A 288358-nucleotide genomic window follows, 5' to 3' on the forward strand; every position below is an offset into this window, starting at 1 on the left:
ATAATGCTGCCAATAAGTGTTGTTGTTTAGAGAGAGAGAGAGATTGTACGGCCCACTGCTTAAAAAGATTAGGCTGTGTGGATACTCATATCTGGGGCTTTTTCTGAGTCATCCCCTCATTTTAGAACCACCATCTTAGAAAAGCCAGAAGAGTCCCTTTTTTGAGCAGTTTTATTAGTACATTCTTAAGCACTTTGTAGAGCAACAGAGACAAATGATAATTTCCTTGGGTTAATTCAGTTCCTTGAAGGTGCCTTCTGTTTTACTACAGTGCAAGTTTCTCTTCCACATCTTACCTGATTGTTTATATGTGCCACATCTGGAAGCAATTAATAGGACAGTCCTGTTTCTGATGAGGCCCTGTGGAGCTGCTACTAGGAAGTGTGCTCTACACAGCACATTTGATCTGCAAAGAGTTATCAAAGTGCTTTGCATTCAATCTGCTTTTCATCTCTATTGCCTTTCGAATCACTGATGCTTTTACACTGATTTCATCCATATGACAGGGAGTCTGCAGCTCACACAGAGTGCCTCCATCCAGGAGAAGAGGAGAAGTGGGGAGAAAGGGGAGGAGAGTGGTGAAGGAAAGAGAAGAGGAGAGGAAGAAGAGGGAAGTAGGGAAGAGAAGAAAGGGAGAAAGAAGGTAGAGAAGAAGGAGTGTGGATACAGTGAAAGGGGAAATGGGCGAGCAACACCAAAAGTCATGTGTATGTATTTATTTCATTTTATTAAAAGTACCTTATATATGAATGTAAAGAGAATGTATGTTAACATCTGATAAATATCATGGTATATGTATGGGGGAGAGTTTGGAAAAATAAAAAATAAAAAAATATTTTAAAAAAAGAGTGCCTCCATCCAAGTGGTATTCATAGGATCACACTGATTTTGTCAGAATGATGAAAACAGCTTTGTGCCATTACACTGCAAGCTCTGCCTTTTGGGGGGATGCATATGAGGTAGCAACACAGATAAAGAGACAAGATTTGCATTGCAATACCACAACACTCCCCTCTTTCCAGTCTGTGGACACTGCTACATCCAATGACTGCTCAGCTGGATAAGCCAATAGCTAAACACAGACAACATCAGCCCATCAGTGCTGATTCTTCGTCTCCAACTTCACATTCACTGCAATTATTGCTCCCCCCGTTTCCTATTTCAAACTGACTATAGAAAGTAGCACCCAGTGATTGAAGAGGTGTCATCAGGAGTTGTATACACCCAACCCTGAGCATATTGTATTCTGACACGAACTTGATCTCTTTTAAATCCTGTCAGATAGTTAACTCAAAAGAAACGATCTTATAATAAACAAATATATTTTAATGAGAAAGATTACTTGCGTTCACGTTGAGATTGGTGCTGCTGCAAATACATGTTTGTTCATCTTTCAGATCCTTTCCTTAGGTAAGAATATGTTGCTCTTTACACCATCTTTATGTTTATAGGGAGACCTTCTATGGTCCATGCTTCTTACAGACAAAGAGATTCCCCCGTGGCTTGTGTCCAGGAAGTCTCCCCAAGACCTTTGGAACTCCTCCCACTGACCCATCTACATACCTAGCATTTAACCCAATAACTGCCAGACCTTCCAACATAGAGCTGGGCCATAGCTATATGGGCCAGAACACTCCCCGCTTGGAAATTTATATTTCCACTATTAAAATAGTAAAAACGTAGCATCAAGGCATGCAATACTCATTGTGGTTAACTTGTGACTAACTAGGTAAAAACTTGGTATCAAACATGCATAACTTTAAGGTAAACATAAAATATGCACAATTATGAAAAAGGCAAATGTTACATCAAATAATGCATAAGACAATACATAATTTGAGGTTTAATCTTCTGGTTCAGTCTTCATCGGCGATGGAACAGTGTCTTTGAGTCACGACCTGACTCACGTGGCTTCACGAACTAGATCTCGGCTGGGTAAACTAGTTCATCAAGTGGGTGGGCCCAGTGCGCAAGTCCCCTGGGCCAATAGTTCTGGTGTGCAGTCTTGTCTCCCAGTGAGACAAGGTCTTCTTCTTCCTGTGAAGGAAGCTGGACCAAATCTGGAAGAGAAAAAACTGGAACCCAAGCTTCTCAGGAACGAGGGGAACTGGATTCACAGGATACTCAGGAACTGAAAAACCTGGAGAGACATAAACAGCTGGATCTGGAAACATAGGAACAGCTGGGGCTGAAGAATCAAGATCAGGAACATCAGGAAACTCAGGAACAGCGGCTTGAGCAGAAGAGGTTCAATTGTCTAAGCTGGTCTTCCTTAGCAACAGGACTCGGTCAGTGATTAGTCTTGTGTAGAGCTAGTTGCTTGTCGTGATTCCTTAGACAGTGTCTTAGGTTCTAGGTGTAAGGCTGCTGGGTGCCTGTCGCTGTTGCACAGGTGGCATTTCACCTTAGCCGTGCAGTCCTTGGCCGTGTGATCCATGGAGTCACAGCATTTGAAACATATCCTATTCTCTTTGAGTAGGGTCTTTCGGTCATCTAGGGATTTCTTCCTAAATTCTCTGCAATCATTTAGAGAGTGAGAGAACTTGTGTATCGGGCAAGTTAGGCCTTTGGTAGTTGGAGGAGGGTTCGAAAGATCGCTTCTCGGAATTTGTTCGTCTGGAGACTTCTTTGGGGAAGGCGTGATGTCTGTTTTATACACCAAAGGTGTGGTTCTGTCCGTAGCTTGGGAAGAATTTTGGTTGGGGCTGAAGTTGTCATTTGTTGGCTCGAAGTTTCTGGCATTGCGACGTAGTTTTGCTTGGTCGGTCACAAATTCAACGAGTACAGCAAAGGCGGGTGGTGCGTCAGGGTCTTGGTTCCTGTGGGTTTCTGATATTTTGGCCCATTCGTCCCTTGACTGCTTTGGTAGTTTTCTAACTATGATCCTTTGCTTCTCGAACTGATCGAGGCAGGTAAGTTTCGGCATGTTGGGTTGCTCGCGAACTGAATGTAGCATCGAGAGCGTGTCTGCAAATTCCAACATCTGGGTGTGATCATTGATATTGATGTTAGGGAAGGTGTAAATGCAATCCAAGAGTGACTTTTCTGTCAGTTCATGTCCGCCATACCGCTCGTCGAGCCTTTCCCAAGCTTTGAGAAGGGCGGTGGCTGGGTTGCCTAGGTGGGCTAGTTGAGTGTTCTCTACTAATCGTGTGGAAGTTGGTCCCAGCCATGTTTTCATGTGTCCGAGCGCTTCGCTCGATGTTATAGCTTCATCTTGGATGGCGGTTTGGAACGTGAGCTTCCACAATACGTAGTCCTTCCCCGGTTTATCGGGAAATTTGTGTACGCCCTTGGATGCCAGATCTATGTTGCTTCTGTAAAGTCTCATAGGGGTGTAACTGGGTGGCGATGGTACATCGTTTCCAGGAGTAGGGGTGTGTGCCATGTTTGGTTGGTAACTTCCTTCGGCGCATTGGTGGCTGGGTGTATTTTGCCATGTCACGTGCAAGGGACCTTGTTGGCGTGGTCTGAACTCTGCTGCTCTGGCATTGAGCTGAGGGAGCCCAGGCTCTTGCTTGCTTATGTGTTGGAAGGTCTGTGTTTCTGGTAGAGTGTAGCTAGCTTCCTGGTAGGCTGTCAGAGCTGATGCTCGAGGCTGTCCCCTGTAATCAGGATTGGTGGCAGTTCCTTAGGGCGCTGCCTCCTGTTGGTGCAGCAGGGACTCTAGTGACTCTAGTGTGGCTCTAACTCTTTCAATCTCTTCCCTGAGCAACGGCTGGTGCTGCTGTAGGGCTGTTGGCGCTATAGGTGGATCCATCCGATTGTCATTAGTGGTATGGTTTGCTGGGTTCTGTGGGGTAATAACAGTGGGAAGATCTAGTGGCACTCCCCGCTGTGCAGTTGTTGCCATTGCTGGGTTAATAATGGTGGAAACATCTTGTGGCACTCCCCGCTGTGCAGTCATTGCCATTGCTGGTAATCCCATTAGGTTCGATGTGGCAACAACGGCGGGAGGATCTCGTGACCTAGGTGTCGTGACATCAACTCTGCAGTTGACCAGCGAATCAGGTTGTTGAGATTCCTCTGTTCGTCTACTCTGTCTTGGGGGGCTTGTGGCTGGCTGTGGTGCTCTCATCTGTGCATTCTGGAGTGCGCTTTGGTTGTCCACATAGGCTAGTACACGGCTGTGAGAACTTTCCCTTCCTAGACTTTCCAAATTGGGCGTTGACATGGCATCTTCTAACTCTCTCTGCAGGATCGCTTCTATTGCGGCTGCCTCTTTTGCTCTCTGTTGTCGCTGGAAAATCTTGAAGTTGGCCTGAGCTTTGGCCAAGTCTTCTCTATGTAGCTTGTCATCTACTGCTGCTTCTGCAGCAATGTTGGCCATTGCGGTATTGATCCGTGCTTCCCTGAGACGGGCGGCAATACTCTCTGCTCTTGAGGCTCGAGATGCGTGGCTCTGGCGAGATGCCTTTGAATGGCGGGAGGATCCTGTGATATGCGAGTGTTGGGACACGCTGGAGTGTGCCTTGGACATGTGGCGAAAGGATGAGGCCTTTCCAGACACATGGGATGGTGCATGTGAATAGCGGGAAACTTCGGACTCGGCTCTGTTGACCGGTTTGCCTTTCTGGTGAGGGTCAGGCTGTGGGGAACCATGTGAGCTCACTAGAAGCTTCTTACGTTCCTCGTTTATTAGCCTGAGGCTTTGCATCTCGCTGTCGACTCTTAGGTCTCTTAACTGTTCTTGAATGTCCTTGAGTTGCTGTTCAGAGTCCATCCATTGCACGTAGGCGTCTTCCTTATCTCCTTCCACTGCGTGTGCCCGTTCTGATGAGAGTTCCTCCTTCTGTTCGTGGTAGAGTTTGTATAATCTCTCCCAGCCTCTTTCATGGCGCCTGTGGATGGTGTGCCATTTCTCCATCAGATGTGAGTGCATGGCTTCTGTGAGCTTTCTGTGTTGTCTAAGATCGTATTGACCCTGAGACATTATTGGCTTTGTTGAGGCTTGAGTTTCAGCCTCTGCGTACTGGTCAAGGTTGGCTGTTTGCAGCATCTCTCCTTGACTGGCTGGTTGGGGTGTCTCATCTAGGCTGGTTAATTGAACCCCTTTGTCCGAATCAATAAGACACTCCTCCATGGTTAGGGTAGGTTCCGTGTCCTTCTCAGCTATTTTGAAGAGAATTTGAATAACTTCTCTCTTTGACCACTAGGGGTCGCTACTTGTAGATCAGCTTCTGCGGTGCTGTCTGTGGGTGGAGATGCCACTGGGTGCGTTGTCCTGTGTTTGTGAGTACTTCAGTGCAGTTCACCCTTTCACCACTAGGGGTCACTTGCTGTGGGTCAGCTACCAGGGTGCTCTGGCTTTGAGGTTCACCCATTGTCCACTAGAGGGGCTTCTCTGGGTGCGGTTAAAGGCTTGCGTGTAGAGCTTCCTTTAACCACTAGGGGGCGTCTGGAGAAAGGCTAGCCAAATTCTTCCTATTGCCACGTTACTGATAGTGAGCCACTGAGAGAATGTAGAGGTACAAACTCCCACCTGGTCATTTGCAGGCTGGGACTCCGGGTCATCAGCTGTGATAATAAGCGAAGGCAATTGGCTCTTGCTACCTGTCTCTCAAGCTGGAACAGCTTAGCCTTCAGCTTGAGTGAGTGAGTGAGTACTTTTGGTAAGTTCACTCTGTGCCCTCTAGGGGGTGTTGAAAAGGCTGGCCAAATTCTTCCTATTACCACGTTACTGCTAGTGAGCCACTGAGAGAATGTAGAGGTACAAACTCCCACGTGGTCAGTTGCAGGCTGGCACTCCGGGTCATCAGCTGTGATAATGAGCGAAGAGACTTGGCTTTGATTTCTCAAGCTGGAACAGCTTAGTGCTCAGCTTGGGTAAGTGAGTGAAAGCTTCTGATAAGATCACTCTGTGCCCTCTGGGGGGTGTTGGTAGCTTGGGATAACTTTAAGTAGCTTGCACTTTAACTAACAGATTTGCTCTGTTGTGTGCTGAATTAATTGTGGCTGTTGTGACTCAGCTAGAAAAAAAAATTGCATGACCACCAGGGGGTGCTTCTGCGATGATTCCTCCTTATAACATTGGCTGAAATTCCGAGCATACTATGGCAACAGATGAGTTTATTGAAAGGCAATAAACCTTGCTTTTGTTTGAACTTTAGAGGCAGTCATTAAACAGTTCTTTGTTTCAGGCTGCGTGATTCACTGGCAAAGAGGGGAAGGGGAAAAGCCCAAGCTCCTTTTGGTGTTAAAATTCAAACTTTTCATGCAAGAAACAAAGTAATTTTGAATCAGATACAAGGCACTTTTCATTTTGAAAGTTAGCTAGCAAGTGAATTAGCATAACAAAACTTCTGAATCACTCATTGAGAGCTGTCTTTTACACAGACACGGCTTTGCTTTGCAGGCTCTTACAAGCATCAAGAGAATCTTTACTTGCTTGAAGGTTTATGCAGAGAAAAGGCTGACCAATTTGATTCTCTTTCTTCAAATTGTTGCAGCTTTGAGAGGAGAATTAATCTTTGCCAATTTACTATTTGCTTTCAAAAGATGGCACAAATTATGAGTACATATTCTTACTATTCTGACACGAACTTGATCTCTTTTAAATCCTGTCAGATAGTTAACTCAAAAGAAACGATCTTATAATAAACAAATATATTTTAATGAGAAAGATTACTTGCGTTCACGTTGAGATTGGTGCTGCTGCAAATACATGTTTGTTCATCTTTCAGATCCTTTCCTTAGGTAAGAATATGTTGCTCTTTACACCATCTTTATGTTTATAGGGAGACCTTCTATGGTCCATGCTTCTTACAGACAAAGAGATTCCCCCGTGGCTTGTGTCCAGGAAGTCTCCCCAAGACCTTTGGAACTCCTCCCACTGACCCATCTACATACCTAGCATTTAACCCAATAACTGCCAGACCTTCCAACATAGAGCTGGGCCATAGCTATATGGGCCAGAACATATTGTAAGGACATTGCCAATTATGTATATTAGATCATGCCCAAAACAAACATTGTGTTGGGAGAAGAGAGAACAGCTAAAATCAATTTTAAGTGGCTCCCATTGAGCATCATGAGGACATGTCATTTAAAAAATGGTTATTAGAACATGTTTCTACTGTGGCTATTGAGACCTGGGAATGCATCCTATGGGTGCTTCCATGACCAATTCCTTGAAACTTTACCTTGTACCATAAGCTGTAGACTATCCTTGCTCTTCTCTTGTATTCTTTGAACTTTCTGGCTACCTTGGGTGATTCTCCAACTCTTCATAACCTTTGCCCTTCATTTGCTCTTTATTACTTAGCCAAAAGAATATTAAGTTAGTCCCATATGCCCACCATGAATGGTGACTACGTCTTCTTAAAGTGAGGGAGCTACTCTACTGTTTCATGTGAACAACCATAGTTTTGGTATACTCTGAATGATCTTTGTACAGCCCCATACAACCGAGGCACAGAGCTATAAAAACTAGCACAGTAAAAACAGGTACAGGCTGAGGAACCGTCTCACCCCAATGGGATTGGTCTACCCCACCATGCTGCCATAAATGGCATGCTGCAGACCCTGTCAGTCAAGGAATTTTGGCAAGCGGGGTCCAGGAGAAGGGCCTTTTCTATTATGACTCCTGCCTTTTAGAACATCGTACCCCCCTCCTCTGAGGTGAGACCCTCACCCACCTTCTTGAGCTTCTTTAAGGGCCTAATGGCCTGTTCTGTCACTTGGCTTGGGGTCCCAATGCAGGTGTATCACTCTGAAAATGGCTATTGTATTAGGAGAGGGCCTCCACCTTTCCTTGTGTACTTTGTGCTCCCTTACCTCCCCATCTTTTAAGTTAATGTTGTTGTTATTTATTGTTTTATCGTTTTCATGATCACTGGTTATGTTTGTAAGCTACCCAGAGTCACCTCTAGACAAGATGGGCAGCACATAAACCTAATATAGCAAACAAACAAACAAATAAAATATGTGTCTGCAGTGCAGAGCCAGTCCAACCCTTAGGCAAGTCAAACTTCTGCATGAGGCTTTTGGTTTTATGTTTCCAGGACAAATTCTTCATTCTTAAACAATTACAATTACATGAATTGTGGTCGTGCAGTGGTTAGAATGCAGTATTGCAGGCAAGCTCTGCCCACTGCCATGAGTTTGATCCTGACTGGCTCAAAGTTAACTCAGTCTTCCATCCTTCTGAGGTCAGTAAAATGAGGACCCAGATGGTTTGGGGGAAATATGCTGACATTTGTAAACCTCTCAGAGAGCGCTGTAAAGCACTTTGGAGCAGTATATAAGTCTAAGTGCTATTGCTACATTTTTATACTGTCAGACATTACAAAGAGACACTTGTAGGAATCTTGTGCCACATGGATTTTTATGCTCCTTGACTTGTGGTACAGTTAAAACATTGTGCATGCTTACTGCAACAATAAGTTTGGGGTAAATTCTGGATAACATGGAGAAGTCCTTGATGCTTTTAGTGTCTTGGACTAAGGTTTTTTTTATACCATCTAAGTATCTTTTAAAGCATTTAATACATCAAGCTTGAGAGATTCACTATTGTGCCTGTTATCAGCGCTAGTAAATACAGTCATCGGCTAAATCCCTTGGTTTGGTTTTTTTTCCCCAAAAATGGGGAAAAAATATTGCTAATACACTAGGATACCATCAAAACAACTTTCTTTTTTTTCTTTCTTTCTTTCTTTCTTTCTTTCTTTCTTTCTTTCTTTCTTTCTTTCTTTCTTTTTTTCTTTTTTTCTTTTTTTTTTGCCTTGAAAGGAAGAGATGTCTTGGTTGCTGTCAGGACAAAGGAAATATTTCAAAGTCTTTTGGAGTAAGAAATATTAGGCTTTCAACAGAATATCCCAGAATACATTCATTTAGCTGCATGTCAAGGGAATTGCTGCAATTGGTTGATCAAGCAATGGTATGTAAAGGTCCAAGTGAATTATGACTAGGAATGGGGATGTGAGAGAAATTTATTTAGATTTGCATCCAGATACAAACAATATAATTTTGTATTTTTGAACCTATATCCAAACTAATAATCCTCTCCATCTTTGGAGAGCTGTGCACCATAATCCAGGCAAATTTCACTCAAAGCAAAAAATCAAACTTGATGTATTTTCAACATAGACAGAAATTGAAATTGACGGTTCACCTATCCTTACTTACAACATCAGCCATAATGTCTGCTACAGTACAAGACTGCTATAACGGAGGGAGGGAGGGAGGGAGAGAGAGAGAGAGAGAGAGAGAGAGAGAGAGAGAGAGAGAGAGAGAGAGAGAGAGAGAGAGAGAGAATAAAATCCCATATCAAAAGAAGAGTGAGCCCCTTCTCCAATTCACCTGGAGATTACTTTCATCTATCTTCTTCCAAACACATTTCTCCTCAGTTCACATAAATATAGTTTGCCAGTATAGTGCAGGGAAATTAGTCATCGGAAGGGATGGGGGTGGATTCCTTTTTATTCCAAAACTCAGACAATCTTTCCACCTTTTCAAACTGTTGGTTAATAGACGAATGTTTGCTGCTTGTAGGAGATGATCAGGCTGAGCCAGAGGGAGAGTTCAAATGCATCATCAGTCACGAGTCCCTTTGCACCCACAAGAGATCTAGGTGGAATTCAAGGTCCAGCCCACCTTGAATTCCACTGACTCTTATCTACAGTTTCTTTTGGCTGTTAGTTATCTATCAATTTCCTTTGAGTGTTAGTAGTTCAGATTCTTGTAGAGAGTATAAGCTTGCAATAAATCTTTTGTTCTGTACCATCCTAAGTGAGTCCTTGTTGTGCTCACAAGGAGAAACCCCTCTTCCAAGAAACAGTCAGGAACTGCAAGAAAGAAACAACCCCTTTTATTCTCACAGACCTGAGTCAATGTCCAAGGCAAACAAACACAGTCCACAGAAACTCCATCCTCAACACGAACGGTTGCCTTTGGCAACCAGCACCTCCCACACCTTCCCTTTTATAATTCAGCCAAGGGGTGGCTTCCTAATGCCTTCTCCTTTGCCTTTGGAGTCACCCCATTGCATTCCTCAGTCCTACTCACTTCTCTTGCCTGCACTTTCATGCATCCTGGATTTGTCCCAACTGTTCTTCATCACTGTCCAGCTCAGGCTCCCAGCACAGCTGTGTCTCAGCCTGAGCATGAGTAGAGAGGCCAGGCTCCTCATCTGATTGTAAGTCTTGGAGCTCCTCGGAGCCTTCCTCTGACTCTACTGTCACTCCAGGCCCCTCCTCCTCATCTGATTCCTCAGATTCAGCTGCCGGATCCACTGGCTGGCGAGGAATCACAATATCTTTATACCCATTTAAACTGCCTGAACCTTCTGATTTCCCTGGTGCCTTATAATGCCCAGGGGTAATTCCAGGATTGAGGGACTCCTGGGAAAAAGAGGATCACCTCTTATAATCATTAGACTCTTCCTATGGACTTACAGATGACATAGCCTATTTCATTGCCAGTGGAGAACTGGGTTCAGAAGGAATGATAGAACTGCCTCTTTGAATCTATTTTCATGGAACCAAATGCTTTAGAAGATCCTGCATATAATCTCATTATGGTTCTTACCTTCTTTTCCTAGCAGAGAATGGTATGGGGGGAATCAAATATTCCCCACTTGGTTGTAGCATTTAAGTGAACAATTAAGAGTTTATTCAGACTCAGATCCAGATAGCTTGCAATTTAAAATGAAGGAAAATGTGGCACCCTCTCCTCAGTCAAGGTACACAAGCTGATTAGACTGATACTAAAATCTCACTTCAACACTTATGGCAGATAGTGACATTCAAATCCAATATGGCAGACTGTAACAGGTCCAGAATAGCAGAAACTGGAGGGTGCATTTTCTGCCTGAGGCCTTGACATAATTCTGCGTACTAATAGAGCTGGCCTTGACTGTAATTATCAGTATATCTTTCAAAGATCCTGGAGCACCGGAGAGCTACCAGAGGACTGGAAAAGAACTGATGTGGTTCCCATCTTCAAAAAAAGAAGAAAAAAAAAACAGATTCAGGAAACTGCAGACCAATTCAGTCTGACATCAATATCTGGCAAGATCCTGGAAAAAATATTCAAGCTACAGATCCGTGAACATCTAGAAGCAAGCAAAGTTATAAGCAGAACCCAACATGGATTTCTCAAAAACAGATCACACCAAACAAATCTTATTTCATTTTTTGACAAGGTGACTAAAATTAGTGGACCAGCAAAATGCAGTGGACAAAATATACTTGGATTTCAGTAAGGCATTTGACAAAATAAACTTACTTCTTGATAAGCTAAAAAAAATGTGGAATAGTCAGCATCACCACCAGATGGATTTGTAACTGGCTGACAAACCACACTCAACAGGTAATCCTTAATGGAACTACATCAAAAACAGAGGGAAGCATGCAGTGGGATGTCATGAGGTTCTATCTTGGCCCAGTACTCTTCAACATCTTTATAAATTATTTAGATGAGGGAATAGAAAGGCAACTCATCAAATTTGCAGATGACACTAAATTGGCAAGAATAGCCAACCACCCCAGAAGATAAGCTCAAAATCCAGGTGGATCTAAACAGACTTGAACACTGGCCTCTATCTAACAAAATTAAATTCAATGTAGAAAAAAGTAAGGTTTTACACTTAGGAAAGAAAACCAAACGTACCGGTACAGATTAGGTGAAACCTAGTTCAATAATAGTAACTAGTAGAGGGATCTTGGAATCCTAGTGCAGGGGTCCACAACCCCTGGGCTGTGATCTACTAGTGGGCTGTGAGGTGTTTGCAACCGGGCTCTGGAAATGGTGAACGAGTGCACATGCATCCCCATGCTTGAGCAGCGGGCAAGTGCATGCACGTCTGCTCCATTTGCAGTTAGTGGCAGGCCTTGCTGGCTGCCATCCCCTCTCCCCTCTTCCCCCTACCAGTCCACAAGGCCAGAAAGGTTGGGGAACTCTGTCATAGTAGACAATCACTTAAATATAAACCAACTGTGTGCAATAGCAGCCAAAAAAGCCAATGCAATACTAGGTTGCATTAACAGAGGAATAGAATCAAGATCGTGTGAAGTACTCGTACCACTTTATAAAGCCTTAGTAAGACCACACTTAAAATACTGCATCCAGTTTTGTCATCATATTATAAAAAAGATGTTGAGATTTTGGAAAGAGTACAGAAAAGAGCAACAAAGATGATTAGGAGGCTGAAGGCTAAATTATATGAAAACATAGGCTGCAGGTATTGGGTATGTCTAGTCTAATGAAAAGCACTGTGATAGCAGCATTCCAAAATTTGAGGGGCTGCCACAAAGAGGGGGTGGGGTCAACCTATTTTCCAAAGCACCAGAAGGCAAGAAAAGAAACAAGGGATGGAAACTAATCAAGGAGCAAAGCAACTTAGAACTGAGGAGAAATTTCCTAACAATGAGAACAATTAACCAGTGGAACACCTTTGCCTACAGAAGTTGTGGGTGCTTCCTTTCTTCAACATCAGCTTTAGGTGTTTGCAGATTTCTTGGTAATTGCCTCCCAAGATCAGAGGTTTCAGCATGAATCTTTATTCAGAGGCTGTCTATGTACCTTAGAGACTGCAACATGTTGACTTGTATCCCGAGTTGCCTTAAGTTTTAAACCTTGGCTTTAATGAAGGTGGTTGTTTTTGCAAAGTTTTAATTAATCTCAGATTAATTAAATGCTGCTTCTCTGTGCATTCCCTAATGAACAAATAAAAGCAACCCTTGCTTCCAAGATGAAAATATTGCCCTTTTAAGTCTATATATTGCACAAATTCCTTTCCTTCTTTGTGGGAGATTGCGAACAAGCAATCACCCAGAAGATCCCAGGGAGGCTCACACATGTGTGGGAGATTGTACAGTTATTCAAAAAATAATTGCAACCATTTTCACACTTCCAGAGAAAGTCCACACTTATGCAGGAAAACAAAAGACAGCTATTGTGGAGGCTATGAATGTATATCTCATGTCCTCAGCCCTTCCAATTATGTTGGATTTGAACTCCTATAATTTTGGCTGCAGATGATGATGGTGATAGGAGATGAAGCCCAACTGGTAAACATGATGTATTCAACTGGGGCAGATAATAACTTACTACTCAGATGGCTCCCTAAAAGAGGTAGGAGAGTAGACCAGCCCCTCATTTACCAAAGCACCTGAAAGCTCCAACAATGGTTGGAAACTAACCAAGGAGAGAACCAACCTAGAACTAAGGAGAAAATTAGTAACAGTGAGAACAATTAACCTGTGGAAGAAGAGACTGGACAGCCATCTATCAGAAATAGTATAGGTCTTCTGCCAGAGCAGGGGACTGGACTAGATGACCTCCAAGATCCCTTCCAACTCTGTTACTGTTACTGTTTTTTTGTTTCTCTATTTGGGAAAGGAAATATCTCTGAAACGATGATCCAACAGGGCACGGCTGTCTAGAATTTTATAAACCTGAACAGATTAGTTCTAGAAGCTTTGTATGGTGGGAAAAGAAACACATTGTTCATTAGTGTCTCCTTTTCCCCCTCTTCTTCTCCTTAGCAGAGAAAACAGACAATGTAGTCTGCCAAATGCATCAGAGAGTAGCAGATATAACTGGAAGGAAAACAATTAGCAGAAATATGACTTACACCAGAATTCAGTCCATTGTTGCTACCATTGTGTGAATTTTCCACCAGACTACAACTACATTGTTCATATCATTCTACAGAACATCAGAACTAAGAGAGTGATGCTTCATTCTTGTGCTGAAAGACTTCTATTCCAAACTGTAGTAACTGTGGAAGTAACTGAGGAGCAATGGTGAGAGATGGGGCTAAAATATGTTGATTCATCCCATCTTGCTGCTGTTGGCTGGGCCTTGAAAGATTAATCGGCAACAAAATGCCTAAGGTCATTTTTCCTCTAGACACTTAGTGCATCTCCCAAATATTGTTGTGCCAAAATTACACATTTTTAATCATTTCAGTAATGACTGAGCAAAATTATGAAAATGCTGTATGTAAGAATATAGAATACAACTTCAAGCACATGTGTCTCTGAGGTAGTCACATTGCCATAAGGGCAAATGGCCATTGATCCCTGATGGTAGCCTGCATCACTTGTCATGGTAGTGAATTCCAGAATTTGATTACCCTGTAATGAATGCTGTAATTCACTAATGGAGAAAAAGGCCGAACTATGAACAGCAGACTTTCCTAGGTCAACTCTTGCCTCTGTCATGATGTAGCTCTGTTAGCTAGTTATAATCCACAGAAATTGGCTTTTCTGTTGCAAAGATTTGTGTTTGGCATAGAATCCCTGAGGCTTGTGCTGACCACAGGAGCATTAATTTACATATCTAGTGGAGATCCCAAGGGCAGAAGCATCCCTTATGCCTGGGAAATGGTGTTACAGCCCTTCACTTAAGACCGGTTGCTTAGCCATTGTTTGACGTTTCAATGAACCTACCTGGTTCATTGAAACTAGGTTCCCCTACCTGGGAAGTACTTACAATCTGGATTCAAAGTTCTGGTAGTCACCTTCCCCACCCCCACAATTATGTGAATGCACTTTTAGCACATTTACAGCAGCTTGCAGAGTCCCATGACTGCATTTTAGAACTGTTTTGCTGAAACAAGCATCTACCTCTGGTTTTTGACAAAGCCTCTCCCAAGGCAAATCATTGGTTCACTTAACAACTATGGTGTTCACTGCCGCAAAAAGGTTGCAAAATTGGGTTAGTCATGTAATCAATCCATTTTCTACAGTCACGAGTTACAACCTTGATGGGCAGGCTCCATCACAGTTGTCACTTCCTCTAGGAAGAAGTTCAGGCTGACTCCTCCCCAATTCACTGGGGCCATAAGAGGGAGAGGAGGAAAAACACAGTTAAACTCACATTCAAGACAGTTAAGAACACATACCAGAACAGAGGATAGGAAAAACTCATTTTTTTGGCCAGAAAACACCGATTAGCTGGCTATTCTTTGCAGATATGCAAACATGTAAACTTGTGTGTGTTCATTAGATCCTGCTGTCTGAACATAATCAAAATAACTCAGCTCAGTATCAGGAGTTTTTGAAAATTATTTGGAAAGAGTTGAGAGATAGGAAGGCTATGCTCTGGAAGTATTCTCTCAGGCATACCCAGGTTTTCATATAGGTAGATAAATAGGTAGATGAATCCTGGCAGAGAAATAATTCTATTTTTTATCTTTTTTCTACAAAGACTTTATAGGACCCAATGTATGATAACTTGAAAAAACTGCCCAGTATAAATAAACTGCTTCCTCATTGTTAGGCCTTTGAGAGCAAGCCAGACACCAAGAACTACCAGATTTCCTTGTCCCATATTAGGAAAATTGACCTATTGCCACAGTTGCTGTATTCAGCTGAACTGTGCTATATTCAACATATGAATCTTATTAGGGGATTAAGGTTACCAAATACCTGGTCTCCTTTTCTTGATGTGATTCAGCCAAGCACATACTTTATGTTATTATTTTTTCACTGCTGACTGAGTTCCATATCTAGACCAGCTTTCTCTCAATTGATGTCCTCCAGAAATGATGGACTATAAATACCATCATTGCCAACCAGTTGGAGAAGAGAAAGCTACAGGTAATACTCTGCTTGGTGTGTTCAATTCCAGTGTAAGCCTCATTCTAGTAAAACATGGAGAGAAATATTCAGAAGCCGTTACAAAACCAAACAGGGCAAAAATATTCATTGAGAAAATAGATAGTATTAGGAAGTTCAGACTGGCTTCTCCATGGTTCTCTGGGGGTTATAAGAGGAAGGCAATAAAAAACTAGATTATGTTAACATACAGGTAGATTATGTAAACATACAGATTGTCAGATTATGACCGTAATGGAGCCTGCCCATTATGATTGTAAGTCACGGTGGTTGTAAAGCAGGCTATCATGTGATTTTATGACTTTTTATGTAAATGCATCATCATGGTCATTGAGTCCATTGTTCATTATGGGGAGTTTTTGCAGAAAATCAATGTTTTCACCCAAAACGTTGTAAACTGTGATCATGTGACCACAGGGGAACTGGGTGGCTAAGTATCCTTGGGGGGTTATTGTAACTTCAAATGGTCACTAAATGGTTGGTCGTAAATTAAGGATTACCCACAGCTTATCTCAAAAAAGCTTACTTCTAGTCTTCTTTTTAAGTCTGTTTCCTAATCAAGACAACCTCAAAGGGCTGACAGAAAACTCAGTTTCTTGTTTGAATGTCTGATGATTATTTCTTCCCTCCATGCATACATGCACACATCTAACAGATGATCACATAATAAGATTAACAAAATAGCAGCAAGAATGAATATCAGCTTTGATCAAAGTAGAACAGTATCTCTAAGCCTGAAAAGGTCCTGCTTCCTTTAAAGATCTGCACATGCTAATGAAAATCAATGTCCTTTGGTTCTACTCACTTATCCCAAAGTTACTTATCGTTAGAGGTCTCCAGTCCATCCTTTGTCTGCTGAGATGAAAAGGTGTCCTGATCATCTTGAAAAATAGCTGAATGGCAAAATATTGCAAAAGGCCTGCAGCCTTTGTCATTTACTTTTTCAGGATGATTGCATCAAAAACTGGCTGCATTGCTATATCCAATCCACCCAAGTCCTTGTAAAACTTGACTTCAGCTGCTTGGATAAGTACTATTACATTTGAGTGAAGATTCAGACCATCTAGTTCCCAAAGGAAGGTACAGTTGATGAATATGTCATATGTTATTTTACTGAAACCAATAAAAGCCAACTCCTTTCCTGAAAATTGATCATTGAGAAAATTTGATTTGTTTTATTTGAGGATGACCTCAACTGGTGGTCCATATTTACAAGGTGAGTAAATCAGGTTCAGTCAGGTTCCTGGCCAGCAAACACCTAATAGTACTAATAAGACTTACTAATTATGAATTATTACAATAAATGAAATCTTTTCACAATGCTTGATCTATAGCAAAAAGGAATCAACTGGGAACAAATACTAGAGAAAAATCTAAGGTGCTGGTGCTGGTCTATACAGCCCATCATGCCATAGGACTGGGTTATTTATTGGACTTCCTCCCCTTCTTTCTACCTGTCGTATTATATCGGGCAGAGGCATGTCGCATGGCTTGTCAATTAAGAAATGTCATCTGGCAGGACCATGAAGAGAGCCTGTTTGTCATTGTGCCTATCCTGTACACGTTCATCTCCGCAGAGTTCAGATTGGCCTAAATCTATTGACCTTTCACAAGGACATGGCTATAGTTGGACTGTCAATTAGAGCGTGTAAGATGGCTATATTCATCGTAGTTTTTCTTTTATCTTGGCTGTCAGTTATGGATTTTATTTTTATTGTTGGTTGTGTTTTTAACTATTGTTAGCTGCCCAGAGCTACCATGCTAAGATGGGTGAGCATATTAATTGAATTAAATGAACAAATGAGCAAGGAAGCATTGGATATTCATTCCTCAGCAGGAGTTTGATGCTCTGGATGCCATACCGATTTACTTCAAAATAAGAGGGGAAGACAGATCTGAAAATAAGCAGTTTACTGGATTACACACAAATTTAGCTAGTGCAGTTTTTATTCCCAGTAGTAGACTAGATGCAGATGGGAAACTCATAGCAGGGCATCAAGTATGGATGACATATTATCTGCAGGCTACAGATGTCTAATGTGTTCATTTCCTGTCTTTCGTCTTGATCTCTTTGCCTAGCAATTGTGCAGACTGACTTTATTTCCTTTTGCATAATCAGATTCCCCCCCACACACACACACATCTTCATCTCTGATGCCATACTCAAAACTTTGTGGTTTATACTGCCTGTCCCAAGGATCATAGGGAAAGCTGCTGTGTCACCTTTTGGGTATTACATGCTTACTCTGTTTGCATTTCTGTTTTTGCAGATCTCATCTGGCTACAGAGCTTTGCTGCCACCTGCTGCATTACCATCATATTCCATCTTTTCATTAGCAGGCGGATCAAGGAAAATCAGGTAGGGGATTTTATTAATATGAATTTCTTGGCCTCTATCCTATACTTAATGTGCCTCCCAATAGCATTTCAGGATGGAGACTGAGAATAAGCATTCTATTCTGCCCTATAAATCATGGTTCTTGAGCTGCAATGAATGGGTTCGCATAACTAATCATCTAGGTCATGACTTGAAGCAGAACCTATGCAGGCATAGCTAAGCTTTCAAGCCACTCCAGGTGTTGAAAAAAAAGAATATTAGGATATTATGTTATGTTAATAGACAATTTTAACTCTCCTCAAATAGATTTAGTTAAAAAATGTTCTACTCACAGTGAAGGAGTTACATTTCTAGGCGAACTAACAGCCCAAATCTCAGAACAGTTTACCATGAATTCTTTCAGACAGGAAGCTAGCTTGGTTTAAATCTAAGTGGTGTATACCTATGGTCTACAGCCCAGGACAGGGCTGTGGGCTCTTGGCCAGCGGGCCACAGAAACGGTTCGCTGGTGCATGCACGCATGGGCGTATTTCCCCCCCACTAATGCTAGCGCCCGCGGCCGTTTGCTCATGCATGCAGGTGCGAATGGGAATACTAGCGCGGGGGTGTGTGTCCGCAGCCCAATTGTGCATGCGCCACTAGCCCAGGCGGGTTGTGTGGCCGTTCGCATATGCACATGACACCAGCACATACTGCATGCACAGAACTGCTAGTGTGGCGCCAGAGTGTGCGGCCCCGTGCGTGCGTACACACACCAGTTTTGAAGCTGCTCTCCTTCCCTCCAGTCCTTGAGCCCAGAAAGATTGGAGACCCCTTGTGTATAGAATCTAGTCTGTGAAGCAACTCTTGAACCAATTAGAAACTAATCATAATACATAAAGTACAGTATGTGTCTATACATCTATATACAGTAGGTGTATGTGGTTTTATACACACTTACATGGCAATTCACTAACAGTTTCATAAACAGAATTTTTTTAAAAAAATAAACAGGAAAGTTTGAAATAAAATGGGCCAAATCAACACAAAAAATCTGCATTGTATAATACTATATATATCAAGACACAAATTGAAACAGAAATTACACTGCAAATGAGGAACTGTATGATTACTGACATTGTTAATAGGGCGTGCATCACTTTGGAAATAATACAGGAAATATGCAGTGCGTAGTTTTCTTCTGCAGCTACAGTATAATCTTGGGGGGAAATGCACCTGCTTTCAAGAGTTGCATAGTAAACATAATTGGGGGTGGGGGAGTTTGTGGAAAGGTACCAAGAAATTTTCTAAATGAAGAAAGAGTTGAATCTTGATTTCCCACATTTTCTCATGTGGTTTCAACTAGAAAGTAGAATTAAAAAAAGTTTCAAATAGACAACCAACATGCATGGTATGCCTTTCAATTATTGACATGTGCACTGAAATAATTGGTTTTTTTTAATTCTATGAAAAAACTAGAATAATCAACTATTTGAGAGCTTCATAATTAGTTTAGTATTCATATTATTCCTCAGGAGATGCTTTAAACCTTTTCACTAATAATTGTGCCAAAAGAAAAGGTAACCCATTTCAAAGTTGCTACTATCTGTGTTTCCCTGAAAATAAGACCCCGCCTTATATATTTTTGGCTCCAAAAGAGACACTAGGTCTTATTTTCAGGGGGGATGTCTTACCATGGACCACCACAGCCAGGCCTCCCAGGCCCCGACACCTGTTGCACCGCTGCTTGACTTCTTCAGTGGCCACTTGCCGTTACTTGCAGCTGGACGTCATGTGGTGCATTGCGCCATTGCCTCTGCTCGTGGCACGAGGCCACATGATGCTTTACGCCATTGCTGCCTCTCACAACGGCCCAAAGCTCTGTGCCGCGAGAGGCAGCAATGGCATGACCCTTAAAGAATGATCAAGCTGCAAATAAATAAAATTCCAGACATGGAGATAACTTTATTACTTGGAAATGTTTCCTTAAGGGGACAAAAAACACTTACCAATTATAATGAACATATTTAGCTTAACAGCTGAATACTGAACATGCTTTTACATCCTTGGAAAATTAACAAGGGCTGCTAGTCTCTCTTTAAACTGGCTTATTCAAAGACTAAACAGATGAATAATTCCTTCATCACAGCATAGTCCTCAGGCATGACCTCCCTCATCTCACCCTTTTTCTCCTGCATATCTGAATTTGTTTTAAAGGTTATTTAACTGCCAGCCCACAAATGTTGAACAAGCTGTAAGAAAGGACTTTTTGACTTTAGACTGCTTATGTATTGCCTGCTCTGTAAAAAGACAACTTTTTGCAAAAGGAGAGCATAACAAGGAACAGGTAGGTGTAGAACTTTATCCCCCCCCCCAGTGTGTGACAACTTACTCTGCACTGAAGGTTGCTTTCAGAGGAGGAAGTGCTGACCAGAGAGACTGTTGAGCTAGAAGCACAACAGTGAAATCCAGATGTCTGCTACAGGGAGAAGTATCTCTAGTTCAAGAAAACCTCAACTAGCTTCTGATTCAGTGGAGCTCTTAGGGGCAACTGCAGCAGATGAGTTGCTAGCAGGAATGCCCTGGAGGTTAGCAGCCATTTCTCATAAACTGGACTGAACAACCCACTTCCCCCAAGAATGACGCCAGACTGCTTTCAAGTACACCTACTGATTCTCCATATAGATCACGTTAAAGCAAAGATGCATTAACTTCAATGCTTCAGTATGAAAGTCCCATTTGCCAGTTTGTGGCCATTGTGAAACAAGAACTGGCACCTGAGAAGCTTGTTTCAATCAATTAACACAGACTCGGTTAAATGTAAGACAAATAGACCAACAGCACAACCTCTTTGCATATCTTTGTCTCAGGTGCTGAATACAAACAAGACACTTTTCAAAACTGCAAAAAAATATTAACTGAGTCAATTCTTTGTGGCAGAGGCAAACACACCTATACAGGAGCCAAAGAACCTGATTCCCAATGGCTGGAAGACCTTTTAAGGAAACAAGCAAGCTGGGGAGGAGATGGCTGTTTACTGGCCAGCACCTGATTTTTAACATCTTTGGAAGAAAACATGAATTTTTTTTTTTTGCCCATACAGAAAATGCAAACGGAAAAACAAGCAATGCTATAATCTGTGAGTTCCCTGTTAGTACATCGAAACTCGGGCAGGGTTCAGAAAACAATGACAAGTAATTCCTAGTTTTCAGGAGAATATAAAGAAAGTTTTAAGAAGGGAAAAAAGATTATTTTATACAAAACTAAACTGCTCTAAGCCTGCTTTTTAAGCCAATTGCACTGTATTCTACTTATAAGCTAAGGCCTTTGCAAGGAAATATCCTGGCTTTTTTAAAAAAAAGCTTTTCAAACTTAAAAAAAATCTTATTTTACTAAAGCTTTTCAAGCTAATCAAAAAAACATGTAATTTGTCAACATATGGTTAAGGCAGACTAGCCAACTATGTCAAGTGACCATTGAGTCTTCCTCCTTGGGGATTAATTTTGATTAAGCAAAAATATTGTCAAAGTGGCTTTTTGTGATACAAAAAGAAGGTAATGTCAGAAAATTTTCTGAGAATGTTGTATCTTAGGAAACAGAACTAAAAGGAAACAAATGAAAAATGATAGCTACCAGAATTTCTTGGCTTTGTGGTATGCTGATGGAAGTTGCTGCAAGAATCCATATGTCCTGAAATACTGATAACAATGAAAATTTATTCAAAGATCTAAGCAGAAAATTTCATCGGGGAAACTGACAACTATGCTAACAATGGCATCCCTCCCTACAGGATTATCTAGTAAACTTCTCTTAGTCTTTAAGCTATTAGGAATAGCTTAACTAAACTAAACTAACTTTACATGATTACTTCTTTTTCCTGCCAATTAACTGCGTAAGAAGCTTGATGTGCCTAATCAAGCAACATTGGGAAACAGGATGGAGTTCAAGCCAGGCAAAAGGGATACTTTGGGCTCTTTTGCTTTTGAACAATTGCCTCTCACATAATAACCTCATAAACAAAAACAAAAAAAACTCTTTGCCATGGGATCCAGGGGTTTTTTTGGTGGGGGGGGGGGGGGAGTGAATCAGCTGCTGTTCAAAAATCTGGGCCTCAAATCTTCCTGGATTTTTAAAATTAGCTAGAAGGGGTTTTTATTATTATTATTAGTCAGAATGAAAAGAGCCTTTTGTATTTTTGCACTTGGAAAAGCAAACCTCTTGAGCTGGGATCCAAACGAGGAATGAAAGAAAACTTTTTCCTTCTGGGTTATTTCTATTTGGAGAGAAAGGTTTCGTCAGAAGGGATCATCTGCTTTTTGGGCCCAATGTTTGTCCCAGCACTGCAGACTAGAAACTGGGAACTCATCCAAATTCTGGAGTTCACTGTGCCATCGGCAAATTAACCCTTTGCACCTCCCAGACCTGTCTCAGGGAGACATGTAAAGCATTTCCATCACCACACTTTAAACTTGTCCCACTGAAAGATTCAGAAACAGTTTTTCACCATCTCAAAACGATGCTGAGTCTTGATTCTCTTGAGAGGTAGAAGAGGAGGACTTCCCCTTCCTCTCCTGCCCACCTGCATATTTGAACATCAGGTATCCACCCAGGAACTCCAGAAAATGGGCAGGAGCTATGACTGTTCTGCTTCAGAAGCTGGTTTTGCGCCGCGTTGTCTCACTGGGTTTGGTGGAAGAACAGGGTACCCTGGATCTCCACGGTCCATTCCACCATCAAGATTGACTCCATCAAGTTCTTCACTTTTTTTTTTCAAATGCTGAGCAGATTCTGGTAGCTTTCCTAAGAAGAGAAGAAAATTCAGCATTGCCATTCATCTCTTTAGATCAGAGGTCCCCAACCTTTTGGGCACCAGGGACCAGTTCCGTGGAGAGACGTTTTTCCGCAGATCGGAGGATGCGTGGTTTTGTGTGCTGCCTGCATCCCGCGGATGGGGTTTTGCTTGTTTGTGCGGACCAGTTTCTGGCATGCCGCGGCCCGATACCAGTGCACAGACCAGGGGTTGGGGACCCCTGCTTTAGGTGGTGAAGAAGCAGGGCGAACAATTTGCACATATGGTATGAAAGAGACTACCCCTACCCACTCAAATATCTTTAATGGTATCTCTGGAGTTCCCAGAAATCATGCTGCCCACTTTTAACAAAAAGATTGGATTGTAATTACCATTAAACTCAACTTGCACAACTTATGCTAGAACTGTGGAAGGTAACAATCCAATGGAGTTTAGAAACACTCATTTTAAAAACAAAATTTGTGTGGGATTTTAGTTTCATTAATGCAAGTGTTACATTCCGGTTCTGCAGACGTCATGCAGCAAAAAGCAACTTGCAGAATACCTTAATGGTTCTTAAAACAGAGTACAAACGTTAATTTGGTTTTAAATTCATGCCAGTGGAAATCCACTCATAGAACACTTTCACTGATAAAAATGTGATTAAAGACTGTCAATTTTCACTGATTTTCCTCTGCAATTTTATATAATCACTCTAGAACCAGGGAGTTTGATGATCCCTGGAATAGAGGTCCTGAGTTTATAAAGGACAATAAAATGGCTTTGTTTCCCCTCTGTGAATGAGAGGGAAAAATACATGATCCTGGCCCTAGAGAGACAGTTGCTGTAATAGTTAAGTTGCTAGAGCATAATCAGGCTTCAAATCCATCCTGAACTATGGATTGGGTGACTTTGGGCCAATCTCTTTTGCATAACTTCATTCCTGGAATTTGCTGCGTAGATAAAATTAAGATTCCCAAGTACTGAATTCATGGAGGAAAAGTAAGATATGAGTCTAAGAAATAAATAAATTACTTCCCCTCACTTCTGTCTGTGAGCAAAGTAGCAACTCAAGATTTAAACCATTGCATGGATAAGATTCCGATATGAATTTTATAAGGCTAGGTAGCATATGCCAATCCTAAATATAAGGGGTGGGGAAAAAACTGTTTGCTAAAGCCCACTCATGATTTCCTGGAGCAGTGAAGTTTACTCTAAGACTGACACTTGCTAAAATTTTGATCTTCAGCTGGGTCCTACTCAAGAGAATGTCATTATTTCTTCTCTTACTTTGTATTCTTCTTTGTGAGGAGTATGACTTTTAGGCCACAGAGCATCACTGTTTTAAGTTGCATAACCTTGTTAGGACCAGAAAGTTAATAGCTGATTTTTATCAAACCTGGGGGAAGCTATTCCCTCATCTTCAGTAACCACTAACGCATCTTCAGACAAAATCGGAAACCTTGTGCAGCTCTTGCTGAATCCTTGCACTGTTATTTAAGATACCCAGCCAGACATAATAGCACTTCTATCTCCTTTTAAGCAAACACGAGAGTTTGCTTAAACTTGCCTCCCTCTATTCTTGCTGGTTTAGGAATAAGAACTAAGAGATACACTTGGTCACTGAGTAGTGCTGTTGAAAATGGGCAGGGCTAAGAGAAAAAAAGTTAAGTGCCATTATTTAATTAATAGGCAGTTTAATTACTTAGATGATTTATGATTTTGGAAAAACTTGGGTAACATACTAAGGCAGGAAAATAAAATGAAAAACAAAGCCAAACAAAGGTGATAACTTCAAGACTGGCTCGATGCTTAAAGCTCCCTTTTCTTGTCTCACTCCAAGAAGAGATGCACTTGGCATGCAATATACTTACTCTGATGAAGGTGCTGGTGTGGCCTTTGCTTTTTAGAGGGACAAACACAATCGGCCAGAAACACCATGATCTGAAAAGAAAACCAACATTCTTCAGTATTGCATTCAAGCTTTAACTTCTCCTTTTAATTCTGAGTGCAAAGAGAAATGTTTACTTACAAGGCCTAGCAGCAGCCCCAAAAACAAAGTTATAAATGCAAAAATTGCATAGGATCCCCAGTGTGGTATACCAAGGTTTTCTGTGAAATAAGTGTGACATTGCTGAAAGGGAGAAAAACAAATTTGAAAATTAGCTGGACAGCAACTCTGTAAGCCATCTGGAATCACCACGAGTGAGTTAGGCAGCCATATATATATATTTAATAAATAAACTCAAACCTAATATCTCTTCTGACTTAAAGAATGATGTGGTACGTACCCTAATCCACATGGAAAGCTGAAATAAGGCAGACATGCTGCTCATCCTGCAAAGAAATAAGGGGTAATTCTATAACCAAAGAGGCAAAAATAAAATTTACAATTAAAGAACTTTCAGTGGATTTCAGTGATCTAAGCAGCCCACTTGGGATTCAGCATTTAACTTCTATTACAGTTGTTCATGCAATTTCCATCTGTCTGCAACGTAATCAATTCCCACGTTTAACTATAAATGGAACCTAATTGTAAATGATTCCTATTGGAAGAAAAATTGGAAGACACCTAAAGAAATCAATGTAGAAACAAACAGTTTTCGGCAATATTGAAAAGAAGAAAAAAAGGGGGGGCTGAATAGGAAAGCCCTATAATCAAAGGAGAAAGTATGGTATCACACAATGAGCTTGAGACTTGCAAAAAGTTCCCAAAACAACCACAAAAGGTGATTGGGAGATGTATCTGAAATGATAGATTCTAAATCTCTTATGAAGAGAAAGGGATGAATTAGTAACAGGTAAAAAAGAGAAGGCAAACTATCTTAATTAAGATTTTATATCTGTTTTCACTCTGAAGGGAAACAAAACCTTCGCTGGCTATCATTTTGCTACTAGTGAGATAAAGGAACTGCAACTCAGATATACAAGGAGAAACATTTAAATGAACTCAAATCTTTGAAGCCAAATGAATTGTGTTCTTGGCATTGAAAAAACTGGCAAAGGTCCCATCGCAAAGACTGCAGGAGAACAAATGCCCCTATCTTCAAACAAGGGGAGGAAGACAACACAGGGAACTAAAGATCTCCCAGTTTGATGTTTTACTGGGTGGGATCCTCAGACTATTAAACAACATATCTCTGAGCCATGGATAGGAATATAGCAATAAGAGACAACATGAGTTAGACACAAACCAAATTAAAGTTATGTCTTTTTGACAGAATTACTTACTTAATGCATTGGGGATACGGCTTGGACATAGTGTACAAGGTTGACTCAACCTTTCATCCTTCTGAGGTCAGTAAAATGAGGACCCAGATTGTTGGGGGCAATAAACCGCTGTAAACCGCTTAGAGAGGGTTGTAAAGCACTGTGAAGCGGCATATAAGTCTAAGTGCTATTGCTATTGCTACTATAACCTCAGCTAAGAATTCAAATGTCATCTTTTCTTTTCAAACCTAAACAGACCCAACTTCTCTTCAAAAGATTTCTAGTCCCCTGACCATATTCATTGACTTTCTTTCTCTGAACTTATTCTATTTTTTTAAAGTGAGGTGCTCACAACTGGGCCCAGTACGAGGTGGTAATGGACCCATGCAGAATAAAATGCAATGACTGCCTATGACCTATTTTGTTATCCTAAGCATCTTAAAGAAAAAGAATGAAAATATAAAATAATTAGACTCAATCAAGATCGTAACTATTTTCAGAAATCATTAGTTTAGATCTTAACTTGGTGTCAGCTTCATAAATTATTAAACTTGGTAGGACATATACATACACATACATACATGGGGGGGGAACAGTTAGGGTTAAAATTTCCCAGTAACTTGCCTAAATCAGTGCTGAGGACTACAGTCATCATCTGTAAATTAACTAGATTCATCTAAAGCCAGAATTCAAGTTTTTTTGTATTTGTTTCCCAAGCCTATCAGGGAGTAGAAAGATTCCTGCTGATACTTACAGAAATGAAGATGGTCCAAGCCATGAAGAAATAGGCTCAACAGACTTCCATTCTTGCTCACTGATGAAATTGATAAAGTCACTTTTAGTTCGGGAACCTTGGTACCGTCTAAATTCTCCATCTTTACAACTGTCCAAAATAAGAGCCATGTCAAGCACTTAAAATTCTCTTAATTTCTCACCTAGCAACACTATAGACAAGGTTACCTGATTATTTATTTAATATCCTGCCTTTATTACTTTTATAAACAACTCAAGATGGCAAACATCTAACATTTCTTCTTCTTTCTATTTTTCCCACAACAACCCTGTGAGGCGGGTTAGACTGAGAGAGAGCAACTGGCCAAAAGTCACCCAGCAGGCTTTTATGCTGGACATGGGACTAGAACTCCTGCTCACAAGAGTTATAGCAACTCAGTTGGTTTTAAAGTACTTACTGGTAAATGGTGGGAAGTGCTGTTATGACAAACCTTCCACTTAGTCCTATATAAAGATCCAGAGAGAAAATGAGAGTTAAGAGTTCGTTATAGTAGATGTATTTCAAGGTAATCAGTCACAAATACATTAACTTTGCTCAAATTAAGTTTCCTCATTTTAATTATGCATACAATTGCAGGTGACTTTTTTAAAGAGACAAAGGTTAAAGTAACATTATTGAAGACCATACCACCCCATCCCATCCCCATCATCCTATAAACAATCTATTACCAACAGCCATACCCAGAACCTGATCAGTAAAAACCATCTGTTTCTTATATATTATTTTTATGAAAAATTCAACAGGCAGACAAAAATGGAACTGGTCAGAACTTTCCAGAGGATAAAATTGTTTCACTTTTCAAACATGTTATCAGCCATTACCCTATTCAGTTCATAATAAAGCTATTGAAGAACTATATTCTGTTACCAAGCTATTACATTATTCCATTTTCCCAGGACATATCATGTTTTTTTTTTTAAAGTTGGAACAATAGCAGCACACATAATGTTTCAGCAAATCAACAGTTGTTATTGTTTCTATATCACAAATAAAATTGGGAATTCCTAATTCCATGTAATTTGCACCAGGCTACATAGTTCACAACAGAGGAATAATTCTGAATGCAAAACTTTCCACATATAACTCTCACTACTAAAATTATATATCTTATTAAAGACTTTTGTTCCAAAAAACTTTCCTCATCAGTTTGTCAACTAATTAGGTGGTTCAGAGAGATAAAGTAGAGAATTCATAATCCTATTTTATTTACCCTCAGTGCAGGCATGCTAGTAGTCCAAACTGACTCCTGAAAGAGTTTCCAAAATTAATTTACTTCTCACTAGGAAATTCCCAAAAAGTTTCTGAAGAATTATCAGCATCCTCAGAACACAGTGTGAAGCTATCTGATGGAAAAAGCCTGAGGCTACATACAATTGCATTATGAATACACTTAATGTAAGTTGCCTACAATTGGCACCAGAAAAGATGGGCAGCATATAAAGGTAAAGATTTTGCCAATCCAGTCAAGTCCAACTCTAGGGGGGTGCTGTTTATCTCTGTTTCTTAGCCCAGGGAGCCAACACTGTCCAAAGACACTTTCATGATAATGCCAAAGTACGCTGCATGCTGTTACCTATATCTACTTATCTACTTGCATTTGCATGCTTTTGACCTGCTAGGTTGGCAGGAGTTGGGGCAAGTAATTGGAGCTCACAACACTGCATAGCATTTGGGTCTTAAACCCAGGTAAGCTAAACATCTTTAACCGCTGAGTCATTGCGTCTCTATGGACATATAGGTTGAATAAATAAATAATAAATAAAAGTAATGAAGGCAAATTTCAGGTTGGAGAAAAACCTTGCAACTATTATTATTATTGATCATCGCACAGTCAGCCAGATGTTCAGACTGGATTTCGCATTTTGTCTACCTATCGAGTCCTTACCCAGGACCTGAGATAGGCAGATGTGGATGTTTGATGGTATTACAGATATCGTCGCAGGATGGAAGTAGTTTATTTATTTATTTATGAGACTTATATACCGCTTTAAGTGCAAGCACTCTCTAAGCGGTGTATACCAGTAAGCAATGTATATATATATATTTACATCGCCCCCAACAATCTGGGTCCTCATTTTACCTACCTCGGAAGGATGGAAGGCTGAGTCAACCTTAAGCCGGTGAGATTTGAACCGCTGACCTGCTGAACACAGTCAGCTAAAGTGGCCTGCAGTACTGCACTCTAACTGCTGCGCCACCTCGGCTCATACATTTCCTAGTAAGGCCGCCTTTTGCAATTGACTAATAGCGAATTTGTCAATGCCAATGGTGCTCAAGTGGTGCTCCAGTTGTTTTGGGATTGCACCCAAGGCGCCTATGACTATTGGTACTACCCTTGCTTGCTTTTGCCAGTCTTTCTATTTCTATTTGTAAGTCTTTGTATTTTGTTATCTTCTCCAGTTCTTTCTCTTCTATTCTGCTATCTCCAGGCACTGCCACGTCCACTATCCAGACTTTTTTGTCTTTCTTATCGACAATTGTTAAGTCTGGGGTGTTATGTTGCAGGTGCTTGTCTGTTTGAATTTTGAAGTCCCAGAGCAGTTTAATTTTATCATTTTCTATGACTTTCTCTATTTTATGATCCCACCAGTTTTTGCTTACAGGCAAATGATATTTTTTGCAGATCTTCCAATGCACCATTGTTGCTACTTTGTCATGCCGCTGCTTGTAGTCAGTCTGTGCAATCTTCTTGCAACAGCTTACCAAGTGGTCCACTGTTTCTTCAGCTTCTTTGCATAGGCGGCACTTACTGTCTGTTGCTGTCTTCTCAGTTTTGACTTTATATGCATTTGTCCTTAAGGCTTGGTCTTGTGCAGCCAGAATTAGTCCCTCGGTCTCTTTCTTCAATTTTCCTGCTCTTAGCCATTGCCAGGTCTTGTTATTATCTGCTTTCCCAGATGATGATGTTGATGATGATGATTATTATTATCATATGGCATTGTTACATTAACCAGGAAACTATGGTGCTCATGCATAGTAGTGGTTTGACTGCCTATTTACCAGCTCTTATCAAGTAAATGCTTGCACACTTCCCATGGTGCACCACATGAGGGCTAGCTGGCTTCACACCAGAAAGATGAGTGGCTTTTCCTGCAGCAACATCTGAGTCCCCCTCCCTCCTCTGGAATTGCTTCACAAATGGGAAGGAAAGTTCAGAGACAGCAGAAATCTGACTGACTGCACTGACTGCCTCAATTCATTTCCCACCAAAGTGGTACCTATTTATCTACTCCTATAGAATATCCCTTTGAACTGCAAGATGGGCAAAAGCTGAGGCAACTAATGGGAGTTTACTCCTCCACACACTGCTAGGGCTTGAACCAACGCAGCAGAGACCATCTCCAGCATCATTAAGCCACTGAGCCACCGCACCTCAAACTTGCAACTGTGCATAACTTACTCTAAAATAATAAAACATACTTTACATTATTCAATTCACATTGAAAGAACTTACCTGGCTGTTCTGTTACATCTACTTTGGCAATATTCACTTCAAGATCCTCGCTCCATTCGGCAAAACTTTCCCATTCTGGCTGTAAATTCTGACAGGCAGGACACCAAGGAGCATAGCTGAAAAATAAATGCTATGTAACCAACTGTTATACAAAGAAAAAAAAAACCTTTTCTTTCTTATCTGAGAATAAAAACTGCAGGTATTTTGGGGTATATACTTGCTATATATTACTAATATGATTTATGGAAACTGTAGTTCCTACCATCTGACTATTATAATAGAGCGTAAGAAATATTCAAAATTAAAAGGGATAATTTTAAGGGAAGAAGTTATGCCCTGCACACAAAATCTTCCTACTTTGTTCTTTGGTACATCTAATTCAATGAATATAAAGTTGTGATAGCTAAAAAAGCCTCTTTGCTCAAGAATTTCAACATAGGTAATATTCTAAAGTAAACAAACCATTGAGGTTCTCACTCAGAAATACAAAGCAGCTTGCAGCCATAAAACCTTGATCAACTTCACTGGATTCTATGACATGCCTTACAGGGCTGTTTATTACATTATCTTCCTTCATATGACAATTCATTAACCTTATTAAAATAATAGGAGGCATAATGCTCTTGAATACTGATGGAGTATTTCAACAACCATGTGCTAGAGATGTATTCAACATTCTGTACATTAACTGTTTCAAGCACAAAACAGTTTTAGGTGATTTGTGCCAAATCAAAAAACTCATATTTTGGTCCATGCATGGAACAAATGAGCTGTTTTGCCTGCAGTCACAAACCATTGGGAGTTGGGGAGGGGGAAGCATATACGATGGTGCTGATGGGAAGCAGGGACTCCTGTTCTTAATTGCCTAGACTGGATGCACAAGTCAGTACATTGGCAGTGGCTGAATTGAGGGAGAAAAATGTGATATATTGCACTAAACAAAGCATGGGGAAAACAGGGCATTTAGGGTTTAACACACTGAAAGACACCAGTCTTGGCCTACTCATTTTTTATTTCATTCAAAAATTGGAACTATGTGCTTCTGCTTTCACTTCCGCAGAATAATGGCTGGCTTGAAACAGCAGAGTTCCTCTCACTCAGACATAGTACGCAGAAACTCCCCTCTCCAAAAGAATTACCAAATCAAGGGTACAAAATTCCCCTTGACCCACATCTGTCAACTTTGGTTACTTTAAGATGCATGGACGTCTATTCCCAGTATTCCCCAAGCAACATGCACACATAAGCATGTAAGCCGGCTGGGGATTCTGAGAGTTGAGAGTCCACCCATCTTAAAGTAACCAAGATTGACAAACACTTCTCATGATCATTAGATAGATAACCCCAAGGAGGAGATAGGAGGATCAAAACATCCTGTTCTCCTGGTGGACGAGTGAAACAGAGCGAAGGAGACTAGCGAACGGTGGAGCGGAGTAGCCCTGAGCAGTTCTCCTTTCTTGAGGGCTGGATTAGATGAACCCTTGCGGTCCCTCCCAATCTACGATTCTGGGAAAAGAGCTGCTTCTCCGCCCTCGAGGACTCACAATTCCACCATCCACTCGCCCTGCAGCAGTTCTTGCCACGCTCCGTCAGTCAGTACTTTGACTTGATTCCTCCCGGCCAAGGCGACACCCGGCGCTATAAGCAGCAGCATCGAGGCGAGCGCTATCCGGGCAGACCTCGCTGAGAAGGCACGGAGAGGAATCACGACCGCCATCATCTTGGACTATTTCCGTCTTAGCAGAGTGCCAGGAAACCCAATCAGAAAGGATGCCAGGAAAAGGGGCGACTCATCCCTGGGAAGCGACCAGGCGCGCGTGCGATTCCTCACTTCCGCCGCCCGTGGTTGTGATGGTCCTGCCTCCCGCCCCTGATTGATATGTAGAACAGCGAACCAATCACAGCTTGCCTCGGTTCTTTCGCCCCGCTCTCCGCTTCTCCCTTCTGCTTCCCCTGATTGGGAGCGGCTTTTACAGTTTGGCAGAGTCAATGTTACTCTTTTGCCTACTTTTCAAGGCGACCGAGCTGCAGAACCAAATTAAAATGAATAAAGAACTGCTATAACGAGTCACTTTTTTCTTTTAAAAGGAATATATTATAAAACACAACATGTTTTTAGAAATAATATTTCCCGTATTTTCCCTTTATTTAAATGGGTAGACATGACATTTCTTCATCGGTGGATAGGGTATTTTTGCTTGGTTATGGCTAATGAAATGGAATGACTTAAGAATCTTCCCGAATTCCTTTTCCAAATTCCTTCTCCCAAGTGTAAGTGGGGCCTTGACTGAAGGATCCTAATGTTCCACAGAATACAGTATTTCAAAAACCTCTGCTTCGAATTAACAGGAATCTCCTGATTATACTGGCTTGAGATAGATGATATTCAACCCGATGTATTTGGAATGTTAAAAGTTCAGGGAGGCAGCTTTCTGCTTCGTATCATATCACCACTCTTTCAGTCTAATGAGAGGATAAATGGAACATAGCAAGATATGAGTAAGTTGGATGAAGAACTATACACCTTTACAGTAATTTGGAACCAATCCTTGCATTTACGACCTTCATAAGTATATAAAGCAAAGGAAAGCTAAAATAAGATCATAAATATAGTCATGGTTTGACTTAGTGACCACTTCTCTTAACTTAGTTGCTAATTCCGGATGTGGTTGTGACATGAAGACTACATGTAAGGGAGCAGAACTACTTAACTTGTTTTTTGCATCCGTCTTTACACAAAGGGAAAAAACAGTCCAACCTATCAAAACAGTACTGTAAAAACAGATTAGAAACACAAGTTAAAATAAGCAAGACAATGGTAAGTTAACACCAATCCACCCCAGACAAGTTCAAATCACCAGGACCTGATGGATTATACCCCAAGGTTCTGAAGGAATTGGCAGACATAATCAAGCAACGAAAAAGTGAACACTTAGAAGCAAACAAAGTTATAACCAAAAGGCAACATGTGTTTGTCAAAAACACGTCATGCCAGACAAATCTTATTGCATTCTTTGACCAGGTGACAACATTAGTGGACCAGAGAAATGGTGTGGATATAATTTACTTGGACTTCAGTAAGACATTTGATAAAGTAGACCACAACCTACTACTTGACAAGATAGAAAAATGTGGGTTAGACAGCATTACCACCTGATGGATTTGTAGCTGGCTGACTGGCCACACTAAGTGTGTGGTCCTCAATGGAACTGCATCTACATGGAGGGAAGTGTGTAGGGCTCTCTTCTGGGCCCAGTGCTTTTCAACATCTTCAACATCTTCATCGAAATAAGGGGATAGATGGGGAAATCATCAAATTTGCAGATGACACTAAGCTGGTAGAAATAGCCAACACGTTCGCTAGTCTCCTTCACTCTGTTTCACTCGTCCACCAGGGGAACAAGCAACACTTCAGAAGATAGGCTTAAGATACAGAAGGATCTTGAAAGACTTGAATATTGGATGCTAACAAAATGAAATTCAGGGGTGAAAAAAGTAAGGTTCTACATTTAGGCAAGAAAAACCAAATGCACAGGTACAGTATAGGTGTAGTAGTAACTGTGAGAGGGATCTCGGAGTTCTAGTGGACTGTCACTTAAATATGAGCCAGCAGTGTGCTGCAGCTGCCAAAAAAGCCAACACAGTGCTAGGCTATATTAACAGGGATAAAATCAAGATCATGTGAGGTTTTAATAACACTTTACAATGACTTGGTAAGGCAACACTTGAAATACTGCATTGTTGTAGAAATCAAAGACTTGAATCAGCTCTTTCAGGAAAGGGAAGTTTATTGCATGCAGGTTCAGAGAGCCATCCTGGCTTAAACAGTCTGAACTCAGATTGTACTTTGATGACCACTTTTATAACCCTTTCTGGCGGGGGTTATTTTCGGGTCACATTACATTCTATAGGTCCTTATTCTAACATAGAAAAACTACTAGACAGATCTATAATCGATAGCTCCTCGTTTACATTGGAATGTTTTTAGCAATCAGCAATATATCAAGTGTTAAGCAATTGAGATATACCATGTGACAGGCAGTTAGTAATATATCATGTGCAGAGCTGGGAACAGGATGTCTGGCCATCCTAAATTTAAGAGTTGTCTTGTAAGCAAAACAAACCCACATTTTTGTTGGGCCATCTGCTTTTTATACACATCCTTTGTCGGACCAGTATTTTTCCAGGTACCACTTTATTCCCCCCTGATGAGACTTATCTCATCTATGCAGATAAGTTTCATTCCATAACACTTGGGTCTGATGTATGTATGTTGTTATACTCTTGTCTCTGGAATTCCCACATGTGAAGAACCACCCTTTAGGTAACCATATGTTTGCATACCCAAAAGACACTGTTTGGAAAGATGTGCAATTTAGCTTTTCTTGGCTCACTTTCAGGCAATGAGGTGAAGGTATATTCTGCTCACACCCTGTGACATGTGCACATTGTAAGTCTTCTGGAATGGCAACGTTAGGAGTATGTGACTGAATTCCTTAGCTGCTGTGACTGGAACACACACTGGTATTAAACATGTGGACAGCAAATTTTCCATGTCATATGCTTCAGAAAGGCAAAAATCAGTTGTGTTGGCTAGTTTAGCCAATTGGACCCACAAATTATATTGCATCCTTGACTCCAATGGATGGGGCATATCCTTATTCTGATGGGACCTTCTACTTTGTTTTCTCTCTGGGCACTTCCTCGGGGGTCTTTGGATAGTTACTCCAAATTCCACCGGGATAACATGTACGATGCAAGTCCCCTTCCATCCCGTCTTCAACTGCGAGACTAGGGTGACCCGCTCCCATCCCCAGAATAAGGGAGGCCCACACTCCAGAGTAACAGGAGGAGGAGGCTTCTTATATGGGGCCTTTACACATATGCCTTTCCTAAGAATATATCCAACATACTGACAGGCTTCGGGATTGACAGGTGGTCTTGTAATACAGGCTTCTTTAACTATTCTGTCAAATGCTTGGGGAAATTGACAAGGATGAGGCCAGCTACCATTCCAGCATTCTGGGGAAAATCCAATAGGGGTTGACCTTTACAAGTGCCCGTGCCTATAGCATAAGATTGGATAAGGCGTGGAGCTTCTTCTGGCTTGCTCCATTGGCCTAAATTAGAAAGACAAACATTATTACATGCAACAACAGTACTATATAAAAGCAGAAGGAAGCCTTTCATCCTTTCTTCTCCCGTGCGTAGAAAGCCAGCTTCCGGGTGTGGCTTAGCAGGGGGTTGAATTTCAGCCAGGCAGCCATAGATATATGTGCAGGATACACTTGTGCTAATACAATATCTGGTTTACAAACAATAAAATATTCATTAAACATACTAAACACGTTTAAGAGTGAGTTTGGTGGGAACCTTGGGGTCCCTGTTCACTGTCCACAGAGGTTCTGCAGCTGCTTTAACTCTGGTCCAGTGAATCCAAGATTTAGATTCTGCAATCTTTATTGCTAAAGGAGAGGCCATTATTACTTCATAAGGTCCTTTTCATCTCCCCTCCAGTTGTTCATGTTTCCAATGTTTCACCCACACCCTATCCCCTGGTTTAAAGGGATGACATCTTGTTATTAGTTTAGAAGGTGTTTGTTCAACAACCTAGTCCCTAAGTTTTTCCACTTGCTTATTCAGTTCCCCCCATACTCCCCCCTGATGGCCCCTTTACAATGCATAACTGAAACCTTTGCTGGCTTTTGTACTGCATCGAGAAGATGCTTTATCAAGTGTCCATGTAACCCATGTTTGCCAGCCGAATCCCTGAATCCCCTCTCCTTATACACAGCACCATGAGCATGCAGAGTTAGAAAAGCATATTTACTATCTGTCCAGACATTTAAAGTTTCCCCTTCAGCTCTTTCCAATGCTCTAATTAATGCCCACAATTCTGCCACTTGAGCACTGCAGTTTGCTCCTAGCGGACTACTTTCCACCACTTCCTCATCATTCACAATCGCATATCCAGAAACCCTCCTCCCCTCCTTCATGTAACTCGAACTGTCTGTATACCAATTCAGGGCAGCAAGCAGTTGTGTTCTGAATCCACTTCTGTGGGCAATAGGGTGGCAGGGTTTAGCCGGTTAGACACCACTAATTTCACTTGAGGATTTTCAATCATCATCGCCTGATACTTAAAAAGCCTTTGACTGCTGATCCACAAATACCCTTTATTATCCAAGATAGAATGAACTGCATGAGGGGTGTGGACACTTATGGGACATGAGAAGGTCAATTTATTACAGTCCTATAAAAGGACTGCTATAGCAGCAAGAACCTTCAGGCAGTGTGGCCAGCCTTGGGCAACCCCATCTAATTGCTTAGATAAGTAAGCCACCGGGCGTTGCCACTGTCCTAATTGTTGAGTTAACACCCCCAAGGCAACATTCTTTCCCTAAAGGCATTCTTTTGTTCTCCCTCCCATTCAAAAGCAAACAACGGCTGGCTAGCCTTGTGAATAGGAATCGTGAAAAAAAGCATCTTTCAAATCCACAACTGAAAACCACTTTGCTATGAACAAGTGTATACCAAGGCTTCCTGATTAAAATTGTCCACCCTTGATAAGAAATGCTAACCACCAAGATGTCCCCAAATGTCAATTTTAGATAAAAATGCCACTGGCTGCCTTTCCCCCCCCCCACGCACACACTTCTGGGCCAAAACCTCCTCCAACCTTTGTCCTTGTTTATAAATAAATTACCTAGCAAGGAACCAACAAAGGAGAGCTCACCAAACCCTGTTTGCATTTATTAACACAAGCTCTTTTTCTAACAGTTTTGCATACAAATCTTTACTCAAAACAGCATAGCATAGCTATTTATAATCCCAAAATTTTTCTCAACTTCATTCTAACTTCACACAAAAAAATAAACAAGTTTAATAAGATATTCTGAGTTACTGAAAGTTTTTTTTTTTTCTAAACTCTAGTATTGCTTTTAATATAAAGTTAGTCAAATTCCAATTTAATCAAATTCCATTCAGATGGAAACAGATTTCCATTAAATTTCCATTAAATAGGGAGAACATTTTACAAATCTAAGCAAACTCTCTTGGTTGATATTAAACAATTTAAACTCAAAAATTTCCCCAAAAAAGTTGTCCAACAATTACTGACTCCTCTTTTGAATAGAAAAAAATTGCAAAAGTGGGCATTAAATTTTCACAACCACCCAACCTTTCTCAAACCTGAATTCTAAGCAGGGAAAAAGTTAAAAAGATCAACCCCCCCCCCTTTTCTCCTCTCTCTCTATCTCTCTCTATCTCTCTCAAAACAACACAGCCAGAAAAAAAAAAGCAGGGGGGGAAAGGGGGTTGTGTCTGCAGATAGAGTTTGAAAAGGCATTAACACACTAACATTTGCCAAAGGGAGAGAGCAGAATAGGCAAGAAAATGGTATAGGATTTCCTGCCTGAGCAGGTAACTTTGGGCTGTTCTTAAGAGGGAGAAAAAAAAATAAATAAATAAACAAACACATCTTTCTTCACTTTGTTTGTTGGCCAGACAAACAGAGTGAGGTTATATATTTTTTTGTATCTTCTTTTCTCTTGAGGTTAGTAACAGTCATATTTACTTCACACACAAAGACTCTGCTTTCAAATCCACAACTGATCTTCCTGCTCCAGTATCCACCAAAAACGTTGTCTGTTTGCCCCCTATATCTAAAGTAACCAATGGCTCAGGGGGGGCTTTCTCCAAGCCAGGTCCCCGTCAATCCGACCAGTTAGTTCCTGCCAATCCAATTCCTTCAATCTCCCTATTTCTATTTTCATCTGTCACATTCCTCAAACCATCTCCTACATTCCTCAGACCATCTCTTACCATCCCTGGACCCCCTCTCTGCCCTCTACCCATGAAGGGGGAGTGCATGGGGGGCCCACTGCCAACACCTCCACATCCTCTGCCTTCTCTTCCTCTCCAACCTCTACCTCGCATCTGCCTTCTTGGACATTCTCTTGGACATTCTCTTGGACATTCTCTTTGCCAATGACCTCCCTCCTTGCAATTCCACAGCCAACAACTCAGTTTTCTTATGCATTCTAGCATCTCTTTCCTGTTTTTCCACCTTATCCCTATTAACAAACACTTTCCTAGCCACCTCCAACAATTCTGTAGTGTTCTTTCCTAATGCTCCTTCTAACCTCTCCACTTCTTTCTTATATCTTCATAACTCTGTGCTATGAACCTCTCATTCAACATTCGCACATTGTCTGCACTCCTTGGATCAACCTGTGTATAAAGCTCATAAGCCTCAATCAGCCTTTGCAAAAAAAAACTTTCCGGACTTTCATCTGCCTCCTGCATCACAAAAGACGGCTTTAACACATTCACTGAAGGCTTTCCAGCCTTGCAAAGAGCCTCTACTACTAAATTCTGATATTCCTTTAACAAAGTCATGTGTGCTGGATTTTGTGTATTCCATTCAGGGTCCTTTTCTGGTGCCCTGGCTTCCATCTCTGGCTGTATATCCCGCACAGCCGGCAACCTATCCTTCAAACACTGCCTAACAGCAGCCTTCCACTTCTCCCTTTCCTCGGGAGTCAACAAAATATTCAACAATTGCTCCTCTTTACTTACTTCTCCCCTCACATTTACAGAGAGACCTTCCAAATCCCCTTCCTCCTTGGGGGCTGACAGCCTCCCCCTTTCTGTTTTCGTCTCACAGCTGGCTGCCTTTCTTCTGACACAGCAGGGGCAATCAGCCCTTCCTCCGTCAGAGCGGCTGCTGGCTCTGCCACAGCCGGCACTGGGGGGGAGGGGGATAAGGTGGAACATAGGGAGGAGGTCTGAGAATCAACTCCTCTACTTCCATCCTTATCTCCTTCTTAGCATCTGACACCTTAGTTTCTGAAATCTTCACATCTTTCACTCTTTTAGTTTGTACTTGAAGCTTTTTCTCCTTTGGGTCTAGCCACACACAAATGAACCATTTCAGCTTGACATTGCAATAACTCATCAGCTCGTCCTGCTACTGCATCCCCCCACTGATCTATATACTGAAATTGGTTAGGATAGTTTTCTTAAAAGTCCCCTCTGGGGGCCACCCCACATCCATACTATGCCCCCCCCCATCCTAACACACTGCCAATGACCTACAGCGCCGGCGGTCACTAGTAGGGAATGCACTGGCTTAACCACCCACACAACCTAACACGGACTTCATTAGGATCGCCGTCCCGAGTCCAGGGGAGTGATCAGGCCCCCTCTTCTATCTTCAAGTGAGATAGGTACCATTACTTTAAACACATACTCGCCTGCCTTGTAGTTACACCCATCCTGGCCAGGAGTTGGTTCAGACTTCCTTTCCTTTCCCAAAGGGTTCTTGGACTGGCCTTCAGTACTGTCGGCTCTGCTGAGAAGCCACAGCTGTCTCCTGGAGGAAACACACCCCCATGGCGCCTGGAGAATTGTTCAGAGATGGCTTACCAGCAGGTCCGAAGGGTCCAGCCGTCCTCAGCGAAATATCGCCTCACTCAAGCTTTTCCCGGCCAATGCACCAGAAAATGTTGTAGAAATCAAAGACTTGAATCAGCTCTTTCAGGAAAGGGAAGTTTATTGCATGCAGGTTCAGAGAGCCATCCTGGCTTAAACAGTCTGAACTCAGATTGTACTTTGATGACCACTTTTATAACCCTTTCTGGCGGGGGTTATTTTCGGGTCACATTACATTCTATAGGTCCTTATTCTAACATAGAAAAACTACTAGACAGATCTATAATCGATAGCTCCTCGTTTACATTGGAATGTTTTTAGCAATCAGCAATATATCAAGTGTTAAGCAATTGAGATATACCATGTGACAGGCAGTTAGTAATATATCATGTGCAGAGCTGGGAACAGGATGTCTGGCCATCCTAAATTTAAGAGTTGTCTTGTAAGCAAAACAAACCCACATTTTTGTTGGGCCATCTGCTTTTTATACACATCCTTTGTCGGACCAGTATTTTTCCAGGTACCACTTTAGCATCCAGTTTTGGTCACCACAATGTAAAAAAAAAAAAATGTTGAGACCCTAGAAAGAGTACAGAGAAGAGCAACAAAGATGATTAGGGGACTGGAGGCTAAAACGTAAAGAATGGTTGCTGGAATTGGGTATGTCTAGTTTAATGAAGAGAAGGACGAGAGGGGACATGATAGCAGTGTTCCAATATTTCAGGGGCTGCCACAAAGAAGAAGGAGTCAAGCTATTTTCCAAAGTGCCTGAAGGCAGGACAAGAAGCAATGGGTGGAAATTAATCAAGGAGAGAAGCAACCTAGAACTAAGGAGAAACTTCCTGACAGTTAGAACAATTAACCAGTGGAACAACCTGCCTCCAGAAGCGGTGAATGTTCCAACACTGGAAGTTTTTAAAAGAGACTGGACAGCCATTTGTCCAAAATGGTATAGGGTTTCCTGCCTGAGCAGGGGGTTGGACTAGATGACCTCCAAGATCCCTTCCAACTCTATTATATTATTATTATTATTATTATTATTATTATTATTATTATTATCGATCATCGCACAGTCAGCCAGATGTTCAGACTGGATTTGGCATTTTGTCTACCTATCGAGTCCTTACCCAGGACCTGGGATAGGCAGATGTGGATGTTTGATGGTATTACAGATATCGTCGCAGGATGGAAGCAGTTCCTAATAAGGCCGCCTTTTGCAATTGACTAATAGCGAATTTGTCAATGCCAATGGTGTTCAAGTGGTGCTCCAGTTGTTTTGGGATTGCACCCAAGGCGCCTATGACTATTGGTACTACCCTTGCTTGCTTTTGCCACAGTCTTTCTATTTCTATTTGTAGGTCTTTGTATTTTGTTATCTTCTCCAGTTCTTTTTCGTCTATTCTGCTGTCTCCAGGCACTACCACGTCCACTATCCAGACTTTTTTGTCTTTCTTATCGACAATTGTTAAGTCTGGGGTGTTATGTACAGGTGTTTGTCTGTTTGAATTCTGAAGTCCCAGAGCAGTTTAATTTTATCATTTTCTATGACTTTCTCTATTTTATGATCCCACCAGTTTTTGCTTACAGGCAAATGATATTTTTTGCAGATCTTCCAATGCACCATTGTTGCTACTTTGTCATGCCGCTGCTTGTAATCAGTCTGTGCAATCTTCTTGCAACAGCTTACCAAGTGGTCCACTGTTTCTTCAGCTTCTTTGCATAGGCGGCACTTACTGTCTGTTGCTGTCTTCTCAATTTTGACTTTGTATGCATTTGTCCTTAAGGCTTGGTCTTGTGCAGCCAGAATTAGTCCCTCGGTCTCTTTCTTCAATTTTCCTGCTCTTAGCCATTGCCAGGTCTTGTTATTATCTGCTTTCCCAGCTATTTTTTTAACGTATTGGCCATGTAGTGCTTTGTCTTCCCATGCCTCTATTCTGTTCTTCATTTGGTCTTTCTTGTAGGCCAGTTTGGTCTCTCCAGTAGTCAGTAAGCCTTCCTGATATACTAATTTCAGTGCATCTTCATCATTGTTCTTCAGATATTCTTCCAAAGCCATTTTTTCTTCTTCAACCATCTGATGTACTTGTAGCATTCCATGCCCACCTATTTGCCTTGGTAGATAAAGTCTGTCAATGTCACTGCGTGGAAGAAGGGCATGATTCATTGTCATTATTTTTCTGGTCTTCCTATCCATTGCTTTAGTTCTGCTTGAGTCCAGTCCACTATTCCAGCTGTGTACCTAATGACTGGAATTGCCCAGGTGTTGATTGCCTTTATGGTATTTCCTCCATTGAGTTTGAACTTTAAGATCTTCTTCACTCTCTTGATGTATTCACCTCTAATCTTTTTCTTGACTTCAGTGTGCTTGATGTTGTCAGTTGAAGGATACCCAAGTATTTGTAGTACTCTTTCTCATCCAGACTCTTAATGTTATTTTCGTGGGGCATCTTGATTCCTTCAGTTTTCGCTATTTTTCCTTGTTTGATAGTAAGTGTGGCACATTTGTCCAAGCCAAACACCATTACAATATCTTGGCTACATATATGGACAGTGTTGAGCAGCGATTCTATTTCAGATGATGTTTTTCCATACAGCTTCAGATCATCCATGTAAAGGAGATGGGATAGTCTGGCAGATGTTTTTGATGTTTGATAGCCATGTCCTGAGTTATTCAGTATTGGTGACAGAGGAAACAGTGCAATAACAAATAGTAATGGTGATAATGAATCTCCTTGAAATATTCTTCTCTTGATATTAACCTCTCCCAGTCTCTCACCATTGATCTGCAACTGTGTCTTCCATTGTGCCATCGATCTTTGCACAGATTTTCTGATGTTTCTACTGACTTCTGTTATTTCTAGGCACTTCATTATCCAGTCATATGGCAGAGAGTCAAATGCCTTTTTGTAGTCAATCCATACCACATTCAGGTTGGTCTTCCTTTTCTTGCAGTTTTCCAAGATCATTTTGTCTATTAGGAGTTGATCTTTTGTTCCTCTGCTATTGGGGTGGTTTCCTTTCTGCTCAGGTGGAAAAAGATTCTTTTCAACTAGATGCTGTTGTACTATCAGCTACCACACCAGTTAGTAATTTGAAAGTTATTGGTAAGCAGGTAATTGGCCTGTAGTTGCCTGGTGTTGCCCTTTTTGCTGGACTTTTCATTATTAAGTAGGTTTTCCCAGTTGTTAGCCACTTTTCAATTTCTCCTCCTTGTAGTATATTGTTGAACTGCTTGGCAATGAGTGGGTGTATAACAGTTAGATGTTTCAACCAAAACCCATGCAGTTCATCTTCACCTGGTGCTGACCAATTTTTGATGATGATGATGATTATATTAAATGCAACTGTGATTATGAAAGTGATGCTTATGTCCATTACAGGCTGCATTATAGCTATGAGCTTGATTGAAATCCCTCAAACCCCCCTCCCAATCATTAGACTCATGAGTTAACTGCAAAAAATTCAATTCCTGTAGTCTCCTCATGAGAAGCAACTGTCCTGAGTGCAAATGGGCAATCTTGTGATCTCTTTCCAAAAAGACTTTCTTTCAAGGATGTCTAGTCCACCACAGAACCCCACCTGAAAACTAGCTTTAACCAAACAATCCTTCAAGTTGACTCCTGGTGATTTCAGGAACACCTTCCTAAAACACATCTCTAAAGCTCTGTTGTTATAACAAAAACTGTATTTGTTTTTGTAAAAAAATTTTTATTTTCAATTTTACATTACATCATAAAAAATACTTCAGATAAAAATAAATTTATACACATAACTTTTGGTATTGCTCACCCATTTCCCCCCAAACCGCATCCACCCTCTAACCTCTTCTCTCACTTCCCTCTTCTTCTTCACTCTCCCCCTCTCCTTCTTCTCCTCAACCTTCCTACTTACTTCTCCCCTTCCTCCTATCTTCTCATTCCGGATGCAGTCCAGGAGAAATGCCCGAGCAATTCCTCTCTCCAAAATAAAACATAATATTATAAACAATGAAACTATTTCTACTTATCTGAGCTATTTAACCTTCAACCCATCCCCCTCCCCCCTCCTCCCTCCCCACTTCCCAGAGCCAAGTACAGGGTTATACAAACATATTAAACATAATCTATTTAAGTTTACTAATTATACAATAATCAAAATCATACTAACCCTTAACTCTCTTCAAACTTTAACATAATTTTATAAACAAATCTATTACTCATAAAATAAATGAAACTTTGTAGTTCCATATTTCTTCTGAACATATTCTATCCATCTTCTCCATACAATAACATATCTCTCTTGTGAATGGTCCTTTAAATAAGCAGCAATTTTAGCCATTTCTGCTAAATTAGAAACCTTAAATACCCATTCTTCTAAAGAAGGCAGAGAATCCTTCTTCCAATATTGATCCACCAATAATATCGCTGCTGTTATTAAATTCAACATTAAAATAGTTTCTTTAGCATCAAAATCCACAAAAATACCCAAAAGAAATAACTGGGGAGTAAACTTAATCTTCCTTTTAAAAACCTTTTGAATGTTCCACCAAATCATAATCCAAAAAGCTTTAATATTTTTACAAGTCCACCAAATATGAAAATAAGTTGCATCCAAGCAACCACATCTCCAACATTTAGATTGCAGGTTCGGGTACATACAAGACAACTTTTTAGGATCCAGATGCCATCTATAAAACATTTTATAAAAATTTTCCCTCAAGTTTTGAGCCTGCGTAAATTTAACATTTCTAATCCAAATTACTTCCCATAAATCCAATGAAATTGGTTCCTGAATATTCTGAGCCCGTTTAATCATACAATCTTTTACTAATTCTGTTTCCGAATCCAATTTTATTAATTCATTGTAAATTCTTTTAATATGAGCACCTTTCTGATCTTTAATCTGAATTACCAAATTTTCATCTGCTAAAGTAATTCCCACTTTCTTATCTAAGGTTCACCTCTCCACTATTTGCAAATATTGAAACCATGATTGTAAAATATTTTCTTGCCTTAACACATCTGAAGACTTTAGTTGCCAATCAGTACCCGACCAAATAAGTAACTCTTTGTAAGAAATATTATCAAAATTCACCCCCTTAGAAACCCCCTGGATTGCTTGTCCAGGAATCCCCCAAATAGGTATTAAAAAACTGTATTCTTAACATTCAACAATTCCTAGCTTCACAGAAGACAGTGAGGCATCTTAGCTGCATGTGCATAAACCATAATAAACTAGCCCACAATATTTGAGTCTAGCATTTTCTGTGAACTCAAAATATTTGAATACTTTTAGCTTTGAGAAAACCTTTAAGGGACATGTTGTTTTTTATTTGTCAATTAGGCTAATCAATTTTGTATAATTCATCTTAATGCTGTGGTTCATACTTTTCCATAGCTTCTTCTACTTTTTCCTTCTGTTTAATCTTTTTCTTCTGCTCCCAGTTATTATTATTATTATTAATAATAATAATAATCTATATCTTATATAAATAAAAATGTAAATGTTTGTTTGTTCAAAATCTTAAATCTCCGAAAGTTCTTCACCGATTGCTTTGAAACTTTGACACAACATTGCATTCGAATACGTGCGTGTTTTTATATAACTATATTATATAGATGTCACACCTGTGACAGGTAAAAACATGCTTTTTTGAAAAACAGCACCATCTGTTGGATATAAAAGCAACACACGCTACGATTTCAGACAATCTCTATATCTGCACAATGGGACAACAAAAAATATTGTATACCCACAAGCATTGTGAAATTAAACATATTACAAACATGCGCTTTCTCTTTTCTTTATTTTCCATTTAACCAGACTGAGCCACAGCAACACATGGCTGGGTACAGCTAGTAATAATAATAATAATAATGTTGGAAGGGACCTTGGAGGTCATCTAGTCAAACCCCTTGCTCAGGCAGGAAACCCTATACCATTTCAGACAAATGGCTGTCCAGTCTCTTCTTAAAAACTTCCAGTGTTGGAACATTCACCGCTTCTGGAGGCAGGTTATTCCACTAGTTAATTGTTCTAACTGTCAGGAAGTTTCTCCTTAGTTCTAGGTTGCTTCTCTCCTTGATTAGATTCCATCCGTAGCTTCTTGTCCTGCCTTCAATTATTGCATTCAGTTATTGTAAGTTATTGATATAACTTACATTATATTTCACATTCACTAATGCACTCCTTTAAGTAATTTTAGTTACTGCTGGATGTGTACATCTTTACAATTTCCCTGTTGTGATTTAAGTATTTTAAACATATTCTGTGTTTTTACTGCTAATCATAGAAGGAAGTTCAATCAAGTCAATCCATCCATCCATCACCTTGCAGCATAGAAAATTTGTCTCCAAAGAAGGCTGAGCATTTGCCTTGATCTATACCATTACTGGGTAATAAGTATTAGATCAGTGGTTCTCAACCTGTGGGTCGGGACCCCATTTGGGGTCGAACGACCATTTCACGGGGGTCGCCAAACAACGCAGTCCGCCATTTTTCCCCCACTTTTCCTTAGCTGTGCTATTCCCTTTTATTCTACTGGCTTTTGAAAGCCAATAGAATAGACTCTCTTGAATAGAGTCTAATTCTATTGGCTTTCAAAAGCCAATAGGAATTGTCCAAGCTGTCTCTGCCCTGCTGAGCCCGCCAAAAGTCCCATTCTGTAAACGGTGCTGCACCAGTTGAGTAGTCCTTGACTTAGGACCAGTTGAGTAGTCCTCAACTTACGACCGGTTGGGGGTCGCGGCATTAAAAAGGTTGAGAACCACTGCATTAGATAAAAGCCAACTGCAAATCAGGTTCCTTTGTCCCAGTCCATCATTTTAACTGTATATCAATGTATCATGGAGTAGTGATTAAAGAAACTTATTTTTAAACAATACCCTCCCCCCAAAAAACCCTATCATTTAGGCAGCCAATATAAAAGCACCACATACTGAGCAAAAACAAGGCCAATTGCAGCTGACTATCATGTCATGCAGCGCTCTAGGGATAGGCAAATAAGTTATCCATGATTACTATCTAATTTGCCTTAGCAAATTGAAATAAAAATGTGTTTGCTAAAGAATATTTCTGGTTTATCTGTGGTATTTAAAGATGAAGATAATCAAGTTAGATATTTTTAAAAAATACAACCAAGCCTTTTTGCCTTCATAAATTTATTTATTAACAGTGCACATTCAAATGAAATACTGTAGCAATAACAACAGAACATGACCACATTTAGCAAACAAAGGAGAAAATTATCTAGTGGCTTCCCACTCAACTATCATCTTTGTAAAGAAGGATGGCAGAGAGAGAAAGAACATGAAACTCTGCTGGTAGGAGAATGCAAACATAAAACAACACTACCTGTCTTCTAGCATCCACAATAAATCCCTCTGTGCAGGTCAGAATCATACTAAAAACTACTGTGCATGAAGGTTTAGAATTGGGTCAGAGAAGTGAAAACAGAGAATAGCATGTAAGGCAAAGAAAGGAATTATTTCTCAGTTCTTTTATGAGTGAAAGAAGATTTAAGGCAAGTAGGAGAGTGAGCTCATATTCTGTCATAGAATGGAAGGAGTTAACAAATGAACCTTGGTAGATGGCATAGAAGAAAAAATAGAGAAGAAAAAAAATAGAAAAAGACTGCCTAGGTTTGCCACATAACAAAAATATTTAGCCACCGCAATGCTCCAATCTTACACTCTAGCTCAGGGGTCCCCAACCATGACAACTTTAAGACCTGTGGACTTCATAGGCAGTCCTTAACCACATTTGTTTAGTAACCAAAGTGATGACTATGCTGAAAAAAGTGACTTATGACCGTTTTTCATACTTATGACTGTTGCAGTATCTCCATGGTCACATGCTCAAAATTTGGGTGCTTGGCAACCCATATTTATTTACAATGGCTGCAGCATCCCAAGGTTACATGATCACCATCTGAGACTTCCCAGCTAGCTTCTGACAAATTCAATGGGGCAAGCCAGCTTCAAAGAATGACTGCAGTGATTTGCTTAATGGCCACAGCAAAAAAGATCATAAAATTGGGCATGACTCAGTTAACAACCACCTCACACAGAGATGGAATTTCCATCCCAATTGTGGTCATAAGGTTGAGGATTACTTGTATTACATATGTATATAATGCTACCCTATAGTACATATATACAAAGCTGTGGGTTATTTTTCTTCCAAATCAAAGAAAAGCCTAAAAATAAACAGCCAGGAAATGTTAAAGTGCTTTTGCTTAATATTAAGTAAGTCACTTGAATGGTTTTGTGGAACTGGATGTTAAGCTAGGTACGTACTCTTTTAGGAAAGGCTTTCTCTGTAATGCTGAGCTATAAGCAGCTTATTGCAGCCAACAAATGTTAAAATTGGTTGTCCAATTTATCTACACTTGAGCAGTTCAGTGAATGGTGAAAGATACGCGACTATGATGAGTTCATTTAAATGTATTATTCCCTGTATTTTCTACAGAGATTCACTACTGTACTAGTGAATTCACTACTGTACTAGTGAATTTTCTACAGAGATTCACTACTGTACTAGTGAATTAATCTAATTGTGACTAAAAATAGCTATTTGTGCCTTAAGTTGTTTTTAATACAGATAGTCTACATAATTAAAGCAATCAACCAAATCTCCTTATGTACAAATATTAAGGTAGACTCAAATAAATCAACAATGTCCTTAGTTGAACTGCACAATAAGGGCCACCCTCAAACTGCCTGGAAATTACAAATAATTCAAAAAGTGCTATATTTAGAGTAATTAACTTCTTACTGGGTACATGCCATCACCCAAAGGGGGTGCTGAAGAATATCAAATGTTGTCACTGTCTGCACTCCTTTTTTAAAACAAAAGCAAAAAATATTCTTAACCCTGATGTTCAGATTGGCCAGTCAAAGCAGTTTGAGTGGATTCTTTGCAAACTATGCATGAACAAGGCAGATAACCAGAGGTGAACACTTCTTAAATCCTTCAGCTACAATGGCTTTTTTTTTTAGCGTTTTCCACTCCATGACCATTTTTCTCTCTCTCCTTGTTCAGAGTTATTTTGTCTGATTCTCAGATTCTCGCTATATGAGTACCTTCTCAAACAATTATCAAGTATTAAACATATTTTTCTAAATTCAAAGGCAGCTTGAAGAAAGACCTAAGACTGAAAAATGATTTAATTTTGCATTTTTATGAATGCAAACTGAATAACCATTGATACAAAACAAGCAATTGCTTCTACTGTTACACATGATTGCCTTCTTCAGAATCCAGGTCTCTCAAATGAGTTTCACTGAAATGAATGAGGATGTCCTAATTCCATGCATTAAAAAAAAAAATCAAGGTACATGTTGCATTATGCTATTATTGCTGCATAACAGGTATCAACTAGCATATTACAAATTGCTTGTTTCATAGTTGCTTCAAAACTCTGCTTAACTGAACAAATATCTAAACAAGAGTTTTAGGATTTGATAACATCTTCAAGTGTTGGTAGAAAAATGATGTTAAGTAGTTTAAGAAGTGTGCTCTTCTGGTTTTAATTAGAACATTGATTAGCTCATGGAAGAAGAAGAGCTTTTGCAGCTTGGTTAGCTGCCATTCTTATTACAGAGCACAAGTTTCTAGTTCACAATCTCCCCTTTCATGTAGATAGAAGTAAAAGGCTCAAAATATAGGTCAGCCACACATCTTATTATTGCATGTTTGTGAACACTACCAAAAATCGTGCTAAAGGGAGAGAAGGAGAAATGTACTTCCAAAGGAAGAAAAGGTAGACAAGAATAAACTGATGTACAACTCTTTTGACAAAACAGAAATATACATTGAAAAATACCTGAAAGAGAAAACTGTAGAAACAGTTTCAGTTATCTATGTGAAATAATATTAAAATATAAGGTCATGCTTTGTTCTCTTAGAACCTTAACAGTGGGTTTCAGGATGATCTATCGATGACCAGATTTCAACTTATTAGAGGAATTGTCCAATTACAGAACAATCCAACCACAACTGAAAAGTTCTGCTGAGTTCTAGGACATCTCAAAGCAATGTTTGGGGGAACTGTTAAGAATGCAGAGATAACTATCCAGTATTGTTACCTAATTCACTTTTTAACGAAGAGAACTATCTCTAAGGAAATCAATACTCCCTCCATTCTCTAATCTGTTCAGACTTCTGTTCTCCAAACATGCTCATCTAAGAAATATTAGCAAAAGAAAAACTTGATAATTTCACAGGAACAGAGAAGAAAAATAGTTATATTTCAATCTGGTAGCTATCATTACAAATCCTGCAATTCACCAATAACAAAAAAAATGTATTACTTTAATCAAAATTTTGCCTTAGTCCAATGCTGTACATATTCAATCAATCCCTCTTAATATTTCTAGCAATCTCAGCAATCTAATTGTTTAGCACCATGTCAGTCAATACACACTGAAGATTTGGTTGTACATTCTTTGTAGTCACTCGTGGGCTACATACCATAAATTTATGCACAGAGGTGGAAGATATTTCTTTTTGAAACAGTTACATGTGCGCTGGTATATCATTGCACATTATTTAATAAAACCCAAGACACACGGGCTTTCTCTACCAGCTTATAAGCTGTAGGTCTTCAGATAAAGGGTGATGTACAGACAGGTCCAAATAGTATAAGAATAAAAATAAAATTTTAAATGCATTGAGCTGAAAATAGCTATCCATTCTTATTCTCCAGTAAGTTACCCCTCCACCCCAAAAGGAGGAGGCGTATTAAGTGCAGATAAACAAATTATAGTATCAGATATTTACAAAACCTGCGTAATGGGTAGTGGGAAAAGGCAGCCCTTTAACTGTTCATAAAAAATGTGAAGCAATCATGGTCTCTATGTAAATATGGACATCTATTAAGATTGTGCAACATAGTCAAATGATCCCACCCCTTTAGCAATATTATCTATGCCAGTCACAGGAAGAGAAAGATCAAAGCTCTGAGTTTGGGAGTTTATTTGCCTATTGCAGACAACACAGTGCTTCTTGTATAAAGATAAATTATTTCAGGTCAATAACAGTATGCAGTTTGGATCCCCATTAGAAAGACAGTTCCATATTCCCTCCTTCTATTTCTTTCCTATCAACAATATCCAATTCTTGTTTGGGGTTCACCTGTTTGCATTACAATTAAGTCATCTCTCCTTTCTCCCATCTTGAAGAAATACAGCTTCTGCTTTGTACAGGTCAGGCATCTTCAGTGCTACTTGCATCCTCAAATGTATTCTTCAAAGTGCAGCCAAGCCAAAATTACAACGGCAGTACATCATACCAGCAATGTCCAGCCAGTTATCAGCTATAGGGTCATATTTTTGTACAGTATTAAGATAGGACGAACCTGAGTGTCCACCAACTACATAAAGATATGTATCAATTACAGCTGCACCAACTCCTATTGGGAAAGAAAAAAGAATATATATATATATATATTTAACATTAGAAAATCAAGTCCTTTTCATGGGAAAAACATGCAAACTAAAAAACCTCCCATAATTTAAATAAGTGTTAAAGAACTTGGGGTTGTTATGAGGAAAATGGGATGCAGGAGTATTACATATGTTCACCAACTTTAGTTAACCTAATCATCATCATAATGAATGTTGTAATGTGGAAGGTGGAAAATATCCAAAGGTCAGATGTTTTCTTGAGAGTGGAGAGGAACACCATAAAATTCTCCCTTCAACTCATCTCTTCACTACTCTTCTCTATTATGGAGCCTAGCAAAAGACGATAGTACAGGAAACTCAGAATAGAAATGGTCAAATATTACTTTAGTATCATGAAAATGGGTTAGGCAGAAAATGCTTTCTGGAACAATTCTAGGCCTCCAGGTTATGTTTTACTGCCATAAAGAGTTTTGGTTGAGGAAGAAAGCACCAGTTTATCCTTGAAAATATGAGTTGAAACGGCCATATTCTCTAACATCTAATAAATAATCAGTTGTGATAACAGCTCTGAGGACACTGTCCACTGCCTCAGGTCCAACATGGTCAAACTGCTCCCAGATAACCAGGTGAGTCTCTAATGGATCTGCTCCATGCTTGATTTCCAAAATTCCAATTGAGAATGGATTCAAGCAATTTTGTCTGTCAGACCCTTGACAAATTCCTCCATGATTTCCCAGTTGCAACTGAGGAATTGAAGACTGCATGTGTATGCTGATGGGATTTGGGAGAGTACATGTTCTGGCTATTCTGGGATTCTATCTTTTGTTCTTTTCTGTTTGGAATGCATTTTCAAAACAATGGGAAAAGGATGTTTACATTGTTGAACTGAATGAAATTGATGTCATGGGAGAGCCTGTGTGTGTTATGTTTGTTTGGTGTGGTGCTCGGTAAGTGTGTGAATTGATCAATTATAAGCTTTCACTCAGCTTAGAAGCTCTTTCTGCTAAACTGGATGCCAGGCTAAACAGAGAGCGAAGTCCTGTCTCTGCCAAAGAGTATGCCTTGTGAGTAAGTGGCGGCTGGCTGCTGTCTCTCCAGAAATGCTTCAGCTGTGAACATTTAGAATTAGGGGAGAGACCTCACAAGGACAGCCATCTATTCCTGACATCATCCTTCTCCAGTCATTTCTCTTGTGTGCCTATTCTCTTCATAAACTTAGCTTCTCCTTGGACTCTGCAAAATTTGCCTGCACTATACCTGTTAGCTGCCAGGACAAGAGGGAGAGGAGGATATGCTATTTCCAGAGGAAGATTTACTTTTATAGACTGTGCTTCATAGTTTGTTGTGATTTGTTGCGACCCTAACACCTGAGCCAAATAATAAAGTAGCAGGATGGAAATAAGGGTGATTCTGCAGCACAAGCATAAAGTTATGTTTGCAAATTCAAAAATATGGAGCAGTTCCCAAACACATAATTGCCTTACAAGGAGAGAAGTTACTAGGAGTAAGAAAAAAAATCAGCTTAGTTAGATTCATTAACAGCTAAAAGATCTAGAATGGTATTAAATGAATACCTAAGCAATGTTATTATTCATTCACCAAAATGTCTAACTCTAAAATAGGCATGCTGTATTTTCCATGCTGAAATCCATATTCCCACAAAACTAAGCTTCATTTATTTTATGCAAGGAAACCCTCCAAAACCCTAAACGGTTCAAAGTTTTGATGCCCACCCTCTTTATTAATTTAATCATCCTGTTCTTTTGCTTTCAGAGGAAAAAAATAAATGCAATCTTTGGCTGTAAATAGTTTGCCTATCTGTGTCTTAAAGTACTGATGATATAAATGCTATTCAAGTAAATCTCTCTCTTTCTTTTTCCAGGGGTTTTTGGTTTATCATAGCAAAGATAAGGTGTTTTTTTTTTTTTTTTAGGAAAAGACAACTGAATAGCACTTTGGGGCATTCTTACATGATATCCCATTTGCATAGAAATAGCACATTCAGTTTATTACCAGTTCGGGGTTCCTTCATTGGATGACAAACAGTCCATTGGTTTTGGTGTAGATCATACCGCTCAATGCTGGACAAGTGAGAAACACCATTGTGCCCTCCAACTACAAAAATGAAGCCTAGCATAACCCCAACACCAAAGTTTATTCTCTTGTCTGCCATTGGTGCAACTGCTTCCCAGGAGTCCTTGTTGGGATCATAACGTTCCACACTGCAGATGGAAACAAACAACAGAATTTAATGACAAGAGTTTCTACTGATTACTGCAAGATAGTACTGTAGCTGCGTTCATGAGGGATAATCAGCAAGTTGCAATTCCCACATGAATGCAGCTTCAATGGCCTCTTGAGATAGTCTATAATACAAGTTATAGTCAACGTATTTTGATAGCACATAAAACTCTACATTCAAGATGAAAATCAGGGACCAAAAGAAGAGAAAGGATTGAATATGGCTTAAGTATTAGGTGAAATTTCCCTAGTTCTAGGTTGCTTCGCATTCTCTTGATCTCATAAAAAGCTCAACAAGCTAATGTTATCCCAATTTTTTTTAAAAAAATGTAGCCAATAATGCTGGCAACCCCACCCTCCAAAAAAAAAAACCCCAAAAACAAAAACACACACAAAAAAACCCTGGCATTTGGGAAACACAAACCTTGCTTCCTTCAAACAGGCCATAAATCATGGCAATATACTGGCTTCCAGAGGCTCCTTCATTTCATTCCAGAACTTTCAAGCACTCTTAGTATTAATCACATACAAATCACATACTAAGTTATGTTCTGCTAGATACTGTGACGTTGTTTTTCCACAACAGGAAAGGGACTTGAACATTATACTGCAGCAGTGTTATTCCATGTTTGTAATGGTCTTTACATAACCAAGTTTTGATTCAGTTTTAGAACAATTTTAACTTCAGATTTAACTTTTTTTTAATGATTGCCTATTAAAATCTGCAAAATGGATTGGCTTAGAATTAAATGACATAAAATCTACTGTTGCTGCCAAGTTGGACTATAATTTTGTAAGTGTTTAATCTGGGGCATTTTTGCTCTAATTTAAAGCAGCAGACACATAAGAAAAATTACCATACTGTGTTCATATTATGCTCTTACCCATAATTAATTATTTCCCTAATATTTTAGAAAATTGGATTAACAGAACACACTCAACAATAAACTAGCCCCAAGTGCATTTACACAGCACACTTGCAAAAAATGTGTCTAGCATTTCAGTGTGTTATTATCTCAAGAACACAACCCCAGGCTACAGTACTGAAATTATGTTGCACTATACAAGGCTGAATTATCATATAATTAAATTTACATCATCAACCAGTTGCTCTAATAAAGGGCATTTAGTTAGAACGAATGCTTGGTTTCTGACATGTGTATGCACATGACCAATAAATACCACAATATGATTTAGAACCTAACCAAACATATAATTTCTTCTCCCCAGGTTTTGAAGAAAAACACAAGAATAATTTTAACAAACAATCCCAAGGAATTCCTTAGACAAATTACCTAAAGCAGGAATTAAACAAGACATTGTTACCCTGGGAATAATAAGGTAGAGGATCCTGCAAATTTCTGTTCTGCTGTATACCACCCAGTCGCTTTCCATTGAGAGGGGGCCATATAAATGTGATCAAATTAAATCAATTAATGTCATATATAATAATAATATATAATTGCCAAGCTTAAACATGCACTTGCCTGTTCATATGAGCTGGACCATAGCCCCCAATGGCATAAATCATTCCATCTAAAACAGCTGCAGCAAAGCAACTCCTAGTTTTGTTCATTGGTGCAACAGGCTGCCACGCCTTCACCTTTGGAATATACTTCTCCACTGATTGCAGGTAGGACTGCCCATCATAACCTCCCAAGGCATAGATTTCTCGTGATAAAACTGTTACACCCAGAGTACTTCGACTCTCATTCATATTCTCAATTGATGTCCAAGTGTTTGTATCAGGGTCCCAGCATTCCACAGAGCTTTCATGTTTCCGATAATTGATGCCTTGACACATGTGGGTTGCAATTCCTCCTATTACATAGATTTTCTGATCAAGGGCACAGATTCCAAATTCATAGCGAGGAACACTCAGAGGTGCTAAGCCTATCCAAGAGTCATTCTTAGGAAAATACATTTCAACACTGAAGAAGACAAAAAACAATCATGAGGCAAAACGAAATTTCAATATATCAAGAGCTGCTACCCTAATGGAATTTAAATATTTTTACTCTATGTCTCTTATTTCAAACGATTTTTTTTTTTTAAAAAAAATGCTGGTTTGAGTTGCTTGATATTGAACCATCTTCTAAACCGGCCCCTACACACAAAAACATTGTAATTGAATTAATGTTTTGTGTTAAGCATATATGGTTTGGTTTGGGCTTAAATTTTAAGGTAAATCATTGTGGCTTGAAAAATAATAGCTGATGGTTTAACAGTTATGTATGATCTCTGTAGTATATTCATTTAATTATAAACAAACCATTGCTCAGTGTGAGGTATATAACCAGTCTCTAAATCATAAGAATTGGAAAGAAATTCAGGATAACAAATCTTAAAAATAATTTTACTTTAATATTTATTTATATGAAACTAAACTAAGAATGCAATCATTTATGATTTGCTCCAAGAACACATAGGGAACACCTTCACACTTCCTTGGAGCACAACACATTATATCACTCAAACTTTACCAAAGCAGAGCTTTATTGTTCTGAAAAACAGCTCACCTCTTTAATGAAAAGATTGCTCACTGGAACTGAAAAGTCCTAAAAATATGGTCCATCAATGGAGATGAAGACAGTCAAGTGGCTGATTTGATTTTGTTGTTGCCATGGGAGTTGAATTTTTCATGGGTTAAATGTTTTTAAATGTTATAAGTCACCAGTGTCACCCATGTGTGAGTTCGGCGGCTATATAAATTTGTTTAATAAATACATAAACTTAAATTCTGTTAAATGGGCAAAATTTGGAGAGTGAGCCCATCCTAGGTAGTTTCTCATCTATCCTTCATAGTCTTTACTGCTGGTGCAAAAGAAAGTTAAATGTATAAGTAGTTCACATAAAATCTACTCTGCAAGATCTCCTAAACCTTTAGCTGAGCAAAAGGATTACCAGGAAGGGAATTTAAACTAATAGCTGCATCCATTCCATGGTGATTAATTAATAAAACTGACTACTACTCAATATCTGGACATAATGTAGTCAAGTAAAATATAGCCTTCAAAAGGTGAGGTAGGGATATAAGTGGGTTGTTGACTTTCCAGATGTGAACTCAATCATACATTTTACAGCTAACAATTTTAGGCAATGAAACTGATTACAGGATAATGAACCTCAAGATAGTTCTTTGTTGTGGTAACAACCCTAATAGTTGAGAAACAAAAATAATAAGACCATTCATACTTCTAATGGAATAGAAATTAGATTTGCAGTTCAATTTTGATCTTATTTCTACCACCACTTAATTGTGGGGGGGCGGAAGCCCTGAAATCTCTTTCCTTTTTAGTAAATGGGATAAATTATTAGACTAATATGATTAAGATATAAATATACTCCTGGACTAAAAGAATGCTAATAATTCTTACAAGGCTGTGACAGTGAGAACAGCAAAATGAAGAACATTCCAAATTATAACTCCTTGGTCAATTAGCTGCTATTCTAAGACAGCGGTTCTCAACCTGTGGGTCGCGACCCTTTTGGGGGGTCACATGAGCCTTTCACAGGGGTCACCTAAGACCATCGGAAAACACATATTTCCGATGGTCTTAGGCAGGGCTTGTCAACCGCCTTCTCTCCCTCCCCCTCTCCGCTCCACCTCACTTGTTTGTGGAAAATATGCTGCTTGGTGGCAGTCTGCACGAATTCTACCAAATGTGCCCTGCAGGGGGTGCATGAAGAGCGCAGGCGCAGAGCAAGGCCCCTCCCTCCCCAGAGACTCATTGTGCAGCAATCGGATTGACTTCTTCTCGTGCACGCAGGTCAGCGAAGGGGAGGCCACCGCAGCACCCAATTCCTGCGCCTGTCAGCTGGCGACCCCCGAACTTGCACTTATCAGCCGGGAGATCTGGCGATGGCCGCCGGTCTCCTTTGCCACCCGCCCGTCCTCGACTCCTCCTCCGCCCGTTCATGTCAAGCCCTCCGGGGCTTGACAGGGAGAGAGGGAGGGAAGGAGGAAGGGACTCCTCCTCTCCTAAGCTTCAAAGCACGATCGGCTTCCCAAGGGCGCCACAATTCTCACGAAAGCGGGGGTGGGGAGCAAAGGGGGCGAGAAAGCTCACGGCGGGCTCAAAGGAGCACCTGTCAGCGTTGGTGACTAGAAATTCCCCACAAACCCAGGGAAGGGGTGGAGAAAAGGAGCTCCCTTTGGGAGGAAACTGCCACCTTCTTCTCCTTGGCTTTGCGCTCTTCTGTTCCTCGGCAGCCGGGCTGCCAAGCCTCTGCTGGCTGGAACTTCCTTTCCTTCCCTCCCTCTTGGTCTCTTCCTCCTTCCCTCCCTCTCCCATTATCCCTTCCTTCCTTCCTTCCTTCCTTCCTTCCTTCCTTCCTTTTCTTCACCTCTCTCTTTGTCCCTCCTTCCCTCCCCTTGTCCCTTCCTTCGCCTCCCTCTTTGTCCCTCCTTCCTTCCCTCTTTCCCCTTGTCCCTTCCATCCTTCCTTCCTTCCCTCTTGTCCAGCATCGGGGCGAACCTCTACAGCTGATCCGCGCTTTTGCAGAGCAGCCAAGAAGCAGGTCAGCTGCAGCAGCTCTCCTTGGCTCCTGCCCAGCAAACTTGCTCAAGCTTTGCTAGAAAACATGCTGCTTGCTAATTTAGCAGAAGCGCGAATCAGTTGTAGCCCGGCGCTGATCCTGGGGCTTCTGCTAACTTAGCAAGCAGCATGTTTTCTGGCGAAGCTGAGCAAGTGAGCTGGGCAGAGCTCTCTTCTGCCTCTGGCAGCCTGTCCCCCTCCCCTTGTCCCTTCCTGGGCACGGAGGGGGAGAGGAAGGAAGGGACAAAGAGGGAGGGAAGGAAGGAAGGGATAAAGAGGGAAGGAAGGAGGGAAGGAAGGGACTAAGAGGGAGGGGAAGGAAAGGAAGGAAAGAAGGGACAATGAGAAAGAGGGAGGAAGGAGGAAGAGACTAAGGGAGGTGAAGGAAAGGAAGGAAAGAAGGAAGGAAGGGACAATGGGAGAGAGGGAGGGAAGGAGGAAGAGACTAAGGGAGGTGAAGGAAAGGAAGAAAAGAAGGAAGGGACAATGGGAGAGGGAGGGAAGGAGGAAGAGACTAAGAGGGAGGTGAAGGAAAGGAAGAAAAGAAGGAAGGAAGGGACAAGGGGAGAGAAGGGAGGGAAGGAAGGCAGGCACCCACCCCAGTCCCATCCCAGAGACCCACAGATTCCCCCCCCACAGGCACTCTGCAACCTGAGTGATCAGCTGGCCATGCCCCCTGGCCATTGATCACGTGACCCTGGGACACTGTGAACGTCATAAGTATGAATCAGTTGTCAAGCATCCGAAAGTAAATCACATGACCCTGGGGATGCTGCAACAATCATAAGTGTGAAAAATGATCATAATTTACTTTTTCAGTGCTGTTGTAATTTCAAACAGTCACTAAGCTAATTGTTGTAAGTCGAGGACTACCTATACTTTCCCATTTTTTCCTCTTTTTTTTGTCTTGATACCCCCCGGCCAGCTGGATCGGGGGTTGGGGGTCACCACAACATGAGGAACTATATTAAAGGGTCACGGCATTAAGAAGGTTGAGAACCACTGTTCTAAGGCTTCTGCATTCCAGACAAGCAACTGAAGGTTGCAAAACCTGTATAGTTTTCATCAGAAATAGGTTCTGCTAGCTACCTTGACTTGTGAACAGAAGAGATTAGCAAGACAAGCCTGCTTAAACCCAGATTTTTCTTGTTGTGGCTGTTATTTCTCACCTTTCCAAACAAGCAAAGAGTCCAGCTTTGCCCCCCACTGCACAGAGCACTTTAGGAGGGCAGCGAGGACGTGTAGTTAGTACAGTCTGATACGAAAGCCTGTGTTCAGGCATGAAATGGTACTTCAGAGCTTCATTCAACAGGTGTTTACAGGTATGATCATCACGAATCAGATGATTGGCTTCATAAAGTCTTGTGAGAAATTTAACACTCAATAGAGGCAACCGTACACAATGAAGTAGCTGCGCCAGAAATTTCTGACGCTCCTGCACATCATATTTGATCCAAGATTCCAGTGCATAAAAAACCATTTCCTCTGTAACCACATTCAAACAGTCATTGGAAACAATTTCATCCAGCTCAGAATGGGTAAGTTCAAAAAACTCTTCTGTTTGACAAACATCTTCAAAGTTCTGACAAATATATTTATTGGCAGCTGAGTACAGATCATGACAGCCATACGTCTCTGCAAAACGGGAGATACCAATACAATTGCCAGGATCCAGCTGGCTTTCTAAAAAGGTACAACACTCTTTCAGCACAAGCTTGATTTGCAAGAGATTGGCAGCAGGCAGAAGTGATTCCACGGTGTCTTGTGATATGAACACAGTCCCAGTATAGGCATATTCCACTATGGCCTGCAGAGCTGCTTCCGCAATGCACTGGAATTCTACTTCTGAGTTTTCTTTTTCAGAGAGATTGCCACTGAACATGGCTTTGAAATATGGACTGATACTAGCAAGCACAACTTTATGGGCATGGATCTTGACATCTCCAACTCGAAGGATGACATCACAAAGTTCATGGTGTTGGCGGAGTAAATTCAGGCCTTGCAGGAGTTGCTCTGAATGCAGGGGTATTAAATTAGCAATCATATAGGTTGGAGATGACTGGTCCATCTGTTAAAATAAATTTAATTTAAACACACTTTCATAATTTTTTAACTAATATACTTTCGACACATTCAAAGCAATATAAGGACTTGTGCCCTTGTCACAATGCAATGCAACTGCATCCGGTGCAAAACGTAGTAGTCTGTTTATTGAAAGGCATTACCACGTTATTCTAATTTTGTAGACTCTGCATTGGTTATCAATGGACTTCTAGGTGAATTTTAAAGTTCTACTTTGACTTATATGGCTTGGGACCTATGTACTCCAACCAGATTTGCCCATTCAAGGAATCTCTTGCAAAAGTTGTTCTATGAAGTGAATGGAACCAGAATGTACTGGTTTTGCAATATGGTATTAACATTATGGAATACCTCCCTCGAGATTATGAATGTCAACAGATTATTCTTTTTGCATTTTATTTCAAATCATTTCTATTTTTAAAAATCACTGAGCTTCTTTATCTTTCTCAATACATATCAGTATCTTGGCCTTCTTTTTGAATAAAAATACTGAAACTATTGTAAAGAGATTTTCATATTCTCCTTATATGTCTACACATCCAAATTATATTCCTTACACACACACACACAGACTACTTTTTTATTTGCAGTGATTTACCAATGAAGAGTCTGAATAACAGTAAGAAAATAAGAACTGGCCTGAAATAGAAAATTTGAGTTTGAAACATTACAAGTATAAAGCAAAAAATAACAAGCCTGCCTAAAGATAGCAATAAGACAATAATCATAGTATGGCTATATATTCTCTCTCTTATACTGCACGGTGTATGTGATCTAAGCTGGACGGCACTTTAAATTCTAAAAAGTTGTTTTAAGAGTGTACAGAAAAGCAACACATAGTGAGTCATTAAATTATTACCAGTATGTCTGTTATAGAGCTGCATTTATGTTCCCATTGCTCTAAAGCAACTTTTCAGTGTCAAATCATAAAACTGTACACAAACTTTTAAGTGCTTTATCTTTGAGCTCCATGAATTTTTATGACTATGGAATGCTCACTCATTTCTCACGATTACTTTAAAAAGCCTTATCACATTAATTAGTAAAACCTGAATGTTTTAGAACCACAAGTCTCTACATTATACCCCCCCCCAAAGTTAAAATCTACCCCTCCCTTTGAAAACCAGCAACTTCCAGCGTGTATATCTGATTATGATAACCTCAGCCCAAGGCAAATCAACTTTAACACCACTATTCTAGTCTCAAGATAAACATACTAGACATTACAGAAATTGCTACAAATTCATTTGAAAAACAAGGACTTCCCTCAGCCAGTCATCCCTTCCAACCTCCGTCTCATATTATGCTATTTTTTTCCCCTCGATATCGTTATCGAGCCACGCTCTTTCTGGCCCATGTTCCTTCATTTCGGCCATTCCCTCCCTCACAATTAATATCGCGGGGGAGGGTCACTCACCGGACTCAGGGGACTGCAGCCCGGGCGGGCGGGTGCCTCAGTGGGCTCCTTTCAGGCACAAAAACACAGCCAGACGCAGCGGAAGAGAAGAGGCGACGGCTGGCTGCGTCATTTCCGCTAACGAACCAGACTCCTCCCCCAAAATTTCGACTCCCGGCAGCCTTTTCACTATTCACGAGGAGAGCTATTACCCCAATTTCAAGTTTACATTTAAAACAAAACAAAGCAAAAATAAACTTCCCCTGGGTGTAGATAATTATAGCACCATCAGCTCTGCTATTTCTCTTGTTTCGTGAGGGGTTGGACTACATACCCCGGCGCGCACTGCGCGCCGAGGCTTCCTACGAACGTTCTACCCGCGAGACCCGCCTGAGCGTTCTTTCCACCCTTCGCGGCTTATCTTCGTTTTCTATCAAACGATTGACAGGCGCCGCAGTTCTCCTCCCCAGCTGGGCGTTATGCGCACGCGCAATGGTACCTCCGTCGTGGCGGAGGCGGCGAAGGAGGTGGCGGTAGCAGCGGTGACGCGTTTCCCTGGAGACGGCGATGCTCCCCTGTGAGGGGCCCGGCGGCGGCGGCGGCGGCGGCGGCGGCCTCGGGGCGGGCTGGCGGGGCAGCCGGGCAAAGCCCTGGAGAGGGGCATGGCCAGAGAGGAAGAGCAGGAAGGGGGTGCCTCCGGCGGAGGAGGCGGCGGCGGCGGAGCAGGAGGCCGCGGAGCTAGGGAGCAATGGGAGGCGCTCGACGCCTCTTTTCTTGCAGGCCGCGTTCCGTCGCCGACCCAACCGGGAGCCACGTTGCGCTTCGGGCTGGTCCCGTCGGAGCTGCACGCGCGGCTGCTGGACCAGCAGGACTACCGAGGCCGCGTGGGCGCCATGGAGCAGCTAAAGCGGGTTTTGGGAGAGGCGCCGGGTGCGGCCTTGGCCTGCTTGCCCCCACCTAACCTCCTTGGGCTGCTCAGCCTGCTGCGGGCGTTGCTGGACGACTCAAACTTCAAAGTGGCGTTGGGTGCGCTAGAAGGGCTGCGCCTGCTGGCTGTCCGCCTAGGCCCGGCCGCGGGGAGCCGGTCCCGCCTGGAGCCGTTGGTGGCGGCCGCAGCTAAAGTGCTAGGCGATGCTAAGTTGGCCATCCGTCAGGAGTACCATCAACTCTTTCTGGGTCTGATGCGGGCAGCCGGCCCTCAGCCCGTGCTGGATCTCCTGCTTCGCCCCGAGCACCTGCAGCATCGCAATTCTCGTGTCCGCGAGGTTGTCCTGGCCATCTCCATCGCTGCTCTCCTCACCTTCCCTAGCGAGGACTTCGAGCTCCCCAAGCTGGTGGCTGCACTTGCCCCTGCGCTGGCAGACAGCAAGCGCCGGGTTCGTCACGCCGCCTTAGAGGCTTTTGCTGTCTTAGCCTCGGCCCTGGGCCCCGGTCGCACCAGCCTGATCTTCAAGGCAGTGGACGTGGTTGAACTTCAGGATAATTGTGAAGGAGTCATGAGTGCTGTGCAGGCTCGGTTGGCGAGAAAAACTCTTCCCAAGCTGACCGACCAGTGGTTTGTGGAGTATGCTGTTCCCCTGCCTTCCTCGGCAAACGGGCGCGGCTTTCATTTGCCTCATGGAGCGGACACAGATTGGCTCCTAGAGGGCAACCGAATCCAGAGTGCCCACAGCTACTCTGGAGAGACTGCTGGGTCTTTTACCCCTTTTGCAGATCATGCAGTATGTCCCCGGCGTGTGTTAAGTGCTGGGAAAGGAAAACTGCCTTGGGAGAGTGAACGACCTGGGAACCAAACTTGCTTTGCAAAAGGAAGTGAACCAGTAAGTAAAACCATCCTATGGTACTGGAGTCTAAATTGTTCTTCAAGCTATATGGAGTCATCCAGGTGTCTTCAGGCAAAAACTTCCACCAGCCAAGATTCCCATTAATTTTGCTGCGTAGGGCTGAAAGGATGTGGAGTCAACATATCTGGATAATACTAGGTTAGGGAAAATTAGTTTGTATTCTGTTAAAGAATAAAGACTAAAACTCCATTTACTCTGGTTTTTAGCTGAAGTTCATGCTACCATTACCAAAAATTTGAGTGACCCAATTGAATTTATTTTTAGATATTCTTAATACTATATGGCTTATATTTTAAATAATATTTTAATTCACATTTTAATACTGTAATAGCATAATTGTGGTTTAATTGTTGGCAGGCAGCCTTAGGGCCGTAGTACAATATCGATGGGATATGATTAAATAAATTAAAAATGACATAACTCTAATTTTATTCTTTCACCCAGACCCTCAAGACTTCCATATCATTTGATTTAATCCTTTTAGCTACTATTTTCTAATGTATTTGTTGAATATGATTACCATGCTGCACAGTTAATTAGTCATGTTAATGATTTTGAGGATATTAAAGGAAAAAAGTGGAAAATAGGGCATTTTTAGAGGATTGTTGCCTATGCTGAAAAATCTGCACCACTTGTTGGCTGCTAACTGGGCACTATTTCTTGTTTTTGGAACTCATGTTAAGTCGTTTTGCTTTACTGTTAAGAATTTTTTCTGCTATTAAGATATGCTGAGAGGTCCTTTTGATGATGCTCTCAAACTACCAGTTTACTAATATGACATGTAGGAGAGAGCTTTCTCCTGTGTCACTTTGAACTATATCTTCACAGTCATGTTATAAAAATTTGGGCACTTGGCAACCTGCACGTATTTATGATAGTTGTAGCATCCCAGGGTCACATTATTACCATTTGTAACCTTCTTACCTCTTCAGACAATCAAAGTCAATGGGAGAAGCTGGATTTGCTTAACAACCACATGATTCACTTAACAATTGTTTAACAACCATGGCAAAAAATCATAAAATCAGGCACGACTCACTGAACTACCGTCCTGTTTAGCAATGAAAATTCTGGTCACAATTGTGGTTGTATCAACCACAATTTGGAAGACTCAGTATCTATTGAAACTGTCCCAAGAACAGTACAAGAATAGCATTGTTATGGCCAGATTAAAGTGGTTCATCAGACATTATCAAACTTTGAGAACTCAAATAAAACTCAAATAGATGAATTTCAGGCACATGCTTTGAGTATTTGCATAATCCTCCCAAACTCTGCTCTTCTATTCAAATTTTATTTTCATGCAGAACTTAAGAGTTGTATGTAGGGAGGAATATTTGCATTGATGGAAACCTGAATTACCATGGAGATTAGTTGAGGTTTAAATTCGAATATCACATGTTTCCTTCTTCTGAATTTCTGCATAGAAACATGGTGTTAACAAAAATTGACAATGTATAATCACAATGTCTTGAACATGTGTCATGAAGAAAGAAATCGAAAGCTGTCAGAAACAACTTCTGTATTAATTAGTGAACTATAATGAGTTGCTAGATCAGACCCAGTTTTTTTAAAAAAATGTCTAGTATGAATGGTCCCCATGCAGAACTTGAACTTAGCAACTAACTTTCAGGAGACTGCAAGCCCTGAATTTGATAGATTTATTCAAGCCATTATGGCTAATCAAGATTTGATTGTTCATATGTAGAAAGTGTTCTGAAAGTTTTTGAATCAACAGCTGAAGCTGCTGCTTAAATTTGCTGTACACTTCTGTTCTTCAAGCAGTTTTATACTGTCCATTCTTTATTGCAGCAGTTTCCAACCTTTTTGGCATCAGGGACCGGTTTTGTGGAAGACCATTTTTCCACGGATTGGTGGGGTGAGGAGGAGCATGCAACCTAGATCCCTTGAATGTGCAGTTTAAAATAGGATTCACGCTCCTATGAAAATCTAATGCCTGGTGATCTGAGGTGGTGGCGGTAGCACTGGGGAACAGCTGCAAATGCAGATGAAGCTTCACTTGCCCACCACTCACTTCCCACTGTGCAGCTTGGTTCCTAACAGGCCACAGACTGGTACTGGTTGATGGTCCGGGAGCTGGGGACCCCTGCTTTCATAGACCTCACCTCTGGACGTTTATTTTGTATAGTGTAACGGAGGTGATGTCACTATATGCTGTATGGTTTTCCATATGATCGTGCTCTTTTATTTTCCTCATCTGTTTCAGACCTATTAATATTTTTGAGATTGGCAGCTATATAAGTATGATATATAAATAATTTAAAAAAGGAAAAAATAAAGATCAGTATCAAATTCAATAGATAACACAAAGGTAAAACTGATACTGACTTAGAACAGTGCCTTTCTAAATAGAAAGGCCATAAGATGCAAGTGTCTTAAACCATTCAGAATAACTTCCTAATGGTAAAGCCAGTATGTTATATTGATTATTGAAATAAATCTTTGGGCTTGAGTTAGGATGAGTTCAAAGAAAAGTAAATGAACATAATTTTCAGTCTTTAATTTTTTTAGCTAAGATTTCTCAGAATTTGAAGAAGATTAATAATTACATTTAGGTACATTCCAATGAGCTCAGTTTTGTTACAGATTAACGTAAGTAGCCCCACCGCAATTCAAGGAATTTGTGCAGTCAGCATTGTTCATAAGAGTTCAGTAACAGTACGGACCAATACAGGAAAATTAGCAGGTACAGAAATTATTCTTTTGTAATGATTCTTTTTAAAAAAATGTTTCATAAAGGCTAATATTTGTAATAGATTAGATGGTCCTTAAGTTGACTTTCAGTTCTGTATCTAATTAAATTTGCACTGTCCTAAGAACAGTGGAGGAGTGGAGTTGTTATGGCCAGACTAAAGTGGCTATCAAAAATGATCAGATGTTAAAAACTCAACTTAGTTAAAATATCCTTTTTGAAAACTTCAAATGGTTTCTCATACTGTATCTAGGGTCTAGTCAGTGTACTTTTTTCCTCTTAATTTTGCAAATGAAAAAAAAGATGTAAATTACATTATACTGTAGTACTATTTGCCTTTTCTTTCTGTTCCAGTGCTTGACATCAAATGATTTTCTTTACTCTCCTAAATTAAGAGCTTCTCAAGGTAAGCCAGTGAAATACTAAGTATGTACAAAGTTCTTAAGAACATCAGAGTCACTTATAGTGACATGGTGGTACAATAGATAGTACAGTACAGAAACGGTTGAGCCATCCAGGTGCCTGTTTTGCCCTCTCCTCCGTGCTCTTTTGTTGTCTGGCCTGAGTTAAGACAGAACAAGGTACTGCTAAATCTGGTGAACTGAACATTTTTGAAGCTGTCTCAGTTATAGCTCAAAAGGATTAGATGTTTCCTTTTTGTTCAGTACTCCCACTGTCATCTTTAAAATGTTGGGAAAGGGTTTTATTTAAGTAGTTTAAAATAGAATGAGACTGAGAGGACAAGAACTTGTACTGCATTGATTGCCTAGTTATTAGAAAATCAGAGAATATTTTTGCAGTTTGTATGCTAATTTAATCAAAACATTTTTTAAAATTTTTGCCTTGAAAGATATACGAGAAGATGATTCGGGGAATATCCCAAAGAAATACAGAATTAAAATCAATTGAAATTTTAACTTGAGAAAATAAAACTTTGGGATTTGCTTGTTTTAATAAACAATGCAGCTGATTTTAATACTATATCTCTTGTTTTTCTCCACCTCTGACAACTGGACCAAACAGTAGATGGGTTTTGTAGATATAAAAAAGAGCCAGTGAAGAGGGATAGAATCAAGATCATATGAAGTGTTAGTACCACTTTATAATTCCTTGGTAAAGCCACACTTGGAATACTGCATCCAGTTTTGGTCACCACGATGTAAAAAAGATGTTGAGACTCTAGAACAGTGGTTCTCAACCTGTGGGTCGGGACCCCATTTGGGGTTGAACGACCATTTCACGGGGGTCGCCAAACAATGCAGTCCGCCATTTTTTCCCCCTTTTCCTTAGACTCCCTTTTATTCTATTGGCTTTTGAAAGCCAATAGATAGACTCTCTTGAATAGAGTCTAATTCTATTGGCTTTCAAAAGCCCATTGGAATTGTCCAGACTGTCTCTGCCCTGCTGAGCCCGCCAAAAGTCCCATTCTGCAAATGGTGCTGCACCAGTTGAGTAGTCCTCGACTTACGATTGGTTGAGTAGTCCTCGACTTACGACCGGTTGGGGGTCGCGGCATTAAAAAGGTTGAGAACCACTGCTCTAGAAGGAGTACAGAGAAGAGCAACAAAGATTAGGGGACTGGAGGCTAAAACATATAAGAAACGATTGCTGGAATTGGGTATGTCCAGTTTAATGAAGAGAAGGACGAGGGGTGACATGATAGCAGTGTTCCAATATCTCAGGGGCTGCCACAAAGAAGAGGGAGTCAAGCTATTCTCCAAAGCACCTGAAGGCAAGACAAGAAGCAACGGATGGAAACTAACCAAAAAGAGAAGCAACCTAGAACTAAGAAGAAATTTTATGATAGTTAGAACAATTAATCAGTGGAACAACCTGTCTCCAGAAACTGTGAATGCTCCAACACTGGAAGTTTTTAAGAAGAGAACTGGACATCCATTTGTCTGAAATGGTATAAGGTTTCCTGCCTGAGCAGGGGTTTTGATTAGATGACCTCCAAAGTCCCTTCCAACTTTATTATTGTTGTTGTTATTATTATTATTAAGAATGGGAATAAATACGGGATATGTAGTTAGTATGTTGGTATAGCCATGAGCTATATTTATTATGCAACTCTTTTTTGTAAAACACCTGTTTACATCCTGGTTAGAGTGATAAATGGCCATTGTAAATTGTAAATATTAAAATGCAATTAATTATATAATTATTAATTATTAATATATGTATATTATTGCATCTATATCAATTATCTTTCTGATTGGTTTAGTCTGGGCTGCATGATTCTGTGTGGTTATGTGCATTTAATTGCTTTTATTGTTTCTAATTTTGTAAACCAAGCAGAGTTTAATAAAGTGAGCAGTTATTACAAATATAATAAATAATATTAATTATCCATAGACAAATTGTATTGGAGATTCCTTTTATCTCCTACTCTGGAAACTTTATATATCTGATTAAAAGAATCTTTAAACAAATGTAACATTTTGATATGCTATGAGGGAAAAGGTTCTATTTTTTTCTGTTCTATATGGGATATATTATTCTGTCTTATAAAAATATCTTGCTAGAAAATATGCAGATAGTAGATTTTTACAACTTTATTTCATCCTGTTCTCTTTACACTAAAATATATTTTAAAATTTGAATTAAACTTGTCACTGTCAATGAGACATGGAAACATATCTGACTATCTCTCCTTTTTTGCTTGAAAGGTGTGATGGCCTCTCATCAGCCACATATTTCAGGGAAATCCAATCTACTTGGTTTTTCTCATAGCTGTGGAAAAAGTGGCAGTGTGGATTCTGACCTACAATTTCTAGGACTTAGCAGTTCATGGCAAGATAAAGGTATTTAATAGCATGACTACTCAGGATGGTATTCAACATTCAGTGATAATAGACTTCTCCCAATTACTTTCTACTTCAGTCTGCTCCATAAGGGCTCTAATATTCATAGATACATTTGTGAATAATAAGGTGTTCCATAAATATATCAGCTACAATAGGATTACATTAGCCATCCAAATAATTACAATATTAAGCTGTACCAATTTAGATAATTAGCCTCATTAGCTGTGTACTGCTTACAGAACTCTTTCCCAGCACTGCGGAGTAAACTCCTTAATCAGATTGACCTTACCTGTGCCAAGCATAAGCATAACCACTAAGTTAAAGCAGCAGTTCTGTTTTTAGAATATCTTGTGATGTCAGATTGGTTTCTAGTCTGCTTCTCTGTTAATCTTCAAATTTCTAAATTATGTTTTAATTTAACTCTTTGTTATTTTTGCTCATTACAACCTGTGCTGGGAAAACATACTTATTGTTACAATAGCCTTATTGTATCTATCCTGTTATATAGATCAGCAAAATGCAGTTTGTAGTATTCCACATGTTGCTACATTCCAGTTGCCATAAGGATTAACCATTATGAGTAATTATGAGACTTGTAGTGCTGCAATATCTGAAGAGCCAATCCCCACTTAAAATGTTCCAGGAAAGAAAAGTTAGCATAACCTGGTTTAATATATGGACTAAAAAGTACTAAAAACACTTCTGCTTGATAGGATTAGGAGCTCAAATAAAAATCTTCCATGCTCTTCTCCTTATAGATTAAAGATCAGACACGATTGCCAATGGTATTGTTTTTCAGGATTATTTTATACAAATTGTCTACTTTGTGTCTTTTCCAGTGTGTACTAGCCTCAATTTTAAGCCTCAGCGGACCTTTTGTAGCCCACCTGAGCATACTTCTCCTCTCCTGGGCTGTCATACTAGCCAAGGAACATTCATTCTTCCATCCTACCCATTTTCATCACCCAGGCAAAGTCCAAAGCACACCTCTCCACCAACAGATTCACTTAAGAAATCACAAGATCATGCTGTTAATTTCTCTAATTCCTGGCCTCTTAAGAGCTTTGAAGGGCTTCCAAAACCTACACATCAGAAGAAGTTTTCCAGCCCAATATCAGGAGAGGAAGCAGGTAACCATCCTTAGTAATAATCTGTGCTGTTTCCAATAATGTGCACAAAATCTGGAAATAAGATGCCAAGAAAGGAAAAAAGGAAGTAGATGTAAGAAAGACATTAGCAATCAACTCCCTCTTAAGCTTAAACAACTGTTCTTCAAAAGCAGTTAATTTACATTCTATGTCATTACTATTTAATGAAACTACCATCTAATATCAGTTTTATCTTTTTTTTTGTAACAGAAAAAAAGTCTGATACTAGACTAATGTAATTCTGATATGCTAATTTTTTTTTTTAGCTTGCAACTAATTTACAAGAATTTGTACAAATAAAAACCATACAGTTATATATTGCTGTTCTAGTCTATTGTATTTTCTTTAAAGTTGTCTTGAATTGTTTTTAAGAGGAGTACTAGTCTCAGGATTTAACACATTTCATGGGAACAGAGCTTATAAACTGATAAGCGTTTGTTTCAGAGAGGGCATGCTTAAAGGGACTCTTCCATTTGATGTCTAGGGATAATCGTCGTCATTGTTGTCAGTCATTCAGTCATGTCCGATCCTCAGCCATTCTATGGATCAGCATTCTCTATGCTCCTCTGTCTCACACCACCTCCTTCAGATCCACCATGGTCATCCCAGTGTCATCTTTTATATTGTCCGGACAGCGGATACTAGGTGGTCCCTTCTCCTTTTTCCGCTGATCACTCCCAGCATGACTGACTTTTCGAATGAGTCAGCTCTGATTACATGACCAAAGTATTATAGCCTCTGTTTGGCAATTTTGACTTCAATTGATATTTTTGGTAAGGTTTGGTCTAGGACTTCTTTCTTTGTTATTTTTGCAGTCTATGGAATGTGTAATAGTCACCTCCAGCACCACGTTTCAAAGGCATTCATCCTTATCTTGTCTGCCTTTTTCAGAGTCCATGTTTTGCAGCCATAAGCAGCAATTGGAAAAATTATTGCATTAATTAATCTGCATTTGGTTGTGAGGCCGATATCTTTATTCTTTCAGATGTTATTCATATCAGGCATTGCAGTTCTTCCAAGTGCTATATGCCTTGTGATCTTAGGGCTGCAGCCATCACTTTGGTCGATTTTAGAGCCCAAGAAGATGAATTCCTTTACTGTTTCAACGGTCTCATTGCCAATCTGCACTCTGACATGTGTGTTCTCTGTAGCTGTCATTATCTTTGTTTTCTTAATGTTAAGGCACCATCCAAATTTTTCACTTTCATCTTTGACTCTCAGAATTAACCACTCCAGTTCCTCCTTGCTTTCTGCAAGCTATGTTGTATTATCTGCATATTGGAGACTGTTGATATTCCTGATTTTAATCCTAATGGTAGATTCCTCCAAATGTGCATTTTTCATAACTATTTCTGTGTATATGTTGAATTGTATAAGTGACAGGATGCAACTTTGCTGAGTGCATTTTTTAATCCTGAACTATTTTATGTCTCCATATTCCATTCTTACAATGGCTGCCTGGTCAGAGTACAATGACTGAATGAGCTGGATGTGGTGTGGTGATATTCCCAGTTCTTTGAGGCAGTTCTAAAGCAAAAACAAATTAATTGAGAACTTTAGGAGCTGTTGCAGATAATGCAGTATCTATCTAGTGATTCCATTCTGTACTAATCAGTAAGTGCTTCTATTAGGATATCAGCAGCACATTGCTAATATGTCCTATAAATCTCTTCATACAGAGGTGAAACCTCAAGATACTCCTCCTATTCAACTGAAACCTGCCTTTGTAAGGACACCAGCTTCAAGGAGAGGCCTGAGTGGAACAAAGCCAGTGCCCCCAATTCCTAGGGGGGTGAGCCCCTTGCCTGATAAAATAGAAATCAGTTCAATGGGACGAAAGAATGGAGAGCTAGAAGACATGTGGCTAAATGAAAGGGATAAGAAATTGGCGATTGATCTTTCAGAGTTAAACATCAGTGAAAGAGAGCTTGATGAGGAAGAGGTAGGAGTATTGATTAATAGTAAATTTGCCTGCTCTGTTTATTCTCATGGACTACTTATGTGGTATAGTTACATGGTTGACATGATGTTTTGCCCTTTTTATTGCATTTATTAAATTTATATGCTACCCATCTCACTATCAAGTGACTCAGTGGGTAATTTATACCTATTTTTATCTTTTACAGGCATTGTTAGAAAATCATGTTACAGATGATTTTGGAGTTCTTTCTTGCCTTCTTCTGTAGTACTATTTATTAACTCAAGGTGAATGCTGTAGTGAATGGTACTACGTATTAGAATATAGAGATTACTATATAGCAGAAGAAAAACAGGAAATGAATCTTATAACCAAATAGTTTTGCTATTCATTCAAATGTCTTACAACAGAGAAGTAATAGACAATGTCTGGATTCATGCTTTTCTTTACAGGATTATGTGTTGTTCCTTGTCTTTAGATGCATAGTTCTCTTCGGTCTCTTCGTAATAGTGCAGCTAAGAAGAGAGCAAAATTGAACGGCAGCACTTCTGATCTTGAAAGCCCTGATTCAGTGTTGAAGCTTGATCTAACTTCAGAGTCACCTTCCTGCTTGTCATCTCCAAGTACTAGTTCTTACAGTGAAAGCGGAGTTTATAGTCTTGAGTCTGTAACATCTCCACTCTCTACAGCCCCCCAAGGGTTAAGAACAATGTAAGTTTATTCAGAAGTTAAGAATGATATATAAGTTCGGAGAAAAGATTGTGCTTGATCATTGTTTCCACTAAGCTACGGAAACTGTGGTGTTGTTTAGCTATCTTAGTTTCTTTTTCAACCAAGCAGTCAATTACTTGGAGAAGATTGATGATCTGGAAGTGTTGTTACACTATTTGGATCAGAAGAGCACAGCTCTAAGACCTCGTAGTCGCCTCTGGGCCAATTTGTGTGTAGCCCTCAAAGATTTCTAATATTTGTTAACAAATTATAGCAGTTCCTGAGTAAATAACTGAGTGGATGGTAATTAGCAGAATTTAATTTTAATTAAACGTAATTCACATTTAAAAAAGTAATGTCTTGTCTTGGCTACACTTGCTACTTTTGGAGTATATGCATTGGCCTTGAAGAATTGTCTATTGGATTTGGAATAATGTTGTAAAACCCCCTCAAAATGTTTAATTATCTGCAACTGAGATAGCTAAAGCTATACTTGTCAGTATCATCAGTTGTTTGTGAAGCATAGCTATTTACCTCATGAACTTCATATCTGAGGAAGTTGATTAATTCAGCTAAGTTTGTCTGCCTTAACCAATAGCTATCTCAAAGGTGCTTTTTCACAAGGCAACTGGATTTTCTTGTTTTTCTTTGAAGACATTTCGCTTCTCATCCATGAAGCTTCTTCAGCTCTTGGCTTCTTGGATGAGAAGCAAAACATTTTCAAAGAAAAACAAGAAAGTCGAAATGTCTTCAAAGAAAAACAAGAAAGTCCAGTTGCCTTGTGAAAAAGAACCTTTGGGATAACTATGACCTGGATGACTGAGAATCGCCATAGACACTTAACCAATAGCAACTTTTTAGGATTTCATATGGGGATATTTTCGATCTTACCTGTGTATACAAAGCAGGTAATCTGACACTTAGCTTATGGTCCCTGAATTTACAACTTTGAAGATAAGAATATTGTAATTCACATTTATATATATATATATATATATATATTGAAAATTTTTAGAAGTTTTTACAAAAAACAAAAAAGACAACAACAAAAAAAAAACAAAACAACCCTTACCCAACCCCTCCCAAACCACCCCCTCCATCCCCCCCGAGCTTCCCAGAGCTGAATATAGGCTTAATTAAAATTTTAAAAATCACATTTAGATATTTTAATACTCTAATAATGTCTATATGGCAACTCTTCCCCCTCCTACCCCATTCCTCCCATTTAGAGAAGGGAGGGGAACATTCTTGACATCATATTAATGCAACCATTGTAGCTTTATGATTGAATAGTAAGTGTAAAACTCATTGTCTTAATCTCGCTGAATCTTGTAATGGATCACTTTTTTCACTTTGTTGAATTTCTAATTGGAAACACTTCTTTCAACTTACTATCTTGATGCCAGCTACATGCAGTGTTTTTTGAAAAAGTAATTAATTTTTTCTTGTGCATGCAATCCACAAATAGCTTGTTCAGAATAATTTGAGAGTCAACATTGGAGGGTCTGTATATTCTTAAATATTTTTCTGTTTTAATAGATCAGATATCTTTTATCTACCTGGAAGTAATTCCCGCCCCACAAAGCTCTCACCTGCACGGAATCGAAACTCTATTATTGTGGAGCAGAATCCCAGTGCAGGTATGGTATTGAGAATAGGAGGAAATGTTGGATTTAGTAAAATGAAGACATTTTAGTTGTTTATAATTTACCATATCTCTCCAGTATATTCAATGAAATATAATAAAATAGTAATGCATATAGATACGCACATATATGCATACGTAGACACATACTCATACATATATTTTACTCTTTTGTATCTGTATTTTTACTTGATGAGTACATTAATATCAACGTTTTGGATCCTGATAAAGAGAATATTAAATGTGCTATATCACTGAGAAAACTCAAAACCACTACCAAAGAATTTTAAATGTATTTCACAGTTGGTTTTTATTTATTTTTTACTAAGAAAGCTATGCATTTTCTGTAGCACAAAATTAAGATTATTCATAATAGTATTGATTGAATGAACCAAGGAGTAGGGAATAAGAAACAGAAGATATGAATAGAGAAGGTCATCAGAAAATAGTTGAAGGCATATCCCCAAAGAGAAAAGAGCCAAATTTTAGAAGTGTGATGCTGATCGTGCAAGAGGTACAAAGGAAAATATAATCATAGGTACATTTAGAAGAAAAGGTTCTTCTGAATCTTTCTGAAAGGTCAGAAAAGGTGCTTTATTTCTGTAAAAATCCACTACATGCAGTGCTGACACTACCTCCCAATGGTCTACCTACTTCTAGACATGTTCAGAATGGATTAGAAGAAGGGAATAAAGGGAGATACGATAGCAGTCTGATTTAAAACATTGGTATATAAAAATAGGAGTTGACCTATTCTCTGTTGTCTTAGAGAGCAGAACGGAACCAATGGATGTAACTACAGGGAACTTTAGATATCATTAGATGTTTGGAGGAATTTTGTATTAACTTCTTTATGTTTTAGGTTATATAGTTTTTCTCTTTTATGATTGTAAGCCACCAGAGTTACCTTGAGATAAGATGTGCGGGCCTTTAAATTTTATAAATATAAACAGTTAGAAAATTTATTTATTTATTTTATAAATAAAATAAATAAATAACATTTTTGACTCTAAGATTTGCTAACCAGAGCAACAGGTTGCCTCATGAAGTGGCATGTTCCTCTTTACTTGATGGATCTAGACAATAAAAATGTTACTGTCTGAAATGCTTTGGCAGAGTTTAGCAGAATTTTAACCAAGCCAGGAGTTTGATCAGATTATCTATCGTGGTACAGTTCAGTCATCCTGTGATTAACCATTGCATAGCAAAAATACATGTGCTCCTAAGTGAATAAGGGTCATGACTGATTATGAGGAGGAATCATTGGGACTTGAATTACCATAAGGAATCCCAGGCCCCTGTGTGGCAAAGTGCAGTTCAGAAAACAAATTTGGAATGGAGTAAAAGTAACAGTGCATTTCTTACACTCTGACTAGTTGTCGTTTGTATAATGTGCAATGGCAGGTAGCTTTGTACAACCTGTCAACATTTTTTTAAAAATAATATAGGTAGTCCTTGAGTTTCAGCCATAACAGCACTGAAGAAAGCTGGACTTAAGAATAGTCCTTGAAATAGCAGCTGTCATGACGTCTCTGTATCACATTATCAAGATTTGGATTCCCGGTGATTGGTCCATGTTTGTGGGCCATCACAGCATCACACTATCACATTCTTCTGCCTTTCTGAACTACCTCTGCTTTAACTTCCCCCATCTGCCTATTTCTCTCCCACACACACATCTCTGCCCTTTTGGCCAGCCTGCACAATTTGGTCAAGATGAAGAATCTACTTTTGCCCACAGCTGACCTTCTTTGTATTCTTCACTTTGCCTTCTCTATGCTGGACTCACCAACAACCATGTATGCATGATCCCTGGCTGGCAATGGTCTCCTGAAGTGGGGCAGAGGTTCACCTGGAGCCTGGAAGCTGGGGAGGTGGAGGCGAGCTGTGGAGCTTGAGGTTGACCATGGCAGGGAAGCGAGGCAAGTCAAAGAAGGTGGCAGAAAGTTCAGTCATGCTGTGCAGGATGGCTGAAAAGGCAAGAGATGGGAGAGAAAGGCAGATTGAAGTGGAGGAAGTTTGTGTAGTTTGTTTCTCTCCTAAACAGGACTTCCAGAATTGCTATCAATAACCAGCACAGCCATGTGATGGTTTGTTTATCAAGCGCTTCACTTAGCAACAGAAATTCTAATCCCAGTTTGGGGGACTAGATATAAATTGACAGCCAGCATGGCCCAAAAAACATGCTTCAGAGCACCTCCAAGCATCTCCACTACTGACAAATTCAGTGCTTCTGTCACTAGGTGCAGAACAACTGATTGGCACTCAGATATCTCCTTGCAGTCCATGAGAATTTTTAATTTGGCAATGTGGTCCTTTCCCTAGACAAATTGTGCAGTCCTGTGCTATAGCCCTTCATCTGTATAATATAAAGCAGACGTGTATGTGTGTATGTAGACTATAAAAAGATATCATTGTCTCTACTGGGCAGAATTTGGGTGAAATAATTCTACAGGTGCCATATTTGAAATTTTCCTGTAATGTTTGCTTATCCTTCAGGAACAAGGTTTCATGAAAAGGCAACTTCCTATGTAAGTGTTAGCAGCCAGCATCTGAGCTGTGGAAATGGATCAGGAGATTATGAAGATGATAAACAGAAAGTTTTGTCTCCTGCCAGTCTGAAAGGCCAGAGCAAAGAGTATCAAATGCACTGTAAATCCACAAAAGGTGAGTAATTATGGATGTCACAGAATTGGAGGAAGAATTGAGGATATGGAACTGTAACCTAATTATCTGTTGCTTACTTTTCTTGATAGAGGCCATATCTGCCTTGCTTCTTTTCACTCCTTTCCTTCACTTACTGTAATTAGTGCATGCCATAGTTGTATAAAGTAAAATAGAAATCAGGAGCAGCAGAATCCAGTTTTCTAGTAAAATTAAGGTGAAATTAACTTCAGAGTATGGAGGAAATAATCACAGAAAATAAAAGCTATGCTATTTGCAGTTAGTAGTATTTATTGATAATCCAGAGCCTTCCATGGTAAAATTATTAAAAATAACTTATTGTTTTTAAAGACTTTACTAGAACTGAATTGATGCCTTTGCGGTTGACTGTGCTATCAAATCAGCTTTTCCTGTGCATTTTCAATAGTATCTTCTCATTTTTCACTTTGGAAACTTCAGTTGTTAATCACTGAAGGAGGTTTCAATGTAGCATTTTATCTAAATCATTATATATGTATCATATGTAATTTATATTTGGTAAGGATGATGATGAGGATGATAATAATAATAATAATAATAGTAATAATAATAATAATAATAATAATAAATGCCAAATCCAGTCTGAACATCTGGCTGACTGTGCGATGATCCATAATAATAATAATAATAATACCATCAAACATCCACATCTGCCTATCCCAGGTCCCGGGTAAGGACTCGATAGGTAGACAAAATGCCAAATCCAGTCTGAACATCTGGCTGACTGTGCGATGATCCATAATAATAATAATAAGAAAGTTGGAAGGGACCTTGGAGGTCATCTAGTCCAACCCCCTGCACAGGCAGGAAACCCTATACCATTTCAGACAAATGGCTGTCCAGTCTCTTCTTAAAAACTTCCAGTGTTGGAGCATTCACCGCTTCTGGAGGCAGGTTGTTCCACTGATTAATTGTTCTAACTGTCAATTTTGTTTGGATAATTTTGCTTAGTGAAGAAACTATGAATTCATGTTTGTTTTCTTTTTCATTTCTCTGGCATATAAACAATTAGCTGGTCAGTTCTTTAGAGGATGATTTTTTTCAGTTGGCTCATATCAAGAAATCTTATTGTGAAAAGCTTATATAGTATTGGGTATTAGTGACATGTCAAAGTTCATTTATTTTAACTTTGTGAAGAAAAAATATTTGGGAAAACATAATTCTGTTATAATTTTTTAAAGGATTTACAGGACCTTCTTCAAGTTTACATCAGTTGAACAGTCTAGAATACATTTCACCGAGTGCCTTGTCAGAAGACTCTGTAGTTATTGTTGGAAAAGGTATTTCAAACAATTACATTTACATTTATTATATCTTTGATTATCCTGCCTTTCATTGGAAATGATCAGAGTGCACTTGCAAGAAAACATCAAATATACCCAAAATAGAGCAGTGATTCTTATATGCCTTTGATGAAATGTGCAATATTTATGGATAAGCAATTAGGAATTAAATATTTAAAAATCTGTTCTATGTCTTTGAGCCTTACTGGGTAATGCACTATGTGCATTTCAACACTGCTAGCTGAAGACCAAATATTTAAAAAGGACCAAAAATTTTAAAAAGGACAAATGATTTATACACATTGAAGAGACATGGTATTGTTCCTTTTTGGTTAATTCGGTTCCAAAAACTATTTTAAAACAATATTTTAATTAAATTTCTTGCATACAAATATGGAACAAAATTAAGCTTTGATTCTAGCAGTGCCGGACACTTGACCATAGAAAATTCTTCGGACAACACTGGCTCCCTTGGCCAAGAAATGTAGATGAGCACCGTGCCCTAGAGTTGGACATGACTGGACAAGCAAACCTTTACTTTTACCTTTTTATTTTTTTGGTAATCCAATGAATTGTGCATTTCAGGAATGTTTGAAAGCCCCTCTTTACTTCCTACCTATGGTCAATCCATAATATTCTCCATGGAGAATGGAGATGCACCTTCGTTCAAACCAAAAATGGAATCACTTTCTGGCATCTATGGGAGAGCGGTCCAGCAGCAAAACTCTGCACCTTGCATAGATGTGGAAAATGAAAGAGATGTAAGTATGGACATTCCATCATTTAAGAAAGTGCAGTCAACTCGCATAATGTTTTTTTCAGATTTTATATTGTAGTATAGCTGTAGAGAGTGGGGGCTACATGTGGATGTGTTTCCAAGTATGTCATATAATTATCAAGCATGTACCTTCAGGATGCCATATATATCTCAATATAGTCAAATGAGAAAGCAGAAATACACAATTTGACATGCCATCCATTAATTTTATCTCACTTGTGTACATGGTGTGCATGTCCAAAAATACATATGTATATAGAGAGGTCATAATGGGCTTTCGAGTGAATTGCATATCGTTCCTGATGTTTGCTGTAGCACATTAACAAATGCATATATCTTCTTGTGTTTTATTCTAAGGTCCAACAAACAAACAAATGCAAACTATTCATTTTTATTTTTACTCATTTTTATTACATTCTTATATTTAGGATTACAGTATTCCTAATACATCTTACAAGGTATATAAAAAAATAGTAAGACAACAATTGTTCAGTCACTTTTATGTCCAATTCTTCATAACCCCATGGACCATAGCATGCCCTGTCTTCCACCGTCTCCCTGTATTTGTCCAAATTCATATTCATTGTGTTAAAATATCTGACCATCTCATCCTCTGCCATCTCCTTTTCCTTTTGCCTTCAATCTTTAGACAAACAGTAATAATTAAAAGAGCCGAGGTGGCGCAGCAGTTAGAGTGCAGTACTGCAGGCCACTTTAGCTGACTGTGTTCAGCAGGTCAGCGGTTCAAATCTCACCGGCTCAAGGTTGACTCAGCCTTCCATCCTTCCGGGGTAGGTAAAATGAGGACCCAGATTGTTGGGGGCAATGTAAATATATATATATACATTGCTTACTGATGTACACCGCTTAGAGAGTGCTTGCACTTAAAGCGGTATATAAGTCCCATAAATAAATAATTTAAAAACATTTTTTTAAAATCCTTCTCATAGGATAGTTGATGGATATCTTATTTAGTCTCACATATTAAGTCATCAATGAAATGATTAAGTCATCGTTTCATTCTTAACTCCATTTCATTTCATAAAAATTCTTGGCTTGGGTTTCTCTCATTTTTATTTAATGCTAAATGTGTATATATCACCAAAGGGCAATTCCTTTGCATTTATTATAATTGAAATACCTGAAATCTATGTGATTGCTAAGAGTTGACACTGCCTTGACGGCACATAATCAGTTTTGATTATGTATTGTAGTTAAGAGCATCCAGGTGAAATATTGGAGTGTGTTTGCATCTTGTGTCCGAAAAGAAGGAGAAATGTCGGTTGTGTTCTTTTTCATTGGAGTGTTACATTCTTTGTTCATCCCATACTGTATGAATTTTACTCTCTGATGCAGATGAAAGTTGCCTTATCCAAATCTGCCCGAGAAAAGATGAGACAGAAGAAGAGAGAAGAAAAGGAGCACCAGCAAATTAGAGATCCGGGGAAAAAAGAATCCAACCCTTGGGAATTGCTCAAGATCAGTGAATCAGAAAAGATGGCAACTGAAAGCAGTAATCCATTATTTCCTTAATGATTGTTTAATATAGTTTCCAAAAGTACTGCCATCTTAATTAGCATACACACAAGGTGTATTCCTGATTTCTTTTTCTTTTTAATGCTGCTTCCTAGTTCTGAGGGTGATTTTATTAAGTACTGGTGCAGGCAAATAAACATACCATAAGGAATACAGTTAAACAATTTGACATTTAGCAATGCTGTTAGATAAAAATCTGATTGTTCCTTTTTCCAGATTGTTGTTGTTTGCATTAATCAGTATCATCAGTAACTTTACAAGATCATTTATGAAAATTTTCTTTCATTTATATATCTTTCATTTATATGAAAGATAGATAGATAGATAGATAGATAGATAGATAGATAGATAGATAGATAGATAGATAGATAGAAGAATAAAACACGATCACCGGGAGGGTTGAAGTAAGAATACTTTACTAAAAATATACTTCTACTAAAAAGTTGCCAAAAAGTTAGGGATAGGGAAGGACATCCGAAGAAAAGAACATAACGTTATAGACACATCTTGGTTATCACCTGGCCAATCAGGGCCAGTAACACGGTCTAGGAGCCGTGTGCAAACGTTACTTGAACCTACTTAAACCACCTTTATTGTAATGGCCTTTTAGCCCTGACGATGCTGGGGAGTTCCCCCAGCGAAAGCTTGGCAACTTTTTAATAGAAGTATATTTTTATATATATATATACATATACATATACACATACATACATACATACATACATACATACATACATAATTATTAATTTTCTAGTTTTACAGTCAAATACTTAATAGACAACATATTGTCTAGGTCCATTAGTAATTCAGTGGTATATATCAACTTCTTGAATCTATGGATGTGCAATTAAGATATGTTTTGGTTAAAAAAGTTATCTAAAACTCACATTGATATTATGAGAAAAATGTAACAAAGATGTTGATATTCAATTGTATATTTATTAATAACAATAAGAATTGTATTTGCTTAGTGTGGGAAAACAGGTACTAGCGGAAGAAGAGAGGAAACATTTGATGGTGTAATATTGGATCTAGATTGAAAATTTTCTAATATCTAGTAGAAAATGTTGCTTTCTGTACTTGATTAAAGAGAACATTTACAGAGAGCTTTATGGAAATATTCTAAAAGTCTATTTGTTTGTTTCTTTGTCCTTAAGGAAATATTGCTTTCAGTCCCTTGTTGAAAAGAACATCAAGTATTAAAAAAGCACAACCTTTGATCTTGATAGACTCAGGTAATTATCTTATTTATTTATTGAATATTTCTCTCTCCTTCCTCTAAAATACAGCATTAACAAAAACAACCTTTTCTAATTGTCATTAAACACTGGATGGAACTAACAATATACCTAAAGGTTTGTGCCTTCATCATGTTAGGAGCTCAAGCTCTACTGAAAAATATGTTTTTCAAAGACCAGCCTGCTTTCTGGTCCGCATCTCATTTATTTCTTGTAGAAGTGGGACCTTAAACAGATCCTCTCTAGATTTCTAAGCAGGACAGTAGTAGTAAAGCCCAATCTGTCCCTTCTAGATTTTGCCACTCTTATTGTTCTGCTGGTATATATTTTCAGCCAATATAAGAAGCTTGTTTCCTTAATCACCCAATATACAGTTTGCCCCAATCCTGCAGGCTTCTGGAAAGGCAGTGAAAAACTGACTTTTCCCCCTGGGTGTTTGGGTTGGGAAAAGCAGAGTCCCCAACAGATGAACTATAGTACATTTTACTTCTGATTGCAGTCTTATTGCTGTAGTCCATTTTTAATAGTGTGTCCTGTTTACTTTGGTATTTTCTTTTTGTTTGATGAGCTATTCTATGCCACCCAGAGTCACGTCTGAATTGGGCGGCCATATAAACACAATAAATAAATAAATAAATGGCTTATTCACATCACAGAGTTAGGTCACTTTTGCATAATCAAATGGATGAAGTTGCAGGTGAAGACTCTCCAGATCCACAAATGCCGTTTAAGGATCAGACGTCTGTTACGCACAGTTCCGAAATAATGGAACCCTCAGATTTGAGACCCTTCCCCAAGCCTGAAGTTGCTCTTTTGGAAGCCTTGCAGTATGTTGCTGATAATGACTGGTATGTTTCTCAGTCTCTTATCTTTTTTTATTATCTTCATCTTTGGGATGAAAGAGAAAAAGTCCTGTGGAACACAATTAAATAAAAAGTAGTTGCCACAGTATTTTACTCTTAATGTAAAATATTACATTTTTACTGGTGATTTTAACTAGTGATTTTACTTATTTTTATTTTTAGAAGTGTGATAAAAATGTGTAAATTGAGATTTTTTTAATGAATCTGAGCTATTTGCCTATTCTGTGCAATATACATATTTCATCTTTTGATTCAACGTAGGGAGAAGAAAATTGAGGGCCTCAATTCAATTAGGTGCCTTTCTGCCTATCACTCTGATGCTCTAACTGCAAAGCTGCATGAAACTAGCTTGGCTGTTGTGCAAGAAGTAAGTTTTTTTTCCTGTTTCTTCAGATCTCAACCTCATTTATTGGGGAGGGGGGAAACTAAATGACAATATATTTGCCATTTGTTGCTTTTTTTTGTAATTTGTACTTTAATTTTTGCATCCCCTTTATTTTATGCTAAATGTTTTCTTTATTCATGAAGTTTGCTGCTTCCAGAACTTAATTGTCTTAATACAAGGTGACCGATGACCTCAACTTTTAATATTTCCTAATATACTAACTGTGACTCTAGACCTCCAAAGATTGTTTATCCCTATTGTAGCAGAAAGGGAATGCAAAAAATGTATAAATATGCAAAAAAAAAAAAAAACCAATTCATTTTTGCTTGGCTATATTTTCATTTTAGTGAGACTTTAGATAGAAAAGGGTACATAAAGTAATTTTTCTTGTAACATTTCTGGCCTACCAAACTTAAGCAAAATTATCTTGGTTTTAGTTTTTTGGTTTATCATGTTTTCTACTAAATCAATAACTTAAAGCTATAGCCTCGTGTGCGTATACAGGTAACCCTTGATGTACAACCATTCAGTCAGCAACCATTCCATGTTATGACATTGCTAAACAAATGGTGGGACCCAGCCATGTCGCTCACACACATCTTCACACTCTGTTTGGGTTGTGGGAAGCTGGCAGGAAGCTGCCTTATCTAATGACTATGAAATTTGATTAATGATGGCAACCAGGACCACAGAGATTGCTAAGCATTGCATTCATGCTTTACAACTGTATTGCTTAGCAAGATGGCCCATAACCCACAAGATGTCAAGGTCTTTATCGAAATCGATGGACGAACAACAGCTTAGCAAGATAAATTCTAGTTAATATCATAAGTCAAGGACTATACAGACAGTCCTCGCTTAATGACCACTGTTCAGCAAATGTTTGAAATTACCAACAGCACTGAATGAAAAGGCTTTTATAGGGCCATTACCCCAACAGTCATGTGATTGTGATCTGGGTGCTTTGGCAACCCATTCATACTCATCTGGTCACCATGTACAATCTTCCCTGCCGGCTTTCCCATAAAGGCAGTGGTGGGATTCAAATAATTTAACAACCGGTTCTCTGCCCTAATGACCATTTTAAGTATATAAAAATGATATATCGGAAAGTAGTTTATTATTTCATACATTTAATACTTAAATAAGAACAATAAAAGAGGTACACAAAACTACATTATATTATAAGAAAGATTTAAAATATTAATGAAAAAATTAAATAATGCCTGACAAAAAAACAATCGAACGATGTGTATGACAAACCTGTTATGGGAAAGTTGTGAGCATTCTTTCATGGCTTCTGAAATGGGCAATAAGATAACCCTTGAAATCTATGTTTCTATTGGTATATTGTCTCCTACTTTCCTATTAGTTTCACCCTTCAGGGAACACCAGCACACTCATAATATCTCGAGGGAATTTTGGGCGTAACACCAAGCTGAAACAAATGACAGCTTGTCACCTCCTGTTTGTTTGGCACTTTCTCTCTTTACATATGTTTGTTTACTGAAGTAACAAACTCAGGGGAATTAAAATGTAGTATTTCATCAAAGATATAATGAGTTTTATGAAATGGCAACTGGTGTTGCACTCCTGAGAGGCGGTGCGGCGATTGGTTGGTGGCCAGGTCACGAATGGGGATTGATCATCCTCCAAACCCCACTGTTGTCAAAGGAGGAGGATAAATGGGGAGAAGAAAGAGGGAAATTGGCTGAGCTGGCCAGGCACCAAAGCACCACTGAAAAAAGCAGAATCTGTGTGCACCTGCCTCACACCTGCCCTGCGTCTGCCATGCTCTCCATGGTGCGCTGCAGCTGATCCAAGGCGGTTGGCCAGGCACTGAAGTGCCGCCAAAAACAGCGGAGTCTGTGTGCGCGCCTGCTATGCACTCACGGCTTGGATCAGCTGCAGCACGCTTGGAGAGCATGGTTGATGCGGGCAAGGCAGGCATGCACACAGACTCTGCTGTTTTTGGTGGCGCTTTGGTGCCTGGCCAGCCGCCTTGGATCAGCTGCAGCACGCCATGGAGAGCAGGGTGGATGCAGGGCAAGTGTGAGGCAGGTGTTCCGCTTTTTTCAAGTGCCATTTTAACAACTGGTTCTCTGAATTCAAGAAAAAAGTAGGTATTGGTTCTGCCGAACCGGTGCGAACCAGTGGAATCCCACCACTGCATAAAGGCAATGGTTGCAAGCCACTGCCACCTGCCCAAAGAAATTCCTTTGGTTTCTAGGGGCTGGCTGATAAAAGTCCCTCCCAAAATCCAAGCAGGGAATCTTCCTCGGAGGGACTTTTTCAGCCAATTTGTTGAGAGCAAAAGTGCTACTTGGTGGAGAGATTCCCCATCAATCTGTTAGGCAGCACCTTTGGCAACAAAAGGATGGGTGAAAAGGGTTCTAATTTCCGGGGACTGGCTCTAAATGCCCACTGCTGCAAACACTCCATGCCAGAATCCTGCTTGGATTTTGGTTCCCTTCTGTGCTTGGAGGAGAGGGGAACTCCAGCAATACACTGGAGAAAATCTTGGCTCATGAAGATCTGAGTTCTTTTCTCCAGCCCAGCACTTAAGGGAGAAAACCTGCCTCCCCTCCCCCTTCAGCAGGCAGTTCTTTCGTACCATCTGTTTAATGACTTGCTCAATAGCTTAATGATTGCAATGAGGAGAGCTGAGATTGCAGTTGTTGAGTGAAATGGCCATGTGGGCAACAATCACAATCAATCACAACAATTAATAAAATCTGGTCTTAATTGTGGTTGTAAGTTGAGGAATACCTGTATCTAAGCCCTGCTAAGCATAGGACTGTCTGCTAGAACAGACCAAAAGCCGGTCTATTCAAATTTTCTTATGCTATAATGATCACCAGAACTGATATGGGAAATCTAAAAACATGATTCAGCAAGAATTGATCCAGCCTGTAGATCATTTTATTTGTTCTTTTCTGGGATATCAGTTAAAACAACACTTTTAAAACTTTAATACCATTTGTTGACATCTGGTATCTAAGAGCTCATTATATATTCTAAAGTTTGTCACACAATACATTTTCCCTTTTTTTAATTATAGGGAACATTTGCTTATTTTCACAACAGTGAGTTTGTCTTTTTAATAATAGTGGCATATTGGGTTTACATTTTTCTAAAATTATCTGGCAAATCTATATATTTGTAGTGTGTGTGTGTATATTTGTATATGTGTATATATATATATATATATATGTATGTATATATATATGTGTGTGTGTGTGTGTTTTCTGAGGTTTTCGCGGGTATTTGTATGAAAATGACGAATGGGACTTCGTCAAAACGTCGCCAAGACACTTCCAATTTTACGCGGGAGAAAACCCAAACAACCAAAGACCTACATATACATACATACATACATACATACATACATACATATATATATATATGGTTAAAAAGGTTAAAAATATGAACCCTGGGAGTACACATAGTAAAGAAATAAAATGAACACCAGGGTAATAAAAACTGTAAAAGTTTTTAATTAATTAAAACTATAAAAGTTTTACTTCCTCATTCACTGGCGCGCTAGCCCTGAAGATGCCGGCAGGTGACGGCGAAAGCTTGGCGCTTTTAATTAAACTTTTATAGTTTTAATTAATTAAAAACTTTTACAGTTTTTATTACCCTGGTGTTCATTTTATTTCTTTACTATATATATATATATATATATATATATATATATATATACACACACACACACATATAGATATATATGTATGTATGTATGTATGTATGTATGTGTGTGTGTGTGTGTGTGTGTGTGTATATATATATATATATATATATATATATATATATATATATATATTTTCGCGGGTGTTTGTATGTAGGTCTTTGATTATTCGGTTTTTCTCCCGCGTAAAATTGGAAGTGTCTTGGCGACGTTTCGACGAAGTCCCATTCGTCATCTTCAGGCTGGTGTTTTCAGCTTCGTGCTTCGAGGAGCAATGTGTGGTCTCAGCTGTTTCTTCCTTTTAACTGCCAGTGGGGGTATGAACTGATTGGGTGGGAGCTTGGCTGTGTTCTGATTGGGTGGAGGTGTGTTCAACACAACAAAGCCCCCATCCAAACAGAACACTCCCCCAGCCAATCAGAGCACAGCCAACCCCCCAGCCAATCAGAGCACAGCCAAGCCCCCAGCCAATCAGAACACACCTCCACCCAATCAGAACACAGCCAAGCTCCCACCCAATCAGTTCGTACCCCCACTGGCAGTTAAAAGGAAGAAACAGCTAAGACCACACATTGCTCCTCGAAGCACGAAGCTGAAAACACCAGCCTGAAGATGACGAATGGGACTTCATCGAAACGTCGCCAAGACACTTCCAATTTTACGCGGGAGAAAACCCGAATAACAAAAGACCTACACACACACACACACACACACACACACACACACACACATGTTTGTATGTATATATATGTTTGTAGTAAGATATTAAACAACTAATGCCAACAAAGTTACTTAAAAGTATAAGCATTTCTTGGCAAGTTCCTTTTTTCATTATCTCCAGAAGGTGGGACTTAAACCTGGTTAATCCAATTTAATGTATAATGTGTTATATTGTAGCAGTTATTGTGATGTCCCATTTAACTTGGTTATATACACATATCGTTCTATGTAATGTAATGGCTTGATAGGGGATAGGGTGGGGGGATTCAAAATCAGCAGTAGTGTTTTGTCCACTGTTGCTGATTCAGGTGTTGTTGTTGTTTTTTTTGTAGGTGAAAAATTTACGTTCTGTTGTTTCCCGAGCTGCGGTTGTTTGTTTAGGAGATTTATTCAACTACCTGAAAAAGAGCATGGATCAAGAACTAGATAATACAGTTAAAGTCCTTTTGCATAAGGCTGGGGAATCAAACACCTTCATTAGGGAGGACGTTGACAAAGCACTGAAAGCTATGGTTAATAATGTGACTCCTGCACGTGCTCTTTCTTCTCTGATCAATGGAGGTCAAAGGTAGAATTTTGAATTATGGCCTTTCAGAGGCTTTCTTGACTCTGCTTAAAATAAAATTGGTAGAATTGTCAAGCAAATCTAATCATTATCAGAATTCAGCTCAGCCTGTTGCAGTTCTGATGATTCATCTAAGAGAATGTTCTTTTCCTTTAAACATAGGTACGAGAGACAAAAATGAGCAAATTTGAGAAGTAGAATGTGGCTTTATGCCAACTAGAAAATGCACAGACCATATTTTATCTCCAGATTGAGACATTGAGAAATGTATGAATGGGAAAAAATAAAATGTACATTTCTTGATTTAGAGAATGCATATGGTAAAGTGAATCTGTTCAAATTATGGAACATTTTGCGTTTATATGGTGTCAAGGTTAGGTTGCTGAACGTGGTCACAGCAATATATCATGGAAGTAATGTATGCATGAGAATAATGGATTAGTGGATAATTCAACAAGAAGTAAGTTAAGAATGTGTGATAATCCCTTGATTGTTTAAAATACTTCAGGTTAAATGTATAAATAATGTTGGTAATGAAGATAATGTTATGGTTGTTGGGGATATGAATGTGTATTTACTTTTGCTTACAAGTGATATTTTATTGTCTGAAAACATGAATGATATGCAGTGAGCAGTGGATTGTATTATGCATTGAAAAGTTGGAATTTGAAATTTTATGTAGCAAAGACTAAGTTAGCTATGTTTAACACAGAAAATGGAATGAGTATAAGCTGTACCTAAATAGTGAAAAAAAATGAGCAATTAAATGAATTTATGTACCTTGTTAGACAGAATATTTACTAAACAGGAATATAGGAAAATAACAGTTCCACCTTTTTTCTTGTCCATAATATGTATAGGCTAGAAACCACTCTCATTCAGATGAGAGTGATGGTCTCCACCTATCATAATTTTAGTGAAGAGCTGATTTAGTTTTTGTGTCTTTGCTTGTGGCTACATAAGAAGTTACTCTTGTATGACATACTCAAGAAGTGTGTGAGGTAAAACAAGAAGAAATAGGGTCAAGAATGAAAGAGTGCTAGATGAATGAGAATAAACTAAAAAAGTGATTAAGCAATACCTAAAAAGTTATGGTGAAGTGATTTTTTTTAATATACTATAGATGGATAGAATTGATTAGCTCTTGAAAAAGAGAGAAAAAGGTATGAAGCAGTGTATAGCAATGATAGAATCAAAGATAAAAGGTAGAGTAGATGGTTAAGGTGTAAACTAGATTTGCCTATATTTCCTTATGTCTTTAATTAACTATTTTTACTCCCTCCTTGCACTGTACATAAGCTGGTTTAAGTGTTTCTGTCATCCGTCTTGGAAGCCATAGTGGAAAGGCAAGATATAAGCAAGTGATGGCTGCTCAAGAAAATATTAAAGCATACTTATTAACACGATTTCTTATATTGTTACTTCTTTTTTATTTAAGACATTTCCTTAGCTTTAATGACCAAAAAAAGACCTTGTCTAGCTGCCTTTTGCTGCAACATACCTGAATTTTAAATTGGAATTGTGTGGTTTGGAATGGGTCTATTACATTAAGAGTCTTGCATTGCTACTAGCCAAATGAATTAAATTTAGCTCCAGATATCTAGGATTTTATGTCTTTGTTATCTTGATTCAGTTAGTGAAATGCATAAGAATTTTCAAAAAGTCTTTCAGCATCACTGTTGCAATCAATAATCATCGTGTATTTTTCTAAACTGTATATGCTTTTTATTCTTACCAGCCACTTAAATATAGCAGTAAGAAGATGCACTGCCCAACATTTGTCAGATGTTGTAGAGCACATGGGACCAGGACGTATATTGTCTGGAATTAAAGATATAACTGACAAGATTTTGTCTGCTGTGGCCAAATTTGTGCAGGATGGTTCACAAGAAACAAGGTAAGCAGATGCAGAGAGTGAGGGGAAATGCTAAATGGCATGATTTTTGAAAATAATCAAGGACATGAAGATGTTTTAGATTCTGTTTTGTATGAAAGCTTAAGTTTCTCTCTTAATTCTTGAAGAAATAACAAGATGGCATGACAAATCAAAGAAAAACAAAGAATCTCAAATGATATTTTCAAGTGTGAAAATTTATCTCATACAGCAAAACACTGATTTAAGTTTCTGTAGGTTTCTTACTGACTTAGATTTTTATAAAAGATGGCCTTATGTTTCTCCATTCTGGATGCCTCATTTATGGGGTATTTTACATACAAGAAGGAGATATGAACGCTTTGTTGACAAAAGCTGAGAAATTCCAAAATACTGATGTGAGGAAAAATTATTGCTTAAGAGCTAAAAGGTTTTTAGCCCTTCACATTAATGAAATAAGTCCTTCTGCTTAAGCTGTTGCATTTATGGGAAATAACATCTTCGTATATTTTTTATGGAACTGAAGTATAAATTCCTACATCTGATACTGTGTGTGTTCACATTTTTGTTTGGAGATTATTATTCTTATTTCACAAACTAGTAAATAGTGACATATGTCCGTTGATCTTTAAGTATGCAAGAATGGTAGAAAGATAGAGAATCATGTATCACTCACATCTGGATAGTATGTTGGTTCATATTTTCTTTCTAGATATTCCATATTTCTGTTTTCTGGCATATCCAGAAAGCATAAATCTGGAATGTCTAGGGAAAAAAAAATCCTCCAAGGTTTGTATGACTATAACTACATCCTAAAGCAAGTATATTTAGTATGAAGGATGACAGTTGTATTCTGATACATAAAACATGCCAGACCCAGAAAGGCTCAGTTAATATAATTTTCCTTTTCTTTCTTTCTTAAACAAGTTTTATTGGTTTTTTTAAGTTTTACAACAAGGTGCTCTAGGAACACCGTGATGATGGGTTAATCAATCATCAAAAAACAAAATCATGTATATATAACTCACATTAATACATTAAACGCTCCCTCTCTATTTCCCTCAAATAGTATAGCATATTTAAATGGTCCATTTCTAGATTACATTTATATAAATCCAAGTCCTATTTTTAAGCTTTACAAATTTACAATTACCATAATCCAATTTAATCTTAATTAAACATATTGATAACACTTCAGGTATCTCTTCTAAAATAGCAATAGCATTCAAATATTTCCAAATGTATTCTAATTCTTAATCTAATGAGTCAATAATTTTATCAGAAATCTCTCTTATATCTTCTTCCAGTACATAATAATTATCCTAGTTAAAATAAAAAAAAAACATTACTCTCTCTCTCTCTCTAATCTATCAATCGGTCTATTTCTATATCAAAACAAAACAAAACAAAACACAAAATCCTTTCCGTCCATTAACTAGAATTTAACTCTCATCCAAATAATTATCATATCTAAAAGATACATAATGTTACACAAAATATCATCTTATTACCTTGACATACTCAATTATTAAATCAATCCAACTCTCTAAAGCCTCTTCCAATTTCTTATTCTTGTTCCATTATAGAATAGTTTCCATAAGTAAAATAAACATCTTATTTCAGAAAGTACATTCTTATTCTATTTCAAATATATATTCTACTAGTCACAAATTCTCTCGCTTCTAATTCTAACTCTTAAACCTTGAATCAATCTGTGTCTACAAAAACTTTTTGACCCATTACATGTACTTTTAAATCTCATTTTTCAGTCTTATTCTGGCTTTCTTTTTGTGCCAAACTGGCTTCCATAAAAAAGCTTCTATTTCAGCAGATAGATCTCCCTTTATTCCTTGTGGTGTCATTTGGGTCAATGGAGGACATCCCATCCTCTGTTTTCAGCGCCTGACTCCATTGTAGATAGACCCTTGTTGCTTTAGAGGTTCAAATCTCAATGTTTGGTTCAGTTGAATAAAACATTCAGTTGTATCCAGTTTTATGGTTAATGGTTGGTTATTGAAGTTATCATCATTCTCAATAAGTCATGTTTGTACATCAGTTCCTGTTGTTTTTGGAGTTGCGTATGTTTTGGTTGAAGTTACCTTTTGGACCTCAGAAGTCTCAATAGGGTGCTCATAAGGTAATATAGATTCCTCGTTAATATAGGTTAATTCCTCTTCTGATGTATTTTGGCTTATAGGGTAGTCAATTAAAGTCTGAAAGTCAGTTTGAAGATTTGTAGTGAGGTTTCTGACTCTTAATTCTGCAGTAATCTCTTTTATTTTAGCACATACTTGCTCAGTTTCTTCATGAATTTTTTCCAATATAAATTTACAGTTTAGTTGTAAGTAAGATTTCTCCATTTCAATAATAGTTAGAAGCATTCCTTTTATCTTTTAGTGGAGGCTATATTTAAACAAGGTTAACCAATGTCCACCTCCACAATTTCTAACAGCTGCAAACTTCTTAATCTTTTCTCTTTTACAACAGTTTGACAGTCAGACCAACCTCATCTCCAAGTAAATGCAAGCAATTGCAGTATTTAAGTTTCACCACAAGATGTCCTCAGTGGGTTAAATTCTTTGAAGAAAACAAATTTTCATATATATATATTTGTTTTCTGAGGTTATATATATAGAAAAAAGCTCTATAAAAGGGTTTTTTCGGGACCCCAGTTAAAAGTAAAATATAGGCAATAAAGTTAATTATTCTGTCTTTTTGTTCGACACTTTTCTTCCCACTCAAACAAATACCACTCTCTTAGGGCAGGGAAGTAGTACCAAGAAGACTTTTTACAGGCAAAAAAAGGAAAAAATAGAGTGAAGAGAGGAAAAGGAAGGATCTTACCCGGATCATCCACGGTGGTTCTTGATGCTTAGATGTTCTTGTGACTTTCGGTTGGTGCAGCTAGATCAGGGGTAGGCAACCTCGGCACTTTTATGGCTCATGGACTTCAACTCCCGCGCTGACTCAGGAATTCTGGGAGTTGAAGTCCATGAGTCATAAAAGAGCCGAGGTTGCCTACCCCTGAGCTAGATGATCGGCCATCTTACAGGATCTTTACTCCGTCAACCCTAAGGAGTCAGGTGGAGCTGCGGGAGAAGCTGCCACCCTCCCACAATCACCAACAAGCCCCCTCATCGGTGGTTGCCCCTCCAGGGCGACTTTCAACCCCCTTCGGGGTCTACCGGCGAAGGAAAATCGGTTGGTGAAAAGACAAGTCTCTTCAAACGACTGCAGACGCCGCGAGCCGGAAGTCAGTTTTCCTTTTCTTTTTATTGCATGTTTATTTTGTTTAGAATAAGAATCTGGTTTAAAAGAAATCTAGAAGATTAATTTCATGAGTATATGTATTAATAAAACTTATTTTGTGATGTTTGTAGATACTATGGGCGAAAGATGCTTTTCACTTTGATGACACACACAGACTTTGATAAAATGCTTGAAAAACATGTGCTGCCAAAGGACTTGCCTTATGTTAAAGAGACAGTTAGCAATTTGCGTCAGAAGGTACGTTAAAAAGAATTCCAAAATAAAATTGAATAATAATAAGCCATAAATTCCTATTTGGGGAGTGATAATGAACTGAACATGCTGCTATATGATGTGCATAAATTTACAATAATATTTATGTTTGAAAAGTGCAGTATTTTAAGTATCATTATACCTCTCTGCCTTTTGATTTAATTTAAAGATCTTTTTCCAGTTCCTCTTTAGTTATTGTGTTTCTATGAGAAACTTTTCTCAAGTAATGTCTTTTGCAGTCCCTGACTTAAACGTTAGTTATGCTTTTGTTATTTAATTAGAATGTGTTAATCTTTGAGATCTATTAAGACCCGACACCTGTTTTGTAGCGCTTGGATTTCAATTTGAAAATAAGTTTTGAGTCCATCAAGTCCTTTGCTTTAGGACAGAGGAAACATTAAATGTTTTCATTAAGCCTATTTTTATCAGAAGCAATGTAAAATCTTTTTATCAGAACTTTCTTAATTTATTTACATTTTCTCTGTTCCTCTACTTTCTCCTGTGTTTACATATTTATAAGTGTTTGAAGTTTTTTGAGGCAACCCCCCTATTTTATAAACATGTCCTTTTTCTTGATGTTATTGTATTAGAAACAAATGAAGATATGAGGCAATATAAAGAGAATTGAAATAAACATTTTTTATTCTTGTTACATAATTTCAGGGACTTGGAGAGATGCCAATAGTTACACCCTCAGCCAAAGGAAGGCGTTCTCATACTGGCAACATAGACAATTCAAGATCAAACATGTCGCGCAAAGTACTTAGTGCTAGTGATAGGTACGGTTGTGTCCTCCTGCTTCAAAGATTCCATCCAGATAGCATCTTTCAGATGTTGCAAATCTAAAAGAAAGTATTGTTTATTTAAAACATTTATACAGTTGCTGTACATAAATGGAAATGATAGTTTTACTTGATCTTGTTTGGTGTAAGTGGAAAATTGAACATGGAGTGTGTTTGTAAACTAGACATAGAAAAATTGGAACAAAAGAAAATACTAAATTAACATTTCAGAACTTCTTTCTTATGTGCATGATATGTGTCAAGGTTTTTGACTAGTGATCCCAACAAAGTAAGCACAGCTGAGACATTCCAATCTCGAATGCAAAACTTTATGAGTACAGCATACTGGCACTGATGAATAGAAAAACAACTCTGGCAATATGGCACCAGAACAATAAGAAAAAAGACTAAATCTTCCTTCCCCCCTTGACACATTGTCCAATTAGTCTTCGGACGGTTGTTGTGAGAAGAAAATCTCTGCTCGCCCTATCAGTTTTTGGACAACCTTGATTCCCATGCAGTTAGAATCCACCTGTGCGTTCCATCACCACTCTTCCCTCCTTGGTCTGTTGGCAAGCTATGTAGCAACATGGTTGGCATAGCGTGCGTGTGTTTTTGTAGTTTGACAATATGATTGCTTCTTTTTAATAACTAAATTGTCACATTTTTATGCATTTTGTTGGTGAGAAGCCAAAATGTTAAATAACGTTTTTCTTATATTAGTACTTGAAAGGTTTTAAAAAACTGGTTTGTCACTGTTGACACTCTATAAAAGCAAAGCTTACCCCTAAGTAAAAAAAGAATCATCCAAGAAATATAATTATTTTCAAAATAGCAGTAGATGGTATTTCATTTAATGGAATTGCTTATGGTTTCACCGTAATCACTACTTGATCTGCAGGATAGAAATATTTTCCAAATCAATGAAAAAATACTTCAGTTGAGACTGTATAAACTTACTCCTGAGCTTCCCTTTCTGAATTTGCAGTTGATAATTTCTGAATCCCTCTTTCTCACTTTTTATATTAGTCATTGTTCCATTAAACCAGTGGTTCTCAACCTTTCTAATGCCGCGACCCCATAATATAGTTCCCCATGTTGTGGTGACCTCCAACCACTTATACATCACCGGGTGCCAGGGGCATGACCAAAGAAAATGGGAAAAAAATGGCGGACAGCCTTGTTTGGCGACCCCCGTGAAATGGTCGTTCGACCCCAAATGGGGTCCCGACCCACAGGTTGAGAACCACTGCATTAAACTCTCAGCTTCGGGTACATTTCTTTGTATTCATGTTACAAATAAAAATTTTCAGGATTTGGTTACTAGCCTACATGAAACTAATATTATAACTGACCTGATCTCTATAGGATCCAAGAGAACTCTGTTTTTTTCCTGTAACCTTTTAGAAGGTAATAAATTTAATAATTTTAAATCTATTAAAGTAATACAGTACATATAAAGAAAGATCCATGATTGGACTATTACAGAATGCTCTCATTATTTTCTCAACAGAGAGATTAGAGAAATACGTGATATGTCCAGGAAATTAGTCCCGCGCAATGCTTTGGAAAATGCTGAATATGTAAAGTTTATAACCACTTTACTGAATGCAAAAGATTTCCGCGATCGAATTAATGGAATTAAACAACTTTTAGAAGACACAGAGAACAATCAAGACCTTGTTGTTGCGAACATTGTGAAGGTAATAGGTCACACCATAACCTTCAGTGTTCTCTCTAGAACTGGCAGGAAATCAAGTAGATGATAAATTATGCTATTTACACTGAAAAATATAATAGAAATGCAAGAAACAAATGAGTATAAGGAAAATATAAGTAAATCATTAACCTAATAGATAGAATCATAGTTGCAGTAGGAAACCTCAAATTAATAATGGTGAGAATACAAAACAAAGGAAGAGACGCCTGGAAATGATAAACAGAACACCTCCAAAAAGTATACTGCTTGATTCTTGTGTCCTGATAGATTGTAGATATTAGAAATATTGCCAAGAAAAACAAATATCTTCAGGAGTTGGGATAATATGGACTAGAGTTATCAGGATTGTTATCGTAGATCAATTTTACTTCCAATGGCAAAATCATTGCAATCCACTCCATTCCCCAAACATTATCTGAAGTGTTCAATACACACAGTAAACCTTTTTGTTATATTAATTTATGATTATAGGAAAATAGTTTCATGTTTCTCAAAATGACTTTCACTAGTTTATCGAGACAAGGCAACTAGTTCAAGCTCATTGTTTCAGAGGCTACCTAAATAACTTTACATCATCTTGTACAAATGAGCCACAATTTATTTCTTCAAAACCTCCAGGCATGTTGGAACTTAAAATACTGAATAACAAATATTTCAATTGTCTCTTTATAAACATTCTGAGATAAAGTTTAAGTTTACAAACATTTTAAACGTAGCTTTCACAGAATTGTGTTGATTCAAATTATATTATGAGACACTTAATTTAGCCAGAAAACAGATTTAACTACAGTTTTTAACTTCTGCTAAAACCACAATATAAAGACATTTATGAATAATTGATCAATATTTTCCATGTACATATTGCGGTATTAAGTGCTTATACAAAAAATGATAGCTACATGAATCACTCCTTGTCAGCTTTGCAGTGAAGTAAAATAACTGATGTGGAAGAAAAATATAAATATTGCATTATGCTATGTAAGCAACATTATATACATTATGTCTCATTCATGGAAAATGAATGAGAATAAAGGGGGGGGGAGGAAATCAAGAAATAAAAAAGAAATTTGGCTAAATCTAGTTTACTCCAGCACCAGTCATAGTATTTATCCATATATTTCTATTCTTGCAAATTATTTCTACCATGTCCATATATCATGCATTTTATTAACTCCAATGCTATCACATTACAAAATGAATTGCCTTAAGTGAGCAGATCAATCATCCTAAGCGTTATTGTTTACTTTCTATTTCTTTTGTGTGATATTTCTTTGTCAGATACTCTTTAAGCTATTGAGTATCTCTTGGAGTTTAAATTCCTTTAATAGTTGGGGGTTTTAGGTATTCTTGAGCAAAGTATTTTGCTTAAAGAACTTTAAAACTGCTTACATATGAGTTGTATGTCCTTGATTTGCAAAGGGGTTTGCTATCCTTTGGCTGACCAACAATTCTTCAGGATATTTCACCAGTGTAGCAATATATGAAAGAAAAAGAACTTGTTTAGGTTTACATTGAAAATTAATAGAAAAGAACACTTTTCCATGGGATTCCACATTTTAAACTTGACAAGTTTAAATAAATATTTGCTCAAAGAAAATAATTTAAACTATTTTGTAATTGTCTGTCTAGATCTTTGATGCCTTCAAGTCTCGCTTACATGACTCAAATAGCAAAGTCAATCAGGTTGCTCTAGAGACCATGCACCAGTTGATTCCTCTGTTGAAAGAGAAACTATCTCCTGTTATCAACATGTTGATTCCTGCTTTGGTTGATAACAATCTGAATTCTAAGAATCCAGGCATCTATGCTGCTGCCACCAATGTCATCCAGGCTCTTTGTCAACACTTAGGTAAACTGATTTTTTCTTTCATCTGCTAGACTGAGCTTTAAGGTGTAGTGTTGCAAAAAAGAGGGGACTAAACAATTCGAAATTTATGGATTTTTATTTATCCACTTATAATACAAATGTGGGTTTATTAATGCTTGCTTTGTTCAGTTTGTAAACATTCCTGTAATGTACCAATCTCATTTGAAAAATACTTTAGGGCAATTCAAGAAGATTGGCAGCATGTAGGAAAAATCACGGAAGTTCCACATATATTGAGCCATAGTTGGGTTATAGAATAGAATAGACCTGGAAGGGACTTTGGAAGTCTTCTAGTCCAGCCCCCTGCTCATGCAGGAGGACCTATACCATCTCAGACAAGTGATTGTCTAGCTCACGGGTCGGCAACCCGCGGCTCCGGAGCCACATGCGGCTCTTTCAGCTGTCTCCCTGTCCTCAGCCACCATGTGCAGTCTGAAAAAAAAATGGGACTAAAAAAGTTCAACCAATCAATTCAAACTTCTCATGAAATTTGAATTGATTGGTTGAACTTCTTTGGTTTCTGGGACTGCCCACAAACCTCTTTCCTTCTTCGTGCTGCATGTGGTGGCTGGGACGATTGCTGGAAAGGTGTCCCTGGTAAGGAGCCGCGGGTGGCCGGTCTCGGGGTGCCTCTTCCCTGCCCGGTGGGTCTCCCCTTGCCCTGCTCCGCCTCTGTTAGTTGGAGGGGTCGCCGGGGATCTTCCGGAGCTTCCCCTCTCTGCCTGTGCCTTTCGGCCGTCTCATGGGCAGCGGATTCCCCCACAGTGCCTGCCCGGCCCTTTCCCCACCTACTGCGTGGTCCTCTTGGCTGTCCTCCCGCTGCCACTGCCGCCGCGGTACAGGAGAAGAAGACCTTGAGCTGTGAGGGCGGCAGCGATTCAGGACCCCCCTTCATCCCCGCAGTGGCATTCCCCGTTGCTGGCACGGCTGCCCATGGTGCACCCAGCCTTGGCGCCTTCCTGTGATGGCAAAGTGGCTGAGGATGCAGCAGGGGTGGTGGCCAGGCCGGGGGCGGCGGGGAATCCCGACGATGCTGCAATGGCCACTGCCAGAGCCACTGCCTCCCATCCTGCTCCCCCTGCCCGCCTGTTCAGCTGAGGACACAGCGGCCGGGCCACACTGCCGCCACCAGAGCCGCTGCCTCTTGTCCTGCTCCCCCTCCCCGCCCGTTCGGCTGAGGATGCAGCGGGGGCGGCGGCCAAGTCGGGGACAACAGGGAACCCCAACAATGCTGCAGCAGCCGATGCCGCCTGTTCAGCTGAGGATGTGGTGGGGGCGGCGCCCGGGCCGCCCCGCGCCACCACCATCAGAGCAGTTGCCACTTGTCCTGCTCCACCTCCCCGCCCCTTCAGCTGAGGACGCGACGGCCAGGCCATGCCGCCACCACCAGAGCTGCTGCCTCCTGTCCTACTCCCCCTCCCCACCTGTTCGGCTGAGGACGTGGCGGCTGGGCCTGGCCGCCACCATCGAAGCCACTGCCTCTTGTCCTGCTCCCCCTCCCTGCCCGTTCGGCTGAGGACGCGGCGGGGGTGGCGGCCAGGCCGCACCAACGCCACCGGAGCAGCTGCTTCTTGTCCTGCTCCCCCTCCCCGCCTGTTCAGCTGAGGATGCAGCGGACGTGCCACGCCGCCGCCACTGGAGCCACTGCGTCCCATCCTACTCTCCCTCCCCGCCCGTTCGGCACTGTCTGCCTTTCGTTTTCTCTCTCTCCTCACCTGGAAAGAGAGAGATAAAGAGAGAGAGAGGAAAGAGAGAAAGAGAGAGGGGAGGGAAGAGAGAAAGAGGAAAGAGAGGAAATAGAAAGAGGAAAAAGAGGGGGAGAGGAAAGAAAAACAGGAAAGAGGGAAAGAGAGAGAAAGAGGGAGAGGAAAGAGAAAGGGAGAGGAAATGAAAAGGAAGAGAGAAAGTGGGAGAGGAAAGAAAGGAAAAAGGGAGAGGAAAGAGAAAAAGAGAGGAAAGAAGGAAAGAGATGAAAGAGAAAGAGGGAGAGGAAAGAGGAAAGGAAAGAGAAAGAAAGAGGAAAAAGAGGGGAAGAGGAAAGAGAAAGAGGGAGAGGAGGGAAAAAGAGCAGAGAGAGAAAGGGAGAGGAAAGAAAGAAAAGGGGAGAGGAAAGAAAAAGGAAAGAAAAAAGAGAGGAAAGAGGGAGGGAGAGGAAAGAGAAAGGAAAGAGGAAAGAGACAGAAAGACCCTTTTGATATCTAAAATGAAGATAACACTGCATATATCCTTTAACTTTATTTTATATATATACAAACACATACACATACATACATACATACATATATTAATTAAAGGTAAAAAAAGGATATATGCAGTGTTATCTTCATTTTAGATATCAAAAGGGTTTTGTGGCTCCCAGTGTTTTGTTTTCAGTGGGAAACGTGTCCAAGTGGCTCTTTGAGTGTTTTGGGTTGCCTACCCCTGGTCTAGCCTCTTCTTAAAAATCTCCAGTGATGGAGCGGCCATGATTTCTGGAGGCAAGCTATTCCACTGGTTAATTGTCCTCACTGTCAGGAAGTTTCTCCTTAATTCCAGGTTGCTTCTCTCTTTGGTCAGTTTCCAACCATTGTTTCTTGTCCTGCCCTCTGGTGTTTTGGTGAATAATGTGACCCCCTCTTTTTGGTGGCAAAATACTCAAATACTGGAATACTGCTATCATGTCTCCCCTATTTCTTCTTACCGATAATTTGTAGATTATGTCAGAAAGGTCTACTCAAATTAAACTATTGGCCCATGTGTTGCTTTTTTTAGATTTTATTAATCCTGTCTTTATTATTTTTATAAATAACTCAAGGCAGCAAACATACATAATATCCTTCCCATTTTGTTTTCCCTAAAACAAACTTCTAAAGAGATTGGGCTGAATGACTGTCAAAAGGTCATCCAGCTGGCTTTCATGGCTAAAGTGGGACTGATTGGGGACATTTTCCTATTTTCTGTAGCTTGCAATTACGCTAGATTGTGCTACTGAAATATGGTGACCAATATTTATTTTTATCTATTTGTTTGCTCTCTCGATCACCTAGGGAACTTTGGGCAGTTTTTGATACCATACCTTTATTTTTTTTTCTGTCTTATTCTTCTCTTAAATTTCAGTGGTTAAATGTTGCCTACTTTCTATAACCCTACTGCCACTATAGAACTCAATTTTAAAAAGTCAACCATTCTGTAATATCACTGCAATGTCATGTTTCTCAGTTAACATTCAGAATTAAAAACAATGAAAAAGCAGTCCCAAAGATGCTTTTCTTGAGTCAGAGCTGAAGCAGCTTCTTGAATGAGAAGCAAAATGACAAAGTCCAGTTGCCTTGTGAAAAAAGCACCTTTGCGATAACTATGACCTGGATGATTGAGAATTTCCAGAGACAATGAAAAAGTAGGAGTGTTCTCCACCCTACCCAGCACCAAACATTGTAGTTCACAACACACAATAGTTGCATTAAACCAGTGCTTCTCAATTATTTTCTGTCATGCCCCCCTAGGAAGAAGAAAACATTTCGCGCCCCCCGTACGACTGTAAAAAAATTTTTTCTGTACAGAGGACCGATTTCCGGGTCTAAAAGTCACACGGGCGGGTTTGGCCAATCAGGATAGAGCATTATGTCTATCCAATCAGGTCCTTTGCATGTGTCACGTGCGTTGGCGGTCATGTTGTCCTCCGCGTCGGGCTGCCGCTTGCGAGTGAGTCGGATGATCCGATCTAGAAATCCAATATGACAGTATTTGCCGAGGTCAAACGAGCCCCCCTTTACGGAGCCTCACCCCTGGGGGGCGCGCCCCACTATTTGAGAAGCACTGCATTAAACCATCATGCTAAGTGAAACTAAATAAACTATACTTCAATTTAATGTAGAATGTAAATTCATCCATTGAGATTCTGGGATATCTGGGACTTGAGACTAAATTTTTCTATCCCCTTGCCATCTTCCAAACTCTGTTTCATCTTTATTGTTATATACCAAATTCTTATTGTTAGAGCTCGGAGCTAAACCTCCTGAAGCAAATCCTGTATTTTATGTCCTTGTTTCCTTTGCTTCAAGACAATTACCTGCTTCTCCAGCCATTCTGCACTAAAGCCCAGTTTCTGAATGGAAAAGCCAAACAAGACATAACTGAAAAACTAGCTGGTAAGGCTTTCAGCAGTTTTCTTTATGTTTCATGTCTTTTTTTCTCATCTGATTTTTTTTCTCCATAAGACTGATCTATCTATATTGAATAAGTCTCGTGTATTTTCAAGAGTCTTTATTCAAGTGTTTCTGTATTGCAGGGTTGGCAATAGTTTTAGTTTGAAGTTCACAGCCAATACAGGAAACTGAAAAGTAAATGTAGTTAATATTTTATTCCATTGAAGTGTTTGAAATCAAAATACAGATTTGTTTTCCATTGGTACAAATTTGTTTGGTAGAAATGTATTTGTTCTTCCAATATTTACCATGTTTCTAGATCCTTTGACTTTTCTGTATGCAGTATGTATGTTCATACTTCACAACAGTTGCTTCTGAATTTGCACAATAGCATTCTTGAAAAGACTGTATTAAGATAGAATTTCTCTTCAGTTTTAGGATATAATCTGGGGAGTCAACATCTTGCCATATTTTTGCATGAAAAATAACTCTCTCTTCCTTGGTCCTTTTCCTGCATTCAGAACTTGTTGTTGAGTTGTATCCCCGGAAGCCTCATGCAGTGGAGCAGAAAGTTTTGGTGGTTTTATGGCATTTGTTGGGCAACATGACAAACAGTGGTTCCTTACCTGGAGCTGGTGGAAATATTCGGGCAGCCACTGCTAAACTGTCAAAAGCACTTTTTGCACAAATGGGTCAGAATCTGTTGATCCAAGCTGCATCTCAGCCCCCACACATAAAAAGAACTCTGGAGGAAATTTTTGACCAAACTACCTGAAGCAAACTCTGACATGGACATAAAGATTATTATAGGCTCTGGATAACAGCAGTTTTACATGATCTGGAATGGATCATTTTTAAGCAGCCTGCCTTTATTATGTTTGTGCTTTTCATGCAGAAATGAAATTGGACTGACTGCTTTTAATGACCAACCATTTAGGACATTATTTTTCCAGTTAAAGTCCTAGGCTGAAACCAAAATCAGTATGACACTTGCAAATGTACTTCCTATCCTGGTGCTGTTCCAAAATTCTGTAGAATCGGGATTCGATGTCTGTGAAAGCAAAGTCAACTCTGCTTCTTTGCACTCTTTTTGACTTGGTGGCATGGCGCCCTGTGTGTACTAACAAAGATGAAATTTAGAAATAGTTTTAATCATGAAATCATGTTATGACATGTCTTCTCATATAGCCTTAAAAGGGGGGGAGGGACTTTGGAGAGACATGAACAGGGTTTTGTGTGATATTTGTGGAAAAAAATGTATTTTAAAAATCAGTCCCACTCATGATTGTGCAGTGTTAGCTTGCTTTTGCTGCTGTTGATGTATTACATCTGCTTGACAGTTGAGCATAATTATCTGCACATTGTTGTAAAACTTGGAAAAGGTTTTAATGAAGCATGTTGACCAAAATTTATAGAAAATAATTTTTTACAGATTTTGAACATGTCTTAAAAGAAATGGCACATGTTGAATATAGCTTCCATATTTTAGTGTGAAAAATATTACTGAATTTTATCTGTCCAAAATTTATAAAGGTGTTAACTTTTCTGACCTTATGTGCAATCCTCAGCAATATAGTGCCAGTTCTGCTCTCAAAATATGAAACCTACAAGTACTGTATTCATCTGAAAGATAAAAAAGTTATAAAAATAAATGGCTTTATTTCTGTAAATAATGTGGTTTATTTCCCTTTCCCGATTTGTTTGTCTTGAAGATTATTGTTTTTGAAACAATTAAGTTCTAACTACTTGACACATTTCCATTCAATTGTGTCCAGAGTCTGCAAAATTCTTTAGAAGTGCTTTGCCATCACCTCCTTCCTAGGACATGACTGGGCCAAAGTTAACCAGCTGGCTTTGTGTCTATGGCAGGACTAGAACTCATTCTCCTGGTTTGCCCAGAAAAGGACTAAATTGTAAAGAAATATGAAAAGGAAACCCATAAGGGTTTTTTCACCAATACTGTTCATTCCTGTCCTTTGTCCAATCACATTCATACAGCGTTTCATACATTTTTCTTTTGTTCTTTAAACTTACCTCTTTTATCCCCTCCCCCCAAGATTCTCATCAACCTTCCCTTTTTGCTCTAGGCTTCCATTCTTCATGTACTGCTCTGCAATGGCCCTTATCAGCCACCTAAGTGTAATCTACAAGCATTTTTAATACGAGATTGCTCAATTGTCTTTGTTAAGCATGCTTCACGACATAAGCCTAAGACTGAAAATCAGGCTTGTCAGATGCTATATTTTTTCTATCCTGCTTCTATGGAGTAGAGAGCTGGTCTCTGACAGAAGGCCATCAGAAGAGACTAGAAGCATTTGAAATGTGGATTTACAGGCGGCTGTTACATATAAGTTGGGTTGACAAAATCAGAAATGAGGTGATAAGCTGCCTGGGAAAGCCAAGAGAAATCATCAAAACAATTAAAAAACGAAAATTAGAATATTTCAGACATGTGACTCAGAAAAATTTCCATTTAATCCTCCAGGGAAAGATTGAAGGCAAATGAGGTCTAGGCAGAAGAAGAACATCCTGGCTTCAAAACCTAAGGGCCTGGTTTGGACAAAACTCAGCAGCACTTTTTCGTGCGGCTGCTGATAAAAACAGGATCGCCAACATGATTGCCAATGTCCGATAATGGATATGGCACAAGAAGAAGAAGCATGCTTCACTGTAAATGGAAACAAAAATTGAAGTCATTCAGCACAGGGCAGGAGACAGATGAGATTTTTCGGTACCAAGTTTGATAACTTCTGGCAAACTTGAGTATTTTATTGTAATAAATCTAAGTGATGATCACATAACTTCTTTCTTCAATAACTCAGAATTAACATTACAATGACAGGAACAAATCTTAAAAGAGCACAGTTGTTTTGGCAGTGGTTGAACTTTGCAGAGGTACTCGTTTTTCCGAGGTAATTATTCAGTAGTGCAAGAGACGCTCAGAATTGCGTTTCTAGTTACAGCTAATATCTAGAGGATTTATGACTTCTTCCTTTATCTACTCAGCAAATAACATCAAAATTATGGCGTTTTCCCATGTCAGCTATGCCCTCCAATTCCGCAGATTGCACACAGAAGCAAACAAAATAATCGCCCGTTTGCAGCTCCCAAAGAAATTAAGCCATTATCAGGATAGAGAGTGACAGGGGGCATTTGGATGAATTTAAATAGCTAGTTATGCCGCCATCTTAGTTGAACATGATTAGAACTACACACCGTCCACATCTGGAGTAACGCAGAAGGACTTAACTAGAAATAAGAATTAAGTCTAAACCGGCCCGCAACCACCTCCAGAACAAAAACGCAGACTGATACTTATCTCTCATTGAGAGACATCATGCAATATCCACCTCACAGGAAGGCCGAGCAGGACTCCTTCCGGTGCATGTTCTTTCAGCGGGTTGTCTTCCGGGTCTCCAGCTGGGCGCTACCACGCATGCGCCTCTTTCTTCCCGCCGGCAGCGCAAGTCAGATTGGGCCCAAAAAAGAGGCCTTGAATCTGACGCACCTGCGTAGTACGCTCATTCGGACGGCGGGTAGACCGGAGGCCGTTCAGAGAGTCAGGTCGACGGCTGAGCGGGCGGGACCGATGGCAGAGAACACGCGCCAGGTCTGTAGGGAAACGGGCGAAAGAACGAGAAGCCTCCTCGTGTGCGTGTTAGAGGTCTGAAGAAAGGTTAAAAGGAAAGGGGGGGAAAAAGGAAACCGCTTCGCCAGCCACGCTGTCTGAGGCGAGGCGGTTGGCAGCTAGGAAAGAGGTGAACCCGCTCCTTCTGACCTACGTCTCGTGACTTTCCCTCCATCGTTGGTTTCTTTCCCCGTTCCCCTCGAGCTTGACGCGGCCTGAGGCGGCTCTGTATTCCCCCCTTCCCCCCTCCAGTGGTCGAAGGCGTGCGCGCGCGTGCGTGGGGGGACCAAGCGCGCGCGCAAGTGAGAGGGAAAGCAGCTTTTTTCTCTACTACTCTTTGTGGAAGAAACAGGGTGAATCAAAGGAAGACATTTGCTGGCTCTGGCGTCGTTACCCGAAAGGCGGGAGACTCTAAAGCTTTCTTTTTCCTCGGCCCCGGGACGGAATGACCGGCGGAGCTTCAGTCAAGAAGTCCGCCTAGCGAGTTTCTCCTCGCCTTATTTCTCTTAACTAGGATTGCTTTGCCCAAATTGGCGCTTTCGGTGTGTTGAACTATATATAAGTCGGGTGATTTCCAGCCATGTGGCTTTGGGCTGTAATCTCTCACGCTTAGAAAAGGGCTTGGGAAAAGCTGGTTTAGGGCATGAGAGAAAGGCGTAATTATGCCCGCGTTCGCTTGCATCGCTCCTTCTGATAAATACATAACTTTTGTTAGAAGTAAGTCTTCATCCTGGTTCATCCAAGACGGGAATAAATAAGCAACATGGCGACTGCTTTGGGAAGATGGATACAGTTTATTGAAGAAGTAGAAAGAGGAGAGAAGAAGAGGAGAGCACATGGGCAGTAGCTTTTTATACCCTGTCTAGCTTTTTGTTTGGAATAGTTTCCTCTTCCTGTGGCATGAACTTTGAGGCCTGTATGGTATACTTGATGGGTTAGTCCTATTATGTCCCAAAAGTCATCTCCCGTTTCACTGGGCTAATGACGCTTAAGAGTTTCTTTGTCTTGAGTTCCCTGGCTCCAACCTTCCTGATGGTTTTACATTTGCATTTGTATAGGGCTGGCTACTGCTTTGGGGCAGAGAGATAGATTTGGGGCCAGGTTTGGTTTCTGCTTTTAAAAAGTCCCTTTGAGAAAAAATATTTTTCTGCCTTTTTAATATTTCCTTCTCTGGGCTAAATTCCCTCACTTTCTTTTTTATAAACTTATAAAAAACGTAAATTTTCAATGGTCAAAGTACAATATGGGATACAAGAGAACAGGCTTCATGGCCAGTGGATTTGCCACTAAAAAGGAAACCATATGGAGAATTAAGAGGGTTTTTCAACTGCAGATGCCTAAAATGCCTTATAGGAACTAAGCGTTTTGAAAGACTTAATGAAAAAAATGGCTTTGAAAAGGGATTTAAAGAAAGTGAAAAATAGCTGGAAGAAAGTTATATTATTCATTTACTGTGCCTTCTTTCTTGCTCTCTACACCTCATATCAGCTTCTGGATGCAATTTTAAGTTTAATACTTTTAGAGCACAAAGAAACCCAAAAGCTTTTGAACATGTTGTATTGAAGCTGAAAGAGTCCCAAGTACCTCTCTGCAAACACATTCAAAAGCTTTTGGGTTTCTTTGTGTTCTAAAAGAATTATACTTAAAATCCATTTCCTACAGAATGACTTTGGGAATTTAGATAATTCTATTATCCCAATTAAAGACTGCTCTGTCATCTAGAAAGATCTTGATTATAGTTAACTAGTACCAACAAATTCAGAAGCATTGTGGGAGGATACCACATCAAAGTCTATCAGGTAGTTCCAACTTGACTAAAGTTAGCAGCTAATGCTTCCCTTGAGCCTTTTTATACCATTTAGGGATTATCAGAGTGGATGCATGCTCTTTAGGAATAAGATGTGATTGAGCTTCTTGCTGTTTTTTAATTGTAGATTAGGGCAACTGATTTGCCCTTTTGTATCTTAGGTTGTTATGAAAGCTGGTGCCAATGATTTGAATGAGTAAGTTATCTCTTGTGCGACAGACTCAGTTGCCACCTGCCCCTCCCATTCAGTTGAATTTTTTGGAATTTGTTTTGGTGGTGAGACTAAGACGGTGAGGAAACAGGATCCAAATCATTATTTATTTATTTGTTTTAACGGGTAATTGAGAATAGAGAAGGTGATGCTTAGATGAAAATATTTGGTTCGGTTGGAATTCTGAGGTAGAGATTAATGGGAAATGAAAACAGTACTGCCAGATATATTAATGTAGCACTTTATTTGGATATTTTAGGTCATGAAATACAATGAAGATATTTTCATTTTTCTTGTAATTTGTGCATAACAGAGGTATGCTAAAGTAGCATGTTAATTATTCATTATGTTTATTCCAGTGAGAATTTTAGTCACTTATTAATCAGAGTAGTTTAGTTGGGCTTAAATGGGCTAGAAAATGGTTTTTACTCTGATATTTGCTTTATACTTTGCTTTCAGTTTATATGTTAGAAAAACTTGACTCATTCATTCAGTTTTAATTCATCTAACTTATTATAACTCTATCAAATGTTACATTTATTTTAAAAAGTCGGATGTCGGTATTGTTTAATGAAAAATCAACAGATAGTACTGATGCTAATCATTTTCTCATTTACAGATTACTTCATAAAGATATAAAGGTATCAGTCGCTATGCAGAGTTCAGAACATATAGAAGACAGCAGCAGCTTGAAAAGTGAGAACATGGGTAAGGACACTGAGGCCAAGAATGAGCAGCCTGCTGACTTCAGCACAGAGATCATGAGTGTCATGGAGATGGAGCAGTCCCCTGACAATTCTCCTGCTGCCAATTCCCAGGAAGAGACTGTTCAGGACACTGAAATACCAGATACAGAAACTGTAAAGACTTCTGATTCTGAAAATTCATTCCCTGCTGACTTTGACAAGTTTTGGAAAGTAGTTGAAACTAACCCACAAGATTTTACAGGTTGGGTTTACCTCCTTCAATATGTAGAACAAGAGGTAAGTAATTATATATTTTGGGCCAGTGGTAGTGGTTTTTTTCCCTGCTGTCCAATACTTGAATGTATGAATTTGAAATTTCATGATTCTAGGGAAGTCATGTTAATATTTCATAAAAGAGCTTAAGAATTAAACATGCAAAATATATTCAAACTTTGTATAAAATTAATGGCCTTTTTATATGCTTCTGAATTATAGTTCAGAAGAAGAATATATTTATAGAAAATAGGCTTCCTTGTACAACATGGGTGGTTGTTTTGTCTTAGACCGAGAATCACATTTAGAATTGTAAAATGCTTTGTGTGCCATATGTAAGAAATGGGTGAATTGAGAGGAAAATGAATACACATCCGAGGGCTATTCAACTTCCAAATATTGATTTTTTTTCCTTCTTCCCATCATTTTCCCAGAAGATTCCTTTAGTATATGATTTCTTCCTCTCACCTACATTGTGAGTGAATGTTTCAGCACTCAGAAAATAATCTGAGTATTCATCTGAAAATTCTTGTGATAAATTGTTTGTATAGAGAATATGAAGAAGGGTCTTAGAGCAGCAGTTTTCTTCTCTTTTACAGGTGAAATAAGGGCAGTGGCTGTAGCTCTTTCAGTTTATTAAAGTGTGTAGGAAAACTGGTTTGGAAGGCAAAGAGTTAATGTCTATAGCAGCAAAGAATAGGAATATGGGAGTGGCAGCAGCAGCAGTGATAGTGGCAATAATAATGATGTGGGTAAGGTAATCTAGAAGTGTGGAGAAAGATAATAGTGAATGGACCATTAAATGTGGAGTGGACAGTATAACTGCCTGTGGCCCTTAGGATATATATATTAAGTCCCTGGTCCTCTGTTCTGTTGGATTTCAATGATCTATTCATTTGTAACTGACAAAAAGGAATTAAAATATCCCCATATGTATGAAGGGAGGATGTTTCTATATATAGGTGTTAGAGATGCAAGTGTTAAGTTAAACAATGTTTTTTGTGAATTGTTTTGGAATGAAAAAAAAACTTAGTTTCAGAAATATGCACATTTTAAGATTTTTATGAATTTAAAAAAATAATTTGGCAAAAGTATAGGAATTTGGAGCATAGCTGCAGTGTGTTTTATAAATCCCAAGAATCTAATTTATCCATTGAAGTTTCAAGGTCTTTTTTTATACATGTTTGTTTAATTTGCTTAAGAAAGTTTTAAGCTACTAAATCCTCTTTATCACATATGTGAAAACAAGACAATAAAGCTGTCTATTTAATATTTTGGACTAATGAAATATTGTCATGTATATTTTAAAACATAGTGAAAACCTGATTTAACCAATTCTATATTTAGCAAACTTCAGGATTTCTGTACAGACGTCTCAGGAATTGCAGACTAGTCCTTTGCATTCACAGTAGACCAAGTGAGGCATTTAAATTTATATTAACTTTTCCTTAATGTTATGATAACTGGAGTGATATGTATGAAGACATTATGCAAATAATGTGAGTCATGTCAGTTGCACCTATTTATGTAATGCTCTTATGAAAAATTCAAATGATATAAATTCTTTAGTAGTTATTGGACAATAGGCAATACCAAATATTCTTTCCTTTCCTAATTAATATAATAAAGTGAGGCTTTATTGTAGTTTGGATGAACCATTGAAATCTAGAAGAGCAATTTAAAGCCTTGCCTGTTGATAGCAGATAATTCTTGATTAAGCTAGGTGATCCAATCAATCCCATATTCTTCAAAAATAAGAATAAAAATTATCAAAGTAATGGGCCATATGACTCGTTAAAATAAAATTGTCTTAATTTTACCTTAATTGAACCAATTTAATCTGGTTGCTGATAACAAAGTTTCCTTCAGAGAAAATGTAATACAGGTAATCTTTGATTTACAACTGGTAAAATGAGTGTCATTTATATCGATACAATGCCTTCAGAAATGTTTCTTTACAGCCTGTAGAACGCTTCCAGTCATCATCAGATGTTTCAACAGCATCACCCTCCTGCCCACCACCACATGACTGCATTTCAGGCCTTGGCATCCTGTTTCCACTTCTAACCAAGAACCCCTCAATCTTATAAAGGACTATTTGCAGTTCCCCACTCAGTGAACATCATGAAGTTCTAAGTTTCCTTTTTATACCCTATGGGGCTCTCCTATAGAAAAGAACTCCTGCTGAGGTGCATAAATGGAGCTTGGAATCTTCATGATATAAACTATATTTTTGCATCTCACCAAAGGAGTTGCCCCACAAAAGGATATCGGTTCTCCTCCATGCCTGGAGGAGAACTGATATCCTTTTGTGGGATGCAGAAAAAGAAGTTTAAATCATGAAGATCTAAACTTTAATTTTCATGATTTTAAGCTTCTTTTCTGCACCCCATGAACAGATTTCATGTCTGTCCTCCACACTCAGAAAGGAACTCCTCCAGTGGAGTGAAGGAAGGGATCTTAGATCTTCAAGATTTAAGCTTCTTTTCTACACTCTACTGAATGATGTCAGTTCTCCTCCATGCACGGAAAGGAAGTTGTCTGGTGGAGTGCAGAAAGGGCCTTAAGGTCTTCATGATTTAAGATTCATTTGCATCGGAGGAATTCCCTTTTTGCACATAGTAGGCAGATGACATCCTTCTGCAAGGCACAGAAATGAAGTTTAGATCTCAGATCTAAGTTTCTTTTCTGCATCCCACCAGAGAAATTCTTTTCAACTCACAGAGGGGAGGGGAACTCCCATGGCAAGCTGGAGAAATGAAGCTTGGGATCCTGAAGATCCCAAGCTTTCTCTGGCACAGGAATTTCCTTACACATATGGAGGCACTGCTTACCCTCCTTCAGCACTTTGCTCTGTTTGCTTTATGATCTGCGTGGCCATTTCACAACTGCCAGGGTTACAGTTGTTGAATGAAACAGTTACAAGGGTATCTAGCTTAATAACTGAATTGCTCAACAACTGAGATTCTGGTCCTAATCATCATAAGCCAAGGACTACCTGTAGTAGTGCTTTGGATCTTGCGCTCTTAATATTTAAGTAGATTTTGTAGTCACTTCCTTAAGATTTATAATTTGATTCTATTAAGGCAGATGATGTATAAATTAGTTTTTTTCCCTTCCAATCTACTGTGGAGTCTAAAACTACTAAATCCTGTACTGTATATTTTTCCCCAGAACCATTTACCAGCTGCAAGTAAAGCCTTTGACAGTTTTTTCACACATTACCCTTATTGTTATGGCTATTGGAAGAAGTATGCAGACCTTGAGAAGCGGCACAATAACATGAAGCAGGCAGATGAGGTATGTATATAGTTATGCAGCTGTTGCTCTTGGGTTCTGTGAGCCAAATGATGACCAAACCACTGCGTTGCAAGAAATTCTTTGGCTGCCAGTACCTGCCACTTTCATACAGGGTTTTCTATTTACACTTGTCACTCCTTATGGCCTTTGGAGCTAATATCTTCTCTCTTTGTTGGCAGGTGCGTTAAACCTCTACTACAGTTTGTCAAGCTTTGCAGTGCAAGCGTCTGCATTACACTGCAGCTTAACAAGTAGGGCAGGGCTTTTCTGTCACTTACATTATACATTTATTATTTCACAAAATTCAAACGCTGTGGTTGGTTTTGCTGGTCACCATTGCTACATTTTATTGCATTTTTGGTCAGACGCTGACATTGATGCTCTAAAGGGTCTGTGCCCTATGATCTGTACCCTAAAGCCTGCCCACACAGCCTGGTCAGATGCAGGGACTGCTGCGCTTTGAAGATCAAGACTCCGCACGTGGAGATCAGAGCATTGCCATGTTCTAGCCAACCTCCACCCAAATGGTAATGGTAGATTATTTAAACAAAATTCCAGTACATTAGTATTTCGTAAGGTTCACCAGATAACACAGTGTTGCCTCTCTCATGTAACCTATCTAAAGGTTCAAAAGATAGCTATTTAGTGTTCTCTTTGTAGGTGTATCGGAGAGGACTTCAGGCGATACCTCTTAGCGTTGATCTCTGGATTCATTATATAAATTTCCTCAAAGAGACACTGGATTCCAGTGATGTAGAAACTGTTGGGACCATTAGAGGGTAAGTTGGTTGAAAAGAATCTTAATGTGTGTATCATGTATAGTGGAATTGTACTTAAGGCTGTACTTGATCATATGAAAAGATACACCTTAGTATTCAGCCTGAAGGAGAAGCATATTGCTTCCCTCTTAGAAGCTTGAAATTAGAAATGCCATTTATAGCACAACCTTAAGAAACTGATGATATATAAGATTGAAGTGTACTTGTTTACTAGTTTACTAAAGGCCAGATAGGAGTTTTGAAAGCCTGCTTAGACTTCAGAACACTTTAGCATATATACTTGTGAATAAAAATCCTATGCATGATATATGTGTTTTTATTAAAAAAAATTAACAGCCTAATATATAACATCAGATTATAATTCATATCCATGCTTGCCACTGATATCCTATTTGGGCCTGAAAGAAGTTCCAAAATACTGAAATAAATTAATTTAAGGAAAGCTATTTGTTGTGAGACTGCCAATTTTCCAGTCACAAACAATATTGTATTCTGCTTTAAATATTTAAAAGATATTCTGTGTTAAATTCTCAAAAATCATGTCTCAGTGGCTTCATTCTTTTCTAAATGAAATATTTCTAATTTGTTCTGTGATGTATTTTGTGCTAATGAAAAACTTCCTTGATTATGTTTACAATCTAGGACATATGAACATGCAGTGCTTGCTGCAGGGACCGATTTCCGCTCAGACAAACTCTGGGAAATGTATATCAATTGGGAAAATGAGGAAGGCAACCTGCGAGCAGTGACTACTATATTTGATCGCATTCTTGGGATTCCAACACAGTTATATAGTCATCACTTCCAAAGGTATAAGGGAGGGATTTTCAACCTTTTCACAGATTGTGCCAGTGCTTACCAAGGTGTCAAAAACTTGATGACTAAAAAAAAGGGGATTTGGGGTTTTACTGATTAGATTTCTAGAAATGTCTAGTTTATAATATGATGGAAAAGTAAAAAGTTGAGGTTCAATGTTAATGCTTCCTTCTACTGCAACAGAGGAAGTCTGTTCTTTTTCCCTTCTCCCCCTCACTTTTCCCCCCTTTTTCCTTCCCACTGTGTCCTACTATTTACTTTTGATTTTTGTATTTTATTCTCTAATAAAATATTACAAACTAAAGAAAGGAAAAAAGTACCAGTTTTAATTTCTTTGGTGGCAGTTCCTTTGCTAAATCACTTTTCCTTTGTACTGACAAATATATGATGAATTTATCCATATTTATTAATATGCACCACTACCAGCAGGCTGGCCGGCCCTTCTCTCTATCTTCTTCTTCTTCCTTGCACACCCCCCCCCCCAAATCCCTTCCCTGTATCCTTGAACACACAGGAATCAAGTGCAAAACAAGAAAGGCTCACAAAAGGCTCCCAGAATAAACACTAAACTCCAGTTATTTTTCTTTAAGCTGACTCAAGCATGTCATGTGTCACAGTGTTGCAATCTCAGACTGAAAGGCTCCGGCAATTGCCTTAAATTAAGCCTGTTTACCTTCAAAGAAAACTTTCTAAAAACCATAGACCAGGCACGTCAAACTGCTGGCCTATGGGCCGGATGTGTCATGCCAAAACCACGGCCACTGCATTGCCGGCAATGGGGAAAAAGTCCCAATATGTCACGCGATGTCATGTGACGTCGTGAGTTTGACATGCCTGCCATAGACAGACTCAAGGGGGTAAAACTAACTACAGAAGTCAACACTTTGGACTCATTGCTAGCATTTGGTTATTCCAATAACCAAAGCACACAAACTGAACCTCTGAATTACAAAACGCTGTAAAAACTGCACAAAAATCCTTATGGTAACCCAATCAAGCTGCCAGCTGATCCAGAACTAAATGAACCAACCTCCTTTCTGACATGCTCGTCTCCCAGCTTTTCATTTCATCAGCGCTGATTGCATTCTCCTGGCTGGAGAAAATGAACCAGGGGACCTTTTCTTCCAGCGACAGCTGCTGCTTCTCTGTCCCTGTTTCCTCCTTGCCTGCTGAGCTCTTCTTCCACAGCTTCTTCTTTGTCTCCTTCTCTTTTCCTGTTGTCTTTTTTCCCCCCTTTCCCGCCAAAACCACCTCCTTTTATAGCCTGTATCCCCCCCCCCCCTTTTCTTCAGTTCACTCCAGCTCCCTGCTGCTTCCGGAAGCGCCAATCAGCTGGAGCCCTGCCAGCTCCTGGGGCTTCTACCGAGCCCAGACAGTCCTGCAGCTGTAGCTGCCTCTCCCTCAGGCTTGGGTCGCTTTGGCTCATTCCGCTCCCCTATACTTCTCTAGAACAGCCGCGTACCACCTGCCACGTGCCAAAGTATCACAGGTGGTATATGTACCACCGGTTGAAAAGCCCTGGTATAAGGATTATAACTGTTGGGTAGTATTCTTCTGTTAGTATAATTGTATGGTACATTTTTACAATTACATGGTAATGTAATCTGACCTACAGATCAAGGCAGAATTCCTTTCCTGAGTGTTTTTGAACTTCTCTCCAGTAATATTTTTGCAACATTGCAAGGAGAACCAAATTCCACAATGTTGTTGTGTAGATTTTTCTTGAACTGAAAATCTCGCTTAGGCCAATCTACCTCTCAAGGTTGTTGTGAGGGATTATAAGAGTTTTAGATATGTTCACCTCCTTGAAGTGTGGGCCAAATATATAATAGGCAGAATAAAAAATATAATAACAATAAGGGAGCTGCAATGAGCTGTGTTTTCACACTGAAATATTATCCTAATCATTTTAAAAACATTACTGTTTTACTACTCTTTACGAAAACAATCTTAAGAAAAGTTACTATCTAAGACTTTTGACTATAGGGTATAGGACACAGGTCGGCAACCTGCGGCTCCGGAGCCGCATGCGGCTCTTTGAGCCTTCCCATGCGGCTCCCAGCCTCCTCTGCCTTTGCAGAGAGAGACAGAGACAGAGAGAGGAATTGCGCTTCTCTCTCTCTCTCTCTCTCTCTCTCTCTCTCTCTCTCTCTCTCTCTCTGTGTGTGTGTGTGTGTGTGTGTGTGTGTGTGTGTATAAAAAAAGAGAGTGCACTCACAGTGTTCTCCGAGGAGCTGAAAAGCTTACTGGGCGGAGCTCTTCCCTTTGCTGCGTCTCTGCAGGAAGCAGGAAGGGCAGGAGAGAGCTAGCTAGCCCAGCTAGGCTGACTCAGGAATTCTGGGAGTTGAAGTCCATGAGTCATAAAAGAGACGAGGTTGCCTACCCCTGATCTTGTTGGACAACAGCCTGAAGCTTGTCAGGTGAGCAGCAGATAGGAGAGGGGGGGGAGAAAGAGAGAGAGGGAGAGAGAGAGAGAGAGAGAAAGAGAGTGGGGGAAGAGGAGTGGCAGACCAAGGGCAGATAGAGAGGGAGAGAGAGAGAGAGACCCTTTTGACATCTAAAATGAAGATAACACTGCATATATCCTTTTTTTACCTGTGTGTGTGTGTGTGTGTGTGTGTATATATATATACATACATACATATACATATATATATACACACACACACACATACACACACACAAACACACACACACCTATAATAAAGGTAAAAAAGGATATATGCAGTGTTATCTTCATTTTAGATATCAAAATGGTTTTGCGGCTCCCAGTGTTTTGTTTTTGGTGGGAAACGGGTCCAAGTGGCTCTTTAAGTGTTTTGGGTTGCCTATCCCTGGTATAGGATGTGGTGTTAATCCAGGACCACTTAAGTATTAAGTATTTTATTTGTCTGATAAACAGATAAAAAATACCATATTTTCTGGCGTATAAGACGACTTTCTAAACCCTGAAAATCTTCTCAAAAGTCGGGGGTCGTCTTATACGCCCAAATATACGGGTAGCTGTTTTCTGAATTTAAAAATCTGCCCCCTAGTGGCTAGCCCTATTTTTTTTTACAGGACAAAGCATACATTTTTCTACATCGCCCATCACTTTATTCTTTTTCAGGAAAAGCAATTAAATAGTAGAAAACAGTAAGCTATATAAATTAAGGACATTACATCTACAAAAAAAGAAACATTTGATTTACTTCTTACACCTATAGCAGCAGTCATGAATATATGGAAAAACTTTTTGATTCAGTAAATCACATTGATTAAGAAAGATACTGGTCAAAGGAAAAAGATCAAAGTGAAAATTAAGAAAACAGATGATGGGATCTACCAGAGAGAATATTTTAAAAAGAAACATTTGTTTGAATATGGTTAAAGAAACAGAAAAGATTCTGAATACATATGTCATTCTAAGAGAGATGAATTCCTTAAATAATACTGTATGCTTCCCCCCCCTTTTATTTTATTTCTTGATATAAGTAATATAATACTGCTGAAATGGCCTAGATGAAGGAAATGTTTTAGATAATTAAATGTGTCTGAATTTAGGGAAATTATAATGTATAAAAAAGAAAAAAATGTTTTGAATAAGACCTAAAGGATTAGATGACTAGGCACATTAAATGGAATATTTAAAGATTAAATATATTTTATGAAAATAATAAGAACTATATTATTTTAAGGTTTGCAAAGAAGACATTTTGGGGAAAAGGGGAAATCAACTAAACGTACTATGTGGATTATAGATTATAGAAACCAATTGTTAATGATTTTTCTTTACAAATGTAAACCCAGCAAACACACTGTTTACCAGTTCAGGAAGCATTAGGGAAGCAGTGGTGGGCAACACTCGCTTTCTGGCAGCAAAGGAATGGAGCTCCTATTGTGCTCATCTATAAACAGAAATTCAATATTGTACTGTATTTTCTGGCGTATAAGACGACTTTCTAAACCCTGAAAATCTTCTCAAAAGTTGGGGGTTGTCTTATACGCCCAGTCGCCTTATACGCCGGAATATACGGTACCCCATTCTACCAAAGAAAGAGAATAAAATTTATTAATCTCATGTGTTTTAGTTTCTAATGGAATTTACTCCCAGCAGCCTGCACATCAATTGTCAGACAAGCTCTTGAGAAATTGATAGTATTGCTGAAAAGGCACCCAAAGAGGTTATGCACCCATTTATCTAATGAGATTGCAGTAGCACTGGGAGTAGGTTTGGGTGACATTTGCAGTAGATTACATGAGAAAGTATGTAGGGTCTGAGGTTGACCTGACGTGTAGAGGATTAAGTTGTTCTTGGATTGTATAGAACAGTGGTTCTCAACCTGTGGGTCGGGACCCCATTTGGGGTCGAACGACCATTTCACGGGGGTCGCCAAACAACGCAGTCCGCCATTTTTTCCCCCTTTTCCTTAGCTGTGCTACTCCCTTTTATTCTATTGGCTTTTGAAAGCCAATAGAATAGACTCTCTTGAATAGAGTCTAATTCTATTGGCTTTCAAAAGCCAATAGGAATTGTCCAGGCTGTCTCTGCCCTGCTGAGCCCGCCAAAAGTCCCATTCTGCAAACGGTGCTGCACCAGTTGAGTAGTCCTCGACTTACAACCGGTTGAGTGGTCCTCGACTTACGACCGGTTGGGGGTCGCGGCATTAAAAGGTTGAGAACCACTGGTATAGAAGGATCTGAAGGACTGATAAGAGTGTTATTTCCAACTATATTTGTCTACCAATAGATTGTTGAAATGAACTCCTTGCTTTTCTAAGTACCCTTGTATTCCACTCTTCCCCCAAAATATTCTAACAGATTTGAGATCTTGTTGGAAAATCAGGGAGAATGAGGAAGAAAGGAATAATCTCATAAGATACATGGATATTACACGAGATCTATCCCACATAATTCATTGTTTATTAATAAAACTTACATTGTATATGTAAATTTAATAAGTTAAATTTGCCAGTCTGTTAAAGAACATATATATGTTAGATTTCTAGAATATTTCTAGGTGGCCAGTTGTGCAGCTGCAGCTTTCCCTAAAATGTTGTACTGCAGTTGCTGTACCAGTTGAGGAAAATTAGAATTATAATTCAGTCCATGATAGCTTCATTTGGGAGAAGTTGTTATAAAGCTACATGCAGAAATCAATGATAGATTCAGTCTTGTGAGTAACCTTTAAAACTTTTCTTTAATGTTTTCTGATTTAAAGATTATTATGCTTTTCTTTATCAATTTTAATTCATTTTATATTCTTGGAAGGCATACATGTTAAACTAGTGGCTCCTACTAACTTGTTTGGTTGCCTACAGTTAAAACACCTAATGAGTCCAGCTACTTCATTATGTAAAAGGTAGAAGAAGTAAACCTTTGTAATCTGGAAGATGCAAACTCGATTACATTCATAGATTTTTTTTTTAAAAAAAAACAACCCTTGAGATTGAATGTTTTCAGAACTGTTTCACTTAGGTGTAAGTTTGACCTGCTTTATCGTTACCTGTTCATAACTGTGTATGTGCTTCAGAAGTGTATTTAGTAAGCTTGGAATAGCTAATATTTCACCTTGACCCCTGTATTATGTAGAAGTGAACATAAAATAGTAAGATTTTCTACTCCTTGTTTTTGTTGATATATTATAGGTTCAAAGAGCATGTCCAGAATAATCTGCCTCGAGACCTTCTTTCTACTGAACAATTCATTCAGCTGCGTAGAGAACTTGCTTCTACTGCCAATAATCATAACGGGGAAGATGAACTACCTGGAGATAACCAACCTTCTGGAACTGAAGATATTACTGACCCTGCTAAAGTAAGCAATCAGCATTTTTGATTAAGTTTGCAGTTTGGAATGTACCTGTACAGTAGACAATTTCTTTGGTGCTAGCAGTTTTTTATAATTTAGTCAGCTATTTGGAAATGTTTTTTTGTTGTTGAAAGTGCTATTAAAAGTTATGTTCAGAAAATTGTTTCTGTACAGAAACACCAATGTAGTGTATGTGCATTTACTCATACATTCTGTGTATGCCAGTACTTTATCTTTCTCCCTTTAAAATCTGTTGGTGCTTTTAGTTCTCCATTTTTTTCATTGGATGTTTTTGAAATGTCATATAATGATTTTGGTGTCCTGTTGCAGTGCACAATCTTAAGCAGCTTGTCAGTTTTTCTACATATTAATATAGAAACTCATCAATAACTTACAAACACTTGTGCAGATATAGTTCAGGGAAATATTCTTAAACAATTGTATTGTTCTGGTAAACTAGTTCAGGTAGCTGTATTTAACACACTCATGCGCACAACCAGAACTCTGAGGTAAAGCTACTAATAACTCTGCCTGGTTTGGTTCTTTTATTTGAAAGTTTGGAGGTATGTAGTTTCATTTCCCTACATGTATGTGTCACTTATGGAACAGGAAAGATTATTGATGGAAGGGTGTACTGATTTTACTGTACCGTTTTCTTTCTTCCTATTGGATTAATTATGGTAAAAGCACAGGATAATTTTTGATTTGAACTTGATGGTTTGTTTCAAGTTCAAAACATCTTCCCCATATTTTTGCACATCTGTTTCAGATATTGCACTAGGATATTAACATGGTATATTGAATAAGCTAAATATGGCTGGGTTTCCAAAACTTGTAAAGCCATAAACCATGGTTTACCATTTATAACAGCACACTAAGACCCAAAAGAAAGAAACTACATTTTGTTTAGCTATTAGTATACTTTAGCCACAGACAAATGGTCTAGCACAGGAATGTCAAACTGCTGGCCCGCGGGCCGGATGTGTCATGCTGAACTGTGCCCACCCCATTGCCGGCAATGGGAAAAAGTCATGTGACATCGCAAGTTTGACTTGCCTGGTCTAGCACAATACTATTAAGTTAATCATTCTTTAGGATTCTTAGAGTGCATTGATAGCTATTTCCATTCTATGTGTGGTCAGGTATTTTGATAAAGGCTGTGGGACTAGGAAGGTCATTGTTCATTTTAGGGTTTTTATTCATATTAAACTGTAATGTATACCAGCAATTCTATTGGAATGCATGATATTTCACAGTCCACTAGAATAGTTTTATTATTATTATTATTCCCATCCAGAGTAGGTACTTGTTTCAGAAATGTCTAATAAAAATGCCTCCTTGCCTGAATTGTATTAACACTTCCCACTGTTTGGTTTAGCTTATCACCGAAATAGAAAACATGCGTCACAGAATCATTGAAATTCATCAAGAAATATTCAATCACAATGAACATGAAGTTAGCAAGCGGTGGACTTTTGAAGAAGGGGTAAGTTCTTTTGAATACTCTTGTCAAAGCTGAGGGTTTATACAATTTCTGTCATGGTACTGCATTATTAAAAGCCTTCCTATAGAAATTAGGCTGCCCCTTTGCTAGTGGCTTTGTAGAAGCTTTAGAGTTTTAGGTTTTTCTATTTCTGTTTTTCTACATATCAGTGAAAATAATATTACCATTCTATTCAGTTGATACATAGTAACACATTGCCATTTTTTATAAAGGAAGCTATGACCTGTATGCTTGTGGCTTTATAAACAATATCTATTAACAAATATGCCAACTATAGTGAAAACATTGAATATATTTTTGATTGGCCAAAGAAAAGTCTGAAATGCTATTTTAATATCACTTCAAGCATTTAATTAAAGATGGGTCTTTGTTGAAAGAACTTACTTCTTTGCTCATTTTCTAATGTTTGCAATTTATTATATGTCCATGTAGCCACAAAGGCCCAATGTGATTTTTCTCCCTTAAAATGCTGTCCACCACATAAGATCCTGTTTGAGCAGAGGCTGGATTAGAAGAATTCCAAGGTCCCTTCCAACTCTTATTCTGTTATCCCTTGCATCTCTAGCACTAGTAGTATGCCTTTTTCTAAGTACATTATGTCTGTAGCTTCTTGCATAATTTTTTCTTGAAGACGTGATTGGAGTTTCAACTTGGAACTAGCAGTTAAATGGGATTCATTGCAGTTGGCCTGGTCCCTCAAAATGGGCGGGTCAGAACAAATACATAGTATAAATAATTTTGAGTAACCTAGGTGTGGTTCCAAATCCTTTTGTACTCCCTTTAGCTTCTTGTAGCCAGCACATTTTAATTAATGGCTTTACAGTAAAGACAAGTTCGTGTTCTTAAATCATTATACTTCATTATTTGCATATTTCATTTTTTAAAAATTCTATGCTTAAATGTTCAATATTTTTTCTCTTCTTTCTCCTCATAGCTGTGTATGCCAAATTACTAAGTCAAGGTCAACACAGCAAGCATATTTTATTTATTTGAGTCTCTTTGCATGCTGCTTTTTGTTTATAATACCCAACTGTTTATGTCTAATAAGGATTTTGTTATCATAGAACAAATTCAAAGAAGAAGAGAATTCTGACTGTTTGTCAGAATATTTGGCTAGGCCAGAGTAAGCACAAAACAAAGAAAGAGAAATTTGGGCATATATTGTCTAGTAGAAGGGATCTTCTCTCTTTCTGTTGAATTTTCTGTAGTTAGAGTTTTTATTCTTACCATTGTATACAATCTTCTGAAAGATTATGCTATAGACATAATGATTTTATTGTGTCTACATGGACCTTTTTATTTCTGAGTGATTTCCTTGCTTGTCTACAAGCTGTTTCTATTGCTTAGCTGATTATATTCTTACAGTTGACCACCTTGTGAATGCTTACAATCAGCTAGTGAAAAACAACATATGTCTTAGGACCTAGCGCTCACTTTACACAATATTTTGTTTTGGTTCTTGTTCTTATTTTTTAGAAAGCTATATCTAAATTGTATATATTTGGATATGATATATCCAACAAACAAACTGGTTTTATTTGAGGATAATATATAAGATTATAAAAGTAATAATTTAAAAAAATATTAAATTTATGTGTTCCCTGACTCCCAAAGACTGGGTAGTTTAAAGCAGTGTTTCTCAACCTTGACAATTTTAAGGCATGTGGACTTCAACTCCCAGAATTCCACAGCCAGCAATTCCAATGCTGTGGAATTCTGGGGGTTGAAGTCCACATGCCTTAAAATTGTCAAGGTTGAGAAACACTGCTTTAAAGGAACAAGAAACAAAGAATAAAGATGACAAAACTAGCTGGGATCAAAATAAGTAAGGTTTGCTGAGATAATTCAGCTTCTTAATATCTGTAATGAACACAATGTAAAATGAAATGTGTTTTCATGACTTCCCATGTCATGTCATTTTCAGATAAAACGACCTTATTTTCATGTTAAACCTCTGGAGAAAACACAGCTGAAGAACTGGAAGGAGTATTTGGACTTTGAGATTGAGAATGGAACGCATGAACGAGTAGTGGTTCTTTTTGAGCGTTGCGTGATCTCCTGTGCTCTCTATGAAGAATTCTGGATCAAAGTAAGGGGCGTTTCTCCTATCCCAGTTCTACTCTTTGCAAATATTGATGATCAGTGACTAACCTTCTGTACTCTTGTTTGAATGTTGTTCATGTATAACTATATCTGTTGCATTAGGAGATGGTCTGCTTGCAACCAGATTTGACAGCTGCATATGCCAACTTCGTTGCCTCTCTTCGTCCTTCCTTACAGAAACTAGTCTAATGGTTCAATAAAGGTGCTGAATGGGTTTAAAAAACAAGAATTTTATAGTTCTCTCAAGTATTTAGCAACCCAGAGTAAGCTGGGAATCATTCAGTCTCTGCTCTGTCTTCAAATGCAGTATGCCAAGTATATGGAGAACCACAGCATTGAAGGGGTGAGGCACGTATACAGCCGGGCCTGCACGATACATCTCTCGAAGAAACCGATGGTGCACTTGCTCTGGGCTGCTTTTGAAGAACAGCAAGGTGAGGAGGAGACAGTGGGCATATAGGTCTCCCTTGAATTGTCTCATCCTTTTAGATTCTGGGTTTAATTGCACAATACTCTGGGCATACCATCAGCTCCCCTTTCTCATTGCCCAGAATTTAACAAGATAGATGTTAGAAATGCTGCTAATTCAGGCGTTCACCGAGTCAAACAACACATTTGAAGGCATAAAAATAAACAATCACCCCCGTTCCATATAAAACACCCTTTGACATAGAGCTATTGATTGTCCTCGAAATCTTGTATCCTCCATCTTCTCAGCTAAGGAGCCAGGTTCATCCAGACTTGAGCTAGTTATAACTGTCTATCTGGAAATAAACAGTTTTTAGACTCTAGACCAGTGGTTCTCAATCTTCCTAATGCCGAGACCCTTTAATACAGTTCCTCATGTTGTGGTTACCCCCAACCATAAAATTATTTTCGTTGTTACTTCATAGTAGCAACTGTAATTTTGCTACTGTTATGAATAGTAATGTAAATATCTGATATGCAGGGTGTATTTTAATTGTTACAAATTGAACATAAAGCATAGTGATTAATCACAAAAACAATATAGCAATGCTCGTTGGAGAAGCTTACTGTTCCTTGCTCAAAAATGTTGGGAGGGAGGGAAGGGGAAGGAAGGAAGGAAGGAAGGAAGGAAGGAAGGAAGATTGAAGGGGAAAGGAAGGAAGATTGAAGGGGAAAGGAAGGAGATGGAAAAGGAAGGAGATTGAAGGGGAAAAGAAGGAAGGAAGGAGAAAGAGATTGAAGTGGAAGGGATGGAGATGGAAGGAAGGAAGGAAGATTGAAGGGGAAAGGAAGGAGATGGAGAAGGAAGGAGATGGAAGGAAGATTGAAGGGGAAAGGAAGGAGATGGAGAAGGAAGGAGATTGAGGGGGAAAGGAAGGAAGGAAGCAAGGAGAGATTGAAGGGGAAGGGAAGGAGATGGATGGATGGATGGATGGATGGAAGGAAGGAAGGATTAATCTTTGGAGAGTCATGTTTTTCCAGATGGTGATGAACTGCAACTCCCAGCATTCCCCACTCTTCCACAGTGCTTTTTAGGGCTACTGGGGATGGTAGTCCAGTAAGGTTTGGAGACACACAGATGCCCTCCGACGGCGAGGGAGGCAGGCCGGGCAGCGCGGGGGAGGCTCTGGCGCGGCGTGGAGGGCAGTCGGGGGCGGAGCACGGCTGGGCAACCAGGAGGCATGGGGACCAGCTCGATGCCGCAGCTCAGCTCAGCCAGCAGCAGCAACACATTGCCCGAGCAGGGCGGGAAGAAAAGAGGTGGTGGTAGCAAGTCATGAAAGCAGTGTCCACACGTTCAGGGTGCAAACGCCTTGGACGGTTTGGCTCCCCCACCCCTTTATTTACTGATCTGCCACAAGCTCGTGCAAACAAGCCCCGAGGAGTTCTGAACGAGCAGTCATTTAAAAAAAAAAAAAGCTTTAAGCAATGAGCCAGAAAGGGGAACCCGCTCACGGTTCTTTTTTTCCCCTTTCTCGGCGACTGGGAAGGCAGCAGCCAGAGACGCCGCTGCATAAAGGGAGGTGGAGAGAGGGGCAAGGGGGAAAACCTCACTCAACGTTCGCCCTTATCAGACCCAGTTCCCTTCTGGTCGACCCCCACCCACCCGCCCGCCCCTTTTACCTCCCACTACAGATCGACGCTACCCCTCGGAAGTATTTCGCCAGGCTTTTTTTTTTTTTTTTACCTTGGCCCTGCGCTTCTCCCAGACGGAAGCCAGGCAAGAGGACCTGAAAGACGCCGAGCAGGAGGTTCATAGCCGTGGCGACGCGGCAGTAGCTGCTCTGCGATGGGTAGCACAGCCCCGCCATGCTGCTGATGCGGCTGCTTTCCTCTGCCCGAGCTGGCTGGCGGAGCTAGCCTTGAGCAGAAATTCTCACTAGTGTCCTGGTTCCTAAGACCATCGGAAATATGTGTTTTCCGATGGTCTTAGGCGACCCCTGTGAAAGCGTCGTTCAACCCCCAAAAGGGTCACGACCCACAGGTTGAGAACTGCTGCTCTAGACTATGATTCTGTCTCCCTCCAGACCACTGTGGCCTCCCGTAGAGCACCAATATTCAAAATCCCTGAAATCACATGGCACATTTTCTGCCAAAGAGAAAGGAAGTGGCACAAAGATCATTTCTTGAGATGCTAGCCTTTTTTGTAAATGGTTATCAATTATTTAGCGTGTTAGAGCAAAGATTTCAGTGGTGGCTTCAATCCTTTCAGATTCTCAGGGTTAGCTGTTCATAACCACACAATTGATGTATTGTCCTTTCAAACTCCTCTACTTAGCAAATGTGTTTGTTGGAAAATGGCTTTCCTCATGGCCATAAATTGAAACAGATCTTTCCCTAATACATGGGCCTCCATAGAGATCCCTCATTCATGTCCCAAGTTACAGTATATTCTACAGAGCTTGTTCCTCTAAATCTTCTGTGTTGTCACAGAAGCAGTATTGCAGGTTGTACGTCTGGAGAGTACCCAGTGAGTATCATAGCCAATTCCACAAGAAATGTAGCCAGTTGTTGTTTTTTTACTAAGATGCCACTGAACAACAAAGGTTGGCAAGATGGCCCTCCATCAATTCCTCATTGAGACATTCCTCATTCATACAAGGCAGCTGAAACCTCCTCCAAAACTGAAATTCTATGTGAAACAGAACCACATTCCAATTTCTGTTCTACAAGTAGTGCCCAACTTTTGGGGATTCTCTAGGAAATTCTACTTAAAGTTGCTCCTCAGGCAATGAAGGGAAATGGAACACTGGACTTAGTATTTTTCATTGTATGGGATCATCTTTTCTGTTCTATTGTTCTGTTCTGTTCTGTATCTATTTTTCTTCCCTTAAGCGTCTTCTGTTCCATTGCTTGCCAGTATCTAACCTCAGGATATGGTCCTAGAGAAATGTGGTTGATCTCAGAAAGTAAACAGGATCAGTACGGTTGGATGGAGAGCAATCTGGAAATTTCAGGGCACTTGGTTAGGTTATAAAGTTATAAAGACTTTGTAGGATATAGTAGCAGCAAGCTACATTTATTATCATTGCTGAGAAAAGTACACTCACTAGGAATCCGCCTGAAGATATATTTTTTTTTACATTTGCTACAAATTGTTCTCTATTATTTTACCTTGGAGTATAACAAAAAAATATTGTCAGGGCCAATGGGAGGAGCCACCAGGCAAAGATATCCCTCAGATTAAAAAAAGGAGTTGCATGGAAAGTTCATTACAGGAAATCCTCAACTTACAACCATATTTGAGCACAAATTGCTTTAAATTTCTATTGCTAAGAAACACAGTTGTTAAGTGAATTTTGTCCCATTTTATGATCTTTCTTGCCACTGTTGTTAAGTGAGTCACTGCAGTTGTTAAGTTAGTAACATGGTTACTAAGTGAATCAGGCTTCCCCATTGATTTTCCTTGTCAGAAGGTCACAAAAGGGGTTCACATGACCCAGAACACTGTAACCATCATAAATGCATGCCAATTGCCAAGTGTCCAAATTTTGATCTCGTGGGTCACAGGAATGGTTGTGTAAAAAATGGTCATAACTCATTTTTTCAGTGCTGTTGTAACTGAACGGTTACTAAATGGTTGTAAGTCGTGGACTACCTGTACTTGGCTAGTTAAAATTCTACTTCAATTAAGGCTATTTCTGTCAATTAGGTTTTTGAAACGACAACAAATGAAATGAGGTTCTGTGTTAATGCTAAATTGGAGTGCCTATGATTTCCTTAATTTGTGTTATCTTCTTTCTGACCCCACTGTGGCTCTGTGAAGCAGAGATTCTTGACTGCTGAAAATCTAACTAATATGCATTATATAATATCCTCCATCAAAAGGACAAAGCATAATCTTGATGTTGGGATGGAGAAATAGCCTAAACTTTGATGGGTTCATGTCAATTTGCAGTTCTAAGTCCACACATTCTCTCTATACTTTTAGGGAATATCAATGAAGCCAGAAGAATTCTGAAGATCTTTGAAGAGAACGTTTCAGGATTGGCCATGATTCGTTTACGGAGAGTTAGTTTAGAACGGAGACATGGAAACATGGAAGAAGCTGAACATCTGCTTCAGGAAGCTGTGAAAAATGCCAAATCAAACTATGAAGCCTCTTTCTTTGCTGTAAAACTTGCTCGACACCTTTTCAAAATTCAGAAGAGTCTTCCAAAAGCCAGGAAAGTTCTTTTGGAGGCCATTGATAGAGACAAGGTATGTAATTTCCTGACATTCATTTATATATCATAACTTAGGAGGAAGTCGTTATAGCTGGCAACTGTGATGATTCCTTTTAACTGCAATGTACTTAGCTGCAGTATGGAGACAACAGTCCCTCTAACCTGATGTTGCTTGGCTGGTCCATTTGTCTAGTTTATCCTTAAATTTTAGGTTTCCCTGGCATGGAAAGTACCTGGCATTGAAAGTATAATGATACCATATCTCGGCAGTATCATGTGGCCAAAAATGGTAGATCACTGTACCTGAAGCAATGCAGATTTCTAGATAAAAATGCAAATTATACACATAGCAGGAAATGTTCCTGGGAGAGCGGGAATATGTGGTGAGAAAAGTAAGATCCTGCATTTGGGCAAGAAAAACTAAATCCATAGAATATGAAATACCTGGCTCAACAGTAGTAACTGAGAGGGATTTTGATGGTTTACTGCTTAAGTATGAGCCAGCAATTTGCTGCAGCTGCCAAAAAAGCCAATGCAGTTCCAGGCTGCATCAACAGAGGGATGGCATCAAGATTATGGGAAGTGATAGTACCACTCCATACTGCACCAGTGAGGCCATTGGAATACTGCATCCAGTTCTGATTACAATACAAAAAGATGCTGAAGCTGTAGAACACGGGTGTCAAACTCGCCATGTCAAGTGACATATTGCGATGTATCACTTTTTGCATTGCTGGCAACGGGGTGGGCGTGCCTTCGGTATGATGAAGCCAACCCATGGGCCGGCAGTTTGATACCCCTGCCGTAGAAAGTATGCAGAGAAAAGCAATAAAGATAAGAGGTCTGGAGGTTAAAGCATATGATGAACAGCTAAGGGAACAAGGTAGGCTTAACCTAATGAAGGCTTAGGAGAGACGATAGCAGTCTTCCAATACTTGAAGAGCTGCCATAGGGAAGAGGGCACTGATTTATTCTCCATAGCATCTGAGGGCAAGACAAGCGGTGGGTGAAAGCTCATCAGAGAGAGATTCAACCTAGAAGTAAGGAGAATTTTTCTGATGGAGCAATTAATTAGTGGAACAGCTTGCTTTCCAAAGTTGTGAGTGCTCCATTGCTGGAGACTTTCAAGAAAAGATTGGACAATCATTTGTGCAAGGTAATATAAGGACTCCTGCCTTGGTTGGGGGGGGGGCTGGACCAGAAGGCCTCCAACATCCCTTTCAACCCTACACTTCTATGATTCTATGAAATATGTATGTCCTTATTTAAGAGACCATATTTGAAATAGTTCCTCATATTTGTCTTTAGAGAAGAATGTTGAATATCGTGGAGTTTTGTTGAACCCACAAGATTCCATTCAGATGCTACAATATGTGTGGCCATGTATGGACAAAACATGTATGCTTCCAGGGCCTTATATTTTCTGTATGTACCATGTTTTGATTGAGAGCAGTGTGGTGGCTTAGTGGTGAAAATGCTCCCCTCCCCTCAACTCAGAAGGTTGAGTGTTCAGTCATAGATAACAGATTTTCTCTCCTAGGGCGCAAAGAAAAAATACTTAATGCAAACTCCTCATAGGCAGTAGGGCATCCGACCAGTAAAAGCTCAGTTCCATCCAGTTGCCTCATACCCTGAATAGGGACTACGGGGTTGTAAAAAGGGTGTTTTAAAACTCTGTTTTGATTATGGTGCAAGACATCAACCAGTTCTTGCAAGTGTATATAATGAATAAAGGTAAAGATTCCCACGCTGTTGTAATTTTGGAGGGCCTTAGAGAACTGTTTGGTAAAAATGATTGAAATCCCCTTCTGGGTATTGAATGTGACCTGTTTTTCTCTATTCTTTTTTCCTTGTTTTATTATTGTATTGGTTTTGGATTTGTTTCTTTTTTTCATTTTCAAATTTGTGAGCTGCCAGAGTTTTGGGGGATGGACAGCATAGAAATTTAATTAATAAATAATAAGATTTATGAATTCAGCCACGTTTTCAATTCTGTAAGGTAATTAGATATATTCTGTCAATTTCTGTATTGCAGTACCTAGAACAGAGATGGCGAACCTTTTAGAGACTGAGTGCCCAAACTGCAACCCAAAACCCACTTATGCATCGTCGAGTGTGGCCCATTGGGTGGGTGTGGCCAATTGGACAGGCGTGGCTGCAGTGGTAAAGGCAGACTGGGTGGGACTGAAAAGTTCAACCAATCAATTCCAACTTTGCAAAATCTTTTTTTTCCTACGAGAATTTGAAATTGACATTTTTTTTAATTTATTTTTTTGACACATGGTGGTGGAGGCCTAAAGCGAAAAGGTTTTATAAAACCCAGCTGAAGGCCTAGGACTGGGGCGACATCGCGCGTGTCCACAGAGAGGACTCTGAGTGCCGCCTCTGGCACCCGTGCCATAGGTTCACCACCACTGACCTAGAAGTATTTAAAAACACCAGTTACTCAGGATTCTCATACATAATAAGCCAGGATTTAAATCATGCTTCCAGTTTTATTGCCAAAGTTTCTTGCCTGATGTACTTTTAGAAATTTGAGGAAACCTGTAGATTAAGCATAACCCATTTGAGGAAACCTGTAGATTAAGCATAACCCATTTAACTATTAAAATACATGGGAACTTAAGTTGACTTTGTATTGTTTTTTTTTTGTTTTGTTTTTTGCACAGGATAATCCAAAACTGTATCTCAATTTGTTGGAAATCGAGTACAGTGGAGATCTAAAGCAGAATGAGGAGAACATCATTTTGTGTTTTGACAGTGCTATTAATGGAACGTTGCCTGTAAAAATGAGGATTATATTTTCTCAGCGCAAAGTGGAATTTCTTGAAGATTTTGGCCTTGATGTGAACAAGTGAGATTTATTTTTAGTGTTAGCAATCTTTGATTTTTGGGTCTATGAATGATTTGTAGCCAACAGAGATCAAGATGATCATGCTTATTCTTTATAAATTCCTCCAGAAATTACAATTTAAAATTTATTTTCCATTTTACTATAATAGTACTTTCAAAATCCAGCTAGATTGATGGAAAGTGAAAGCAGTATATAAAACATCAATGTTGGGAGTTATGTTTGTTCAGAATATGTCTGGAGTATGAATCTCAAAGTTTTCCTTTTTTCTTTCCTTTTGGTAGGCTTTTGGATGCTTATGAAGAACATCAAGCCCTCCTAAAGGAACAAGAATCTTTAAAAAGGAAAGCAGAGAATGGGTACAGATATTTTTATTCTAGCTACAAGTACTGGATTGATTTTTTAAATATAGCTGTTAATTACTGTTATATTTTTGAAACCTTACTGATGTTAGTACATGTCTGAGCTGATTAAATGTAAATGAAATATTGAGAGGAATTGTGCACAGATAGTCCTTGAGTTAAGACCACAATGGAGCCTGTCCATCATGGTCATAACTTGGTGACAGTTGTAAAACAAGTTGTTCACATGATCTAGATTTTATGAGCTTTTTTGCAGCCGTTAAGCAAATGACCACAGTCATTAAAGCAAATCAGTGGTTTGCTTTGGTGTGTCTTTGCTGAAAACTAGAAATGCTGGTTTTTTACTAACTGCTGTAAAATGTGGTATGACTGCAAACAGCTGTAAATGCAGCCTGGTTGCCATGCACCCAAAGTGCAATCAATGGGCCACAGGTGTGGAGCACTGTCAGAACTTTTGACTGTAAATAGATTGTAAATAGCCTGTAAGTAAGTTCCTCTGGACTTTGGATACACCTAAGTGCCCTGTCCTACCTGAATCACATTTCCAGAAAACAAGAGCAAGAAAAATACTTATTTCCTTGATGTGATCACAGAGATTGCTAAACAATTTGATATGACTAGAACAGCTCACACTTTAGAGACACTTTTTACTTAATTACACAATCTTTAATTCTGTTGAAGGAAAAATAATAATAATCAGGAGCTCTTTAGAGATGTCATTTAAGATTACACCTACAACTCAAAAGGCCTGCTATTTTTTCAACTGAATTGGTAATGATGATCTATATTCTTGAAGAAAACTGAGGAAAGTTTGTTTTAACCCATGCATCCATTTAAGACTTTAAATCAGGGGTGTCAAACTGCCGGCCCACATCACGAGGAAACCACACTTACCCCATTGCCAGCAATGGGGAAAAAACTGGAATATGTCGCGTGATGTCGCGAGTTTGACATGTCTGCTTTAAATGTTGCATGGCATACATAATGTACAAAGTTTATGTGTGGTGTAGGATATTGCATCCCAGTCTTCAGTTTAAAATTCATTACTCAGTAATGGTCTAACACTCTGGAGAAACTTTGAATGTTGTGCCAAATAAACCTGCCTAGGAATACAGATGTTCTGCGGTCATCAGTCACCATCTTTCTACTCAAGATCGGGGTAAGGTCCCTGAAAAAGGCTTCAATGCTGAATTTTGATTAAAAGTGACTGCTTTTCACAATTTATAACATGATACGAAATGTATGGCCAAGTTCAACTTGCAGGGAAGTGTAGCATTTCCTCATACAGTTATTGGGAAAAAAATTAAAATGGTGCAAAGGTTTTGCTTCATAAAGAAATGACACAAACTATTCTTGCAGCTGTGAAGAACCAGATGAGAAACGAATTCAGAGTGATGAAGCAGGTCTTATGTCTGGACAAGTAGCAGATGGAGATATGCAAGCAAATCAGGCAGCCTACAACTACAATGCCTGGTATCAGGTGAGCATTTATCTGGATGTTTTTGGACTAAATACTTCAATTCTACCTGTCTCCGCCAACTGAAATTATTTTATTTTAAAAATGTACTTCAGTTTAATAACACTATAAGAGGTAATTCTTGTTTGGCAATAATTCATTCAGCAGCCTTTCAAAGTTGCAGTTCTGAATGAGGGGACATAAAACCATTCCTTCTGGTTGCAATTTGGATACTTGACAACTGGCATGCCCTTATCACAGCTGCAGTTCCCAAGGTCATGTGATTGCCATCTGCAATTTTTCAACAAGCAGACTCAATGGGGAAACTGACAGTAGGTCACAAATGGGAATCCTGGGATGCTGTGACTGTACAGGATTCATTTAACAGTGGAACTGCCGTCATATAACATCAGCTTTATCAACCGAGTTGTCAAATATCAAATCACTTGATTAAGAAAGGGCTATTTGTGTATTTCACACCTTGAGAATTTTAGTTTTGAAGTTATTTTCATAATTGTTAGCTGCTTCATATTGGGTAGTACTGGAGTTTTCAGCATTAACTATAGAGGATACTAATTTTCTGTTTTTTCCCCTTTAGTACAATTACTCAAATGCATGGAATTATGGACAATATTATCAGTCATCTTCAACCTGAGCAGAACAATTTAAGGACAAATGGAATTTCACAATGTTTTCTTAAGGCTTTTCTTTTGTAAAAGAGAAAGAAATAGGAATGTGAACAAACTGTCACGTGATTCTTGTCTTTTTTGCATGTATAATGAGTTGATTTTCACATTTTTCTTGTGACAAACTCATATTGGTATCTTGCTGTATTCAAGTCTAGCAATTAACTTTCTCAACAGTAAAATTATCAAACGATTATATGAAGTAGTGTTGATGATTCATGGGAAAGTTAATTAGCAAAAATTAACATGTATTAATACCAAAATCTGCCCGAGCAATTTCGGACACTAGCCAAGCCAAGAGATAATACTTTCCTTTTCTTCTGCGGTAAACTGTGCTTGAATATTTTCAAAGTCCCACATCCCTTTCCCTGCAACTGTTTGGTTTTACCAGTTTACAATTGCAGCACCCAAAGGCTGCGAGCTTTTAGAAAAACGTTGATAGAAGAGGATCCATAATGTATAGGGTTTCTCTTTGAGTGACTAAAATGAAGTGTGTTACTAGAACCATGCTCTGTCTTAGGATGGATTTTGTATTGGAATTTTCATGTGTAAGTTTAGTTTTTTTGTTTAAAATGCCTTTTTGTAATAAAATCAAATTGTGTAATTTTTCTGAACAATAGCTTTCCTGGGGGCTGTTTGTCAAATTTATTTTGGGAATGGCTTCTTTCTAATGGTTTCACCTTTATTGCTATTCAGTTGCAAGTTTCCCTTATGCATTGATTTTGAAACTTTGTTGTATTACTATGTGTTGCAAAAGCCAAGGTGCATATCTGATCCAAAAAATACTTAACAATACTCTTTTCTTACATTAATCTGCTTTCAAAATAAGAACATCCTTGTTGAAATACAACATTGTGTACATCTGACTGGATATGCTCCAGCTGAATAACCACCCTATTCCCTGCTATTCTGATATGTATGCCTGCAAGATTAAGATAACTGATTTAAGCATATGATCTTCCATTCTTTGGGAATCAAAGATTAAAACAGATTAGCAAAATATGGTAATTTGGGCTGAGAGAGATGGAAATTATAACCCAGCAAATCAGGAACCCTGATCTTGTCTTTCCATAGACAGTACAAAGTGCTTAATAATTACAGTATTTTCTGCAAGTTCTTGCTACAAAAATCAGTCAAAGCCACAGATAAACTCATTTTTAGTAATACAGACATTGTACTGTGATTGCAGTAAGAGCCTTTTGACTCCTCCATCTATCAGATAAAAGGCCACATTTGCATTTCCCTGAAATCAGAAGTACTGTGTGTTCACAATTATTCACGACTGAAGAGGAGACAATACATCATTCAATATCTACCAATTCAATTTCAAAGAAAAGTTTTGCATTGGGTGGAATCCTGAAATAGAAGTTAAGGAAATTCTTAGGCAGTAGATAGTTTTGCAAATGTATCTACTTAAAGGGTGTAATTTTTTCTAAGTTACATGATTTTTCATGTGTTCTTGTTCAGCGTATAACTCAGATGGGAGCTTTGGCAACTGAGTACAGGTAGTCCTTAGAACAGTTCATTTAGTGAGTGTTCAGTTACAAAGGCACTAAAAAAGTGACTTATGATCAATTTTCACACTTCCAACCATTGTAGCATTCCCCATAGTCATGTGATCAAAATTTAGACATTTGGCAATTGACTCATTTATGATTGCAGTGTCCTGAGGTCATGTGATCTCCTTTTGCAACCTCTGACAATCAAAGTCAATGGGGAAGCCAAATTCACTTAAAAGTGATTCACTTAAAAACTGTGGCAATAAAAGTTGTAAAATGGGACAAACTCACTTAACAAATGTTTCACTTATCAACAGAAATTTTGGGCGCAATTGTCACAAGTCAAGAACTACCTGTAATGAATGTTCGTAAAAGGAAAATACCTAGACATTGTGGAAACAAAGCTCCTTAGAGGATGTAAGCGTAAATCGAAAATATGAAATGCTCTAACCACCCACCAAAGTCCATTTTTCCTTTTCTACCAATTAATCTTTAGATGCTTCAATTTAAGGAGTTTCCCTCCCTCCCTCTCACCAATCAAATAATTAGTGTAGACTATTAAAGATAAGTTAGTCAACAAGAGAACATCTAATTGAATCAGTGAGACAGAATTTTTCCCCCTTTCTGCTTTCCCCCTTTCTGAATTTTGCCTTACTCTGCCCTACCTCCTTACCTCCCCGTCCACGAGAAGTCTTTCCAGTTCTTTCACAATGAGGGATTCTGTCAATGAAGCTCCATCCCACTGATGGATCTTTCAATTTAGACCAGTGGTTCTCAACCTTTTTAATGCTGCGACCCCCAACCGGTCGTAAGTCGGGGACTACTCAACTGGTGCAGCACCGTTTGCAGAATGGGACTTTTGGCAGGCTCAGCAGGGCAGAGACAGCCTGGACAATTCCTATTGACTTTTGAAAGCCAATAGAATTAGACTCTATTCAAGAGAGTCTATTCTATTGGCTTTCAAAAGCCAATAGAATAAAAGGGAGTAGCACAGCTAAGGAAAAGGGGGGAAAAAATGGTGGACTGCGTTGTTTGGCGACCCCCGTGAAATGGTCATTCAACCCCAAATGGGGTCCCGACCCACAGGTTGAGAACCACTGATTTAGACACTATTAGTATTATGGACCACAGTGGGGACTTTTGCAACACTCTAAAACTGTTGGAAAAAACTCTTGTTCTCTTAACCTCTATTGTTGTATAGGAAAAATGGTTTTTGCAATCTACATAGTAATAAATGTAAGCAGGATACTTGGCGTCAGGCTGTCCTTTCTTCCCATAAGCCCATTCTGGCTCAATTTCCAAATTAGCCTTTTCCCCTTTGCTCATTGTCAGTAAGGCTTCATCCCACTGAAAAATTAGAAAAGAAATGTATTAATAAGGTCATATAAAATATATATTTCTTTTTCATTCTCACTGCTGCTGAAGACTTTTTGTTAAGATTTCCACATAACATATGCTAAGTATTATTTAGAAATAGCACAAGATACTTTGATCAGGCCTAGAAAATTCATCTGAAAATTAAGTAGATTGGATTCAATTGGACCCAGAAACTGGAATATCACAGAAGGTCATAAATACATATTTACAAACCTGAAGATTGCAGTCTTCTGTTTTGGTAGCGATGCAGAAGTAGTAAACAATCTTCCTATAACCCAAAACTAGAACTAAGGAAAGTATCAGAAGTGACAGCTGCAAACATACATGATAGATATCTTGCATGTGATATATGTACGATACATAGCCCTCTCCCCAAACCTCTGTCATTATGACAGTTGGACACTGGTCCAAGATTTCTGTATCTGTATTTCAGGAAATGTGGGCAGATTTCCAATGCTCTCTCTCATTCCTGGCAGGATAGAAGAATCTAAAGGGCTCATGGTATCACATATGCCAATGCCTCCTCTTATTGAAAGAAACAGACAGATGACTGAACAGCTGCAAGGCCAAAACTATTTTCTGATAATGAAAGGTTATGACCTGATACTCAGCCACCCACATTAGCACACTTACACCTCGAATCACTTTTCCAACACCAACTTTGAAGCTCAGTGGTTTAGATGCCTTTTTTTTCTTTGAACCTGAAAGATAGATTTGGTTGCAAACTATTAGATGAACAGGGAATTCTTAACCAAATTCAAATCTTAATAGAGTATTTGCATCTTTCTCCTTTCTTTGTGGGTACGAAATTACACTGTAGGGAAGATCTGACTTGATTCACAAGAATTCTAGTAAAGTCTGGTGTAGATTGTTAAGGCACCAGGCTAAAAATCAAACTGATTTCTAGTACTGCATTAAGCCGGCTGAGCAATTTTAGAACAATTGTCCTGTCTCAGCCCAACTCCTCCCCTTCTAGGACTGCTGTTGTGGGGAAAATAGGAGGAAGAGGGAATATCAGGTAGGTTTGCCACCTTGAATTACATTTATAAAAATTAAAGTGGAATAAAAATATTTTTAAAAAGTTTTTCCATCTTCTTTCCAAGATGGCTTGAACAAATGCAAAATGTGAAGCGTTTACACTCTTTCTCGGCTCCAATTTATTGTTTGAGAAACACTGCAGCTCCATCACTCTGCCTTCAATGAGGACCACTTAAATCTTTAAAAGCTTTGCCAGCTTTTTCAAAAGATAAAGTTTACTCCGCAATTATTTTTGTTGGGTATTATTGTAGATTTGGATGTTAAAGAAACTAATTTGATGTTGAATTTCATAACTGCTGCAAGATTATTGGTGGGGCAATATTGGAAGAAAAACCTATTGCCTACTTTGGAAGAATGGATACTTAAAGTGTCTAATTTAGCAGAAATGGTGAAAATCTCCGCCTATTTGAAGGATCATTCACAAGAAAGATATATTATGGTTTGGAGAAGATGGATTGATTATATTCAGAAGAAGTATGAAACTGAAAAGTATTATCTTGCTTTTGAATAGATTTTAGATAATTATTAATAGTATTAATGGTATTATTATTTTTGTCTTAATTTGTTAATATTTGTTTTGAGAAGGAGTTAAAGTGTATTATGGTTTTGATTGATAGTTTAGTTGGTTTATGTTAGCTAGAGTATGTTTGTTTATTTGTTACCCTGTAATCAGCTCTGGGAAGTGGGGGAGGGGGGGAGGGGATGGGTGGGTTTATATTGTAATTTGTAAAACTTTTAATAAAAAAAAAGCTTTGCCAGCTTTTTTTAAAAAGAGCTATCTAAGCACTTACTTGACTGAATATTAGTGTCAAAAACTGTTCCATCTTGCAGCTTGCCTGTATACCAGCAATGAACAATATCACCCTTTTTTGGAAAGTTGATTTTATCCCCCTTTTTCAGAACTGACTTGGTATATTTTGGGGAAGCCTGCAATGAAAAAGTGGAAAGAAGAAAAACAGTGAGCTTCACTATTTTAAAGATAGAGATTTGTTCAAAGTTCAGTATAGTGTATTTTTAGAAGGATATAAACCGTCCACTTTCCTTTTCATACACACTCAGAGAAGTAAACATTTTACAAAATTTTACAGGAATTCTGTCACCCCTTCTATGGGAGGGGATATTTATTTGCAACGAAATCTTTTTAGCATCTAGAAAATCTGCTAATTAATAATCAATTAAGATTAAGATTATTATTGAACTGAAAATTCTTTGCAGTTGTAGCTGGTCCCAAAGAGAATATATCATTTTGTGCACATATCCAGAAATGTCATTTTCTGCAATAACTTTATTCTTAAAAATATATATGGAGGTTTGTGACATATACTACTAAGCTTGATCATATAAATTTTATTTTAAAAGAATTGTATTCAAACTTACATATATGGAAAATGCAACTGATTTCAGAAGTCAGAATTCCCAAAAGATCAAATGAGCAAAACAGAAATCACTACCAGTTCAGACACAACTATCACAGAACATAAACAGCTACAAGTAGCTATACAGTATTGACCTATTTTGCAGGATATTTTTTTTATATTTTCAATAGACAAAAGAACTTGGTTTTTACATATCCAGCTATGCGAGGTATGTTGTTTTTCTTTTATGTCCTTTCTCATTTGTATGTTGTTTTTTATTTACTCAGCAGAAATTGAAAAACATGATTGAGATACTTCCCAACTTACCTCATCAACAACTTCTTCAGATTTTGTCATTTTGGTTTGGCTTTCATCAATCTTGATATTTTTTACCTGTTCTGCTACTTGTTCAGTGCTCTCTGTGTCCTTAAAGCTCTGAAAAATAATATACATTTTAATGATCTATCTAAGGAAGTTATTAGTAATATTAAGAATATTTATTAGTAATATTATTAAGAATATTTATTAATCAAAGTTTATAGTTGCCCATTTCACAGAACAGATTTCTGGGTAGTGTACAAAGAAACAAAGTATATAAAATCCAGATTAAAAAGTAAATATTATAAAAATAAATATATAACTCTAGACAAAGGGGATTAAGAATGGGCACCTAGCAAAGGAGCTATTTGAGCATATCTGTTCACAACAGTGTGAAGTCACAGCTGCCAGTTCTTTAGCTGGTATTGTCCTTTGTAAATATCATGTTTTTATCAAGAATCTAGGATGTTATAATGCATCGTTATAGTATATGTGTGTAGCCAAGCAGTGTGGCCATTTACAATTGACAGATGAATTTTTTGTCAATGTGTAACTTTTCTAAGTGCCACCCAAGATTTTTTTAAAATGGCACACAGTGTGCCTATAACCACTTGGACCACCACCATAGCTATTTGCCGGAACCTTTCAATTTCAATTTTCAGAACAAAGTATACAATTTGCCAATTCTTTGTTTTTTATTCCAGCAGTCTGCAACTTTTCTGGCTCTGCAAAGTGCCGGTGGCAGCGGGGGAGTGGAAAGAGAGGATGGTTTCATGCACAAACACATCATTTGCTCAAATGCAGCTTCACACGCTTGCTCACCCGCAACTTGTGCTGTCCAGTTCCCAATGGGCCGTGGCCGGGAGCTGGGGACCCCTGTTCTATTCTACTGCCCTCTGGTATATTATTATAATATTGAATAATATGAATGTCATATTTATTATATTTGAATGTTCAAGCCATTGCACTTACATTTTCTTGGTGCAATCTTAAAATCTTCCTCTAAAATGTCATGATAGACCTACCATATACAATGTATCAGTACTATATAGTAGGTCCAAGAAATAAAGAAAAGGGGAAAGAAAAGGGGAAAGCGGATAAAGTGAAGAGAAAGAAAAGAAAAAGTGACTTCCAATTTCTTTCAGTGCAGTAAGATACATAATACAGTTATAATATCATTTTTTTACTTATCGAAAATATTAAATACTAGTCACTTCTATAACCATAATCTACTTAATAATCAAAACCCAAATCAGATTTGTATTTTTTTCTTTCAAGCAGAAAGTTCAACAACAATCAAAGAATAAAGACAATAATTTCTTCAGCACAGCCGTCCATAGTTCTTTTAAGTGGAGATGCCTTTTGTAAAAAAAATACTTGATCTATCCACTGAGCTTTTTATCCATTTTCAATTTACAAAAAAAGGACTGGTAAAGTAAGACAAGCTTAAGACTTACCTTTGTTTCAAAGAGTTGGTTGTATGCTGTTATTAACTGATCCTTACTAGCTGTTTTAGCCACATTTTTTATCTGACCAAGCAACTTGTGCTCTGCAAGAAACTACAAACAAAATTTAGGATTAATTCAGCTACCTGTAATAAATGACAAGTTTTCCTATATTGCAAAGTGAGCTGGAATAGTATATACACTTTACAATATGAAAATTTGAAGTATATCTAAAGTTTCTAGTAGCATCAAATAAATCCAAGTATTGCTCTTGAAATCCAAAAACTTGTAATTCCTATACTAAGAACTCCATTCAGGATGGTCTCAGCAAACTGCAGAACAGAACCCAATCATAACACAGAAAAAGAATAAAGCGCACTGTGAAAAGAATACTAAACTCTCTTCCTCTTGATTTTTCCTATCGACCAATTTCACGGAAGATAAACATACATTCATCTGCAATTTAAGTAAGCTATGGAATTGTACATCTGCTTTAAATACATTTTAAAACAAATCAGTTTCATAAAATTCCCCCCAAAATGCCTGATTTCATGTCCATAAATTTAGTTCAGCGAAAATTAAAAATAGAAGGTACTGTATAACTGAAGGAAGCTTTCACTTATATAGTACCCCTTTCTCCTTTGCACTTTAAACTGAAAGCTTCTTGGATTCTTCTAAAGTTAAACTATTTCAATTTGAAATTTTTTTTTTATCCCCTAGCAATGCTTTGCACATTATCATAGATAACAGATGAATGGCTACAGGAAGCCCTCTCCAAGACCTAGTCTTGTTTTTGATGCATCATCCAATGGGCAGCTTTCTTGCATTTCAAAAAAAATAAGACTATTGCCTATAACAGCAGATGACTTTAATGTTTTGCTGTGTTCTGAAATTCAAGGCAAGTATGCCAATGGCATCTAATGATCACTCAACAAATAATAACAACAAAATCAATGTATTAAAATCTGCAAGAATTAATTAGTGCATGATCAATCTGTGGTTATAAACTACTCCATCCTGGCCCGTCAGTAATGGAATCAGCAATCCCTATCCCCTCCTGCCCCCCAGGCGTGGAAAGGCTGGCATGTAGGAACGCCGCAGTCACGTGAAATGAAAAAGGGGAAGAAAGACAACTCGATCCCACTGAAGGCTCTCATCACATCTGAAGAGATCTACATGGTTTGCTTCGAAGAGCGGAACAGGGTTTAGAAAGAGGGTGCCCTGACTAAGGGAAAATGGGCAACGAGAGAAAAAAAAAAAAAAAGCAGAGAGGGGAGAGGGGACTTCGCAACTTTGCACCCATCTTCTGGCCAAATTAAAGCACAGCGGCCACACGTGTCCAGACTAGCCCGCATGGGCATATGAATGGAGCCTGCCCACCCGTCAGATCGCGCCTCGGACCCCGCACCCTGTGTGCCGCTTGTTCCTGCAGAAAGTGGACAATCTCCCGCTTGGGCAGCGCCTCGTTCCGCAGCTCCTCCAGGCTCCAAGGGCGCGCACGGTCCGCCATTACATCGCCTCAGGCGGGCGCCTACTAGGAGAAAGTCCGGGAACGCTTCAGCGGCCCTTCACAAGCCCACAGCACGAAATACAATTCCAGCACGCTTGGCGCGCCCCGCCACTCTGTTCGCCTCTTCCTGTTGAGCATGCTGGGTAGCGTAGTTCTACCCGAGAAAGCAGAGGCTCCTGCCACATAATTGGGAGGACGCAAACGACAGACAAGCAGAGCAATTCCTGTTGCATGCTGGGTATTGTATTCTGCCCTCAAGAGTTGGTTGATCTCTCCTTCGTCGGAACCTCCCTTTCTGTGATAGCGAATAAAAAAAGTGCAAGAATAGAGCATGTGATTGATCCGCCTTCTTGGGCTCGACCAATCAGGGACCTCCTCGCAGCTGGCGGGGTTTTCGGTGGCCGCCAAGATGGCGTCGTTACTTATTGAGAGGAGTTGCACGAGAACAGCGAGAGGGCGGCGGAGGCGCTGCTGAAATGAAAGGCAGAAGCCGGCAGGCCACGCTCTTCCAAGCATGGGGAGCGCAGCCGACTCCTGCGCCGGCGGTGGAAGAAGAGGAGGAAGAAGAGGCGGAACTGTTGGCTGCAGCCATAGAGGCCGAGGCAGCGGATTCGCCGGGCGCTCTTGGTGCCCGGGGATTCATCGGCGGCGCGCCGGGCGCTCTGTGGATGTTCCCGTCCAGCGGGTGCGTGGAGGAGCGTGCCTATCAGGTTCGAGCGTCGTGGGAAGCGCTCCTGGCCAACACGCTGCTCTGCCTGCCTACTGGAATGGGCAAAACACTGGTAGCCGCCGTGGTCATGTACAATTTCTACCGGTGGTTCCCGGGCGGCAAGATCCTCTTCCTGGCCCCGACCAAGCCGTTAGTAGCTCAGCAACGGGAGGCTTGCGCTCGCCTCCTCGGGATCCCCGCTGCACATATGGCCGAAATGACTGGTGGGTGTTTGATTACGCTCTGCATGTGGTTCAGGATCGCGCTTGTTTTCGCCCGAGCCACCAGTTAAGCTAAGCGGGATGTGATCCCTAGTGGGGTGGGAGCAGAGCTGTAAGACAGATTATGAAGTTGAAAAGAAGTTCCAGAGTAAGGCACCTCTTTTATCCGCGGAAACGGACCAGTAGTGAAACAAGACCGAAAGGATTTTATTTTGTCCTTTTTATATATCAGTTGCGGTTGGATCGATATCACCAGCACTTAGAAGCAGCCCAATTCCTGTGACTGGTATCCCATATATATTAAGCCCTGACTGGGTTATTGGTTTCATTGTAGTGGTTATTTTGTACCTTATTCAGCAGTCCTGTTTTTAAAAATAAACGCTGAAGGGTGCTGTGTGTATTTCTCTACACAGAATAAATTGAATAACAGTTGTGACTTTGAGGAGCAAGGTAAATCCTTGTTCATTTATTTTTAAATGTTAGATACTTATTTGCAAAATCCAGTCTTTACGAAGTTGCATAATTTGGGGGCAAAGTTTATGATACCTGTTATTATGGGTATTTCTCAGTTTTTTCTTATGGATTATTTGCATTTCTGCTTATGTGCTAATTTTTAACTGTTTGCACCCAAAACACTTAAATGTGATTAATTCTAGCCATTAAATCCTTCCATAGTGGGATTTCTTAAATTGTTTGATCCAATTACCCTTTTTCTTAGTCTCAAATATCATTATTCCCACAATCGAGACTATTGTTTACTCAAGTATTTTGGCAGGGCAGTCCCTAACTGTTACTGCATTACTCTTGGATATACCATATATGTGAATATGTAGGCAAGCACAGCAAGTATACCTTGCAATGAATCAGTCTTGCTGGGACTTTGAATTGTACTTTCTGATTTCAAAGCTAGTGCTACCATTGGATGATGTATAATTCAACACATTTGGTGGACTTTAGTTTGAAAAATAATTCAACTGAATTTCCTGAATTTGATCTGTGACAATATTCATGACTGCTGATCTGTACTTTATGCAAAATGCAAATAATTTTCCATTTTCAGTACAGTACTATCATTCTATTTAGATGGGATACAACAAGCTTTTTTTAAATTCTGAAATGCTGTCACTTAAAATGTTTTTATGTCTAGCAATATAGAAATCTGTAGGCTGATTTTTTAAAGTATGAGAATGCATTTAATGTAAACTCTGCTAGAATGTGTATTTCATATTAATTGCTAGTAAAGAGCAGCGCTATACAGATTTTTCTTATCTTTTCTTTTTTTCAGGAGGTACCCAAATTGCTGATCGGAAAGAAATCTGGTGCACCAAAAGAGTCTTCTTTCTCACTCCTCAAATAATGGCAAATGATCTTTCTCGTGGCACATGTCCAGCAGCAGAAATTAAATGCCTGGTTATTGATGAAGCCCATAAAGCTCTTGGAAATCATGCATATTGTCAGGTAGTGTGATTGTACAAGCTTATACTCTTTCTTTGAATAGGTTATTATTTAAAAAGCAAGCTAGATGGGAGAACATATTAGCCTGGAGCAAACAGAGGGTGGGTGTGACCAAGTCAAAAACTGATGCAGGCATTCATTCTTTTTTCTCTTTTTCTCTCCTAAGCAGCAAGTTGGAAAAAAACAGCTCTTTCTGCACTAATTTCTAAACAGGGATTTTGAAATTTGATCAAGAAACTGCAGCTCTAGAAATTAGTTAAAGTGTCTTCCGGCTATTGATGAGCACTTTACAATCTTATTAGGCTATTTTGAATTGATTTAGAGTTGCATATTTATGTAGTCACTTCAGTGCGTGTATTGAAAAAGATTACATCAAGAACCAGGATATGGGGCTGAGAGTTGAAAAAATCCACTTATCCTCGTACAGGCACAAGATTTTTTTTGCCACTAGGTGGCTCTTAAATATCATCTTACAGATAGACAATCTTGTATAGGTTATAAGTAGCAAATCTGAAATCAATTCTCTCTTGTTTTACCTGTAGCCAATAAGCCACAAGTATGCATTTCTTTTCTATTTTATTTTTTATTTCCAGATTCTTTTTTGATATGGGATTAATCTTTTTCTATTTTTTTCTGCATTTCAACAGAAGCATCATCATATAAATAATATAATTTGGGTAAGAATGTTAGTAAAGAAAATGAAGAAAATTTCTAGAAAAAAGTGTTTGACCCTAGGGCAATAAAAGGAAAAAGAGAAATCTGCAGCTATTTTGATTGAAGACATGTTATCTATCTCATCTTTTAAACTCTGATTTCTGGCAATACCATAACAGTGGAAGTCAGAATAGAAAGAACCAAAAAAAGTGGGATATTTGAGTTAGAGTTTATAACTCCAATATTCCACTTTTTTTGGTTCTTACAATTGCAAAAATTGCCTCACTGAAAGTTTTGCAGTTTAGGTTTAGCAGTGCAGTCTCATGATGCTGGTGACTCTGTCTATTTAAACATTTAACCAGAAAATAAATATTGTCTGTGAGGTTATCGCATAGCATACTTTTACAAAGACAAGCTTATACCTCAGCAAGATACAAATTTATTTTACTGAAACTGAATTTTGATTTTCTGTTAGATGCTACTAATTTGGGATTCAGAGTTTGCCTTGTTCATATTTTGCATTTTCTCAGAATTATTTTGGATGTAATAGAACAAACTTAGTGGTGATGAAAGTTATTCTTCCTTCAGGTTGTGAAAGAATTATGCAAATACACCAAAGAGTTTCGAGTCTTGGCTCTAAGTGCAACTCCTGGCAGTGATGCAAAGGTGAGTCAATTTTTTTCGTCGAGGGAGCTAGATTTTCTTAATAATCATACATTATCTGTGTCGATTTTAAAAATAATTGCTATACTTGAATGCACATCTCAGTTCTGCAAAGCTGTTTTCCTCTCTTGTGCAATTTCTTTATCAGCTGACAGTTTCAACTGACAGGAGGGAAGGGCCCAAACTATTTCTTAATAGGTGCTATTAGTAAAATATTGGAAGCCACTGGGATCTTCTGCAGGTACACATTGTGAATGTGACATCTGCAGTGTTTATGTTTAGGGTATTTTTTGAGGAAAAAGCTTTTAAAATGAACTTAAAAAAATACACTCACAAGTTTATCCTAAGATATTTTTAAAATTTAAAAATCATACACGCACAGCCAGCCTGATATTGGGAATTCTGTGTTGGGTAATTAGGTCTTTACATCTTTGTGCTACAAACCCCACAGTTAGGACAACTTGAATTTTTCTCTCATTTAATCTTGCCTGTCTATAACATTTATAGATTGTGAAGATTAGATTTTAACTCTTGAAATTCTGTGTCCAAATATATCTGATTTTTATTCTGCTAACATGACCTAACCGAGATGCAGCACATAACTTTGACACTTTTTTAACAGGCTGTGCAGCAAGTTATTACCAACCTGTTAATTTCACACATAGAACTTTGCTCTGAAGATTCTCCTGATATTCAGCCTTATTCTCATGAGCGACGAATTGAAAAATGTGTTGTTCCACTTGGGAAAGAATTGACTGAAATTCAGAATGCTTACATACGGGTGAGTTTTAATCTATTTTAGAATTATGAAAATGAAGGTAGAATTAACATGCAAGAATTGGGTAAAATTTTATTCAACACTTTAAATATAAGTTAATAAATAAATTTGTTTTTCATTTTGCTAAGGGAGTTCTGCTCATTGAGCCTGTTAAATAAAACACTAAATTTACTGGTGTGTTTGTGAACTTATTTTTCAGTAGTTTAAAACTTCAAACAGTGACATATGTAATTAAAGCAGATTGACAGTAGAATGCTTAACAGTTGGTGAATTATCCTGATTGAGTTTGCATTTTGCTGCAGTTTCTCATTAAAGTTACTCTAGCATGTCTGATCAAAGGTTGGGTTTATTCTTGGAAGAATTCAGAAACTGGCTTTGGACAGTTTTGTAATTAAGTAGGTGCTGAACTTAGAAAGGGTATTTGGAGATTCTGCAGTTTCATTTTCTAGTTGGCCCTGTGCAGATTGCATTACAATGAACTGTAATTATGATTGCTTTATAAGGTTTATAACAAATAAATCTCTGTTAAAATTACAATCTCAGACAGGTATTTAAGAGAACCTTCAGCATTAACCTCAAAAATCATTATTGATTTTGGGAGGTAACGATAAGTTTTATTGTCTTCCATAGTTATGGTCTGGTTTGGTTAATGCATTTAATTACTGTTTAATTATTACATTGCTAATTACTTTCTTTTTATACCACTATTCATCCTAAAGGAGCCCAGAATGGTATACAAAATATTAAAAACATCCTTCCATGAAAAAAGTTTGAGGAGAAAAAAAAGCGAACTCCTATTAAAATGAAACAATTGTACAAAGAGTACAACAGTTATAAAGAATTAAATCAAAACTGTTGTCCTAGGATAGTTATTAACCTGAAAGTGTCTGGAAAAATAAGCTTGTCCAACAAAGATTAAAGCAAAATAGGGAATAAGTTGTATACTCAATAGAGAATTTTATAACTGGAATCTGCCAAGGAAAAAGCCTTACTCCAGGTCAGCATACAGTAAGTCTTAACCATCTTTGGAGCCACAACAGGACTTTTTTACTTATATTATCGTATGGCTTAAATAATGTTGGAGGCATCTTTTCAAATAATTGGGTCCTTTTTATTTATGTCTTTGTAGGTTTATGTCAAAATAATGGTGTAGGCTTTTATGGCAGGCATCTGATGGGAAGTGTTGAGCTTCAGGGTTTAGTGACTACCATCAGTAAACTTTGAAGCTGAACATTGTGCTGGATAAATAATTTCTGCAATGAGTCTTGATTATTGGGGTTTTGGGGGGAGGGGCACTATGTTTCATTCCATCATAGTCAGGTTGGACATAATTTGTTAGCAGGGGCAGGAAAATGGAAAGGGTCAACTGGATGCGGCAAGGTCTATGGAGCACAATGAGCTGAGCGGAGCTGAGCTGATTGGAGTGGCCGAGGCTTCCAAGGCTTGCTGCAGCATTATATTTCAGCTCACAGTTTCTTGCAGCCCCAGATCCACAGTGTCCCAAGAAGCCCCTGAGCTGCAGCAAATTCTTTCCCTAGTATCCCTGTGCTCACACTGCACTGTCCCTCATCTTTCATGCAAACTATGCCAGGCCTCCCATCTCTCTACTGCATTCCTCCCTCCGCTTAAAGACCCACACATGTGGGGTTATGACAGTAACCAGGAGTGCCAGGATTGGGATCATTAAGCAATGTGGTCATATGATATCTTGCTCTACAATCACATTGCTTAGCAATGGAAATTTCTGTCTCAATTGTGGCCATAAATTGAGGATTATCTGTATAACATTTGTATCTTTTTGTACTGACAGCTTAAAGAGAAGGTAGACCACATATACCATTCTGATACTCTATAATTTCCTGTTCAATTTCATATGTGACCCTTCTTCCATTTCCTTGACTGGGAGCACATGTAGCAGAACTTAGCTAAGTCATTAACTAACACTTCTCCCAAAAAAGAGATTGAATCCAATTATTGTTAAAAGTCCTAAGGCATCTAAATTCATGAATTTATCATTTTTTAAAAAATATGTATTTTATTGTTTTTTTACGATAACAGTCTTTAGTGCTTATTAAACAGCATGTTGTCTGGGTTCATATATTTAAAAAATCAATAATGATTAATTTCTATAATTCCACAATCAACACATTAATAGTATATTTCCTTGATCTTCTCTTCTTCCACTAGTATTCTCCTTTATCAACATTAAACAAATGTAATTCTTAATATTTTTGATACATACAAGGTTGGATATGAACATTTTTCTTGTGTTTGTACAAATAATAACATCCATATATAACATCTTTTTCGGGTCGGCTTATGTTTCAATTGTATTTATAAAAGTCATCTTATTAAGTCAGTATGTGTCCTGTTTTTAAAATTCTTATTTAAGCTTAATTTCCCCTCAGTATTCAAGCCAATCTTATCAGTCATAATTTTCTCAAAGTTGATTACCTTTAAATGTCCAAATTTTTCATTCACATACATAATATTTTTACATTTCATATAATATAAAAAGTACTATACTACTTATATGTCTTGTCCCTTTTACTGTAGGACCTCTTTATATCCAGAATTTATCTTTATATCCAGAATTTATCTATTCTTTTAACCATATTCAAACAAATGTTTAATCATATAGTACTCCATCTTGTAAGTTGAATCAAATCTCTTGAATCTAACTCTAGCCTTCTTCTTTTGCCAAGTAGTTTTCCAAGTCAGTATGTTCCGCTTGCCAGGGGATTCCTGTATTTTTGTAAGTGTTGTTGGGAGTAATAAAGACAAGTTGAGTTGGATGTATGCTTTTTGTCTCCCAAACTAATGATTCTCCTGGCAGTTCTATAATCCATTTTGTTAGATCTTTTTTATTATCCTCAAATTTGTTTTGAAATCCTGAAAGATAAAATATCTTTTCCATTTTCATTGTTGTGTCAAAATCTTGTAAATTTTCTTCTGTTTGTGTTAAATTGTGGTTCTCTTCATTTGTAGCTTCCCTATTTAAGTCACTTTCTTCTGGTTTGTGTTCTGTTATCTGATTTGTTTGTTCATTCTTTATCGTCGTTTTCTGAGAGGTTTTTAATTGTAAGTTTAGGTTGAAGATGTGCTCATTTATGTCATCAAAGTTGTTTTTAATCTCATCGTAGTTTGAAACCATTGTCATTTGAATCTGTCACAGCCTTGTATACATTTCCTCCTGAAAGTATTTGCCTTGTCTTGGAGTATTGCTCCTGCAGATCTCTGATGTTCCAGGCTAGGGCCTTCAGAAGGGAATATTAGATGTGGTTTCCTCTTACTTTTTAATAGGTATGCAACTTCTGTTTTGTCTCCCCCCTCCAGATAGTCTTTCACCGGTACCATAGTCTCTGTGATTAGCCTTATCAAACCAACCAATCTTAAAATCCAAACAACCAAATCTTATATAGCTCTTAGCTTTATTGTAATCCAATGTGTTTCCAATTGTCAAAGCATCCATTGAAAGCAGTGTTTTATAACAGTTCTTCTGTTCAGGGGTCTTAGAATTATCAACCAGCCAGAATTGCAGTCCAGAATGTTTAGCCACCTAAAAGCTTTCCAGTAAATTCCTCCCTAGAAGATGTGCCAAGAATCAAGGTTTTTCTTTCTCTGCAAATAATTCTTGGGCTTAGAAATCACAGCTCAGTGAGTATTTATAGTTCCAGAAGGTCAGCGGTTTTTAAAACAAATGTAGTTCTCATTCTGTAGTAGATGGCCCTGTTGTATTTTCTTTCCTCCGTTCCCAGTTATTTTTTTTTATTTGAGTAAAAATCACTGAGGTTCAAAGGAACAAGTTTCTTCTATTTCTGGGCATCTTGCCAATTTCTCAGTCAATGCAGCTATAGTTATGTTCTAATCCTCCACTAGATGTCAGTATCTATTCATTACAACTTTTAAGACAAAGAATTATTTTCTCATAGTTTCATTAATACTCTTTCAGATGCAAAATCTTAACATTTTTCATAGTTTTAAAATTTATCCAGGCTGTAGTATTAACTTCATTTCAATATATTTCTGTCCCCCATAAACATTAATTTGCTGCTTCTGTCTATAGAAGGGTGGGGTTGTAGTCCCCTCCTTTCTCACTTTCAGAGGATTTTTTGCTTCTTGGGGATCTTTTCCAGGAAATCAGTTACAAGATAGGAGAGAGAAGATCGATATTCTCACCCAGTTCCAAGCACACTGTTCACTGTTGTTCTGGTTAGTGCTTTTGGACTTCGACTGCCGGTAGCTTGGGCTAGTCAGCGAGGTGTGGTTAGCCTTTCTCTTGTCAGATTGGAGGGCTTCCTCCGGATAGAGCGGATCAACCATTGTCATTCTGTGATCAGCTTCTTCTTCGTCATCTCTCCGGGGCAACTTTTGACCCATTTAGGATCCCCTGGCAGGTGAAACCAGCCATGGGGTGTGGAGCCCTACAATCCTTGGCCATGTCGCTACAACGCAAGACTGGAAGTCTATTCATGAATTTATCCTATTTGCTAGAATGGATTGGGTAGACTTTTTATGTGCAGTGTATAGATTTTAAGGAAGCAATAGCTGCATCATATGAAACTGTTTGTTTGTTTGTTTTTGACAGGCAGAACTCTTGGATTTCAGGGTACATAGCTTATTATATTTAATTGCAGATTGAATGCAGCCTTTAACATACCCACTCTCCCCCAATTGTGCCATCAAAATTCAGTGACAAAATGCCTGAAGTTTGTAGGTGCAATTTCAGGCAATCAATAATGGTAAATTTGAGAATGCTAATAGTTTGTCTTCCAGAAGCTTAATACTGCTTCAAAAGTATCATTCTCTCATTCTCACACACTGCCCCACCATTAACACACTGAAAAATGTTGGTCATTTGTTCTGATAAAGCAGGGGTGTCAAACTGCTGGCCTGTGGGCTGATTGCATCATGCAGAGGCTGCGTCCACCCCAGTTCCAGCAATGCGAAAAAAGTCACGATACATTGCGACACGTCACATAATGCACTGAGTTTGACACCCGTATGATAAAGTCTCTGAATGGTCTGGGGTCATGCAGAAATTCAGGAAGCTGACGTGGGTCACTAATTTGTCAACAACTAAAATATAAGAGACTGAATAACTTCTTGCTTCAAAGCCTTGACTTCCATTTGGTTCAACCTCAGCTCATACTGAGAACTATTTCTCTTTCCCACATAGAACCACTTGTGACATGGAAAAATTTCATTTTGTGTCTTCTGTTTTATGTTCAGGTCTTGGAAATTTTTACTGGTCGGCTAACTAGACTCCAGGTGTTACCACGACATGAAATACCTGCTCTTACAAAGTATCAGATAATTCTAGCACGAGATCAGTTTAGGAAAAACCCTGCTTCACGTTTTGAGGTACATATTCTCTTTCTGTATAATCAGATTTGTAATTAGTCACAGTCAAATGCACATTTGGAATGGGGGGGGGGAGGTCTCAGGCCTTTTCTCACAGTTGATATTACATCTTCCTTTACTGTTTGCACAGCCTTTTCAGGAAAACCCACCACCTGGCACTTTTTTCACAGTTTTACTCAAGAATAAATAATGTGATGATCTTTTTTTTCTGCTTTCCTCCCTTTTTGTACCTAATCAAGCAGGGAGAAATGTGCTTAGATTAAATCCTTTCAGAATTAAAATAACTGTTTCAGTAAGAATCCAAGTTATTTATTATGAATACTAAAATCAAAGTACTTGATTTTAGTTGAAAAGGAGAAAATGTCTAAAACAATGCAGGTTTTATTCCTTTAGCCTGGAGCATCCATGTGCATGCACAGAGTTAACACAAAATAACGAAAGCAACACAGGGTAAATCATTTCCTATAAAATTAAAACCAAAGTTCTAATCCCATTTCTACCTCCGATGTCCTTTAATACAGAGGCCCCCAACCCTCGGGCCACAGCCCAGTGCCAGGGCCACAGCCCATTTGAAACTGGGTTGTGGAAGTGGCGGGGGAGTACACTCATATGCATGCTCAAAGCTGCATTTGTGAAAGTAGCGCACACACGAAACCATTTCCCCCCCCCCCATCGTTTCCAGCAGTCCACTGAGCCAGAAAGGTAGGGGGAATGCTGTTTTAATATATTTTTTCTGGATGTCCAATCCAACCATTGAGTTACAGAATTCCTTCTCTAGCTCTGCAATGTTTAAGGTTACAGAATTCCTTCTCTAGCTCTGCAATGTTTAAGGAAAAGATGTGCTCATACTACCTTTAAGAAAAAAGCAATGTAGTGCAGCCCTCTACTCTTTTAAAAGGCCACCTGATTTAATCTATATAAATTTTTGTGGACTTTGGATAAAGACTTTATCCATTTATTTGAATAAATTCAAATTCTTGCAGTATTTGTCTCAAAATGGATTTTTTCTCACTACAGTTTTCTATCCCATTTATATAGCATTTTAAGCCCCCTGGTCAGAAACATTTGCAGACGTATAAATGCAAAAGTTATGCAACCGTTTCCACATGACAGAAAAAATACATTCCCTGGTGTGCAGTGACAGAGAAGTCTAATCCAGGCTTTAGCCTTCAAAGCATTTGATTTTTTTCCCAGTAAGCTTGAAATGGAATAAAAAGTGCTTAGATAGTTAGGTGGAAGTCTATTTTACTTTATTATTTACTTAAACTGTAGATAGAATCACAGTAAAATTGCTATTACAAATATATCTGTATAACTATAATTTTGAATTTTTTTTTCCCCCAGCGAATGCAACAAGGTGCAATAGAAGGAGATTTTGCTCTTTGTATTAGTTTGTATCATGGTTACGAACTGTTACTGCAAATGGGAATGAGATCACTACATACCTTCTTACGTGGAATCATGGATGGATCAAAAGGTAAAGAATTTGGTTTTACTCCCATTTCAACTTAACCATGGGCATTTAGATATATTATACATGTCTATTAAAATATTTTAAAGAAATGACTGTAATAAATTGAATTGATTAGAAATAACATGTATTTAGATTTGTGGAAGATAGGGGAATAAAACATTGTTTTCACATTTGCTAATTCATAAATTAACTTGAAATATATTTATATATTGTAAACAAAGAACAGCTAGAAGCAAACAAAGTTATAACTAGTAGCCAGCACGGGTTTGTTAAAAACAGATCATGCCAAACCAACCTTATTTCATTTTTTGATAAAGTGACTAAACTAGTAGACCAGCGAAATGCTGTGGATGTTGTAGTATATCAATGAGTAGTCCTCAATGGTTCTACATCCACATGGAGAGAAATAAGCAGTGGGGTACCACAAGGTTCCGTCTTAGGCCCAGTACTCTTCAATATCTTCATAAATAACTTGAATTGAATTGGCAATTGAAGGGGAACTCATCAAATTTGCAGATGACACCAAACTGGCAGGAGTAGCCAACACCCCAGAAGACAAACTCAGAATCCAAAAAGATCTTGACAAACTTGAACAATAGGCCCTATCCAACAAAATGAATTTCAGTGTGAAGAAAAGCAAAGTATAACATTTAGGCAGGAAAAATCAAAGGTACAAGTACAGATTGGGCGAAACCTGACTTAAAAACAGTAACTGTGAGAGGGACTTTGGAGTCCTAGTGGACAATCACTTGACTATGAGCCAGTAGTGTGCAGCAGCAGCTCAAAAAGCTAACAAAATCCTGGGTTGTATAAACAGAGGCATAGAATCAAGATCAGGTGAAGTATTAGTACCGCTTTATAAAACCTTAGAAACACTATACCTGGAATACTGCAGCCAGTTTTGGTCACCATATCACAAAAAAGGATGCTGAGAGTTTGGAAAAAATTCAGAGAAGAGCAACTAAGATGATTAAAGGCCTGGAGACTAAAACCTACAAAGAACGGCTGCAGAACTTGGGTTTGGCTAGTCTAAAGAAAAGAAGAGAGAAATGATAGCAATATTCCAGTATTTGAAGGGCTGCCACCAAGAAGAGGGGGTCATGTTATTCACCAAAGCACCAGAGGGTAGGACAAGAAACATGGTTGGAAACTGATCAAAGAGAGAAGCAACCTGGAATTAAGGAGAAACTTCCTGACAGTGAGAACAATTAATCAGTGGAAAAGCTCGCCTCCAGAAATTGTGGGTGCTCCATCACTGGAGATTTTTAAAAAGAGGCTAGACAGTCACTTGTCTGAGATGGTATGGGTCCTCCTGCTTGAGCAGGGGGCTGGACTAGACGACCTCCCAGGTCCTTCCAGCTCTATTCTATTCTTACCAGAGGGGAAAAACACATAATTCATCCATTCTGGCAGAGGCACCATTGACTATCTTTGGGCATAAAAAGCTGAGACTAAATAGAAAATACTGCTTTTTAGTTGGGAGGGAAACTGATTTTAACCATACCTACGAATTGATCTAAGACTGATCGTCTTGAGGAAATTGGAATTCAGTGAATAAAATTAATATTTAGGCTTTCCCAAGTATTTTTAATATAAGGCTGAATAAGATAGAATTAGCATAATAAGGTCTATATCACAAGTCTTTTGTCTGAGTCTCATTCTTACCTTTTCTATATTCGTTCATTCTAGAGATTTTTATTTTTGATACCAGAGTAGTAGCTAGAGTTGCCGCCTAGGTATAATGAAAATGGGATTGTGTTAAAAGAGACAAGGATAGGCACACATCATGAATATGAGGAATGTGTCTAGCCAATGCAAAGCTGCTATTCTATTTAACTTGGTTACTCAAGTCCACCCAAACTAGATGTTTTTCTATATATTTTCTGTACAGAATATATTTTATCTAAAAATATTATATATATTTTCCATATTTCTATATATTCCTAATATTTAATACCTTATAATCTCAAAGACATCTTGTATGTATTTGAAGTACATCTTAAGTAGTGATAGTCTAAGATAGGGACAGTCATTTTCAAATATTTGAATTAGAAATTCATTATGATGCTGACTACTTCATAGAAGAATAATTGCCAGTAGGGAGTTGGGATGAGCCTGTCCTTCATTACAGGAATTCAGGCAAAATAAGGATGGAAACCTGTTAGGGAAACTATAGTAGTGGTGTAGCTACATCAGTGGCAGTTTGACTTAAAAGATCTCTAATGTCCTTTCCAACCAAATTAATTATGTTGTTGTAATACTGCATTATTCTTTATCTGTGTCTTGCAGTCATTAACCAGGACACTTATCTGTGATTTCTTTTACTATTAATTTTCACTGCAGACTACAAAACTGTCTAGCTTGATGTGCAGTTTATGTAAGTCAGAGATCTAAAGTTTAACATTTTTAAATTCGACTACTTTTCTTTCTAAGGAATGACTCGAGCCAAAAATGAACTTAGGTGTAATGAGGAATTCATGATGCTATACAACCAACTTGAAAACATGTTTTTTGATTCAACTTCATCAAATGGTAACATCAATGAACTAGGCTGGCAATTTATCTACTCAAAATACAGCAGTGCTATTTGTTCAGCATGACAAATGACTTTACTAAGGACCGAAGAATATGTTTAAAATACCCATGGATATTCCTGGTGAAGGCTGTCTTTATATAGTATGACTATTGTGGCTTAAGGGTATACTATTTTTTTCAGATATTAAAAAATATCTCTATTTTGGTTTAAATTTGATATCACTCTTATTTATTTTAACAAATTTCTCCCCCCATCAGTTGTCTTGTCAACATTTTTGGAAGTTGTTTACCATTGTTTTCTTCCCAGGGGGGAGAGAATGTGACTGCCTCAAAGTTATCTAGCTGGCTTTATGCCTAAGGCAGGGTTAGAACTCATAACCTTCCAGTCTCTGGCCTAATACTTTAACCACTATACCAAACTGAAGCTCTGTATCTCAAATTTACATTTGAATAAATGATAAATATTTAATTGTACACTATATCTATTTCTTTCCTTCATTCCTTCATTAAATTTCTGTAACAGCCCAATTGGTCCAAATGACTCTGGGTTGGTTACAATTCTAACTATATTTTACAATTCAGTTGTACTTTCTACAACTGAATTCTACAATTCAGCAGAACTGGAGAAGTTTCTTGGATGAGAAGTGAAATGTTTTCAAGGAAAAAAAAAAAAGGTCCAGTTGCTTTTTGAAAAGCACCTTTGGGACAACCATGACCTGAATGATTGAGAATCTCCATATATGTTTACAATCCTAAAATTATAAAACAATTTAAAACAGTAAAAACATCCAGAAGATACATACAGTAACAAAGATAGTTAATCGGCTAACAGTAAAACCAATAAACCGGGTCTTTAACATATTCTGTAACGGCCTATCTTCTAGTTCCCATCGTTCAATACTATTTGACTGATGGGATCTGCAGTATGTCCAGTCTGCTGGATTGAATTGGATGAATAGAGACTCTTGGAAAAAGACAGTCCCTCAGGTAACTGGTAATCTTATAGGATTTTCCCTTAATAATAGGATTAAGACAGGGGTCTTCAAACTTGGTCCTTTTATGACTTGTGGACTTCAACTCCCAGAATTCGTCAGCCAGCTTGTCTAGCTGAAGGATTCTGGGAGTTGAAGTCCACAAGTCATAAAAGGGGCAAGTTTAAAGACCTCTGAATTAAGGAGACAATTTTATTATATTTTGAAGGGATAACTTTTCACAGAGATTTTTTTTTTAAAAAAAAGTTAAGGCTGTCTATAGATTTTTATATTTAAAATTAAAATTTTTGGGTTTGCAGGAGCTGAAGACATGAAGACTTTCATTTATAGTCATCCCAAATTAAAGAAATTAGAAGATGTTGTTGTACAACATTTCAGATCCTGGAGAGAAAGTCAAGGTACATATAGGATGTAACTCAACTGCTAATGAAAAAGTTGCAAGAAATCAAGTAGTATTGTTTTTTTGTTTTTTTTTTATTAAATTTTTAAAAAAAATTTACAATAAAAACCCCTTCCCCAATCCCTCCCAACCCACCCCAAAACCCTCCCCCATTCTTCCCAGAGCTGAATACAGGCTTAACTAGAAATTAAAAGAAAAAAAAGTTTTAAACCCAAATAAACCTTAAACAAATATAATTACACTCAATAAACAAATTATAAAATACTTTAACTCCATTATATATAAAAAACAGAAAGAGGAAAGAAGAAAAAAAAAGAGAAAAAAAAGAAAAAAAATTAAAGAATAATAATAATTACACTTCTAAATAATATCTTGAACTTTAAATATAAATTATTCAAAAGCTAGATGATATTTTCTTATATCATACTTATATTGTATAAAATTTATCCATCTTTTCCACACCAAGAAATACTTCTCTTGCGATTGATCTTTCAAGAAAGCCGAAATTTTTGCCATTTCCGCTAAATAAGAAACTTTAAAAAACCATTCTTGCAGAGTAGGCAAAGATTCCTTCTTCCAATATTGCCCTATTAACAACCTAGCCGCAGTAATTAAATTTAACATTAAAATAATCTCTTTGTCATCACAATCCGAAACAATACCCAACAAAAACAATTGTGGAGTAAATTTTATCCTTCTTTTAAAAATTCTTTGAATATTCCACCATACCTTAATCCAAAAAGCTTTTATACTTTTACATGACCACCAGATATGATAATAAGTGGCATCCAAACAACCACATCTCCAACATTTGGGCTGGAGGTTTGAATACATACGAGACATTTTTTGTGGATCAAGGTGCCATCTATAAAACATTTTATAAAAATTTTCCCGTAAATTTTGGGCTTACGTAAATTTAACATTCCTCACCCAAATAATCTCCCATGTGTCTAATAGGATCGGTTCATCAAAATTTTGTGCCCACTTAACCATACAATCTTTAACTAACTCTGCTTCTGAATCCAATTCCACTAACACACCATAAATTCTTTTAATATGGGTTCGACTTTGATCTCTAATTTGTTTTAACAAATTCTCATCCTCTCTAAGCAAGCCCACATTATAATCTATCTTCCACCTTACCAATAGTTGTCTATACTGAAACCATGAATAAATAATATTTTCTTGTGCTAATTCATCCGTAGATTTTAATTGCCAATTTTTACCATCCCACTTAAGTAATTGTGTATAGGAAATAGTATCCATCTTAACTCCTCTCCTTATTCCTTCTATTGCATGCCATGGAATAGCCCATAATGGAATTCTTGAATCACTTCTGTAATATTTCTTCCAAACCCGAAGTAAAGAAGTTCTTAAGATATGAGATTTAAAAACCCTATCAACCTTTTTATTATAAATTAAGTAGGCATGCCATCCAAAAAGTAAATCCCATCCCTCCAAAAGGAGTATATCTACATTTGTTAAGTTAACCCAATCACTGATTAATGTTAAAACCACGGCATCATAATACAATTTCAGATTCAGTACCTTGAGTCCACCTCTCGTATATCTTGTATAATTTTAAGTTTTACTCTTGGTTTTTTCCCTGCCCAGATAAATTTATTGATACCTTTCTGCCACTCATCTAAATTTGCTTCTTTCTTTAAAATAGGTATCATTTGAAATAAGAAAAGAAATTTTGGCAGAACATTCATTTTAATCGCTGCTATTCTCCCCAAGAGTGACAATTGCAGCTTTTTCCAATTGTCCAAATCCTTTTGTATTTTAACCCACAGCATTTCATAATTATTTTTATACAGTTTTGCATTGGAAGCAGATAAAATAACCCCCAAATATTTTACCTTATTAACAACCTCAAAGCCTATCAATCTAACCAAGGTCTCCTTATCCAAGTTGGTCATGTTCTTAGGCAATATTTTAGTCTTATTATTATTAATTTTAAAACCTGAAACTTGTCCATACTGATTTATCAATTGTAACAACTCCGTTACAAAGTAAGTTGGTTGAGATAAAGTAACCACCAGATCATCTGCAAAAGCCCTTAATTTATATTCTTTTTTGTTAATTTCTATTCCTTTTATTTTCGATGATTCCTGAATTTTGATCAATAAAATTTCCAAAGTTAAAACAAACAGCAGTGGGGACAATGGACAACCCTGTCTGGTCCCCTTTTCAATTGGGAATACCTCTGACAAACCTCCATTAACTATAAGTTGTGCCGTTTGTTTTTGATAAGAAATCAAGTAGTATTGTTGAACACTCTGATTCAGTTTTGTTGGGTTTATATTCTATACCCTACTGTTTTCTACTTTGAATTTTAAGCATTATGAATTATTTGCTCTTTAATATTTTGCCATTCATTTTATACTGTCCTTATTTCAAAGACTCTGGCTAAATATTTGGTTTACCAGTATATGCAGTTTTCAATCTGACACAATTTATCCTTTAAAAATAAATGTTCTTTGTTTTTATACTTTTTTAACTTTACTAGTTCCATTTTACCAGCATGATGCTTAGTCTTGATTAGGATGCTAGTCAGTGAAATTGATTAACTGGAGATTCTGCATGTCTGCATGTTGCATCAAATTTCTCCATATGTGTTCACTGAGGTGTAGTTTATTGGTTTGCTTTCTCTATTACATAGATCAGCCTACATCTGAAGTCACACCTGCAGACACCAGAGTAATGATCTTCTCCTCCTTTCGTGACAGTGTTCAGGAAATTGCAGAGATGCTTAACTATCACTACCCACTTGTGAGAGTCATGACCTTTGTAGGCCATTCTACAGGCAAAAGCACAAAGGGTTTTACACAGAAGGAACAGCTTGAGGTAATGAAATGGGAGGAGGGAAGGATACAAATTGTCCTGCATGGTATAACAAATTTTATCCTTAGTATACTTGTAAATTATCATCCCAAACAGATTTCTGATGCCAAGAAAATGGGTTCATAATATAGCAATACCCATGCTGCACTGCATAAAATTTAATTTCACCAGGGCTCCACTGCTGCAATCACATATAATTTAAATTCACTTAAAATGAATAAAACTCACAAACACATAACTGCCAGAGTTATAGGCATGTGATCATTATTTGGCTATGGAACTCTCAGTTTGGCTGTGGAACTTTCAGATTGTTGTATTTTTCAAATAATAAATTGTTCCTTGTTAGTTATTTTTAATAGAAAAAGTAGTTATTCTTCCTATAGAAATAAAAATGTAATGAGAAGCAGAATTTTATAGCTTTGTTTCACATATTAGCTGCTCCTTGAGAATTTGTCTTGTTCCCAAGCGCCAGAGAAGCAGAAAATCAGGGAGTGGTTTTCAAAGACCTTCCATCATCATAGAAGAAACCAGGTGACTGTCATGTCCTTCCAGCATACCTCTCCAAATGGAACACGGGTTTAAAATTACATACTGCTCCAGTCATCTTTGACCCCTTAGAGCAGGGGTCCCCAACCTATGGTCCGTGGCCCGGGGCCAGGCTGTGGGTTCTTGCCCAGCAGGCCGCGAAACAGCTGGCTGGTGCGCGCATGTGTGGGTGTGTGTTTCCCCCCCCACTCACGCTGGTGCCTGCAGCCCTGTTTCTGTATGTGCATGGGCACAAACGGGAATGCTAGTGCGGGCCCATTTGCACATGCGCTGCTAGCCTGGGCAGTTTGTGCGGCCCATTTGCACATGCACAAATGGGCCACTAACGGCCGTGGGGGGTGCGTGGCCGTTCACGCATGCTCACAGCGGCAGCCGGGCTGCTAGTGCCACACCAGTGTGTGTGGCCCCGTGTGCACACACACGCACATGCACACCAATTTTGAAGCTGCTCTCCTCCCCTCTGGTCCTCAAGTCGGGAAAGGTTGGAGATCTCTGCCTTAGAGAATCACGAGAGCCATATTCACTCTCAACATTTTCTGCCTGTTTTCTGTCCTCATTCTCAGTGTAGGTACTGAGAACTAAAAATAAGACAATTCCCAGTCAAGACCATTTTATGGGGGTCCTCTATGAGTCTGTCTCTGATTCAGCAGCAGGGGAAGTATTTATTGCTTCATTAAGCTTCTCAACTGTGCACAATATGGTTCATCAAGTTAGTTAAAGTTATTGTGAGACTTCTTGGGATAAAATTAGCTCATCTATCCCTGTCTTCAACTGGGTTAGAGAGTTCGCATGACATTCCAACACTATAACTACTTTCACTTGGTTAAGAAAATGGCACCGAAAGAATGAGAGAAGTAAATGTGTACATTATATCTGTCCTTCCTTCAGATCTTTGTGATTGCGCTTACTATCAGTTACTAATGCATTGTGTAGAAAACAAAATGTTTTATAATAGAGCAGTATAGTAATTGATAAAGTTCCTAAATTTCCTGAATAGTTGAACAATTTAAACTGACCCTATCTGTTTACATAAGGTTATTATCTTACGAAAAACCACAATTGTTCCATGTAACTTAGTGCTAGTTTCAATAGCTTCCTCTATTTTGAGAGGTACACAATCCTCATTTCTTTGTATCTCATGCATATTCCAAATTCTATGACATCTACTGATCTCATAATATTTCCTTGCTATGTGGATTTGGTTTCTTAAGAACTGCCAGAATCAAGCTAAAGCTTGTTTATATTTTCCTTTAGGTAGTGAAGTGTTTCCGGGAGGGCGGCTACAACACATTGGTCTCCACATGTGTAGGAGAAGAAGGCTTGGATATTGGAGAAGTGGATCTCATCATTTGTTTTGATGCTCAAAAAAGTCCCATTCGTCTTGTGCAGCGAATGGGCCGAACTGGACGCAAACGGCAAGGGCGCATTGTTGTCATTCTTTCTGAAGGAAGGGAAGAGCGAGTAAGATGAAACTCCAAACCCAAGTTTATGTTTGCCTAACAAATTCTAGACACAGGGATTTTAGTTTTCTGAATGTTTCCAAAAACTCTATTCAGATCCTAGGTCTTGCCACCAAATAAAGCTGAAAGAAAGTAAGAGCTGAACTAGCAGATCCTGGCACTGCAGCAGTGGTGATGGTTCTGATGGTTGCAGTAGTATGTTCAGAAGGACTTGGGACAGGGGTTGTTGCTAGAGGCACTTAGGATTATATCCAGAAAACCTGTTTCCGTTGATCTAGCGATTAAGGCACCAAGCTAAAAACCCGGAGACTGTGAGTTCCAGTCCTGCTTTAGGCACAAAAGCTGACTGGGTGACTTTGGGCCAATCACTCCCTCTCACAACCCAACTCACAGGGTTGTTGTTTTGGGAAAAATAGGAGGAGAAAGGAGTATTAGGTATGTTTGCCACCTTGAGTTATGTATAAAAATAATAAAGGTAGGATAAAAATAAATTACTAGAAGGAATATTATTTATTTTAACAATATTAGTTCAGTAAATGTGGGGAGAAAAGATTTTATGTTTTTTTTTTCTTTAGGTAAGAATAAAGAGAAGTATATAAAATAAGAACATTGCTATCAGACTTCTGAAACTAAGAATTGAAGTTAGAGTAATTGTGGACAGCATGATCTTTAACAACGTGTTGGTGGAGTCACAATTATGTTGCCACTCTTTTGTTCTGCTCCAATAAATCCTGACTACCTTACATTAATGATACCTTCATTTTGCATTATGTTTCTTTAGTCAATAAGCTTTATGGAGCTCCTGGTCATGGTTCAATCCCTTATAATTACATACATTACAGAACATTTTAAGGGATAGTGCATTAGAAGGCCGTTTAGTAAAATGTTAACATAGGTTTTATTAAGAACATTGATTGTGCCAACACTTTGTTTTCCTTTATCTATAGAAATTCAGTAAATAAATATTAAAAATCTTCACCTGAACATTATTAGACACGGAGTAATAATGGGAGAACATAATCTGAGTTCTTCAAATATGTTCTGACTTATAAGTTTTAAAAATGTCATCAAATCACTATAAATTGAAAAATATGATATTCTGTAGGCATTTGTTTGCATGTGGAAAACAGCAAATTGGTTAACAATGAGCTGATATGCAGAAGGATTATAATGAATTAGACTTACAAGCCTGCTTTAGTGTAAATCATATTTGAATGATTTTGAATAAGTAAAGTAGGAACAGATAAAACGTTTTACTACAAAAAGGTACCATTTTTTTCTCTCCTTTGTGTAGACTTACAATCAAAGCCAATCCAACAGAAAAAGTCTTCTGAAAACTCTTTCAAAAAATAAAGGCCTCCATTTGTACCAGCACAGCCCACGTATGATTCCAGAAGGCCTAAACCCCAAAATGCACCGTATGTTGATTACACCTCCAGAGAAAGAGCAAGACATTTCTACAGCCCACTCAAAGGAGAAGAAAGGCCTTGTTTTGGGGCGAAAAACTTTTCTCAGTTTTGCCAGTGCAGGTAAGAGAGGATGTCTGCTGGGTTGGAGTTGCCACACAAACAAAAACTGTCTTTCACACAAGGTATAGGAAGGTTGCTCAGTGTAATCGATTGGCAGATTTATGGTCAGCAAGACCTAGAGTTCTTTCATACTTCGTATAGTCAACAAGATTCATTGCCAAAAATACTATGATGGCTATTTATTTAGATAATTTTGCAAAAGTTGGCTAGTCTAGAGAAAAGAAGTACTAGGAGTGACATGATTGCAATATTCCAGTATTTAAGGGGCTGCCACAAGGAGGAGGGGGCCAATTTATTTTCCAAGCACCAGAAGGCAAGACAAGAAACAATGGATAGAAACTAATCAAGGAGAGAAGAACCTAGAATTAAGGAGAAACATCCTAACAACAAGAACAGTTAACCAGTGGAACAGCTTGCCTTCAGAAGTTCTGGAGGCTTCATTACTGGAGGCTTTTAAGAAGTGGACAGTCATTTGGTATAGGGCACAGGTCGGCAACCTGCGGCTCCGGAGCCGCATGCGGCTCTTTGAGCCTTCCCCTGTGGCTCCCAGCCTCCTCTGCCTTTGTAGAGAGAGACAGAGACAGAGAGAGGCAATTGCGCTTCCCTGCTTTTCTCTCTCTCTCTCTCTCTCTCTCTCTCTCTCTCTCTCTCTCTCTCTCTCTCTCTCTCTTTCTCTCTCTCTCTCTGTGTGTGTGTGTGTGTGTGTGTGTGTGTAAAAGAGAGTGCACTCACAGTGTTCTCCGAGGAGCTGAAAAGCTTACTGGGCGGAGCTCCTCCCTTTGCTGCGTTTCTGCAGGAAGCAGGAAGCAGGAAGGGCAGGAGAGAGCTAGCTAGCCCAGCTAGGCTGACTCAGGAATTCTAGGAGTTGAAGTCCATGAGTCATAAAAGAGCCGAGGTTGCTTACCTCTGAGCTTGTTGGACAACAACTTGAAGCTTGCCAGGTGAGCAGCAGATAGGAGGGGGGGGAGAAAGAGAGAGAGAGAAAGAGAGAGAGAGAGGGAGGAGGAGAGGAAAGAGAGAGAGAAAGAAAGTGGGGGAAGAAGAGTGGCAGACCAAGGACAGAGAGGGAGGGAGGGATAGAGACAGAGAGAGAGAGACCCTTTTGATATCTAAAATGAAGATAACACTGCATATATCCTTTTTTTACCTTTGTGTGTATGTAATTTTATTCTCTTAAAGCATTCTCTTGGTGATCATTGTTTTAATAGTATGGATATTCCCAAGAGTCACATTTTTACTTTTATTTTTAATGTGTGTGTGTGTGTGTGTGTGTGTGTGTATGTATATATATGTGTGTGTACATACATACATACACATACATAAACACACACACACACACACACACACACACACACACACATCCCTACCTATAATAAAGATAAAAAAGGATATATGCAGTTTTATCTTCATTTTAGATATCAAAAGGGTTTTGCGGCTCCCGGTGTTTTGTTTTTGGTGGGAAACGGGTTCAAGTGGCTCTTCGAGTGTTTTGGGTTGCCTACCCTTGGTATAGGGTCTTCTGCTTGAACAAGGGCTGGACTAGAAGACCTCCAAGGTCCCTTTCCAGCTCTATTCTGAATTATAATTAATTAATTAAAATTTTTGCAGAATGATAGGCCATAAATATTAGCCATATATATTAAATAAAATAATATACCATTTTTAAGCTAGCCAAGAGTGGCATGGTGCTGTTGAATTAGAAAGCTTGGTGAATACTTTGGGATGTTAAGTTTTACTGATTTTTTATGACAGGTATCAAAGCATAATTCCCATCTTTGTGAAATTGTTACACGGCACATCTCACCTAATGAAAATTTTCAACCTTGGTCTTTTCACTACAGTAGCTTGCCATGCCAATTTTATTGGGGATGTGCTTTTCTCATTGGTAATTCCTTGATAAGGGGTATTGTCATTAGGTATTATTTTTCTGCTTCATTATTTGTCTGGTATTAATCCCTGCTTTTTTGGGTGCTGGTTGCTGGAAAGGATATATTCTGGTCTTTTTGTTTCTTTGTTAGCTTTTTTATTGTCTCCTGAACCATGTGTAAATGTGGTTTATCTCTATTTGTCTATGATGACTGTACCTTTTGATCTTTTTAAAAAATCCCTTAAGCAAATTTTATCTTCTGTCTAGTTCTGTGCCAAAATTGTTTGGTATTAATATTTGTATGATGAAGAAAACTGTTTGTATGTATTTACCAGTAGCTGAGGTGAGTTTGAGTTAGTCTTACTTTATCCATCTAGCCAATTTAAGAAAACAACCAGATAGCCCAGAAATGTTTCTGAGCAAGGCAAGGCAGTGATAGTAATCCTATTGTTTATGTCAGTCAGAAATTTACTGCACTTGATAATGAAGACATGCAAGTGGGGAAAATGTGTTTATTACATAAATGTTTACCTTAATGCCTTTGGATATAGCAGAGGCGGCCTTGTTGCTTTCTATTTGTTGCTGAACTATACCTCCCAGTAGCATCAGCCTACATGGCCAGTGAAGAGAAATTTGGGTGGTATATATAGGATTTAGTATCTATTTTAGAGATAAATCAGAACTATAAAGATTTTCAAATATCATCTGTGTTCATTTCTGATCAGAAATTGTTACTGGGAATTCCTGTGTATCTATCCAGTAAAGAAAATGCCCTGATGTCTATCTGTCTGTCTGTCTCCCTCTTACTCTCCCCCACCCTCTCTCTCTCTCTCACACACACACTTCTTGGATTACTGAGCATGCACTGCATGGAGTTCCTTTGAATAATACTTGGAAACCACAACTGGTACATCCCAAAGGTGCTTTTTCACAAAGCAACTGGACTTTCTTGTTTTTCTTTGAAGACATTATGCTTCTCATCCAAGAAGCTTCTTCAGCTCTGACTGGATGGCGGGGAATGGAAAGATTTATATTTCTTGCAGGCAGCTGATCATTTGCATTCTTTTAGAGAATGGTTGAGGCCACCTGGAGATTTATCTGTGTCTCCAGGGTCACCTGAGTGCAAATGGGTGTGGAGCCTTTTTGGGACTGCTGAAAGGACTGTGTTGTAGACTGGATGTCATACCCCTCCCCCTCTGTTAAATTTTGACATAGATAGCCTCTTTGACTCCTCTTTCAAACTGGATTTGAAAGTATGCACATATGTTGTGTTGGCTGAAGATCCTCCTGAGCTTTTCCTATATTCCTGCAATGTATGGAATGACAACTTCTGCTGAGTCTTTTTGATCTGATGAAGGCCCACTTGGGATAGCCACAAATTCTGAGAGCTTCCTTGATGTGTTTTAGTTCTTTTTCTTTACCATCTTTGCTGGTAGGCAGATCTTCATCTCAGTGGTGTAGGGTTCTGATAATTCCCATTTTGTGCTCCAGTGGGTGGTGAGAATCAAAATGTAAATACTAATCTGTGTGGGGGGGTTTTCTGTAAACTTCAATGTTAAGCCTTCTGTTTTCTTTTGGGATAACTATGACCTAGATGGCTGAGAATCTTCATAGACACAACTGATACAGAATGCAGTGGTGCAGACAGTTCTGGAGGCCCCTCAGGTGTCACATGTGACACTGTTTTTACATGAATTGCACTGGCTGCCAGTTTGCTACTGGGTCCAGTTCAAGCTTTTGGTCATTACATACAAAGCCCTTAATGGCATGGGTCCAGAAAATCTGAGGAACTAACCCGCCCCACTTATTCCATGGAAAGGGCCTATTTCAGATCCCATCAGACAAAGAATTTTGGCTAGTGAAGTCCAAGAGAGGAGTCTTTTCTACTGTAGTCTCTGATCTTGTGATTATTCTCCCATTGGAAACAAGGTCCATATGTTTTTAGGCTTTCCCAGAAGAGCCTAAAAATATATCTCTGCCACTTGGCTTGGGGTCCTGACAGGGATCTGTTATGTTGGGGGTGGCTGACCAGATCCCCAGGTCATCGTCTAGGTTTTAGCTTTTCTATTCAATTTTTCTCATTTTAATTGCTTTCTAGTACATTTCTACTTTTTATGATATTGTAAGTTACCCAGTGTTGCTGTTTCAATGAGATGGGTGCCATATAAATTTAATAAATAAAATAAAATGTTAGAACTGCAAGAAAGCAGTTTTGGGTTATGCATAAATAATAGCTTATGTTATGTTATAATTTTCCATGAATGTGGATGAGTATAATAAAATAGAACTATGTACCCTTCAAAAATTATTTTGAAATGTAGTTTGGAAAAATTGAGTGAGCACGTCTTTTCTCAGACTCCATGTGAGCCTGAGAAAAGCTACAGCAGCTTAAATCAGACTCATAAATGAGCAACATCTTTTTTCAGGCTCAAACATAAGCTTTTTTTAAAAAAAATAAAATAAAAATAAGATGCCTTTTTTAATGAATAGCACAGAGACACAGTGTTCATGTAAGGTCCAAAGTACTACTTCTAAATTATTTCAAAGCATGCATAGCCCTATGGTACTGCTTCCACTGCTCATTAGACCTAAAAGTTTATAGACTGAATCAGATTCATTTATTTGTTGGTTTTCAGTGCAAATTTTATATCAAAACACCATTATTTAAAAGACCTGCTTATGGCTAAATCGGCTATGAAGATAAAAGCAGCTGTTGCTTTTTCATAGTGATTTTTTTAGAGCTTGTGAGAAGAAAAATTCATTTTTTAAAAAAAAAATAGAAAGTGCTTTGAAAAAATTATTTAGTGTGGGTGCTTATAGAAATGGTCAAGTAATAAAATTTACTTCAGTCACTCAGCTTTTTTCTAGGAAGTCTTCCATAGCAAACAAAGAAACCCCAACCAATTGATGTTGTTATATAACCAACCAAAGACATGAAGAAAGAGAGAATATGATTGTAACAGTTCACAGTTCTCCTGCACAGGTTCCGTCATAGAATATACCTGGGTAATAATCTGAATATGGACTAGTTTAAGTGCAAGGGTGCTAAAACACCATTTGTGAATACTTTTGAATTCTTGATATTTCTGTATAAATATAACCTGAAACATGATTTATTATCCTAAAAGTCCTAAAACAAGGACCCAATTAAACAAATGAGTCAAAAACATTATACCTGTTTATTTCTTTATTGAAAAAAATGATCAAAAGCCTGATACTTGTGTGTGGCAAGTGTGCATCTCTAGAATTATCAATTCATTTGAAGGGGAGATTAAAGTCAGTTGTTTTAATCAGTGGGATGTTAATTATTTAAAGAACAATTCTAATTGTTCACCGCTGAAATCTGAAGTTCACAACGCAGATATGTGGAAGCATCGTTGCTCAAAGTCATGGCTCAAACAAATGGGTTTTCTGAAAACGTCCAAAAACAGTTGCTGATCCTCACCAAATAGAAAAGGTTACCAAACTATTTCCAAAATGTTTGGACTCCACCCAGTCCACAAATCGAGATCACACCATCAGCAACGTATGTAATACTCCAGAAGTTCTCAAATAATCCCAGGGTACTGTGTAAGGCCCTAATGGCTTCTCTTGCATTGCCAAATACCAGGGTTCATGAGGCCACCATTAGGAGAACACTGAACAATAATGATGTGCATGGCAGAGTTGCAAGGAGAAAATCACAACTCTCCAATAGGAGTATTGCTGCCCATGCACCGTTTGTGAAAGACCACTTGAGTAAACCATCTGACTATTGGAAGAATGTTCTCTAGACAGATGAGACCAAAATGTAATTTTTTGTCTTAATGAAAAGTGTTATGTTTGGCAAAAGGCCAACACTGTATTCCAGTGCAAGAAACTTACACGTATTCATGTAAAACATGATGATGGCAGAATCCTGGTCTGGGCCTGCTTTGCTGCCTCTGGATCAGAATTGTTTGCCATGATTGATGGAATTCTGAATTGTAGCAACAAACTCCAAAAGAAAAGGTCAGGGTCTCTGAACTGTAGCTCAAGAGAAAATGGGACATGCAGCAAGACAACGACCCAAAACAAATAACCAAATGATGGTTAAAGCAGAGAAAAGATAATGTTTTTGCGATGGCCAAGTCAAACTCCTAGCCTTAATCCTGCAGAAATAGATTACGAAGTGGAAGGAGATGAAGTGGGCAAGTCCACCAACATCCGTCAGCAGAAGCTGAGCTAAAATTCTTCCAAGCTGATTTGCAAGACTGATCTTTGGAAATGCTTAGTCGCCATTATTGATGTCCAAAGTACTGAAAGTAAAAGTATGCATGCTTTTGCCACACACAATATATAGCTTCTGCATACTTATGCAGAAAAATTGAAAATTCAAAAGGATTCAATAACTTTTAAGCACCATAGTATCTAAAAGAGGTTTCTGGCAAGTGATGCACTGGGCATTGAGAGAATTGGTATACATATATAAATTTATATAAGTTATATGTATGTACACACACACACGTATGTATGTATGTATGTATGTATGTATGTATGTATGTATGTATATACTAAGTATATACTAATATGCTAATTTCCTTCCTCTTCTTATCTCCAAATATTTTCCAGTTACAAAGCAAGCCAGTCCAACTGAAAGCTGGTGTCTTACAACCAAGGAATATGAAAAATGGAATAGACTATATAAAATAAAAGCTGGTGAAGGAATAAAAAAACCAATAATACCACGGAGTCACTTTGTAACATTAGAATGCAAAGATACAAGAACAGTAAGTTAAAACATATACTTCAGTGTAATTTAATGTGGTTTGGCTGAAGATCATGAAAAAAGTACTTAAGCCTGAAGAAAAAGCTGTTGTCAGCAGTAACATATTTGATATAAATATAGAGAAGATATACCTGTCTTTAAGACTTTCTTCTTTAACAATTATATTCAAATGTAACTTCAAATTATTGGAGAAAATGCCAGATACTTAATACAAAATAAATATAGGACCTTGGCAATCACTTACATCAGACATGACCTTTAAAGGTCAGATTATGTCTGATCCTTCTTTCATTTGAATGTTCTCCATTTTGTATGGTCTTCAACTCTTAGAATTCACAGCCAGCATGGTCATTGCTAAGAATCCTTGAAGCCCTAAATCTTTGAAGTACACTTATTGGGGAAAGTTTGTATAGATATTCATCTTGAAAAAGAATTAAAATTTAATTTACACAAGGGAGTTGCTATGAAGGATCAAAGTGTCTGTAAAAACATATGGATGTTCCATTGTAAATCTCTACAATAAATACTATCTAACAAATCAGCATTTCCTACGAATGCTAATGAAAGAATTCAGAGCAATTTATTATAGTGGTTAAGACAGCAGGTCATATTACTATGAGTTCTACTCTCACTTTAGGCATGAAACCAGCTGGTTGACTTTGGGCCAGTCATTCTCTCTCTCAAAAAAAAGCAGCCAGCCACTTTCAAAAATCTTGCCAAGGAAACTGCAGGAATTAGGAATCAAGACTTACTGAAAGGCACAAAACAGGGAGGAATTATAACTAAATAAACTAATGCTGTGATTTATATGTATAAAATTAGAAATATTGTGAAATATGAGAAAAATGCTTCATTCTCAGTTTGTTAACTAATAAAGTGGTGCTAAAAATAAAATGCTTGATAATTGTATGAAAAAACACATTTTTCTCATACATAAAAGTACCGTAAATGCTGGCGTACAAGGCGACCCGGCGTATAAGACGACCCCCGTCTTTATAGCCGGGCCGCATTCCTAGAACGCCGTCTTATACGCCGGAAACTACCAGTATTTCCGGCGTATAAGACGACTCGGCGTATAAGACGACCCCCGTCTTTGGCGCCGATTTCAGCGCTCGCGGAAGTCGTCTTATACGCCGGCATTTACGGTAAATATATTTTTTAATAGCAATAGCACTTAAACACCTCTTCACAGTGCTTTCAATCCTCTAAGTGGTTTACAGAGTCATCATATTGCCCCCAACAATCTAGATTCTCATTTTCCTGACCTTAGAAGGATGGATGAGTTAACCTTGAGCCCATCAGGATCGAACTCCTGGCAGTGAGCAGTGACTTAGCCTGCAATACTGCATTCTAACCACTGCGCCATCATGCCTCCTCAGTTCTAAGTTAGTTCTAATCTACCGTAACTTTATCTTTATTTTGGATTATTCTTTTGAGAAGCCCGAGCTGTGATCAGCATTGGTAGCATTCTATTTTCTTTGTGTTTGGAAATCTTAGGAATTGGAAACTAAAGACGTTCATGAACTGTCACTGACAGAATGGGCAGTCTGGCAGAACCGGCCTTTCCCTACCTATCTGGTGGATCACTCTGATCGTTGCTTCCACTTCATTAGTGTCATGGACATGATAGAGCAAATGAGACATGAAGAGGTGAGTAACATTCTTTTCTATTCTGGAGAGCCTTATCTCCTTTCTAAGCTCCCACATGCATTTTATTGGGCTGTGACATAGGATTCTGGAATAGAAAATACTGCCAAAGCATGTCACTATTCGGTGTTTCCCTTTGTGTCTTTTATTCAACACAATAGACCAAAGAAGACCCTCTCTTTAAAAAGGTGTTGTAAGGACCCACCCCACTTTGCAAATATTGCTCAAGTACCGAATGGCACCGTTCCGTTTGTCCATCCCCTTGTGGATGATGGCTAGATGTCAGTCCCTGAGTCCCTAAGAGGGATAAAAATTCCTTCCAAAATGCAGACGTAAATTGCACTCCCCTATCAGAGATGATGCGTTGGGGTGCCCCGTGCAATCTGTAAATGTGCTGGATGAAAAGTTTTGCTAAGGCCTTTGCAGTGGGAATCTTTTGGCAAGGGATAAAGTGCACCTGTTTGGAAAACAAGTCCGTGACTGTCCAGATAACAGTATTCCCATTGCTTTCTGGCAATTCCACTATAAAATCCATGGCTATTTCCCTCCAGGGGGCTGAGGGACTTGCCACTGGTTGTAATAGCCCTGGCGACTTCCCTTGCAACCTCTTTGCCGATGCACAGGTTGGGCAGCTGGCAACATAACTTTCTATGTCCTTTTTTATTGATGGCCACCAAAATTGCCGTTTAATTAAGTGTAAAGTTTTTACAAATCCAAAATGCCCTGCTGATTTTGTGTCATGGCAAAGCTGCATGAAAGTGACTCTTTGGTTGTTGGTATATATAACTTTTCCCCTACCCAAGGCAACCCGTCTCTCATTGTGCACACATTTTTGTTTTTCTGGAACCATTCATCTGTTTCCAAACTTTTTCTGAATTCAATTCCAGTTTGGCTGTCCAGTTGTGGTTTTAATTTGGCTTGGGTTCTTGTGGTTACTGGTGCTGCCAGTTGTGACTCTGCCATTATTGGTCTAGAGTCTGTGGTTCGTGCGCTGTTATATTGAGGCATGCGAGATAGAGCATCTGCCAGGAAGTTCTTTCTCCCTGGTAAATGTTTGAGTTTAAACTGGAACTGGTGAAAATGCTGAGACCAGCGGGCTTGTTTGGGATTGAGTTTCCTGGACGTTTTCAGGGCTTCTAAATTTTTGTGATCGGTCCACACCTGGAAGGGGATTTTGTTGCCTTCCAGGAACTGTCGCCACGTGAGTAATGCCCAACGTATCCCATAAGCCTCCTTCTCCCATACGGGCCAGCGCTGTTCTGTTTCCGTGAGTTTCTTGGATGTATATGCACAGGGTTGCAATACTGCATCATCATTTTCTTGTAATAGCACAGCCCCCACTGCCACATCACTTGCATCTGCCTGTATTATGAAGGGCTTGTCCATGTCTGGGTGCCTTAGTACTGGTTCGGCAGAAAAAAGTCTCTTTAGTCTCTCAAACGCTGCTTGGCACTCCATTGTCCATGTTAGTGGCTGGCTAGGTTTTACTGAGGATGCTCCCTTCGTTTTTAGTAAGTTAGTGAGGGGCAAGGCTATCTGGCAAATGAGGGGATGAATTGGCGGTAAAAATTTGCAAAGCCCAGGAAACTTTGTAGTTGCTTTCTTGTGCGGGGTGGCGCCCAATCTAATACTGCTTTGACCTTCTCTGGGTCCATTTCAATGCCCTGTGGGGATATGCGATAGCCTAGGTAGTCTATCCTTTCCTGGTGGAATTCGCATTTTGAGAGTTTGGCATATAGGTGAGCGGCTCGCAGCTTCTTTAAAACCGCTCTGACAAGTTTGACGTGTTCTTCTTTTGTTTCAGTAAAGATAAGAATGTCGTCCAAGTAAACAAGGACCCCCTTAAACAGGTGCTCCCTTAGAACGTCATTGATTAATTGCATAAAGACTGCAGGGCCCCCTTGTAATCCAAATGGCAAGACTTTGAATTGATAGCACCCCATGGGGCAGTTAAATGCAGTCTTCCATTCGTCCCCTTCCTTAATTCTCACGCGATAGTAAGCTTCCCTTAGGTCTAGTTTAGAAAAAATTTTCCCTTTCGATAGGTGTGACAGCATGTCTTTCATGAGGGGCAGCGGGTATAGGTTGCTTTCACTGATTGTATTCAGGGCCCTATAATCCACGCATAAACGTAAAGAGCCATCCTTCTTCTCTCTAAAAAGGACCGGGGCAGCCACTTTAGGCTTGGCTGGCTCAATGAAACCTCTCTCCAGGTTTTTTTTTATAAATCTTTCCATTTCCTCCTTCTCCTTTGGGCTCATGGAGTATAATCTGGGCTTCGGGAGTTTTGCCCCAGGCTTGAATTCAATGGTACAGTCTGTGGGTCGGTGGGGGGGAAGCTCATTCGCCCTCTCCTCACTGAAGACTTCAGCAAGGTCCTTATATTCCTCTGGTATTTCTGTTAATCTTTTTTCCTCTCCTATGGATGCTTTTTCTATTCTTGATTCTGGTAGCCTCCCTTGGGGTTTTAAGTCCATAGGGTCCCCCTTCGGGAATTTGATTTCTGTCGTCCTCCAATTTACCCAGGGGTTCCATTTTTTCAACCATTCCATCCCTAGAATCATTGGGCATTCCATACCTGGGGTCACCACAAACGTTATGTCCTCTTCATGGTTGCCCAGGGAGAGGTGTATTGGTAGAGTGGCTAGGGTAGCTGGCACCCCCCCTGCTATGGATCCATCTAACTGGCCAAATGAGATTGGTTGTTCCAGTCTCCTGGATGGGATGCCCAGATTCCCCGCTAGTGTTGGGCTAATGAGGCAGCGGGTGCAGCCAGAGTCTATTAAGGCTTTCACCTTCACAGCTTCGGGCATGGGGGGGATTAATATAGTCACTGTTTTGAGGATGGGTGTGATGCATCCACTTACCAGGGGTTCGCCCTCCGAGCTGTCATCTGAGGCATCCACCGGCCCTGTGGTGTAGGCTGGAGTTCTTTCCCCTTGGTGAGCAGAAGTGGGGGGTTCTGCAATTTCCATCATTCTCATGGCCGTTTCTTTTGGCTTAGCTGAAGACTTTACGGGTTTGTTGATTGGGGATCTGTCTGGGTTGTGCTGGGGGGCCTTTGAGCGGCATTCTACAGCTTGATGCCCTTCTCTTCCGCACTTGAAACACCCCATTTGCTTCTTGGCTGTATCCGATGATTTCACTGGTTGGTGTGTCAGCTCAGGCGGGGGGCGGCTCCATTGTTTTCCTCGGCGGTGCCTCTTCAATATGTCGATCTCTGCTTCCTCTGCCAAGACGTACCATTCCTCAAGTCGATGTGGGTCCCCTCGGGGCAGGCAAGCATCATATAGATCATAGTTTAGTCCGTCTTTGAAATGGCCAAGGAGGATGTCTTCTGGCCAATTCAGTTTGCTGGCAATGGCCCGGAATTCTTGTGTATACTCAGCCACTGGGCGTTTGCCTTGCCTCATCATTTTTATCCTTTCACGGGCTTTGCGATCAGCCAGGGGGATCTTCAAATCGTCTTCTCAAAGAGGACATGAAATGGTTGAAGTTACTGAGTTCTGGGGCATTGGAGTCATGCAAGTTCACCACCCAATCTGCAGCTGGTCCATCCAGGGCAGATTGCACAATCTGGATGCGGGCTTTGTCGCTGGGAATGTCCTGCCCATATTCCTCCATGTAGCTGAGGACTTGGGTTAGGAAAAACCCCAAGCGTGTTGGCTCCCCTTTGAATTTCACCTCCAACGGTGGACGTCTTGGAATGGATTGGTGCCTCCATTGTGGGTGGTAGTGTCTTCCGTCCAGATTGCCATCTGTGGTCCGGTAGGGGGTGGGGGCTCCTGGATCAGTAGATGTCCCTGGGGTTGCAGGGTCCACGTCCCCCTCGGTGTCTCTCCCTTTGCGGCTCCAGGAGCTGGGGCGGCCATAGGGCCAGTATTCTCCTCTCCTAGGAAGCTGAGAGTTCTCTTCATCAGGTCAATAGCTTTCTCTAGGATCCAGTCTGAGTACGGTGCCCAGCTTCCTCCCTCTTCACTTGTGTGCAGGGATTTCTCCATCTCCTGCTTACATTCTGGTTGCTTGGTCCCCCGTCTCAGGGTCACCTTTCTTGATTCCTTTCTCCACTCACTTTTCTTTCCAACGCCCCTTGACCAGCGAGGCTTGTGGTCCCATGTCTCCACCACTTCTTCTCCTGAGGAATCTGACCTCTCGGATCCCAACATCTGGCAAGGTTCCAACTGGGTCAGCGGCTCTCTTTCCAGGGAGTTTTCCCCCTCTCTTGCTCCATTGTCTGACATGGTAAATTTTTGCAAAATCCCCCGGCAAGGGTCTCCCTTCCAGGTGGAGTAATTTTGCAAGTCCTGTCTAATGTAAGGACCCACCCCACTTTGCATCTTAAGAAGACAGAACTCTTGGAATAATTCTTCCAACAGGAATCCTTTATTAAGGAGAAGTGGTTGCAGGCATGCTAGACAGGATTTGGGGTCCAAGCTCTCCCATTCAAGGTTTTAAGGGGTTCCCCAGCAGTCCCACCCAATCACCCCCCCTTCCAGTGATAGTTTCAGGCATCACAATTCCACCCCCTTGCTCCTTTCTTTCGTCTTATGGAGACTTCAGATAACTACATGAAAGGTAATTAGCTCTCTTTTGTCATGGTAAAGTTCTTTGATGCTATTTACATTCAAAGTCTCTCTTTGAAGTTGCAATAAACACATTCAGCTCCCTAGAAGTCTACTGAAGGAAGTGAGGGCCATAAAGCCCCTTTGTTCTCCCCCTTCTCTCCCTCTTATGGCAGAATCCAGAGAAGGTAGAATTGGGAGTTTCTATATTTGATAATTAAAGATGAAATATAATTGGATTCTGACAGGTGTTGAGAAACTTATTAAAAACATATTAGTTTGCCTGATGTCATTGCTTAGGCGATAAAGTTTAGAGATAGGTAGCTTTTTCATCAGCAATTAGTTTAGCTTGTCAGATAACTCATAAAGTTATTCACTGACTTTTAACTAGTTTGGTAATTATATTGTGGATGAGAGCAACACCTCCATATTTTTTGGATTTCAGTGTTACCAAAACTATAATGCTGTCCTGTAATGAAGAAAATGATGATCACTCCTTCCCAACTTCCTTTTTCTATGGTTCTGTAAGCTTTAGGCATGTATTTCATTGCATGTTTTGTGCAGCACCCCTAAAAATGAATTATAGATTATACTTCTAATGTGTCTTGCTGTATATTGTACTTTTGATCTCCCCTAGTCTGATATTCCTATATTTCTTTGATGTAAACCTCAATAATACAAAGTGTCAGGCCCTCATCTGATTATATTTCCAGCAGCTCAGATTAATACATACTCTGTAGAAAATTTGAGATAACTGATTTTGCACATGAACATACACTGCCTTTCATTATGGGGTATTCATTGTGTGATTCATATATTGTGATTCACTCATAGGGAATATATATAGTTAACTCAGTAATGGAAATTAAACTGTCAGAAACTAAACAGCTTTCCATTTTCTAGCAGACACATATTTCATTGATGACTAATTAAAATCACCATCATTATTTAAATGTCCAACTAAATGAAGAGACAGAAAAAACTTACATAATTTGCAAGCTGATGGAGGGGACTATGAGGTTTACTTGATCTGTTTTTTTTAACTATTTTGGAAAATAAGCATAAAGCTTTCTAAAAAAGTTTTTTTTTAAAATAAAGTACTGCAATCCAAAAAATGTAGGGATGATCTTGCCATGGATCATTAAGTTGTTACCTGAACATCTAAGAAAATAAAACTTGTAGTCTAATTCAGGAGGTGGCAACACCTGACTGGCTTTGTCTGGGTTCAAAAAACTAAGCAGGTTTTATTCTGGTTAGTAGCCGGATGTGAGACTACCATGGAATTTAGATGGATAGATTATTGATTATTGAGAATAATGATAATTTAGAAAATTTCCATCTGTTACAAAAGACCACACAGCTTGGATCCACACATATACTATGTTGATAACAATGTGACTTCCTAGGTTCTTGGGAAGAACTCGATGAATATGAAGGCAACATCAGTTGAAGAATTGGCAGCTGTTATTTCACATTTTTGTGCATATGTCATCCGACTCTCAGCAACCCTGGGGTCATGCTAATTGATGTGAAATTTAAGTATTTCACCTTCCTCTTCCAGAGGGTTGCTTTTTATAATTTTATCAGATTTGTTAACTTATGTGCATTTAGGAGTCCTAAAGTTCTTTTTGATGTTAATTGAATACTAAGCTGAAAGTATTATGAGAATGTGGTAATAGTACAGTTAAGTCCTTCCTATTGGTTAAGATTAAACCAAAGAGTATCTGATCCACTTATAATTTCTTTTAGCTTCTAAAACAGAAAGTTGTGAGGGTGCTTGGAATTTTTCTGAAGGTCCAAGCTGGGCAAAGTTTATCTCCAAAGTATTGATATACTAAAAGTCTCCCTCTGTTATAATTTCCTGCCTATTTGAAATCCCTGCAATTAATTTTTGGAGGTCTCATCCATGGCTGGATAAGTCATGGTTGGCTGGATAAGACCCTTATGACTTAACTTAATGAGCAGGCTCCATTATAGTCGTATCTCAAGGACTAAATGTACTTTTATTAAAGTAATGTGATGCAACTTCTCCCTTTCTATTCTGATTTGTGACATTCAAAAAGAAGAGGCAAATCAGGGTGCTCAAGTTGAGAGCATTGGCCTTGAATTTCAGATCAATTACCTAAAATGATTGTGGCTTCATTGAATGTACCACAGACTTCCTCTTTTCTATCAAATTCCATTCTGTAAACTAACAGCAACTTAGTGAATGCCAATAATGCAGAAGGTAAAGAATGTAAATGTGTAAATTTCCAAAATAAAGTGTTTTTTTTCTTTATTATCTTAACTAGGGAGAGTGTGCTTATGAGCTGGCAATCCAACCTTATCTTCATTGGGAAGATGTTGATGCATCAAACGTTCAGATCAGCAAAAGATGTGAGACCGTAACTCTTGAAAAAGTATCATCTAGAAAAAAAACAGCAGCTACAGCAAAAGAAAAATATTCCTTACAAGAATTTGATGCAGAATGTATGTCACTGTTTAAAGTGGCCAATTTTAAATCCTCGAAAAGACCTCAGGTGATTGATGTAGAAACTGCAGTTCATGCTAAAAAGGATGGCAGCATTTCAGCTTGCTTCTCAACAAGCCTATCATCATTTCTTAAAGCTACAGGACAGAAAAGTTCGGCAGATGAGAATCAAGAAAATATGGATCCAGCCCTCAACACAAGTATTCAAGAAAGGACTTGTGTTAATCCTGAAAATGCTATAACAAAAATAATTCATCCTGCTCCTGAAAATTGTGTACAAAATGGACAGTGTGTGGATTCTGGCTATGGCTGTTTTGCAGATGATTCATATCTTTCATCTTTATTTTATCTCCCAGTGCCAGAGATTGATTTGTTTATATCTTCTGAAACAAATGCTGATGAGAATCTTTCTTGGGGAAAAGACATCCAGATGAATGTAGCAAGACTTCTGTCACAGTCCCCACCATCTCTGGATGAATGGTTTGCTTCTGAGGAAAAGAGGGTGAATGAAGGCATGGAGCTTGATTCATTACAGCAATGGGTTTCCAGCAAGTCTAAAGACAATATTCCAGAGAAAAGTGTATGTTTCAAGAATGTGTCCATTTCTCCTCAGAACAGCTGTGAACTCTTAAACAATGGTAAATTGTGTTCAGTGGATACCTATCCTTTGGAAACGAATAATATTCCAGATACCTTCATTAGCAGTATGAATGATCTTAGCTGGGATGACATTTTTGAAGTTGAAACTGAACAACAGAATGGAATTGAAGGGGAGAAACTGTCAAAAGTAAATGATAGCCCAGCATTAGATTCTCTGAAAAGGGATAGTGGTAAAAGCTGTGAAAAAACATGCAAACAATTTGGACGGAATGTAAACCCTGAGGAAGATTGTTCTATGCATTTATTGGGAAATCATGGACAGAATAGTCATCCATCAGTTGAAAAAATGGGGGCACCTTCAGAATTACCTGGCTTGTGTGGTCAGGCTAACATGCAGAATAACAAAGCAAGAACCCCTGAATGGCATTTTTCTGACCAACTTGTTTCTGTTTGCAATACAAGTCCCATAACATCATTGACGCCACGTAGAGATAAAGTAGAAGTCTCTGCTGATCTTGATCATGGAAGCAAAGCAAATCCTCATGATTATGAGCCGCTATATGATGCTTCTGAGGATTTGTTCTCTGTTAACTTTGATCTTGGATTTTCTTTTCAAGAGTCAGAAGATGATGCCTTAGAGCAAATGAACTCCATGAAAAATAAGGGGAGCTCTGCACCTGGTCATTCCAATAAGGTTGAAACCTCTTTCTCAAATAGTAGCTCGGTAAATAAATATACTAGTAATGAATGTTTTAATGTGACTAAATCTTCTACACCATTAAACTTGCAAAACCACGATCCTGGTCTGGCAGCAATTGACCCTGCTGTTTCTTTGGCATCTCCTTTCACACCAGCAACTCAGAGATTTTATCAGTCACCAAACCATGTAAAGACTGTGTGTTCCACACCCACAGGTGGACAAATGATACATATTAGAACTTCTCATGGTTCTTGCTCTAGAAATAATCAAGAAAGCTCACATATGAGAGTTTCAAGAAAAGCAAACACCAGCATAGTTAAAGTCTTGGCAAAATCAGCTTTTGGAGTAGAGGATTTTCCATCCCATGAACTTGGTAAGACCAAAAATGAAGACCTAAATTATTTTAACAGGCTTTCTGCGGAAGTTAAGATTTCAAGTGCATAATTGTGTGTATAAGAACAATGATGCAGCTATATCCTTGAGCATCTGCACTCTTTAGGAGGCCTAACGAAACCAGTGACTGAGGGCTTTGGGGATGTTGAATAGTTCTCATTACTTTATTCTGTTTTCAGCTCAGCATCTGCCTAGCCTTTTACATGCTCTGTAATGCAGCTAAAGATCAGCTTGTAGCAAATGTAATCACTATATGATACATTTATAAATGTTTACTGTTAGGTTGGCTAAAGTGATCTTCTTTCTGTGAGAATATATAAGATCCTTATATTTACTACTGCAGATTTCCTGACTGTACAGTTGCTGGGTTTGTACATTTAAATGTACACAAAAGCATTTATAAGTAAAATAATGAATCTTGGAAATATTTTAAAGCTGTCCTAAGATTGATAACCAAAATTTGATTTGCTCCTTTGAAATATTATACCAGACTGAACTGTTGGTATATTTTTATTTCCTCCTCAAAATAAAGAATAATGCACTTGATTAGGAAGATAGGTGAGAAACAAAATATAGAAACTCAGTTGAATATGCTATTTTGTTCTAGAGGGCTAGTTTATGTGAAGAGCAGTCATATCCAGGTGCAGTAAGTAAAACTGGTTTACTAATGCTTTCCCATCTTTTTAATTTGTTCCCATGATGGGAAATATTGTTTTAACTTAAGCTTCAGTTTCATCTTAACTAGCCTGGACTTTGTGTTGATAGAGAATTTCTGCAAACAAGAAATTGCCTTACTTATTTTTTAAAAATGGAAATGTATATTTTTTTGTGTCTAAACAAGTTCATTGTATGCTGAAAAAAAATCAGGTTCTTATTAATTTTTCACTGTAGGAGACAGCAGTGAAGGTGAAAAATTTTCTTCTCTCAATAAAAAAAAGAAAAAAACAAAAATTTTGAGAACTTCAGATGTGAGTAATTTAGCTATACTTAAGCAATTTTAAGTGAATCAAATATTCCTCTCAGAGACTTCTTAATGGATACTCATTTATTCATTCTTTCTTAGATTAGTGACTGTGACTTTGAATCACCAATTCATGCTGTCAAGAAACGGAAACGTCCACTCATTGCTGTAAGTTTCTTCTCTGACTAGTGTAGAAAGAATGTGCTTAAAACATGTGTTGCTGAATTTGGCTTGAATAGTCGTATCTAAATAAAATTAAATTTTATGTTGCCCATCAACTTGGCGGGATTGCTTCGTTTGCTAAGACAGAATATTTTAGTTTTTATATGTTTTTAATATACAAGGTCTTCTAATGTTCAAACAAGAGCCAATTTGGTGTAGTGGTTATACTCAGCAGACCAGAAACCAGGAGACTGAGAGTTCTAGTCCTGCCTTAGACACAAAGCCCATCATTCTCTCTCAGCCCCAAGAAGACAAATCATTTCTAAAATGTTGCCATGAAAAATGTATGGATTTGTCCAGGGAGTTGCCAAGAGTCAAAAATGACCCAAAGGCACCTCCCTTCCCCCTCCCCAAATCAATTCAGATTCAGATAACCTTTATTGTCATTTTTTTTCCTGGGGGCCCAATGACACACATTAAAAATGAAATTTAGTTGCCTGCTCTCAAGTGTACACATACATAACACACATTTAAAATATACTATATACAACATAGCTGCTAATTTATCTTTGGTGCCACATTTGAGAGCCCCACACTTCCCACGCTTAACCTGTGCAGCCTTGGGTGCCAGACACCTTGTCCAGCAGGCAGAGAAGCGCCGGGCCGGGCTCTCCCCTTCCCTGACGAGCCCCAATCTCTCTCACAAGTAGGCGTGGCCCTGCCCTGCCACTTGCTGGAGTGCCGAACCTGCCTGGGTTTCAAAAATTGCAGTGCCATGGAACTGAAGAGCTTGGCACGCCACCGCCCTGCTCCCCTCGCTTGCCAAAAGCACTCCTTTTCCAAATACAAGAGGGAGTCCTAAGCAATTCTACTCTTGCTGGTTCGGCACTCCAGCAAGTGGCAGGGCAGGGCCACGCCCGTTTGTGAGAGGCTGGGGCTCAGCGGGGAAGGGGAGAGCCCGGCCCAGCGTTTCCCTGCCTGGCTGGACAAGGGCTCCAGTACCCAAGGCCGCACAGGAGGCGAGCATGGGAAGTTCGGGACTCTCAGTCAAAGTAGCATGTTGCAGTGTCTCTGGGATCATTCATAAGTGCGAAGGACCGCTGTGATGTTGCAACATACGTAACTTTGGGACCTGGTTGTAAGTAGTTTTGGCGGGGAATGTCATAATTTTGAATATTCATTAAGTGGACGTTCATAACTCAATAACTACCTGTATGAGGGAACATATAAACTGGAAGACATGAAAAGGCTATCTTTTAAAATAATTGTTATTAAAAGAAGATTTTACAAATATTTTAAAAACTATAGAAACATGGCTGAAATAGAAGAAGATTTTAAAAAAGTAGTAAAAGAAAAAGTGAAGAATAACAAAAAGAAAGCTATCTAAAGAATGACATTTCATCTTCTGTTACAAACTTAGCAATTAACATCCCCATCCTCCCATATTGCATATCATAGTTCTATTCTTCCCACAAACAAAGCTTTTCACTGAATAAATTCCAAAATCAGCAGTTTATTTTTATCCATTTTCAGTAAAAAGTCAATAAAGAGTTTCTAGCTTTCATAAAAATAATTGTAGTTCCCTCCTTGATCAAATAAGTCAGCTTAACCATTCTGCAAACTCAGCATCTTCAGAATTCATCCACTCCATTACTGGTGCTTTTATTATATCTATTATTATTATTATATCTACAATAACCTTGCTGCAGTTACTATATACAAAAAGTCCTCTACTTACCACCACAATGGACCGGAACTTCTATTACTAAATGAGGCATTCATTAAGTGAATCATGCCTGATTTTATAACTTTGCTCAATTGTTAAGTGAATCACACAGTCATTTTGTCAGCATATCGCTGAGAAGGTCACAAATGACAATCACATGACCCCAGGATGCTGTAAATACATGTCAGCTGAATTTTGATCACATAACCACAGGTTCACTGCAATAGTTATAGATGCGAAGACTGGGGAAGGGTTTTTTTTTTAGCACCATCATCATTTGGAAATTTTGCTAAAAATGGATGTAAGTAAAGGACTATCTGTATAAAACCAATTGTTCATGAGCCTTTTCTAGTTAAATTTCCATAATTCCTAATAAGAAAAATTCCAGTTTCATCTGAAATGTTTAATTTTTAAACCTGCCTGCATCACTAAATGCATTTATAATGGGAAAGTTATTTTTAATGTTATTTTGATGTTATTTTAAACAACAATTATGTTTTAGTCAGATGTCTCTAGTGATGAAAGCACAGATTTTGCTAAGAAATCAAGCCCAGTGTTTCATGACAGAAAGAACTATATCAAGAAGCCAGTTCAAGATATGAAAAGGCAGAAGAAAGGAGACAAACTTCTGATCAAGGTAAGAATGTTACAATTAATTAAGATGACTTCTCTGAATATGTTATTTCTTACTATATTTTGCCTTTGAATTGGTAACATTAAAACCCCTCTAGAATCATATGCATGATTCAGAATGAACATGATTTGGTTAGCAAGAGTCCTTTTGTCTACAGTTATTTTGGTGATTTAAGCAGCAAAAAATGAAAATTTATATCAGATTCACAGTCAAGAGAAAGTTATGTCAACCAGACAAATCAAGCCTTAAGAAATCAGGAACAAGCTAACATTTTAAACATATTATGCATAATACATGGATTTCTGGGGAAAGGTGGTTTTTAGTACAAATGGAGTAAGCCATCATCTGAAATTTTCCATTTATGATAGATAGATAGACAGACAGACAGACAGACAGATAAGACAGGCAGAGAGAGAGAGAATTCTAGCTTAATTCATGCAGGTTAGTACCTGAACATTCTCTGCAGTTAACATATTGATATACAGTAGTAACCAACTGTCTAATTGATTTTTGTACAGCACAGTAATGTATGTTAAGTAGTCAGAGTCCTATTTTCCTTTTGGTGAATATAAGTTTCTATTTCAGTAATTTGAAGCTTTGGCAGCTGGGAGTTGAAACACTTTAAAAACTTAGTGGATCCCAAGAATGATTCATGAAACAACAGCTGGAGTTTAAGCATGGCCTTCTCTGTAATTTGCTATAAGCCCCTAGGAAACAGATCCTTAGTTCCAGCTGATGTATTTTTTGGCCAGTCTACCATTATTGAAATTCACAGCAATCTGTTAAGTGGGTTTTATGTTTCAGTTCTAAAGTGAATTCTTTGAAACGGAATTGTATCCAAAATTCTCTTTTGCATCCTGTAGAATTTAGCAAAGCACTTCATAGATGAGGAGGCAGAACTTTCTGAAGATGGAGTGGAAATTTCATCTGATGAGAGTGTAAAATTGGAAGGTGAATTGAGTTCTTCCCTTATTCAGTTTCTTGATGATGAGACGCAGATCACTCAAGATTTAAATGGTATGTAGCAAAAATCCTCCCCCCCCCCCAAATCAGTTGATATTCTGTTTGAACTTATCCGTGTTTGAGCATCTGGTCCAATGAATAACTTTCTTAGATAAGATATGAATAGCATATTTCCACTCCTGCTCCTGGTTTTTAACTTTGATATAGCAATGTCCATATGTGTGCATGGAGGTAGGAGAGTTAAAATTTCCATCGTATTCTTGATAATTCCTCTCTCCAATACCTGAAGATGCTACTTTCCTTGGAAAGAAGCTGCTCTTAATCTGCTAGACATTTCTCTTCCAGAACCCTTCAGAGATACTTGTGTAATGAGGGTTGCAATGAATCCATTTTTTCTAAAGGTTATAGCTTTTATATGACAAAAAAAATACAGGTAGTTCTCGACTTACAACAGTTCATTTTGTGACCATTTAAAGTTACAACAGCACTGAAAAAAATGTGACTTACGACCATTTTTCGCACTTAGGACTGTTGCAGCATCCCCATGGTCAAATGATCAAAACTCAGATACTTGGCAACTGATTCATATTTGTGACGGTTGCAATGGTCCCCGTGTCATGTGATCCCATTTTGTGACCTTCTGACAAGCAAAGTCAGTGGGGAAGCCAGATTCATTTAACAACCATGTTACTAATTTTACAACTGCAGTGATTCACTTAACAACTGTTAAATGTAAAATGGGGCAAAACACACTTAACAAATGTTTCACTTAACAACAGAAATTTTGGGCTCAATTGTGGTCATAAGTCGAGGACTAGCTATATCATGTGGAGATTTTTTTCCACCTGAACAGAAAGAACAGATTCAAGATTGAGTGCGGGTTCCGTTACTTTTATGTCTGACAGTCTATTTTTTTTTTCTACATAGAATCTGAGATGCAGGCAGTTTATCTGAAGTCTGTTTGCAGTCCAGCTGTTGGCAACAAGTATAAGATGGTGCATAAAGAATACAATCCAATAACTGTTTTCTCACAGGTAAAAAAGTCAGACAAAGTGATACTGTAATAAATGGAACCACATCACAAATTGGTCTGAACCTGCAAATGCTTTGAAATGCCTAGATATTATTTTATTGTAAAGAACATTATCAGAGTGAGGGTTTACTTAATAAAAAAATAAGCAAAATAATCCAAATGCAACTATCACAAGTGAGAATATTTTAAGGATTTTTTTACAAGCCTACCTGAGCTGTTAAGACTTGTCAGTGGTAAGTAACACCTTTATATCACAAGGTCACGGGGTTTTAAAGATTAGTAGGAAACTATAGCAGGTATAAAATAGAGTAACGCAGTTGATAGCAGCAGAAATCTGCTAGTCTAGAGCAGCGGTTCTCAACCTGTGGGTCGCGGCCCCATTTGGGGTTGAACGACCATTTCACGGGGGTCGCCAAACAACGCAGTCCGCCATTTTCCCCCCTTTTCCTTAGCTGTGCTACTCCCTTTTATTCTATTGGCTTTTGAAAGCCAATAGAATAGATCTCTTGAATAGAGTCTAATTCTATTGGCTTTCAAAAGCCAATAGGAATTGTCCAGGCTGTCTCTGCCCTGCTGAGCCCGCCAAAACTCCCATTCTGCAAACGGTGCTGCAAGTTGTCTGCAGCGAAGGCGAGCTGTCTGGAAGTTTCCACCCCTCCCTGCTGAGCAACTACTAAAAATGTAAGTAAAAGAGGGCCAGGGGTGGGAGGTGGGAGGCCGGCGGGCGCAGGGAGGGTTGCTGGCACGCGTGGGGCCCGGTGGGTGCCTTACCTCCCTTGGGCTGGGCCAGCTGGTGGCCCAGCCGGTGGTCGGCCTGCTCCGTCTCTGCCGCTTGCCAGCTACGCCTCGGCCGGCACAGGGGGAGGCACCACGCATGCGCGGCACTCCTGGGCAGGGAAAGTCCTCGACTTGCGGCCGGTTGGGTAGTCCTCGACTTACGACCAGTTGGGTAGTCCTCGACTTACGACCGGTTGGGGGTCGCGGCATTAAAAAGGTTGAGAACCAACTGGTCTAGAGTAACATGGATACTGCAGTTGTTGTATTGGTTGCCAATAGACTTCTGGACTTACCTCAAAGTGCTGATTATTTCCGATAAATTCCAATACAATATTCCTAAGAACATCAGGGGGTTGCAATCTTCCATATGAAGAGAAATGCCTCCTCATCAGATAACAGGAAGGCTGCAAGAAAGAGAATCAAAAAAATTGGTACTGTAGTATACCTGGAGATAAATTGGTTCTAAAACGAAACAACTGAAACTAGCATACTTGCTTATATTTTTGTGCCACTACCCCTTTCATCATAATAAATCTTGCTAAAGAGAACTAAGAATCATATTTAGAAACAAATCCTGTTCGGTCTTAGGCAACTGGCAAAAAGCCTGACATATGCAAAGGCAAAACCTTGACTTTCATTTCTTGATGACTTCATGGACACATCCTTAGGCCCTCCCATCCAAGTATTAACTGGGTTTCTCTCTGTTTAAGTTTGTGAAATCAGACAAAAACTAGATAAAAGCACATAAACACTTTTTAAGCTGTCAGAAGTCAACAAAGTAGGGTAAATGTACAAGTTCCATCACTGAGAGAGGATGAACTACTAACACGATAGGCCAGGCATCAAGAAAAGGTTTTATGTTGGAAGATTTTAATGTACTTTTAGATGCATAATGAAATAAAGCAGTTTTCTTTTGAAGTGCCAAAACTCTTGAGTTTGGATCAGTAATGGCCAGGAACCATGTACTGTATAACCAAAATATTACTGATAGTGTCTAATTATAACCGTTAGTTTTGCTTCCTTTTTTTCATGAGGCATGGGAATTTGTCAGGATTTGTCTTCTTTCTTCTCAGATTCCAGAGCAAGATGAATGCTACATAGAGGACAGTTTCTGTGTTGAGGACAATGAAGAGGATAACCCCAACAGCAGTTCCAGTGATGAAGATCTGTGCATCAATTTTGACCTTTTAGGGGAAGAAAGCTTTGTGAATGGGAGAAAACAGTACCAAACCCGGCACAGGAAAAAAATGAAAGCAGGCCATGTGAAACTGAAAACAAAAGGTCCATTCCTCCCAAAGAGATTAACTAGGGTTCGAATTCTTAACAGATCTAGTGAAGATGAGGAGACTGATAAAAATGAAGAGCAGATGGAATCACGAGTCAGTGCTAAAGTTGATAAGGATTGTAATATTACTTCCTTAACTAAGGATCAAACTCTTCACCAAAAATGCTCAGTTACAAAACCCCAAGAAAGCCATGCTAAGGTATGCTTGGATACAAACATATCTTTGTCAGAACAATCAGATTTTCATCCTCAAAGCAAAGATCAGTGCAAATCAGAGCTTGTGGGTGAACAGTTGCAGATTATGCTGAAGATAAGACTGTTTTTTTAAAAAAAATTACTGCTTCTTTTGTGGATGTCTTGGAATAGTGAAACTAAGAAGTCAGGAGAAAACTTTAAAAATGATTGATTTAGGCCTTTGCCACATTTCTCTTGAGAATCTTCAGTAAATGATTTAATAGATTTCTCCTCATTGTAATTCTGCTGTATTATTAGCATAGTATGCTGTGTCAGACAAGTTAGTCTATCTCCTCATTCTGCAGTAGTCAGACCAGCCTTGACTGTTAAATCCAATTCTAGATACCATGGTAACGGTAAGAAATTGAAACATGACAATGACAAATGACAAAAAAATTAGTCAAGGAACTAGAAACAGAGCTACAAAGAGAAAATGAAGGATCTAGATAAGTTTAGCCTTGAGAAAAGATGATTAAAGAGGAATATAGTACAATCATGTACCTGAAAGCTTGTCACAAAAAAAAGATCAAAAATTATTTCTCTGGTTCCAGAACACAGAACATAGAATAACATTTAAATTCCGGAAGGCAAATTCCAAATGAAGTGGGGGAAACTTTCTAAGAGTAAGGGTTCAGCAGAGAACAGTTATCCAAATAAGAGGTGGACTGTTCTTAATTAGCATCGTTCAAGCTGAAGCTATAAGACCTGTTCCAACCATGTGGATCTATGAGATTACAGAAGGTTATACATTTAACAAAAGGAACATATATGGACATAACATTTTTCCTCCCAACATCCCAAACGTTTTTCCAGTAATGTGTCTTTAATCAGTAATTGTGACCTGCATTTTTAAATTTTAAAATTTGGAAAAAGCACTTTTGGGGCAACCATTATCTGGATGGTTGAGAATCTCCATAGACAACTGTGATCTGTGTTTTCTGTGTAATTCTGCAGGCAATAGGTACTTTGATTGACACGATACAAATGCTAAAAGACTGTTCCCCAGTGTTTTTTTTTAGATGTTCTAAGCCTGCTGACTGATACGATGTCATGATCTTTGCAGCCAGAAACGTTTTTGGAGAACTTTCCTGGATTCTCTTCTTCCTCCTCCTCCTCCTCTTGGACTCTAAGGAATTCAAAGAAAGCAGCGCCTCTGTGCATTCTGGTGGATAACCATGAGATTTCCTCTGGGCCAGAAGTTATTTCAACCCTGAAAACTGTTCACGGAGTCAAGGTTGAAATTTGTTCTCTAGGTTCCTGTGATTATATTGTCAGCAACCGTCTGGCAGTGGAAAGAAAGTGCCAGACAGAATTGGTCAACAACATACATCAGAGTAAAATGGTCCAGAGGATGCAGCAGCTGAAAAACAAGTTTGATAGGATCTGCATAATTGTGGAGAAGGAAAGAATTAGGACAGGTTGGTATCTTGTCTGGCAAGTCTGCCACAGGCACTCAACTGTTCTTCAGGTGCAATTTTTCACGTTTACTAGTTATGAGATTAATTGTTAATAGGAAAGAAAAGCCATATTTCACAAGGGGATGAAGGTGGGACTTGAAACAGAATTACAAACTGGGAAGGAGCAAGAGAATTACATCACGGTCCTGCCTCTTTAAGCTAGCAGTGTGCCGCAGTTGCCAAAAAAGCCAACGCGGTCCTAGGCTGCATTAACAGGGATAGAATAAAGACCATGTAACAATGCCTTGATAAGACTATACTTGGAATACTGCATCCAGTTTTCGTCACCACAATGTAAAAAAGATATTGAGACTAGAACAGACATGTCAAACATGCGACATCACGTGATGTTGTGTAATGTATCGGAACTTTTTCCCTATTGCTGGCAATAGGGTGGGCAAGGTTTTGACGTGACACGTCCAGCCCATGGGCCGGCAGTTTGACACCCCTGCTCTAGAAAGAGTACAGAAAAGAGCAACAAAGATTATTAGGGGATTGGAGGCTAAAACATGAAGGAAAGTTGCAGGAATTTGGTATATCTAATTTATTGAAAAGAAGGGCTAGGAGTGATATGATAGCAGTCTTCCAATATCTCAGGGGCTTACACGAAGAGAGAGCCAAGCTATTCTCCAAAGTACCTGAAGGTAGGACAAGAAGCAACGGGTGGAAACTAATCAAGGAGAGAAGCAACCTAGAACTAAGGACAGTTCCTGACAGTTAGAACAATTAACCAGTGAAACAACCTGCCTCCAGAAGCTGTGAATGCTCCAACACTGGAAGTTTTTAAGAAGAGACTGGACAACATTTGTCTGAAATGGTATAGGGTTTCCTGCCTGAGCAGGGGGTTGGACTAGATGACCTTGAGGGTCCTTTCCAACTCTGTTATTCTGTTCTGAGATGAGCAGATTGTGGATCAGAATAAAGTCCTTTTCTGTGACAGACTTATCACTTTTGGAATATTTTGTCATTAAAGGTGTGCCTTTTCTATCATTCCTGATTTTTTTCAAAGCTGTGAAAGCATTTTTATCCAGACATTCAAACTTTAACAGGGAGTTGTATATTCTCTCAAGTTACTGTATTTGTTCTCACTTTGTTTGTAGCTGAAGATTTTGGCTTTTGTTTATTTATTTGTATTTTATTTTACAGTTATTGTATTCCCTACTTTGTATCCTGATTCTGTTGTTTGTTATATATCTTACATTATATTTTACTGTCAGTAAAATATACACAGAAAATCAATGATATAAAACCTACATTCATACACGTGTGTGTGTGTGTGTGTGTGTGTGTGCGCGTGCACATGTGCACACACATGTAGGTTTTATCTCACTGATTTTATGGGCTTTTGGGTATAATAAGATTTGGTTTGAGATTTGATTTGATTTTGGGCTGGGTTACTGTTGCTCCTTCTTTTATATATTTTTGCTTAACCATGGTTTGCTTAACTCAGGTTTTACGTACTCACATAATAAACTGAACTATAAGCTAATCATAGGAACTGGGCCTTCACAAAAGACTAGGCTAAAATATCATTACCTTGTTCATGCATAAGTGTGTTGTGCCGTCGCATGAGAAATGTTGAATTTCTTCTGTCTTTCAATCTTTCAGGAGAGGCGTGGAGGGTGTTCCATAGAACCAAGCACTATGACGGCATGTTATCAGCATTCATCCAGGCAGGAATCAAAGTGCTCTTCAGTGCCTGCCAAGTGGAAACTGCTGACTTGCTAAAGGAACTAGCTTTGGTGGAACAGCGGAAGAATGCAGCCATCCGTGTACCAACAGAAGTGGAGGGACCCCGACAGGATGTTTTCCGTTTCTATTTGACCATTCCCTGTGTCAGCTATACACTGGCTCTAGCTTTGTGCCACCATTTTGGTTCTTTAAAAGAGATGGCAAACAGGTACAGTTCCCCTTTGCTTGTTCTGATTTCAACCCTTCACTGGATATAAACAGATAGGTTGATTTTTTTGTTTTTCACTTTCAAATCTGTCAAATTTGTGAAGCTGTCGTGGTAAAAGCCATTTTTTCTTCAGAAAGTTCTGATTCATCCAATGTTAATGCATTCGGAACTGTTGTATTGGGGGGGGGAGAAGGGAAGTATAAAGTGACTCTCATTCCTCTGAAAGTCTAGTTGAGTATTTTCGCATTTATAAGCTTTGATAGCTTAGAAAGATTGTATGTCATTCATTCTGATGTTATTTTATACGATGTTTATATGCCATCCAGAGTCAGGATGGGTGACCACTTAGATTAAAATTAAATTAAATGTAAATAGAGATAGCCACAGGAATTTATAGGACCAGATAAGCCAATCACACAGGCAGGAATTATCATTAAGACTCTGTGAACCTCTCTGATTATCCTGTCTGTTTTAGTAATTTTCATATTCTTCCCCTTTGTGTTTTCATTTCCTTCTTCCTTTGCAGTACCCCAAGGGAGATGGCAGGCCGCACTCAGGTCAATCAGCAGAAAGCAGAGGAAGTGTACCGCTACATCCACTACACCTTTGACACGCAGATGTTGCCCAAGATTGTCACATGACCTTCTATAAATCAAAGTGGGACATCCCTTTTAAGCAGAAGCACTTTATTACTACATTCCTTCAGTGTAAGATATGTAAATAAAATTCCAAACAAAACGAGTCTCTGTATTGCAAGCTGCCTTGTTCCTCTATAGAAGTAGCCAGTGTGTCTTTCCTTAATACAGGCTCCTTACTCCATCTTTCCACCTTCTCTTGCTTCTGAAGGCAGGTGTTTTTCCCAATTAAAATATAAAGGTTTGATACTGTGAAAACCATCCATGTTGTCCTCCTGTTCCAGCTATACTGTAGATACTCAGAGAGGAAGATGTAAAAAGAAAGAGGGATTGCTAAAATTTGTCAAATGCACATAACTGTCTTCTTTATGGGGATGTATATTAGCTATTCTTCAAAGTGTTCTACTTTGAAGTACTACATTCATGTCAGTGAAGCACTCCTCAAAATGTTGAAGTAGCCATATGGTCTGGAAAGCTGTGGAAACAACCAAGAAAAAGCCTTTGAAGCAGCTATCCTGAACCTTGGTTGTGGTTGGTTTATGTGGTTGTGGGTTTTGGGCAAAAGTGCTTTACTCATGTGTGTTGCAAAGGATCTCTTTCACTTGCCTTATATCTGCAATCTGCATGACATGGACATAAAAAGGTTTAATTTTAAACGTGGAATAAAACAGCTTCATTCAGATTTTTTTGGGAAATTTTTTGAGTGTACTGATGGAACAAACTTCAGACTGCGTTGAATGATCTTTATAAGAGCAGGAGTGCCCTTGCTTTTCTTCTAAAACTACAGAAACAGATAGAGTACTAGTCGATACAACCAGTCACCCTAAATCAGCAAAGTTGATCAAGAAGTTGAAGTTTTAAAAATACATTTCTAAAATTCCTATTGAGAACCATGGTAGCAATAAGAAAGTACACTCAGCAGTGAATCAGTGGTTAGGGGACATAGAGTTGCTATTGTTGTATTAGTGTCCCTTCTGCAGAGCTTCATCTCCTCCTGAGCAGGTGTTGGAATTCCGAGACTTTAGATCTTGGGCGACTGGAGCATACCTTCATTTAGCAAGATCAGGAAGAGAGAATGTAATCCTTCAGATCCTGATGAATCTCTCAGCAATTTTTGTACCATTGATAGTGCTGCCTATAAGGATCGAGTGTGTAGATCATTGTATTGCAGTGTTTCTGCAGTGTCTATGAAGCTATGTACTACATTTGCCCTTATCACACTCCTAATAGATTATTATTATCTGTTAGCCCCACTTCTGCAGGTTGACTTTGCTCATCCAGTGAGAACTGACAGGCAAAGCTGTTAAGACTCCCTCCTTCTCAATAATGCCCACCTTTCTATGGAACAAATTTCCACAGAAGCCACCTAAATATTCAGACAGTTCTTCCAAAGTGTACCCACCCTCTAGGAATTCCAAGAAAATAAACTTAGCTGGATTTCCTAGAGTCAGGCACCCTGCTGGTTTCTGCTTTTTTAGCATCCAGATGGAAGGAGCAACCTCTTTGAGGTAAGGATCTTTTATTATTTAAGAAGCAAGATCCAGTCTGAGTCTGTCACCAGGACCAGAGGTTTTGTCTTCTGAGCTTTAGGACTTGTGCCCAGAGCCCATCCTCAGGGAACTTCTGTGTGCTTTGGGTTGTTCTGTATATGCTATTTATATGGTACCTGTTGTGTGTAGGGTTTTAGATGTAGATTGGGAATTGATGAATGGCTATTAAGTTGTTAGCTGTTGTTTCCTTGTGCTGCCTAACCCTCACCTCCTAAGTCCTTAATAAACTGGAGCACTCCTGTTGATTGATGAGGGGCCCATTTGCCAGGCTTCAATCATTTACCTGGCTGCTTTTGTGCCTAATCGTCCAACAATGTTAGTAGCTGCATAATTGAATGTATGTCCTTATTTATTGCAATGTGAGGCTACCTCCAATTTATTAAGTACTTAGGAGGCAAGGGCTTGACAGCACTTGGAAACAACAGCCAACAACTTAATAGCCATCCATCAACTCCTCAATCTACATGTAAAAAGCTACACACAACAGGTACCATATAAATACCACACAGAACAGGCCAAAGCACACAGCAAAAATCCTTGAGGATGAGTTCCAGCACAAGTCCAAAAGCTCAGAAGACAAAACCTCTGATCCTGGTGACCAATCCAGATTGGATCCTGCAACATTATCCTGAGACACATATATTCACCTTCATTTACTTAAGAAAATCTCTGGCATCCTGGAAGGGATGTTCATCTGAAAAGCCTGAAACTTTCCCCACATTTTATTGTGTATTGAGTCCATTGCAATATCTTATCTTTTGTCCTGCACAAGGAAACAACAGCCAATGACTTGAAAGATAGTTTTTAACCATTTGCTCTTATAAATGGTGGGAAGGCTTGATTTCCTTCCCATAGATCCTTCGTTATAGGCTTGAGGAACAAATTGCACTCCGTATTTTGCCTATTTCTTTTCCCAAGGTCTCTTTCCACCATGTGGAAGAGCTAACCATCAAATGCCTTATTGAAATTCTCATTAAGATAACATTAAGAAAACAGAAAAGATAGAACAAAGAAATTAGGAAACCACAAGCAATTTTCTCAATAAGTAAAAATTAATTGGACTGTGCATCTGGTCTGCCATGTAGTATAGAGAAAGCTGTTTCTAACTTGTGCTTTTCTGTCCCTTAGGTTTTTAAAAACATTGAGAGATTTTACTGTAAAAACTGCCTAGAAGCAAAGTGTAATTACTGGGTCAGTGAACTGTTACAGCCATTAATAGTAAATATTGCTAGCTTAGCCAGAACTTGCTCCAAAAATGAAGGACTTTTCTTTAAAGCTCTTATAAGTATACATCTGTAGGTTTGGGAATGTAAGCAAATGTGTAGGGTTACTTAATACATGCTTTAAAAGATTTTGAGCATTCAAGGTTTCATTCTGTGAAATCGGAGAACAGACATATTCTCAGTAAGAATCCAAATGAGCGGAAGGTCCATTAGAGATGCCTCTGGATTGGCCTTACCTGATTATCTGGGAACAGTTTGATCCTGTTGGACCTGATGAGATAGACAGAACCCTCGATGCTGTCAGTGCAACTACAAGTAGTCCTCAACCTACAACCACAATTAAGCCCAAAATTTCTTAAGTGAGACATTTTTTAAGCGAATCACTGCAATTGTTACATTAGTAGCACAGTTGTTAAGTGAATCTGGCTTCCCCATTAACTTTACTTGTCAAAACATTGCAAAAGGTGATCACAGGACCCGACACTGCAACCGTCATAAATGTGAGTTAAATGCCAAGCTTCTGACCATTGTGACCATGGAAATGTCACAATGATCATAAGTGTGAAAAAGGTTATAGATCACATTTTTCAATGCCATTGTCCTTTTGAATGGTCACTAAACGAACCGTTGTTAAGTCGAGGACTGCCTGTACCCGTCAATTAAATCCTTGTCCCCCTGGGTGGTGAGCGCCTCCAGAATGGGGACCTCCAGATGGATTCAGGCAGTGATAAATACATCACTGCAAGAGGACACTGTCTCACCCAGTATTTCTCAGTCGAGGAAGAGGCTAGTACAGCATAAGTCTATATATATTGAAACATTTCAGACAAGTGGATGACAGCAGAGTTTGGGGTTCCTTTGCTGTCCTGGACATTCTGGCTTTTGCAGCAGAGGTCTGTAATTTTAGTTCACCGTTAGTGTCCTACCTTATCACTGGAAGTTTTTCTTTACCATGTAAGAAAGTTATTTATGCACTTGAAATAATTCCTATGGTATATGAGAACCAATCACAGATGTTAAATGTACACCGATTTCAAGCAGTAAATTCATCAATATAGTACTCACAGTAAAATTATTTTCAATAGAAAACCATGAGAAAAGGCTTAATGAGAGGATTGTTTCTTCTTACATTATTTTCCCTCTTCCCTGTCCACTGCCTACGGTGACAATGGCTCACTGCTGTTTGTACTGTACAGTAGCTACTGTATTTAAAGTGTTTTTAAAAAGTTGTAATATGTATGCAGATGCTGGTTGAGAGTGTTATCCGTGTATGTATATGTAATGATTATTATTGACTCATTGGAAGAGGCAGCAGAATTTCAGAAAACCTTATGCCATTAAATAGAAAGTTCGGAATAGTTATTCTACTAGTTTTCTCCTCTCTAAATTGTTAAGAATGTAATACTACCAGCTTATACATTGATAGAGTAACTGTGTTTACATAATGTATTATTCCAGATTTATTGAACTCATTGGTCTTGGTTCACAGAACACACCAGACACAAACTAACCATACATTGGGCTAATACATGTTCGTGGTTATATTTTATGTATCCAGTTTCACTGTAACTGCCAAATTAAAAGGGTATCAAAAACATTTAAAAGGCACTAAGAAAGTTTAATACAAAAATACATAAGCACTGCTGTTGGAACAGAAAACATAAGAAATTTTTGCTATTACAAACAATGCTCTTGAATTTATTGTACAAGTAACTTTTAAAAACATTATTTTACTTTCATTAAAAAGGGTAATTACCACAGCTATCTCTTTATATAAATTGCACATCACATCTTCTAAAAAAGAAATCTAAGTGTGTATGGTAGATTTTTCCCTATTCTGAATACTTGAGAGCACAGAACTGGGGAACAACTTAATTCAACTCAAAACAGACTGAAATCAAAACTCAATTGGTTGCAGTTTATTAAAAATATTTTTAGCTCTGGATCAGGTAGCTACTGGCTATGTGGAAAAATACATATCATCCTCTTCATCAGACTGTATTCCTTCTTCTACTTCAAAGAGATTCCTCACTCCATCAGAAGTTGTTGCATCTATAGCAAGGTAAGAAAAAAAACCCAGGTATTCAAAGTGGTCCCATACAATACCATCCTCAGATACAATCTTATAGCCAATATCAAAGGCTCAACTTATCCTGGAGAGAAATTCTATACTGCATGAAAACCCACCCCAAACCAATTAAGTTAAAAAGAATATGGCAAACCATATGCATAGATATTCAGAATCCCAAGAGTCAGGATTATTTTACCTTTTAACAAATATACAGAAATTACTATAATGCAATCAAGCATTCATAATTATGGATTTCAATTTCTGAATATCTACATTTAAAATTGAGATTTCCCACTCTGGGAAATATACTTGGGAAAATACAAGTAGTAAAATTGGGTGCCTAAATCTGGAACTAATTCTTAACTAGGCAGTCACTGAACCTCATGAGCTGCTTGGTCTGCTGGCTTCATGTTAAGGTTTGGCAAATGAATGGTGCAGAAGAAAATACTTTCCAATTACAAATCCTGAAACATGCCGTGTTCACTACTGCATACTGCAATGTCGCTCATACATGCAGCAGGCAGCTTCCTTTGTAGACCACTACTTCCAGCCCTTCATTTGATACAGGTAGTGCTCTGCTTACAAAAGTTCATTAAATGATCGTTTGAAGTCATGATGGCACTGAAAAAAGTGACTTGTGACTGTTTTCATACTTAACCACTGAGCCATCCCCATGGTCCCATGATCAAAATTTGGATGCTTGGCAACTGAACTCATATTTATGACCGTTGCAGTGTCCCGGGTTCATGTGATCACCTTTTGTGAGCTTCTGACAAGCAAAGTCAATGGGGAAGCTGGATTCACTTAACCGTGTTACTAATTTAACAACTGCACTGATTTATTTAACAACTGTGGCAAGAAAGATGGTAAAATGGGGCAAAATTCACTTAACAAATGTCTTGCTTAGCAGAAATGTTGAGCTCAATTGAGGTCGTAAGTCAAGGACTACCTGTACTATCCTCATATTCATATCATGCACAGAAATTTCTCTGGAACCTCTCACAGGAGGAAGCTGCTATGTATCAGGCCAAGAACCTCCTTTCCTTCATTTGGCAAAGATAATGAGAAAGCTCTTGGGATTATCCAGCCCAGAAATCCCCAACCTTTTTCTGAGAAACACTCTGAATTTTGAGAACAAATTGCAAATAGGATGCTTGCCTATTCATAAAACATCTCTATTAATGATATACCTTTTATTTTGCAATCTGAAGGTTTCCAGTTTTGTTAACATGATTTTTTTAAAATTTTTTTTAAAGAACTCGGGGCACAGTGACCAGAATCGAGACTTGCACGTCCATTGGTAAGCAAGGAGTGAGCAAGTTCAGGGAGCCACAACCAATTTCAACTTTTTTGCCCTGGTTGTTAAACGAATCACAGCAGTCGATAAGTGAATCATGTGGTTGTTAAATGAATCTGACTTCTCCCCATTGATTTTTCTTTTCTTGTTGGGAAGGTCACAGACAGTGATCACATGACTGAGGATGCCACAAGTGTGATAAATACTGTTTGCCAAGCACTCAGATTTTGGTTACGTGACGCTGGAGATACTGTGACAGTCGTAAGCGCAAGGACCAGTTGTAAGTCACTTCTTTCCATGCCATTATGTTGAACAGTCACTAAATGCATAACTGTAAATTGAGAACTAACTGCATTGATGGTGCCTACCATATTGGGCACTCCAAGTCTAATCCTAAATCCTGACAACATTGTATAAAGCAAGTGAAAGAGGCCTGCCTACCTTCAAAAGTAAAGACATTTGTTCTCGGAGACATGGAAGTAGTGAACCCTGTCACAGCCTGATGGAAACAAAAGATATATTACTTCCTACAAGCAAAATGCTTGCAGAAAAGCTTTGTGGCAAAACAAACAAGCCAAGGACACTAGGCTGCAGTTTAGATTTGATAAATCTTAAAGCCGTGGAATACGCATTTCATGCTCCAGCTCTGTAATCCTGCCATGCGACGTTCCCAGATACTATATGCAGGAAGAGGAAGGAGATGCTAAAATTTCTAGATTAGGTTAGTCAGTCAGTAGGAACCAGCCAAGAACCAATTTTTTTTTCAAGGCTGTGATTAAATAGCAAAACAGCTTGTTGCTGGGAAATGGCTTTATGAATTGTCCTTTTGAATAGGGACATCTGTGGTTCAACATACCTCAGAGCCACAAAGGTCCTCTGATGAGGTTAATTAAGAAACTTAGTTGGCTCTTGATCTTGACTGCCTCATCTCTCTAATTTTTTTCAGGTTCCATTTCCAATTTTTAGCTGTTAATAAAGTTGTTTGCTTCTGAAATGGATTTGACAGCTATTTTTATTTATTCAGCGAAAAAAAAATGTAGTTACCAAGAACATAACCTGGTCCTATGAATAGCTTTTTTTTAAAAGAATGCAGGAATCTAATTTGTCTTTGTAGATGATAAATGAAGGAAAGGCATTACCGATTTCTTCTTTACATTCAGCCATGTGCGTTCCTTGCCTTTGATATTATTTTGCATGTGGAAGACATGTTTTTCCCAGTTTTTCCTAAAATAAAAAAACAATTTCAATGGAGAATTTGTATATGTGAATTTGTCTCGCTTACTCTCAAGAAGCAAGATCTATTTTGCTTATTGTCAGGCTGTAGCAGTACCAGCTACTTATTTTACCCCCCCACACAAGATCTGTTGTCCAATATCCTTCTTTTCAGTATTTCTTTTCCTACATTTGTCCCCCACCCCAAAACAGCATGTTCCAGAATGCTTAAATGTCCACATAATTCAACACCCCTGTTGTTTGACTCAGTCCTATCTTTATTGTTGGAATGGTGTATTTACTGTATGTGTGAATTTTACACACTTGTCAGCAGTGACCTCAGTGAACCTATAATAATTTCTGCTCATAAGAAGCAGTTACTTTTGCTGTTTAAAATCATGAATAGAATCTATCCAGAGTACCTACCTATCTAGAGATTCCAGCATGCCAGGGCTGACATGGTCACATTGGGGTGTCTTCACCCAAGGGAAAATAGCTGAAGCAGGTGTAATAGGATGTCTGTCTTTCAACTGGAAAACATCTTCCTCTGGGGCCACGTAGAACTGCGGCAACTACAGATCATATCTTGGTTATCCCCAGAAAGAGAAGGTGTTTGCTGTAAGTTTACCATATTATCCCCAACCAAGAGCATCTTTCTCATGTTGCCTACATTCAATTTCATTTTCCCCATTAGAAGATGATGCAATTATTATAAATCACCCATAATTAAGGTGGTGATATAATTTTTAGTTATTTATGTGAAAGTAATATAGTTTCAATACATGAGGTGGGTCTTATTGACAGGAGGAATTATGTAAGTAGGGTAATAATTGTAAACCTGTGAGAGTTTCATGGTTCTGAAAATTTTTAAGGGGAAAAGGCCCAGAAGCAGACAGAAAGTTGAGTAAAACATAAGCAAATGGAAAAGACAGATGCCTAGTCTAATAAGTCTACAACATTAAACTAAAAAACTATTTTTTAAAACTTTAAGTTTTTTTTTTTAAAAAAAATATCTCTCAGATAAGGACCAAATATTTGCTGCTATAGATGGACTGAATTCTGGAGAATAACATTTAGAAAAGCAGAGTAAAGTAATAGAGGAGTACAATTTTTCTATATTTTCTTTCTTTTGTACCTTCTTCTAGCTACCTGCAACTAACAGTGTATTAGTAACTCTCTGCAATAGCTAGAATCCCAATGGATATCAGATATTTTAGAAAATGTCTGTTGTATGGATATATACATTTTGGACTGATCTTAAGATCTAGACATAAGCTATGATTCCTATAAATGTATTTCTGAAGACCAGCACAAAATCAAGAATGAATTTATTTCCCACCATCCAAGCCCAGGAAAACAACTTTCCAGCTTGTTATGATCATTTCTACCATGCTTAGTAAGCCCTGTCTGATGGATCCCTGGTAGAAATATTCTAATATGAACAACAGATGTGGTATTTACTTTCGTGTTCTTATTTTGAAAAGGTGTTGAAGCAAAGATGTCATCATGGTTATCCTTGGGCATCTGTTCAAGGAAGTTCCGCATCTGCTGTTTCCTTTTCAGGGTTCCCACTTTTGCCAACGGCTGTTGTGTTCCCCTATCTACCAGCAAGAATGATACAAACTAACATGGAAATTCTATTTTTGCAAGAGGATGGAAATTGTAGACAAAGGTGAGAAGCCACTTAAAAAGCCTATTACTTTCATTAACCTGAATTTTTAGATTGGAATTTTGTTCAGCCCTTACACTAATTATGTTTAAACAACACCATACACATACAGGTTCATCAAACCATTTTAGTTGGTACATAGCCATATTTTCCAACAAGTAAACAATGATATACATAAGCATTCTATTTCTACCTGAGTATCTCTTCCCAAAATTCTGAAAATTTCTCCTAATATTCTCAAGTACAGATTCAAAAAACAGCCTTTATTCATCTTAAAACAGAAAAGTGCTTTCCTAATTTTGCAAAATTCAACTGCACCCCTAAACAAATTAGAAAAATGCTATGCTTTTGCTGAAAGTCTACCCAGATCCCAACAATTCCATACTCCCAGAATGGGAATCTTGAAATGTGTCTGGCTTTGCATGGAAGAAGACAGGGAAGAGGTCAAGACTTGTACCTCTTTCTTCCTTTTTTCCAGGCTTGGTGGTCTTGTTTGGGGGGCGTTTTCTCCCTTCCTGCTTTGCCATGTATTTTTGCTGGCATTCTTCAGCAGATCGCGTTCTCACAGTCTTTGCCACATCCAACCAGAAATCACTTTTGTGTTTAGGAAAAGATTCCACTGCCCTATAAAAATATGAAGGATTCGGTGAAGCACATTATGTTATAACTTTGGTGCTCACACTATGAAAGTTAGACTCTATATAGAATCTAAAAGGGGAGGAGGTAGAAGAGAGAAGAAGAGATCAGAAATTTGCAAAAAAAGTTGGGAGTTGTAAAGGAGGAAAATCATTTGCAGAATTGGGTAGGAAATTAGAAAAATAAAGCTTACAAATAATTTTGTTCCCTAATATAGAATCGGATTTTGTTATCTTTGCATTAGAAAAGCTCTGTGAGTCACAGAGTTACAGACAGCATCTTACAGCACAAGGGAAAATTATGGTCAGACCATCCCTACTTGCCTGTGCAACTTTTGCAATTCTTCTTCAGTCCAGTTTTCATTAGTGTCTGGAAAAGACTCCATAGCATTTCCTAACTTTTTCTGGTTGTCCGGCTTTCCAGTCACAGGACAGGCTTTTGGAATAGTTGAAATGTGACCATTAGTTTTCTTGGTAGGTATTTTTATCCTACTTTCTTTCACAGGAATTTCCTCTATGCTGTTTTCACTTTCAGTCTCTGATGCAAGAGCATTCCTTCTGGCTTTCTTGAACCACTTTGATGACTTTTGTCTATTCCTTTTCCTTAGCTCAGAATTGGTACCCAAGTCAGGAGAAGAATTCTTGTTACTTAATTCTTCCAGGGTGTCCTCCTGGCCAAAGTAAGAACATTTTGTCTTTCTGCTCCGAGAAGGTGCTATCCAATTCTCTGTACTTTTTTGCTCACATGATAATTCTTGTGTATTATTACATTCCTTGTGGGATATTTCTCTTTTGAAAGAATGCTGTGTTTTCCTTTTAATACACGGGATATCTTCACTAGATTCATCTTCATCTGTGCAAGAAACACTTCCCACAACTTTCTCAATTTGTTGATGTTGTTTCAACAAATTTAATGGGCAGTTGAAAGTGTCTAACTCTCCATCAGCCAAGTTTCTTTCATAGCAAGTAATGTGCCCACCCTCCTTAGTCACATTTAGCTCATTTCTGGGTCTCCTGTTGGAGTGCTGCTTTTCTTGCATTCTTTTCTTTTCCAGAGGGGTCAGCATAACAGTGGCTCTCTTTTTGCAAATATCTTTAATGATTAATTCAGAGTAATTTTCTTCAGTGTCTGAAATAAGGTGTTGCAACTTTTCCTTCGATTTACATTCAGTTTTTCTGGTTATATTCTCAGATTTCATATTAATTTTTCCTAGGCAAAAATTAGTTTTGGAAATAAAAGTTAGCTTATGATCTAAATCAATGAAAATTATAATTTGTTAATAGAATTAATTTCTTCTTCACCTTTCTATTCTGCACATATTCAAGGCAGCTGACAGGATTTAAAAGCAAAAGCAAAACATACAATTTTAAAAACAAAAATCAATACAAACTCTTTGCACTAAAATTAACCACTAAAAGCCTAAGTACTAAAAGAGGGAGCAAATGTCGGCTCCAAGGAAATATGTTCCTTACTCTTGGAACATGAGAAAATCCTCTCTTGTGTGCCAGAAAAGGGGGGGGGGCATTAAGCAGAGGGGGCATTTTCAAAACAACCACTCCTGTAGCACTGAAAACAGGACTGAGACAGATTTGTAAAATGAGGACAATCCTTTCCTTTAAGCCCCAGCAATTCAAATTGTGCAACCACTGCATATCTTTTCAATACAGGTAAACAATCCCTATCCCTTTCATTGGTTAGTGGCCAAATCATTCTATTTAACATCAACTGCACCTTCCAGACAATTTGCAAGCATAGCCTACAGGGAATATTTTGTGTAGTCATAATATCATTATCAGCAAGGTATAGAAAACTAGTGAAATGTGCCTGGTACAATAATGATTGCACAGGTGTGTAATGAGTAAATGTATGGAAACCATTCTGATCACAACCATGTCCAGTTAAGTGTTCAGGGTCACAGAGTATGCCCTGACTCTGAACTGTGCTGTTTGAAGACAGCGCCACTTTATCCAAATTATAATTTCAATCTCTGAGTCCACTTTCCTATTTATCAACAGCACTGTGTTTTGTCTTGATTTAATGACAGTTGTCTTCCCTTTCAAACTCATTACTCATCAGTTACCTGGCCTGGACTATTTTAATCAATATTTTGTTGTGGCTTGCATTGACCAGGGAGTAATTTGTCCTAACATGCAGGACTCCTCACTTTTGGATCATCAAATCTACCCAAAAAGAGTATCACATCTAGTGTGTGCACGGATTGATATGTGGAATGTGAAACAGTTGTTGAGACAGACCATGATGATCAGAGAAGATGACTTTTTAAATCACTTTGAACTGAGCACCCCCAATGCTGAAATCTCCCAATACAAGGAGACAAGGTAAATTTAATGCCACACCAAGATTAGTATAGTTAGTTTGGGAAGACAGAAGACAGGGGATAAACCATATCCCTGCATAATCCTGGCCATCCATATGCAATAGCTTGCACTTAAAACTCTGAACAGTTGACACATCATCAAGAGAACTGCAGATTATGGGTATTGCATTTCCAATCCCAGTTTCTGTAGCCTGCTGTATCACTAAGTACTACAGCAGATGGAGTTGGGGAAGATGAATTCTCCACAACAATCTTGCAACAATATTGTCCTTCTAAAAAAGGATAGATCTGTAATTTGAGCCACACTGATAAAAGTGAGCTAAACATTCTATAGAGCTGGGAATCTATGTTCTGCTGGTTGTTAACAATGCCTATCATCTTGTTTCATTATCCACATCAGCTGGGGCTTCTGGGTATTAAGAATTCAGCAATATCAGTATAGCTACAGACTACTCATCCCATCTTAGAAATTTTCATATGGATCATCTTCTTATAGCTTTTTTGATATAGTTTCTCAGTTTTAATACTCTGTTTAATGTTTTTATTTTTTTATTTTTTACTACATATATCTTGGCTAACGGATCTCAGTGGAAAGTGATATAAAAAAGGAAATTGAATGGTGTGTTAAATGTGGTTGGCAGGCATTTGGCAAACTAAGCATAATTTTCAAGAACAACCTCCCCCTATGCCTGAAACGTTTTTGATCAGTGTGTCTACCTGTTCTAACATATGCCAGCAAAACATGAACACTAATCTCACAATTGATACAAAAGCTACAAATGGCGCAAAGAGCCATGGAAAGATACATGTTCTACATGACAAGATAGAAAGACCTGCACATGGATTAGAGAACAGGTGAAAAATATGATGCCATGAAAAGAGCAAAAGAATTGCAATGGAAATGGGTTGGTCACATAGCAAGAAGAACCGATGGTAGGTGGACTAAGGCAGTCATAGAATGGATTCCACTTGATAAAAAAAAAACACAAAAGAGTCCTAAAACAGGATGGACCGATGACACCAGCAAGTATTGCGTTCCCAACTGGCAAAGGAAAGCAGCTCAAGACCGTATTGGTTGGAAACATGCAGAATAGACGTTCATTCTACAGTGGATAGACCATGGCTAGAATCAATGAATGAATATTTTACTTCACATCAATTTAAATGTGTAATTTTCATTAACGTGATGATTGGGGCTATTTTGAAGAGAAAGGAAGGGCAAAAATAATTTTGCAAACACTACCTGAATCCTGGTAATCCAACTGACTTTTGCCTTAGAGCAGAAAGAGAGAAGAGAAGTTTTGGGACATTTCTTACATTTAAGGGAATCCTAATGCAATCAAGAGTAGCTCATGCAACATTAATATTATAAATTACCTCAATTTTGTTGTAATATATACCTGACAGAATATAAGTCATGTTTTATAAAAGTGGAAGGGAAAAGTTGCCATCTATAAATATTTAAACATATTATTGTACACTGCCCAGAGTCCCTGTGAGGGAGAAAGATGACTTTAAAATATGATAAATAAATAAATAAATAAATAAATAATAAAGATTAACACACACACTTCCTACCCACCTATCGACTATGTACTTACCTGACCCGAAGAAAAATATTTTGCAACCTAATAGCGCTTATGACCTTAACATGGGTTAAGGCCATTAGTTATCATGTCCTCCAGGCAAAGGTGGAGTACCCTGTTCACTATTAGAATTTTTGAATCAATAATTTCAAGAATAAAGTGAATTTAAATATTCTCTACCTTTTGCTTGTTTCGAAGGCACTTCTTTATGATCTTTAAAAAGGCTCTCACCATTTTTCTTTGTAAATTTCAAAGTCTGCCTATTCCCAGATGGCGTGTTGCTCATTGCCTTGAGGAACAAAAGAACTAATATAAGCAAACATAATTTGAAAAGTACAATTTTATCCTGTACTAGTCAAATTCCACCTCCAGGACTCTGTTCATTTTCTTAATACCATACTTTCAAAGGGATTCAGACAAATTTGAATGAATTGCAAGAAATGCAATGAGTATTATCAGGGCATAAAAGTTGTCTTGCAAGTAAAGACAACTAAAGACAACTAATGCCTTGAGAAAAGACAACTGGGTAATTATAGATAGGCATTCCTCAACTACCAGAGGCTGTTTCACTTAAATGGCCACAACCTGTTCACTGTCAACTCAGAATACAAAATACAGAGAAAGAATCTTAACCCAGTGTTTCCCAACCTTTCCATCTCGGTAGACCAGCGGAGGCGGCAGCATTGTGTGGGGGAGAGAGGCGATGTCTTTGCACATACCAGAGTTTAGGGACCAGTCTTAACCTATAAACTAGATTCTTACAGGAAGACATTTCCTAACCGATTGTTATACCAACTTCCTAACGTAACACTTTTGAATTTTCTAAAATCCTCTGAACTATTGGTCTCCCCTTCAATGGATGTCTTCAAGCAGAAACTTTGTTTTGATTTCTTGACCTTAGGAGGAGTTTAATGTCAATGCTTTAAATGGTCTTTTCCAGCTTTATGATTTAAAGATTTAAAGTTGCACTCTCAGTTTATTTAAAGTTCAAGCCTTATGCACTATAAATTTTATTATCTGAATATACAGTATCTTTCAGGTAATAGTTTCTAGTTTGAGGTAATATTTAAGATTTCAAAATAACAAATTTTAAAAATTATTGAAAAAAATAACAGTACTGAAATTAGCATCAATAACAACAACAACAAAGTTATAAGTTCTTTAAAACTGTTCAGTAGAATTAGCAACACAATAATGTTATTGTTTTCTTTTTAAAATTCCAATCCCAACTCTCCAAATTTACTGAGGAAAACATGCTATAAATGCGGGACCACTACTGCAAAGACTGTTCCTGGTCAGGATCTTAATGTCTACAAGAGAAAAGTGCTCAAAATGTTTCAAGTCAAAACTTTCCATCCTTGGAATGGTTGCATTGCATCAGGAGTATTCTAGCGCTATTTTATTTACAGCATTAGAACATTTCTCAGAAGAATTAGGCTTCAGAAGTATCAGAGAATGTTTGAAACACAAAGCATATCTATTAAAAATAATTCTGAAATATTTAAGTTATTTGATGTCATGCAAGAATGGTTCAGCCTTCTGGAGCTAAGTGGAAGGAGCGAACTAGCAAAGAATTGTGTTTTAGTTTAAAAAAAAAAACCACAACAAACAAAAACTTTTATTCCTTAAAACCCAAACCCAGCATTTTTAAACTGGGCCTAAAATTATGAAACCACATGTATAACTGAGACACAACTAACATAATATGTTCTGAATGTTATTGTGCTTGCTACCTTGGTATGTATGCATTTATGACAAGATTCAGCATCCATCTGCATTTGAGAGACCCATGGTAGCCCCATGTAGAGCACATTGCAATAGTCCAACTGGGAGCTGTCTAAAGCAACCTGTGATACACGTACCACCGGTGATACATTGGCACCTGGCAGGTTGTACATGGCCCTGCCCAGCCTAGCCAAATGTAGTGGGGGAGGGAATGAGCCAAAGCAGCGCAGCTTAGGACTTGCCATGAGAGAGTCCTCAGGAACTGCAGGGCGGTTGGGGCAAGGCAAAGGATCCAGGATCTGCACTTTCGGGTCACCCAGAAGAGAAAGGAGGAGGAGGGGGGCGGAGACAGGACAGGCTATAAAAGGAGGCAGTTTGGGTGGGAGAGAGAGAGAGAAAAAAGATGCAGCCTTGGTAGGAGGAAGAGTCAACTGGAGCTACACCAAAGGGAAAAGAAGGAGGGGGGAGAGAGGAGAAGAGATCAAAGAGGCCAGCTGGGAGCTGATCTACAACTTGAGGAATGAAAAAAGGCAGCATTGGCTGGAGGTGAGGCACAGAGGGAGGGAGGAAGGAGATGGCAATGAGAAAGAGGGAGGTAGAGAGCAGGAGGGAGGGAGGGAAACGAAAAGGAAGGAAGTATTGGAAGAAAAAGCTGGGGGCTTGCTTTCCAGCCAGGAGGCTATACATTTAAGAGAAAAGAAAAAAAAATTAAGTGCTGCTGTTTGAAATAGGCGAGAGGATGCCCCTGGCTGCTGGAGAGATGTTTATTGGCAGAAGCGATGCCGTTTCAGCAATTCGGTTCTGGATCAGCTGAACAACAAACTGGGGGAGTGGAAGGATTCTTATGTGATTTTGTGACTTTGAAGTTCTGGGATTTGTGCAATGTGGGCTTTGTGTTCTTAAGGAGTGTTTGGCAATTTCTATTGTGGAGGTTCATGTTGGATTTTGGGGTGAGGGTTTACTGGTTCTAATTCTTTGGCTCTGCTATTGTTAACTGTAAGTTTTGCTGCAAGGGATTTTGAAGTATTTTTGTCCTGAATAGATTTTGCCTGTAGCATTTGTTTACTTATGAATGGACCTATTTGAGAAGCTGCTTTAGCCAGCAGCCATACATTTGTTTGTTTGTTTTTGCTTAAGTGCTAGCTGCTGGCTCCTTAACTTTCCTTTCTAGCCAATAACTAATTCTTAAAGGGGAATGCACCTTTTTAAGCTAGTTCCCTCACCGGCTTGTCTTTTCTGTCTCTGGAGACTTTTCCTTGTTTGATAAATGTATGGAAGAGGGAAAATATGGGGGGGAGGGGTTTCAAATTCTTCCTTCAGAAGGAAGGAGATGGGAATGAGAAAGAGGGAGGCAGGGAAGGAGGGAAACAGGAAGGAAGAGAGGAGGGAGGGAGGGAGATTGGAATGAAAGGGAGGGAGGGTCTGAAGGAAGTCCCACCTTAGCACTTGGCCACCAGCAGCCCTGCCATTGACTTTGCTTGTCAAAAGGTTGCAAAAGCAGATTATATGACCCTGGGACATCATAAATATGAATCAGTTGCCAAGCATCCAAACATAAATCACATGAGCCTGGGGATGCTGAAACGGTTATAAGTGTGAAAAAGGCCATAAGTCACTTCAGTGCCATTGTAACTTTGAACAGTCACTAAGTGAATTGTTGTAAGTCGAGGACTACCTGTACTTTATCACTTTTTTCCTTTTTTGTCAAGTTTTTGACATCTTGCTAGGTGGTACTCGAATATTGCCATATCCTAAAAGTGGTACAGTTGGTGAAAAAGTTGAAAGGCCCTGGTCTAGAGCATGAGAAACTGTGAGTATAATGGATCAATCCAGGAACAGGCTCAATTGACACAGAGTACAAAGTTGTGCAAGGGCCTTCCTAGCCATGACTGCCACTGCTCCGTGAGCAGAGGTTGCAGATCCAGGAGCTACAGATTGTGCACAGCATTCACAATATCATGCAACTTAACAGGCATTTTAAATGTATTCCTGGGTTTAAAGTGTGCATGTATGTTGTGTTGGTTGAAAATCCTTCTGAGTTTTTCCAACACAACATATGTGCACATTTTAAGCTCAGGAATACGTTAAGACAGAAGCTTATCCAGCCCAAGGACAAAATACCTAGACACAAACAGAGCAATGTGATATATGCAGTTCAATGCAGTGAGACATGTGCAGACCTGTACATGGGAGAAACAAAACAATCACTTCACAAATGCATGGAACAACACAGGAAAACAAATTCATCAAGATAGGATTCGGCAATCCATCTGCATCTGAAAGACAACGGTCACTCTTTTGAAGACAGCAAAGTTCACATTCAGGTCAGAGAGGACCACTGGTTTCAAAGAGGGGTCAAAGAGGCCATCTATGTTCAAACTGAAAAGCCTCTCAACAGAGGAGGAGGGATATAACACCACCTATCTCCTGTCTACAACATAGACCCAAGAAGGTTCCATATCCATTTGTACTCTGATTCAAGTGATGCTGAGGATACAGATAAACCTCTAAGTGGCCTCAACGACTCTCAGAGAGCTAATGACAGCCTTCTGTGTAAGCTAACAACCAAATGACTGAAAAGAATAGAAATCATTCAATTCCCCACCATTTAGTCAGAACTGAAAAAGCTTCTTGGATGAGAAGCAAACTTTTTCAAGGAAAAAACCAACAAGGTCCACTTGCCACCCTCACATTATTCAACTGATTTCTTTAGACTCGGGAAAAATAACTATTTCCAAGTTAAATGATAGAAACAATGGATTTTTCAATCCATAATATTCTCAACTTGTAGGAATCCAAAATGTCTACAAGCACCTGCTTAAAATTTCTATCACTGTCATCACTTCAGAATAATAATTTACATATAGGGATAAAAAGAAATCTTACAGGTGATAAGTAGTTGGCACCTCCTTTGGTTATAGTGACATTTAATTCCTGATCAAGACGTATCCGTTCCCCACACCAGAACTGCATGGGTGGCTTAACACGCCGCCCACTACGGGTGATACTTTTATCAACGTCATTCTGTAAATCAATTGTTTTCATCTGTATATCTAACAAGGAAAACAAACACACACAATATTTTTCAGCAACAACAAATTTATGCCTGTGTAATAAGGTACTGGACTGTAAATATAAACATAAAGTTAGAAGCATCCTCATAATTGATCCAAGGAAAAAGTGAAGTAGCCCTACTGAGTATTTAATTCTCTTCAGTCAACTTTTATTAGCTTAAGATAACAGGAGTCTATAGAAGCAACAGTTATTGGTAACGGAAATATTTTGGATTTTTAAAAACAACGTGAAAGGCTGTTTCCTGCCATATAACTTACCTGCATTTGAACATTAGGTTAATCTAGATATACCTCTTTCATAACCCACGGAATACCATTCTCATTATTCTATATGGAGCATAGTATTAACAAGGTTAATGGATTAATTGGGCTAATACATTCTTTCCCCATTTAACAACCACAATCTGTTAAATTGGAAGTGAAATGGTTACTAAGTAAACATGACTGAGGAAGAGAAAGACACATGCTACAAAGATCACTGATTGCTACCATCTCCTTTAGGTAAAATTGTCTCATACAGCTAGGTCAGCATTATTCTCTCTCCAGTATGCATTGTCATCAGGCCCAAAATTTGGTTGTAAGTCCGCACATTTTGTATTACTATTTCCCACTGTGAGCAAAACTAAATTTCATAGGAAATTACTAGGGGATAGGAACATCATAAATACAACAGTATTTTTTTGAAAAGACTCCTTGCTACCAAAATCTTCCAAAAACAAAGGAGAGAACATGCATACCATATATTTCATCATTTTGCAGTGGTAATACTTCATAAGTGGTGTCTTTCATTTTACATTTTCTCTCAATATTTTGGGGCAGATCAAGTCCTTCTGAGCATTCGTTTTTTCTTTTTTTGCTATCACCACTTACAGGAAATGCTCTCTCTTCTTTCCTAAGATTTAAAGGTTTGCATAAGTAGTATTATTCACTTCAATCTCTTAAGCAGATATTTTTATTTTCTTTAAAACATTTAAACCCTGGTATGCTGCAGCAGCAGCTCTTTTCTGAAGTTGTTTATTTAAATCGGGTATAAGGAATCAGATAAAGCCTGAGATGCCTATCCAGACCCCCATTTGTTGTAGAAGGCTGTCTTCAACAGAAGGTGGCAATTTCAGTAACAACAAGCCCTGCTTTCATCCATCTCTCCATAGAGCAGCGTTTCTCAACGTTTGTGTGACGGCGATCCCCGTCACACGGATGCGCTCCCATGCGCAACGCGCATGCGCGGCAGCGCCCCCATGCGCGGCGGCGCCCCCTGAGGGGGGAAAATGGCGGATCGCATTGTTTGGCGACCCCCGTAAAATGGTCGTTCGACCCCAAATGGGGTCACGACCCATAGGTTGAGAACCGCTGCCATAGAGAAACATCTTTGTTTCCTAGGTCTCTTCCTAAAGTACTTCATCCTGGTTCATCCAAGCTGGGAATAAACATGGCAACTGCTTTGGGAAGAAGGTTAGAGTAGTTTCCTGTGGCATGAACTTTGACCTGAGTCTGAGTGTGCCTTTCTGGTATTTTGATGGTGATGGGTCAATCTTATTATGTCCGAAGGTCCTGCTTCCCTGGGTCTGATGACTTTTAGAGTTTGGATGGGGTATGTAGATTTTAGGTCTTTGTCTTCTTAATCTCCCAGCTCCCTGGATTTACATCTACATCTCTATAGAGCTGGTTCCTGCTTGGGGAGGGAGGCCTGGGGCTATTAAGAAAACTGGTCATGCTTTCCTGCCTCTTAAGATCCTTTGAGAAAATATATTTTCCTGCCCTTTTAATATTTCCTTCCCTGGGGGGGGCTGACTTCCCACAGTACCTAGGGAAGACAGGAGTTTTCCAAACTTTTGGCTATAAAACCAGGACATAAACTTCTCAAGTGGAATCTTCTTTTAAAAAACTTAACTTTTATGGAAGAATTTTGTGCAACAGTAAAATAATTCACATCTAAGAAAAAAAAAAGAAAAATAATGAATACAGAAAAAAGAGAGGAAAGGAAAGAGTATAAAGGGCTTTTTTTTTTTTTTTTTTTTGCTCTTATTTCAAACAGTCACGGATAACCAGTCCTTCCATTGAGGCATTATTGATTGCAAACTGAGGAACTGTCAATAGAAATACTCTAGAAATTTACTCAAGAGAAAGAAGATAAAATTAGTACAAACTACCTGAAGCCACAGACTAAATTGCATCACAGTTTAGCCCTTCAGGGTTGAAGGGATTAGCCGGTGACATTACTATTGCCCAGGAGACACCCAGTTGGGGACTCCTTTCATGTCTTCTGCAGAAACTGGATTGAAGTTTTTCTTAAATATTTTGAAGATTCAAAAATCCTTACCAACAATCACAGCTATCACAACGACTCAAAAACCATAAACATTTTCAGTGATACTGACCCTTTCAAATAATGAAGCAAATCATCAACAAGCATTTTCCAATTTCTTGGGATTCCTGTCCCAAACCTCTTTATGAATTTAGGTGGTATTCCTGTTTGAAACAAAGGTATAGCCTTTGGATAGTTGTTATGTTTTAGAAGGGTGCTTCTTATACCATTTTTCAAACCTTTGGAGGAGATCAAAACAATGATAATCTTACAGGATTACAGAATTTTAAGAAAATTCCTAAACTATCTTAAATCTGTATTATATCCTCCTTTTTTTGTAATGCTTACCTTTATTTTTATGGAAGTGTTATCTTGGGAACTTCTAGATAGAGGAAAGTTATGCATTTTAAAAATTATGACATCCAAGACTCCACTCAAGCTGATGCTACCACACAATCAGCATTAAATTAAATTTAAAAAGAAAGCAAATTTTGAGATGGAAGAAGCATATAAACTTGAAATGTAACTTAGATCACATTGGGCAAAATGCATAAATAAAATGAGAGTACAGATTTCTGTACCCCTTGCAAATTAGAATGGCAAAGTGCTTTTATGAATATTTCAATCATCCATCATTTTACAATCACATTAATTAAATTGAGCAATAGATATATTAAAGATATTCTCCTTCTTGCAAACACTATTAGTTATTCAAGCTATCATTTGAAACAAATTAATATTTAGAAATCTGGTATCATTTTAAACCTCACATGACAAACATAAATCAGATATGTGTTGTTGTTAGATTTCACTTAACATCAGAAGGGAATTAGAAGTAATGGAGTACCTGTGTTCAGCAGCACAGTGATCAGTACTAGATCTTATATGGTACGGGTTAATCTATTTTAGTATAGGCAGGTGCCTCATAGCTCCCAATGTAGGACAATGTAGAACTCATAAATAATTACTAGGGACTGACGGTTTGGGTACTAGGTCAGCATAAACAGCTGGAAAAGAAGCAGCAAGGTAGAAGCCATCTTCCAAGAAGCTTATAAAAATTCCAGACTGTCAATGTGGTTTTCCTTTTCTCTTACCTTCTTTCTTCATGCTAACTGCATCAATATATCCTTCTAACATGTAGATATTTCCTGTCAAGGTTTTGACTTGATTGTGTGTAATGCGTTCTACAATTACATTGCTATGCCAGAAGATATCCTTCATATCTCTAAAATAAAAAGGACATAGTATAATTAGAAAAGAATTAATCTCACCATTATGCTTTCTTAGGATCCCAGCTAGAAAAGTAATGTGAGCATATTATAATTTTTTTCTCCCATTTCCCAATGTATGCATTTTTTATTGTGAATTGTATATCTTATACGCAAATAAGACAGATCTGTCAAGTATTTTCCTTATGAAGAAATATTTGCAGGCATTTTTTTGAATGTATTATAAAGGACTTAAAACTTTTGTTAACTGTTTTATTTAACTGGTACAAGATGGACCAGACAGAATAAATTTTGATAAATACATGAGTCTACTCAAGATGTAGTTAATATCTATAATATATTCAATTTACTCTTGGGAACTTAAATTGTAAGCCATGTTATGTGTTCGGGATTAAAAAGAAACATAGATTGAATATAAAAGAAATATATGAGGGAATTTAATTAATAATCACAGTTAGTCAATCATTTACATTACAATGCCCAGTAAAAATTACCACAATTTAGTACCTAAACCCCATCTTTTTAGTTTTACGAAATGTAGCTTGCAAAGGAAATGAGGGAGGGAGGGGGCAGCTGGATATCAAGATGTTCAAAAAAATAACATGGGAGAAGAGATAACTGTCATCCACAGCATTACCTGGAAAATCAAGGAATCAATCCAAACTCAACTTTTCATTCTTACAAAGCTATCCACTGCTAAATTTATGGCATAACAACTGCTCCATTTAAATTTGCTTTTTTTTGCTTTCCTTTGTTTTTGATTGTTTAAGAGATTGTCTGTATTTATAACTTTTTTAAATTGCTCTACACTCCTCAGAGATAAACTTCAAGTTTATAGAAATAAGTCCAATAAAATAACTCAATACTAAATGTAAGGACCATCCATGAAAGTGATTAAAAACCATGTAGACATATTTGAATAAAACTGAAAAGCAGTCACTTGCCTCCGTTTTCCTTCCAGACACACAGCAGTATTGTTATTGATCACTCTGATTCTCCATTGATTCATACATATCATCTGTTTTTCTTTTGAGAACTAAATTAGAAAAAATATGGAATATAAACTTTTGTCATAATTAGTTTGCACCCGACTGTTCTATGACCCCAACCACCGGTCCATAGACCAGTACTGGTCTGCAGCATGCCAGCAACTGGTCCGTACAAACAAAGCCCCATCCGTGGGATGCAGGCAGCACACAAAACCATGCACCCTCTGGTTCATGGAAAAACCTCTCCATGGAACCGGTCCCTGGTGCCCAAAAGGTTGGGGACCTCTGTTGTATGACATGCTCAGATTCATTCTTCTTCCTTATATTTGTGATTACTACTTACACTCAAAATGTGCAAATCTCTTTTATATGATTTGAACCCAAATATTAAGTATTTTCTTCTGAATCTATGAAAAAAAAACCTTGCATAGCTAGTGTAGTAATTTACCTCCCCCAACATGTATTAGTTGTACCACTCAAGCAAAGATTTGTAGAGAATGATATATACAAAGCCATATACATCCCTTTATGTATCTTGTTAACATTATAAACAATCCAAAAGTAGGAAAATCTTGAAGCTCATAAGATTTATTTTTTTCTGAAATTCAAAACATTTCTGAAATTATTCTGAGATTCTGAAAGAAATGGAAACTCCATTATTATATTACAGAAATTTAAAACCAATTTTAAAAAACAGATGCTATTTTTTTTAATAAAAATTGCAGAGATGTAGTCTGGATCATTTATTCAATCTCTGATCTTCAATGGTACAAACAAGCGGACTTGCATCTTTGAGAGAACTGGGCAGTCTATTAATACAAAATATAAATAAATAAATGCAAATAAGATGCTAGTAATTTCCAAGATTTTTCTAAAATTATAATTATTTAAAGAGAGAACTTTTTTTCAGAGTTATGGCTCTTCAAAATTATTCTTCCCTAAAATTATCACCTAAAAGAGCAATAGAAAAATAAATGATAAGCTAAATAAGCTGCAGTTAGGACTGAGAATGTAATCTATTGTCCACAGCTACCTGGTGATGCCAGGTGATGCTATTTTAGAATAGCAAAACAATTGCTTACTCATTGCTTCAACACTCAAAAATACCTTTTTCAGACAGAACCTGAAGTGTTGCGCATGCCTACTCGTTTTCTCAATGAAATAGTTAACAGAAAATATCCTGGTCAACCATTCATCACCCACACTGATTCTCTTTTCTGAGGTAGTGAAAAAAATATTGTAACACAAGAAAAGGTAGTTGTGGTGACCCCTTTATTATGTTTAGTTGTGATTAACTGTGGCTGGTGTGCATTGTTTTTCCAGCTAGCCAGGATACAAATGGATAAAATAAAATTTAAAAAAAGATTCTACCTTTTTATTTGTGCCTGTATCAGGTTCATCCAAGAGCACCTTGGTATCATGCCGTCGTTTCCTTGGTATATGGACTTTTGGAGTAGCAAAAATTGAATCACACAGATGTTGGGAAGGTTTCTGTGGTGAAACACTTACATTTTCTCCTGCTTTTTGGCCATATATGTTTTTGGATGGAGTCACCACTGCTTTTTCTTGAGGAAATTTTCTGGATGCTTCTTCCCTCAAGAATTCTCTAGAGTTAATATGATCATCACTCACAATCAGAGGATTAGATATTATGGTAAAAGTCTCACTGGCCAATTCAGCAGGTTCCACAATAATCTTCTCTTTCTGGCTAACAGTAGTACTTAGGCATTCTTCATTAAAATTATTAAGTTTTTTTGTTGGGCAGGATGTGACTAAAGGTTGCTTTGCTGTAAGTAAGGACAGACATTTTAAATTTAGTACAGTGAAGCATCTCCTACAGGAAATATTCACTTGACATCTACTGTTTCAGGATCAGTTGTTATGCCTAAATCATTTTTTTCCTCAGCCATGCTAACTTCTTAGAACAGGAGGCTTTGTACTTGTTTGGAGCCAAGAGGAGTGCTAATTATTTATCCCTTAATGTCAAAGTTCGACATATTAAGAAAGGCCTCAGACATGAGTTATTTCCATAGTAGCCTCATCCTTTTAGAATATGCTATCCTTTAAAACCTGTATAGTTCCCATACTCCCACATAAAGTAAAAACAAAAATAAATGCAAGGTTTAGAGATATTTGGAGTGTTTTTGCTTTTCCCTCACTGCTAAATCGTTATTGCAATATTTATAGTATTTCGAATTTTATTTGGATGGTAGCCATCTGGTATTTTTGGCAATGGATGGGATACAGAAAATAAGTGAATTAAATAAATACAGGCGGTACAAATCTAAGGACCACTCAGTCAGCCACTGTTCAAACTTGTTTCAGTGCTGCATGAATGGTAGTTACAATCAGACTTCACGCTTACAGCCACTGCAGTGTGCCGTGGCCACTTGATCACAATTTGCCACCATCCCTACCGACTTTCCACAAGCAAAGTCAATGGGAAAGTTGGCAGGAGGTTGGAAGTTGTGATCACTCGAGGGCCTCACACAACAACAAGTGTGCTCTTCTAATGATAGCAACTGGGACTGCTGAAACTGCTGTTGCTAAGCAGCAAAATCATAGCTTTTCAACTTTTGATTGTGTCATTTAACAAAAGTTTTTGATCTCAACTAGCATAGTTAAATGAGGACTACTGTGATGGAATGTGCACCTGGAGGAGTGGGAGTGGGAATCTTGGTAGCACCAGTTTTCCAGGGAGGAGGCAGTATATTCAAGAGAGAAAGACAAATTAAGATGGATTGGGGGGGGGGTGAGGAGGAAAAGTTTAGGATAGCCACATTCTAGATTCTCTCAGAGGATATATCTATGAGGTTAGATGTTATCGCTTTAGCCTAGCAAGATTCTCTCCATCAGATGTATGCAAATAAAGAATTGGACTTGATTGGATATCGACAAACCATGATGGAATGATTAACAATAATGAGGAGCTTGAAATATGAAAAACATAAGGGATACTTTGCCATGCATGATAGGCTTGGGAAGAAGGCAGAAAATTTTGGATACAAATACATACCAAGATACAAAGAATTTTAAAGATCAATAACAAGAAAAACAGATCTCTTTTCTTTGGGATTTATGTATAGACAACTAGAATAATCTGATGGAAGACTAATTTTATATAGGGTAACTGCAACACAATTATTATATGCACAGAGATGGAGGCAAACTGAAACTCCCAAAATTGTGGAATGGATTGTGAAGATGCCAGAATTGGCAGAAATGGCAAAACCAACCTATTTGGTAAGGAACAAAACAGCAAGTACTTTTTATGGACATTTTGCTGAAAAAAAAAAAAGCAAAGTGAAGCAATTTGAAAAAGGGCTAAATAAGGGATTGAAGAGATTTCTGTAATATCAAGACACAGGAACAATAATGAGTTTGTTTCTAACCATTATAAAAACTGCAAGTTGCTTACTGTTTTGTTTCTTTAACTATTTTCTTTTCTTCCTATTTTTTTTCTTTACATTTATCTTTTATCTATATAAAAGTCTTAATAAAATGATGATGATGATGAGATAGCTAACTATCGTGTGTGTGTTAATGTGCATGTGTGTGTGCATTACTAACGAAGAGCCTGCTGAATGGTGATCATGCTATTTGATGACCAATTCTTGTATGTATGTATGTATGTATGTATGTATGTATGTATGTATGTAAACTATTTATATGCCACCCATCACACTGACAAGTGACTCTGGGTGGTTTACAAACATCATAAAAAATGGTAGAAAACATTTAAACATTAATTATTAAACAAAACAAAATTATATAAGTTAAAAATTACTAGAACCAGAATACTATGGGGCAAAAGTTTGAAAAAACTAAAGGCAAATGATGAGTAAATGAATAAAAGCAACTACAAATTATTTGGCAATTTGCTATGTAAGTTGTCATTAAAAACAACTTATAATTATAATAAAATTATAAAGTGACCACAAGCTTGCAAGTGAAAAATTGAAGACAGAATTTCAAGACAAAAATATATGCAAAGCTTCTCATTGCCTAAGAAAAAATATTACCTTTCTGCGACCAATCCTCCTGCAACCTCTGTTTTACACGGGAGAAGAACTTGTTGGGGGATTCTAGAAATGGAGAATTTATTAGTGCAATACATATATTTTTGTTCACTGAAATAGAATTTGTCACTGAAAATGAAAGAACAAAAACTATCAAATCCACTGATAAATAGTTTTCAATACCTGGTAGAGTGAAAATAACATTTTAGAAAACAGAATTTAATATTTCCCCTCTTCCACCTGCCCCCAGCCGGGCCGCCAAGGTTGTGGACCACTGGTTTAAACCAATTTTGTGATGTTTTATGTGTATAAAAATGAACAAGAGAAAGTTGGAGAAAAGTCATCGGCAGTACATGAAATGCAAAGGACAGCTTACTGAAAAATATTAGTGTTGCTCATCACCTTTAAAGCCTTTTATGGAATGTGTCTAAGGTACCTGAGAAACCGACTTGCTCCAATGGAATTGACCCATCCCACTTGTTCTGGCAAAGAATGCAGACTCCATTAGTCAAGAGGTGAGATCCACTCCCACCCTTCTGGCCTTTAGGAAGACCTTTAAAACTTTGCTCTGCCAGTTGGTGTTGGGCCCTGATGGAGAAGCTATACGCTGGAGGTGGCTGGTGCAATGATAGAGAAGGCACCACCCCTGTTCTGCTCTAAACTGATTGTCTTTTACTCTGTATGTAACCTATTTTAATTTGTTTTTATATTTCTATTTTTTACTATAGGGTTAGCTGTACAGAGTCACCTAAAACAGAAGATGAGTGGCATATAAATTCAATCAATCAATCCTGCAGGCAAGTCTGAGTTAATAAGGCAGGGAGCAAGTTGTCCAATTTCTAATCACTATTAGGTAGAACCCCTATTTTTGTAATTGTATCTCAAACATCTAAGTATGATACTAGAAGAAACTTGAAAGAAATTATACAACCAACCTGTTTTTACATTGGATTCTTCAAGAAAATCCTCACCCAGCTTTGTCTTTTGTTTATATTCATGTATAGGTATTTTTTCTGATCTTTGTAGAAAGGCAGGTTGCCTTTCAGGAGTAAGAATATAATCTGCAGTACACCTTGAGTCCAACAATTTAGCTTCTGGAGGCTTGTTTTTTTCTTTGACAAGAGCTGCTTTTTGTTTCATTCTTGAGAAGATTTTTGCTGGAGATTCAAAAGGTAATGACTCACAAGCTTTACGTTTTTGAATGACACTCCTTGTCAGTGGCTTAGTTTTCTGACATGAAGAAATCAGTCCCAGGATTCCTTCAGATGATGTTTTAATTTCACTGATGTCAAATAACTCTTTTGTATGCATATTGTCAGATACTAAAGTGGACTGGAAAACATTTATTCCTTCAATCTCTTTGCCCGAACAAACATTTTGGCAAGTAAGAACCATTGAAGGAGGAATTTTAGCTGAATCGAAAGTACAATTCACCTGGAAGTTTACAAAATCCTTTAAAGGTGTACCACCAGGGATATTATGTAAAGAAACTGCTTTCAATGACATTTTTTTCTTTCCTGTTAAAGAAAAATACACGTTAAAATTCTTCAACTTTTAAAAAGTACAGCATCTCCAAAAACAAAATCTCTTTATTATGTTTTTTAATTAAAAAAAGTCTGACATCTACAAATATGAACTGTATTCCCCTACATTTTCACTTTAAAAAGGTGTTGTAAAGTGAGACAGCCAAACTCTGTGATACCCCATTCTAAATGCATCTAAATTCCCTAAATTATTGAATGCTTAAATTGTGAATGAGAAATAATAGTACTGTATAATGACACTATATATAACACCATATTAGTAGCATTTTGAAAATTTAGTTATAAAATATTAAATGATATTTTCTATCTGATAATATAAGGCTGCTGCATCATAGAAATTGCACCAGAATGATATGAAATTCAGCAATCAGTCCATAGAAGAATACATAATCTGTGATGTAACGCTGGCATGTCTAACCTGAGGCCCATGGACAGCTAGTAAAATGGCCCCACAAGTTTGTAAACTTTTTTCTGTATTAATTATATTATATATTTTATATGAAGCCCCAAATTTTTTCTCTTCACTCAGTGTAGCCCAGACAAGCCAAAAAATTGGATATGTATGATGTATAAAGAATATGAATTTTGTCTGCAAAATTCAAGAAAAGCAACAGATATTTGCACTCTACCAACATAAGCAGTCCATCAGGCACTTTAGCAAACCCAAATGAAGTTAGCAATATTGATTTTAAAGTTACTGAAATTACATCAAAAATCATGTGTCTCATAATACTTTTTCAAAGTAAGAAATTATATTAAAAGTCATAGGTTTTTGTGAGCACTACCATTCTCCTTCTGATATTAGCTGTTGGCTAAAACAAGTCCTTATACAAAGGGACTGCACCAAGGCTACAGTTATTCTCAATATCTCAGGGGTTGCCACAAAGAAGAGAGAGTCAAGCTATTCTCCAAAACATCTGAAGGCAGGACAAGAAACAATGGATGGAAACTAATCAAAGAGAGAAGCAACCTAGAAGTAAGGAGAAATTTCCTGACAGTTAGAACAATTAATCAATGGAACAACCTGCCTCCAGAAGTTGTGAATGCTCCAATACTGTAAGTTTTTAAGAAGAGATTGGATAACTATTTGTCTGATAGGGTTTCTTGCCTGAGCAGGGGGTTGGACTAGAAGACCTCCAAGGCCCCTCCCAACTCTATCATATCATCACCATCATTCCACAGAGCAAGAACAGTATTATGTTTATTCCTTTTTAAAAGGGCAAGCAACCACTTGTTTGCCAAGGATCACATATAATACTTTTTGAGAAGGTGAGTCCACTAAGTGTATATATTCACTGACTACTGTATGTATCGTATACAGGTAGTCCTCGACTTACAACAGTTCATTTAGTGACTGTTCAAAGTTACAACAGCAGTGAAAAAAGTGACTTATGCCCATTTTTCACATTATGACCTTTTCAACATCCCCATGATCATGTAATCAAAATTCAGATGCTTGGCAACTAACTCATGACTGTTGCTGTGTCGCAAGGTCATGTGATCACCTTTTGCAACCTTTCGATAAGCAAAATCAATGGGGAAGCCAGGTCCACTTAATAGCTGGGCTGCTAACTTATCAACTGCAATGATTCACTTACCAACTGTGACAAGAAAGGTCATAAAAGGGGGCAAAACTCACTTTAAATGGCTCACTTAACAACAGATGTTTTGGGCTCAATTGTGGTCATAATTCGAGAACTATCTGAATATGGCTGTGACTGGCAAAGACACTAGTGATGAGAAATGGAGGAGGAACAAGATAAACTTATTATGACACAAGATCCCAAACTTAAATATTTGTATCAGACATCAAGTTGCATGTATAGTACTTTGCAAGTACCTTCCCAAAATAAATGCTCTCCAGAGCAACTGATAGATTACCAGGTTACAACATCCTTGTCCCTAAGCATAATTTTCAAGAACAACCTCCCATGTCTGAAAAGTTTTTGATCAGTGTGTGCTATCTGCTCTAACATATACCAATGGACATGGACACCACCCCACAATTGATACAAAAGCTACGACTGGCGCTAAGAACCATGGAAAGATACATGCTCGGCATTACAAGACAAGGTAGAAAGACCTGCACATGGATTAGAGCAGAGGTCCCCAACCTTTTGGGCACCAGGGACTAGTTCCATGGAGAAGTTTTTCCGTGGACCGGAGAGTGCATGGGCTTGTGTGTGCTGGCCCAGTACTGGTCTATGGGCCGGGGGTTGGGGACCCTGGATTAGAGAACAAATGAAAGTATACGATATCATCAAGAGATGCAATAATGGCGAACATCTGTAACTCGGGTGTAGGATGAGGGTGAAGGTTCTTTCTCCAAGCTTGTGGGTCGGTTTCTGAACGTTTCATTACCAGGCTAAAAACTCTGCTGAAGATGTTATCTAGCCTGGTAATGAAACATTCAGAAACCAACTCACAAGCTCCGAGAACTCATCATCAAGAGAGTAAAAGAATGGAAAGAATACATAGCAAGAACTGATGACAGGTGGACCAAGGCAGCCATAGAATGGATCCCACTTGATAAAGAGTCCACAAAAGGGACCCTAAAACAAGATGAATCCACAACATCAGCAAGTATTGTGGGCCCAATTGGCAAAACAAAATCCAGGACCGTATTGGTTGGAAACATGTGGAAGAGGCCTTCACCCTGCAGTGGGCAGACCATGGCTAAAATGAAGATGAATATCCCTGTCATGTAGCTCGGCAGCCTGATCTCCACGTGACAGATAGAAGCGCTCCCAAATCTAACAAGAGAGAAGTCCCGGCAGAAAGAGGCTGCAGTCCTTTTTCAGGAGGCTGCCCTAAAGTCCTCGGGGCAGCCTTCTCCAGCCTAGTGCCCTGCAGACTTGTGGAGGCTTCGACTCCTACCTTAACCAGCCCCAAATGTACGAAATCAAAAATAGGTTGAAATCACATTTTTAAAAAGAACTCACCGGAGGATTTTCCCGCCAATACCCTGAGAGATTTAGTAGCGTTCTCATCCGAAGCTTGGTGGCAAAAAAAAAAAAAAGGCTTCCGTAGGTGTGCAAGCGGGCCCCGCAGCAAAATCGTTTCCCACCCATAAAGCTCCCTCACCGAGTAGCCATTTCTCCCCCTACCTTCTCTCCCTCCGTCCGTTCGGCCGTCTATTCACAGCGCGGACGTCAACCGCGACACTGTTCGAATTTCTCGCGCACTGCCCTTCTCTGCCGCTGATTGGTCGACGAGCGCTAAAGGCTTGCAAACGTCATCCGAGTCGCCGCAGCTGACCGTAACTCGGTGGGACATTTTGGAGGCTGGCAAAAACTGCCAGGCGAAGAGAAGGTCCGTCGCTAACTAGGGCGGTTCCTTTCGGATGACGTTAGGGGGGGGCGAACCTTTTAAAAAAAAAAAAAAGGATTCAGCGTCTCGTCGCAATAACCAAATAAACAAGCAGTAGGAACGGCAGCAAGCTGTTACCCGCACCACTTTTATATTTTTCTGCATTCAGTTGAACCCTATGCATAGCTTGTTAGTTTTCCGTTAGTTCACTATTGCTTTCAGTTAAGCCATGCAATTAACCTTTGGTGAAAAGATTATCTTGTCAATATTGCACGAAATAATTGTATCTGTGAAGGATCCTTGGCAGCTCTCTGAGCTTGGTTGGTTTCTTCCAGTCGTTTCATTACCCAAACTAGGTAATATTATTTGAATAAAGAAACCTCTACAGGTAAACAACCAAGCTCAGAGAGCACCAAGGACCCCTCGTTTAAACCTGAGGTACAAATATTCTCCCCTATCGGTAATTGTATCTGTGTATAATCATTCTTATAACATTTCAGTAATACACATAGATAACATATTATTCGCAGGGTTCCTAGGGCTGCTATATCCAGTGTGAGGCTGTTCCTATTTCCTGGACTTCAGTTTCTAAATTTTTAGCTTTAGGAAGTGTGTCCTAAGAAACTTTTATCCACTTTCTACCTGGGGTCTGTTATTTCTTCAATCTGTGCTTGGCTCATCCATCTTAAGCATAAACATAGTCCTCCACTTACAACAGTTCATTTAGTGACTGTTCAAAGTTACAAAGGCAATGGGAAAAGTGACTTATGACTATTTTTCACACTTACAATTGTTGCAGCATTCCCATGGTCATGTGTTCAAAATTCAGATGCTTGGCAACTGATTCATAATTATGAGGATTGCAGTGTCCTGGGATCATGTGATCATCTTTTGTGACCTTCTGACTAGCAAAATCAATGGGGAAGCCAGATTCACTTAACAACCGTATCACTAATTTAATAACTGCAGTGATTAACAACTTAACAACTGAGGCAAGAAAAGTTGTAAAATAGGGTAAAATTCACTTAACAAATGTTTCACTTAGCAACAGAAATTTTGGGCTCAGTTGTGGTTGTAGGTTGAGGATTACCTGTAGTTTGTTTTAAAATTGGCTTCACCCATTATGTTAAACCACAAATAATACTTTATCAATTAACTACTGTGGCTGTTACTAGGAGTCAAAAATAATTTGATGGCACATAACAGATTGATCATATATACAAATGGCTTTTTATCATATGAAAAAGAGTATAAATCTTTAAGCTTAATGCCAAAATCTTGACTCTTGTTATTTATAAATGCTAAAAAGCTTCATTCTCTTGAAATCTTATAAAACATTTAAATACAGCTGAGCAAAGAGATGCCACAAGGTGTTTCTCAGGATGTTTGTTGTTCTCTGAATGAAAACTGAATTTCACATAGTTTTAAAAAATCAGAAACAAATCTATGCAATCTGTTTAATTATTCTTCTTTGGACACATTATGTGAAGACCTAGTTCTCTGGAAAAGGCTGTAATGCTGAGAAAAGTGAAAGAAAAGGGAATAAGAGGATGACAAGCCATAAGGTGGATTATCCCAGTTACAGAGGCAGTGAGTCCACTGTTGGAAAGACCTGAAAGCCCAGATTAGGGACAGATCTCATGGAGAAAAACCTCTGTTTTTGCTAAGAATAAAAAATGATTTGACACATAATCAGTCAGTATAATCTGTTTGCACACATAAGAATTCAGAATTAATGGATACTATGTCATCTGAAAGACTTCTACAAATATAACGTTTAAGTTTGTCAGAAATTACTATCTATTCAATCTCATGGAGTTTCAGTTCTGTTTGCTGCCATTGTGTGCAACTATTCTTGGCTTATTTATCCACATATATTTGTGTTAATCAAAATAAAATAAAATAGGAAGGGAGAAAGAAGAGCCAATTTATCTAATTGAAACAGTTTTCCTATTTAATTGCTGGTACCTTTGAAAGCTGTCCATGCAAATAAGAGTTTGGGAAAAATCAAAATTCTCAATCAATGAATACTTTAAATGGAGAAAAACAATTTCCCCAGTATCCAGGGAGAGGAAAGATAGGAGAATGCAGGTAGTACACACACAGATCAGGACTAAAAGTCCTTGATGTACTGATTGAGGAGTAAGAGTTAGTGAAGTCAATGAGACATATTACAGAGTGAATATATACCGTTTATGCTTGCTGAATGAGGCACCCATAATCTTCCCCTCTTTTGTGTTTGCATGATTGTGTGTGATTTCATAGAATCATAGGGCTTGAAGGGAGGGCAGGAATCTTATACCATCCCAGTCATATTTGTGTATGGGCAATCATTTATTTATTTACAGATAGTCCTTGCTTACCTACTGCCTTGTTTAGCAACTATTCAAAATTACAACAGGTGAAAAAAGAACACATTTGTGACCAATTCTCATATTTACAGCTCTTGCAGTATTCCATAGATGTGATTACCATTCATGAGCTTCACAACTGATCCGCATTTATGACTATGGCAGCTTTCTGCACTCATGTGATTACCATTTGTGAACTTCACAACCAGCAAGCAAAATTAATGGAGAACACAGAAGTCAAACCACAAATTATGATCATGTGATGTCTCACTTAATAACTGCAGTCATTTGCTTAATGACAGAAGCATAAATGACAAGTTCAGCTCAATCACGTGATTTTTCACTTACCTACTGAGCTCTTAGCAACAGTGTTACGGTCCTAATTGTGGTTGATAAGCAGGATTCTATATTTTGTCCTGCCTATTTTTTTTATTGTGGTCTCTGGCCTTTGTATATATAAACAACCATATATGCACAAACATGTATAAATCAGTTATTTGTCCACATTTGGACACCAAGTTGGCAGGAATAGCCAACACTCCAGAAGACAGGCTTAAGATACAGGAGGACCTGGACAGACTTGAACACTTGGCGCTATCTAACAAAATTAAATTCAATGGTGAAAAAAGTAGAGGTTCTACATTTAGGCAAGAAAAACCAAATGTACAGATATAGTATAGGGCAGCGGTTCTCAACCTATGGGTCGCGACCTCATTTGGGGTCGATCGACCATTTCACGGGGGTCGCCAAGCAAGGCTGTCTGCCATTTTTTTCCCCTTTTCCGGTGGGTGCCTTACCTCTCTTGGGCTGGGCCAGCTGGTGGCCCAGCCGGTGGTCGGCCTGCTCCATCTCTGCCGCTTGCCAGCTACGCCTCAGCCGGCACAGGGGGTGGCACCACGCATGCATGGTGCTCCCGGGCAGGGAAAGTCCTCGACTTATGACCGGTTGGGTAGTCCTCAACTTATGACCGGTTTAGTCCTCGACGTACGACCGGTTGGGAGTCGCGGCATTAAAAAGGTTGAGAACCACTGGTATAGGGGGTACTTTGCTCAATAGTAGTAACTGTGAGAGGGATCTTGGAATCTTAGTGGACAATCACCTAAATATGAGCCAGCAGTGTGCTGCAGCTGCCAAAAAAGCCAACTCAGTGCTGGGCTGCATTAACAGAGGGATAGAATCAAGATCACGTGAAGTATTAATACTACTTTACAATGTCTTGTAAGGCCACACTTGGAATAGTGCATCCAGTTTTGGTCACCACGATGTAAAAAAAGATGCTGAGACTCTAGAAAGAGTGCAGAGAAGAGCAACATGATGATTAGGGGACTGGAAGCTAAAACATGAGGAACGGTTGCTGGAATTGGGTATGTCTAGTTTAATGAAGACAAGGACGAGAGGGGACATGATAGCAGTATTCCAATATTTCAGGGGCTGCCACAAAGAAAAGGGAGTCAAGCTATTCTCCAAAGTGTCTGAGGGCAGGACAAGAAACAACGGATGGAAACTAATCAAGGAGAGAAGCAACCTAGAACTAAGGAGAAACTTCCTGACAGTTAGAACAATTAACCAGTGGAACAACCTGCCTCCAGAAGCGGTGAATGTGCCAACACTGGAAGTTTTTAAGAGGAGACTGGGCAGCCATCTGTCCGAAATGGTGTAGGGTTTCCTGCCTGAGCAGGAGGTTGGACTCGATGACCTTCAAGGTCCCTTCCAACTTTATTATTATTATTGATCATCGCACAGTCAGCCAGATGTTCAGACTGGATTTGGCATTCTGTCTACCTATCGAGTCCTTACCCAGGACCTGGGATAGGCAGATGTGGATGTTTGATGGTATTACAGATATCGTCGCAGGATGGAAGCAGTTCCTAATAAGGCCGCCTTTTGCAATTGACTAATAGCGAATTTGTCAATGCCAATGGTGTTCAAGTGGTGCTCCAGTTGTTTTGGGATTGCACCCAAGGAGCCTATGACTATTGGTACTACCCTTGCTTGCTTTTGCCACAGTCTTTCTATTTCTATTTGTAGGTCTTTGTATTTTGTTATCTTCTCCAGTTCTTTCTCTTCTATTCTGCTATCTCCAGGCACTGCCACGTCCACTATCCAGACTTTTTTGTCTTTCTTATCGACAATTGTTAAGTCTGGGGTGTTATGTTGCAGGTGCTTGTCTGTTTGAATTCTGAAGTCCCAGAGCAGTTTAATTTTATCATTTTCTATGACTTTCTCTATTTTATGATCCCACCAGTTTTTGCTTACAGGCAAATGATATTTTTTGCAGATCTTCCAATGCACCATTGTTGCTACTTTGTCATGCCGCTGCTTGTAGTCAGTCTGTGCAATCTTCTTGCAACAGCTTACCAAGTGGTCCACTGTTTCTTCAGCTTCTTTGCATAGGCGGCACTTACTGTCTGTTGCTGTCTTCTCAATTTTGACTTTGTATGCATTTGTCCTTAAGGCTTGGTCTTGTGCAGCCAGAATTAGTCCCTCGGTCTCTTTCTTCAATTTTCCTGCTCTTAGCCATTGCCAGGTTTTATTATTATCTGCTTTCCCAGCTATTTTTTTCATGTATTGGCCATGTAGTGCTTTGTCTTCCCATGCCTCTATTCTGTTCTTCATTTGGTCTTTCTTGTAGGCCAGTTTGGTCTCTCCAGTAGTTAGTAAGCCTTCCTGATATACTAATTTCAGTGCATCTTCATCATTGTTCTTCAGATATTCTTCCAAAGCCATTTTTTCTTCTTCAACCATCTGATGTACTTGTAGCATTCCACGCCCACCTATTTGCCTTGGTAGATAAAGTCTATCAATGTCACTGCGTGGATGAAGGGCATGATTCATTGTCATTATTTTTCTGGTCTGCCTATCCATTGCTTTTAGTTCTGCTTGAGTCCAGTCCACTATTCCAGCTGTGTACCTAATGACTGGGATTGCCCAGGTGTTGATTGCCTTTATGGTATTTCCTCCATTGAGTTTGGATTTTAAGATCTTCTTCACTCTCTTGATGTATTCACCTCTAATCCTTTTCTTGACTTCAGTGTGCTTGATGTTGTCAGCTTGAAGGATACCCAAGTATTTGTAGTACTCTTCCTCATCCAGACTCTTAATGTTATTTTCGTGGGGCATCTTGATTCCTTCAGTTTTCACTATTTTTCCTTGTTTGATAGTAAGTGTGGCACATTTGTCCAAGCCAAACTCCATTACAATATCTTGGCTATATATACGGACAGTGTTGAGCAGCGATTCTATTTCAGATGATGTTTTTCCATACAGCTTCAGATCATCCATATAAAGGAGGTGGGATAGTCTGGCAGATGTTTTTGATGTTTGATAGCCATGTCCTGAGTTATTCAGTATTGTTGACAGAGGAAACAGTGCAATAACAAATAGTAATGGTGATAATGAATCTCCTTGAAATATTCCTCTCTTGATATTAACCTCTCCCAGCCTCTCACCATTGATCTGCAACTGTGTCTTCCATTGTGCCATCGATCTTTGCACAAATTTTCTGATGTTTCTACTGACTCCTGTTATTTCTAGGCACTTTATTATCCAATCATGTGGCAGAGAGTCAAATGCCTTTTTGTAGTCAATCCATGCCACATTCAGGTTGGTCTTCCTTCTCTTGCAGTTTTCCAAGATCATTTTGTCTATTAGGAGTTGATCTTTTGTTCCTCTGCTGTTGGGGCGGTTTCCTTTCTGCTCAGGTGGAAAGAGATTGTTTTCAACTAGATGTTGTTGCACTGCATCAGCTACTACACCAGTTAGTAATTTGAAAGTTGTTGGTAAGCAGGTAATTGGCCTGTAGTTACCTGGTGTTGCCCCTTTTGCTGGATTTTTCATTATTAGGTTATTATTATTATTATTATTATGGATCATCGCACAGTCAGCCAGATGTTCAGACTGGATTTGGCACTTTGTCTACCTATTGAGTCCTTACCCAGAACCTGGGATAGGCAGATGTGGATGTTTGATGGTATTACAGGTATCGTCGCAGGATGGAAGCAGTTCCTAGTAAGGCTGCCTTTTGCAATTGACTGATAGCGAATTTGTCAATGCCAATGGTGTTCAAGTGGTGCTCCAGTTGTTTTGGGATTGCACCCAAGGAGCCTATGACTATTGGTACTACCCTTGCTTGCTTTTGCCACAGTCTTTCTATTTCTATTTGTAGGTCTTTGTATTTTGTTATCTTCTCCAGTTCTTTCTCGTCTATTCTGCTGTCTCCAGGCACTGCCACGTCCACTATCCAGACTTTTTTGTCTTTCTTATCGACAATTGTTAAGTCTGGGGTGTTATGTTGCAGGTGCTTGTCTGTTTGAATTCTGAAGTCCCAGAGCAGTTTAATTTTATCATTTTCTATGACTTTCTCTATTTTATAATCTATTATTATTATTATTATTATTATTATTATTATTATTATTATTATTATTATTATTATTATTATTTAGGATGTAAAATCTCCAGGAAAATATGGCATATCAGATATAATAATACTGTAAAAATGATACTTGAACAGAGATATGAAAATATAGGTTCACACAGAGGTTAAAACTGACGTTCAAATGTGTGATTTCTTATGTATTTGTGCTCAGTTATGTAGAATTTTCTAACCCCTCTGTGAACTGAAGACATCTATATATATGCTTGGATGGCTTTGTTTTAAGCCTAATTAGACAAGTTTATTATAGAAGTCCTTAACAGTTCTAACAGCAGCTACAAACATTAATGGACTGATAAAAACAACAAGTTCCAGGCTTTTGATCAGCCAAGTTCAAAATATGTCCCCCTCTGCAGCACAAGCTTGGCCTTATTGCTTGGCCAATGAAAGGAAGTAGGTATACTTATTTTCCAGTCATTAGCTGTAATTGAGTTTAAATCAGATTATTTTAACCTTCATAAATAGTTAGTTCTTGGATGCATGTAAAAATTATGGTTTAACTATTGCAATTGCAATAGTTTGTTCTGGTTCTATTATAGTTTTGGACTTCAGGGGGGAAAATTGAATAATGGACTATTGCAAGATACTGTACCATCTACATATATACATAGATATTTTTCCTCTACAAAAGAGAAAAAGTAAGCAGGATTTTGCCTCCTGTCTTACAGATGGTATCCACCCAAAAATAGTTTATCAGGCAGAGTTAATGGAAGATATGTTTGTTCATATAATTAGCTGCCGAGAACAGGATTAAATCACACTGTAGGGAATGCCAGCCATGCCTCAAGCTCTTATGACAGACTAATGACAGTCTGCTCATTTGAATTCACTTTAGTAGATTATTCAAACATGTTGGCCAAACTTATTTGCTCCATTTGAAGCTCTTTTCTATTGGAGTAAAACATTTAAATAGTAAAGCTCAAATCACAGTGCTGGGCAAAGTCTTTTAGATTCAGAAATGGCATGGACTCTTTTTAACTTATTGCCTTTAGATATTTATAATCTAAAGCATCATATTGGGAAAGTTGGAGTACAAAATAAGACCTTTTTCCAAATTGTCAACCTTAAGAAATCTTATATCTGTCTTTGTCAGCTAATCATTGGTTGATTGTGTGCAATTAAAAATGGCATTGATTATTACCAGAGTTGTCTGTGGAAATTCTCAGTCATTCAGGTTATGGTTATCCCAAAGGTGTTTTTTCAAAAGGCAACTGGACTTTCTTTTTTTTTTTTTTTGCTTGAAGAGTTCTGCTTTTCATCCAAGAAGCTTCTTCAGAACTGCTCTGCTGTGGAAATCTTGCAGCTGAATTTACAGATTATCCAGTCAGATGTTTATGTAGATTCTCAGTCATTTAGGTCATGGTTGTCCCAAAAGTATGTTTTCAAGAGACAGCTGGAATTTGTTTTTGCTTGAAAGTGTTTCATTTCTCATCCAAGAACTGAAGAAGCTTCTTGGATGAGAAACGATACGTCTTCAAGCAAAAAGAAAGAAAGTCCAGCTGCCTTTTGAAAAAGAACCTTTGGGACCAAACAGAGTTGTTTAAAAAATAATCAAGAGCACTCAGATTTCATACAGGCCTCTGGAGCTGTCCTATTGCTTTGCATTCAGTCTACTTTTATCTTACACTGATCAGTTTGCTGGAAAAGAAAGCCACTCTCTAGCAGCCCTCCACCCATTGTCTTGCTGCACTCCTTTAACAACCTGGAACCTCTCTGTTTCGCCATGCTTCTTGACCTCTATATAAGTTTATCTAAATTTCTCATGAGGACAACGAGATGTTCTGGGATTCCTATTTTTCTGAGCACATTCCATAGCTTGGTATGATCAACACAATTGAAAGCCTTTCTATAATTGATTTCTTCTTTTTAGTATTCTTTGGCTTTCTCAGTTATTGAGTGTCCATCAATGATAATGCCTCACATGCTTCGGGCTTTTCTAAAGTCAGCTTGAACATCTGGCATCTCTGTTTTCATGAAGGGCTCTAATCTGCATAGAATGATCCTAAGCATTATTTAGTCATGTGAAATTAAGAATAGTGTACAAAATTCACACTTCTTGGATATAATTAGGAAAATTTTGGATTGTGTGGAAATGGATAGGCTTACATTGAAAATGAAAGGGAAAGAAGATGCAGGATACTTTCAAACATGGGATATTTTTTGTCAATGGCTAGAAAAGTAGAATAGAGAGTGGAATAGAAATGAAAGTTGTATTACTGTCAATGTTAAATATGTGAACCCAGACAACACATTATTTATTAAGCACTAAAGATATGTGATAATAAAAACTTAATAAAATATCTATTAAAAATACACACTTCTTGTTTACTGACTGCATTCCATTCCAGTAACTTGGATATTCTGCAAGAAAACAACCAAGCTCAGAGAGGACTAAGAAGCACCCCTCATTTCAACCTTGAGCTACAAATATTCTCCTTTATTAGAACTCTCCTTTAATTCTTCCTCAGCAACACGTTGGGTGCAATTGTGGAATGTCCCCCACCTCCCCAGAATAAAAATATTCTGGAGGATATTAAAAGAGGCAGGATAGAATATTTTCCCTAAAGGAGAGGAGGAGAAATATCTTAACAAAGGCAACCCCAGTCTTCCTGCTATAGGAAAACAGTCTCAAGCAGAGGTTTGAAGAGGCTACTCTTTAGGAAGGGATATTTTGCACCCATTCAGAAAGCGGGGCCATGCTATTCATAAACAAAGAACAGCCAGAAACCCTAAATAAGCAACACAATAGGCTGGGAGCCCAAATTGACAAAATTAGCTCAGACAAACAAAACACCTAGGATTTGCATTTCTCCTCTTGCCTGAAGAGCCAGCCATGACCCCTACATGATCCCATAGGAATCTGGCAACAGCCATTAAAATATTAAAGGACATATTCTTGCACAGAAACAGGCATCTCAATCACAAAGCCCCAAGGAATGTATAAAACCCCACCTACTCTCAACCCCGTTTTGTCAGCCACCCCAGAAACTTGCTGCTGTCACTGAAGTTTCTGGCTACCAAATAAACAGAGACCTTCTTTCTTGCAGCCTTCCTCCATTTTATTTCAGTGCCTTTGCTCTGGCTTGGACCTGGACCTGGACCTGGTTTTTCTTCGAACACCATCAAAACTCAGGGGACCCTCAGTTAACAGAGTATAATCAATCATATTTTCTATCAATGTATTTTCTTTATAAAAATAGAGGAGTGACTTATCATTACCTTCTTCCACACAATGTGAATGCCTTGTTACTAAGTAATCATCTGCCCCCAGCATCTTCCTCTATTACTGCTGCCCAATATAGATGACTGCTTGTTTTATCCGGGTATTTGGAATAACCTTCATATCTTAGGTGACTCTGCTGTGAATATATATAATCTTGGCATGCACTCCTAACCTTCTTTACTCATCCTTTCAAGGAATACACCGCCCCCCCCCCACACAGAGCAGTATTCAGACATTTTAAATCAATCTGTTAATACATTTAAATCTTTTAATAATCGGAACTTTACCAAGTTCTTTGCTTTGATCTTATCTGTGAGACTTCAGGAAAGAGTTCTTATTACCACAATCACAATTTGCATCTGATTGCTTCACATCACAAATAATCCCAATTTACAGAAAAATCAAGAATACACTCTCCTTTTCAGCAACAGACATTTTGGAATATATTATAGACATCACTTTTGTGCTTCCCTGGAATATTTTTATGGCTATTTCCTTAGAGAAAGTACAGCATTAACTTAAGAAATCTGCTGACAATAGATGTCAGAAAAGTATAAGTTTAATTAAAGTAACATGGATGGTAGCCCTTGGTAAAATTCTTCTCTTTCTTCATGAATTTATTTCAACCGCTTTAAAACTTAGCTAAAATGATAAAGAAAAATCCAAAAAATACCTCCTAATGCTAGAAGAGAGCCAGTTTAGTACAATGGCTAAGGTACCAGGGTAGAAACTGGAGATTGTGAGTCTAGCCCTGCCTTAGTCACAAAGCTAGCTGGATGACCTTGGGCTAGTCAATCTCAGCCCGAGGAAGAAGACAACGGCAATCCACTTCTGAAATCTTGGCAAGAAAACTGCAGAGACTTGTCCAGACTATCTTGAAGGCAAAGAGCCATGGTGGCTCTGTGGTTAGAATGCAGTATTGCAAGCTAATTCAGCTCACTACCAGGAGTTCGATTCTCACTGGCTCAAGGTTTATTCAGCCTTCCCACCCTTCGGAGGTTGATAAAATGAGGACCCAGATTATTGGGGGCAATACGCTGACTCTGTAAACAGCTTAGAGAGAGCTGTAAAGCACTATGAAGGAATATATAAGGTGCTGTGCTATAAGAGACATAGTGGCTCAGGCTAACTCTGCTCACACTGCCAGGAGTTTGATTCCTTTGATCCCGACTGGCTCAAAGTTGCCCCAGCCTTCTACCCTTCTGAGATTGGTAAAATGAGGACCCAGATTGTTGGGGGGCAATATTCTGACTCTGTAAACCACTTAGAGAGGGCTGTAAAGCACTGTGAAGCGGTATATAAGTCTAAGTGTTATTGCTAGTGCTAAAAAGGAGAGAAATATTCTAGGGAAACCAGAACATCCTGGTTTGCCTATTGGCATGACACCCATTCCTCCCTACTTTGTTTCTTCACTCCAGCCCTTTTCCTCTCCCAACTGTTAAGTTCTGGTCCTTTCCCACCCTCACACATTTGCCATGTATCTTCTTCAAGAGCCCAAAGGAATGACTGTACAATGAGGAACAATCCCTTATTCCAATCTACTATGTGCATGTTATTTCTGTATAATTGCAAACAAGAAAGAAAGGGGAAAAGGGGTTTGGATCTCAAAGGAGTATTAAAGCAAAGAATTGAGTGTATAATATAATGTGCCATAAAAAGAATTTTATTTGCAACAAGCTAATGGATAGAGTGGAAGGAGGTATTTTGTGTTTCCACCACTAGATGGAGAACTTTTTCTTTCCTAGTTGGATTCCTTTGCTATTCATCTTCAAACTTGCAGTTTCAGAGAGATGCTGTCAGGGATCTACAGTATTATCATAATACGAAAAGGTGGGTTTACACAACAGGTGACATTAGATTAAAAGGGCACTGAGTAAGTGGGTACTTCAGCATTTTGTGGGAGCTGAGGGTTGTGGTATAACAGTTCTATGCCCAGGGAGCCAACAGATAAAGAGAAATATTTTTATTCAGCAACAATGGGTCGTAAGATCTATCTCCCAGTATAATCGGACTTTGTATGGTTTATTGCATTTAGTCTTTTTTATCAGAGATGTTTTAAATTGTACTTTTCCCGAGAGTCTTTTGATTGCTATGGATAGAAATATGTTTCATAAATACAAATAAATAAATAAATAAAATAGCACTATTGCGATGGTTACTGTATGTTAATTATAAACATGCCTAATACAACATGTCCATTTCTTATTAATTTAATATATACTGTTGCGTTATACACTTAGCTTTTACACTTTTTGTACATATAAGGCACTTTGTTCCCCACATAGTCTTTTAAGGTCAGGCCTAGGGACCTGTGTTGTTGTGGTGTCTCTCTTGGGTTTTGGAGCCCACTGACTTAGGTATACTGTACATTAAAGAACCTGTGACAATTTCCCTACCTTAAAACCTCCTAACATGAATACCAATTGCATACGACAGGTAGTCCTCAACTTATGACCATACTAGGGACTAGAATATTCATTGTTAAGCAGTGTGGTCATTAGATGAGGCACCATGTAAGTGTCAATGCTGCTGCTAACATTGAATGTTCTTGCTTTGACAACATATGAAGATGCAGCCTTTTTCTTTCTTACGCTTTACTTTTAGAATTAGATGATGCTGGGGGAGGAGGAGGAATGTGATGGGAGTTAGTTAGACATAACAATATTATACTAGTGTGTGAATTCAGAGCTTAAAATAAGAGATTATAAGAATGGGTGAGTTGGAGAACAGGAGGGAAGGCCTGCATTTCAAACTAATTGGGGAATGTGATTTATTCTGTTAATTAGAGGAGGGAATTGTGTTTGATACTATGTGCTAAGGAGAGAGGAATCCAGATTTTGGCTTCGACTATGTAGGTGTTGATGCTATGCAACTTGAATAAAGATTCTTTAAGGTAAACAATGCCTCAAAGTTCTTTGAAGAGTTTCATCTGTCGGAACCACCCCTGATTTGATGACCTTTTTTGCCATAACCATTAGATGAATCAGCTGCAGTTGTTAAATGAGACATCATGTGACCATGACTTACAACCTCCTGTGGACTTCTCCAATTGATTCCTTGCTGGAAACTGCCTGAGAAGGTCACAGATGGCAATTGTGTGACCACAGGATGCTGCAACTGTTGAAAATATACAGTAGTTGCCAAGCACTTAAATCATGATCACATGACAGCAGGGATGCTACAGCAGGCATAAGTGCAAGGACCAGTCATAAATCACAGTTGTAATTCATCTTTTTAGTGCTGTCATAATGATGAACAGTAATAATAATAATAATAATAATAATAATAATAATAATAATAATAGTAGTAGTAGTAGTAGTAGTAGTAGTAGTAGTAGTAGTAGTAGTAGTAATAAAGTTGGAAGGGACCTTGGAGGTCATCTAGTCCAACCCCCTGCTCCGGCAGGAAACCCTATACCATTTTGGACAAATGGCTGTCTAGTTTCTTCTTAAAAACTTTTAGTGTTGGAGCATTCACCGCTTCTGGAGGCAGGTTGTTCCATTGGTTAATTGTTCTAAGTTTCTCCTTAATTCTAGGTTGCTTCTCTCTTTGGTTAGTTTCCATCCGTTGCTTCTTGTCCTGCCTTCAGGCGCTTTGGAGAATAGCTTGATTCCCTCTTCTTTGTGACAGCCCCTGAGATTGGAACACTGCTATCATGTCCCCCCTCATCCTTCTCTTTGTTAAATTAGACATACCCAATTCCAGCAACTGTTCCTTATATGTTTTAGCCTCCAGTCCCCTAATCATCTTTGTTGCTCTCTAAATGAATGTTATTAAATGAGGACTGCCTGTATTACCTTGATTTCCTTGTACATAAACCATTTAGAGGTAATGGAAAAGGGGTTTTATTTGTCTCTATACCCCTGATGATCTTAGCATGTTACATGTGGCAGGCATAGAATGTTCAGACATATTTTATTATGCGGCAATAACATTTGTGCATTGTCAACCTTAGGTAGAGTTTAGCATGTTATGTGAACAAAATGCCTAGCACTTAATGCATAACACAGTTCCTTCATTTGATTTTTTACTGGAAATCAAATCTTATTGCTAACTGAAAATATTACTTTTGGGGGAGTACAAATATTACCAGTGAAGAAGCCAAACTAAATTAAGGCTGTCTCTCTGATTTTCTTACCATCATTATCAAAAGACTGCTTAGCATTTTCAGATGCTCAAAAAAAGATGTGGGAAGTTTAAATAACGAACAAAGAACAGTTTAAAGAATATACATTTATGGTATGACATGGTGGACACCAGGATATGTGCAAGGAGAGAAAGGTAAGGTGATATTTAGTGAATGATACCAGTATAATTTACATTTAATCCTATTACCTTTCTCTTTTCCCATGCCTTTAATTCCTTTTGTTTACTATTTTTTTTTTCAGGCAAATATACATGTCCCAGGATAATGTTGCATGAATTGCCCCTGTGACTATATAGGACAGATGGGGAGGAGGCTAACCACCAGAATGCAAGAACACAAGCGAGTGGTCAGACAAGGAGACCCAAACTCATTGGTAGCCTTACATTGCAATGAACAAGGACACACATTCATAGCAACTAAATCATTGGCCATGCAGGTATAAAGTTAGCCAGAGAAATAGTAATAATAACAACAACAATAATAACAACAGTAATAATAATAATAATAATAATAATAATAATAATAATAATAATAATAATAGTAATAATAATGTTGAAAGGGACCTTGGACGTCATCTAGTCCAACCCCCTGCTCAGACAGGAAACCCTATACCATTTCAGACAAATGGCTGTCCAGTCTCTTCTTAAAAGCTTCCAGTGTTGGAGCATTCACAGCTTCTGGAGGCAGGTTGTTCCACTGGTTAATTGTTCTAACTGTCAGGAAGTTTCTCCTTAGTTCTAGATTGCTTCTCTCCTTGATTAGTTTCCATCCGTTGCTCCTTGTCCTGCCTTCAGGCGCTTTGGAAAATAGCTTGAATCCCTCTTTTTTGTAGCAGCCCCTGAGATATTGGAACACTGCTATCATGTCCCCCCTCGTCCTTCTCTTCATTAAACTAGACATATCCAATTCCAGCAACCATTCCTTATATGTTTTAGCCTCCAGTCCCCTAATCATCTTTGCTGCTCTTCTCTGTATTCTTTCCAGAGTCTCAACATCTTTTTTACATCATGGTGACCAAAACTGGATGCAGCATTCCAAGTGTGGCCTTACCAAGGCATTGTAAAGTGCTATTAAGACTTCATGTGATCTTGATTCTATCCTTCTATTAATGCAGCCTAGCACTGTATTGGCTTTTTTGGCAGCTGCAGCACACTGCTAGCTCATATTTAAATGATTGTCCACTAGGATTCCAAGATCCCCCTCACAGGTGCTACTACTGAGCAAAGTGCCACCTATACTATACCTGTGCATTTGGTTTTTCTTGCCTAAATGTAGAACCTTACTTTTTTCACCATTGAATTTCATTTTTTTAGATAGCGCCCAGTGTTCAAGTCTGTCCAGATCTTTCTGTATCTTACGCCTATCTTCTGGAGTATTGGCTGTTCCTGCCAGCTTGGTGTTGTCTGCAAATTTGATGAGTTCCCCATCTGTCTCCTCATCCAAATCATTGATGAAGATGTTGAAAAATACTGGACCCAGAACAAAGCCCTGGGGCACCTCACTACACACTTCCCTCCAGGTAGACGCAATTCCATTGAGGACCATGGGCCCCTTATCAGTCAACAGGACTGCTTAGTTACCACCAGTTTATCAGGTACTTAGGAGCTGAGGGTTTGGCAGCACAAATAAACAACAGGGAACCACAAGCCATGAACACACCAATCAACCAAAAGGAAGGCACCACATAAATACGACTCATAGAATAGCCCAAACCACATATTCCAGTAGAGAGAAGTTCCCTGAAGATGGGTTCCAGCATGAGTCCCAAAGCTCAGATGAGTAAACCTCTGGTCCTGATGACCAACCCAGATTTGATCTTGCACTATTTTTTTTCTCATTTTTTGTTTTTGTTTTTACCCTGAAAGAAGATAGCATAATGGAAAGTACAAGATAAGACACAAACCAAAGTAGGATTCATGTGCACTGAAATATACTATTTTAATATATGATACAGGATGGTTTCTAGAACTAAAAATTACCTGAGGATTCTTTTATTTCCATCATCACTTTTAGATGTTTCACATTTTGACACCCCCCCCACCCAAAGAAGGAAGGTCCATTCAGCTGGTCTCTTCTCTTCCTTCACTTTGAAAAGCCAATATCAAAATATCCTATATGAATATTATTTACATTACTTGGGAAGATCGTTGTTCTGTCATTTTTATCTGCTCTTGCTATTGTGGAATTTTATATTAGCTGGTTTTTATTGCAAACTGCCCAGTTCGTTGAATTGGACAGCTCCATAAATTTGATGAAATAAATAAAGGACTGTATTAATCATGGCAATATATAAGTAATGGAGTATGGTTTCTTATCAACAAAGCAACTCTAAGGAACTGAACAAAATGACAAACTCATTCAAACATAACATTTGCTTGGTTTTGATGGCAAATGAACTCATTTGCACATTTTCACATTTTTTAAACAACATTCTGTGAATTAAAAGAAAATGTTGAATAATCCTAGAAGGGTGCAAAAACTGCTGTTAATTAGCAGTCTTTTAACAATGGTAACTGAAGATGGAATTAACCCAAACTCTGCTCCAACAAAAAAGATAATCCTTTTTAAAGCGGCAGAATTGTTTTATAATAGATAGGAGACAGACCTTCATTCCTGGATTTTTATCTAATTAAAAGCAAGCTTTCCTTGACTGTCCAAATCTAATTTAAAGGATATCATACCATCAAGTAAATTAACAATGCTATTAAAAAGTGCCCCCCTTAGATCATTTTAGGTGAAGGTAGACATTGAAATTGTCATTTTCAGTCATAAGATCTCACTGAGGGATACATCATCCAAATTGTTTATGGCAATCGCTATGTCACTGTTTCTCAACCTTGGCAACTTGAAGAGGTATGGACTTCAACTCCCATGGCTGGCTGGGGAATTCTGGGAGTTGAAGTCCACACCTCTTCAAGTCACCAAGTTTGAGAAACACTGCTTTATGTCATGGTGCAGAATAGAGATGGAATCCTGCTTGCAGTCCCTATTCTAATTTCTACTCTGTACATAGAAGAGTTAAAGCTGGAATAATAAAAAGCAACCTGTCATTTAAAACTTCCTGCTAATTGCCCACAATATTGTTTCCACTGGCTCCAAAAACTTTTTATGTATTGATAGATATAGAGAAATATGAATAAGTTAAATTCTTGCTTATTCAGCTCTCTTTCTCTAGCCCTGTTTTTTGTCTGCTCTTGATTCCAGTTTCCTGCCACAGGTATTTTAAAGTTGGTCAATATTTGAAACAAACATCAAGCTATATTTTGAACTGAAGGGCAGCTTCCTCTAATCTGGATAGAGCTGGGGTGTCAAACTACCGGCCCACGAGCCAGTTGCATCATATGGAAGCTGCGCCAGCCCCAGCTCCGGCAATGCAAAAAAAGTCACAATATGTCATGACACATCACATGATGTGGCGAGTTTGACACCTGTGGGATAGGGAGATTGACTAGGAGTGGCAGTGCAAACTAAACCGGAAATGACTCATCGCAATTTCTCAACATTCAAAAGATGCTGTATTAAGCTAGAAAGAGACTGGGTAGTTTATAGTTCAGTGTATTGCAGTAAACCCATCAATGGCTTAACCTGTTGTGTGAATAATGTTATCAAGACAAACTTTACAGTAAAGTGTTTTATTTGTTTGAAATGTTGATATATGGTACAACTGTGCTGGGCCCCAACAGGTGATCAGCATTAAATACTCTGTCTCTGAGATGTATAAAAATCTATGACCAACGATCGTGGTCATATTTTTGTCTCTTGGACAATCATAGTGTAATACTTCTCACTTTCTCTTATTTTCTTTTACAACTTTTACAGTTGAATTTCCCTCTCTCTTTAATAAAATAGTTTTTGTTTCAGTAGAACAGCTATAGTAAGTTTTCCCTTTTCTGTGTGGTCACTATCTGAGAGTCTTCTCTCTGCCACTATCTCATATCAATAAGCAATCAAGCATTTTGGATGACCTGATGTTCTGATATTAGAAAATGAAAGAGAGCTTCCGGTGGGAGGCGACGGCGATGGCGGCTAGCTTTTAGCCGTCCAGCTGGGGAAGTGTTAGAGCCGCGGAGCGCAGCGCGCATCAGCTGGCCCGCGGCTCGGAAATCCCTTCCCGGGCAAAGGGAAGGGATAGAGAACGCAAGAGTAGAGGTAGAACCCCTGAACCCCCTCTGGATTTATTTCTAGAGGGGGTGAAAGGAGTGTTCCCTCGGAGCTCTTGCTGATCTCCGCCTCCCAGCTGTTTTTGCTTCCTTGGAAGCAAAAGAAACCGCCGCTTCTATCTCCGTGTTTACAGCATTTTGGTGAGTAATTTTTAAACGGACGGAGCAGTTTAAAGGACTTTTTCTTATATTTTAGGTGTTTATTTTTTTATCTTTTGATTTTTACTATTTTTCCTCCTTTTCTTTGTTATACTAGTGAAAGGACTTAAGATGGCGTTTTGAAAGTGTCGGAGTTTTTTTTTCCTTTCTCTTTTGTTTTACTTTCCCTTTTTAAGGATTGTTTTTTGCTTTTGCTTTTGCTTTTGGCTTAGAATTTTTTTTTTGAATTGTTTGCTCTTTTATTACTTATTCTTGGGATTTATTCTGGACTTTTAATGATTATAGTTTGTCTCTTTTTAAAAATTCTTTTTTTCTTTTTTTCCTCCTCCCTTTTTGGCTGGAGGGGAAAGGGAAGTGACAATTGTGCTTTTTAAAATGGCTTCAAAGAGGCAGCAGCCTTCCTCAGTACCTAAGGTTATTTCTTCTCCTATAACTTCCACTGCACAGCTACAACAACAATCTAAACATGCACCACGGCTCAGCCACCACCCTCCCCTCCTCTACCTGGACTTTCAGTGCAAGAGGTTAGAGGCATAATGGGAGAGATTGTAGTTCAAATGAGAGAGGAAATGACTCAATTTGTTTCACAGATTAAATCAGAAATTAAATCTGATCTCAAAGAAGAGATAACGGGGATAAAGTCTAAATTGCAAGAAAATAATAATGAATTACGACAAGATATACTGGCAGCTGTTTCAGGTTTGGCTACTGTGGTGGTTAAGCTCGATGCAAGGCTTGAGGAAGTGGAAGACAAAGTTGACTCTTTGGATGACAAAATTCAAGACGTGGAAAGGAAGGTGGACTCCTCACAAGAAGATATTTTGATGTTTCAATACAGACAAATGGAGTATGCTCTGAGGATTAGAGGCCTCAAGGAAGATATGAATCAAGATTTGATGGAGGTGGTTCTTAGTGATCTGGCGCTGGCTTTGGATATGGATAAAGGAGAATTACAGAGAGAAGTAGAAAAAATTTATAGACTCAACTCCTGGATTGCTAAGCAGAAGAATTTGCCCAGAGATGTGGTGATTTACTTTACAAAGAAGTCCCTGCGGAATGAGATTATACAAGTTTTTTACAACAAAAGATTTCAGATTGCCGCCCAAGATGTCATCATTCTAAAGGAAATCCCATCTAAAATTTTAAGAAGTAGGAAAGACTTTACTTTTTTAACCAATGAGCTTAAAGCTAGATCGATGCCATTCAGATGGGAAATTCCGATGGGTATCGTTTTGAGCCATGCTGGGACACGTTACAGATTGAACACAGTTGATAAAGCTAGAGATTTCTATACTTCGGTCCTGAGCGCAGGCTCAACTTCATCTGGTCGGAAATCTTTGAGTGCTAAGGAACTTGAGCAGCAATCTGAGGCATTAGATTTGGTTTCCGCAGGGATGATAGAAGTGGCAAAGCAACGCCAAACGGAGGCTAAAGAGCAGAGGATGACTCGTGCAGCTTATAAGCGTAAAGAGAAAGAGCAACGTAAAAAAGAGCCCAAAGAGAATTCTCCTGGAAGTGCATCACCGCCGGTGGGAGGAGCAAGACCCAAGAGTTATGCAACACACGCAGCTCTGTCAGAGTTTGATGGTGTCTTCTCCAGGCTGCGTGCCAAGGGAGATGGCAAAGTTTTTGACCTGGAATGTTAATGGATTGAATTCTCCTCAGAAACGGAAAAAAATCTTTTATTATTTGAAGCAACATACCAATGATGTTATTTGTTTACAGGAAACTCATATTCTACTTAAAGATCAGAAATATTTAGTTAATGCTCGTTTGGGATCTCATTTTATATCTCCTGCACCTGGGAAGAAAGGGGGAGTTGTTATATATGTCAAACAAAACCTGCCAGCTTGTCTGGTAGAATCAGATCCCCAGGGGAGATATGTGATGATTGAACTTGGTATTTATGGTAAGAAAGTACTTATAGTTGGACTTTATGCTCCAAATCAACAACAGGAACAATTTTATAAACAGTTACACCAAAAAATAACTTTGCTTGATTATAGATCGGTGGTATTAATGGGTGATTGGAATGGTGTCTTAGATACACAAAGGGATAAGAAAGGTTCCTCTCCTTTTCTTAAACAAGCAAGGCTACCTAAAGCCTTTTTTGATATGAAAGAAGACTGGGAATTAAGGGACTATTGGCGGGAACGTAATCAAGAGGAGAGAGACTTTACTTTTTTTTCTGACAGACACCAATCTTTTTCAAGAATTGACTTTTTCTTGATTACCACGGATTTGTATAATAAAGTAAAGAATGTAAAGATTTTTCCTAGATTACTGACGGATCACAGTCCAGTTTGGATGGAGTTGATTCAAGAGAAAGAGGAAAGAAGATCCTGGAGAGTTAATGAAAATTTGTTTTACTAATGTACAACTGTTGGATATAAATAAATATTTAGCTGAGGCAAGTTTTCCTAAACTGACTGAGGATCAGAAATATGAAATTAATGGTTTAATTACTAAGGAGGAAATTGCCTCAGCAATTCAACAATTGAAATTAGGGAAAGCACCGGGTACGGATGGGTTAACAGCTGTTTATTATAAAGCTTTAATGGAGGAGATGATTCAACCATTAAATGATCTTTTTAATGGTATCTTACAGGGTTTAGAGATTCCTCCTTCATGGCGTAGTGCTTTTATATCATTGATTCCAAAGGAGGATCAAGATCTTACTTTACCAAAAAACTATAGGCCTATATCTCTTTTAAACGTGGATTATAAGATATTTGTAAAAATTTTGGTAAATAGGCTTATGAGGGTGGTGCATCATCTTGTGCATAAAGATCAATCAGGGTTTATAACAGGAAGGTATATGAAAAACAATGTTAGACAAATTATTAATTTATTAGAATACTTAGATAAGAACAACCAAGTTTCTGCAGGGCTCATATTTTTAGATGCTGAAAAAGCATTTGACCAACTGAATTGGCATTTTATGCTAAGAGTAATGGAAGAAATGAATTTTGGTGAAAACATATTACAAGCCCTTAAGGTAATATATCAAAAACAAACAGCACAACTTATTGTTAATGGAGGTTTGTCGGAGGTTTTCACAATAGAGAAAGGTACTAGACAGGGGTGTCCTTTATCGCCATTGTTGTTTGTTTTAACATTGGAAATATTATTGATTAAAATTCGAGAGTCTCAGGAAATTAAAGGAATATATGTTAATAAAAAAGAATATAAGTTGAGAGCTTTTGCGGATGACTTGGTTGTTACTTTGTCGCAACCTGATTATTCTGTAGTAAACTTATTACAGTTGATTCACCATTATGGTTTGGTCTCGGGTTTTAAGATTAATGTAAATAAGACTAAAATTTTACCTAAAAATTTGTCGAGTCAGGAGAAGCAGATTTTGGTTAACTCGACGGGTTTTGAGATTGTTAATAAGGTAAAATATTTGGGGGTGATGCTGTCTGTTTCTAATGCAAAACTATTTAAAAATAATTATGAAAGGTTGTGGGTCGGGGTACAGAAAGACTTGAAGAATTGGGAAAAGCTGCAATTATCCCTCATGGGAAGAATTGCAGTGATAAAAATGAATATTCTACCCAAGTTTCTTTTTTTGTTTCAAATGTTACCAATTTTGAAAAATGAGATTAATTTAAATGAGTGGCAGAAGGGTCTCAATAAATTTATTTGGGCAGGGAAAAAACCAAGGGTTAAGTTCAAAATTATGCAAGACTTCCGTGAGAGGGGCGGACTCAAGGTACCAAATTTGAAATTATATTATGATGCGGTGGTTTTAACATTAATTAGTGACTGGGTAAATTTGACAAACTCTGAGATACTTTATCTAGAGGGATGGGATTTACTTTATGGGTGGCATGCCTATTTAATATTTAATAAAAAAATAGATTGGGCTTTTAAATCTCATATTTTAAGAATTTCTTTACTTAGGATTTGGAGAAAATATTATAAAAGTGATTTTAAAGTACCATTATGGGCTATACCTTGGCATGCGATAGAAGGAATAAAAAGAGGGGTTAAAATGGATATGGTGTCTTACAGACAGTTACTTAAATGGGATGGACAAAACTGGCAATTAAAATCACGGGAAGAATTAGCACAAGAAAATTTTACTTATTCTTGGTTCCAATATAGGCAACTACTAGATAGATGGAAGATGGATTGTAAGGTGGGTTTCTTAGAGAAGATGAAAATCTTATTAAGCAACTGAAGGATCAAAGACAAACCCACATTAAGAGAATTTATGGGGTTTTAGTTGAATTGGACTCAGAAACGGAACTAATTAAAGATTGTATGATTAGATGGGCGCAGAACTTTGGTGAGCCAGTTTCATTGGACACCTGGGAAACTATTTGGGTGAGAAATGTCAAATTTACTCAAGCACAGAATTTAAGGGAGAATTTTTATAAAATGTTTTATAGATGGCACCTTGATCCACAAAAAATGTCTTACATGTACCCTGACGTGCAACCTAAATGCTGGAGATGTGGTTATAAGGAGGCTTCCTATTATCATATTTGGTGGTCATGCAGAGAGATAAAAGCATTTTGGATCAAAATATGGTGGAATATCCAGAGAATTTTTAGAAGGAGGGTAAAATTTACTCCGCAATTATTTTTGTTAGGTATTGTTACAGATTGTGATACAAAGGAGGTTGTATTGATGTTAAATTTGATCACAGCCGCGAGGCTGTTAGTTGGACAATATTGGAAGAAGGAATCTTTGCCTACATTGCAGGAATGGTTTTTTAAAGTAGCTTATCTGGCGGAAATGGCAAAGATTTCGGCTTTCTTAAAGCAACAAACGCAAGAGAAGTTTTTTGCTATCTGGGACAAATGGATAAAATTTATACAATTTAGATTGGGTATACAAAAATATCATATAGTTTTTTCATAAGTTTTATTTTTATATATATTATAGATATCTTTTTTGTATATATAAATATAAAGTTTTTAATTTAATTTTTATTTTTTTTTATTGCTTAAGCCTATATTCTGCTCTGGGAAGCTCAGGGGGGGGGAAGGGAGGGTTTTTGGGAGGGGTGTGGGGTGGGGTTTTTTTTTTTTATATGTATTGTTTAATTTTCTTTTTTTTCTGTATATGTTGTTTTTTGTTTTGTATTGTTCTTGTTTTTTTTGTAAAATTTATAAAACTTTTAATAAAAAAAAAAAAAAAAAAAAAAAAAAAAGAAAATGAAAGAGGCCTTCCTTCCCCTAATTCTGTTGTGTTACAGATTCTCTAGGATTTCCTGGGTTAAGCCAAATATCAATGGCTTTGAAGAAGTAAAAAGTAAGGCAAAGGAGTCCCTGCAGATTTTACTCTGCTAATTTTTGCCGACTACCATGTTTTCCTGAAAATAAGACCCAGTCTTATAAAATTTTTTTGTCTCCAAAAGTGGCAGTAGATCTTATTTTGGGGGATGTCTTATTTTTCCCCTGACACCTGCCTTGCCTTGTGTTGGGGGCACTGACAGCTGCGTCCAGCAGGAGGCCACATGGTTGCAGGCCCATGTCTGCGGCTGCTCATGGCAGCAGGCCACATGGCCTGCCACATCGTGCCACCACCACGAGGCAAGGCAGATGGGGGAGGAGGTGGAGCTGCCCCAAGCACCCCATAGGCATCCAAACACTTTCACCCCAAATGGAGATCTGATGGAGACTGGAAGTTTGTCTGCTTGTGAATGGAATGCTAATCGCCCCATTTTGTCTGCTTGTGAATTGAGCTAATCGCCCCATTTTAAAGTGCCCCATTTGCAAGTAGATGAAGCTTCCAGTCTCCATCAGATCTCTGTTCGGGGAAAAAGTGTTTGGATGCCTATGAGGCGCTTGGGAATGATGCGTTTTGCTCGGTTCTCAAGTACCCCATAGGCGCCTCTCACCTCTGCCTCTGTGTGCAGACTTACCTGCTCTGTGCCAAGGGGCCGGCAGGCTGGAGCTACTGCCGGACACCATTTGCCCCTGAATGCTTGCAGCCACTTATGCTGGCTATACCCACCCCTGAACTTATTTTGGAGGTAGGGCTTATACCAAGCCCACCCCAAAGAATCAGGCTAGGACATATTTTCAGGGAAATATGGTATAGGGGGCGATGCTTATCTCCATTTCAATGCCACTGAGCCAGCACTGTCCGAAGACATTTCCGCAGTGATTTGGCCAGCATGACATGATGGAGTGCTATTACCTTCCCACCAAAGTGATACCTATTTATCTATTCACATTTGCATGCTTTCAGTATGCTAGATTAATAGGAACTTGGGCAAGGAGCTCACCCTGTTGCATGGTGCTTGGGTCTTGACCCTGGGCTCCTGGTTTTCCAACGGACAAGCCCAGTGTCTTAACCACTGAGCCACTGTGCTGCCAGATTTGCAGAAGAAAAAAGCAAAACTTCTTGATCCAACTTTGTTTCATTAGCAAAGGTGATCTCAAAGTGACCTGATTGCAAAATATCAATATGATTTCCTTCAGCTATCAATTTTTCTGGCACTATGTAATTTCCCTAAAAATGTTGAAAGATTACTGTTATTTTATATGTTTCTTGACATTCATACTTTGTGCTAGAGTGAGTTTTCGATTACTGATTTCTCTTGCAGTCTCCAGACCAGAAATGGGAATTATCCACAGATTAAATGCTTCACCTGGGTTTGGATAATATTAAATATAACTATCTAAATATGCCTAATTTTAAGGCAGTGTGGGAAACCTGTAATCTCCAGGGCACTTCTGTACTACAAGCCCCAGTAGCCCTTATTGTTTACCAAGGTGGTGGTAGTTCAGCAAATTTTTCATTTTCATTTACAGTAAACTAAAAAGGCTATGAGCTGATCTCAGCTGGAATCTGGGATCCCTGTATGCAAAGCACCTGTCCCAGCTTTGAGCTATGGACACTATGCAGATTCATATTTAAAAGTTCTGGTTGTAATTGCCTGACATGGAAGCCAATTCATTCTGAGCCTCGACAAACAATTTGAACATCTTGTAATGGAAATATTTCTCAAGCTGTATTAGCAATAACTGGAAATGATTCATTGACAGTAATTAAGACTGACAAATATAGACTGAAAAAATCCAGATGAACAGTAGAGGGCTCCAAAAAAATATCAAAAATTCTGCTGTCATCTACTGCTCATCAGGATTTTTGTAGCCCAGTTCTGGCAGCCTTAATAATGATCCTTTGATAGCAGCTGCTGAAAAACATGAATAGGGCAAGAAGAGAAATGGATAACCTCTGTGTGAGTTACCATAGCTACTAGGCATATTTATTCTCTGACGTCCAGTTGAATTCCTTTGCATCCAAATTTCTTCTGTGCTGGGCTGTGTCTCTCATATTCCACCCTGAGAAAAGCCAAGCTCTGTAATCATATTCAATCATCCAAATTAAGTTGCTTCTAATATTCATGACTGGGGACTCTGGTATCCAATCAAGTGCAGGAATGGGGATGTATGAATCAGTGGAAAGCTTGGTCTGTGTCAGTATCACATGTATTTATAGATTTTTTCTCTGTGTTCTAATTTCTTCAAGACTCATTTTTACAAAAAAGAACTCCAAAAACTCTTAAATAGCTGTCAAATGAATTTGGCATACATATTTCCTGCAAATGTATAACCCCCTTCATATATACATTTTTCTATACAACAGCATCTAATATTTTATTTGTGCAAATTCTTTATATTTTATTTCAATATATTAAGGAGAAACACATAAATCTTTTCTCTAGTCAGAAGAAATATTGCTCTCTCTCTCTCTCTCTCTCTCTCTCTCTCTCTCTCTCTCTCTCTCTCTCTCTCTCTCTCTCTCTCTGTGTGTGTGTGCATGTGTGTGCATGTGTGTGTATCCAACAATTACAATTGTTGGATACAGGCTGAGCTCTCACTTCATTTAGTAACTAAAATTCATAATTTGAGTCAGTATAATATACTGAATCATAATCTAAACAAACTAACTAGGTTTGCAAAGCACACTAAAGATTCTTCTCTATGGCTCCTTATGGCTCCCAACATAGATTTTTCTGCCCCTGTTACAGGGGTGGGCAGCTATGGCCTCTTTACGATCTGTGGAGTTCAACTGGGAATTGAAGTCCACAGGTCACAAAGGGGCCATATTTGCCTATCCCTGCTCTATCCCAATTCCTTCTATTTTGGTTTATAACCAGAGGATGGTATCATTTCCCACATGGTGTCATCCACATACCTTTTTATTGCTTTTATTGCTATTAGCCATTCACCAGTATTTGAGGGCTGCCACAAAGAAGAGGGCATCAAACTATTCTCCAAAGCACCAGGAGGCAGGACAAGAAACAATTGTTGGAAGCTGACCAAAGAGAGAAGCAACCTGGAATTAAGGAGAAACTTCCTGAGAGTGAGGACGATTAACCAGTGGAACAACTTGCCTTCAGAAATCGTGGGCACTCCATCACTGGAGGTTTTTAAGAAGACCCTGGACAGTCACTTGTCTGAGATGGTAGCCTCTCCTGCTTGAGTGGGGGGCTGGACTAGAAGACCTCCAAGGTTCTATTCTATTCTATTCTATTCTATTCTATTCTATTCTATTCTATTCTATTCTATTCTATTCTATTCTATTCTATTCTATTCTACTCTACTCTACTCTACTCTACTCTACTCTACTCTACTCTACTCTACTTTATTCTATTCTATTCTATTCTATTTTTATTCTATTCTATTCTATTTTTATTCTATTCTACTCTACTCTACTCTACTCTACTCTACTCTACTCTACTCTACTCTACTCTACTCTACTCTACTCTACTCTACTCTGCTCTACTCTACTCTACTCTATTCTCCAATTACACAGCCATCAGTCAAAACTCATCTCTTTACCCATCACTTCTCCCAACCCGGCTATGAGCTTTGGAGCTGAGAGCGATGGCAAGTAAAGGAGGGGTGGGGAAGGAGGACTTTACCTGCCCTGTCTCTGGGCATATCTGGAGGAATTCTTATTACATGACAGCTCAAACAACAACTAGGCAGACATTGGGAGGGAGGGGGAATGCATGAGCTGATACTTTCTTTGCTGTTTTACAGAGTGGACAAGCCCCCGCATAACCTGTTAGCAGTTGTATTGGCTGCTTTGAACACAGGCTTCATGCTTTTCCAAAAGAGTGCTAAACTCATGTTTACAAAGTTGTAGAGTTTGGTGTTCTTCTGGAAAAGCACTAAACTTGCAGTTGAAAAAGCAAAGAGGAGAGACAGCTCTTTCTCTTCATTTTCACTCTGCCTGCTACCCCAAGCTTGACATGTATAGGAAAAAGCCACACTGCCCAAAGCACAAAGGTTCTGAAAGGCAGTACTTAAGGACCAGAGGTGAGGGGTCATACCTACATCAGCTGAAAGTGGGCAACAGTATTCATGCTGGTTCAGGAATTCTGGGAGTTGAAATCCACAAGTCATGAAAGAGCCAAGGTTCCCCACTCCTGCCCTAGGAGACCACCTGATAGGACACTTATAAAATGATGGCTGAAGCACATGTTTTGTTGGCTGCTTAAGAGGGAAACTGCTGCTTCAGCACTGGAACAGCTAAGCTGCTCCCAGTACCTTGTCATAGTGATCTAAGTGTAAGTATGTCAAACCTTTAAGCTACGATCAGTTCTTGCCATGATGGCATAGGTGTCCAGTTCTGAACATAATGGCACCCAAGGCCAAATTATGTGTCATGATGTTGTGACACAAGCTCTGCCCTTTATACTGTGTTTCAGTATTGCTTACAAGTACATAAGGAATATCCTTTGTAGCATGACATCATAATGCATGTTTCTTATTGGCCTGTCCTCACAGAGGCTCTGATGATTGGAGAAAGTCACTTCTCATTTTGATGGTTGGCCTCTTTACCAACCAGCAGAACCATAGCACTTTGAAAAAGAAAAGCTTTTAAATGTTATCTGGACTAACAGCGGCTTGCATATGCATCATAGCACCCTGTCCTCCCTAAATTGGTACTACCCAGGTGTATTTATTTATTTACAGATCTCATTGTCCATTTCAATTGGACTTTGAGTGGTATGAGTCCCAGGAATTCCTAGCCAACATAGTCATTTTAGCTGGGGGTTATGAGAAATTAACTCTAGCAGACTTGGAGTCACCAGAAAGGAGAAGGCTATGATAGTGTGCAACTTGAAGAAAACATTATGTAAAGCTCCCCTTAGTTTCTACCAAATGAATTAACTGTGTATAGAACAGGGGTGTCAAACTGCCGTCCCATGGACCGGATGCATCATGGCAAATCCACGCCCCCCCCCCATTGCCAGCAATGGAAAAAAAGTTGTGATACATTACGATATGTCATGTGACGTGAGTTTGACACCCCTGGTGTAGAAGCTTAGTAATGGACAGTAGCAAACAAAGATATGCAGAGCACAAATGTCTGCAATTTGTAATGCTAACAATATTACCCTAGACTGAGGGTGCACAACCTGTAGGATCCTGAAATCCAGATTTCAAAGTGGAGAAAGAGAGAGATTTGTATGTGAAATTGCTGTGTTTTTTTTTTTTATAGACTAGGTATATTTTGATCTTATAAAATCCTTTCCCAGGTGCATAATTTCAACCTCATGGTCATTTGGGACCAAAACTATGAATACTGTTGGTTAGTCAAGGGTCAACTGGGAAAGAATGATTTTGATAAAATATTGTCTTAGGAACTGTGGCTTTTGTAGTAGCTCCTAGACCACAGCTCTAAGAATTCCCAGCCAATGGAGCTATTTAAAATGTTAGAACCTTTCATCCAAATCAGAACAGAATAACAGAATAGCAGAGTTGGAAGGGGCCTTGGAGGTCTTCTAGTCCAACCCCCTGCTCAGACAGGAAAACCTATACCATTTCAGACAAATCTTTTAAAAACTTCCAGTGTTGGAGCACCCACAACTTCTGGAGGCAAATTGTCTCACTGATTAATTGTTCTGTTGGGAAATTTCTCATTAGTTCTAGGTTGCTTCTCTCCTTGATTAGTTTCCATCTGTTGCTTCTTGTCCTGCCTTCAAGCGCCTTGGAAAATAGCTTGAGTCCCTCTTCTTTGTGGCAGCCCCTGAGATATTGGAACACTGCTGTCATGTCATCCCTAGTCCTTCTCTTCATTAAACTAGACATACCCAATTCCAGCTCTCATTCTTTATATGTTTTAGACTCTAATCATCTTTGTTCTTCTTCTCTGCATGCCTTCTAGAATCTCAACTTTTTTTTTTTCACATTGTGGAGACCAAAGCTGTATGGAGTATTCCAAGTGTTGTCTTACCAAGGTATCATAAAGTGGTATTAACACTTCACATGATCTTGATTCTATCCCTCTGTTAATGCAGCCTAGCACTGTGTCCGCTTTTTTGGCTGAAAAACATACTGTAGATTGGAAAATGCTAATGTATAATTTCTAAGATCTTGACCTTTATTCTAAAGTAAAAGAACTTTGCTAAAAAAAATTGGCAATGGCTATCTTAGAGGCTGACTTGGATGGAAAGGTGATTAGCAGCTTCAAATAGGACATGAATTAATGTTTCATTATTGTGGTTTCAGCTGGGGTTTCCTCTTGGAAAACAACCTAACTGCTTAGAAGTGATTACTGAAAACAAATGAGCTAAGTAAAAGATAAGACTCACAGTTGAAAGCACCAATTTGTACTCCTTCCACATTGTTGCAGTAGAGGGGGCTGGAAGAGATTTGTTGAGAACAGGTGGAGTGAATTATTCATCATGAGGTGTTTGGCACCCTCATTATTTCTGGCTTTTTGGGTTCTTCTATGTTACCACTTTGCTAGCTTTATAATGATGAGTATAATGATTTGGCAGTATATTTTCTTGGATTATTCTGAACTATTGCTTACTTATGCAAATTTTAAGGTGTGTGCAAAAGAAAAAAATCCTTGCATGTCATGAAATGGAGCAGGGAAAGAGTATTTTGTGGCATTGTTTTTATTGTGTTGGTTGTTTACATTTTATAGGTCGAAATATGGAAATGTTATCTGGTTGGGGAAAGATTTAGCTGCATACTGAATTGTATGACACTAATTCATAATTTTTATGGCCTCCTTGTTTAAATTGCAAAAATAAGATTCTAAAATATTTGCATCTCACTTTTTATTTTATGTGAAAAAAATGCACTTTGGACACAGTAATTTTCTTCTGCAAATGCTGGTAACTTACCACATAGTGTTGGCTGGCAAAAGACTTTTTTTTTCAACGGCTTGCTGCTTCATTATGGGGGTTTTGTTTTGTAATTTAAGTGCACTGTTTTACTGAGAAGTGAAAATATGAGTGGTTTTAATGCAGACATAAGAAAACTAATGACTTCAAGATACTTTGGCCTTCAAATAACATCATTTCTCACTGCTATAGCCAATGGCAAGGGGACTGTGAAATCTATAACCCAAAATCTCTGAAAGCATAAGGTTGCCTAATGGAACAGAATGTTTAATAGATCCTGGGAACAAAGAGGAGGACGCAAGACCATGATGGGAGGGAGTTGGGCCATAATAGAAAAGATAATATCTGGCCCACATGAATTCAACTGGAAATTAGAAATGAAATGTAAATAAATATACACCATGCATGCAATACAACTGCATTGCTTTTATTTTGAAGGTGACTGCTATTTTCTCCCCAATTTACATAAGTTTATGCATGCATGCCTATATACCTTCAAAGTAATGTGTTGGACCAGGTTTCTGTAGTCCAGATATGTCAAACTTGCAATGTCATGTGACGTCGTGCAATGTATCGGAGCTTTTTTGCCATTGCCGGCAATGGGGTGGGCGCGGCTCCGGTATAATGAAACTGGCCCGTGGGCCGGCAGTTTGACATCCCTGCTGTAGTCCCTTGGGAAAATTAATTGCCCATCCCTGATCTATAATGTAAAGCAGGGGAGATAGTAGCAATCATGGGAGGGAGAAGAAAAGTACAAAAAAAAAAATCCAAGATAGTGGTTGTGGTAGCATGAGTGAAATGTGTATATGTATGCAATGTTGACACATATTAAAAAAGGAAGGGCTTCAGTTATATTGCTGTGACTGCCATCTTAACTTTTGGGGACTCCACCCACCTGCAGCATGGATGCCATTGAGAGAAGGGGAAATCAATAGCCCTCTAAGTTAATGTTTCTCAATCTCAGCAACCTTGATGGTGTGGACTTCAAGTCTCAGAAGTCCTCAGCCATTCTGGAATGGAAGTCCACACCTCTTAAAATTGCTGAGGTTGAGAGACACTTCTCTAAGCTGTTACTATGCTGTAACTCCAAATGCTTCTATCTGATATATCTATATCTGATATATCTAGTTCAGGAACAGAGAACTGTGGGATTGCAGGTGCTCATTTAGGTGACTGAATCTAACTCTCTACTTACTACAGAAATCCAAATGAAAGCATCCCTGACAGAAGGGTATCTAGCTTGTTTGAATACATCAAATGAAATGGAATTTCCCACATCTCTGGATCATGGTTCCGCTGTTGTTAGAAGGTTGCTATCATTTTCTGAATGTTTATCTAATAGTTCACCAGTGGAAAGTTTGAAAGAAACTAAAAGTCAGATTGTAGAAAATACAGTTTATGGAACAGAGCTTAGAGCCCAGCGAGATCTCCAGAAGTGGAAAAGATGGTCATTTCTGCCTTAATTCAAGTCAGAGTTAATATCCAACTTTGTATATAATATACCTAAAAAGTTCTATTTTTAGTTGAATAAAGTCATCTCATTGACAGGGACAAGATTTGCCTACCAGCAAAGCTTTCCAAACCAAGAGCTATAAAATGTTACATTCTACAGCACTTTCTGAACTCTAAGGGCAATACTACCGAATGGTGCCAAAGGAAAAAAAAATATCCTCAATTTTTGATTGAGTTGGCAGTAATCCAGGTGAACTCATAGAGAAAAAACCAATTAAGCAGTCAGGCAATTCTTGACTGTATCTTCTTTTGCGGTATAGACATGTGCTGCAAAAGAATTTTAAAAATAATATATTGCCATTCCTTATTATGATAATAAGACAGATTGGAATGAACAAACCTATCAGTTTTGGATCAGTGTGACTATTCTGTTGGATTTCTGCATTAATGTATGAATGCATTAAAATGTGCATCTATTTGTATGTGAAATTACCCTCATACACTTATTTGGTACATGATTTCCATACAGTGTACAAGGGAGATGTCAGAATAAGATGAGAATTTGGATTGCATCTGGAAAGCACAATGATGGCACCAGGTTTTTCTTTTTTCTAATTTTATTGTTGCTGGCTTTATCATTGTATATACAGTATTGCTTTGTAAAATAGCCGGAATTAATTTTAACGGCAGCTGTACAAATATTTTAAATAAATAAATTGTATGTATTTTTGTATGCTACTTTCTCTAACATGCAAATACTTGCATATAATTTTTTTTGTATAAATCTACCTTGCAAAATTTAGAGAGAAGGATAACTGTCCATTATTGGTTGCAGTCTATTGAGTTAGCTGCAAGTGAAACTATTTAGAGACAGGAGCTAGAATCACAAATGGAAGAGCAATAGCTAATGAAGTTCATTATAAATGATTATTTCAAAATGTAAAGTAGGCCCATATTATGAGTTCAAAGCAGAAATGCCTCCTTTCACCTATTAAGGTGGTATTCTTGATGATGATGGATTGAATATACAACTATTATCTTCCCAAACTTGCAATCAGATTTGCAACCAGACTGTTGAAACATTAGAATATCATGGCACATATACAGGTAGTCCTCGACTTGCAACAGTTCATTTAGTGACCATTCAAAGTTACAACTTATGACCATTTTTCACACTTACGACCACTGCAGTATCCCCATGGTCATGTGATCAAAATTCAGACTGACTCCTATTCATGATGGTTGCATTGCTGATAAGGAAAGTCAATGGGGAAGTCAAATTCACTTCACAGCCATGTTACTAACAACAACTGCAATGATTCACTTAATAACTGTGGCAAGAAAAGTCCTAAAATGGGGCAAATTTCACATAACAATTCTCTTGCTTAGCAACAGAAATTGTGGGCTGAATTGTGGTCATAACTTGAGGACTACCAGTAAATGTAGCTTACATTAAGTGCTCCAAAACATCAACAGACATTGACAGAATCATAGAACGTATGAATTGGAAGGATATTGGAGGTAGTTTAGCCCAGCCCTCTGCCCAGTGCAAGAATCCTCCATCCAGCCTCTGTTTAAACCTTTCCAGTGAGAGAGTCTACCACTTCCTCAGGCAGTCTGTTCCTTAGATTTTTTTTTTGTGTGTGTGTTTGACCAAAATCTACTTCTTTGTAATTTAAGCTGTTGTTTTTTAAAAGCCAAGTCATCTAGAATAACCCTGAACAATTCTGCCTTATCTTCTACAATTAGCCCTTCAGATACTTGAAGATAATTATTTTGTCTCCCCCACCTACCTTTTCTCCAGGCTAGACATGGTAGAGGTCAAAGTGTTTGCTATATATGTATGTATGAATGTTCCTGGGAGTGGGACAATTTGATCTGAACAATGATTAGTGAAGATTTTATAACTGTCCAAGAAAGGAGTGTAATTTTAGGGTAATGTATTGCAAGGGCTGTGTAAAACCTAGCACCTAACCAGCTATATTGTACCAGGAAGAGAATCGGGGTGGTGGTGGTGGTGGTGTGGTGGTATTGGCTCTATGCATTTATGCCTGGGAAAAAAGTCTGAAGAAAGCAACTTGAAATTAACCATCTCTTAGACAAAGAATGATCAGAGTGAAAGAGGGACACATTGTAAATTCTAAATTCTCTATCAATATACCATTATCTCCTTGTGGTCTGTAGGTAAGAAGTAATGATGAATCTGTGCCACTAAATTTACATTTCCAACAAAGCATACTGCACACTTTCAGCTTCCCTCCCACCCCTTTTTGTTTTTGCTTTCTGAACACTTAATTGTCTTGGTTGGACGCATATTTCTTTGTCATTGTCCTTCCTAAAATATGTTGCCTAGAATCTCTCTCTCTCTTTCTCTCATTCTCTCTCTCACACACAAAATTGGAAATTGCCCATCTCCCTTACAGAGCAAGTTCTTGACTATGCTTCTATTGAGGCAGACTAGGATTTATTTTATTTATTTTTTTGCAATGGGGTCAAACTGTTGGCTCATGTTCAGCTTGTGATCCATAAAGAAACTCGGATTCTTTTCATCTGTATCATATAGTTTCACCATATACTCATCCCTTTCTTAGCCAAATTTGAGATGACTGAAATGGGTGCTTTGCGTCCCATTATGCTTTAGCAAAGACAGAAATTTGGCTCCAACCTCTCCAGGAATTTATAGGGTTATAAAAATAGTTGAGGTTTGTATATTTATTTATATGATTTACAATGCTACCCAATTCTAACAATGTGACTCTGGACAATGTATAACCTAAAAAATAAATCATCAATAAAAAAGAAAAAAAAACACCATATAACAAACAAATAGAAAATATAAAATGGTAACCAAGCAACATAACAAAACAACCGAAAAGGGATTTCACTCATCTGGTCCCTAATGCCTGAGGGAAGAGCATATGTCCAGTAGATTTTCCTCCTTATGAACTTAGCCATTGGAATTTCTAAGACAAGGTTTAAAAACCTGTGGCTTGCTTATGGCTTAGTATGATGTCAGAGCTTCACACAGAGCATGGGAATAAATGCCTAATAATCTAGAAATTTAACCAGATTTCAGAGGCTAGCATAGAAAAGGACAAAGTACTGTATGATAACACTAATTTTACTGCAGATACAGGAAGTCCTTATGATGAAAACCAGTTAGTGAGGAATCTGCCAATCTGATCTAGTATATATGAACTTCTGGATTTAAGTCTTAAATCTTTTTCTCCTGCCCTTATGTAGTGATGGACTTATTGCTACTCATTTCTCAGCCTTAAATATGGAAAATACATGTCCTGTATTTTGATAATGGTCTCCTATTCTTTGATTCCATTCTCAGCAGGTTCAATCTTTAATCTGGTGAATGAATCCTGCCAAACAAAGTCATTAGCATACACATATCATGTCCCACTTTTCTGCTTTCAATATTCTCTTTCAATATTCAATATCAGAGTTGGAAGGGACATTGCAGGTTTTCTAGTCCAACCCCTTGCTCAAGCAGGAGAACCTACAGTATACCATTTCAGGCAAATGATTGCCCAATCTCTTCTTAAAAACCACCAGTGATGGAGCACGGCAACTTCTGAAGGCAAGCCCTTCCATTGGTTAATTGTTCTCTCTAATAGGAAATTTCTCCTTATTTCTTGGTTGGTTTTCTCCTTGATTAATTTTCATCCATTTCTTCTTGTTCTGCCTTCAGATGCTTTGATGAATAAGTTGACTACCTCTTCTTTGTGGCAACCATTTAGATATTGGAACACTGCTATCATGTCACCCCTCATCCTTCTCCTCATTAAACTAGACATACCCAATTCCAGCTACCGTTCTTTATAAGTTTTAGCCTCCAGTCCCCTAATCATCTTTATTGCTCTTCTCTGCACTCTTTCTAGAAATTTCTAAATTTCTTTTTTATATTGTGGTGACCAAACTGGATGCAATATTCCAAGTGTGGCCTTACCAAGGCATTATAAATGGTATTAACACTTCATGTGATCTTGATTTTACCCCTCTATTAATGCAGCCTAGGACTAGAAAACAAGAAAAAATCAAGGAAACGATTGGTCCATTAGTGAGAGAAAGTGGCAAGAAGGTGACAAGCAACTTGGAGAAAGCAGAACTATTTAACTCATTTTTTGCATCCATCTTTACACAAAGGGAAAAAACAGTCCAATCTATCAAAAACAGTACTGTAAGAAACAGATTAGAAACACAAGTTAAAATAGGCAAGAAAATGGTAAGTGAACACCTGTCCATCCTAGATGAGTTCAAATTACCAGGACCAGATGGATTATACCCAAGGTTCTGAAGAAATTGCCAGACATGATCTCAGAACAAGTGAACTATATCTTCCAAACCACCGGGGATCTACCAGAGAATTGAAAAAGAGCTGATGTAGTTCCCATCTTCAAAAAAGGAAAAAAAAGACCTATCAGCCTGACCTCAATACCTGGGAAGATTCTGGAAAAGATAATCAAGCAAGCAATCAAGGAACACCTAGAGGCAAACAAAGTCATAACCAAAAGCCAACATGGGTTTGTCAAAAACAAATCATGCCAGACAAGTCTTATTGCATTCTTTGACAAAATTAGTGGACCAGAGGAATGGTAAAGCATTTGATAAAGTAGACCACAACTTACTACTAGATAAGATAGAAAAATGTGGCTTAGATAGCATCACCACCAGATGGATTTGTAACTGGCTGACTAATCGCACTTGACATGTAGTTCTCAATGGAACTCCATCTACATGGAGGGAAGTATGCAGTGGGGTACCTCAAGGCTCTGTTCTGGGCCCAGTATTCTTCAACATCTTCATCAACAATTTGGATGAATGGATACATGGTGAACACATCAAATTTGCAGATGACATCAAGCTGGTATGAACAGCCAATACTCCAGAAGATAGGCGTAAGATACAGAAGAATCATGACAAACTTGAAAATTGGGTGCTATCTAACAAAATGAAATTCAATGGTGAAAAAAGTAGGGTTCTACATTTAGGCAAGAAAAACCAAATGCACAGGTACAATATAGGTGGTACCTCGCTCAATAATAGTAACTGTGAAAGGGATCTTGGAGTCCTAGTGGACAATCACTTAAATATGAGCCAGCAGTATGCTGCAGCTGCCAAAAAAGCCAACACAGTGCTAGGCTGCATTAACAGAGGGATAGATTCAAGATCACGTGAAGTGTTAATACCACTACCACACTTGGAATACTGAATCCAGTTTTGGTCATCATGATGTAAAAAAGATGTTGAGACTCTAGAAAGACTGCAAAGAAGAACAACAAAGATAATCAGGGGATTGGAGGTTAAAACATATAAATAATGGTTGCTGGAATTGGGTATGTTTAGTTTAATGAAAAGAAGGACTTGGAATGACATGATAACAGTGTTGGAACAGTGTTCCAATATCTCAGGGGTTGCCAAAGAAGAGGGAATCAAGCTATTCACCAAAACACCTGAGGGCAGGACAAGAAGCAACAGATGGAAACTAATCAAAAAAAGAAGCAACCTAGAACTAAGAAGAAATTTTCTGACAGTTAGAACAATTAATCAGTGGAACAACCTGCCTCCAGAAGTTGTGAATGCTCCAACATTGAACGTTTTAAAGAAGAGATTCGACAACCATTTATCTGAAATGATGTAGAGTTTCCTGCTTGAGGAGGAGGTTGGACTAGAAGGCCTCCAAGGTCCCTTCCATCTATTCTATTCTATTCTATTCTATTCTATTCTATTCTATTCTATTCTATTCTATTCTATTCTATTCTATTCTCATACTGAGCTCATATTAAAAGTGATTGTCCATTAGGACTCCAAGATCCCGATCATCTCTTTCAGTTCAAAAATTTATTTTTGTTTTCACTTGTTTCACATTTTCTTAAACTGCTTTTCACACCTTTTATTCACAGGATATTAATACGATAACATTTTCATTAATCACAGACTCCATACCATGGTTTGTAATTGGGAGCTGTTCTATTTTAATCTCGATATTGTGATGATGACATAGAACTCTGGATTTTTTGAATGCCTGTTTGATAGCTGAGGTTTTTTTTTAAAATCCCATCAGTGTTTTTATTTAAAGGCTTGTAGAGAGAAAAACAAAAAAGAAAGCTCAAAACAGTTAACCTCTAATATAGAAGAAAATTCATTGGGACAATGGAAAAAGACTGAAATTAGGATCAGTCAACATTCATACAATATGATATGTCAGCTTTTCAATAATATTGAACTTTTCACCACAGAAAATTAAAGCAGAAAAAAAAAAGATTCTTCTGGCTGCATATTGTGAGCATTTAGTTTTAGCTTTAAAATGGAAGCCCAGTTAAAGACCATTAGTATAGGGAAGGACAGTATTAAAATGCTAAAGCATTAATTTTGCATACAGAATGTCCTAATTCAGTCCCTGAGAAGGTAATGGAAAAGAGTGGATAGTTTGGATGATTGCTGGCTGGGCTCACCCCAAAACCCTTTAGGCTTGTGTAGTGTAAAGTTCAGCCTGTTGTGCTGCCCATCTGTTGTCTTAGCATATTATGAGAATTTTGGAATAAATTGTCTTAGCTACAGAACAAATTTTCTGACCCAATCTTAATGAAAACAAGAAACAAGGAAATGAGTTTTGAGGATCCAGGTTTAGAAATCTGGCTCATATCAAGGAAGGGCTGATGTGATAACAGTATCTCAGATAATCAAAGGACTGTAGCAGCTCCTCAGTGATGAAAGATATTTGGGGCTTTCTTGTCTAGAAGAAAAAGACAAATGAGGGGAAACATGACTGAAGTGTACAAAATTATTCAGTGGATAAAATGGACAAGGAGAAGCTATTTTCTTCTTCTGAAAATACTACAACCAGCAGTCACCCAATGAAAATTGAATTCTGGAACAGGCAAAAGGAGAGTATTTTTATTTTGGTTTTTTTACACAATGTGTAATTAAAACTTTAGAATTTACAACTACAAGTTGTAGTGTCTGTTACCAGCTTGACTGGCTTCAAAAAAGGGTTGGACTAACTCATGAAAATCATAGGGCCAACCAGTTTGTCTAGTAGCTAAGACATCAGGCTAGAAAGCAAGTTCTGCCTTAGGCATGAAAGCCAGCTGGGTGACTTTGGGTCAATCACACTTGCTCAGCCCAACTCACCTCCCAGGCTTGTTGTGCTTGTGGAAAAAATCGGAAGAGTATGATGTGTTGGATGTTCTCGGCCCCTTGAATTATTTGTGAAAATAAAGGCAGGAAATATATAAATTAAATGAACAAACAAACAAACAAACAAATAAATGTTATTAGCCTGGATGGCAATGGAACTGTCTTTGAAGGCCACCTTCTGGAAGACTAGTGAATTTCTTTGTGCAGTTGGTTGAAAACAGTGGGAACAATATGCTGGTCTAGATTGGCCAAAAGTCTCATCCAGCAGGACATTGCTTACGTGCTTATATTCTTATATAAGTGTGTCTGTGTGTGTGTGTGTGGGGGGGAGGAAATCACAAAAATCACACGGTTGTATACTTTTTGATTTTTCCAGGATTGTAAAATTGCTTCCCCATCCCAATGTCCTTGTTCTCAGGCAGTGCTCTTCCATTCGTGTTGTGCTTCTGCCTAGCCTTTTGAAATCAAGCTGGATCCCATTGTAGTGTTTTCCCTTTGCTTTCAACATAGTCGTTCAGGCAACATGCACATCCCACTTAGCTTCAGTTCGTTTTTTTTTAACCAATGAAAATGTGAGATAAGCACTATAAAGAAAAAAAACTACAGTAAGTAGTAAGTAGCTGCAGTTTAAAATTCCATGTCAAACAGAAATTTGCAGGGAGGATTTATTTATATATTAAATGTCTATACTGCCCATCTCATTGATATAGTGACTCTGGGTAGCTTATAATATAATTGTCAAGGCTGCTAACATCTGATGTTTTTGCTTTGACAACAGTTGGAGATGCAACCATTTTCTTCTTATGTTTTACTTTTAGAGTTAAAGTTAGAATTAGATGATGCTGGGGGGAGTGATGTGCATGAGAGTTTAGCTAGACATAACAATACTGGACCTAGTATGTGAATCAGGGTTATGGAAATAAGAGATGATAAGAATTGGCAGGCTGGAGAACTGGAGGGAAAGCCTGCATTTCAAACTAATTGGAGAATTTGATTTATGACAGTTAATTGGAGGATGGAATTGTGCTTTGATACTATGTGCTCAGGGGAGGGGAACCTAGTTTTTGGCTTTGATTATGTTTGTGCTGATGCTATGCTTCTCTAATAAAGATTCTTTAAGGTAACAATGCTTCAAAATTCTTTGAAGAGTTCCATCTGTCGGAACCATGACAATAATAAAAGGTTAAAAGCTGCTAGAAACCAATAGAAAAAATTGAACAGAAAAACTAAAAACCAAGATGGTAGGTGGCCTGGGGGTGGGATGGGGTGAGGATTCTCTCATCTTATTTGCTTAAAAGTGACCCTGGGGGCTTCAAAGTATTGCAAATCTGGTTACCAAAGCTGATTACCAAAGTATCTGTGGATTGCACATTTGCTGCTTGCAAATCCTCTTACTCTCTTAATTTTTTTAAAGAAACCATAATTTCATAAATTAATGGAAAACTAGCATGTCATCAGTCAAATTCCACCTACCAGCATTGCGTGTATATATTATATATTTAAAATGGTAGCTAACTAGAGGTCAGTGTTTTGTTTGGAAGTATTCTTACCTGCCTAGAAAAAAATGGGTAGGCTATAGTAATAGGGAACATGTAGCAAGGAGTAGCACTAGCTTGGTTTCTGTAAAATGTTTACAATTTATGAACAAACTGGATAAACTTTGCTTACGGTAGATATTTTGTGACCGTGTCCCTGATGTGCTCTCAATATGTTAAAATACCCATTGGCCAAATAAAGCTTTGGGATTCCTCCTATCTGGGAACAGAGGTGACTATTGGCCCCATAGTCTGGAAGTCATTGTCCAGGTATCAGTAGAGGGACTTTCCCAGTCCTGTTATCTGGAGGCACAGAGGAACATATCTGAATCTTCATCGACACAATGCAGGTTTACAACTGTCCATAGGATCCAGTTGCTTTTGTCAAGAAGATGAAAGCAGCATTATGCTGTCATGCTACAATCTATGGGTGTGCATGCAACACTGCAACGTTCTATGAAGGGTGAAGCTTGCATTGCAATGGTATGATGAGGCTTACATTAGGTTGCCACAACCAACTTGCCACAGCCAACTCACCATGACCAACTTGCCACAGCCAACTCACCATGACCAACTTGCCATGGCCAACTTGCCACAGGACAAGAATTACATTAATGCTGTCAACTCTACAACAAACCTGGCTACAGCCATCTTGCTCCTTCTAGGTTGCCACAAAGATGGGAGGGGGTGTGGAGAAATTCTGCTAGTCTAAACAATTAAATGTCCCATGGGAACCAAGGTCATTTTTGCTGGTTGGATTGGGAGGGGGAGCAGTTGAGTAGAAAGCCCGCCAAACTATTCTATTGGGAAACGTAGCTGATTGCATAGCACTGGGGTGGGAAGTTTAACTTTGTAATAGTGTGACTCTTTGGTTTCACTTTTGACCGTGTCAATATTATGTAACCAATAAATATGTTTTTTGAGAAAGTTTCTAGCCTTGGAGTTCTGATTTGTTTTGTTTCATCTGTCGGAACCTTGACAAATCTCAAAGAAATAATAGAATAGAATAATTAAAGAAAGGGTGCCAAAGGAGGAACAAAATGATATGTGAATGACAGAAAGTAAAATATTTTTAAACTATTTTAAATAATTTAAATTGAATTGTTGAATTGTCTCACAGCAAGTTGTCCTGTGGTGACTTGGCCATGGCAAGTTGTCCCATGGCGAGTTGGCTGTGGTGAATTGGCCTTGGTGAGTTGACCATGGCAAATTGGCTGTGGCGAATTGTCCCATTCCATATCTCCACTCCCCACCTTTCTTACCTTCAAAGCAAAACTAAGAGAAATTCTGATTCTTTCTTCCTTATTTTTCTTGCTATGTCATACTGCTTTCTTTTGCAATATACCTCTACATTAATCTTTTCTGGTGCCCTCTAGATATACAGGATTACAACTCTCATGTTCCACGGCCAAAAAACCCAATAAGTATCAATTGAAGTGGGGATTTAAGAGTTGCAGTCTGACACATTTTACAGCTGGGATGTCTATTCCATCTTCACTTCACAGACAATAAAATCATTAAGTAAGGAGGTAACTAATTAGAACCACCTACCCCTATCAAGTTATGTCTGGCTGCTTCCACTGGTTACCTCATCTCATGGGCAATATCCCAATACTGCTATCAGGACAGGCACAGACGAAAGCCTCATTTTCTATGGAAAAGCTATAAGTCACACAATTGTCAAACTGTTTAATGTGTATGTTTAGTTGGTTGGCTAGTTGATTTTCAGTGTTTTAGCCAGTTCTGCACTATGACAGCCTTCAGCTGGGTTGAAGATCTGAATGTTGTCCATTTCACCTGTCCTAAGCAGAGACACTTTCCCCAAAGGCCAAGGCCTGTATGCAGAAGAAATATAACAAGGGAGCTTTGGTTATAAAAAAGTGCTGTTTCAGGAAAACTATAGTTCTTTGATCATTGCAATTCTACCTGAGACAAAAGCCTAGCTGGGAAAGCTGGACTTCTCTGCATTTGGAAATAATTTCTTTTGATTTCAGGACAAAGTCACAGTTCTGTTTTGTTGCCGCAGCAATTCAAAGACCTATATTTGAATGGATTGAAATATTTTTTGCTTTATTTGCATTCATGGCCTTTATCCCTATAAGAAACACAATACCAATTAGAAAAAGGACCTTTCTAGGACTTCTGGCACCCAGTGTCATAAAAGTTGGGTTCTGCTTCACTTCATATTGCAAGTGTGTACAGAATACATTCTTCTTTACAAGAAGGAAACAAACTAATATAACTTTGGTGGGTTTTGTTTGAGAGTGTTTTTCCCCTTTCAAGCAGACATCTACTCTTCTAAAAACATGACATCTAAAATAAATTTGGTGTCCCTGTGGAATCTGAAATCTATTAATCATGGTTAAATGTAGACAGTTAATTATACCCCAGAAACTGACAAAAGATTACCCCTGAGGCCTTGAATCTTCAGCATCTTCAGAAAATTATAGTTACAGCTTTCCAGTTGGCTGCTTTCTTAAACTAGTTCATTAGCAGTAGCTCAAGGTCAAGTGTTATGACATTCTTCGCTCAAAATGATGCTTCACTGCTGATTACCCACAGGAAAAGGCAATTTAAGCAAGGGACTATTGTGACTATTTCCCATGGGGAGCAAAAGACTATCCCTAAAATAGTTATCAAACAGAAATTATGGACTAGGTCAAAGAATGTAGGAATGATTTATCAGGACACTAGACAGGGAATTGCAATATGATCTCCAAGGTCCTGTCCAGCTCTTACATTTGAAGATTTTAGGTGACATAAGAGCATTCATATAATATACTTAATCCCTATTGACCCATTTGGGGAATCTGACCAATTCAAACCATAAGTTAATCAAACTGAGACCATGCAACACACAAACCTGAGTAGTGGGTCAGCTGATTCACCAGAATATTTGCCTTATCCTTTCACTTTAACTTAATATGCAGATGCTCACACCTCATTCTCATATCTCATTATACAATGGCATAAATAAACCATTCTGTAAAATTAGTGTTACCTTGATCCTGACCTCATAGTTGCTGCCAATTCTGAAAACTAGATGAGCGGATTTCGAAGAAGGCAATATCACCACTTTTACACAACCAAGTTTCAGTAATATATGCCACGGTCATCTATTTATTAACAACCAAGTTAATAAACAACCAAATTACTTTCCAGAGACAGGTGGAAAAGCTGCAGATTAGACTATGGTCACACCAGCAGTGGGCTGAGCTTGTAGAAGGACTGTGGGTGGCAAACATCTAAGAAGGGATATTTTCTAATTCTTGGACTGTAAAGGGGAAGGGAGGGGAAGTGTACTTTAGGACTTGCAAGATTCTATTAATGTAATCTTACAATAAAGCTAGAATTAGTACTTCTGGGTGTGTGTTTTTTTGTCTAGGTTATCTCAGAAGGCTGACATCAACAGACCTGACATTTATCAGCAGTAACATGAGCCCCAAGTTATCCACAATCTATCTACCAGGATCTAGGATTTGGGTTTTATCATTGGAGTGGAAATTGATATTTCCTGTAGTAAGGCTCACATAGTCCCTCTAGCACATGTGCATCAAAATGGCAGCTGGCAGGCCAGATGCATCACCTGCAGGCCACTCCCACCCCGGCTCCACAAAGGCAAAAAACATTGTGATATGTCATGATACATCATGTGACACATTTAAGTTTGACACCCGTGCTCTAGCATATTTCCTTCAGCCTGTCTTATAACCATCAGAATATAGAACCTGTATTGTCCTCCAGGAAAAAAAAAACCTGCTCTCAGTGTTGACTCTACTTTCCTGGTTCAATACTTTTTTCAAGAGTAAGAGTCAGTAGGTGGTCTAGAATGATTTATTTAATTATCAACTGCCATAATTACAATAATAATAATAATAGATAAATAATTGCCCTTAGCCCCAAGGAGAAATAAAATAGTAATTCCCCCCATACACATATCCGTAATACGAGGTGATAGGTTTACAGAATACATTAAATTAGGCTAAAATGGATTTGGGCAGTTTATGGTTAAGCATTATGACAGGGCATATTGGAACCAGACATATGATTTATTGATTTGGGCTTAGCATGTTGTGTGGATGGTGTTTTGCTAAACTGGCTTTAGAACTAAGTCTAACCCAGGTAATCAGAAACTTGCATATTTTGACTTCCTGAATAAATGTAAAGTTTGCTGGTTCATATTTAATGGCTGTAAATGACATTGTGCTACATATCCATGTATTTTTTTTTTTGTGGATTCCTGAAAAATCAGTTAACACTGAACAGGTAATCTGAAAGCAGCTGGAATTTCAGAACTGCCATAAATAGAATTGCAAAGAATTTGACGCCAATCATAGGACAAGACTTTCAGTGCTCTGAAACAGGGTAGCAGTGAAAGATACAAATCTGATACCCTGGGAGGGTGAAAATTAGGTGCCTGTCAGACACCTTTAGCACATCACTCCAGCAGATTATGCTTAGCTGATCGCCATAAAGAAAATGGCATCAATTTCCTTCTGAAATGTGTGTTGTGATTGGAGGGAGGCATATTAATTATTGGAATTTCTCTCTGTTACATAGATAGGAAGAACAGAACGACAGAGAAGAAATTAGGAAAAACAAGAGAAGGGAAAAAGTCTGGGGGAGGATATTATGAAGTGAAGTTCTGTAAATATAGTGAATCTCATAATCCTTATCAAAAAGTTGACAACTTACATCTGGTAACAATCTTCAGTTTCTCTTTGCTGCATCATAATGCAGGTAGTCCTCGACTTAACAACAGCTCATTTAATGACTGAAGTTACAATGGCAGTGAAAAAAGCAACTTATAACCATTTTTCATATGACCATTGCAGCATCCCCATGGTCACATGATTGAAATTCAGACACATGGCAACTGACTCATATTTACGATGGTTGCAGTATCCCAAGGTCATGTGATCACCTTTTGTGATCGTCTAATGAGCAGAATCAAGGGGGAAACCAGACACATTTCACCCGCCATGTAACTAAGTTAACAACTGCAGTGATTCACTTAACAACTGTGGCAAAAAAGACCATAAAAATGGGGCAAAACTCACTTAACAAATGTCTCACTTAGCAACAGAAATTTTGGGCTCAGTTGTGGTCATAAGTTGAGGACTATTTATATTTAGGGACATTTTTTAAAAGAGACTATATTCCGTTTTGTAGATTAGCTTTTCTCTCTTCAGTTTCCAAGATAGTCTGAATTACTTTAAACAACTTTAAGTCTGAGGTTATCTAAAATATACCTAAGGGCCTTTCCTCATTCACATTTAATCATGGCACCCAGAAACTCTTTTTTTATGCTGACTCAACATAAGGTCATCTTCATCTGGTCTTCAGACTATACCAGAGACAACCAAGTTGTATTTACAGAACTTGTTCAGATTTTAAAGTAGTATTTTCCCTCATATTCTTTCTCTCTCTCTCTTCAATGGATCCAGTGTCATACTTTGTCTATCATACTGTGGCTGATGCAGAGTGATGGACATTCTCAAAGATTGGTTGATAGCATTTTAACTTAGTTCTGACAGAGAACCCTCAGCCTCTTATAATAATGCTAAACGCTTAGTTGCTATATTTTGTGAAACCTGGACTTCATTCACATATCTTGGCTGCAACAAAACGGTAACAAGATTTATCAGGCATCTAGTAAGTATGCCCTTCTGGTACTCAGTCCATAAGCAGAAGATACAAAAACCTTTATTTTCTCTTCTAGAATTGAGCTATCACCTCATTACCCTCAATAGATCTTCTGCAATAGCATAACTAATACTTTTCAAACATTTGTAACTACTTGGGTTAATAAGGTTTTTTGTTCTTTTTTAAAAAAAGATCAGTTAAGGAACACCACCTATAACTGCTTGAAATACTGTTACGTTTATCTCTTTTAAAGCAGACATGTCAATCTCGTGACATCACGTGACGTCACGCAATGTATCAGGACGGTTTTGCCATTGCTGGCAATGGGGTGGGTGCGGCTTCCGGATGACGCGTCCGGCCTGCGGGCCAGCAGTTTGACACCCCTGCTTTAAAGTGTATTTAAAAAAACAAAACAAAAAAACCCAGTAAAGGTAAACTCAGATGCCACTGAAAGTGAGTCAGGCCTTTAGTGAATTCCAAATATAGATTTGCAGTATGTTATAAAAGAGGGGAGAAATTCAGAATAGTGATGCTTCGTCTGATGATTCATGGGCTAGATGGTGTGTGAGTGAGCAGTTTCTGTAGCCTGTTAACATCTTGAAACTTCCCCAGTGAATTCTGACTTCTTTTCCAATGGGTGAGTTTCAACAGAAGGCTCTTTTAAAACCATGTCTATCCATCAGGATTATGGAGAGTTCTGAATTTGAATATCAAACTCTGATTAAAACCTGTCTACGAAAGCATTAGCATGCATTAAAAACACCAACTGCATCTGTTCCTGAGTTCATGCTGTTGGCACAAATCACTGGAAAAGTACATATTTGGTGTATAATGCTCCTGAGGGGTGCTATGTATTTGTACATCCAGTTAAACAATGGAAACAGAAAGATCTAAAATCCTGCTTCTCTCGGAGAAGCAAATGTGAGGTATCAAATGAAGATATCTTCCACGTGGCATCTCTAGAGTGCTGGCCAACACCTTCCCAAATCCAAGAAAAAGCCCTACTTATCTACTTGCATTTGCATGCTTTTGAACTGCTAGGTTGGCAGGAGCTGGGGCAGGAACAGGACCTCATCTTGTCACACGGTACTTGGGCCTCAAACTGCCAACTTTCCGGGTGACAGTCCAGTGTCTTAACCACTAAGCCACCATGCCCCTTATAGGCCTGAACTATTCAGGCCTATTTTAGCATAGCCCATTCTGTCATAAGAATGGAATGTTTGTGATATAGCATTGACAGGCTTTATTCAACACTGGAGTTGAATCCATCCTGTGATGGGTTATCCCAGGAGTCTTCAAACTTGGTCCTTTTATGACTTGTGGACTTCAACTCCCAGAATTCCTTAGCCAGCGTGGGAGTTGAAGTCCATAAGTCATAAATGGCCAAGTTTGAAGACCCCTGGATTATCCCATTGATGATATATCATAACTAGCAACTCTTGAAGCAACGTGATATCCTTAACTTGGTCTGCATCAAATTTGTTGGAATTTCTAAACTCATAGGTTCTCTATGCAGAACTGGCCCAAGGTATTCGTCTATTTGAAATAAAAGTCCAGATGCCTGTAATCTGTTCTATGTACTCATGTCATCTAGACTAGCAGCAGAAAAAGGTCCTTTGTCACATAGAGCAGCAAGTTGGTTTAGGTGATATAATATAAGATGCATAACATACCTCTCTATCCTCCAGCTTTGTAATCTCTATTGCTTGGGATGTTTGCCCTCTGCTTAAGGACAGAACTGGTCAGTATCTCCTACCATGGATACTGCTTTTAAAAATGCAGAGATTCATATATTTTGGAAGGTTCTTCTCCTAAGGTGTTGATTGGTGGAGCATATTGTAAGAGCTACAGTCTCCAGGAGGAGTTAAGTATGTCAACCACTATTTTTCATTAGTTCATCCCAGGACTTGTGCAATCTCCAGACTAAATATATTACTCTTATGGATCACCAGTGGAATACAATAGTAGCAAAATTCAATATGGAAGGAAGTGCTAATTTCTCCTAACTCCAAATATTACTTGCAATCACCTGAACTCCAACATAGGCCAAAGAAATGCTAATTATTTGATGACAACCAGTTGCTTCTACTTCTTACTTCTTCTACTGGGGTCAGATATTCATCCCCAGAAGCTGATATGGTGATGATTTTGGATAGAAATTGAGTTTGCTGCTGACTCATTTTTGACTCATGCTCTAAGGCTGCAATTTTAAAAATCCCCCAAATGTAATGCTCAGTTGATGTCAAACATTGCAATTTACTATTACTTGCATTATATAATAAAAATGACACTCCTTCCCCTTTTTATAGACCATTGATAAGTTAGTCCTACTAGGGCTTTAACCAAAGCACAGCAGCAGGACTATACAGAGGGTCTAAAGGATATAAGTCATCAACAGTGCTAGACCATATCCTTCCTAGAAATTTTGGACCCACAGAGAAGAATCAACCCCTATAGCTACTGAAGCAAATCTAATGCTGTACTGAAAGTTATTTTATAGTTCTGTTTTGTTTTTTTGATCATATTCATCCTATTTGAGGGAAATGAATTGCTTTTTGGGTTTTTTTGGAAGAGAAAAAACTTTCTATGAGTTTTTTTTCACAGATGGGATACTGGACTAAGGCACTGACTTAAGTTTTCGATGGTATAAATTATGGAACTATACAGGCATCTAGGCAACTGATCTCTCCAGTGATCATCAGCCTCCCAAGTGTCTCACACTTGCAAAAAATTCCAGAGGAAAACAACATCAGGAACTCCTGCTTAGGAGTAGTTCTGAAACTGAGGCAGTGATGGAGACTAATCTTATGTAAAAAGAGGGGGAAACAGCAATTCCCTCCATCATCCAACTATAAAGTCAACTCAGAAACACAATAAATTAAAGCTATTAAAATTCTATGGCACCTTGAAAAGGAGATAGAACAGAAATCTCTTTCTTGGCAGAAGACTTAGGTAGAACATGTATTTCAGCTGTTGCCCCCTCATCTTCCTATTTGTAAGGAGTTCTTAAAATAGATAATCTGACCTGACTAAAGTAGGTCTGTTCTCTCATCTCATTTTTACATACATATTTTGGATAGACACTGCAGATAAATGGGTAGAGTATCAACACTGAGAAGTTTTAAGTAGCAAGCATGTCCTTTGTGTTGAGCAGTCACTTCTCTCAGATGATAGACACCTAATGCTTGAACTTGCTGTTGGAGCTTAGCAGAAAGCAAGATAATTCTTGTTGACATTCCCTTGTGGTTGATTTTGCTATTGGGTGGCAGTTTAAAAGAAGGGAATTGGGTCTTTGCTTGGATTTCAGTTTGTACTGTAAAACAGATAGTTGAATGCAGTGAAGTATTTTCTGAAAGGAAAGCAAAAAATAAGATAAGAAGAAGTCCTTTCTTTTATTTTTTTTATCCCATCCTATATGCTCCAATTTAGCATTCCAGATTTTTTTTGAACAATCAGAATATTTTTATATGTATTAACAGTTCTATCTGCCTTATCCTGTTGAGTTCAAGTGTAACCTATTGTTGTGTCTGTTGAAGTTAAGATCAGACAGCAAAGAAAAAATAACAAATGTCATTGGCTGCTCAGGATAGATGGATATTGATATGGCTTGGTGGTTGCAAGGTGAGAAGGTTGGGGGAGAACATGAATTGCATGTTCTGTTGCTGCCATGTATTTAAATTAAAGCCAGATAAGAGACCACTCATCAGCTGAAAAAAGCTGTGATTAAAGGCTGCATGTTGCAGTAGGCTGTTGTTTGTGGGAGGGCTTTTTGAAGATATGGGACTGGTTTATGTGGAACAGTATAGTTCCTTGGGTAAGGCAGGAAATGGAATTGGAGATCTCCCCTGGAGTGAGAAAACAGGAGGTAGATTTTTTCAACCTGGTGACTGTAGTGATGTAGGACCTTGGGTGAGGATGCTGTTGGTTTTGGAGTTGAGAGGGATATATAAATTATAGATAGGAAGGAGGAGGGAGGGGACAACAAGAGTGGGTTGCAGATTATTGGCTTTAAGTGCGAACAGTGAGGAGTCTATAGCTGGACTTTGGAAAATGAGGATGGTTGGGAGTGCTTGGATATCAACAGAGAGCACATCAAGAATGTTGTCCTGGTTTTCCCTGAAAATGTGGGACCAACAATTTGGTGCCAAACTCTGCTCCTTGCCCACAGACCTCTTCCTTGCATTTGGAAGACTAAATACCTTGGCCCCCATCTGCTGTTGGTGATTGACAAATCCATGCATAATAAAACCATGTTCATCTCCAGCCTAGTGGTGAATGATGAACATGCTGATAGAGCATGCATTTCTACACCACCAGATGAAGTGAGGAAAGCCAAGGCTCAAAATGAACTAAGGCTTGTGACCAAAGTCAAAAATAACAAAAAAAGCTTCTTTCAACATGTAAAAAACAAGAAAAAGGTAAAGAAAATGATTGGTCCATTAGTGGGTGAAAGTGGCAAGAAGGTGACAAGCAACATGGAGAAAGCAGAACTATTTAACTCATTTTTTGCATCTGTCTTTACACAGAGGGAAAAAACAGACCAACCTATCAAAAACAGTGCCATAAAAAAACAGAATAGAAACACAAGTTAAGATAGGCAAGAAAATGGTAAGTGAGCATCTGTCCAGCCTAGACGAGTTCAAATCTCCAGGACCAGATGGATTACACCCCAAGGTTCTCAAGGAACTGGCAGATGTGATCTCATAACCACTAAACTATATTTTTCAAAGATCCTGGAGCACTGGGGAACTACCAGAGGACTGGAAAAGAGCTGATGTAGTTCCCATCTACAAAAAAGGGAAAAAAAATGGACCCAGAATATTACAGACCTATCAGCCTGACCTCAATACCTGGGAAGGTCCTGGAAAAGATAATCAAACAACGAATCAGCGAACACCTAGAGGCAAACAAAGTCATTACTAAAAGCCAACATGGGTTTGTCAAAAATAGATCATGCCAGACAAATCTTATTGCATTCTTTGACCAAGTGACAAAATCAGTGGATCAGAGGAGTGCTTGGACATAATTTACTTGGACTTCAGTAAAGCATTTGATAAAGTAGATCACAACCTACTACTTGACAAGATAGAAAAATGTGGGGTAGACAGCACCAGCACCAGATGGATCCGTAGCTGGCTGACTGGTCGTACTCAGCATGTGGTCTTCAATGGAACCGCATCTACATGGAGGGAAGTGTGTAGTGGGGTGCCCCAGGGCTCTGTTCTGGGCCCAGTGCTCTTCAACATCTTTATCAATGATTTGGACGAGGGGTAGATGGGGAACTCATCAAATCTGCAGATGACACCAAACTGGCAGGAATAGTCAACACTCCAGAAGACAGGCTTAAGATACAGAAGGATCTGGACAGACTTGAACACTGGGTGCTATCTAACAAAATGCAATTCAATGGTGAAAAAAAACAAGGTTCTACATTTAGGCAAGAAAAACCAAATGCACAGATATAGTATAGGGGTACCTTGCTCAATAGTAGTAACTGTGAGAGGGACCTCGGAGTCCTAGTGGACAATCACCTAAATATGAGTCAGTCGTGTGCTGCAGCTGTCAAAAAGGCCAATACAGTGCTAGGCTGCATTAACAGAGGGATAGAATCAAGATCACGTGAAATATTAATACCACTTTACAGTGCCTTGGTAAGGCCACACTTGGAATACTGCATCCAGTTTTGGTCACCGCGATATAAAAAAGATGTTGAGACTCTAGAAAGAGTACAGAGAAGAGCAACAAAGATGATTAGGGGACTGGAGGCTAAAGCATATAAGGAACGGCTGCTGGAATTGGGTATGTCTAGTTTAATGAAGAGAAGGGCAAGGGGGGACATAATAGCAGTGTTCCAATATCTCAGGGGCTGCCAGAAAGAAGAGGGTGTCAAAGTATTTTCCAAGGCACCTAAAGGCAGGATAAGAAGCAAAGGGTGGAAACTAAGCAAGGAGAGAAGCAACCTAGAACTAAGGAGAAACTTCCTGACAGTTAGAACAATTAACCAGTGGAACAACCTGCCTCCAGAAGTGGTGAATGCTCCAACAGTGGAGGTTTTTAAGAAGAGACTGGACAGCCATTTGCCCGAAATGGTATAGGGTTTCCTGCCTGAGCAGGGGGTTGGACTAGATGACCTCCAAGGTCCAACTTTACTACTACTGCTGCTGCTGCTACTACTACTACTACTACTACTACTACTACTACTACTACTATTATTATTATTATTATTATTATTATTATTATTATTATTTCTGAATCCTGACTGGGCAAAGGAGGAGATGTGGTCTGGTCTGAGATTTGCCCCTCTTTTTAGAGCATATAGTAACATACTATCATACATTCTCAATTTAGAGTATAAAAGCATTTCAAACATTTATAAAGACCACATCTCTTGAACAGAGTGGGAGAACTTGGTGCAGTCAACTTGCTGCAGCCAACTCGCCATTGCCCACTTGCTGCAGCCAACTCAGTACAGCTAACTCACCATGGACAACTCATTGTTTGACAATTCACTGTGGCCAACTCATTGTGGGACAACTCGCTGTGGGACAATTCAACAATTCAATTTAAATATTTAAAATAATTTTAAAAATATTTATTTTTTGTCATTTACATTTCATTTTGTCCCTCCTTTTGCATTCTTTCTTTAATGATTCTATTACCATTTCTTCAATATTAGTGTAATTCTTGTCCCGCAGTGAGTTGGCCGTGGCAAGTTGGCCGTGGATAAATTTTTTATTATCCATATATAAAATAATTCTCTTTGCCAAGCCCTATTTAATTAAAGCCAGAGTTCTTCAATGTCAAATTTCCTATTTTGAAAGAATTAGTCAAAATCAGATGTACATCTTTAACTAGTATATGCTTTCTCACTATCATTTTGAAATATGTTAAAACTGGAAGGTAAAGGGGAGCCATGAATGGACAGGACCAAATCAAGTGAGTAAAACAACCCCCTCAATTTTTTTACAATACCAACAGAAGAAATCTGATATTTAATCTTTTTCAAACATTATCAGAGGAGTCAGTAAATATTAAACAAAAATTTCCAGTGAATTCACTTCATTCTTAAGTCAGAAGTTGTACATTGTACATTTTTTGAAACTCATTGCTTTTCCAAAACTGGATATTCCAATTCCTTACCCATTGTTTCATATATATGTACATATATTGGTGTGTATGTGTCTTTGTGGATTGTGTCTGTGTGTGTGTGTTTGTGTATAGTTTGTTTGTGTTGTTGGGGGAGGTAAGTGGGAAAAAATCTAAAAAAATAATAAATATTGTCAGCCCTAAAATTTATCCTATTTTTTTAGTTTCATGTTGGTTTCACTTTAGGTAAAACATCTCTCATAGATCTCAGAATTCCAGGTGCCTCTGAATGGTCAACTCCATGTGCCTTTTGAACCCAGTTAGATCTGTGAGGATTCTTCCAGTGTATTGCAGCCAATTCTACCATGGAAGTTATCAAAAATACTGTAGATGATTACGCCTAAATGGTCTCTCTCTTTCACTAATCCCAAAGTGCTCCCTTATCTGGGCAACAAAAAAAGATGCCAAAAGTGATAATGGGAGAAGATTATGAGTGAACATGATTAAATATAGGTATATCTCATGCTTGTGCCAATACCGCAGTGGTACAAAAAGCATTTGCAGAATTTCCTTTATCAACTTTGTTGAGGATAACCTGCAATCTATTGTGGAAGAACCAGCCAGAAGACCTTTCTACATGCTTCTGTGACTCATTTGACAGATTCTTATAAAATATAATTACTTACATTTGCTCTGAATTAGATGCTACTTGAGCAATCTAATGAGATAATCAGGGAAACATCTTACAGAAACATCTGGGATTTCTTTTAATCTATGGAGTCTGAGGATACAGATAGAATCATCTGCATCACCAAATGTGGATTGGAGCACTTTCTGCTTGACTCCTTTGGGTTGTCCTGAGTTCAGGCTGGTTCCTTCCCTATTGAAATTCAAGAAGCTGTTTAACATGGTTCATTCATACATTTACAATTAGGGATTTGGGGTGTCATGAACTCAGTGGTGAGATCTACTTTTATTTATATTTATACTTTATACATCATTAAAAATGAGGATGATGAAAACTCTGCTATTCTCTTCCCCATCCATTATTCCCTTAGGTCGTACAATGATTTTGGCTACATAATAATTGTAAACAATTGTATTTATTTTTAAATTGTTACTATACCGATAATCACTGATGCCTGCATCCTTGGAGGACCACTGACCACTGACCTATCTGCCATTGTGGACAATAGTTCAGCCCCTTTTGATAGAACAGATGTTGAGTGATGTACATTAATTATAAATGGGGCTCTTTTCCATATCTATGGCTGCTTTTTCCCCGCTCTTTCATCTTTTCCAGCATCCTTGAAGGATTTTTACATAGGCTGAAATTCATAGGAATCAGCAACACATTTCAATGCAACCTATGTCAATTAATGTTTTGATTCCATTTTTATTCAACAGTTCATATATTTCATTGTGTAAAAACTGTACAATGCAAATATAATTGTATAATTTATATAATTCAAGAGGGAATTACCAATCTCTGTTTTTGTGTCTGAAATTCTACAATTTGCACTGTATTTTGTAAGATTCTTTTTTTCTGGTAGTTTCAATTTTTTAATTGATGAAAATTATCTAAATCTTTACAGATCTACTTGCAGTGATCTTTTATCCATCCTCAAAGGATAATTATTCTGCTTAAAGAAATCCTGTTCTAAGTCTACTTCTTCATGACTATATCTTTGCTTTTCTGATGAAAGAGACCCAATATGTTCCCTAAAATGTTAGTATTCCTTTCCATACACTTTATAATTTTTTTAATAAAACAGAGCAAATCTCCAATACCATTCATCTCTTTAAGGAAAAGGCAGTGCTGCCTATCACTCTGCCAAGAGCTAATTACTCACTGGTTATAGTGGCCTTAGGGATCATGATAATTCTCCATTCCTTCATTTCCTTATGTTGTCATATGTTACCCACTTGTCTCAGTTATTTCAGTCATGCCTTCTTCTGGTGGGTTGTCACTATTCTGGGGTTCCTCTGTGTTTTCACGTTTCTGAAATGAAGATTCTTCTGTTTGCAGATTCTGAGATACCACTTTTCTGCCTGTTCTTTTATTGACCCAGCACCCTTCCTCTAAGGAAACAGCACTATATGTCAGTTGAGATATATCATCTCCTTCAGCAGTTGCTATGCTTTCTAGTGTTGCTTCACTCAAGCGCTGAGGTAGCAATTGTTCAACATCATCTATAAACTCATGTTCTTCTCCCTCAGTTTGCTCTAGATTTTGTGGGTTTTGTGTGTCACTGAGCAGTTCTTGACTTGAAGCTTGCTGGATGTCAGATTCAAGTTCTTTCCCCAATGCAGGCTGGTCCTGGCCAGAAATCTCTTCACTACCAGGATGGGATTCTTTGCATAAAAGTTGCTGCTGGACCCGATCTGTCTTTTCCTCATCTGTAGTACTTATCTGATTTAATTCTTCAAACTGAGGCCCTATTCCTTCCGTAGGGCTCCCAGGCCCAAATGGACTTGCCACTCTTCCATCCTCCGCTGCTATTTTATTAGGGGCCAGATATGAGGTAATTTGGGTTTGTTGAGTGTGATTTAACAAAAGCTTGCCTGTTTTTCTGTTTAGCCACATTCCATCTTCTATAGAAATTATGCTGTTTGTCTGCAAAGCTTTATTCTCCCTATCTAGATAACCAGTGAATCTTTGTAGAATTGCTTGGCTTTCAGAGGCACCTACTTGTTCAGTCAAATCAGCTAAATACAGTTGTCTACTCTGCTGTGATTGCTTCTGTGTAACTTTTCTGGACTCTGGTACATCTGCCTCCTGGATACTATGGCAGGATTCCTGTGTTTTTAGCTGCTGGGTAACTTTATTGGATCCTGGAAATTCTGGCTCCTGGATACTCTTTTGAGATTCTTGTGCTTCCAGATGTTGGCTAGCTTTTTTAGACTCTGGCACCTCTGGTTCTTGAATACTCTTTTGAGATTCTCGGGGTTCCAGCTGTTGGCTGACTTTTCTGGATCCTGGCACCTCTGGCTCCTGGATACTCTTTCTGGACTCTCGGGATTCCAGCTGTTGGCTGGCTCTTCTGGATCCTAGCATCTCTGGTTCTTCAATACTCTTTCTGGACTCTTGAGCTTCCAGCTGTTGGCTGGTTTTTCTGGATCCTAGTCCTTCTGGCTCCTGGAGACTCTTTCTGGACTCATGAGCTCTAAGCAGTTGGCTAGCTTTTCTGGTTCCTGGCACCTCTAACTCCTGAAGACTCTTTCTGGATTCTTGAGCTTCCAGCGGTTGGCTGTTTTTTCTGGATCCTGGCACCTCTGGCTCCTGGAGACTCTTTCTGGACTCCTGAGCTTCCAATGGTTGGCTGGCTTTTCTGGTTCCTGGAGCCTCTAACTCCTGAAGACTCTTTCTGGACTCTTGAGCTTCCAGCTGTTGGCTGGTTTTTCTGGTTCCTGGCACCTCTAGCTCCTGAAGACTCTTTCTGGACTCTTGAGTTTCCAGCTGTTGGCTGGTTCTTCTGGTTCCTGGCACCTCTAGCTCCTGAAGACTCTTTCTGGACTCTTGAGCTTCCAGCTGTTGGCTGGTTTTTCTGGATCCTGGCACCTCTGGCTCCTGGAGACTCTTTCTGGACTCTTGAGCTTCCAGCAGCTGGCTGGTTTTTCTGGATCCTGGCACCTCTGGCTCCTGGAGATTCTTTCTGGACTCTTGAGATTCCAGCGGTTGGCTGGCTTTTCTGGTTCCTGGCGCCTCTAACTCCTGAAGACTCTTTCTGGACTCTTGAGCTCCCAGCTGTTGGCTGGTTTTTCTGGATCCCGGAGCCTCTGGCTCCTGGAGACTCTTTTTGGACTCTTGAGCTTCCAGCAGTTGGCTGGTTTTTCTGGATCCTGGCACCTCTGGCTCCTGGAGACTCTTTCTGGACTCTTGAGTTTCCAGCAATTGACTGGCTTTTTTGGATCCTGGTCCTTCTGTCTCCTGGAGACTCTTTCTGGACTCTCTTGTTTCCAGCTGTTGGCTGGTTTTTCTGGATCCTGGCCCTTCTGGCTTCTGGAGACTCTTTCTGGACTCTCGTGCTTCCAACTGTTGGCTGGTTTTTCTGGATCCTGGTCCTTCTGGCTCCTGGAGACTCTTTCTGGACTCTCGCACTTCTAGCTGTTGGCTTGCCTTTCTAGATCCTGGCACCCCTGACTCCTGGAGACTCTTTCTGGACTCTCGTGCTCCCAACTGTTGGCTGGTTTTTCTGGATCCTGGTCCTTCTGGCTCCTGGAGACTCTTTCTGGACTCTCGAGCTTCCAGCTGTTGGCTGGCTTTTCTGGATGCTTGTCCTTCTGTCTCCTGGATACTTTTTCTGGATTCTCGGGCTTCCAGCTGTTGGCTCATTTTTCTGGATCCTGGTCCTTCTGTCTCCTGGAGACTCTTTCTAGACTCTCTTGTTTCCAGCTGTTGGCTGGTTTTTCTGGCTCCTGGTCTTTCTGGCTCCTGGAGACTCTTTCTTGACTCTCGGGCTTCAGGCTGTTGGCTTGCTTTTCTAGATCCTGGCACCCCTGACTCTTGGAGACTCTTTCTGGACTCTCGTGCTTCCAACTGTTCACTGGCTTTTCTGGCTCCTGGTCCTTCTGGTTCCTGGATACTCTTTCTAGTCTCTCGGGCTTCCAGCTGTTGGCTGGCTTTTCTTGATCCTGGTACCTCTGACTCCTGGATACTCTTTCTGGATTCTCGGACTTTCAGCTGTTGGCTGGCTCTCCTGGACTCTGGCACCTCTGGCTCCTGGAGACTCTTTCTAGACTCTCGGATTTCCAGCTGTTGGCTGGCTTTTCTGGATCCTAGCAAGACTGTCTCTTGGGTGCTCTTTTTGGATTCCTGCATGAGGTGCTGCTGTAATTCTGCTCTTATTTTTGATTCTTGATCTTCCCTCAGAAACTCATTTCTCTCAGGGGGCTGACTTTTTTTCCATTTAGGAACTGAACCATATAATTCTATCAGATAGTCTTTGAACAGACTCTCACTTGTCTGCTGACTGGTACATTTAAGTTGTGCACCACTTTTTCCAATCATCCGGACACATTTTTCATCAGAAACATTGCCAGATGCTGCTGAAGGTTCCTGAACTTTAGCATCTGTTTTTTTATTGTCATCCACAAATCCTAGACCTTTTGATTCTTCCTTTTCATGTTTGGATTCATGAACTTTGGATTCTTGAGTGACAGACAGTGACTGCTTACTTTCCATTTCTTGACTGCCACGTCTTAATTCCCGCCCTTCCTTTTGAGTTCCGACCTGGGATTTTTGTTGCGGTCTTTCCTGTAGAAACTTTTGCATAGATCCTCTGCTGCTTGATGAACTGCCAGAAGAGAAACCTGTTTGTTCATTTTGGTCTATCAGTTCTTTACGTCTGAAAATGCTCACACTGCTGTCAGTCTGTAGTGTTATATCTGCCACTTTTCCAGCTGCAGCCATCAAATCTTTTACTTGTCTGTCATTTTGGGATTCCTTTCCTTTTAATTCCTGACTGACTTGCTGGGATTCCTGTCCTTCTATTTTCTGACCATCTTGCTGAAATTTTTGGCTTTCTTGGCTAATAAGATGTGCCTTAGCTATTTCTGCCTGTTCTTTTTCTGGCTCCTTGGGAAGAACCATATCTCCTGTTATCACTTTTTCTCTAGCAACTCTGGTGCTCTGTGCCTGTTGTTTAGAAAGGATTTCTGCAAGGGGTTTATGTTCCCAGATTCTACTTGTCTGCTGACTTGTGCATTTTACTAACTTTCCTCTTTTGCTAATCCAAGACACAACCTCTTTTGGTTGTTCAGTACCTTGTTGTGAAGCCTGTCTCTCTGACTCTTGGCTGCTGATCCTTGCTTCTTGCCCTACAAGCTGAGAAGAAATGTGAGCAGCTGCTTTCTTTATACTTCTGCTTTTATGAACTACTTGATTAAAAGGCTGAAGAATATCAGCAAGTGGTTTGAACTCCCAAACTCTACTTGTCTGCTGGCTTTCACATTTCATCACTTTCCCTGTCCTTTGACTGACCCAAGTTGGATGTTCTTTTGTTTCTGCTTCATTCACAGGTTGTGTTCTAGAAGATTTCTGACTAACATGACTGCTTCGCTGAGATTCTTGACATGGGAGATGCTGACTATGCTGACTGCTATGGCAGAATTCCTGGCCAGGTGACTGCTGATTACTGCGATGGGATTCCTGGCCAGGTGACTGCTGACTACTGCGACGGGATTCCTGGCCAGGTGACTGCTGACTACTGCGACGGGATTCCTGGCCAGGTAGTACTTGACTGCCACGCCGGGATTCTTGGCCTGAATGCTGACTATGCCAGGATTCCTGGTCAGAGAGGTGAGTGCTATGGTGGGATTCCTGTCCAGGTAGCTTCTGACTATTGCGGCGGGATTCCTGGCCTGGGAATTGTTCCTGAGTTTCAAAATGCTGGCTATTTCTGGACTGTTTTCTGAAGAACTCTATACTAGTGGTTCCATAGGTAGGAGGAGTGCATGTTTGATCATTTTGGTCTATGAATTCTTTTCGTCTGAAAATGCTAACTTTGCTGTCAGACTGTGTATCTTGATCTACATACTGTTTAGATGAAGCTTCCACCTTTGGAATATCTGGTTCTATTACTGGGGCAGTGTCTCCACTTTGTTTATGTTGTATTACATCATTGTTACTCTCCTCACTGATTTCATCATTTTCTTCCATTTCTTTAATGTTCTCAAGAATTAGCGAGTCAAGAGCAAGCTTAGAATCATCCATTCTTCTTCCATCTACATGTGGCCAGACTAGATTGCTCAGTCCACCAGGTAGTGACTTTTAAGACACCTCTTGTACCAAGTATCTGGGCCAGAAGTTCTTACCTTTCTGGCTTTGTTTTTTATTCAGGTGCTCTTTACAAGAAAAATCCCAAAACCAAGGTGGATTCATGGTTCTTACATTAGAAACAATAGTCTTGCACAGAACTTCATTGTTGTTGCAGTCTCTTCCTTCTCCTGCTGTCTTCCTTTCTTTCTGTTGCTAACAGCTACCATGTAGTTCTAGAAGTTTCAGAACTGATGGCTATATATTTATGACATCACTTATATTTTTATCCTATTCATTCAGAAATTATTTTAGAGATCCTAGCTTGTATAGGATATATGATTGTGCTTGAGGGAAAATTCAGGTGGGGTTCCACTTGTGGCATATAAGCAAAAATTTGCTAAAACTAACCAATACCATCCTTACCTTTAACAAGAAATGCCCCACATAGCATGAGTACAGCTAAGATTATAACTTAATCTATCCTTTCCCTTTCCCTTTCATCCTATAAAGCAGAGTTTCTTAAACTTTTTGCTTTCAGGATCCCTTTCCACATATAAAAAAAATTATGGAGGACCCTAAAGGAGCATTTGATTGTATGGGTTATATTTAATGATATTGAACATATTATAGCAATAGCAATAGCATTTATGTACCACTCCATAGTGCTGTACAGCACTCTCTGAGCAGTTTTACAGAGCCAGCATATGGCCCCCAACAATCTGGGTCCTCATTTTTCCAACCTTGGAAGGATGGAAGGCTGAATCAGCCTTGAATCAGTGAGAATCAAACTGCTGGCAGTCAGCTGAATTAGCCTGCAATACTATGTTCTAATCTCTGTGCCACCATAGCTCTTAAATATATAAATATACATATATGAAAAAGTACAATGGATGCATGCATCAGATATTTATTGATCATGTAGAACAGTGGTTCTTAACCTTTTTGAACAAATCGCCCCCTTGAGCCAATGAGGAAGTTGTCATCGCCCCCCTCCCCCAACATAACCTCTCAATCACAACATAGGAAATGATTCTTCAATTTATGCACTTTTTTGTTTTCTTTAAAATTGTCATCAGGACATATCGATGCAAATAATTTATTTCCAGTCTTTTTCCCATATCTCCCATATTCTGGCCAATGGCGTGCCACTGTATGGGTAGAGGCTGCTGCGCAACGCGCATGAAGATAAGCGATGCGTCTTCACATATGTACGGCGTTCTGTACTGAAGCTAGCTGGAGGAACATTTGAAAACACAATTCAATCCACTAATAGCGAGCGATCTGATGTTTTTTATGACAGATATACAGCGATTCACTGTACGAAAAAGTCTCAAAAGTTTTCCCAAAACTTCTCGTTCCTTTGCCCCCACATTGCCCCTTTTCGTTCCATCACCCCCCTGAAAAATGAAATCGCCCCTTGGGGGGCAATATCGCCCAGGTTAAGAACCACTGATGTAGAAATAACAACATGAAACTCAACATATGTTAACATAAATAAAACATTTCTTATAAAGAAGCCCTATATTTTTTAATGAAGTATAAAGATAATAATGAGAAGAGTGACATTGTTTTAGGTTTTTGCAAATATCTTCAATATCTGGCAAATAAATTTTATTTTGCAGATCTCTGAAAGGGTCTTGGGAGACCCTTGGGATCCTTCGACCACACTTTAAGAAACTATAAAGCATTGTTTGAAAGCCTTGAATGACAAAAGCCATATTGTTATATGCAGCATGTATGTGAAACTAAGAGAAAAAGGAAAGACACAATAGAGATCAGAATGCAGACATTCATGAAAGAATGAACAGAATGCATGAATACACATAGGAAAATGAAGTTTTAGGTTTAATTATGAATGAGAACATGAAAATCAGAACTAAGGAATTGATGTCATCTATATTGCTCTGATCATATGAATATCAAAATAGGAATCCATAGGCTGGTGATAGTATGGATGAACATATTATGTTCCAGTGAAGAGTGAAATGTATCATCAGTGAATAATTTTAACAAAGGAACTACCAAAAGTGAACAACCTCCTGAATGAATAGGAACCAGAAAAAAAAAATAACAACAACCCAAACCAAAGCTGTTTGATGTTATGATTGGATGAGTAGGGACAAGATGAGAAACATAAAATGTGTTTGGGCCATAATCATTATTTAAAAAGAGACTGGAGAATGAAAGGGCTTGGTAATTGCTTAGCACCAGTCTGCTTAGAAAAAAGTGGTTTAAAATAAGTCTATGCATATACTGTAGAAAAGCAGCAAAGAATATAATTGATTTGATTGTTTATGCTAAAATTAATTAGTAAAGGATATAAGATGAGTGAAAGATTCTGAACCTAGGACAGATCACTATATGTAGTATTAAGAGTAGATCTTGGGAAAAAATGAACAGGGAAAAAAATAGGTAGATGTGAAGAAAACCAGAAGGAAGGTAGGCTCATAGCTGGAGGATATAACATGAGCCCTATATGGGGGGGGGGAACATTAGAATTAGATGAATCTCCTAAAATAATGAATGGAAAATGAATGTGGAAGCTGCTTAGAACAGAGTGAAAGAATTATGATATAAAATGCCACTAAAGTGTGTAGAATTATGCTAATGGAAAGCATGAAAAAGAATGCTTGTTGGGATGATGAAAGAGATGGTGAAAGAGAAAAAAAGTTCACATAAAATATTGTTTTTTTTGCCAAAACTGAAAGAGAGAGAGAGAGAAATTCCACGAGTAGGAAGAAAAAGACAGCTGCAACAATTTAGTCAAAACCAACAAGGAATGGCTAAGATTAAAAGGGACAGAGAAAATGCTAAGTGTTGTGTCCTGAGCCTGCAAAAGCAGGCTCGGGATGTTGCACTGGTCCCGGGCATTCCAAAGCTGCCCGGGACCAGACTGAGTGGTGCCAGCCTTGTGCGCATGCGCAAGGTGTTGGCTGCCTGGGACCAGACTGAGCAGCGCCAGCCTTGTGCGCATGTGCAAGGCGCGAAAACGCTCTGCTACTTTGTTTGCCATTGTTCGGGTCTCCAGATGCTTAAAAGAGGCCTGCGTGCCTTTGGGGTTGTTCGGGTGTTGTTGAAGAAGAAGAAACAGCTGTTAAACTTCGCAATGTGTATTCATCATTGGCACGTGAATGAGGTACTTAACACTGGCAATGAAGGTGGGATCCTTTGCAAACTGAAGAGAAACTTTTAAGGACTTACCCAGGAAGTCCTGAAGAGGGAAGACGGCGTCTGAATCAGTGTTCCAGCCTGCCAGTATAGCATCGCTGGAGGGTGAGCTCAGCTAAAAGACCGTTTCCCCAACAGAAGTTTGCAGAGGAACGAGTGGTGAAGGTAGTAAAAGTATGATGGCGAAGATTGGTCGTTTGTCTGATTTTGATGTCTCCCACCCAGAGAGATGGAATTCCTACATTGCCAGGGTGGAGAATTGCTTCAGAGTAAATCAAGTTAGAGAAGATGGCTTGAAGGCTGCAACTCTTTTGTGTGTCTGTGGACAGGAAGTTTTTGAAATCTCAGAGAATCTGGTGGCCCCTGCACCTCTGGAGTCAGTAACATATACTGACTTGAAGAAACTGTTGAAGGAACATTTCCAGCCAAAGTTGTCTGTTATTGCTTGGAGGCACGCGTTTGAGCAGAGGGACCAGAGGCCAGGTGAATCTGCTACGGATTTTATTGCGGACTTAAGGCGAGCAGCCAGACCTTGTGAGTTCAAGGATCTGGAAGAGAGGCTGAGAGATCGCTTCGTATGCAGTTTAAGGAACAGAGACTTACAGCAGAAGATTTTTGCTAAAGAAGAAGTCTCCTTCCAAGATGCTCTACGAGAGGTGACAGCTGAGGAAGCAGCAGGCGGGGCTGCGAAGACCTTACGGCTCACCAGGAGCCCTCCAGAGACAACTACCGTCCATCAAGAGGATGCTCGAGAAGGCTCGGAAGCGGATCCTGAAGAAGAGGTGGATAGACTTCACCAGCCAGCTGAAAGGAGGCAGAAGGAACGTCCGAACAAGGCCCCAGCATCTCTTCAATGCTTCGGGTGCAGAGGACGCCCCAAGTGAGCTGACTGCAGGTTCCGATCCACCATTTGCAGAGCGTGTGGCAGGCAAGGCCATATTGCATCCATCTGTTTGGGGTGCCAGAAGGTCCAACCTCGTGAAGAATTGTGTCTGAAAGGTACCAGGGTCCCCAGCCAACATAGTGTGGGTTTCTGCACATTGCACAGGAGTATTTTGAGGACAGGGACACATAAGCCCCTTAAAAAGAAGCTTTCCCTTAACATAAGACTGCAAAGGGTTCCCTTATCAATGGAGTTGGACACTGGATCCGCTCTTTCCATTATTTCCATTAACACATTCAAAAAGATATGCAGCAGCAGTGACTCAAGCCATCAAATCTAATACTTACAGATTTCCAGAATTCTATGATGTGTGTTAAGGGGGAGGCCACCCTTAGAGTACAGCATAAGGATTTTGAAGGTCCCCTAGATGTGGTGGTTGTTGGGGGTGAATGTATGAGTCTTATCTCTTCCCTTCAAGGTATTACCAATTCTGAAGTAGCAAAAATCATTTTTTCCCCATTCCACACAAAAAAGAACTCTATGGTTTTTGTTACACATATTTCTGTATATTTTGTGGTGTGAGAGAGAGGGAGGGGTGGAGAAGAAGAGAGAGAAGGAGAGGGAGGGGAGAAAAAGAGGATAAAAGCTTGCTTGTGCTTCGCTACTATGTAGTGACAGACTGCCATGAACTGTGGGGAGGAGGAATGAAGTGGGGATGCCTCGGGAAATGAAAGTAAGTGCTGTATCTCTTCAAGGCACTGTTTCAAGGAGGGGGCCACATACCAAACTACTCCTGGACAGACTATTATGAAAATATCTTGCTTGAATCTGATTGGTTAGACTAGTGAGGGCAATGAGACA

General features: G+C 38.8%; 8 protein-coding genes, 1 long non-coding RNA gene and 1 other non-coding gene across 23 annotated transcripts; 4 read left to right on the top strand and 6 right to left on the bottom strand.

Moving 5' to 3' along the window:
* Window positions 1-19823: 19823 nt before the first annotated feature.
* TMX1 (thioredoxin related transmembrane protein 1) lies at window positions 19824-31969 on the bottom strand. Its single transcript, XM_039358632.1, has 8 exons — window positions 31674-31969; window positions 30130-30245; window positions 27073-27118; window positions 26637-26765; window positions 24964-25009; window positions 24705-24806; window positions 24547-24616; window positions 19824-22683 (listed from the first exon to the last, which is right to left on the bottom strand). Exons 1-8 carry the CDS (start codon window positions 31847-31849, stop codon window positions 22517-22519), a joined length of 852 nt encoding a protein of 283 aa, XP_039214566.1. The 5' UTR covers window positions 31850-31969; the 3' UTR covers window positions 19824-22516.
* Window positions 31970-46686: 14717 nt separating this feature from the next.
* KLHL28 (kelch like family member 28) lies at window positions 46687-61663 on the bottom strand. The gene is made up of 5 exons (XM_039358629.1): window positions 61230-61663; window positions 58900-59798; window positions 54680-55123; window positions 52965-53173; window positions 46687-50956 (listed from the first exon to the last, which is right to left on the bottom strand). Exons 2-5 carry the CDS (start codon window positions 59796-59798, stop codon window positions 50793-50795), a joined length of 1716 nt encoding a protein of 571 aa, XP_039214563.1. The 5' UTR covers window positions 61230-61663; the 3' UTR covers window positions 46687-50792.
* A 63-nt stretch (window positions 61664-61726) lies between these two features.
* On the top strand, window positions 61727-103314 carry TOGARAM1 (TOG array regulator of axonemal microtubules 1). 5 transcript variants are annotated; one of them, XM_039358621.1, is made up of 22 exons: window positions 61727-63028; window positions 66120-66171; window positions 68435-68569; window positions 69412-69702; window positions 71400-71662; window positions 72117-72349; window positions 73889-73989; window positions 76494-76661; window positions 77879-77977; window positions 78566-78741; window positions 80115-80271; window positions 81452-81529; window positions 82224-82380; window positions 82657-82762; window positions 87524-87759; window positions 89495-89653; window positions 93010-93136; window positions 93815-93930; window positions 95447-95636; window positions 97283-97502; window positions 101561-101647; window positions 102166-103314. In XM_039358621.1, exons 1-22 carry the CDS (start codon window positions 61871-61873, stop codon window positions 102417-102419), a joined length of 4563 nt encoding a protein of 1520 aa, XP_039214555.1. In that variant the 5' UTR covers window positions 61727-61870; the 3' UTR covers window positions 102420-103314. The 5 variants fall into 5 exon arrangements, with proteins under 5 accessions (XP_039214555.1, XP_039214556.1, XP_039214557.1 ...); XM_039358622.1 differs by having other exon boundaries at window positions 82230-82380; XM_039358623.1 differs by having other exon boundaries at window positions 102077-102310.
* On the bottom strand, window positions 103012-105116 carry LOC120314993. The gene is made up of 2 exons (XR_005558578.1): window positions 104995-105116; window positions 103012-103267 (listed from the first exon to the last, which is right to left on the bottom strand). It is a non-coding gene; the product is annotated as an uncharacterized LOC120314993 (long non-coding RNA).
* On the top strand, window positions 105100-133149 carry PRPF39 (pre-mRNA processing factor 39). Of its 2 annotated transcripts, none has more exons than XM_039358626.1 (14): window positions 105100-105254; window positions 107910-108273; window positions 111424-111549; window positions 112210-112328; window positions 112971-113138; window positions 118772-118940; window positions 120313-120420; window positions 122363-122527; window positions 122849-122975; window positions 126941-127209; window positions 129845-130029; window positions 130311-130385; window positions 131748-131868; window positions 132443-133149. In XM_039358626.1, the coding sequence occupies exons 2-14, from the start codon at window positions 107944-107946 to the stop codon at window positions 132497-132499; spliced, it is 2019 nt and encodes a 672-aa protein (XP_039214560.1). In that variant the 5' UTR covers window positions 105100-105254; window positions 107910-107943; the 3' UTR covers window positions 132500-133149. The 2 variants fall into 2 exon arrangements, with proteins under 2 accessions (XP_039214560.1, XP_039214561.1); XM_039358627.1 differs by lacking the exon at window positions 105100-105254 and adding an exon at window positions 105626-105814.
* Window positions 127268-127349, top strand: LOC120315001. Its single transcript, XR_005558581.1, has one exon. It is a non-coding gene; the product is annotated as a small nucleolar RNA SNORD127 (small nucleolar RNA).
* A 521-nt stretch (window positions 133150-133670) lies between the features above and the next one.
* FKBP3 (FKBP prolyl isomerase 3) lies at window positions 133671-141226 on the bottom strand. The gene is made up of 7 exons (XM_039358630.1): window positions 140971-141226; window positions 139575-139676; window positions 138127-138234; window positions 137236-137371; window positions 136040-136107; window positions 135279-135376; window positions 133671-133886 (listed from the first exon to the last, which is right to left on the bottom strand). Exons 1-7 carry the CDS (start codon window positions 141070-141072, stop codon window positions 133832-133834), a joined length of 669 nt encoding a protein of 222 aa, XP_039214564.1. The 5' UTR covers window positions 141073-141226; the 3' UTR covers window positions 133671-133831.
* Window positions 141227-141363: 137 nt separating this feature from the next.
* On the top strand, window positions 141364-192106 carry FANCM (FA complementation group M). Of its 2 annotated transcripts, XM_039358618.1 has the most exons (23): window positions 141364-142005; window positions 143288-143460; window positions 144700-144777; window positions 145397-145555; window positions 150785-150916; window positions 152261-152393; window positions 154824-154922; window positions 156217-156315; window positions 158983-159167; window positions 160965-161171; window positions 162465-162699; window positions 169157-169314; window positions 170811-170963; window positions 177814-179665; window positions 180577-180653; window positions 180749-180814; window positions 183037-183171; window positions 184032-184185; window positions 185059-185165; window positions 187015-187425; window positions 188524-188878; window positions 190526-190817; window positions 191344-192106. In XM_039358618.1, the coding sequence occupies exons 1-23, from the start codon at window positions 141549-141551 to the stop codon at window positions 191456-191458; spliced, it is 5832 nt and encodes a 1943-aa protein (XP_039214552.1). In that variant the 5' UTR covers window positions 141364-141548; the 3' UTR covers window positions 191459-192106. The 2 variants fall into 2 exon arrangements, with proteins under 2 accessions (XP_039214552.1, XP_039214554.1); XM_039358620.1 differs by lacking the exon at window positions 154824-154922.
* A 3614-nt stretch (window positions 192107-195720) lies between these two features.
* MIS18BP1 (MIS18 binding protein 1) lies at window positions 195721-223112 on the bottom strand. Of its 5 annotated transcripts, none has more exons than XM_039358637.1 (17): window positions 223027-223112; window positions 219311-219892; window positions 218379-218441; window positions 215866-216143; window positions 214312-214403; window positions 213233-213363; window positions 212212-212377; window positions 210571-210725; window positions 209646-209812; window positions 205215-205323; window positions 201434-202319; window positions 200932-201098; window positions 200267-200406; window positions 199232-199377; window positions 198733-198817; window positions 198035-198092; window positions 195721-196277 (listed from the first exon to the last, which is right to left on the bottom strand). In XM_039358637.1, exons 2-17 carry the CDS (start codon window positions 219879-219881, stop codon window positions 196186-196188), a joined length of 3306 nt encoding a protein of 1101 aa, XP_039214571.1. In that variant the 5' UTR covers window positions 219882-219892; window positions 223027-223112; the 3' UTR covers window positions 195721-196185. The 5 variants fall into 5 exon arrangements, with proteins under 5 accessions (XP_039214571.1, XP_039214570.1, XP_039214568.1 ...); XM_039358636.1 differs by having other exon boundaries at window positions 212212-212302; window positions 215728-216143; XM_039358634.1 differs by having other exon boundaries at window positions 215728-216143.
* Window positions 223113-262855: 39743 nt separating this feature from the next.
* Window positions 262856-283640, bottom strand: LOC120314999 (protein FAM186A-like). 4 transcript variants are annotated; one of them, XM_039358641.1, is made up of 4 exons: window positions 278540-283640; window positions 277373-277566; window positions 272626-272949; window positions 265719-265789 (listed from the first exon to the last, which is right to left on the bottom strand). In XM_039358641.1, exon 1 carries the CDS (start codon window positions 283399-283401, stop codon window positions 278605-278607), a length of 4797 nt encoding a protein of 1598 aa, XP_039214575.1. In that variant the 5' UTR covers window positions 283402-283640; the 3' UTR covers window positions 265719-265789; window positions 272626-272949; window positions 277373-277566; window positions 278540-278604. The 4 variants fall into 4 exon arrangements, with proteins under 4 accessions (XP_039214573.1, XP_039214576.1, XP_039214575.1 ...); XM_039358639.1 differs by lacking the exons at window positions 272626-272949; window positions 277373-277566 and adding an exon at window positions 262856-263003 and having other exon boundaries at window positions 265506-265789; window positions 278613-283640; XM_039358640.1 differs by lacking the exon at window positions 277373-277566.
* Window positions 283641-288358: the final 4718 nt, after the last annotated feature.

This window comes from Crotalus tigris, unplaced genomic scaffold (genome assembly GCF_016545835.1).
Source record: "Crotalus tigris isolate CLP2741 ecotype Arizona unplaced genomic scaffold, ASM1654583v1 scf7180000019042.1166422, whole genome shotgun sequence".
Classification (NCBI taxonomy): Eukaryota; Metazoa; Chordata; class Lepidosauria; order Squamata; family Viperidae; genus Crotalus; species Crotalus tigris.

Bases quoted from the DNA above. Each gene is read 5' to 3' on its own strand.
- TMX1 (XM_039358632.1), bottom strand. From the start codon at position 31,849: ATGATGGCGGTCGTGATTCCTCTCCGTGCCTTCTCAGCGAGGTCTGCC. The intron at 30,246-31,673 runs GTGAGTCCTCGA...TTTATTTTTCAG, and splicing joins GGCGAGTGGATGGTGGAATT to CTATGCTCCTTGGTGTCCTG. The intron at 26,766-27,072 runs GTAAGTACTTTA...TATTTTGGACAG, and splicing joins GCACTTCCCACCATTTACCA to TTGTAAAGATGGAGAATTTA.
- KLHL28 (XM_039358629.1), bottom strand. From the start codon at position 59,798: ATGGACCAGTCATCTCCAACCTATATGATTGCTAATTTAATACCCCTG. The intron at 53,174-54,679 runs GCAAGTGCATGT...TTCCATCTGCAG, and splicing joins GGTCCAGCTCATATGAACAG to TGTGGAACGTTATGATCCCA. The intron at 50,957-52,964 runs GTAATAAACTGA...CTTTCCCAATAG, and splicing joins AATGAAGGAACCCCGAACTG to GAGTTGGTGCAGCTGTAATT.
- TOGARAM1 (XM_039358621.1), top strand. From the start codon at position 61,871: ATGGCCAGAGAGGAAGAGCAGGAAGGGGGTGCCTCCGGCGGAGGAGGC. The intron at 78,742-80,114 runs GTAAGTATGGAC...TCTCTGATGCAG, and splicing joins ATGTGGAAAATGAAAGAGAT to ATGAAAGTTGCCTTATCCAA. The intron at 87,760-89,494 runs GTAGAATTTTGA...TATTCTTACCAG, and splicing joins CTGATCAATGGAGGTCAAAG to CCACTTAAATATAGCAGTAA.
- PRPF39 (XM_039358626.1), top strand. From the start codon at position 107,944: ATGCAGAGTTCAGAACATATAGAAGACAGCAGCAGCTTGAAAAGTGAG. The intron at 118,941-120,312 runs GTAAGCAATCAG...TGTTTGGTTTAG, and splicing joins ATATTACTGACCCTGCTAAA to CTTATCACCGAAATAGAAAA. The intron at 131,869-132,442 runs GTGAGCATTTAT...TTTCCCCTTTAG, and splicing joins ACTACAATGCCTGGTATCAG to TACAATTACTCAAATGCATG.
- FKBP3 (XM_039358630.1), bottom strand. From the start codon at position 141,072: ATGGCGGACCGTGCGCGCCCTTGGAGCCTGGAGGAGCTGCGGAACGAG. The intron at 139,677-140,970 runs GTGCGGGGTCCG...TTTTGTTTGTAG, and splicing joins AGGAACAAGCGGCACACAGG to TTTCTTGCAGAGCACAAGTT. The intron at 133,887-135,278 runs GTATCCTGCTTA...CTTCTATTTCAG, and splicing joins AAAGGACAGCCTGACGCCAA to GATTCCACCCAATGCAAAAC.
- FANCM (XM_039358618.1), top strand. From the start codon at position 141,549: ATGAAAGGCAGAAGCCGGCAGGCCACGCTCTTCCAAGCATGGGGAGCG. The intron at 152,394-154,823 runs GTAAAGAATTTG...TTTCTTTCTAAG, and splicing joins AATCATGGATGGATCAAAAG to GAATGACTCGAGCCAAAAAT. The intron at 187,426-188,523 runs GTATGCTTGGAT...TGATCTTTGCAG, and splicing joins CCCAAGAAAGCCATGCTAAG to CCAGAAACGTTTTTGGAGAA.
- MIS18BP1 (XM_039358634.1), bottom strand. From the start codon at position 219,881: ATGTCATTGAAAGCAGTTTCTTTACATAATATCCCTGGTGGTACACCT. The intron at 205,324-209,645 runs GTAAGATTTCTT...TTGTTCCTCAAG, and splicing joins GTGCCAACTACTTATCACCT to GCAATGAGCAACACGCCATC. The intron at 202,320-205,214 runs GTAGAGAATATT...ATTTTTGCCTAG, and splicing joins GCCTTCGAAACAAGCAAAAG to GAAAAATTAATATGAAATCT.
- LOC120314999 (XM_039358639.1), bottom strand. From the start codon at position 283,401: ATGGATGATTCTAAGCTTGCTCTTGACTCGCTAATTCTTGAGAACATT. The intron at 265,790-278,612 runs GTGGGTAACATA...TTCTGCATACAG, and splicing joins GACTGAAATAACTGAGACAA to GCCTTGGCCTTTGGGGAAAG.